Source organism: Artibeus jamaicensis, unplaced genomic scaffold (genome assembly GCF_021234435.1).
Source record: "Artibeus jamaicensis isolate MK-2021 breed Jamaican fruit bat unplaced genomic scaffold, CSHL_Jam_final scaffold_1019, whole genome shotgun sequence".
Taxonomy (NCBI): Eukaryota; Metazoa; Chordata; class Mammalia; order Chiroptera; family Phyllostomidae; genus Artibeus; species Artibeus jamaicensis.
The window spans coordinates 32001202-32289559 of NW_026522025.1; the positions used below are offsets into that span (position 1 = coordinate 32001202).

General features: G+C 39.4%; 2 protein-coding genes across 6 annotated transcripts; one reads left to right on the forward strand and one right to left on the reverse strand.

The window, feature by feature from the left end:
• Positions 1-12295: 12295 nt before the first annotated feature.
• On the reverse strand, positions 12296-56433 carry SELENOF (selenoprotein F). Its single transcript, XM_037136540.2, has 5 exons — positions 56082-56433; positions 46691-46858; positions 24511-24574; positions 13865-13914; positions 12296-13178 (listed from the first exon to the last, which is right to left on the reverse strand). Exons 1-5 carry the CDS (start codon positions 56163-56165, stop codon positions 13047-13049), a joined length of 498 nt encoding a protein of 165 aa, XP_036992435.1. The 5' UTR covers positions 56166-56433; the 3' UTR covers positions 12296-13046.
• Positions 56434-56760: 327 nt separating this feature from the next.
• On the forward strand, positions 56761-211544 carry HS2ST1 (heparan sulfate 2-O-sulfotransferase 1). Of its 5 annotated transcripts, XM_037136528.2 has the most exons (9): positions 57162-57243; positions 61267-61362; positions 62134-62216; positions 180391-180629; positions 191030-191115; positions 200033-200171; positions 207036-207133; positions 208927-209084; positions 209926-211544. In XM_037136528.2, the coding sequence occupies exons 4-9, from the start codon at positions 180441-180443 to the stop codon at positions 210153-210155; spliced, it is 900 nt and encodes a 299-aa protein (XP_036992423.1). In that variant the 5' UTR covers positions 57162-57243; positions 61267-61362; positions 62134-62216; positions 180391-180440; the 3' UTR covers positions 210156-211544. The 5 variants fall into 5 exon arrangements, with proteins under 5 accessions (XP_036992421.1, XP_036992419.1, XP_036992420.1 ...); XM_037136526.2 differs by lacking the exons at positions 61267-61362; positions 62134-62216 and adding an exon at positions 56761-56967 and having other exon boundaries at positions 57134-57243; XM_037136527.2 differs by lacking the exon at positions 61267-61362 and having other exon boundaries at positions 57152-57243.
• The last annotated feature ends 76814 nt before the right edge of the window (positions 211545-288358 follow it).

Here is a 288358-nt window from a genome sequence, read left to right on the forward strand (position 1 = left end):
CACTTAGGACATAAATGATGTGCTTTCCACTTAGTAAGATGTTTGCCTCATGTTAAAAAACAAATTTACCGGTAAGTGAGCCTCTAGAGAAGCCTGCTTTACAGATCAAAAGCAAGTCAGGTTGGGTGACTTACTGAAGGCCCCTGAGCCCAAAGTCAGAAGTGGTTGTTGTTTATTGTGCAGGGTTTAACTGGTGCATAAAACGGCCTATAAATGGGTCTTGTCCACAGAGTCCTGGACAAGAAGACCTAGATTCTGAGAAGAGCTTGTTACTAAAACAGCTATAGAGTCCAGTGCAGTCAAGGAAAGGGTTTTTGGTTGTGGTGCCTTTATGTGGGGTATGTATTTTATCTTTGCCAGAGCTCTTATCACTCCTTATTAATCTGACCTTCATGTTACCTGCCTGGTGCTGTTTCAATTTCTGACACTTGACAGAGAGAGGAGGCCCATGAGGATCAACTTGCAATGTTTATGGCATAGGCAGAGGAAAAGTAACCAGTGAGAGACAGGAGAGGACTAGGAAAATGTGGTGAGCTGGAAGCAAAAGGTGTTCCAAGGCAGAAGAGAAATCGACACAGAAGTTCAAATAGAATGAGAACAAGGGATTAGCAATTAGGAGATTTCTGTTCTTAGGTGGGATGGAAACCAGATCATAATCTGGTTAAGCAACACAAGGAATTGAAATAGGACTAATTAATAGCTAGTGGAGATTTGACTGAAAAGAAAAAAATCATGATTCAGGCTTAGAATTCACCCTTCTCACTGGTATGTAGCAATCAACACCAGGCTTACATATTTCTAGGAAAAAAAACCCCAAACTCTGATTGATGAATCTTAGTTGCATTGTCATACTGACTCTGAGGCTGAGGCTAAGATCACTGGGGCACATGAAGGACATGCCAAGTTGAAAACAGGTCAACTCCTTGGTACGAGGAAGTGTGAGGTCTTCTAGAAGTCACTAATGCATTTTGCATGATTGCTTAATTTCAGAAAATCCCCACTTACTGCCCCTATTGAGTAAAAAGCAAAGGCTGGTCTCAATTTACAATCTTATAAATCAGCTTTGAGGAGAGCAGAGATTATTCTTGGTAGAAATATGTCTGTTTAGTGTCTATTTTAATTGGAAATGTTTCAGTATGTGTATGTTTTATTTTCTTTGAGGGAAAACAGGCTCTAATTGGAATGTTCTGGGAATAGTTAACACTAAATGGGCAAAGTAGCACGTCTAGGCTCAACTTTCGAATGGGAGATGGGAGTGCTGAAACTGGAAAAGTGGCATCCTTGCTGCCTGTCACTACCAGAACCAATAAGTAGAGACAAGGATTGACTCTTTATGGGTCCTTTATTCAGGTACTGGTGATCTGTACCCTCAGAAATCATCTTAACATTTCATCTGAAGCCAACCTTTTTATAAGGAGAAGTAAGGATAGGTAAGGAGGTTGGGAAAAAAGTTAATTAAAGAGTTTAGTCCAGGGGGAGTTTTCCTGGTACTTGTTTATGTGTTGTTCTTTATCCATGGAACAGGATGGCTGAGATACCACCTCCATCTGTTGCAGCCCCCCCGGGCGCAAAGGCAGAATTGCTTGTGGACCTCCTGCAGTCACCTAGGTCCTGCATTCCAGTTCCTGGAATGACAGCTTTCCACGCGCATGAATCACTTAAGCCTATCGGCTATGACTGAAATGAAAATCTTTAACTCTTCACTTCCCCTATCATTATGAGCTGAATTATTTCTCTCAAATTTATATGTTGAAGTCCTAACCCTCCGTGCCTCAAAGTGTGATGAGAGCACCCTATGTACCCAATGTTCATGAGAAAAATCAACGTGATGCCACATATGAAAAAAGAGGGCAGAGGGACTACCTTTGTACATGAATTCTCCCAACACAAGTCCCTGGGAGGAGTAAATGACAGAAGTTAAATGCTGATGGAAAAATGGCGGGGAGTAAGAGAGTCCACTATGGTGGGTCACTCACCCCATGCGCCCCCACCCTTGGCTACTCACTGCCAAGTCCCATGATCCTAGCAAGTCACATCATAATGGAAACCCAAGGCTGCCACTTGCTTTGCTCTAGGTTGATCCTGGTCTATTAAAAATAACAGAACAAATACTTCAGCATTCTCAAAAGTATCCACTTAAGAACTAAGGTGTTAGGTCGTATATTTTTTTCTAACAAATAACTATATAATGTCAGATAGGATAAAATATCTGGCTACATCAAATACAGGTTACATCCATCATTTTTCCCTATTCTAGAAGGCTGATAACTCTGCCAAAAAAAAAAAAGATTACATTAATTTAACAGGAGGTAGTTCTCCCAGACTTATGCTAGTCACTTTTCCACTTCTGTTTGCAAATCAATCGCAAAATAAATTTTTCCCTCTCAGAAATTTCTGAACCAATCAACAGACATTATTGTTTACACTCCAAAGATAACCTTTTTTTCCCTTTTTTACATTTAGGTCTTTTCTTGTAAACAGTGTTAAACAACTCATTTAGTCAGCTCTGATGGTGTACACTACATACAGTCGATCATAAACACAACTGCGTATGTTACTGCTAATGGGGGAAAGCACCACCGCCTGACAGACACTTTGGCTAAGTGTCCCTTGTAACCAAACGCGGGTCTGGCTGCCTGCTGCTGTGAAAGCCAATACTCCAGAGGCAAGTGCTGATGTAAAGGAAAGTGGTTAATTTTCAGGTGCCGACCACCTGGAAGATGGGTGCTCACGTCTCAAAGCCCATCTCCACCTCTCAGTGCAGGCAGAGGTTTTATAAGCAGGGAGAAGGGGACAGAACAAGGAGATCAAGGTGGGAGGGGCTGAGAAGTTCTCTTCGTGCAGATGAGCACAGTCCTCTCCAGTCAGGCAAGTGACGGTCTGGTGGCCTCATCCTGGTGTCATCATCCTGGAGTCACGTCATCCTGGCTCCGTGGTTGAAGGTCAGCAAATCTCCCGGGGCTGGGATGCCTGAAGGTCAGAGCCTGTATCTTCTGAAGCTGATTCCTAGGATTCTTATACAAACATGCTGTTTATCCGCAAGCTACATGACTAACATTTACTAGCTACATTTATTCTGACTAAACTTACTCTGTCAGAGTAAACAGTTACAGATACAATGTCAAAAGAATGATGGGGCAGATTACAATTTCCCACCATTACAATTTTCCACTGTTACACTATAAGGAGGAGTCTGTTGAAATTCTGTTAAAACTGGAATAGTATCAGTCTGACAATCTCTGAACATAGGTTTCATAAAGATCCTATAATAGTCTAGACTTCTGTTGATCCTTTTCTTGCAGATCTTTATAAGTGAATGTTGATCATTAATGCACATAATGTTGCAAGAGATATATTAGTCAGGTTCTCTAGAGAAACAGAGCCAGAAAAATCTATTTTGTTTGTATAGAGATATATAAGTATTTTGATAGTACATCTATCTTTCCATGATGTTTTTGTCATCTGTATATTTTAAGGAATTGGCTCATGAGATTGTGCAGTCTGGGAAGGAGGAAGTCTGTAGGCTTTACAGCAGGCTGCCTGGAAATCCAGGTGCCGCCATCTTGAGCCCGAAGTCCATAGGAAACCCAGCAGCCTGGACACCCAGGCCAGGTTCCTGTGTCTCAGTCTTGAGCAGGATTCCTTTGACTTAGGAAAGCTCAGTCTTTGTTCTGAAGGGCATCAACTGATTGGATGAGTGCCACCAATAGTATGGAACTAATCTGCTGTACTTAGTCTACATATTATAACTGCTAATCACATTTAAAAAAGTACCTTTACAACATCTGGATTGGTGTTTTGGGTGTCATTGCCTTGCTAACTTGACACATCACAAAGGGAATATTAACGATTTAAAACAAATGATTGTACTTAGGAATGTTCATTTATACCAATTACAAATAAGGAGATCAGATATACAGAATTATGGACTGGTGTTGGGAGAGCGGGCAGATGTCCTACATCAGCTCTGTGTTAAAATTAGGAGGATCTTAAGCTAACTTAGAGATGTTCATGTGGCTTTAAAAAGTAACAGTGCGAAATTGACAAAGCTGCTTTGCTCTACCAGGAGTCCGATAGGCAAATGTTGGTTCCTCATTAAATCACTGGGAACGCCTGCACATAGTTAGACCTAGAGTCACATGTAGCAACTAAGAATTTCTCAAACCATACTAAAGCAAATCTGAAGTAAGAAAAGTGCCCAGCCCCTGACTGGTGTGGCTCAGCTGGTTGGGCATTGTCCTGTACAGCAAAAGGTCACCAGTTTGATTCCTGGTCAGGGCACCTGCCTATGTTGTGGGTTTGGTCCTTGGACAGGGCACATGGGAGAGGCAACTGATGGATGTTTCTCTCCCTCTTTTTCTGCCTACCTTCTCCTCTCTCTAAAAATAAATTTTAAAAATCTTTAAAGAAAGAAAAATGTTCAGTAAGGCAAAAGGAAAACACACTTAAATAAAATGAATATCACCCAAATGCTTTGGACTGCAGATGAGTAGGTGTGGTGTTAAAACATGGCTCCATCATTCTTTTCTTTAAATACTCACCAAGGATATTTTATTAGTGATTTTTAAGAGAGAGCAGGAGAGACAGAGAGAGAGAGAGAGAGAGAGAGACATCCATATGAGAAATAGTGATCGGTCACCTCCATATGTGCCCTGACCAGGGATCAAACCTGCAACCTAGGTATGTGCCCTGACTGGGAAGCAAACCCCCAACCCACTGGTTTATGTCATGATGCTCCAACCAACTGAGCCAGTGGGCCAGGGCCAGAATTCTTTTGACATTCTCCATTGAGTTTATGTCTTCTCCTCTGACTCCGGACTCTGATTGCTTGACCCATAGAATGTGGTGGAAGTGACATCGTGCTTTTTCTAGGTGTAGTAGGCCTTAAGAAATGGGCAGTTTCCATTTCCTGCTTTTAGGATGCTAACCTTTGAACCTAGTCAACATGCTGTAAGGAAGCATAAGCTGCCTAAAGGAGAGGGAGTGACAGCCACGCCAGAGAGCCAATGATGTGCAAATGATGCATCTTGGACCCTCTTGCCCTGGCTGAGCTGGTCCAGCTGACACCTGCAGAGCAGAGATGAGCTCTCCTCACCGAGCCCTGTCCTAAGTACACGTCTGTGAGCAAAATAAATAATCATTGTTTAAAATATTTAAACCATGAGTGTTGGGTTGGTTAGGCAGTGATAAACCCTAGACTAGAAGGTGCATGGCTAGGATCTGGCCTGGACCTGGAGCGGAAGTAAGATCTAGCTGAATCTGAGTGGAGAGGCAGGGGATAGATGCGGACAAGGAGCTTTGATTCCATGTGGGGAAGAACTGAAGAGTGCTGTATTGTTGGGCTAAGATGCAGGGATAAAATATGTGGAATTAAAGTGGGTGTCATTCATTGATCATAGGATCAGGTTAGGAGGAAAACATGGAAATCAGATCAGAGTGTTTGGGCTATAGGTCAGTATCTAGAAGTTCAGGCCAGGAAAGAAAAAAATGGAAACACAACTCAGGACAGGAGAATAGATCTCAAAATCTAGAATGGGAAATAGGGTGGTCCAGCTGGGTCATATGGTCATTCATGATGTGGGAGATCAGGCAAGAGGAACCAGGGACCTGGGTCAAGAGTCTGAGTGTAGGAAGAGGCAAAACCAGCAAGAACGTACTAGTACATTCTGGTACTAGTAAGAGTGGCAGTGGCAAAAAGAGACGTTTCAGAGTTGGAGTTCGGTCATTCCAAGGCTGGCGTTCCATGGTCACTCATTGGAGTTAGAGTTGAGATCAGGGCTCAGGTCAAAGAGGGGGCAAGGAGGAACGCAGGAGAGTGGATGAGCTAATATGCACTTCGGTTAGTTCACGTAACTAGTGAATAATCTAGGATTCCTTTTGAGTGTATATACAAATAAACAATGGAATCTTGTACAATTTAACATTTATACACAGGCTTGTCTTTTTTTGTTCCCAAAGAAAGTTGATGAGTATCTTTAGAAAGCAAATTGCATTCTAGAGGTGCCTACAGAGGGTATTAATCACCAGTAAAAGCACTAGGTCAAGCATGTAGTAGTTACATAGACATAATTGACTATTTCCTGATCGCTCATGATGCTTAGAGTTGATCTCGCTGGATTTTATCCTTTCGCTGTTTAAGTTTTCCTTTTATGATTTTATTCTGAAAACAATTTAGAATATAGCCAAATTCTTTTTTCTCCCACATTTCAAAAGCACTTTATTACCAAAATAAACAAAAGCAGAATAACATTTAAATTAAATAAATTACACAAATATGTCAAGAGCCTCGGCCTTCTCCAGAACACAGCTAAATTCTTCAGCTGGCCCGGACAGGGCCCTCCCAGCCTGCCTCCCCAGCCTCATTTCCTGCTCTTCTTCCATCTGGCTCACTGGTTCCAGAAACAGTGGCTTTCTCTCCGGTGTGTGAAGGATCCAGGCTGCCTGCTAAGTCAGGCTCTTGGCACATGCTCTTCCCTGCGACTGTAAGGCATTTCAATCCACCTTTTCTGATGGCTTTTGTTCATATTTCAGGCCTCAGTTTAGATGTCACATCCTTCAGAGATCCCCAAACTCATTCATCTCCTTTGTAATTCTCTTCTAATAACTTTTTCTCATCACTGCACTTACCATAATTGCAACTATGCATTTGTACTTTATGTGTGGTTGCCTGTCCCACTAGCATGTGATCTGTCAGATGCAGAGACATTACAGGTGTGGTTTTTATTCATGACGGAAGCTGGGGAAGAGAAAAACAAATTAAAATCCTGTAAAGTGACAGAAGGCAGAAGAGGCAGATAAAATTGAGAGTAAAACATGACATCTAAAGAATTAAAAAAGAATCACAGTTTGAAGACCACTTAGTAGAAGGCCAAGTGCTAATACGCCTCAATGGGACAAGACTAAAATGAGCGCTTTTAATGAGATATCAAGAAACTTAGGATGTGCAGCAATTAGAACCCATGTACTCTGGTGGTGGGAATGTAAATAAAATGGTGCCTTTGGAAAGTATGGCAGTTCTTCAAAAGTTAAACACAGATAGTATATGACTCAGCAATTCCCTTTCTTGATAGATATCTTTTCTTAAACTAATGTATTTTGTTGATTATGCTATTACAGTTGTCCCAATTTTTTCCCTTGTCCCTCCTCTGCCTGGTACACCTCTTTCCTCCAGCATTCCCTCCCTTAGTTCACGTCCATGGGTTGTACATATAAGTTCTTCGGCTATTCCATTTTCTATACTATTCTTAACAACCCCCTGTCTATTTTGTACCTACCAATTATGCTTCTCTGTATTCTCTGTAGCTTTATCCCCATTGTCCCCCTTTCAGCTCGTAACCTTCCAAATGATTTCCATACCTATGATTCTGTTTCTGTTCTGGGTGCTTGCTTAGTTTGTTTGTTTTAGATTCAGTTGTTAATAGTCGTGAGTTTGTTCCAATTTTAATGTTCATAGTTTTGATCTTCTTTTCTCTAAATAAAGTCCCTTTAACAGTTCATGTAATGATGACTTGGTCATGATGAACTATGTTAGCTTCACATTGTATGGGAAGCACTTTATCTGCCCTTCTATTCTAAATGATAGCTTTGCTGGATAGAGTGATCTAGGTTGTAGGTCCTTGCTTTTCATCACTTTGAATACTTGTTATCAGTTCCTTCCTGGCTACACACTTTCTTTTGAGAAATCAGCTGATAGTCTTATGGGAACTCCTATGTTGGAAACTCTCTGCTTTTCTCTTGCTGCTTTTAAGATTCTCTCTTTATCTTTAACCTTTGGCATTTTAATTACGATGTGTGTGGTATGGTCCTTTTTTGGGTTCAACTTTTTTGGGTTTCATTTTGGTTCCTGGACTTGTATGTCTATTTCCTTCAACAAATTAGGGAAGTTTTCTTTCATTATTATTTCAAATAAGTTTTCAATTTCTTGCTCTTCCTCTTCTCCTTCTGCCATTCCTAGGATTTGGATGTTGGTAAGTTTGGAGATGTCCCAGAGGCTTCTTACACTATCCTCACATCTTTTGTTTTTTGTTGTTCTGGTTGAGTGTTTATTTCTTCCTTATGTTCCAAATTGTTCATTTGAATCTTGGCTTCTTCCCCTTCATTGTTGGTTCCCTGTAGATTTTTCTTTATTTCATTTAGTGTAACCTTCATTTCTTCCTTTGTGCTGTTGCCATACTCAGTGAGTTTTTTGAGCACCCTGATCACCAGTGTTTTGAACTCTGTATCTGATAGGTTGGTTATGTCTATTTCATTTAGTTCTTTTTCTGGGGATTTGCTCTGCTCTTTCATCTGAGCCATATTTCTTTGCCTCCTCATTTGGCAGCCTCCCTCTATTTGTTTCTGTGTGTTATATGGAGGGGCTTTGACTCCGTCTTAATAGCACGGCCTATTGAGGAAATGGCACCTGTAAATTGTGTGGGGCAGGGCCTTGGGTAATCACCAAGGCAGGGCAACCCATTTTACCCATTTGTGGCTGGGTATGGGGAGGGCTGGGAGAGGAGACCATGCCACTGCCTGGCTTTGGAGGTTTGCCTGGCACTTGCTCCGATTCCAGTCACTTCACCTGCTCCTTGTATGTGACTGATGCCCTTCTAGCTGTTGCCCTAGTCCTGAATCCCAGAGTGGGTGGGTTGGCCTACATTCTAAGACCATGCACTCCCTTTAAGTGGAATCTGTTGAAAATCCACCAGTTTCTTCCACTGTATGAATCTCCACTGGTTTTTACAGCCAGAAGTTACGAGGATTTATAATCCTGGTGCTGGAACCCTGGGGCTGGGATAGCTCACTTCCAAGGTGTCCTTCCTGATTTCTATCCGCCACAGGTGGACGTGGGTCTGCCTGTTTGCTGCCACCAGCTCTCAGTGCCACACTGCGTCTCCTCGCCTCTCTGCCCCTTTGCATTTCTGCCCCTCCTACCTGTCTGGATGAATGTGGCTTCTTTAAATCCTTGACTGTCAGACTTCCATAGTTTGATTTTCTGACGGTTCCTGATACTTGTTTTGAGGTTTAATTGTAATTCTATCTGTAGTTGCATGTCTACCTATGCCTCCATCTTGACTAGAAGTCTCATTATTGTTATTGATATATATCTTAAGATAAATTAAAACATTTCCACACAAAAACTTGTATATCAATGTGTGTTATTCATATTACTCATAGTAAAAATGGAAACAACTCAAATGTCTACCAAAATGATGCATAAAACATAGTATGGTCATTTTTAAAGGAATATTATTCAGCCACAAAGAGGAATAAAGTACTGATATGTGCTATAATATAGATGAACCTTAAAAACACGAAAGTAAAAGAAGCCAGACACAAAAGACCACATATTGTGGCTGATCAAACAGACCAGTGGTTGTTTAAGGGTGGGAACAGGAAACGTGGGAGTGACTGCCAACGGGTGCAGAATTTTTGAGGGGTGATGAAAACGTTCTAAATTTAGACTGTGATTATGGTGGCACAACTCTGTGAATATACTAAAAAAAACACTCAGTTGTTGGGTGAATTTTAAACGTAAATTACATCTCTATTAAAAAAAAGTCAATTCTCAGTACTCAGGGTAGTTAACTAAGCTCTATAAAGTTGCTGCAAACACTGATTAGCAAATACTGAGCTTTTCTGCTCAGGGGATATACAAGGTTGGGTTCCTGGGAGTTTTGTTCACAACAGTACTGTCAGCCTTTCCATATATACCCTCGCTTTATGTGTTTGTTTAAAGATACCTTACTTCAAATACATTGTTGATTTATTGACATTCAACTCATGGCCACTAGCACTGTAACTCATGCCTGAACAAAACTTATCTAAAACATGTATTTTTCCATAAGGCACATCACAGCCTTCTTGTGCTTAGAGAATATAGATAGCATTTTAGCACTGTGCTTGGGGACCATTTTAAATAGCTAAATCACCAAGAAAAAGCACAAAAATGCTAAACATGTGGCTCTAAATAGGCTGTGAAAAGGATACTCATTTATTTCTCGCATGACAGCTGCAAGCAGGCAGCGTCACCTTGTTTGGACCTGGACTTGGCTGGGAAGGCAGGCATTGGGTGCATGGGTTCGCTGCTCTGTGTGCGTGGGTCTCGTGCACTAATGATCTCAAAAGTGCCTCAGGTATTGTAATTGTGGGTTTGCAATTAAGTTTTAATGGTTCAGCAGGTGAATATGTAAATAATGGAATTCACCAATAAGGATCAGCTGTAGTTTACTTTTACTACCAAAAATATTTTTTAAGAAGTTTTGAATTTCAAGTTCTAAACTTTAATGTTGTCATGATACTGAATAGACAAAATGCTGTACTTAAGTTTCAAGAGTGGTTAACAGAAAAGAATGGCAAAGGCAAGTTTTAGAGGCTTCACACAAATACTCTTAGTTTAATTCCCTCAATATTTCTAAAGAACCATATTTCATGTTACTGATGGTTGGGTCAAGGGCACTTTGAAGGTAAAATGTTTGTATTTAATCAGCAAAAGTCTGTTTTGAATTTTTAGACACAAATGCACTCTTCTCCCAGAAAAAGTCCTTTGCCACCACAAAATTTAATTAAAAGGTACTTTATTTTCGGGTGGAAGAAATACATGGTTGAGCTCATCTCGAATCTGTACTCCTACTTCTCATGTATTTGTAGACCTGCTCTCACATACTAGCTGCTGCTAATTTTAATTTCCAAAGTTTTGCAGTATTTGCTTTGAAAAATATTTTCTGCACTTTATTAATTTTAGACTAGCTTTCAAGCCTCAAATCCTCTTATAACAGGAAATGTCAGCTCTTGCTCATAGTTTCTTATAAGAGGCTTTTGCCAAATTCAGAAATTTAGAGATAAATTAGCTGTTTTAGGCTATAAGTAACAACTTTGGCAGAGGGATCAAATTTATAAATGTCAAGTGACTAGTATACATCCACATCTGTGAACTTGAATACACATAATTGAATGTCAGAATTTGACTACAAAATGGTACTTTCTGATTTGGTATTTATATCCTTTTTTGGTAACCAAGATTTCTTTGTTTCTTTTAAAAAGCTTTTAGCTGTTCTTTGATTGAAATTGGTGAAAGAGTTGGAGTCGGCTGATTAACTCAAACCTCCCAATTACAATTGCGAAACTTGGCAGATACACATTTATTCAAAAATTTCAAGCTCTAAGATACTGTGGGGTTCTTTAGCCTCTTTTGATCTCTCACAATAAATTGAATATAGTAGACATTTTAGCCTTCTCTTCACTTCTTTGAAAAATTTCCAATGCCAATACTCATTTAACAAGCTCTTCCTGCCTAGAGACCAGTCCAATTACTTTTCTGTGCCAATCCCTTAAGTTTTGCAGTTTTATCCCTTCAATCTCACTATTGTTCTTCTATGTGGTAGCAACTCCTCTCCTGGTATTTTTCCACTGTCCATGACTGGCTTTACTCCCCTCTTGTTCTGAAGTAATAACCACTATTAAGGATTACTGCCAATTTACCCAGTGCCTTGCAGTATCAAAACGACGGCCCTTGCCATTACTCTCCAGATGAACACAAGTGGACCATGATCTGTTTGCCAAGGACTTATAGTATTTTGACTAACCAGATTGTCCAGGGTTGGTTTATTCTCTTGCTGGCTTTAAAAATATATTTGTTAATTTTAACTATAACAACAAAAAATGCTAGTAAAGACTAATAACTAATTTCTATTAAAATAAGCATTTTATAAGTGTTTTCTGGTAGAGTTGTCTTTAATGACTTCCAAATATCCTTCATTAAGATGGTTTAATTCAAAATAAAAGATTAAGATTTCCAGATTATAAGAATTTATCCTGACATTAAGTGTACATAACAGGATTTTTGACCCACTTTTTAGTAAGCAGTTGAAATGACCTAAAGTCAGTGAATGAATGTTGTTCTTAGTGAATTACCTTTTATGAAGTGAAGTCACTTTCACCAGATAGAAGGTTAAGTGAAGAAAAATAATCATTAAAAATTGTTTATAAGAGTTTATTTAAGCCAAACTGATGATATTTGCCAGGGAGCAAGATCTAAAATGCTCCCCCAAAACTGTAATTTTTAATAGCTCATAAACATTCTATATTTTTAAGTAGCTCATAAAAATTCTTTAATTTGAGATATTTATGTAAAATAACAATAAAAGTGTGTTCATAAATAAGAGCACTTGACAAATAAAAAATTGCTAGAAAAACATAAAACACTATTACCCAGAATAAGAAGTTATAAGTTTTCACCAGTGCGGCCAGCAAACATTTTTTCTAGGGAAAATAAAGGCTTATATGACAAGAAAATAAAAGTACACTGAGAAACGTGTCATTTTTTGAAACTTTTTATTTATATTCTGGTCTTACAAATGATCATTTTTAAATTGGCTTTTTTGTAAGAATGTAAAACACAAGAACTTGCTAAATATCAGATCCACACAAATCCTCAAAAGGGTTTTCTGTGTAGTCCTCATTAACGCAACTCTTGGTGAATATTTCACTGTTACAGTAGATCTTAAATCTGTTTCACAATAACAAAGCCATAAAGTTTCTTATGCTGTTCATTCATTATGTATGTACTAGAGCATTTCTATTAAAAGGAAAGCTGGGTAATACAAAAATATGGAGAATCTGAGGATCAAGCAATCTGTTGAGGCTTGGCATATCTCATTTGCTTTGTAGTTTACCGTAAATACTTTCAAAGAGCACACAGCACACGAAGCATAGCAGTAATCATCTCTCTTACAACCTCCCTCATTTAAAAAGCTGTTGTTCATAAAACTGGACCAATTATCACAAACTGCCACTTGCATAATTAACCACAAGTCTATTACAAAGCACTCTGTTCGTGGTATCAACAATTGTAGGGGGATAGAAATTTATAAAACATGACTTTTGTTAAGCTTGCCAAGTCCTTAGATATCAAGGGCTGTGCTGTTACTTTAACTTTTAATTAGATGTTTAATACCTCACAGTAAAAGACTGATCAAAGGGTGGAAGCAAAACTAAATTATTTTCTAGGTGCTGAAACATTTCATTTGATAAGGCAGTAAAAGGATAGGATACAATTCAAGCAAGGTTTATATGCGTTCCAACTTTTCGCTCAGAAATTCTTCTACACTGTCTGTGTTCCACTTGAGGATGCTTAGTTCTTCAGCAATGTTCCCATTGTCATCCAAAAGCTTCAGTACAGGGTCTGAACCACGGACATACTACAAAAAGAGAGACGCATCATCATTATTATCTGCTTAAACGAGCCTTCTCAGCCTCAACCAAAATCAAACCAATGCAATCCAGCTTACCTAAATTTAATAGTAGTACAAAAAAGCATTTAGACATAACATCACAACAGGTCTTAAAGTCTTTGGGAAAGAATTTAATGAAATTTCATTGAAAAATGACTATTAAAAAAATTACAGTTTACCTCTAAAGAGAAAAACACCTGTTAGCACAACATAGTTCATTTGGGATTTAAGCTTATTATTGACTGTAACAAATATTTATTGCATACATGGTATTGTCAGACTCTCAAAGAGCTTAAAATCCCATGGAGGAAGCAGATAAGTTCAAAATAATTGATGAGAGAATAATTATATGAAATCAATGCTAAAATAAGCTGTCTACATAAATTATCTGGTAGAATTCTTCAATGGACCCTAAAACTTTTCTCTGGTTTAAGAAATCTAATATAATTTTGTTGTGATTAGTTTAAAATTAGGCTAGATTCCTGAAACTTCTGACCTACCGGCTGGGTCCGTATTTCACCAGAGAGTGCTGAGAAATACTAAATCTGGGTAAATGCGACCACAAACATGACCTCATTCTGTAAGACATCAAACTCCAAAAAGGAAATAAATTCATGCTGGAAAAAAAAGACATTCCATTAAAATCACCTTACCTTAATTTGTAGTCCTCTGAAAAGCTTGGGTTTATCACTTCTGACAAAAGCTTAAGAGAAAAGAAAAATATTCAAATTGTTCACTTCTAAATCCAAGCAATAAAGAAAAATCAAAACAAAAAGTAGAAATGAACTGAATAGTAAAACATTAGATCCTATGTGAAAAAAGTAAGGATTCAAATATATATATGTACACACACACACACACACACACACACACACTCTTCAATGGGAAAACAGAGTATTTTAAGATGTTGTTTTAAATTAATTAAAACCTCAAATTGCAATGGGATTCTGAGAGCTTGAAAAAATGATGGTAAAATTCAGCTAGAAAAGTGTATGTGTGAGAATATATAGTTTAGAAAAAGTAAGATGTGGAAGAAAAATTTGTTCAATTGCTTTTTAATGTATGATACTGAATAGACAGAAAGAGGTAAGAAATCTAGGGAGCTACACTATCTGTAGAAATTTTTTAGTTTGGTAAAGCTACCAAATCGAAGAGAAGGAGGCAGAAAGGAAGACACTGATTATGTGTGTGTGCATCTGGGGTGTGTGTGTGTGAATTATTCAGTACATATTTTTGAGAATAAATACTAGGTAGAGAAATGAACTAAGGACAGGAACATGTCATATGCAAATATATATATGGTCAACAAACATCTTAAATGTTCAGCCTAATAATCAAGTAAGTGTGAAATAAAACAATGATATATCCTCATTTAGAGTGACAAAAATTAAAAACAAAATTTAAGATCAGAGAAGAATTTTGCTTGGGTTTAGCTGTAGAGAAAACATGAATAGACACATCAATTCATGATGGATGTTTAGCAAAATGAGACTTTATCAAAAGTCTTAAAAATGTACATACTCTTTAAACCAGCAAGTCCCCTTCTAGGAATTTATTCTGAAGAAATAATTACACAATAATGTGAAGATATATTATATAAGATCCTGCTAACCAAGTCCAGAAATTGGGGAATAATCTAAATCTGTAAAGGCTGTTGGTTAACTAAATTAATATGAAACACACGGTTGAATGCATCCAATCATTAAAAATTATATTAATCTCTACTTAATGACATAGAAGCAAACACACATATAGATCAGTTTGTTTCCTATGGCTGTTAAAAAGAAAATGGATAAACATTTATGTATTTTTATGTTTATATATATTTATCCATAAATATATATTTACAAAGGAAAAAAGCCCAGAAGCACTTAACAAAATATTTAAAAAAAATAAAGTGAGAAATATTGACAAACAACAAAAATGTTAACTATTATTTTAATAGAGGGCTACAGCTGGAGTATAGGGTTTGGGGATGTTTTAAATGGACAGTTTTCCTTTTTGGGGTGGTTGTTGGTCTACATTTTACCAATTTTTTAGTAATGATCTTATCTAATAGTTCAAGTTAAAAAATTTTGAGTATCTTTTTCCATAATAAAAACAAATGAGATATTTTATTGAGATATTTGATTGTTCTTAATCTCAGTTTATATTATCATTTATATCATTCATTACTTTGATTTTATAGTGACATATGCTTTTTAGAATTTACTTTTTAAACTTAGAATTAATTAGCAAAAGCATCATAGCCATGAGCCATTATGAAGGTCTTCGTATACATGCATTTAGACCAACATAAAGACTAGTAAATGCTTTTTCTCTTTCTTTTAAGATTTTTGAGGACTTGTTGGAAGAGAGTTTTATATAACCCATCTAAATTCCCCCTACAAAATTTAGTTCAAAATAAAACAGATTATGCTCTTCTGGCTTATTAGAATATCTTCTCCATTAATTTTAACCTTTAAGATTTGTCCAAATGCTCTGTGGACTCCTGAATCCTCAAACAAAAACAATCTTATGACATGCCTTGCTTTTTACCATCCCTTTGTCTATGTGCACACCTGTGCAAAACACCATGAAACACACAGTATTTTCTTTACTACATAAATAACCTCTCTGTTCCTGACTATTCTTTTATCTGCTGTATCCATCCACAATAGAGACTTAACACACTTAATAATTTTCATTCATTCAACAGATATTAACAGGCTGGAATGAGTAAACACATTTCAAGGAAATATTAAGATGAGTCACCAATGCTTATTTTCATTCTTTCTACTGCTCTCTGCTGAGCAGAGATTCATAAATCTCCTAATTTTGAACAAGGAGAATACATGTTAAATGCCATAATAGCAAATCACATTTTACGAACAGTAATCATTTAACAGATATTTGAATACTTATTGTATATGCATGGCACTAGGATAGGCTATATGAGAATATAAGGGACTTGCAAAAAGACCTTAGAGTAAATTATTTTCTAGTTTGCTTTCTATTATTTAAAAATAGCACCATATCAGTTTGGAGATTCCTAATCCAGTCACTCTATTTCTAGAAAATGTTCTTAACACCAATTTAATTATTTGTCAGTTAGGCAGTTTTGTAAACACTTCACAGAAATCAAAAATACAGAAGTCACGAGAAAACAGACTAAACATTTCAGTATTTCTCTTGGGATTCTTATCAGCACTCATTTGTGCAGCTCCCTCGGAGAAGTTGTTTTGCTTTCATACTGGTTGTTAAGTCAGGTGACACTTCTTATAATTCGGAGACTCTTCAGAGTTAACTATAAAGAGTAGTCAAAAAAAAAAAAACCTCTATCCTCTTCTGTATTCCAAAAAAAAGAAAGGAGTATGAAGGGGTAATGGAAATGATATGTCTTGAGGCTGAAGAAAAATGTTTGAATTATGTTATTTCCAAAATCAGAAACAAGTAAAAATGTATATAAAAGAGAGACAAAATATACTCAACAAGATCTAATAATATACTTTTGATCACATTATAAACAGTCCTACAAAGTATTGGTTGTAAGATTTAGTTTGATTGTAATGGCTTATGGCAGGGTGATTAAGACTTGTGAACTGTCATAAAATTACATGGGATGATTAGATGTTTTTCTGTTGATTAAAAGTAAATATACTTGAATCAGAACATTTCCAAGTAAAAATGTCACAACCAGAAGCAAAAATAAAAAGAGAAGAACAACGAAACACAATAGAACTGAATTCTCAATTGTGCTCAATGAAAACTACTGGGATCTAAAAAAGTATTTCTAAAATTGGAAAATTTACTATTGTACAAAAACCATCTGGAGTGCAAAAGTAGATGTCATTTGGGTCCTACCAATAAGACAATTTAAAAGCACTTAAAAACATTCAGAGAAGTGTGATCTAAATAATTAAGAGAATCTGGGGAGACTGGAGGTACAATAATGAAGAGAACACAAACTTAAAGGATTACGACTTCTCAGTCAGAATAATAAAGCCAGGAAAGAAATGTTTGAAGGCTATAAATTTATCAAGGGTATAGGACCATGGAAGAAAGGGCACTTTTCAGATAGAAGACAGTGAAGATATAAGTGGAAGTTACACTAACCTCCTCCCAGGACCAATCTGGAATTACAATTAAATTGCAGAGAAATCATTATGAACAACCAACAGAACACTAGCTGGAGAGAGGCCCTATAACCAAGGACAGAGAGAAGAAACCACTTCACTACAATAAAACTGAGAGGGAGTGTAGAAGAGGCACAAGAGGGTTGGCTGGGCTCCCAAGGACGGCAGCTGAAGATCTGGAGGGATATTTCAGTGGCCAGGGGGTTCCCCCTGAGAAGTGTGGGGTCTAAACCCCAGCTGGGTTCCCCAGCCTAGAGCACCAGAGCTGGAAAGGAACCCAAATAACATTCAACTGTGAGAGCAGCAGGGTTTCTGTCTGCCAGGGAGAGATGGTAGGAGACTTACAGAGCTTCTTAAAGGGTCAGTGCATAAAAGTTTGTGGACACTTGCCCTAGGTTCCAGCAGAGGGGGGCAGAGTGGACTAGAGATGCTTGAACAGAGTCTGGGGCTGGCTGCACTGGGGAGAGAACTGAAGGAACAGCCACCAGGATCCCTGTGCCACGTCATTTCCCACACTGCCAGAGCCACCTTTCTCAGGCAGAGCACTCCTGTCTGAATGGTATCACCCCGAGAAGAAGCAATAGCCCTGCCCACAGGAATTACTCTACCCCACCTACAGAGCTACAGCCGGGCTGATGATTACAGCATGAGGCTAAATCATTGATTAATTTAACAACTAGGGTGGATCTCTGGGAGCTCCGTAAGATGTCAGCCTACCATCACGAGGGCACTGTGCTGATAAAAGCCGGCTTTGGTGTGCAGCCTGATTCTATCCACACACACCCAGGCCCAGCAGAAGAAGCCACACGCTCTGGATTGCTGATAGCTTCGAGTAGGTTGACTAGGGCCAGTAACAAGCAGCATCGGACAAAAGTCTACACCAGAGTCTTTGCAGATCTACCTAATACATAGAAACACATGCAAAGAAGCAGACCCCAAATGAAAGAACAAGAGAATTCTCCAGAGGAAGAGCTAGATGAAATGGAGGCAAGCAATTCCTCAGATAGAGAGTTTAGAGTAATGATTATAAGGATACGCAAAGCATTAAAAAAACCCCACAGAAACCATAAAAAGGACCAGTTAGAAATAAAGAATGCAATATCTGAGATAAATAATATACTGGAAGGAATAAACAGTAGGTTAAATGAAACAGAGAATGAAATGAGTGATTTGAAAGACAAAGTAAAAAAAAACACCCCACACCCAGGAAGAGCAGCAAAAAAGAAAAAAGAATTAAAAAACAACGAGGAGAGCTTAAGAAACATTTTGGACAACATGAAGCATAACAACATCTGCATCATGGAAATACCCAAAGAAGGAAAGAGTAAGCAACAGATTGAGGATGTATTTGAAGAAATGACTGAAAACTTCCTTAACGTGGTGAAGGAAAAAAAGAAACAGGTCCAGGAAGCTCAGAGAGTCTCAAACAAGCTGGACCCAAAGATGCCTACACCAAGACACATCATAATTAAAGTGACAAGGCTTAAAGACAAGGGGAGAATCCTAAAAGCCTCAAGAGAAAAAGCAGGTAGTTACCTACAAGGCAGCACCAATTAGACTGTCATCTGATTACTCAATGGAAACATTTCAGGCCAGAAGGGAGTGGTGTGAAATATTCAAGGGGATGAAAAGCAAGGACCTACAACCAAGGCTATTCTACCCAGCAAGACTATCATTTAAAATTGAAGAAAAAATAAGGAGCTTCTTAAGACAAGAAAGAGTTAAAGGAATTTGTTAACACTGAACCAACACTGCAACAAATGTTCAGGGCTTGCTTTAAGAAGAAAAAAAAAAAAACAGGGGAAAATAATCTAACAATAAAATGACACTAAATATCTATCAATAATCACCTTAAATGTAAGTAACTTAAATGCTCCAACCAAAGGACACAGGGTAGCTGAATGGATAAGGAAACAAGAACATATATACACTGCCTCCAGGAGACACATCCCAGATCGAAAGATATACACAGACTAAAAGTAGAGGTATGGGAAAAGATATTTCATACAAATGAAAAAAAATCTGGAGTAGCAGTACTTATATCTAACTAAACAGACTTTAAAACCAAGGCTATGGTAAAAGACAGAAGGATACTACATAATGATAAAGGGAACAATCCAACAAGAGGATATAACCCTAGTAAACATTTATACACCCAACATAGGAGCACCTAAATACATAAAGAAAATATATTTTTAAAATCTTTAAACATTTAAAAAATGATTTTATTATTTTTAGAGAGGAAAGAAGAAAGAGGGGGAGAGAAATATCAATGTGTGTTTGCAATTAAACGGGAGACCCTTTTGTTTGCAGGCTGGCACTCAATCCACTGAGCCACACCAGCCAGGGCTAAAACCTTGATGGACATAAAAGAAGAGATCATTAGAAATATACCATAGCTGGGGATTTTAACAACCCACTGACTTCAGTTGATAGATCTTCCAGGCAGAAAATCAACAAGGAGACGGCAGCCTTAAATGACATGCCCTATCAAATGGATTTAATTGGTATCTTCAGAGCAATTTACCCTAAAGCTGAAGAATATTCATACTTTTTCAAAGTGCAAATGAAACATTTTCTAGGATAGACCACATTAGGACACAAAACACAATTGTTGGGACACCACGTTAGGACACAACACAATTGTTGTTCAAGTACAGGTTTCTGTTTTTTACTCCCATCCCAGCCCACCCCCCCAGTGCTTATAGAAATTTTTTATCAATATATCTCCCCAGGAAAGGAGAACAAGAGAAAAAAAATAAATGGGACTAAATCAAAGTAAAAAGATTTTGCACAGCAAAGGAAATCATCAACAAAATAAAAAGACAACCCACAGAATGGGACAACATATTTGCTGATACATCTCATAAGAGGTTAATATCTTACAAAAGATATTGTAAAAAGGTTAAGTACTTACAAAACTCAACACCAACCTCCCCCCAAAACAAACAATGCAATTAAAAAATGGGCAAAGGACCTGAATAGACACCTCTCCACAGAGGCCAATAGACATATGAAAACATGCTCAATGTCACTAATCATCAGAGAAATGTAAATTAAACCACTATGAGATATTATCTCACACCTGTCAGAATGGCTATCATCAATTAATCAACAAATAACAAGTGCCTGAGAAGATGTGGAGAAAGGAGAACCCTTTTACACTGTTGGTGAGCATGCAGATTGGTGTAGCCACTGTGGAAAACAGTATAGAGCTACCTCAAAACACTGAAAATAGATCTCACTTTCTCCCAGGTGTTCCATATCTGGGAATATAACTGAAGGAACCCAAAACACTAATTTGTAAGAACAGAAGCACCTCTATGTTCATTGCAGCATTATTTGTAATCACCAAGATATGGAAGCAGACCAAGTGTCAACAAGTGGGTAAAACAACTATGGGACATTTACACAATGAAATACTACTAGGCCATAAAAAAAGAAGAAAAATTTTACCCTTTGCAACAGTATGGATGAACCTGGAGAAAATTATGCTGAGTGAAGTAAGCCAGTCAGAGAAAGAAAAATACCATATGGTTTTACTCCTAAGTGGAATCTAATGAACAAAGAACTAACGAGGAAAACAGAGACAGACTCATAGATGGAGAGCAGATGACAGGTAGTGGGGAGGTAAGTGGGTGGAGGGATTGAGCAAAAAGGAAAAAGATTCATGGACGTGGACAACAATGTGGTGATTGCTGGGGGGAGAGGGTATAAGTGGAAAAGAATACAATCGAGATTAAATAAAAAAAGAAAAGGGAGAGTGAAAAATTCTGTCTAAAGGCCACCCAAAATTAATGCTTGAAGTCAACTTTGAATAAGTTTGCCACAGAATTAGGAAGAGGTGTAAGTGAGGAAGTACATGTAAGTGGGCACAGAGACTTAGAGCTGAAAGTTCAGAGAACTGCAAATAGTTTGGCACATGAACCTAAGAAAAATAAACCCTGTTGTGGTGGGCCTCATGTATGATTCTACTGAGTTTGATATTTACTCTGTATGTGATGGGAAACTATAAAGATTTTAAGAGGCTACATAATCAAATTCGCCTTATGGAAAAGGTCTTTTTACGTGGAAGAGGCAATGGCAGTAATAAGAGGAGACAGGTAGACCAGATGACAGAACTAATCCTAGTTGCTTGTAAAGCTGAACATTTTTACTATCTAGCTTTTTAAAGAAAAAGCTTGCCATGACCTAGAAAATTAGGGAAAATTCACATATTTTTGGAGACAAACATATCTTTAACACAGTTAAACTATGCTGCTTGAGAAGGAAAACATACTTATTTACATTATTACTTTTATCAGCACAAGTGCTATAACACTGTGTCAAATCTGTTAAGAGAAATTATTATATAATACATACTGCTTTAGGAGGGAAACCTGGAACTGGCTAAGAAATATGACCTGGGACTTTCTGTTCCCCCACAAATGCAGTTGTTTAAATGTGAATAAAACATTTCAAAATTTAAACCCTCCTCTCTTCTCAAAATATTTCACATTAATTTACTCTTTTATTTTATGACATGGCTAATTTAAGTAAACTAAGAAATAATTACAATGTATTTTAAATTAAAATATAATGAAAGTTATCATGCTAATTTTAGAAGCTACCTGATGTGGATAACAAAGATTATGAAACAATGACTAGTTAATAATTATTGAATAGTTTGTTATTTGTAATCATTGCAAAAACTGGCAATTCTCCTTCATTTTCTATTCCAGAATAGCTTTAAGACAGTGAGTCTCAAAGTGAAAATGGTTATAATAAAAATGTACCAGCTTTTCAAGGACTAAGAAAATATTGGTGTTACATGAATTATATTAAACATGGTTATGCATTATGTAATTATGCAATCATTTTCATTTTAAGTAAGCTTGTACTGATTAAATATTTACACAAAGAATTAAAATCCAATTGTTTTCAAAAGGAAAAGACATTATGACTACATGTACTCAAAGGTTTGATAATTTATACATAAAACATATATAAAATTAAGTTCAACTCCAAAGATTGAGAAACCATACTCAAACTTTTAAAAACTAAACTACAAGCTATGTAAATTATTACCATGGACATAATAAAATCTGATATCACAAATACAAGTGATAATTGCTGTAGCAAAGCTACTCTTAACTTCCTGAAAAGCTAAGTCACAAAAGATTAATACAATTAGTAAATATAAGTGATCGATACAATTAAAAAGCAATTGCCAAATTCTGTAGGAATAAGAGTGATCACATTATCATTCAGAGAACTTATATAAAAACAACTATGGTACAATTCTGAATTTAAGTGTTCGAGGAAAAAAGTACAGAGTAGGATTTTTTCCCTAAGCAGATGTAGATGTTATATCCTGTGCTACATTAGAATTTGTGCTTATTCTAACAGAGAATGTAGTTAATTAAATGTGTATCTGCTTTAGGTCTCATTTATGAAATGTCCTAAGTCAAATTATTCTATTTCATTTCTGTGCCAAAAATCAGCAATACTTTATTATAAACAATTCTGTATCAGCAATAAAGGGCAGGTGCTAATACAGGCAATTTTATAAAATACTAAATCCAGATAATTATATTGCCATCAAGTAAACAAGGTAAGAAATCATGGGAAAGCCAGCAAATAGAGCACTTTGTTGACCCTGAGAAAGGGATACCCACCTGGTGGCTAACAGGGTTCAAATTTAAAAACAGAACCTAGCAGCTGTTTCTAAACATGCAAACCATGCTTAAGGGAGAAGCCAGCAGCTAAGCTGTCTGCCTGCATGCACACTGTTCCTGGCGACTGATCCAACCCTTATAAAGGAGTTCTTAAAATCCTATTTAAATCAATAGGACTGAGACTCTGCCATCTAATAGGAGCTGTGCAGCTATATCTCCATCAGCATCTTCACTGACCAATCACAGTGGCTCCATTCTGACCAAACAGGACAGTGTCTTCTGGACAAATCCAACTGTGAGGATTTGGAGTCCTTGTTTATATGAAGCTGGACCAATCAGGCACCAGAGGCAGGCACTTCTCTCTACATAAGTGAGCTCCCTTATAGCTTGGAGAACAAAAACTGTTTTTTCCCTGCCTGGAGCTGAAACAATGAAGACATTTTGCTGGACCAGAGCAGAGCACAGCGTAGCAGAGCGGTCTAGCCTGAGAGGGCTGCCTCATAATTGAGCTGTAACACTACTGAGCTGCTCCATAGCTGTGCTGTTACACAGCCTTGCTGTATCACAGTTGAGTTGCTTGCACTGAATAAAATTTCCTTCAATACCCAAAATTGAGGATTCCTGTTGGCATTGTACTGGTACCAACACCCACTGGTTGATACCTTCAGAAAAGTTCAATTTCATAAAACTGATTTTCAAGTGGAATATAAGGACAAAATAGAAAAAAGCTTTAGCCCAAATATTTTGGGAACTGCAAAACCCCATTACTGTTTGATGTCAACCAAAAGAATAAACACTCTTTTACAATTATCCTTTCATATAATTCTCTTTAAAAATTCCTGCTGAAGCCCTGGCTGGTGTGGCTCAGTGGATAGAGTGCTGGCCTGTGAACCGAAGGGTTACTGGTTTGATTCCTAGTCAGGGAACATGTGTGAGTTGCAGGCCAGGTGTGTGAGAGGCAACCACACACTGATGTTTCTCTCCCTCTCTTTGTCTAAAATAAATAATAACATCTTAAAAAATTCCTGTAGAGACATACACGTACAACTTCCTTTCTTCTGCACCTCGAGTTTCATGTTAATTAATTCTATTCTGGATGTTTTGTCATTGAGCACAGGTCTAATTTCACTAGTGCTACTGTTCCTTAGGAGTTTTATATAATCAGTTTACATTTAAAACATAGTGCAATGAAATGGTATTTAAAGGGATGACATTTACATCTGATAGAAAAAAGGGTCTCACAAAATTTATACTTGGTAAAGGGAAGTCTCTCAAAGTATTAACCATCTCATCATGTGTTGCATTTAAATCTAGATTTCACATATTATGCTTGCTTAAAGTAACCTTGTATTCAACAATTACTGTAATACCCCACTTCCACAAAAAAGATGTGGAAAAATTCATATGCTGTTGAGAGAGTATAATCCTAAAAATTCTTATTTGTAGGAATATTTAATAAAATTATTCTTGTGAAATGTTGGTTTTATATTATTAAACTATGAATTTATTGGAGTTAATTTTACATACCTTGGACTTGTGGGAACCTCCCCAGTTTTCATCCACAGACTTCAAGAATAGCTCCGGCATATAGCTGGAAAAAAAAGGCCCCAGAAATTTAAAAAACTTTTATAAATTAAAAATATAGTTATAAAAGAAACCTAAAATTTCACAGCATAAACATTACAGTTAAGCACATACATACATCAAACAAATGCTAGAGTTGGATAGAACTATCTGGTTCCGTCCACACACAAGGAAACAGAGGCCTGAAGATATTAAATGGTTGAAGCCCTACTTGGAGTACTATTAAATCTAGCCATAAAGATCCAGGGAGATATGGAGACTTGACAATGAATTTGCATAGGTTAAGATGTCCTAGAAAGTTCTTCACAAAAATCTTAAACATGTCCTACGGTTTTTTAGGATGCGAGATTGAACACAGGTACGTATTCATGAGATTCTGTATAGTTGCTTCTAAAATTCAGTGATTATTGTTATAAATTTAAAGAAAACAAAAACACAACATCTTTAAAAAGTAAACATAGTATGTACTGTATGTAAATATAGGAAAACCCATAAAAATCTTATTATAAAGATTTTAATGTAAACATTTCTCTTAATAAATTTAAGCTGAAAAAATCAGTGGTAAATATTGCTTTTCTAGATATAGAACCTGTATTCTCCTTATAGTAAAAGCTCATTATAAAAAGTCAACAACAAATATTTTATTGTAATTAATTCAGTTGAAACGGATTCAATGGGAAGCATCATGTTTCTTGTAGTGGTGGAGCCTGCCCGCGGTTTTCGTGGTCACTAGAAAATGCTGTGACTCGAAGGGAAGGCAGGCAGCGATAAGGGCACGCTACGTCCATTTTACTTCTTTTTAGCTTTCGGACTCGTTTTTTAATTGTACATCCAAGAGCTAAAGATAAATTTTACCTTTTAAATTTTAAAATAGCATAAAATCACATGTACTACACATGGTTATTTTAGGTACTTGGGAAAATATAGGAAAGCACAGAGTAGAAATTTAAAAATCACCTAATTTCACCTACCCAAGAGATAGTGACCTTTTCACATTTTGGTGATTCTAGGATGTATCAATAGTTCTTAAGATATTAAGGGTCCAAAATGCTTTTGAGACTCTGATGGAATTCTACTGTAATTCAGCTATTCATAGACTATCTGGAACCATAAATGGATTTCAGATTAAAAATTGAGGATTGCTAAAATTCTTTGTAGCAGTAAAACATTTAAGAGTAGGTTGATCTAATTCTATAAAATAAGTTGCTTTTGAATAAGATTTGGTTAATCTTATTCAAAATGGTTGGACACCTCTCCTTATTCTCAAATATCTTAGAAAATATTAGACCATATTACCAATAAGCTCATGAAAAGATGTTCAACATCATTAACCATTAGGGGAATGTTGATAAAAATCACAATGAAATAACACTTGCTCACACTCATTAGGATGGTTATTATCAAAAACAAAGAAATCAAATGGGTGTGAGGATGTGGAGAGTCTGGAACCCTTGTGAACTGCTACTGGAATGTAAAGTGGTACAGTCACCATGAAAAATAAAATGGTGCTTCCTTAAAAAATTAAAAATAGAATTATATGATCCAGAAATTCTACTTCTAGTTATATACCCCAAAACACTGAAAGCAGAGGTAAACAGATAATTTGCATATCAATTATTACTCACAATAGCCAAAAGCTGAAGCCAACCCAAATGTATAGATAAACAAAATGTGGTATTATACACACAATAAAATGTTATTTAGCTTTAAAAAGGAAGGAAATTATGACACATAGTCTGACATGGATGAATCCTTAAGACATTTAGCTAAGTGAAATAAGGCAATGACAAAAGGATAAACACCACGTGTATGATTCCACTTCTGAGGTGTTTAGAGTGGTCAACTTCAGAGAAGTAGGATGGTGGTTGCCAGGGGCTGAGGGAGAGAAGCACTGTGTGTGTGCGTTATTGTTTAATGAGTATAGTTTCAGTTTGGGAAGATGAAAATGTTCTGTTGATAGATGGTGACATTGCACAACAATATCAATGCATCTAATGTCACTGAACTGAACACTTAAAATGGTTAAAATGGTGAATTTTATGTTATGTATATTTTATCGGAATTTAGAAAATTAAAAAAAGGCCATTTTAAATTGTGGTTATTAGATTTATCTTGTATTAGCAAGTCTGTGAGCCTGTGGAATCTCTAGTGGATGATGGCCTTCTCCACCACTATTTCCCAGTATTCTTCACATCATCACACATGAGCCATATGGCGCACTGGGACATACGGAGGCGGCTGCTTGTAACTGGGTCCCCTGCTCACTTAGTCTCCGTTTGATTGTTAGTCTCCATTTCCTAAGATTGAAGAACTCAGTCTCCTAGCATCCTTGTAACCCATTCATGGAAACCACTTCTCTGCAGCACAAAATATCAACTCATTAATGAAAAGTGTTAGGAACACATTCTTTAATGAACAGGCAGCTCAGACCTTCTCCAGGAGGACTTTTCTTGGTCTCCTACTCTCCGCTGGGGACTTTCCACAGAATTTTGTTCCTGTACTAATGTACTACAGATAGTCTGTAACTTCCCCGTGGGCAGGGAATGTCTTATATGTCACAGTTCTCCCAGAACTGGACACAAAGCTGCTCAATGTGTGTGTGCTGAGTACAGGAAATTATTAATTTAACAGAAATTAAACATTTTTTTCATCACATAACTTTCTAAATATTTCGCGTTCCTCTGACATTTTATAAACTAGATTGTGCTTAGTCCCATTCTAGGGTAAATAAAAGGAAATGTAACTTGAAGCTGCATAACATTATCAAAGTCAAGTTCTAAAAGATTTGTGTTGCTAAGGTAGCATTTTACTTATGAATTTGTAGTATTCTTAGGAAAACATTTGTTTTTCATGGTTAATAAATACTTTAAATTAGCTACAAATTGTGTTAAATTTTCAATGTCTTAGAAAGTAATCAGAAGCATTTTGGCATCACACAAATTCACACACAAGGAAATACATGCTATTTATAACAGGAATTCTCAAGGGCATAAAGTATGAAAGAATTAAAACAGGTTAAAACTTTTAATTCCTTGACTTTCATCCTTATCATTTCTATCTTTTAAAGTAACATTATTGACATATAAAAATGCTGAACCTCAAACATTTATGCAAAAATAACAGAAATCAAAGAAGCAAGTTATATAACACACACACACACACACACACACACACACACACACACACACATATATATATATATAGCAAGCTTGTATTTTCTATATGTATTAGAGAAAACTTGTTTGTATAGAAAATCTAACTCTAGGCACTATACATCATTATTCCACTAGGCTTCTATATTACTAGGCCAAATAATTTAAATGGAAATACATAGACAACTTCAGAAAAATTAAAAAATGATACCCCAAATTGCGTTTTTCCGCCTTTGGAGTCCATACCTACTTCCACATTACATATGATTGCCAGATTTCCTAAACTTCAAATTGTATCTTCTAGGTGGGAAGTAGAAATATCTAACTACTAATACTTCATCTCTTTAACAAACTTACCTTATTTGCAATAGGATTTCTGTATTTACTAATTTTCCTCTCATTTAAAAATAAGGGATTTTTACTTATTTTCCTTAAAATAAATTTCACCTTTGTGGTTAGCTATTTTTTCTGAATTTAAATAAATATATTTAAGTATAATAAAGATTTAACTTTATATAAATCAACTGTAGATTCTATTGGTTTCATATACTTTGTTAATTTGGGGGGGTGATGTACTACCCTCTCATTGTAGAAAATTTTCCTGGTAAATTACTGTTGGAATGTAATGACTCATACACACCCCCGCCTCTACCCTCAGGAGCAACCTCTTGTTATAAAATTTCATACAATGATGTTTTCATGCATAGAAAAAAGCCAAACCTATTTTATGGTGATAGCTTTGCTGTACATAAAGTCTATGTTGCTACAAAACAGTTCAGATTAACAGCAAGACAAAAGATGGTGTATGCTATTTCCCATAGCTAGATTCCAAGATAATTCATAACACTGAAAAAGGGAACATTTGTGAATTATGTACGTTTTCTGAAATTTAAAAAAAGTGTTGCACTTGTTAACTTTTATTGCCACCATCATAACCACTAGCACAAATCTGTAAACCGGGTCCACGTCAGAAATATTCTACTTTCCAACACTAAGCACTTAATATACAGGGTCCAGCACAAATAACTCCCCTTTTTTATTACAAAATCTTTTATTACAAAATCATAGGCATGTAATTCTGTAATGTAACAATATCACACTCAAGTATAACATACGACATTTTAGGTGAAATGTTCAAATTAAAACTATAAATTATCACACCCATATTACTACCCTACCAACCACACTCAAGCAGGCATTACTTCTGCCCGGCCCAGTATATGTCTCCTACACTGTATATGTCCAAACTGCTCTCCTAATACCCAGGACCTGAAAGCTCCCAGGGTACGTATGGCCTAACCATGGAACCCTGTATTTTTATTGATGATGATATGCATGGCTCTAAAGAAATATGACAGTCAGAAAAAAAAGTTTTTTAAAGGTAAGGACCTACATCCAAGATGACTCTTTCCAACAAAGCTTTCATTTAGAATGGAAAGGCAGATAAAGTGCTTCTCAGATAAGGTCAAGTTAAAGGAGTTCATCATCACCAAGCCCTAATAAATGAAATGTTAAAGGGACTTATCTGATAAAAAGAAGATAAAAAAATATGAACAGTAAAATGACAACAAACTCACAACTATCAACAACTGAATCTAAAAAACAAAAACAAACTAAGCAAACAACTAGAACAGGAACATAATCTCACAAATGAAGATCACTTGGAGGGTTACCAGCAGGGAGAAGGAGGGAGAGAGAATAAGGGAAAAAGGTACAGGGAATAAGAAGCATAACTGATGGGTAAAAAACAGACACGGGGAGGTTAAGAATAGTATAGGAAATGGAGAAGACAAAGAACTTAGATGTATGGCCCATGGAAACAAACTAAGGGGGGATTGCTGAATGGTGGGGTGCAGGGCAGAGGGGAATAAAGGAGAGACAAAAATATAGGACAACAAAAAACCCTGAAATAAACTAAGTCAAATTAAATATCAAATTTTCACACAGAGCACGGTACTGTAAATTAAACAAGGAGGCCATTAGGTTAGGTTGGCTGTAAGACATAGCAGCCTATGTAAGTAGACTAAAAACCCAAGTCTCTAAATGCTTCACAGTTAAGAAATCAAAACCTAGAGACAACCACAGTCAACTAGCATTTCCCAAAACAGGGAACTACTTAAGCTGTACCCAATCAAATAACTTCCTTGCTCTGCTTCTGCATCTTCTGTATAAAAGTCTGGCCACTAACTGTCAGTGCGGTGCTCCTAACCACTTCCATCTGATGCCACTGGGTATGAATTGATTTCAGCTTAAACTATTAAAAATTTTAATATGCCTCAGTTTATCTTTTAGCAGTTCAGGGAAAAGATCTCAAATTATAAAATCAAACGTGTGTGTAGTCCAGTTCTGGCTCCGCCATTTACAAGCAGCATATCCCTTGGATGAGTCACTCTCTGAGTTTCAGTTTACTTACTGTCTGAACAAAAGATACTCCCTACCTCCCAGCTGCTATACGGAGTTAACAAAAATGCAAAAAGCCTAGATTCTTTAGATGCTCAATAAGTAACAATGGCTATTATGATAATGCTTTAATACTACTGGTTAAGTTTAAGTTGTGTGTTTGAAACCCATTTTCATAGTTAACAGAGCTCTCTGTTCTGGATTTAGGGCTATCATTCATTTTTCTTCTGTAATTAGAATAGCCGCTCCAAAAATTTCTCAAGGTTTCGAATTCAAATTACATTAGAGCAGGGTTTTCAACCTTGAGTGTACACTTGAATTATCTGGAGTTTGAAAATCACTTATCCCTGGAACCTACCCCAGTCCTACTAAATTAGTATATCTGAGGATGAGATTTAGGTATAAGATTTTAATTATTGTTACTACTTTAAAAGCTACCCAAATTATTATAATGGACAGCCAAAGATGAGACAGAATCAGCACTTTGGACTATAGTTAACTATTAATGAGACAAGAAATTACAAAATAATGAAAGAGCTTTTGCTTGACAGACTCAACAAATTAACTGTTAAAAGGTAAGTTAGGTAAGGACTGACTAAAGCAAGGCAAATGCAGTGTTATTCTGTCTTCCTTTGTGAAGTACTGCTTGCAGACATTCTTATTTTCAAACTCCACTTTTATTTAAAGGTAAAACTACAGTATTACTGAAATTCAATAGAATGACTAGAAAAAACTGGGAACACCTTGCATATTAGGTAGCAACATGAAGAAAATGCTCTAACAGTAGGTGAAACAAGGAAAATTTTAACTACTGAACAGAATTCAGATCTGGGGAGCAACTATTTTATAGGTCTACTGAAAGTTTGGCCTTAAATAAAATGTAGAAATTAAAAAATAACGGATTATGACTATAACATGATGAAAGCTGAGTAGTAAGTTACTTAGACATTTTAAATGAAAAACAATTATGATATATTCAAATAATACACATGTGAGGCACTCTTCCAAACATTAATTGCATCTAGTGTAATTTCTCAAAATCAACTTTACTCTTTTCAGTAATGCAAAAGCTGTTTTTTAGCAAAATATGGCCAGGTAATTCTCAGGGAAAATTTTTTTTTTTAACCAAAATCATATGTTCAGTGATGTGCTAAAGTTTTAAGTTTTAATTCATTATTCCTCATCAAATCATTCCATATTTTCTGATATTTTAAAAAATGCCTGGAGTGCTAGAAACAATAAACTACAATATAAAAGGGACAAATAATTAGGGCACTAAATTTTTTGTGATCTAATGCTAACCCTTTGACAAGATTTCACAGCAGATATGGGGGGTTTGTATAAATACAAACCAGAATTTATTTGTAAAAAATTGTGTATTTATTCTTAAATGTTTAATCTTCAGTCACCTTCAAAGCACTCTCCATTTGATTCAATATACCTATTAAGATATTTTTTTCCACTCTTTAAAACAGATTTTGCACTTGTCAATTTTGATGTCTGCTAGTGCTTCTGCTCTTTTTTGTTTCACCTCTTCCACGTTGGCAAAAGGTTTCCCTCTGAGGACTTTTTTCATCCCATGAAACAAAAAAAGCTTGCTTGGTGTGAGATCAGGTGAGTAGGGAGGGTGGGGTTGGGGGGTCATGCTGTTTTTGGCCAAAAACTGCTAAACACTCATCATAGTATGGGCAGGTATGCTCGTAAATCATCCATCATGAAATGGGCAAATGTGTTGAAGTGTCTTACAAAAGTAAAATTCACTGAAGCTGAATGTAGCCTCTTACAACAATGCCAGCTGGTACACGGATACAGATGGGTCCCTAGAACACTCACCTAGTGGCGGAAGCTTATACTGCAAGGGGCCTGCCCTCCAGAAGCTAATTCCCATTTTTGGGGTCCCCCCTCATATTTACTTTTGTCTCAAATTTGAAATCTCCTCAAAATTTTGTGAGAAAACTATCAGTTTTCTGAGAGTAAAGACCAATTAAGAGATAACCATATATATATATATATATATATGTGTGTGTGTGTGTGTGTATATATATATATATATGGTAAATGGTTTATCTGCTGACATTTTCATATACATTCTGATGGCATTCTTGCATAGGAACAATGAATAAATATGAATGATTAGGGAAATACATTTAAGTTTTATAATTTTAGCAAACCAAGCTAGAAAGTATACTTCTCTAATGTTAGAATCCTGAGATTACAGTATTCACTTTTAGGTACTTTCTACTGAACTCTGAAAAAATATAAAGCAATGAATTATTATGCCTAAGGGAGCTCCTTAAGTTTAAAACTTATTCTCCCACACTATTAAAATGCTATTCCTTTTAGTATTTTTAGTTTCTGCCTTAAGATTGAGAAAGCTACAAAACAAACAAGGTAACTTTGACCTAACTCAGATTAGGCTCCAAAGACGGTAAGGATATACTGGGGGAATTGTTCCGTAAAGATATAATCCCTGTTCCACTAAGAAAGCTCAATGAAAATGTATAAAAATAAATAAATGTAAAATAAAATAAAGTAAAAATGTTTCTTGGACATTACCCCATTCTAAATTAGAACACTTCAACTGTGAAATCTGAGGAAAAAAAGAATGAGTTTTCTTTCAGTACTATTAAGTGGAATAGAATTTGTACCCCAAACAATGAGAATTTGTACCTAAAAACAATGAGAATTTCATCAGCAAGCAGTAACAATATTTGATTAGAATTTTACCTACAGACAAATACAACTCATAGATAAAGACTTACTTCCATGCATACTTCAGCTACATGTATGAATAATCCAGGGTCACTACTTGGGAACAATGCATTTAATTCTACAGACACTTAGAAAATATACAATGAAAGGAAATAACTTGACAAAACATCACTATGTAAAATTATCCAAATGTTAGTAAAAATGAGTTTAAGCTTGAATGTCATAGCAAGTAGTTTTTAATAAAACCACTGACACCTTTAGTAATAAGTAAAATATTTTGGAAAATGGCAAACTAGTATAGAGTACTTGATAATAAAAAATTCAATGTCTTTTTGCTCCTAAATGTATAAAGAATACAACCAATTTCCTGTTAAATTGAAAAACTGAGATCCAGAAAAAATATGGTTCAACATCCAAACTTTCAATAGCCTCAGCAATGGAACATGAATGAAAGTTCTGTTTATGACAGCAAAAGCTGCTTTCCAAAGAATACATTTCTTTGCGTTAGTGTTGCTATTACCACTCCATTACTGAAAAAACTGTCATAAAAAGGGGGCATTTATGATCACCTTTAAGGAAGATTACAAATATATGAAACAGCAAAAAAAACATAGCTGGCACAAATTATGGTTTCTCTTGACCTACAGAAAATAATCACTTAAGATATTTTAACTTTAAGAACAGATACAAAAATACGCCTACAATAATCCTAAAGCTTAAATATCATTATTCAAAACCTTAGAGCAACCATTTAAAATTAGAACAAATGCCCAGGCCATTACACATTTTTATTTTTTGCCCACTGTTTGACAAGTATACTATCGGTTTTAGAATTCACTATGGTACCCAGATAAAATTCATGGCCTTCAAAATAAACCTTTTTTATTTTAGATTTTATTTTTTATTTTTAGAAAGAGGGAAAGGGAGGGGAGAGAGAGGGAGGAAAATATGGATGTGTGGTTGCCTCTCATGCGCCCCCTACTGGGGACCTGGACTGCAACCCAGGCACGTGCCCTGACTGGGAATTTAATCCCGACCTTTTGGTTCACAGTCCCACGCTCAATTCACTGAGCTACACCAGTCAGGGCCAAAGTAAAACTTTTAACACATTTCTCCAAAAAGTAAACTGAAAAGGCAGTTTGTTGCTAAAGGGTATGGTTTATTAAAGGTTACCTTCTCTTGAGGCCCTTTCTCCCATCCACCATTGCCTTAAGGGGCTACCTTGTAACTAGCTGAAATTCATTACAGCTTTCTTGAGTTTGGAAGACCAGTGTGTCAAGAACACCAGGAAGCTCCTCTCTTATCCCTACTCCCTCCAATCCAGTTAAGTCAGTAAATCCTGTAGGTTTTATTGCACAAATATTTTTCAGATCTGTTCCTTCTCCATTATTACTACCAATGTGTTGGCTTAAGTCCCTGCACCTTGCTATATGTTTTTTTCCTGGTAACAGCACTCCCCTGTGCCCTATCAACTATGGTTTATACCACCAGCAAAAGTTGTTCAATTACAAATCTGATGCCAGTCTATTGTTTAAAAATCTTTAATTTTCTCCCCTGATTAAAGGGCAGAGTTAAAACTTCTTATCAAGCAAGGCACCCCCCCCTTAATAGTCATTGTCTTTCATCATTACCAAGCTATCTGATACACCTTAGATGGCCATCTTTCTCATGTCTCTGCCTTTTCATTGACATTTCCTTGTGCCAGAGATGACCTTCCCCCAATTATTTTCCCAACTTATCATAGGTATCAACTTCTGTATAAGCAGGTGGTAATATTTATCTGACCTATAAAATGGTTATACCCTTCCTTCTGTGTGTTTTCATAGAACATGAGTATTTTTGGTTACAATGTGTGGTTGCCTCTTGTACACCCCCAAGTGGGGACCTGGTCTGCAACCCAGGCATGTGCCCAGATTGAGAATTGAACCAGTGACCAATTGGTTTGTAGGCCAGCACTTGATCCACTGAGCCACACCAGCTGAGACTCACTGAATCCTTTAGAAAAGAAAAAATCAATGTGTCTTGGGGGGGGGGGGGCGGAAGTAGTAGTAGTAGTAAAGCAGTACAGAAGTGTATAAAATAACTAAAATTTTTCTTCTGCCTCCCACCCCCGACTCAGTAACTTTTCAACTGTTTTAGTTCTTCTGTTTGTCAATTTCCTAATGATTAACAACCATTTACTTTTAGTTCTGTTGGTCACTTCTAGAAACATAACAGGATTATATTTATAGTTCCCAATATATCAACTTTAAGAGATTGATTGATTCCCTCCTCCTTCCAACTTTCATTTTATTTGACTCTTTCAGTGATTACCTTTAAGTAATTGAATATTAGGTTTCAGCTCAATAGACTATATTGCTAACTACATTCTAGTTCAATTTCCATGTCTCTTTCTCCTACTGATCAAGGACAGTGACTATTGTTGTATTTCCACATTCTCAGAGCCTATACCAAGATGTATTTAGTGTATAAATGGAACATTTATTCTGACTCTGAGGTAGATATGTCTAGGAAATGTAGTTGTAAGGTAACCTGAAGATAATTAATTACTACAAGAGCTTATGTCCTTTTTAAATATAATATGCAAATGTGACAGAAAGTGACAAAATGAGGAGACACAGAACATGGCCCAAGTGAAAGAACAGATCAAAACTCCAGAAAAAGAGCTAGATGAAATAAAGATAAGCAATCCATCAGATGCAGAGTTCAAAACACTGGTTATAAGGATGCTCAAGGAACTTAGTGAGGACCTCAATGGCATAAAAAAGATCTAGTCAGAAATGAAGGTTATACTAATTGAAATAAGGAACAATTTACAGAGAAATAATAGTAGAATGGATAAAGCTGAGAATCAAATTAGTGATTTGGAACATAAGCAAGAAACAGCTAATCAGAACAACCAGAAGAAAAAAGAATCTAGAAAAACGAGGATGGTGTAAGCAGCCTATGGGACAACTTTAAGCAATCCAACACTCTCATCATAGGGGTGCCAGAAGGAGAAGAGAAAGAGCAAGAAATTGGAAATCTATTTAAAAGAATAATGAAAGAAAACTTCTCTAACTTGCTGAAGGAAATAGACATGCAAGTCCAGGAAGCACAGAGTCCCAAGCAAGATGGATCCAAAGAGGCCCAGTCTAGGACATGTCATAATTAAAATGTCAAAGGTTAAAGATAAAGAGATGGGAGGGGGATGTGGAAGAATGGGTGGGGGATTAAAAGAATAAGAAGTACAAATAGGTAGTTACAGAACAGCCTTGGGGCTGTAAAGTACAGTATAGAGAATGGAGTAGCCAAAGAACCTATATGCATGACCCATGGACATGAACAATGGTGTGGGCACTGCCTGAGGGAGTGGGGGTCCTGGGTGGAGGGGGGCAAAGGGGGAAAAATCAGGACAATTGTAATAGTATAATCAATAAAATATAATTAAAAAAATCAAGTGCTTAGAATAGCACCTTCATATAATAAGAACTTAATGAATGCTAGTGACTATTATTATTAAGTTAGTATCTGTGCCATTATTTAGTATTGTTGCGACTCAGGAGCCTTAGTGATTTTTACACAGAATCTGAACTGTTGCCAAGGCTTATTTAGATCTTTTAAAAAAAGCTTCATTGTCAATGTTTTTATATTATGATAAGAATAATTTGTTGAAGACACATTTAGTTTCCTTTGAAGAAATCGATTCATGTATTAAAGCTACAAACAGTACAACAAAGTTCAGCTATTTTAAGCATCTGTGAAATTTCTTTAGTGGCTACAATTTCACACATAGTTAGCTTAACCTCCACTTCATCCTCCTATGTTTCACACATCAGTGGCATTCTATTTCTGATGGGCTAAAGCTTAATATTTGCCACTGTCCTGAATAATTCAGCTATTTAAGATGACTTCTAAATTACCCTGAAATTAGCTACAGAATTTCCAAGTAAACGGAAAGTAACTAAATAGTTTGATTCTTTTACCAGACTTAAACATTACATGACTTATTTAAGATGTTTGGTTGGTTAGGCCTTAAAGCCAAATATTGTTAATATATTCTTGAAAAACACCAAGTTATGGGAGCCATTAAAATCTGGTAAACTGAGGAATAAAGGTTTGATAATTTTAAATAGAAAGTAGTGATGGAATTGTGTTAATAGAATTGTTAACTATAAATCTAAAGGGGCCTTCAGAAAGCCAAATGGTGTTTTACATTTAACTCATTCATTTTCCTATAGTAACTCTGTGATGTAGGTATTACTATCCACATTTTCAAGATGAGAGGCAAAAATAGAATAGAGGTTTAAAGACTTGGGGTCCTTTGCAGTCAAACAGTTCAGATGAAGCCAAGCTGTGGCACCCAGTTGCTAGGTAACTTTGGGCAGATTATACCCTAGTTTCCTCTTCTGTTAAACAGGAATTATACAGTATTTATGTTATAGAGTTATTGTGAGGATTCATGCTTAACAAATAAAATGCTTCAGCACATAACCAAGGTAAAAGAAATACTAATAGGTGAGACAGTGCAATGATCACAATAAAACTGAAAATCCTGGAATTTGCTGGCTAGAAATCACAATTTCTCTCACCAGGTGATCTAGTTTGGTGAGATCCAAACTAGAAAATTCAACTCTTTCAAGAAGTCTTAGAAGAGAAAGGGATAAACTCACTGAACTATACATGTTACTATTGCCTCTGTAGACTCTCTCTGGCTTGCTTGGAGTACAGGTAAATATGAAGGCAGAATATTATACATGTAGAAAATAGGAATGCTGCTATATAAAACCAGCCAATTAACATTAGCCCAACTCCAAGTAGGTAATGAATGGAGTGAGAAGTGGAGGGGATCTAACTGTATTCTTAAAATTATCTTCTGCACTACATACTTTGGTCCATTTATTAAAATCCAGTGAATTATAATAATTATTAAGGATAAATACATTTATTTTGTTTTGGTATCATTCAAAAAGTAGATTTTTAAGGGAAATAAAAACGCGACCCTACATCAAATACCTGAACTACTGATTGAGCTATTTTCCAGAACGAGTAGCTTGGTGATCTGCAGCCTAGGCTTCTACCTGCAGCCTAGGCTTCTACTAGTATTGTATGAATGAGACCAAGATGTTCCCAAATCAGATAAAGGAAATTGCTTCTCAATCCATAGAGTTTTTTTAAAAGAACTACTTTTAAGTTTTTCTCTTACAAATTTTCTTAAATGTTCAAAATCTGTTATCTAGTACTGGATTAAAAATATAAGAGGCAGAGGAATGAATGTTAGTAAGAAAATTAGAATTAGTGATTCGTTTAATAGCTTGCTTTTTTCAGTGATTACTTTTATATTATAAACATAGTTTAATTTGCTTTCAGTTATGTTATTTCTGGTTTCAAAGAATATCATGGCTTCCACCTGATCTGCCATTTGAAAAAGCCCAAAACCCAGCAATACATTTTATTTTAAAGACTTTGGAACATAGGTTTCATGCAATTTTTGGAATAGTTTTGTCCGAAGAAAACTGAACTCACTTTGTAAATGGTTTTGAAAAATGTTAGTAGCAAAACCTTCTCTCCTCACATGCAATTTTATGTAACACATTTTAAAATGATCAAAATGGTGTAATTTTAAAAGTTCAAATTTGCAGTATTTTCCTTATTATTATGTCAATCAGCAGGACTCAAAATTGGTAATGTAAATTATGTTTGACATAATTTATTTCTATATTAAGTTCCACATAAACAAATAGTTGCAAGCAGTAAAATTTTCATATTACTAATTTTGTTATCATATTTCTTCTTGATTCAACTGATCCAGGAGCTTCAAGATGGAGTACCAGACGATTTTGTTCCAAATTTTTATCACAGGCAAATCTAATAGTTCATGGCATAACTCTTGTCTATCTTCTTTTACCCTACTTTGCCAATAGCAATCATTATTATGCTATTGTCTAAATTCTCCAAAATTTGTTTTACTTTTTTATCCAAAATCAGATATTACAACTATTACTAATGTCATCACCACCAGCCCCAAGTATTTACCTAGTACTTATTATAATGCCAGGAACTTTTCTAAGCTGTACATATATTAACTCATTTAATTCTTATAAATACCCTGTGAGACAGTAACTAGTATTATCCCCAATTTATAAATGAATAAATAGGTACCAAGTCATCAAGTAATTTGCCCAAGATCATCAGCTGAGTAGCAGAAGATCTGAACCTAGACAGTTTGCTTCCAGAGCCTGTGCTCTAAACCCTTACTCTAGACTTCCTCCTGTCACAATCCGGACTGAATGAACAGTAAATGCCGTTGAAGTAACTTGCTAATTGCTAGATGAGTAATTCAGCTAAGTGGATTCTTTTCTCTCACTAGGTGATCTAGTTTGGTAACTAGCCAAACCTTCACCCCGGCAATTCTGAGATATAGTAGGTGTAAATGCAAAAGAATAGGAAGTACTAAAAACCAATTAAATAAAAATATTTCTAAAGAAGACAAAAGAAAGCAGTGAGATTATAAGGATCTTGGAGAACCAACATCTGAAGAACAGGTACTAGCTAAGGAAATAGGGTCATAAAATTAAGGAGAAATAAAAAAGTTCTATAATGTCTGAAAGAAGCTGAAATCATTCTTATTAAGATATGAAAACTTTAAATGAATGAGACAGGGGAAAAAACCACCTAGCTGTCATAACCAAGTTTCAATTCACAGAACTGGAAAGATAACAAGATGAGAAAAATAACCTATTAACTGAAATACTGCATTTAATCGTACAAATCTTAAAAAATAGAAGTTAAAAACCTCTTAACAAAAAAAAATTTGATTTATGCTTATCTTCAGGAAAATCCTAGGAAACTTTTGAATCTGATGGTCACATGCATTTTGAAAAAAGATCTATTAAGGTTAGTGGTCAGAATGGAATTACTAAATAATTTGTGCTAAATAATTTATCTTTTTTTAGGATAGATTTAGAATGCTTATAATATCCTTATAAGAAAAACAGAGCAATGAGAGATCTAGATTTATAGTTTGAGAAACAGTTGTAACCAAAGTCTTACTAATGGAAAACTGCCAACATGGAGGCAATTTTTCTTTTTATATTTAGGACACATAAATGAAATAAAAAAGGTATTTAACAAACATCTACAGAGTTCAAGTATATTTTCAACATTAAAAAAATCACCTTTTCTATCTCTTCTTTGTAAAAACAGCCTTATTCCAGGACAAGTACTTATGAAATATTTTACGGCAAAGGCTGGAGATTCAGAAACAATAAAGTCCTAGACTTCAAGAGCATCATATAGTGGGAGAAAAAGAAAACAACAGGCACACTGTAGTGGAGGTAAATACAAGTTAATATATCTTCAATTGCTTTGGGGATACAGAGGTATAGCTAACACAGTAATTTGGGATTGGTAGTGATGGTGAATGCATGGGGGAAGGGAATTAGGAAAGACTTCCTAGAAGAGAAGACTCTTGAGCTAAATCTTTAAAAACAGGTCAAGTGGACATGGTTTACTCTTGTAATTAAGGAGAAAAATATAACATATTTATGGGGCCACTTACCTAGTACCTAACCTGCTCTTTACCCGAGAACTGCTTCACCTCCCTCTGCTCCCCAGTGCGACAGTCCACATAGCGATTGCAGCAGCTAATGGTTCTTTTATTTTTCCATAATCCTAGCTAATAATTGGTTACTAAGTTTTCCTACCACAAGGAAAAATTGAGTCAGTAGTGAAAAAAAAAGAATGGTCCCTTTCCTTCCACCATAAGATTCTAATATTTAAAGCTGAAATCGCTTATACTACTTAGTAATATTAGCGGTATAAAAATAGCACCAAGATTTAAATATTTTTTCCTCATTAGTTTGTTTTTTCTTCAAAATACAAATAAGCTCTTCACAATTAAGCCAAAATCCTTAACAATGTTTGTAAACTGTACTTAGTTACATAGCTGTGAGCAAAAGTAGCTATTCTCAATCTAGCCAATATTTGTGATGCTTAGCAGGTCCTTCACAATCAAAATGGGGTGGAAAACAAGACCAAATAAAAATAATAATAAAATATCTATTTGAACAATTATGAGGAATTTCAAATACATTTTCTGCTTCTATTGTGAATAAGTCTTTTTTCCTTTTAAAGCAACTTTTATGCGTCTGGCTATCAAAGTAAATTCAGCCTGTTAAATGAGTAAGCATTCCTAAAAATGATTAGCCTCATCCCCGGACAGACCTATAAAGCATGCAATAAGCAAGAACCAAAAGAATTTTCTGATAACATTTCCTTATTGTACATAAATTGCTAAAACATTCCTGTACACAACCTGCAATTGTTTCTTTTAAAGAATTTGTATTCACAATGATTTATACACACATGGCCATACTTAAGTATTTTTAATGTTTTGATGTAAGATAATTAGTCTATATACTGCAGATCTTTATTTTTTATTAAATTAGGACTAAATTAAACAATGATTTCAAAATTATGATTTAAGCCAGAGTTGAGACAGAAAAATATACTGTATATACTGTTACCTATGATCACGCACCAGTGACCCAGAATGTACCCACACAGTCTACACTTAAATGTGGTTTGCATCTACGTGGAGGCTTGTACATGTCATACTTCTATATTTCCAGTAATATTCTAAGTGTTTTTGCTGTTTGGTTCCACCAGGCTCATTAAAGAAAACCACTCATCAATTTTGAACAACAGTGTGCTAACAAATGCTTAATGAGAAGCATTTAGAGATTAGTGGCTGAACAATTAGCAAAACCAGGAAATTATACTGGGGTAATCCTATCACCTCTACTGCAGTCTTTACTTGCATTTTACCATTTCCTGTACTGCTGTCCTGTTCCAGGGTCCCATCCAACATCCAAAACAGGATCCTACATGGGATTTAGTTGTTGCCTGTTTAGACTCTTCTTTTATAAAAATTTTTTTTTAAAGATTTTATTTATTTTTAGAGAGGTCAAGGGAAGGAGGGAGGAAGAACATTAGTGTGTGGGTGCCTCTCACGTGCCACCGACTGGGGACCTGGCCTGCAACCCACGCTTGTGCCCCGAATGGGTGTCAAACCACTGACCCTTTGGTTCACTGGGTGCACTCAACTACTGAGGCACACCAGCCAGGGCTGTTTAGACTCTTCTAATCTGTGACAGTACCTCTGCTTTTCTTGTGTTTTATTACCCTCAGACGTAAGAGTACTTATTGGTCAGTTACTTTGTAGAATGCCCCTCAATTTGGGTCTCACTGATGTTTTTTAATCATGATATTGAGCTTATATATTTTTTGGGAAAAACGTAACATTGTGCTTGCCCTTGCCAGTGCATAGATAGGGGAATGATGATGTTCATGTGAATTATTACCGGTGATACTAATATTGACCCACCAGTTATGTATCCTTCTTTATCATGAATTTACTATTTCCCTTTGTAATTAATGAAATTATTTGAAGAGCTAAAAAAAAAAGATTAGTGGCTAGGAGTAAAGAAAAATAAATGGATTGAGCATAAAAGGTATGTAAGGATACAGGCTGACTTGTACTCAGATACAATAATAATTCCAGCTTGTAACTAGGCATGTATTACTGGCAGACTACTGTCAACTGTTACTGCTGAGCTGTAACTACTGAAAGGTTTCAGATACAAACACAGTTCACCTGATAATGAAAACTGAACAGGAATATAATTATTTGAAAAGTGCGTGATCCAAGTTTGGTTCCACTAAAATTATACCATAAAACTGATATGTTATAAAGAATTACTGAGAAAGGACTATAAGTAAAAACAGCTTTTATATACACTTAGTTTCCAGTTTAGGTACATTTGATTTCAGTCAAAGGGTAGAACCTCTCAACTGAGTTTTAATTACCAAAGATATTGTATGATAAAAATTGTTTATTATAAAACAACCCTTGTTATTCAACCTTTGAAGTTTTGTGTCTCAGGAAATAATAATTTCTGGTTAAGTAGTATACAGACAATGGAAGATCACAGAATAACACTTTAGAGATGAGAAAATGACTTATACAGATTCCTTCAGCAATTTATTCCACCCCAAAACAAAGAAACAAAAAAGGGGGGGACAGGGAAGGGTCTCCTACACTAGGTAAATCCTATGTAAACTTGTTTAGATTTCATTTACAGGCAAAAAGACTAACTTATATGTGTGGAACTATTCTAAATATTAAACTATATTATTGGCATACATAAAGATAATGAAAAACATGGAAGACTTGAAAATTTCAGGTTCACAACCAAGAAATCAAGTATTAAATTATGGTCGAATGCTAACATTTTTAAAAGCTTGTTTGTTTCTCTTTAAGAACTATAAAACTGTACTCAGTGTTAGAAGTAAACTTTTTATTATCTAATAATAAGATACAATTACTGTCTGAAAGCATATACACCTTAACACCTCAAATGTATGTCAACACCTCAGTATGTGCAAGTGAAAGAATTTTGAAAGGAAACATTAATAGATACTACCATTTTTTCACCACCCCAAACACAGAGATCTTATTAATTTAGTTTTATTGGAATAATAATGATCTTTTCAGACTACAATTTAAAAGGAATCTAAGAGCTTTAATAAAAGATTTAACAATTAAGGAAATTTATTCATGTATTGAGAAATATTTTAAGTTCAGTGTTTTTTCAATGAATAAGGCTGTTGAACTAATGATTTAGTAGAGTAAGAATTAATGTCTTTTTTCATTGATTGTTATTAGTTGTCCCATTTCCCCCCTTCATTCCCCTCCACTCTGCACACCCTCTCACCCATATTCTCCCCCTTTAGTTCTTGTTCATGTGTGTTAAGTTCTTTAGCTTTTACCTTTCCCATCCTATTCTTGCCCTCCCCCTATTTTCTGCCTGCCATCTATGATACTTATTCTCTGTACCTCCCCCATTGCTAACCCGACATGTGAACTCCATTTCTGTGGTTCTGTTCCTGTTTTAGTTGTTTCCTTAATTTGTTTTTATTTTAGGTGTGGTTGTTAGTAATTGTGAGTTTGCTGTCCTTTTAGTATACATGTTTTTTATCTTCTTTTTCTTAGATAAGTCCCTTTAACATTTCATATAATAAGGGCTTGGTGATCATGAACTCCTTGAACTTGACCTTATCTGAGAAGCACTTTATCTGTCCTTCCATTCTAAATGAAAGTTTTGCTGGATAGATCAATCTTGGATGTAGGTCTTTGGATTTCATGACTTGGAATACTTCTTTCCAGCCCCTTCTTGCCCGCAAGGTCTCTTTTGAGAAATCAGCTGACAGTCTGATGGGAATTCCTTTGTAGGTGACTGTCCCCGTATCTCTTGCTGCTTCTAGGATTCTCTCCTTCATTTTAATCTTGGCTAATGTAATTATGATGTGCCTTGGCATGTTCCTTCTTGGGTCCAACTTCTGTGGGACTCTCTGAGCTTCCTGGACTTCCTGGAAACCTATTTCCTTTGCCAGATTGGAGAAGTTCTCCTTTATTATTTGTTCAAATAAGTTTTCCACTTGTTGCTCTTCCTCTTCCCCTCTGGTACCCCTATAATTCAGATGTTGGAGCAGTTAAAGATGTCCTGGAGGTTCCTAAGCCTCTCCTCATTTTTTTGAATTTTTGTTTCTTCATTTTGTTCTGGTTGAATGTTTCTTTTTTCCTTCTGGTCCACTCCATTGATTTGAGTCCCAGTTTTCTTTCCATCACTCTTGGTTTCCTGTGCATTTCCCTTCATTTCACTTAGTTTAACCTTCATTTGTTCGTCTAATTTGTGACTAAAATCAACTAGTTCTGTGAGCATCCTGATCACCAGTGTTTTGAACTGTGCGACTGATAGGTTAGCTATCTCTTTGTTGCTTAGAAGTACTGGCTCTGGGATTTTGAGCTGTTTTCTGCTTGAGCCATAATGTTTTGGTCTATCCACACCTATTATGTATGAGGGGTGGAGCCTTAGGTGTTCACCAGGGCAGGGCAACCCTAGTTGCTGGGTTGTGGTGCTGTATGTGGGGGCATGGTCCGAGACAGAAAAAAAATGGCATTTTGCTCTGCTCTCTGTTGCACCTCAGTCCTTTCCACTGCTTCCCCCAAGCGAACTGGGCCTTTCTGGTGCTAATTCCCATGTGGGTGGGCTTGTGTGCGTTCTAGGACCCTGTGGGTTTCTCCAATGAACTTTCCTGTGAGGGTGGGAGTCCCTCCCTGCGCTTCAACCCTCACAAGTGTTTTCCATTGGTGTTTTGAGGCTTTATTTCCCCAGTGTTAGGACCCTGAGTTGTGCAATCTATCTTGCTCCCCAGTTATCTGCACTCGAATGTAGGACCACTGCCTAGTTAGCCGACTGCCTTGCGCACCATGCCCCACTTCTCAACTGCTGCCTCCCTGGGTCTGCCTGTTGTCACCCCCCGCCCGGGGTCTGCCAGCCGCTGCCTGGGTGCCCAGGGTCTTCCCGGTGCCTCCTTGCGCGCCTGGGGTGCCTTGCGCAATGGCTCCTTTCCACTCAGCTGCCCGCCTACTGGTCTGGATGAATGTGTCTATTTTAACTCCTTGGTTGTCAGACTTCCATATAGTTCTATTTTCTTTCATTTTTGGTTGTTACTTTGTTTCTGAATTGTTGTCCTTATTTTGGTTATTCAAGGAGGCACAGTGTGTCTACCTATGCCTCCATCTTGGCCAGAGGTCAGAATTAATGTCTTATTTGGAAACATTAAACTGGCCATCCCTCATGAGGATGCCATCTTGGATAACTGGAGTGCTAGGTACAGTTTACACATCTACACCTGTTTCTATATGGTGGCACATCTGGCTGTATGGCTTTTAGGGCACAATCCTACCATGTTAGGTTCTTTTATATGTGTACTTATCAAGAACCATTCCCATGTAAAATGTGTATATGCATGCATATGCATGCATTCTTACTGTGAACCTGCACGTTGCAAAATAGTTGGAAAGAAAGTGTGTAGTTATTAAACTGGATGTAGCTTAATTGTAATGTTTAGTTTATAAGTGGTTCTATTTTCCACTGCAAAGACTTGGGACACTTGAAAAATAGAAACAATACTTGGTTGATTTTTGTAAGTAGTTAGGATTTTTTTTTAGGTTTTATTTATTTATTTTTTAGAGAGAGAGAGAAACACCAGTGTGTGGTGGCCTCTCACATGGTCCCCCACTGGGACCTGGCCTGCAACCAGGCACGTGCCCTGACTGCGCATCCAACCATCGACCCTTTGGTTCCCAGCCCCTGCTCAATGTGCTGACCTATGCCAGCCAGAAGTAGTTAGGATATTTTAAGTAACTGGTCAATAAAAGAGAGAGGGAAAAAAAGCATGCTTACTATTAATTTCAACAGCAGGTCAAAACAGCAGATTTTATTAAATATTACAACTACCTACCCTTGGCTGTTTTCATGTGTTAAAGGTGAGGTTAGGGGCCTGGAAGTATTAGTAATATGTGTAAATTAACAGACCATATTCTTTGTTAACCAGATTAAAAGTTAGAATTTATTACCTACAATTTTGTGCCAGGTAATGAGTGCTTTATTTTCATCCCAAATTTCATTATAAAACTGGGTTCTTATTACAAACGAATGAAAGCATCTAATTGTTCTTTGACTTCATGTGCCTATATTTAGAAAGATTGGGGAGCTTTAGGGTCCAAGCACGCTGTGGTAATTCTGCTCCCTTTCTGCTGGAGACACACAGACACGGGGTCCTGGTACGCAACTGTACTTTGCCTTCCTGTTTGCTTTGATCTAATGGATCAAGCAAGAAGTCATTCTGAGTTTCTAAAATTACATAAGGTACAACTGAAGACTTCTTTATATTTAAGCTGATTAAGCAATTTACTATTTTACCTTATCTCAACCAAAATATCTAATGAAATAGATAATAGAAAACACCACCTTTTTGGTTTCAAATTGTGCTTCTTCCTGACAGCATCCTCTACAGTCAGGATCCAGCTGAAGCAGGTTGAACTGTCCAAGAAGATCACAGGAGCTGCAGAGTAAGTTGCTGGAGAAGCCTAACTCTCTGCAAGCCTCTGATGAAAACTCTGCCCCGAAGGCAGACACCTGAATAAAAAAAAAAAGATAGAAATAAAACTTAATTCCATATTTATATTATAAAGCTTCTAAAAATGGAGAAACCAGGGTTGTCTGAATCCATCACACTGGAGATGTTACTGTATAACCTTATATGAGTCTTTGGTCCCCTCCCCACCCACCAATTTTTTCTTAATAATGCTTCATCTTTCAGCTTAGCTAAAATATGGATTAAAAAGATATATTATCTTTTAGATATGTATGTTACATATGGTATCTTTTATTAAACAGTCAATAGTTTTTAAAAAGGACATTTACTTAGGAGAAAAACAAATCTCCATTACATTAAAAAAACTTACCTTGTTTACATGGGTCTGTGGAGTAACCCAGACTCTGAGGTGTCTGCCACACCCCACAGACTTACCTTTATTCACAGGCAGCAGGGGAAGAATGGGGAAGAGGACAGAGTGAAGGAGGGCAGGAGCACATCAGAAATAAGACTTTGGGGTTTAGGTACCAGCCCCAGCACTTACAAGATGTGTGACAATGGGCAAGTTAACCTCCCTAAGCATTAATTTTCACACTAATAAAGCACGGAGCAATACTTCCTACATAAAACAGACTGCAGGAAAGACTAAATGAAATGACTTATGTAATTAATCAGAGTGACTGGCAAAAGCAGGCTTTCAAAAATATTAGTCCTCTTCCCTCACCCATTCTTCTCTCACATCCTAGTCAATGTGGCATCCCTTCATCTGTCTAAGCTCAATCCCTCTACCTGTGCTGTGAATTCTAGCTTCCACTGTCTTTACAGGGACTTAATTTCAACATATTCTTCTGCGTATTTTTTAGCGTATTCAGGCCCAAGATTCTAACTGTTCTCCCCACATTCCACCATTTCTAAATTGTTACTCTAGTCTGGTTTCTGATCCCACCACTCGACTGAACTTGCCAAAAATCACCAAATGCAAAGGCATTCAAGCTGTTCTCCTCCAGCTTCCCCTTCCATGGGCTTGTCCTCCTTCCCATTCCTCTTCTATGCATTTATTAAATGTTATTGTTTACCATTTCTATTTTTGATTCTCTCTCTGCTTTACATACTTTCATAGACAAATGCATTTTCCATGGCTTCAAATACCAATTTACTGAAAACTCCCAAGTCTTTTTCTTGAATGTCAAGCTTCCAAAGCCAACAGCCTACCAGATGTCTCATTTAGATATTGCGTAAGGCATTGCAAATTCACATCACCAGCGACGAAACATATCTTCTCCCCTTAAATTTATTCCTTCCCAATGTATTCAGTATCTTTGTATGTATTCTCAATAATGTGTTATCACTCAGCTTAGCTAAAATATGGATTGTTTTCCCTGACCACAATGTTGCCCAGGTCAGTCATTCTGGGCTGTATACTTTTCACCATTCTTACAACCAATCAGTTAACAAGTTTTTATAATTCTGTCTCTTACAGAGCTCTCAAATCTCTTCCTGACTCAGTGGCTTAAAATGGTCACTGATAGTCATACCTCCAATTACTTCTCCAATCCCATTCTACTTTTTCCCTCAGAAAGAAATTTGTGCATAGCTGTAAAATAGCATCACTCACAACACTGTATTTGCAGACAATCCTAGAATTCCTCAACATGTGAACTCCTGAAGCAACAATTAAGTTGTTTCTCTGTATTTGTGGCACTGTGCTAGTTCTCATGTGTGTTGAACAAAGGAACCAGTGAAAACCACAGCTTCAAGTAGGGAGAATTTCGGATTGTATGATTACAGTTGGCTGATCTTCTAGACCAAAGGTCCACAAATTTTATATAATGGGCTAGATAATAATTAAGTAAGACTTTGGTGGCTACCCGGTTTCTGTTGTAACCACTCAACTCAGCTATTGTAGCACAAAAGCAGCCATAGACAATAATAAATGAATGGATGTCTGTGTTTCAATAAAACTTTATTTATAAAAACAGGCCTGGCTAGATTTGGCCCACCACTATAGTGTGTCAGCCTTCTAGACTAGCCAGGAAGATTCAAATACAATGGCATTTTCCAAAGTAAAAAAAGTTCAAGTATTGCTAGCATAATCCTCCAAAATACTGATCATCCCATTGGTCTTATAACATCCTAATTTGATACCTTATACATCTTTTACATACCTCAGTAATAATGTGGAATGTTTATAAATCTTCCCAGTCTAGTGGGAGAGATCTAAGACACCTGCTACTACAGTAGTACTTTAAAATCTCCATTATTAAAGTAATCTGCTTGATCTATCTCACAGAATAATTTGTAGTTTCCAAAGACAGCTGTACCAATATACCATCAGGTCTCCCAGAAAAAAGTCCAACCATTTAATATAATGAGAAGAGTTTGCACATCAATGTAACCTAGCAATCAAGGAGAGTGGACTGAAATATACATGCATGAACAATGATGACTTCACTGTACTAGTCAGTGGGGGCAGTAGATGCTGTTGAGTGAGCATGTATAACATGTAGCTGTTGCATTCAAAATGACCAAGCAAGCAGAGCAACAAATTTCCATCAAATTTGCATTAAACTTGAATATTCCTCCACTCAGAAGGCTGCAGCTATGGGAAACTGGTGATTGGCAGCTTCACCATAACAATGTACAGTTTTTTTGGAAACATCCAATCACCTAGGTGACTTAGCCCCACTACAGCCCAGATTTGGTGCCCTGTGACTTTTGGCTTTTTTCCTAAAACTAAAATCACTTTTGAAAGGAAGAGATTTCAGACCCTCAAAGAGATTCAGGAAAATATGGGTACCTGATGGTGATGGGGAAAACTGTGTGAGGTCCCAAGGTGCCTACTTTGAAGGGGACTGAAGCATCATTGTCCTATGTATAATGTTTCTTGAATTTTCAATAAATACTTTCTGAAAAGACCTATACACATCCTCCCATACATTCTTACAATGTGACTGGGAGTCCTCCACTGGGAGGTAGGTATCTATGTTCCCTCTCCTTGAATCTGGGCAGTGGCTTGTGACTGTTCTTACCAACAGTATGAAGGAAGGAATACTATGTGACTTTGGAGGGTAAGTCATTAAATAAAAAGAAAACAGCCTCTGTTAGCCTAGTGCTTGCACATGCTTTATCTTTGTCTGTCTCAGGACATTCAACTTGGGAAATTAGCCACCATGTTACAAGGAAGCCTAGACTAGAGAGCCACTGTGAAGAGGCCCATGTAGAAAGCATGTGAGGCCCCTGGCTGACAACAGCAAGCATCACTATTAGACAGATGTGTGAATGGAGAGCCTTCACATTTCAGGCCCTAGTATTTGAGCTGAGGTGGGAGACACCATGAACACACAAGCCATTCCCATGTGCCAGCTGAGCTGCTGATCCAGAATCTGACAGCAAAATAAACAACTGTTTATACTATTAAATTTTAAAATGATTTATCTCGCAGCCATGTTAACTAAAACAGGCAATAAAAGTAGAATCACTTTGAAACTACGAACTGCTTAACAAATGTAAGAAATTCATGGAAAGCATGTTTTTTAAAAAAAACTCCATGGAAGATCATGTGATTGTAATACTTGATTTTATTCTGGCATTTATTGAGAACCCACTGACAGGTGGCTTGAATATACAAAACATGTATCAAAGTCTGATGACATCTTGATTTAAATGCCAGCATAGCGCAAACGTACTTTGGAGTTTCCGAATAGGAATTATCACTACTTATCCAACAGAGTTTTGAAGAAGAAAGGGCAAAAAGTACAGAAAGCATCTACTCTCCTACTCAACACACAGTGGCTACTTAATAAATGTTAGCATCATTCCCACCTTCCAGTGTGGAAGTACACTTAAAAACTATTTATGTTTTCATCACTGTTTAGACATGGCACATGAGTGAAATTTTTTTTCTAGTTCTTTTGTCATTGGTTTGGCAGACTCAAGCTCTGAACCTAAGAACATTAGAAAATATTTTCAAGTACTTCACAGATAAACATTAAGTGCTAAATAACAGAGGAGTCAAATTGACAAATTATGTCTGCCCATCCTTTTATTACCAGAAAAGTATCTGAAGAGCATTTAAATATGCACACTAAGGTCGAATATTAAATTTAAAAATAAGTAGCCACACTTGTAAAAAAGACATAGTTCTAAAGGCAGGATAGGGTAACCATGACCGGGCTAACCATTTAACAGCTTAATTTCCCCCAATTCAAAGCAGGACTGACAAGCTAAGAGGCTCCATTCTCTGCTCCATGCATTGTTCATTGATTTTTTTTCCCCCTGATGTTACTGAGTTTCTTATAGATGAAGGGTTTTACCAGGGAAACTGGATTAACTATATGGTATTCATAGTTTCAGGCAAAAGTCTGATAAGGTTATACATTTTATTATACTTATACATACCTATGGTTAGTTATCTCTTAATTGTTCTTTACTCTCAGAAAACTGAAAGGTTTCTCACAAAATTTTGAAAAGATTTCGAATTTGAGACAAAAATAAATACGGGGGGGGGGTACCCCAAGAACTGGAATTATCTTCTGGATGGCGGGCCCCTTGTAGTACTGGCTTCCCCTGCTAGATGAATGTTCTGGGAACCCATCTGTATCAGTGTACCAGCTGACGTTGTGAGAGGTGTTTAGTCCACTTCATGATGGGTGATTTACAAGAGTGCTGAGTGTCCCACAGCTTGCTGAGTGTCCAGCAGTTTTTGACCAAAAACAGCATGACCCCAGTTGTATACCCTCCCTATTCACCTGATCTTACCCTGAGCAACCTATTTTTGTTTCCTGGGATGAAAAAAGTCCTCAAAGGGAAATGTTTTGCCAATGTGGAAGAGGTGAAACAAAAAATGGCAGAAGCACTAAAAAGCATCAAAATTTATCAGTTAAAAAACTGTTCTGAGCTATGGAAAAAACATCTCAATTAGTGTATCGCATCAAATGGAGAGTACTCTGAAGGTGAGTGAAGTTTAAACGTGTAAAAATAAATACACAATTTCTTTATAAATGAATTCTGGTTGTCTTGGATCCCCCTTGTAGATGGATTTATAGATGAACCCGTAAAAATGAATACGAGAAACATGGCAATTACATCAAGCTCTCACACCATGTACCTTGCTAAGCACTTTACATCCTGGTTTTATTTAATCTTAACTACCCTATGAAGAAGGTGTTATCCCTGTTTTATAGAGAAGTAAAAGTGGCTTAGGACAGTTAATGCAATTTGTCTAAGACAACACAGCAAACAACAGGCTGCAGCATCAAGAGTCTGATCCTGGCCTGACTGAAAAACCCTTAACCACTGTTACTAACTCCCATATTTCAGATTCCTTGATTCACCATCATTGCAGGTACCACTGAGAATAACAACAAAAACATTGGCAATTATAATTGTGCCACCCACTGAAATAGGGCTCATCCAGATGTTAACTTACGAAGAAAAGAGGGTGGGGGTTGTATCAGAATCAATGATACGTAGTATCATCTATACTGCTGCCAGTTCAGTGTCTCTCTGAATGAAGAAAATTACATGTGAGCTGAATGAAGAATTGAATACCACTTAATTCTGGGGCACTCTAGAAAATAGCTCCCTTAGGCCACACTAAAATATTATTTTTCTAATGATTAATCATACTCAGAATGTATTTTCAGATTACATCACTTTATATCCTCTCAGTTGTCACCTCACTGGATGCTGACAGATGCTGATAGCTATGCATTGTTATTAACTTCAAATTAGAGCTATTCAGAGGCACAATGATAAAGACTTAACTTGTCCAGTCTAAGGACTCAGGTATGAATTAAAGTAGGAGCTAAGTTCTCTATTCATACCAGCAGCTCAACCTCAAGATGAAATTCTTCCCTTATTTTCTTTTTATTCAATATCAGGTTCCAGAGATTTGGTTTATTTTTATTTCTGCCAACTACTTATTTCACTTGGCCTTTTTCATCCCCTTGGGCTGACTGTGAAATGAAATTTTCTATCTTTCTAAGTGTTTTTCCAACAACCCTCCACACACACCTCCCTTTTCAAGTATTTTATTGTCTTTTTTTCTTGAAAACACTAGTCATTACAGAAGAGACAGGAATAAACCTTAGGAAAGTCAAAACAGTTCAACAAGGGTGAATTGCTCAGAAATCCCTTTCTATTTCCGGAGTCCTTTTGTATTTGCAGCAGGCGGTGGGATTCATTATCGGTCTACACTCAATGCTCTACACCAACTACAGATACCCTGATGATGTTAATATCAAGGACAAACACAAATGAACTACCAGGTTATTTGCACTTCTGAGGGATTTAAGTTAAATACAAGAAAGACACAATATGAAATATAAAAGAAAAATGGCCCCTGTATTCCCTATGGCTACATTCTATTTAGCATGGGAACAGGAAGAGTGGAGGAATACAGACACATACACAGAGCTTATGTGGTGCAGTTAAGATTGGGGTTTGGTGTAATACAGCATAAAATACGATGAGAGAATACAGCATAAAGTATGATGATAGAGTACTATATATCTACTTTTCAAGTCTGGAAATCGGACTCTGTTTTACTTAAACACCTTATTTTAGACCTGGTCAGGAAGAACACTATACGTGAGATATGCTAAACAAAGAACTACATTTTTACTCTTCCAATAGAGATAAACACTGGGAATTAAGCCTATATAAACAAACAAGTATCAAACAAGTAGCAAACAAGTATGCTAAGGAACATGAAGGAGGACACACTTCACCTTAAAAGCAAAAGAGAGCAGCTGAAGAGTTTTAATAACAATAGATTAAAGTTTCAGAAAGTTGACTGGATGCATCATAGAGACTGGATTAGAAAGGGAGACAGAGTTGAGGAGACTAGTTAAGAAAGCTCGTGTGGTCCAGGCAAGCAAAGATAGCGGCTTGAAATTAGGTATTACCTAAGTGGAGAAAGAATTAAGTGGATTGGCTTGGAGATTTTTAAGGGTTTGCTGACCAACTGGATTCAGAGAATGAGAGAAAAAAGATTTTAAAATGAGTAATTTTTAGCTTAGGCAACTGGGAAACTGGCAGAGGCAACCATTTAGATTCTGAGAATTCAAAGGGTAAACCAAGAGTCTATTTCTAAGGAGGGAGATGTTGACCTGAATAAGTGGATGGCCTGTGGACACATTTAGTAAGTAAAACCAGTTAAGACTTGGTAATTGCCTGGATGTGAGGTTTATAGGGAAATAAAGGAGACAAAGATTTCTGGCTTAAATCTGTGGATTGTCACTGCGGTAGATTGTATAATGGCCATAAATTCCTTTTAACCTGGTATTTATACTTCTTTGCAATGTGACTATGTCACTCCTCCCATGCAATGAGTCTATCTGCCCCCCCCCCCCCCCCCCCCGCACTGCTCTTGGGATTTGCTTTGACAACTATTGTGAAGTGGAAGTGATACATGTGATTTCTAAGGCTGGGCTTTAGGGGGCATTGCAGCTTCTGTTATTTAGCACTGCTGCCATGAGACTGCCATGAAAAGAAGTTGGTCTGGCCTACTGGAGAATGAGAGGTCACATGGAGAACCAAGCATGTCACCTTGCTGACAGTAAGCACCAAGTAAAAATGAAGCGATCTTGGATCTTTCTGTCCAGCTGACCTACTAGCACAACACAGCTGCATAAATGAGGCCAGAAGAAAGCAACAAAGGAATTGCTCATCAGACCCACAGAATCATGAGAGATCATTATTTTAAGCCATTAAGTTTTGGGTGGTTATAAAGTCATTGATACTGAAACACTCAGAGGCAGGAAAATCAAAAGGCAACTTGAAATGTTACTCCTTTTTATCTGTGCATGGTGGTGAACCCAAATCACCTAATATGCACACACACACACACACAAACACACACACACACACACACACACAGAAAGAAAATCTTGAGCAGAAAGTTTAGAGAGGGGTCCTTCCAATCATTTCTAAGGCACCAAATATCTGAAATAATGAAGTACTGCAATACTAACTGCAGAAGAATCCACCTCTGTGTATGGTTGCAAAAGCAACAGGGCACGATCTTCAAACTTCTTGATAAAAGAAAAGCAAAGGTTTTTAAAGAGGCCTTTGGTGTAGGCCCTAACTCCACCAAACCTTGGATAAATCAGTTATACCAGATCGCCTAGGAAGAGGGTGTCAAACTCATTTTCACCCGGGGGCCACATCAACCTCGAGGTTGCCTTCAAATGACCGAATGTAATTTCAACTCCCTAACATTTAAGGAGTAGTTACATTTTTACAGACCTAAAATTATTTTGGCTCTTTGAAGGCAACCATCAGGCTGATGTGGCCCTGGTGAAAATGAGTTTGTCACCCCTGTCCTAGGAGAAAACTTTTCACCAGGCTGCATAAGATTATCTGAAAAATTAAGCTGATAAAAGAACGTGTGATCGCAGCAGAGTGCCTATTAAAAAGTTTTATTCATATAGCAAAACATGGATTGCAAACTTTTTAGGAGAAATTAACCAGTATTAATTTGTTCATGTGTGAATAGGAAAATAGGTCAAAATTAGCCTTTCCCCATTCAAAGATTAAGAAAACATCTGCTCTGTTATGGGGGGGGGGAAACACTGTAAAAAAAAAAAGAAACTTGGTTAACATTGTCTGATTTTAAACAAGACGGAGACTATTTTTTAAGAAAATCACTTTTAAAAATAAGATATGCTTTAGTATAGAGCATCTACTTTTACTACGACGACGTTGTTTAAAAACAAAACAAATAACACTGAAGTGCACCCAGGTATGTGAATACTAGAGAACGGTGGTAAAGGGCTAACAGTGAATTAAGGGAACACTAATATGTACCCGACAGAGAAAGAAATACATAGGAAGTGCAACCTGGATCAAACACTTGAAGGCTTTCGTCTAGGATTTGGGAACTTGACACAGAGAACGGTTTTATTTCGGCTATTAAAAAGCAATTTTCGCTCCTTTCCAAGATTTATTGCCTTTCCTCACCGTCCTACCCCCGCCCCACTGTGCACCGTGCGATTTACGGATTGTTTTTAGCTGGAGAGCAACAAGAGACGATAAGTACTCAAGATATCTGAAGCCAGGAGAAAGAACCGTTAGAAAGCCAGATAGGGGAAGGATAAGCATCAAAGAAAGAAGCAAACCACGTCGCATTCCGGCCACAGCAGTGGCTAAGGAATCCCAGTCCTCCCACCCTTTTCAAGTGTGGTTCCCAAGTGGATCCGGATGATCCGTTTTCCTCAGCACAATGCCCCTGGAGCTACCGCGGAGGTGATCTTTACTCACCGCTTGAAGAACAGTTGCCAACAGCAACCGCGGCCCTAATGCCAGGCCAAGCCATCCACCCAGCCTAGCTGCCATCGCTACCATCTTCCGCAGGTCTCTAAGTGCTCATAGGACCCCTCAGATAGGGGAGTCCACTCCAGAGCCTGATCTAAAACAGGCTGCTAAAGAGCGGTTGCCATCAAATCTGTTAGTCTGCAGCGAGTGATTACCCAAGGGCATAGGGAAGTTAAAGGTGATCAAATATCTTTACATTTGATATAAATATAAAGTCGTGGGTCCTTTCGATAAATCCATGTCAGGCACTTTCCTAAACTCCCTCAATTACTTTTCTGGGCTTCTTCCTTTCTTCCACGGCATTTCGTTGAGCTGACAAGAAGCCCCGCCTTAGTCAGTTTGGGCCAGCCTCTTTCTCCAAATTTACCCAATCGAATGCCGCTTTTCGTTGACGCCTCTGGACAAGGAAACCAACGGTAACGCGAACCGAGAACGAAGCCTTGGAATTCTTAGGTCCAATAAGCACGACCGAACGGGAGCAGAGGGTGGAGCCTCTGGTTGCCGAGCAGCGTACGTGGATGCGTGCGCGAGGTGGCGGTGGGGGGATGGGCGGGGGCGGGGCCGAGGGCGGCGCAGCCGCAGCCGCAGCACTTGCAGAGAAGCGCGCGGCCGCGAGCAAGTGAGCGAGGGAGGGAAGGAAGGAAGGGAGTGTGGCAGGCAGGCTGGCGGGCGCGGGGGTCGGTGACTGAGGCAGTAGAAGGAAGCGAGATCCCGGCAGCCGTAGCACTGTGTTGCAGCGCGGGCTTTTGGAGGGATCGGTTGTCGAGTCGTCCGAGAAGAAGCGGGCACCGGTGGTGTTTGTGCTGGCGCCTGGGGGCGGGGGATTGGGGACGTAGGAAAGGGGGGTCGCTGCGGTGGTTTTCTCGCTGTCTCGCTCTCCTTTCCTTTCTGCCTTCTCGGTGGGCTCCTCCCGGCGTCTCCCTTGCCCCCGGGGCCCCGCTCCCCGCCCCCCGCGGTATGTCTTGATCCGGAGCAGCGGGTTTCATGGGGCTCCTCAGGATTATGATGCCGCCCAAGTTGCAGCTACTGGCGGTGGTGGCCTTCGCGGTGGCGATGCTCTTCTTGGAGAACCAAATCCAGAAACTGGAGGAGTCCCGATCGAAGCTAGGTGAGGAGCAGAACCACTCCGGGCTACGTGAGTGGCGTGGAAGGGGCCGGGCCAGGGAGGCGTTGCAACCCGAGCAAGTGGCGTTCCTCTGACCTGGGGTCGAGCTTGGAGGCTGGAGACTGAAAGAGATTATTTGGGAGAACTGGGACTGGGGATATCGAGAGCACTAGCTCCAAGAACGGTTGAATTAAACTTGAATAGTGTGCTGGCCTCGCGAGGTCAAGGGACAGAGCTTGCAAGGTTGGGCTTTCTGTAGCTGAAAGGTTACCTCGAAGTAGGGATTCCATGGGGGAGAGATCAAGGGAATACCGAACTCGGTGGGGAACGGGTACTGCTGGAGACCGAAACGCTCAGCTCAGTCGTGCAGAAAACCCCGGCAGTGTCAGGCGAGGGGTATTCTAATTTGAGATATGGGCACCTGGATTCGGAATCTTTTGGGGATGGGGAGATTCACCAAGGGATAGATGCGGAGAAATGGAGGGAGGACCTAGGAATGATGGTGAGTAAAAGAAATATACTGCTGTGAGTTGCACTCTTGTGCTGGGTTCAGCAAGTGATCACAACTAACGGGAGAAACAGGAATAGCCTGTTCAGTTAGGACAGGAAAGTATATTAAACGCTTCAACAAGGTACTGAAACGAGGCACCCAGGCTTTTAAATTGATTTTTAGTGGCGCTAAAGTGATTAATATTTGGGGCTTAAGATAAGGATACGTGTGTATGTACATTGCCTTGCCTCAATGTTGATGTGAATTTAGAAGAGGAGGGAATGCTTAAGGGGAATTATTGAGATTTAAGTTTATGCAGGGAAAAGTAGGATTATGCAAAAAGTTAACCACATGCTTAAGTAAGGAGTTAACAGTAAATGCTTACTTTAGTGGATAATAGGTCTGAAGTACAAAAAGTTGGGTAATGAAATTCTGAAACAGCAGAAAAATACATAGATTATACTTTCATAGTAGTAGGAACTTTGGCATCTGGGAGGAGCTCAGATGGGAAGGGGGTGTTAAAAGAATGTCAATGATACATTTTGATTTAAAAATGAACTTGGCACTTAAAAACCAGCTCCACAGGCCATACTTTGAATATGGAAAAGTAATGTTAAGTGTTCTTATGCATATATTTTCACCTCAGCATCGTTTTAAGTATTTTTTGAGAAACAAGCCATAAAATACCGGCAGCAGTATAATTTACACTAAGAAGTAACAGCTACATGATGTGGGTGATGATTAGTATTTAATACAAATATATCAGAAAATGATTGTAATATTACCAGTGGTTGCTGATAACTTGTCTTGGTAGACTTTGCAAAAAGCCTTGGAGATATTTTAAAGCAGTCTATGAAAAGAGCATCAGATCTAATTGAAGTGCACTAAAGTTGAACATGAGCTAAGGATAATTCCAGCCCCCAACTCTAGGGTAAAACTTACCCAGTACAGTTTTCAAGAGATATCAGACTTATTTACTATGATTTTATTAATGAGTCTTGTATGATGAAAGAATATTCATTTTAAATATTAAAGGTTGGTCAAGACACTCTTCAAAAATTTATTGATTTTAGAGAGAGGGACAGAGAGAAAGACATCAGTTTGTTGTAACACGTAGTTATGGACTCATTGGTTGATTATTGTGTGTGGGATGGAACCCATAACCTTAGCATGTTGGGACAGTGCTCACCAACTGAGCTACTCTGGCCAGCTCTTTAGATCCATTTTGCAGCATATTCTGAACTCATTAATTCAGCTTAACAAAAAAAAGACTCAGAAATTTGAGTTATGTTGAAATTAAAATTTGTACTTTGTTGTATTGTTATGTGGGTTTCTTCGACATATTACAGTGGGTTAGAAAACTTCAATATTTGACCCTCTTTCCTTCATCCCAAGCAGTGGGTGTCATGGGGCTTCATGATACCTGAAAGCAGTTTTCACAGGCACAACCTGACTGATTTTAAAAAGAGAGTTATCTGAAGATGTAGAAAGCCACTAGAAAATAACATGGGTTTGTGTGTGTGTGTGTGTGTGTGAATTTTTTTTACAAGAAAGAAACCTTTATATTCCATCAGAAGTAATAAGTGTAGATCAAACTCAATCTCAAAATGAGCCAAGAAAAGGAGCCTCAAATACAAAACACTTAAATGAACTAATACTCTGGAGATGCAAAAATATGGCAAATACAACATATTTATATCCGCAATCTTTTGATATTAAAAAGTCTTATAAAAGGCACTACTAAAACATATGTTGCCGGTTAGTACTCTTCCTTAGGAAAGGAAGGCAGAAGAAGGCATAGTTTGACAACCAGACTCTTTACTAGGCACTTTCGTATGAATATTTTTATTTAATCTTCCAAGAACCCTTTGACTGATTTCAAATCCAGTGTTCTTTTAGTTATACCAGGCTGCTTGGGACTTTATATTAACATTACACTAAGATTTAGCAGTTTGAATAGAGTTTTTAAACTGTAATACTATGCTAATTGCATTTATTTGGAAGAATGAGTATCATTCTGAGAAAATCCAATTTCTGACACAAAGGAATTGGTTTAGTGTAATGGCTGGCCCTTGTTTATATCTGTATAATGAACATAATTATATTACCCAATGAAGCAACTGAAATAGCTTATTTCTGCTACAAGAAAGAAAAATCTGTGGTTGTTTTCTATGAGTGTAAAATCATGATATTAAAAAGCACTTTTATTTTGGCATTGGAAAAGCTATTAAACATTTTTACTCTTAAAAATAGTTTTCATTGTTTGTCTTTTCTACTGTAGAAGGTTCCAAAGGATTGTACTATCTGATAATGCCTTAAATACTTTGATTTAAGAGTATTTTGATGGTGAAATCTTTAGTAGAGCAGTAGATATGTTGAAACTTAGGTGTATTCATTGGCTACTTGGTAAATTAAGTATACAAACAAGAATTCCTTAAAAATCACATATCACATAACATAGTTTTAAAAAAATGAATATGGGGTTATGGTATACAAGTTAGTCTGTATTTTGCCCCTCCCCCCCCCATTTAGTACCATAAACATCTTTCCAGGCCCATACATACAAATTTGACTTATTCCAATAGCTGTATAATTTTGCATAGTTTGCATGAATCATGAATTACTAAGCCGTTATGCCAATTATGAACATTCAGTCTCTCCCCCTCCTTCACGTCCACCTTCTTTTGCTTTATCATCTTTTCTTGATATTACAAATAGTATTATAAGAAATACCCTTATATGCCCATTTTATTTCTTGTATGTCAGTGTCATTTTCACTCAGATAAATTCTAACTATGGGATTGCTGGGACAAAGGATATATACATTTTATAATTTAAGAGATTTTTAAAAATGTGTTAAATTCCAAAAAATTTGTTTTCCAAAAAGTTCATAGTAATCTATACCGCCAGCACACACTCACAAACACTGAATGCTAGAAGCATTTAATTTTTGCCAGTCTGAATCTGTGAAATGATTGTTGTTGCACTAATTTATATTTCCTCAACTTCTAATTAGGTGAACATCTTTTATTTGTTCATTTTCATTTGTCTTATTGGATAGTGTATCTTACCAATTTGTAGGTGTTTGTTTTAAATATTAGAATTAGTAATCCTTTATCTATCATATGTTTTGCATGTTTTTCTTCAAGTCTCTCATTTACCCTGCGACCTAATGGTGCATTTTGCTTGTACAGAACTTAAAATATTTACAGGAATATATCAATTTAGCCAAATAGATTTCTTACATTCTTTAAGAAGACTTCTCCCAATTGAGATTATGTGCCTTTTCTACATTTTGTGATAGTATTATATAATTTTTATTTTTTACATTTAGCTTATTAAAGCATTCATATGTTTATACAGATTTATTGTAATTTCAGTGAATAGCTACTTATGCCAGATATTTTATAAATAAATAACCTATTTTTCTCATTGTATGTTACGGTTCTTTTATTTATATATTAAGTTTTCATATGTCCTTAGATCAGCTTTGGTCTCTGTTCTTTTCCACTAATCGGAGATTCTTTAAATGTTAGAGACCCATAGGTAGGCTTCCAGGCATCCATAAATTCCCTGAAATTATATGCGTGGCTTTCATCAGATTGGCACAGGAGTATGAGATCCTATTAATGGTAAGAATCATTGATTTGTAATAGATGGTTCATATTTAATAAAGTTTTATTTTTTTAAATATTACCATATTACAGTATGCAGCTTGTGAAGTTCATTTAAGATACAAACATATTATGAAAATTTTTCTTTGGGTGTTACATTAAAATTTTTCATTTTATTAAAATGTATACTTAATTTTCTTAATGAGTTATGGAAGATTACATGGAGTCAAAATGAAAAAGGTACTTTACTAGTTACTTAGTTGTTTATTTAGAACTGTGTATGTCAGAATTTGTTGCCTTTTTTCCCCTCAAAGCAGTTCTCTCTGAATCTAAGTGCACACCTGTTGCTAATGGTGACTGTTGGAAGAGTGCAATAAAACCTTTGTTAACATAAATGTTAGAATTATGTGCTTGATGATTTTATTTTCTAAATGGCCTAAGAATGTAATATTTGCTGTTTATATGTTTAAAGTACCCCTGCTTATGTTTATAAATGCTGTGGGACATAACCTTTTCAATGAGGATAGTGTCTCAATGGATTATGTAGCCATTTTCCTTGGTGAAAATTATGTTACTGTTCTTAAGACACTGCTAAACTAATGAACTAACAATTCCAAGGCTAAAGTTGAGACTGCTTTTTGAAATTTGGAATTAGTTTTTACAAGTGTGTGAAGCCATACTGCTAAGATATTCCTGCGAATGATAGATTACTTTTGAAATTGTTTGGAAACCTCGTAGTAGTGACTGTGTAGTAGAGAACTTTGGGTAATTGGAATGCGGTTTTTCTAGAATTGCTCGTTGGTGCCTCGCTTATGAGTCTTGGATAGAGTGTCTAGTGCCATGGAATTGCCTGAGCAGTTATCTCAATTAAGGTATGTCATTCTATCACTCTGTTGAGCCCTCCAATAGCTTTTTGGTACTTAGTGCAATTGAAATAATGAATATTCAAACATTGCTGTCCAGACAAACCACTTTGAAGGATGTCCTTATAAGTGGACTTTATAATCATGGTTCACTCTAGCCTTATTTACAACTATCTATGCATCTACTTTTAACAGCATTTATGTACTCTGCCTTTCTGCCTATTAACTGTAGATTACCGGCAAATGCTTGTTGGGCCACTTGTAAACCGGATCCTGTTCCCTCACCTGCTTAAAGACATGCTTCCAGCAGTTTTCTCTCATTTTCCTGTAATCATTTCCTCTCTGTCTGCTGGATTATTTGCATTAATGTATGAATATGCTATTTCTCCCAACAGAAGACAAAACAATAATTTGTCTTGACCAATGAGCAATTTTCCATCTTTATTGTACTTGACCTGTCAACAGAATTTGACACAATTAACCACTTTCTCTTTTTTGATAGATTTTCTTCATTTGGGTCCCAAGATCTATACTATACAGTTGGTTTTCTTCCCACATCACTGGTCACTTCTGTCTCCTGTGTGAGATTCTTCTTTTCTCCTCAATCCCCTAATGTAAGAATATCCCAGGGCTCAGTTCTTGGAACTCTTCTCTGTTTACTCTGCCTCGGTTGGTGATTTATATGCTGACAACTTCCAAATATTTATTTCTAATTTGGTTCTATTTCCTAGTCATTGGATTGATGATGTAATTTGGCTGCCCACTTGAAATTTTCTTTGAGTAACTGGAAGACTTCTTAAACTCAGTGTCCAAATGGATCTTCTGATATTTCTGTCCACTGCCTCATCCCATCTAACCCTAACCCATTTTACCTTCGATTTTCCTTGTCTCAGTTGATGGCAGCTCCATCCATCTAGTTGATAGAGTTTTACTTGACTTTTCTTTTTCTCATCCTCTGCCTCTAATGTCAGAAAAATCTTAGCTTTACCTTCAAAATATTTTTAGACTATGACGACTACTCAGCACTTTCTCTTTTGTCACCCTAATTCAAGACATCATCATCTCTCCCCGGATTACTGCCGTGTTCTAAGTAGCCTGCCATTTCCATACTCGCCTCCCTGGAAACTATTCTTAATATAATGGTGACAGGAATACTTTTAAAATGTAAATCAAATCATGTCACATTTCTGCATGGAGTTCTTTAGATAGAAGCCTCCTAAATTACAATAATGCTAGCTGCTTTTTAAAAACAAAGTCCACAATTTATTGGCTAAACAATAATTAACTTTTTAATTCCCATTCATGTATTAGGTGATCATTTTGGGGTGACTTTCCTTTACCTCGGTGATTCAGGGTTTTGGGTACCTTTTGATATGTAGTCCTGCCATCCCCTCAGATTTCAGAGTTCTCTGCTGTCAGCCTAGGGAAGAAGCAAGACAAGGATGAGAAGCTCCGTCCCCCCTTCTAAACTTTTTGTCTCCTATCAATGTCAGTTTCTTGACTAGGACTAGTCACCATCTGCATGCAAGGGGGGAGGTTGGGAAATGGGGTTTTTATCTGGTATCCAGGTATCAGTTAAACCTGGATACTATGGAAGGGGTGAGCATATATGAATTTTTTGAATTCTTTTGAATAAATTATAAAATATATTAAGGCTTCTTTTATGGTTCAGCATATGAACTTAGTAATTGTTCTGTGTGCATGTGAAAATGTATGCTCTGTTGTTGGGAGTAGTATGCTGTGAGTGTCAGTGAGGTGCTATTGGTTGGTGAAGTTGTTCCATTGTTCTGTATCTTTGATTTTTTTTCTGCCTACTTGTCCCTTCAGTTACAGAGAGAGCGGTTTTAAAGTCTCTGGTGATAATGCTGAACTTATCTATTTCTCCTTGAAGTTTTGTTACATTTTGCTACATGTATTTTGAAGTACTGTGATTAAGTGCATGAATGTTTAGGAATGTCATGTCTTCTTGATTAATTCACCTTTTTAAAATATGAAAGAACCGTCTTTATCCTTGGTAATATTCATTGCTCTGAAACATACTTGGTCTGATACTGATATAGCCACTTTTGATCAGTATCAATGTGGGTATCTTCTCATTTTTAAACCATTAACCTGTTAGTATTTTCTAATTTAAAGTAGATTTCTTGTAGGCAGCATATATTTGGAGCTTCAATTTAGTTTCACAATCCCCCTTGTAAATGGAGGTATTTAGAGCATTTACTTTTTTAAAAAAGTGTAAACAGAGTTTATTGGCACTGTGAAATTATAATGTATACAGAAAACTAGAGTTCCAGAAACACTTTATAATTATTCTCCACATCTTCATTTGTTCCCACAGTGTTCTCTTGCAACTGAGGCAAAGTGGAGAAAAAAAAGAGAAAACAAAAACTAAGAAAAAACTTTCCTTGTTCAAGTCACAGAAGAATGTACAAAAAAATTTGGTGAATATTTCACTGATAGTTGAATAAAATTCTACCTACTGGTACATAACTTACAGGAAGAAAATGAAATAAAGTCAAAGTTTATCCTTCATAATCTCTTGTAAGCATTTACTTTTAATATAATTATATGGTTAGTTTTATTGTTTCTTTTTATGAATCAATGTATCAGTGTAACCCATTTGATCTAGTATGTTATTTAAGGCCGCTGTCTCCTTGTTGATTTTCTGTCTGAAAGATCTATTTATTGAAGTCAATGGGGTGTTAAAATTTCCAACTATAACCGTATTTCTGTCCATCATCTCCCTTTATGTCCATCAAGACTTGCTTTACATATTTAGGTGCTTCTATGTCGGGTGCATAAATGTTTACTAGGGTCATATCCTCTTGTTGAATTGTTCCCTTTATCATTATATAGTGTCCAAATCTATAGCCTTGGTTTTTAAAGTCTATTTTGTTAGGTATAAGTACTGCTATCCCCAGCTCTTTTTTTCTGTTCCGCGTGCATGAAATATCTTTATCCCTTTACTTTTTGTCTGTGTGCATATTTCAATCTGAGATGTGTCTCTTGGAGGCAGCATGTATATACGGGTCCTGTTTTCTAATGCATTCAGCTACCTTGTGTCGTCCGGTTGGAGCATTTAAGCCATTTACATTTAAGCTAATTATTGATAGATTATGTAGTGTCATTTTATTGAAAGACTTTTCTTGTTTGTTTTTTTCTTTTCTCCTTTTCTTCTTCTTAAAGCAAGCCCTTTAACATTTATTGCAGTACTGGTTTGGTGTTAACAGACTCCTTTTGCTTTTTCTTGTCTGGGAAGCTCCTTACTTCTCCTTTGATTTTAAATGATAACCTTGCTGGGTAAAGGAGCCTTGGTTGTAGGTCCTTTCTTTTTATCCCCTTGAATATTTCACACCAATCCCTTCTGGCCTGAAATTTTCTGTTGAGTAATCAGATGACAGTCTAATTGGTGCTTCCTTGTAGGCAACTACCTCCTTTTTCTCTTGAAGCTTTTAGGATTCTCTCTTGTCTTTAAGTCTTGTCACTTTAATTATGATGTGTCTTGGTGTGGGCCTCTGTGGGTCCAGGTTGTTTGGGACTCTCTGAGCTTCCTGGACTTGTTTATCTTTTTCCTTCACCAGATTAGTTAAGTTTTCAGTCATTATTTTTTCAAATAGGTTCTTGATCTGATGCTCACCATCTTTCCCTTTGGAAGGTCCCTCAATGCAGATGTCATGCATCATGTTCTCCAAGGTGTTTCTTAAGCTCTTCTCATTTTTTAAAATTCTTTTTTCTTTTTGCTGCTCTGCCTGATTGTTTTTTTTACCTTGTCTTCCAAAACACTGATTAATCCTCTGCTTCATCTAATCTACTGTTTATTCCTTCCAGTGTATTGTTTATCTTAGGTATTGCATTCTTTATTTCTGACTGATCCATTTTTATGATTTCTCTGTCTTTTATCATGCTATTCAATGTTCTTATAATCATTACTCCAAAGTCTCTGTCTGGATAAATAGCTCACCTCCATTTCATCTAGCTCTTCTGGAAAATTTTCTTGTTCTTTCATTTGGAGTCTGCTTCTTTGTCTCCCCATTTTGGCTGCTTCTTTGTATTTTCCACCATAGATGGTAAATTGATCAACCATCAAAATGATCAGCTGTTAATCTAATCTATCTGTAATCAGCACTCAAGCTTAAACACCACAGGGTGGAGCAGAGTAACTTTGGGGGGCAGGTCTGTTGCTTCCCTCAGGCTGTTGCCACTTAGAGGGGAGTACTCTGTCTGGGATAGATGGCTCCTGCAGTATGGGGACTGTCTTAGCACATGGATCCTGGTGGCTGTTCCTTCCGTTCTTTTCCCAGTGCCACCTGCCCCAGACTCTCTTGAAGTGCCTCTAGTTCACTCTGCCCTTCCTTTGCTGGCATCCAGGATAAGTGGCTGCAAATGAAAATTTGTGCTTTGGCCCTTTAAGAGGCTCTTTGCATCTCCTGCCATCTCTCCCTGACTGACAGAGACACAACTGTCGTTCACAGCTGGCTGTTACCTGGGTTTCTTTCCAGCTCTGGTGCTTTTGCTGAGGAGCCCAGCTTGGGATTCAGACTGCACACTTCTCTGGGGAACCTCCCAGCCTCTGAAATATCCCTCTTGGCACTTCAGCTGCTGCCCGTGGGAGCCCAGCCAGCCCTCTTGCATCTCCTTTGCACTCCCTAGCAGTCTTGTTGTGGTGAAATGTTTTCATCTGTTTGTCTGTGGTTATAATGCTGCACTCCAACTAGTGTTCAGTTGGTTATTCAAGATGATTTCTCTACAATTTAGTTGTAATTCCACCTTAGTCCTGGGAGGAGGTTGCTGTGGCTTCCACTTATTCCTCTGCCATCTCGAATCACTCATGGTTAGGTTATACCTTTGAGTTTTCGTTAACTTTCTGTTAGTTCCATCTGTTCCCTTTTTCTCGATTTCTGCCTTCTTTAGGATTAAGAGTATTTTTTTATTCTGTTTTATTTCATTTGATGACTTAATTAGCAGTACGCTTGTGGTTTTTTTGTGGTTGCTTTAGGGTTTATGGCATACATTATACGTAGTTCTTAATGTATGGTATAGGAACCTTAATCATTATTCTTCCATTTACTTTCTCCTGGCTCATTATTATTGTACATTTTATTTCTGTATACAAGTTCTCCACACATTGTTGTTGTTTTCGTTTTAAGCACTCAGTTATCTTTGAAAGAGACATTTTTAAAAATATTTTTTATTTTTATTTTTTATATTTGGAAAGGTTTCATGTATTTAGATTTAGAGAGAGGGGACAGGCGGGAGAAAGAGAGGGAGAGGAATATCAGTGTGTGAGAGATACAGTGATCAGTTGCCTGTCACATGCCCCCATCTGAGGACCTGGCTTGCAACCCAAGCATGTGCCCTGACTGGGAATTAAACCAGTGACCCTTTGGTTCACAGGCCAGCACTCAATCCACTGAGCCACACATGCCGGGGCTAAAGTTTTTATATTTACTTATACATATTCCATTTTAATGCTCTTTGTTTCTTTGAACAGACATGGGTCTCCATCTGGTACCATTTTCCTTTGACTCGAAGGATTACTTTTAAAGTTATTTATATGGAAAGTTTGCTGGTGATGAATTCTTTTAACTTTTGAATGTCTGAAAAAAATCTTCATTGGTCTTAGTGTTAAGTGATATTTTTCTGGGTATAGAATTCTAGGTTGACATTTTTCTTTTAGTACTTTAAAGATACTGTTCCATTGTTTTTTTGTTTTGTGTTGTTTCTGGTGTTTGTTCTGTATTAACTGCTTACAGGCAAATTTATGATGAAAAGCACACCAAGCAAACCACCCTACATACTTCTGAAAAGAGTGACATTTCCTCACGAGAAGCCTGAGATGGGTCCTTCAGGAGATATTCCAGAAGAAGCCATTATTATCATAGGACATTGTATAGCACCATGCATGTTATTGCCCCTGAAGGTGGTGGGAGAAGATAATGGAGATAGATGACAGTCGGTAATCCTGGCTCTGTGTAGGCCTAGGCTAATCTGTATGTTTGTGTCTTATTTTTTTTTAATTGTCATTTATTTATTTAGGGAGGGAGAAAGAGAGAAAAACATCAGCGTGAGAGAGAATCATTGTTTACTTGCCTCTAGTAAGTGCCCTAACAGGGCACTGAACCCACAAACTAGGTGTGTGCCTGTACTGGGAACTGAACTGGCCGCCTTTCACTTTGTGGGACAGGCCCTAACCAGTTGAGCCACACTGGTCAGGGCTGTGTCTTATTTTTTTTATAAAAAAGATTAAAAACTAAAGAATAAGAATAAAAAAATGTTTAAAAAACTTATAAGGATATAAAGAAAGAAGTCTTAGTGTAAGGCCAAATCAGTGTAGCCTCGGTGCACCGTGTTTCTGTAGTCCACAATAGTATACAGTGATGTCTAGGCCTTCACATTCACTGACTTCTCGCTCCCTCAGAGCAACTTCCATTCCTTCAAGCTCCATTCATGATAAGTACTCTATACAGGTATATCATTTTTAAACTTCTGTACTGTATTTTTACTGTACCTTTTGTATCTCTGTATCTTTAGATATGTTTAGATACAGGAATACTTACACTTTACCATTGTGTTACAGTTGCCTACAGTATTCAGTACAGGTTGTACCGGTTTATAGGCTAGGATAATATGCCGTGCCATATGGCCAGCTTACCATCTAGGTTTGTGCAAATGCTATCTGTGACATTTACACAGTGGCAAAATTGCCTAAGTGTGGATTTCCTAGAACGTATCCCCATTGTTAAGCGATGCAAGACTGTATTATAGTTACCAGATCTTCAGCTTTGCATAATATAATTCTTGCTAAAAGTAGATAGGTTGTATTGAGCCTGTGGGTATTATAAAATGTCAGGGACAACCCTTTTTCATTTGAATTGTTGGATCCTCCTTTTGGAAGATGGTGATTTGGAAAACTGCAAATTGATTTGGTACTTACATAGCAATTTAAAACTGGATTTATCTATGTCTCTGGTCAGTTAATTGACAAAGGGAGCAAAAGCATAAAATGGAGTAAAAATACCCTCTTCCACAAATGGTGTTGGATGATCTGGACAGCTACATGCAAAAGAATGAAATTCAGCCACCAACTTACACCATACACAAAAATGAACTCAAGGTTGATAAAAGACTTAAATATAATCATAACATCATAGAAGCCCCAGAGGAGAACATAGGAAAATCTTAGATATTCCACACAGCAATATATTCACTGATATGTCCCCTAGAGCAAGGGATATAAAGGGAATAATAACAAATGGGATCTCATCAAAACAAAAAGCTTCTGCATGGCTAAAGAAAACATCAGCAAAATGAAAAGTGAACCAACCATATGGGAAAATACATTTGCAAATGATACCTCAGACAAGGGTTTGATCTCCAAAATATATAAAGTAGTCACATACCAGGAAGGCAAACAATCCAATTAAAAAATGGGCAAAGGACCTGAACAGACAGTTGTCCAAGGAGAACATCCAGAGGGCCCAGGGTCATATGAAAGGAAGCCCAGCATCACTAAATATCAGAGATGCAAATTAAAGCCACAGTGAGATGCCACTTCACACTGGTCAGAAGGGCCATCATAACCAAATCAACAAGTACTGGCAAGGATGTGGAGAAAAGTGAACCCTGATGCACTGTTGGTGGGAATGCAGAATGGTGCAGCTGTAGTGGAAAACAGTATGGAATTTCCTCAGAAAACTAAAAATGGATCTGCCTTTTGACCCAGCAATTCCACTGCCGGGGTTATGCCCTAAGAACCCTGAAACACCAATCCAAAAGAACCTATGTACCCCAATGTTCATAGCAGCACAATTTACAATAGCCTAAGTGCCCATCAGTAAATGAACGGATCAAAAAACTATGGTACATTTACACAGTGAAATACTGTGCAGCAGAAAGAAAGAAGGAGCTCCTACCTTTTGCAACAGCATGGATGGAACTGGAGAGCATTATGCTAAGTGAAGTAAGCAAGGCAGTGAAAGATAAATACCATATGATCTCACCTATAATTGGGTCCTAATTAACAAGAGAGCAAAATAGAACCAGAAACATGGAAATGAACAAACTGACAATAACCGGAGGGGAGTGAGGAGGAGTATAATGAGCAAAAGAAGGGGAAGGATCAGCAGGGAACATGTATAAAGGACCCATGGACAAAGACAGTGGTGGGGGGTGTGCAGAAAGGATTGAAAATGGGAGGTAGGGTTGGGTAGGGCAGGGGAGAGTAGTGGGAGGAAAATGGGAACAACTATAATTGAACAGCAATTAGAAAAACTGAGAGGGAAAGTGATGCCTATTGGAAATTTAGGCATTATCCATTAGTATTACCATATATTTTCCCATTATTTATAACATTTTGATGTAACTAGAAATAAGAGTTTAGACAATCATCATTGTCTTGGCTGGGAAAGAGGTACTCTGTTGGAAAATACCTTAAATTTTGTTTAGTATGTTTATCGATTTCAAGCTCAGTGTCTGTGGGTGCAGACTAGCCATTGGCATATTTCTACTTACCAGTTGTGTTTAGGCTGGACTTAATGAATGCGTTGTTGTTCAGAAGTGTTTTGGTTTCATTGATAACACTCCTGGTATGTATTCCCTTTATGCTTTGAGGCAAAATAGTATGGGAAATGGGCTGATCAGTCTAGTTTATTTTTTTCTGGTAAATACATCAGTAGGTGTTGATATCTGAGTCTTTAGACAGAGAATTCTGTATTTTTATTACTGTTGTGCCTTAAAAATAATGCCTTATTCCACTATACCTGTTATTTTAGTTAATAGTGACTTTTAAAAAATGAAGTTTAAAAAAATCTAGTTGCACGAACCAAACATTATAACTAAAATCTTATTGCAAAAGTGAATTTTTATTTGGCCTTCAGTAAATAGAGTTGTCTTACCCTATTTTCATTCCTTTGAAGAGCTTTGTGATTAGGGCTGTCTGTGGTTCTTTTCTTTTCTAAGGTGTGTTGTAATGGGACAGTATCTTGAGTATTGCCCTGGGTGGGTATCTGACTTGGTTAGAGTGTCATCCCAATACACCAATGTTGCTGGTTGGATCCCTGGTCAGGGTACATGCAAGGAACAACTAATGAATGCATGAATAAGAGGAAAAACAAAGTCGATGTTCCTCTCTCTCTCCTTCCTTCTCTTCCCCTATCCCTCCTCCTTCTCCCCTCAAATCAATTAATAAAAGTTAAAAAAATTAAAATATCTTAAATATTCAGTGATAAGAAAATATTTTGAGTGTAGTGAGGAATGTTGGAGCTTTGAATAAATTGAGTTGTTGGATTAAAATAAAATCAATGAAGGTCTCTTTCACTCTTGTAATTGACTTAGTTGATTATATTATGTCTATGTCAAACTGAAACTAGTTGAGCCATCAGTTTCGACACCAAGATTCTTTAATACGATTGAGAAATTTGTGATGATTTTATTTTGTATTTGGATTTAGCAAGCTGCCTCCAATTGCCAGAATTTAAAAGAAAAACATTTCACCATAATTTTATTGCTTTTTAACAAAACACACCCATCTCTTTAAAGTGTTGCATGTTTCACGTGTGCAAAACAAACTTAGCTAATTTGTTTCCTCGGTAGAAAAACTGATTAGGAAGACTGGCTGGATACGATTGATCCTATGGTATACTTTGATAAGACAGCTTCTTCGTTTTGTTAAATAGGACAGAATAAAAAAACCACTCACTGTTCTCTAGAATAAATTTCTTATGTTCCTTTCATTGAAGGTAAAAAAACAACAACAACGAAACAGCAAACAAACTTCTGACGATATTTCACTTTCTCAAACTGGGTTTCTCAGTGGGGACAATTAGGGCTTTGGGAGACTCGCTCCTGAACTTGCACCTTGTTAGTGATTGTCTCTGACTACGGATGAGACCGTCTGGGAGCGTCTGTGCATGAGATTACATGTGCGCTCGTTTTGTCCTACATCGGAACTCTTGACTCATTAAAGCTGTGACTAAAGTCTAGATCCTCCTTTTGACCAGTCTGACTTCCCTTTGGTCTTTTTTTTTTTTTACTTGTTTACAAGTAAAAAAATGTTTTCCTCCTTTACCCATGTTTCTTAAATGGGTATTTTGCTTTTCCCACTAATGGCAATCCATCATGACCTCTGAACCTTCATCTGTAACAGACCTTAATAGCTAACTGTTGTTGAATACTTACTGTGTGCTGGGCATATTTTAAATGTTTTACATAGATAAGTATTTAATTTAAATGATGCTTATTTTTCTGTCCTCAGAGAGTTGTTGGGAAAGTCAGATGATCATCAAAAGATATAAGGAATGTGAAAATGTAAACTGTAAAATTGTAAATGTAAACAGTTAAAAGTTGTTAATGGTGTGAGTGATAGTAGTGTAATAGTATAATAGTGATAATAGTATATCTGCTTGCTCTTTGCTGTTTCCTTTGTGTTTTAATGTAGAGTTTACATTTCTTGATATGCTCAGTAGGATCACTTGTCTGATAAATGGGTAAATCAAATGATGATGTTACATGAATTATAAATTCAACACTATGATTAGCTGTTTCTTTTCTTAGGAAGGAGTTAAATTCACTGGCAGTGAATACTGTTGTTTGCCCCTAAAGACAGAGATCTATTTATTTTCGTATACATTATCAAAAAGCCCTGGCTTTTTTAGATGCCTGAACTTCTTCACTCTTTCCTACGGATCCTTGCCAACTCGGCATTTAAAGAATTGAGTATTATAAAATGCAAATTAAATTTGAATTGTGACGGGGAATTTCTGCACAGGTGCATACATGTATAAAATGACTCCTTAGCTTCTAAACACACTTTTAAAGCACTAACGATAGTCATTAGTGAAGGAAGAGGAACCCACGCCTATTTCTTCAGTATGGAAGAAGTTTTATGTGATAGTTACTTTACTGTCAGTTTTCCCACGGTGATTCATTGTCATATTCTCAGAGGGGGAAGATGTGTTCTGTACCCTTCATTTTAATTTAGGAATTTCAACATTAAAAATTTTTGTCACTCAGTTAGAGAATAGGATAGGTTATACTTTTATAGTTATTCTTGGGATTATGAGAATCTCAAAGAATAGAATTATTGAATCTTACACAGCTTCAAAAGCTTTTTAAATCAGTTAACAGCTATTTGCCATTCTGCAGTCAGAAATTTGGTAGGCCGGGATGACAGGGGCTGTGTGAGATAACTGAGTTGTGATCACCTCTTTCATCATATATTATTGCTCCTTCTGCTATACACAATTTCATGAATAGAGCAGTAATTTGACTTAGATATTACAACTTTTTATGTTCGTGAATAACTCTTAGTTTTCATAATTAGTGAAAATATTTTGAATGTGATGCTGCATTAGTTAGGAGTTTTATTTCCATGTACTTCAATTGTACTTTTAAGACTTTCAATTCATTTTTTTGTGAGTTTACCAATCCATAATTGATGGCAGAATGAAAGAACTCATGAATCTTTCACATTTCACCTAATCTTCCCTAATATAAAGGTAATATCCCATAACTGGAGACTGTGATTTAATTTTCATTTGGGTTCCAAAAATGTAAGCATATGTTAGTCTGGGCCTTGGGGAATTACCACCTAGAAGAAATTAACAAGGGGCCCCATAATTTTCTAATTTATAATAACATTGGGAGAGTGGGCTTTTTTTTTTTTTTCTATTTAAGCAGTGTCTTAGGACACCATTCCCTCTCACTGTCCTTCATCTTGAATTATTAATTTAATTTCAAAGCTTTCACCTGCCTTTCTAACCAAGTATGCAAGGTGTTTTGTGTTCTTGTATGAATTATCAATCTCCTAAATACCAAAAATTGAGTATTTGTTCTATCTACTTAGGTGCTTATGGTAATATTGTCTCTTGTAGGAGAGATGTTAAGAGAGATGAGGCAAAGAGGTAAGGAAGGGAGTTTTTTCAAACATTAAAAGAACTGATAAAAGAAAAACTTACAGAGTGTTGAATGAATGCATTTTGGGAATGACCAAATGGTTAATAGGGAAAGAATTTTGCCGTCTCTAAAAACAATGTTTTTTTTGAGGTAGTTCTAAAAATAACTTAGTAAAAATAGTAGGTTATTTTATAGTCTTTGTAAATGGAGTTCTGTGTGATGTATGTTATAGCCAGTTTTGAGATTTTTGGCATATTTAAATGGTGTTCAGTGTAGTTAAAAGTTTGCAGTTGACATTCTAATGGAATTATACATTTTCACACTTATGCATTTTAATCCTGTCTTTCATGAAAAATTACTGAGATTTACAGATGTATGTGCAATATAGAAGGCATGAAAAAAGGCAGAATGAAGTAGCAAAAGAAGTTAAATATTTGTGTACATATTAAATAATTACCACGTTAAAGACATTAGCCCATTTTCTTTTGCGGAGGCACTGAGGTATTACAACACTAAATACATGTCTATAGATTACCTTCTCAGCTACAATGAGATACAGCACTTTGTCACCTTTTATGTATGGAGCCAGGGAAAGCACATTCCATACTTGAATTTCAGTCACAGAATAAAAAAGTGAAGTGGGAAAGTCTTGTAAATTTAAATTTAACATTAAACCTAAAATAAAATTGCCAAAACTTAAAGATCTTTTGAGGAGAGCTGTTATCTTTTTTATTTTTAACCATTGCTCTGGTTATTCATGTATAGTACATAAAATTTCACATACTTAATGTAATAGCCCATTTATTTTATGTCAAAGCAATAGCAACCAAAATCTTGCCTGGAGATTAAAAAAATCCTGAATAAATAAAGTGATGCATTAAAGTTATACAACATTTTATTTTAGGCTAGGGTCATGATAAAATATATTTATGATTTATAAAACTAAAATTAACTTCTGGCCAAGATGGAGGCCTAGGTAGACACACCGTGCCTCCTTGCACAACCAAAATAAGGACAACAAAAATTTAGAAACAAACAAAAAACCACTATTGACAGGAAAAAACTGTATGGAAATCCGACAACCAAGGAGATAAAATAGACATGTTTTTCCAGAAGGTAGGAGGGGAGGAGTTGGGCAGCCGGGCAGAAAAGGGTTGCAGCACAGAAAGTGGTGGCTGGCAGACCCAGGGAGGCAGCAAACTATGGATGGGCGCAGGGTGCAAGGGGGCTGTCAGACCTGGTGGTCCCACATTCACTTGCAGATAAACTAGGCAAAACTGGGGAGTGAGACCTCGCAACCCAGGGCTTCAGTGTGGGGAAATAAAGCCAGAAAACCCCAATTGAAAACACCTGTGGGGGTTGAGGTGCTGGGAGAGACTCCCAGCCTCACAGGAGAGTTTGTTGGGGAAACCCACAGGGTCCTAAAACATATAGAAGCTCACCCACATGGGAATCAGCACCAGAAGGGCCCAGTTTACCTAGGGGAGGTAGCAGAGGGGACTGAAATCTGACAGAGAGGAGAGCAAGCACCATAGTTCTCTCTTGGACCCCTCTATCACATACAGCAGCACAACCCAGGGATGTGGGTTTCCCCGCCCTGGTGAACAACTAAGGCTCCACGCATCATATGTAACAGGTGCATCAACACACACACAAAAAGCCCAAATGAGAGATCAAAGCTCTAGAACAAATACAACTAAGTGACAAAGAGATAGCCGACCTAACAGATGCACAGTTCAAAGCACTGGTGATCAGGATGCTCACCGAACTGGTTGATTTTGGTCCCAAATTAGATGGAAAAATGAAGGCCACACTAAGGGAAATAAAGGAAAATGCATAGGGAACCAATAGTGATGGGAAGGAAACTGGAACTCAATGGAAGGGACCAGAAGAAAGGAACAACCAATTAAACAGAAAAGAATGAAGAAACAAGAATTTAAAAAATGAGGAGAGGCTTAGGAACCTCCAAGACATCTTTAAATGTTCCAACATCTGAATTATAGGGGTACCCAGAAGGGGAAGAGGAAGAGCAACAAGTAGAAAACGTATATGAACAAATAGTAAAGGAGAACTTCCTCAATCTGGCAAAGGAAATAGACTTCCAGGAAATCCAGAAAGCTCAGAGAGTCCCAAAGAAGTTGGACCCAAGGAAAAACACACCAAGGCATATCATCATTACATTAGCCAAGATTAAAATGAAGGAGAGAATCACAGAAAGCAAGAGATAAGACAGTCACCTGCAAAGGAGTTCCCATCAGACTGTCAGCTGATTTCTCAAAAGAGGCCTTACAGGCAAGAAGGGGCTGGAAAGAAGTATTCCAAGTCATGAAATGCAAGAACCTACATCCATAATTGCTCTAGCCAGCAAAGCTTTAATTTAGAATGGAAGGGTAGATAAAGTGCTTCTCAGATAAGGTCAAGTTAAAGGAGTTCATCATCGCCAAGCCCTTATTATATAAAATGTTAAAGGCACTTATCTGAGAAAAAGAAGATAAAAAACATGTATAGTAAAATACACCAAACTCAGAATTATTAACAACCACAGCAAACTAAGTAAACAACTAGAACGGGAACAGAACCACAGAAATAGAGATCACATGGGGGTGTTATCAACAGGGGAGTGGGAGGGGGAGAGGGGGAAAAGGTACAGAGAATAGCATAGATGGTAGGTAGAAAATAGACAGGGAGGGCAAGAATAGTATGGGAAATGTAGAAGCTAAAGAACTTAACACATGGACATGAACTAAAGAAGGGAAATGTGGGTGGGAGAGGGTGTTCAGGATGGAGGAGAGTGAAGGGGGTAAAAATGGGACAACTGTAATAGCATAGTTAATAAAATATATTTAAAAAACTAAAATTACAAATAGTAGTTACCAGTCAGTCTTTTCCTCTTTTTATATAGAACAGCATTAGTAATAGGAAATAAGTAGGACAGTTACAGCACATGATGGTCAGACACAGAAAAGGAGAACCCTTTTAAAAGGAGAAGACAGAGGAAGGCAGGGAAAGTGCAACGATCTGAAGTTAATGTGGTGAACCCATCTTCCTTAACTGTTTCTGAGTACAGTTCTGAAGAAGGTAACAATCATGATGTGCTTATAAAATAAGAGACGAATATTCGTCAAAGTGGTCGCCTTAAAAAAGTTACCCATTTAAAAAATGTAGTTGCTAAAAATATTTCGGGACTCTTCATGGAATGATTTCAGAACCTTTAAATCTACACAAGATTATTTTTATTTCTCTATAGCCATAGTCTAAAATTATAATTAAAAGTTTAAATTATAAAAGTAATTATAGGATATTTTGAAAAAGGAAAAGAAAAGTAATCCTTATTTCAAGTACTAAAAATCCCATTCTTGTGAAATTTTTTCATAGAGGTTACAGGTGATTTTATATTATCTTTTCATTTAATATCAGATCATAAAAATATTCATATGTTGCTACTGTAATAGCTAACATAAGAGTAGAATAATAAATCTTCTCTTTGAGAAGGGGAAGTAAGAGCCTTTAAATAGGGTTTCAGCTTTTTATTATGGTAAACTGTGAAGTAACCACTTGGACTGATTTTGTTTCATTAGCTGTAATATTCTGTGATTTTTATAGTAACTTGTATGTTCCAGAATCATCTTAGTTGGACTAAAATTAAACAGTTCAATCCAGAATGCATTTGACTTTATTCTGCTTTCCTCTTGGGTTTTATCTAGAGCTGATCCAGCTTTTTCGAGGGTTCAAGCTTTTGTGATTTTAGGAATCCTTTAAAAAATGTATAAAATCATGTCTAGGACTTTAGAAGGGACCCAAGCCAAGTGAATGGCCCATAACATTGAACTTGATTAGCATCACAACGTAAATCCAACTATGATTTTTTATCCTTCTGATGCTGCAAGATGCGCTGTGTTCAAAAAGGAAAATGCTTTTTGATGTGCTAGTGAATCTTTTGTTTAAAACAAGTTATCTATCTTTATATCCATGTATTTCTCTTTATATATCTACACTCTAGCCCTCTTGATTGTGAATAATTGTTTTGTGCAGTATTTAGATGAAGTTATGAAACATGGCCAATATTGGAGATAACTGTTTGGGTCTAGGGAGCAGATGATTGATACCTTTTCTCCCTGAATTTTTACCAATTTAGTAAATATATAAGGGAATCAGGTGGAGATCAGAATTTTAATTGGGTAAAACTGAATTGGAAAAATTGGCTTAGATGTGTAGCCACAGTGGCCTTCTCAGTACTTCATCTCTGGATAAGATTTATCTAGCGCCAGTTGCTGTGCTGAACAACTGCAGGCCTCTTTACAGGACCAGAATGTGGTCTTTTAGGCACACAGCACAGAGCAGAAGAAATTGTGGGCATCTGCAGGTAAGACTGGCTCTCAATGAAAAAGAATCTATGAGACACTGAACACAGTGTTCCTGACTTTATCTCCCAAATTTACTAGTCCAAGAAGTCAACCCTTGATTCTCCCATTCCCCAAACTGGATGATTAAAAAAAAAGAACAATGTATTAAGACTATTAACTGTTTGTCATAATAGTTTTCTAGATAGTACCTGGCTTTTTAGTTTGGTGTATGGTATTTTTCTCATTGATAGGGATGAACAATTTTTATCATTACTATTTTGACTTTTTTTTTCTCTAAGGGCAAGAGTTAAGTCTAAGTCTTTAGGAAAAGTACGTATTTCCTTTCACACTTACTTTAGGGTACAGACTAGCAGCAGCCATGTACAACAATCAGTTGTAAAAGGGTTTCCATTCCTACCAGTTGTGCGGCCTCTTTTATCTGATCAGTTTGCTGTGACTTTGCTTTTGTTGTGGGAGAATTAACTTGTTTGAGCTGAAGTCAGGATGTCAGGATGACTTAGAAGAGAGTTATAGTATGTGGTCCCACAAAAAAGCAGACTAAATTTTATTTATTTTTTACTCCATGTATGTGCGTGTTTTCTCTTTGTGGACTATTGAATCACATTCATTCTGTTAGTGTCTTTGGAGCCATGGTATCCAATCTTAGTTATTTGTTGGAATCACCTCTGAAATGCTGGTGCCTGGGTCCCACCCTCCAAAGATTAATTTCACTGATTCGGGGTGTGGCTGGGGCCTCAGTTCCCTAGGTTTGGGGTCCTCGGCCTGTTAGAAACCCGGCCATGATGGAAGCTTGAGCTTCGCCTCCTATCCCCACCCCAACTCCTCTTCGTGGAAAAACAGGTCCCTGGTGCCAAAGAGCATGGAGACTGTTGCCCTAGGTTATTCTCTTGCACAGCTAAGGTTGAAAGCCTCGGTTCTAGAGACTAAGACTGAACCTATTAAGTTCAAACGCACAGTAATGTTTTGTTATTAGCTCCTAAAAATTCTTGTGATAGATCCAAGACTAATATATCATGAATATTTTAAGTTATGTTTTTGAGTTTAGTTTGGTCACTGTATAAAATGAGCATTGTTAATGCTATTATATTTTGAAAGTTTTTTATTTTAACCAGCTTTGGCCAGAAAACCAAAAGGCTTTATAATGAACTACCTTTAGTAGTGAGCTGTTATTTTCTTCAAAATATAAGAAGTTACAAGATAGGTAGAGAAATACTCTTTTCTTGGTTAGCTACATAATTTATATAATCCAGGGGGATGAATAAAATCTCAGTCCATTTCCTGCTAGCAATAGTTTTTTAAAATATTATATTTATTTATTTGTAGACAGAGGAGAAGGGAAGAAGGAGAGGGAAAGAAACATCAGTGTGTGAGAGAAACTTCAATCAGTTACCTCTCACGTGCATCCTAGACATGTGCCCTGACTGAGAATTGAACCGGCAACCTTTTGGTTCACAGGTCTGCACTCAGTCCACTGAACCACACCAACCAGGGCTAATAGCTTCTTTATGTGACTTGGCCTGTTAGTTTTAAATTCAGTAGGCTACCGTAGGAAGTCCAGTTAAATTTAAGCTGATATTTAATTCTCTACTCAGTAATCGATCTCACTTGGAGAAAGGCTGGTTGCTATCTGTGTACTTCCGAAAATTTGGATATGGGAAGATTCTCATATGACTATTAAAATACGTTGTGGGGTAGAAGAGCTTCTTACATGAAACCAAAGGCTGTGGCCCAGCCCTCTGTAATCAGCTGTAGAACTGCAAATGATATTAAGGATACTTTTAGAAGCATCTCCGTGGACAGTTGCTGATCCAGGCCCATCCTTGGCAAAATCGTAATCAGTTTGTATTCGGTGCGAGCCTGTTTTCCGGAATCTTTCCTACTCATTCTCTAGGGCCACGACCCTGTTTCTCTCATTCACTTCCTATCAAGTACCGGGATTGCCTTCCTATGATATATATAACATTTCCAAATTACTTCTTTTCTCCTCTTGCCCCAAATTTTTCTTAGTCGTAGAGTTTTCATTGGGGGTAGTTTTCAGAGGGTATGGGAATGGTGGATTGAGAGACCGACAGAGTAATTTATACCATTTTTCTTCTAACCACATACTTATCATATATCTTGTATATTTACCATTTGGCTTTTCAATATCAATATTCCACATGTAAAATAACAGATTCATCAAAGCCTCTGGCACTTATCACTGGACTCATTTCCCTCCTTTGCACAGGCAGCTGCTACATGGAGTTTATCTTTTCCAGGAATATTTTCATGAACCAAATCAATCTCTTAAGTAATAAATCAAAATGAGTGGCAGTGGAGAAGGAAGCATTTGTGAACAGCAACTTGATACCCCACTTAGAGGTGGTAATAGCGATAAAACCAGTTCTGCATCTAGACTTTTTCATTCTTCTGTATCTGAATGTTCAGCATTGATTGTTTAAAGACTTCCCTGTTAAAAATTGTAAAAGCTTGCAAACCTAGGCTATAAAGGCCCGCAAAGGATTAATTCTACTTTGTTAAAATCTACTACAGTGTGTCAAATGTGATTATGGCTTGTTGACAAGGAGCCGTTGGACGTAGAGAATTCAGTGTTTATGGGACTAGGTCATGGGCAGGGACAGGGAGCAGTGCCAACCCCGCAGAAACCAGCGGCTCTTTTATCTTCAGTAAATGCCCTGCCAAATAAGAGATCAGCCTCTTTAAATTTTAGATAAAGAGTAGAATTCAGTTAGGCTTTAATTTACAATGGACAGTTAAAATAGGTTATCATTGATTAGATTATTGTGGTTCTTTATGCTGTTTGGTTCACATGAAAAGAGCTTAAGTAATGCTGAAAAGAGCGGAACAAAGATTGTAAGCCATGAATCTTTTTAGAGTTCAAAAATAGAAGTAACATTATTTCAGAAGTGATGAAATTACTTTGTACTATTTCTAAGAAAAACCAGGTTTTTGGAGGACTGTTCCGGAGCTCTAACTTAGTTATCTGTGGAAAACGAAAAAGCTTCTGTATATGGGTGGAGAATTCTTCCTTAAGGCAGCGAATAGCCTGTTTTTCTCTCCACCCTACCCCTCATCTATGCAGTAATAAGCTTTCTTTATTGATAAGGTCAGGTGTTAGCATCATAGTCAATGAATTTTAAACTGCAGTAGGAAAATAACCTTTTTCTCACTCCATTCTCTGCCTTCAAAATTAGTTTCCCTTTGAATGCTACCCCTGTTAGTGATTCCCTAATATTTGCATATCTCTTAGGCTTGAAAATTCTAGGAGTCGTCCTTGATTCTTTTTTTCCTTTATATATAGTCAATCACCTGACTTTCTAGGTCTGCCTTTTTGTGTCTTCTAGATTTATTTTAAGCTTTACCTTTTTAAAAAGTTCTGTATTAATCCTACCATGAGAAACCTGCACAATCACCACAAAGTCACTGAAGAACCTTTACTCCTTGTTTTTGCTAGCACCAACATTGCAGATGCCTGCCTTTCTTCATTCTGTTCTTGTGTTCCTTGCACTGTTTTTTAAGGTGTTCTCATACAGGCCACGTGCAAGTCTATGTTTGGGTTCATTTTTCTTCACATATTTCAAGGAATCGTAAGTCATGCCAGAGCCAGTTTTCTTACCACCAGGATGGGTTCTGAATCCAAACACAAAGTTGACATTTAGTGTGGTCTTATTCATTTTGGCCAATTTTTCCCAAATTTCTGTCCTGGGTGCTGTTACCTTCTCAGGGTGAAGGATGTCAGTGACCATTTCTTTCTGCCTAAGCAGTCTGTTGGTCATGAACTTCCTTGTCCAGATAGTTACTGTGTTGTTCATGGTGGTGCCTGATCTTCAAGCAGCCAGGGAGAAAAAGCTAAGCTTTACATCATAACAAGCATGAGATGTTCAAAGTTTCTTCCAGCTTTTAAATAGTATGATGACCTTTAATATCTAAAATTAAAGGCTGTTGAAGGAATATTAATAACAAATTTTAACAAAAAGTACTGATCAGAATCATCTAACTAAAAGAATCCTAAAAATTCAGAAGGACATTTAGAACTTTTTATTTAGTGTGAATTTAGTATTAATATTACATGTGAATCATTGAATATTTATTAATGTGGTTTAAATGTCTAATACCGAGCTTTGCATCTTTTTCTGAAGAAAAAACTTTGGGTTCTTCTTGACAAGAGAAGAGAAAATTTAATATTATATTAACCAGCATCAGGACAAGTGGAATCCTCCAGCTCCTGAACCTGGATCCCAAAGATAAAAATTTTAATTCATAACTTTTTTCTTCCTGAAGTTTTCTTGAAAGGATTTCAAAAGGTACTTTAAATGATTTTCTGTTATTTCCTTTAAGGATCATGAATTGTGAAGAGAGACTCTATAGCTTGGTCTTAGGCGAATAGTATAAAATTAAGAGAAAAGTATTTGATAGTGGAAGAAAAGATGTCTGGAACTGTGGATAGAAAGCATAAACAAAGTTTTGAGGACAGGTAGCTTTTGAGGGTTTGACTTTTAAGGTAGAATGGAAGGTAAATTTGAATATATAAAAAATATCAAGTGCCAGAATGATATAAAATTTTTCGATCTAGTGATTTAAAAAATGAAGCAATAGTAAAAATTGACATGTTTTTCTAAATGGTATATTGATACGTAGGGTTTTTTTTTTTAATGGTAGGAAGCATATTTGCTTGAAGGTTGTAAAGGTTGTGGCGAGCCTTTTTCTTTAACATAGCTATCCCAGTACCTGAATCTGCATAGAGCTGTGAGCAAAGCATTTTTACTTTCCAGGTGTTTTTCCTTATAATCAGGAACTCAGAAATAGTCAAGAAGCCACTCTGGGGTATACTGGACATTCTGCTGTTTTTCCTTGTTGTCATTGTAAGTTTGGCTTGAAAATGAAGATTTATTCCCTTTGGACTGTTTCCAGTGTTCAGACCACTTTCTGTGAAGCCAGCACCTGTTTTCTCTCCTGGCCTTCTCACTCTTCATGGAAGTTAGTGATTTCTCCCCCTTGAGCACCAGCTGCAAGCACCAGGGGCCTGACTATTTGAAATGAATGTGTATTTGAAGTTCTCTTGAAGGAGAATGGAATTTGATCAAGGATTTTAAGAATGGATAAAACTTTGACAGAAAATTCAGACTGAGGGTATGACATAATCAAAGGTATGAAAATGAGGGCCCATAAGGTGTAGTTAATACAGGAGTTGTGATATAGTATGTTAAAAATGTACAATATTCTTAGAATATTGTAGGGAATACATACCATTGAGAAGATAGGGAAAAGATCACGGAACTCAGTGAGTTCCAGGTCATTTAGTAATTATCTATCATTTATTGAATGCTTACTGTGTGTCCTAGTGCGTGTTAGATCCTGTATGAAATCATCTTACTTAATTCTTACGAACAGCAGTCTTGTGTGTCAGATACTATCTTCTGCAGAAAACTAGGGCCCAGGGAGTTTAAATAGCTTGGTAAGACTCAAAGAGCTAATAAGATAGATTGGAATCTACATCTCTCTAAAAATATGCTGCCATCATAGGCCTCTTTAGGTAATTAAAGTTGCTTTGCAGTGACCTATACATTTAATATAAGAATTTTGTAATAGTCTTCAACTTGTTGTAGACTAGGTGATTTCTATTACACTGGATTGAGGGGAGAACCATCATTAATGGGTGTTCTAGTTAACAGAATTTTTAAAAAAGTATTCAGATTCCTTTGTGCCATAAGACACACCCTATTTTTAACCTCCCTTCCTCTTTTTTATCTTAAAACATTTTTTTCCCTCTGTGTTGTTTTTAATTTTAACAAACACTTAGTGTGCCTGTCCCAGACCAAATAGCGTGTGCTGAGTGGGTATACAGATATGCGAGATCTTGTGTCCTTTATTCAGAGTTGTTACATGCCAGGCATTTTTTATTTGTACTTAATCCCCACACCAGTCCTGTGCCGTTTGAGGGAAGGAGACAGAGTGGGCTGAAGGTTAAAGGAATGTTCCTGGTAGAGGGAACATGTGCAGAGGATTTGGAGAAGACAGGATAGGTCACAAAGGGCATTCCAAGAGGAGAGCACTGTACCCTGTGACGGTCTACAAGAAAGAAAATATAAAATTATGAGGAATTCATCATACTGATACTAACCTTTTTTTTAACTAAAGTTTTAAATTTAAACCATTGGGAGTTTTGCAGATTGTACTGTTTTAGGGAGTGAAGTTCTGGTCTTATGTATTTCAGTGGTTGTGCTTATTATATGTGAAACCTTCTATATTCGTGGACTTTTCATATTGTTTCTTATTTATTTGATGAGAAAGAAAGACTAAGAAATATGTAAGTATATATCTTTTAGTAGTAGAATGCTACAGCATCAAAGGTGTCAGTGTTTGGAAGAGGCTGCTTACAAGTTTGCTGTTTGGTGCATAAGTTTCTATTCCTGTGTAGTTCTATCAGTAACTAAAACTTAAGAATAACTTTACTTAATCAGACTTCTTTCTATTTGTTGACCAGAATTGTGGGTTTTTTAAATAAATTTTTTATTTTCACCCGAGGGCATTTTTTTCATTGCTTTTAGAGAGAGGAAGGAAGAGAAACAGCGATGCAATTCATCAACCTCAGTCTTTCTGTAATGTCTAAGATTTTTTCACTCTTCTCCAAGAACCAGTTTTGCCCCCACTGGAATGGAATGAGCTGGATGGAGGATGGAGGGGTATTCATTGTACTTTTCTTTCAATTGTTTTTGAAGTTTTAAAATTTTCATAATAAAAAGTTAGAGTAAAAGATGTGGCTCCTTATTTGGTCTGCTTAGTAGACAATTCCAGGAAATGCCCCTTTATTTTTTCTGCTATATGATTGGGACAGAATGGATTAGTCAGATTTCTGTAGCCTTTTCAAGAGGCTACGTTGAGTGGAACTTGGATAAGCAGCTGTAAATGGCTGAACCAACTAGTAGGAAGACGGGTATTTCACACAGAAAAGAACATAAGTAAAGGCATTTTAGTTCCTATGTTTTAATAATATTTGTTTCAGCCAGAAATTATTTGCAATAGATTATTCAGTTTTGTTCTTTCCTGTTATGGCAAATTGGAATGCATATTAGAAGTATTTGCATATAGCAGTTCTCTTAATAGCACTTTGCACTGGCAGGTGCTCTAAGTATCTCAACAGGTAGGGAATACAAGAGACTCAATTAGGTATTGCCTGTAACTGCTTTTTCAGCATTTGGTGACCACCTGGATTCAGATATTTGTGGCAAATAATATTGATTTTTGAATTGAGATTTTTAGTTAATGTGATATTTATTTGATGATAATGTCACCCTGCACAGTATGAATATATTGTTTTATGCTTATCAAATTTAATTGTATATTGTTCCACTAATTATAAATATCCTGTGTACTATAAGCAACCACTTTGAATTTCATTGTGGTTCCCTAGGAAACTGATGAGAATTTACTAGTGAGGACTGCCTGTGTCAAAGCTCCAGTCTGTTTTGCTCTGCATTGTCATGTATGTTGCAGAGCATTCTTCGTTTTTCCCTGTGAGGGTCTCAGTGAAAAATAAAACAGATGAAGGAGGAGGAAAGGTTTAGGATTAGAGTAGAATGTCAAGACTGTAGGAACAGTGAGAACATTTATACTGTCTTAGAGTTCTTAATCATTTACCAAGGTTGAGCTGAAATTTTTTAATTGAGTTATAATTTGCCTATAGTAAAATGTGTAAATCTTAAGGGTACAGTTTGATGAATTTGAGCTGGGAATTTGGTTTTGAGAGGTTCCTTCTGTCTAAAGCCAAAAATAAAACACACTAGTTGGTGGGGGCAAAACTTTTTTTAGTGCAGTTTCTGAAAAAAAGTTCTTGAATGGATCCTCATATAGGGTATACTGAGTGATGTTGGGTTTCACAAGGCTCTTTCTTACAGTGCCCTAAGTAGAAGCTGAGGTGTAATTGGGAGTTAAGGGTGGGGGGCTAAATAAGTAATTTTTATCCAAGATATATCTGGATTGTATCAAGAGATGATTGACCTCTGTATCCTTCAAACAGAAGTTCTCTCTCTATACACACACACACATATCACACATATCATGTACATTTATAAATTATATATATATGTATTTGTATAGATGTTTATGTGTAACATAATATGTGCATATATAATATCTGTAAATCTGGTTTTTGATGAAAATTGGGCAGAGAAAGGGCTTGAGCAGCAATTATTTTGGGTTGTCAACTAGGAGTGGATCTTTTGCCTTAAGGAATAAATATGCAAGCAAAAATTTCCTTTTCTGAAAATTTGAGATTTAAATTTTATTTTTCCCTTATGACTCCTAGGCTGTTCCATATTCAGAGGAAAGTAAGCCAATGGGGAAGCTACAGGAAGCTACAGATATTTTTGAAGGAACTATTCTATATCTGAATGCTGAGAAGGAATCAATCAAGTCCTGAAATGTTCTGTAAAACATAGCATGGCATACATATGTTTAACTGTCAGATAATTTCCAACAAGTGTTCTCATTTGGCCATGTGGCTGTAGAAAAAATATTAGTAACATTCCCATTAAAACCTGGTTTTGAGCAATGTGAACCTGACCCAAAGGAGCTGGTGGTAAAAGCAACTTTTTTCCCCTTTATATTTCCTCCCTGTGATGCCTTTACTTCCAGTCAGTTTCTGTGATCTGACTTTTTGCTCACCTTTTTGAGTTGTGAATTTTTAAAGGAAAACCTGAAGTTTAAGCAGAAATGATTGGCTTCTTTAAAGGGCACCATTAAGAAGATTTTCCCACCAGGAAAAAAATATCACCTTACTCTATGGTACTTGGTACATCTCTGTTGTAAATTATGCTGCATTTAGAAAGATTTGTACTGCTACATGATTTTCTGTCTTTAGACTTTGAGTAACATTTTCTTGTTAGTTACATACAGATCCTTGCTAGTTGAATTTAAGGAATTTGGGAGTGTATTCAGAAACTGTAAAATAGAAACTCTAAAATAGAAACTTTTCTCCTCATTACTGAATCTTTGGACATTAAAAATGCATTGTATTTAACATTGAAATCATTTACAGTTTTGTCATTTGAAATTACAGATGGTAATGTGGAAAGATCTGCCATATTTTGTTCCTTATGTTAGGAAAGGGGATATATTAACCTAAATTAGCAAAAGAGTTGTGGACTCCAAATTGTCAGTATGTACAAAGTGACTTTTTAGGTAGTAAGCAAATTTCTGAACATATAGAGTTTAAGTTTTTTGAATAAATTTTGTCATCTTAAAAAGCAACTGCAAATTATTTTAAAATAGCTGAGTTTGCCCTGGCTGGTGTGGCTCAGTGGATTGAGTGCTGATCTGTCTATGAACCAAAGGGTTGCTGGTTCAATTCCTGGTCAGACCATATGCCTGGGTTGCAGGCCAGGCCCCCAGTAGCAGGAGTGTGAGAGGCAACCACACAGTGATGTTTCTCTCCCTCTTTCCTTCCCTCTCACTCTTTCTACAAAAAACAACAACAAAATCTTTAAAAAAATAAAATAGCTGGGTTTACCTAAGTTTTTTATATAGACTAAGCTATTTAATTTGATAATTTAATTCTTAGAAAAACATTTAAAGGGTAAGTAATCCTCTCATTTTACAGAGGCCCAAAATCACGCTTTTAAGTGGCAGAATCAGGATTTAAACCTGAGCACTCTTAACTACTCTGTTAGTCTTCTCAAAATGTATAGAATAAACAGTGTTGTGACATATTACCTCCCATTATGCTCCTAAAGCTGAATTGCCAAGGTGTCTACTCTTTCATTCCCTTTACTTTTTTTTCCCTTTAACTTCCAGTTTTTTCTTGTTTTCATAATAAAATCTAGAGGAAATAGAACGGATGTTGAATTAAATATACTTGGGTTAAGACAAGACTTCTGTATATACCAGCTCTGTGACATGAGCAAGGTACTTTATTTGAGCTCTCTTTAAAAAGATGTAATAAATGACTAATAAGAGTTACTAATTCATAAGTTTGTTGAAAAGATTACAAAGACACTATTTTTTTTTTATCTTTAAAAGATTTCATTCATTTATTTTTAGAGAGGGGACAGGGAGGAGAAAGAGAGGGACAGAAACATCGATGTGTGGTTGCCTCTCATGTGTTCCCTACTTGGGGACCTGGCTCACAACCCAGGCACGTGGCCTGGACTGGGAATTGAACTGGCGGCGACCCTTTGGTTCACAGGCCCATGCTCAGTCCACTGAGCTACACCAGCCCAGTCAAAAGATACTGTTTTTAAAGTACTAGAACCAATGACTGGAGGATATTAGGGGTTTAAAAATATGTAACCACTATTGCCTCCACATTTCTACCTGAAAAGGTTTTATTTTCTTAAAATGCTCTTGATTTCATTAAACATTTAAGGAAAGAATATACCTAATATCTACAACCTTTTTTCTAAAACAGAAGCAGAGGTTATACTTCCTTAGGCTATGAGGCCAGCATTACTGAAATACCAAATGAAGGGCAGTACGACAGTGGGAAACTACAGACAGACATCTCTCAGGAGTACACGTGCAGAAATCCTCAACATTTGCAAATCGAATAAAATATACAAAAGGATTTATGTATCATGACAAAGTGAGACTTATTCCAGGTGGTCAGGGTTGGCGCAGCATTTTAAAAAGTGTAACCCCTTATTGTTAATAGGTGAAAATAAGAAAATTATGTAATCATATTAATAGATGCAGAAATAGAATTTGACAAAATTTATCCCCATATATGATAAAAACTCAGGAAACTTCCTCAACTTGATAAAGTACATCTACAAAAAAACCTACAGCAAACATACTTACTGGTGAGAAAACAGATGCTTTCCGGCTGAGATCAGGAAAGAAGAATGATTGCCCCTGTGGCTATTCCTGTTCTGCATCATCCTGGAAGTGAAATGAAATAGGACAAAAAAAATAATAATAAAAGATGCACAGATTGGAAAGGAATAAATTAAACTTTGTTTTTAAGTGACATTATGGTTTATGTAGAAACTCTGGAAGAATCAACAAAAAGGCTTCTGAAACTAGTAGGTGATTACAGTGAGGCTGCAGGATACAAAGTTAATGCACAAAAGTCCACTGTTTCCTTGTAAGGTGGCAATGAACTACTGAAATTTGATATCAAAAGCACAGCACCACTGTACTTTTAGCACTAAAACAAAGCAAGTATAAATCTAATAGCTGGAATTTGGAGTCAGAGTGTGTGAACACCATTTACATTAGCACCAACAATTTTAAAATACTTCATAACCTTAACATAAATGGTGTAAAAGACATAATGAGGAAAATGATAAAATTCTGATGAAAAAAGTAAAGAAGATGTAAGTAAACAGATAGTCAATGTTCATGGGTAGAGGAAGACTGAATATGTTTTAGATGTCATTTCTTTTCAACTTTATCTGTAGATTCAGTGTAATCCTAATCTAAATCTCAGAAAGTTATTTTGTGGCTATTGTTAGCAAATTGATTCTAAATTTACATGGAGAGATAAAAAGATCCAAAACAGTCAACTTAGTATTGAAGGAGAACAACAAAGTCAGAGGACTAACACTACTGGACTTCAGGACTTAACTATAATATAATACTGCAGTAATCAAGACTATAGTATTAATGAGAAAACATGTAGATCAGTGAAACAAAGTGGGGAGCTCAGAAGGATACCCATGTAAATACAGTCAACTTGGTCTTTGACAAAGGAGCCAAAGCAGTTCAGTGGGAAAAGGATAGTCTCTTCAGCACTTGGTGCTGGTACAACAGCACATTCTCATGGGGGAAAAAAAAGAATCTACATACAGATCTTCCATCTTTCACAAAAATTATCTCGAAGTGGTAATGTTAAACATACAACTAAAACAGCTTGAAAATATAGGAGAAAAATCTAGACAACCATAGGTTTGACACTGACTTTTTACACATAGTACCAAAAGCACAATCTATGAAAGAAAAAGTTGATAAGTTGGACTTCATTAAAATGAAAACTAATGCTCTGTAAAAGACACTTAACAGATTAAAGACAAGACACAGACTGGGAGAAAAATTTGGAGAAAATATGTTAAAGGACTGCAGTACAAAATATATGAAGAACCCTTAAAACTCAAAAGTGAGACGATGAATACTCTAATCAAAAATGAACAAAATATCTGAACAGACATCTCACTAGAGAAGATAAATGGGTGGTAAATAAGCATATGAAAAGATGCATCGTATGTCATTAGGGAATTGCACATTAAAACAACAATGGCATACTTCTCTACACATTAGAATGGCGAAAATTGAAAACACTGACACCACCAAATGCTGAGAAGAATGAAAAATAGGAACTCTTATTCATTACCAGTGGAAATGCCAAATGGTGTAGCCATTTTGAAGGACACTGTCAGTTTCTTACAAAATCAAATTTACTCCTACCATATGATTTATCACATTCTGGTATGTACCCCAAAGAGCTGATAATTTATGTCCACACAAAAGTCTGCACACAACTACTTGTAACACATAATGGCCAATACTTCACAGTAAAGGTATTTTTCAGTAGGTGAGTAGATGAACAAACTGGTATGTCTATACAGTGCAATATTACCAATAAAGAGAAATAAGCTGTCAAACCATAAAAAGACATGGAGGAAACTTAAATGCATAACTTTGTTAATTTAAAAAAAACTCTCGACTATACAAGTAGTAAAACTATGAGTAGACTCAACAATGTAAACGGTCTTACAAATAGGAAGCTGAGTGTAAGAAATGATTATTTAAAATCAGGATAATTTCTGTTTCTGCAAAGTGAGGAACAAGAAAACATTTGAGGTTTGTAGGGTACTGGAAAAGTTCTAGTTCCCATTTTTGTAGATAGTTGTGTAGATGTTTGTAACTTTATGTTGTACATATAGTTTTTCTTGAAATATATTGTTATCGAAGTGAATGTCACATGGTACACAATCCTACAATTCAGTTGTGTTTATGTAGTTACAATGTCGTACAACCAGCAGTTCCCTCCAGTTTCACTTTTTTTTTTTTTCATCACCCCATATCCATTGGGAGATCACTTCTCATTCTCTTTCCTACAGTCTTACAGCCTTAAGCCTGATTTTTGTCTCTGGATTTGCCCATTCTGAATATATCATATAAAAGGAATTATACAGTTTGTGATCTTTTCTGTGTTCTTTCACTTAGCATAACATTTCTGAGATTCATCCAAGTTGTGGCATGTATTAGTATTTTGTTTCTTGTGCCACATCGATGTAACCTGGCAGCCAAGGAATGCACATGCATGAACAAAGACAGCTTCACTGTACTAGTCACGAGGCATTTGACACCACTGAGTGAGCATGGATACTGTGTGGCTGTCACATTCAAAATGACTGAGCAAGTAGAGCAACAAATCTGCATCACATTTTGTGTGAAGCTTGAACATTCCTCCATGGAAACTTTGGGTGATTCAGAAGGCCGCAGCTATGGGCAAGTGGTGATTGGCAATATGCCTGCTTGTGCATCAGATCTCATGCAGAGTTTCTTGGTGAAACATCACATTGCCCGGGTGACTCAACCGCCCTACAACCCAGATTTGGTGCCCTGTGACTTCTGGCTTTTCCAAAAACTAAAATCACCTTTGAAAGGGAAGAGATTTCAGACCATCAGTGAGATTTAGGAAAATGTGATGAGGCAGCTGATGGCAATTGAGAGAATGGTTGTGAGGTCCCAAGGTGCCTAATTTGAAGGGGACTGAGGCATCATTGTCCTATGTACAGTGTTTCATATTTCTTGTGTCTTGTATCTTCTTCAATAGATGTCTCTATTTTTCATATTACATGGCTGGATACCTTCTGGACAGACTTAATGCATACCACAATTTGTTCATTTATCTGTAGAGGGATATGTGGGTTTCCACCTTTGGAGAATTATTAATAATGCTGCCATAAACATTCTGTACACTTAATTTTACATGCTGTATTAACTATTATGTATGTAAGCTATATATCACAGTGAAAAGAGAAGGAAAAAAGATCTCATTGGGACCATATGTATTATTAGCAATGGCATTGTGCTAAATACTGAGAGATACAAAAATGAATTAAGCATGATTCTTACTCCCAAGAAATTTAAGCATAATTCAGCATGTGAAAATTTATTGTATTATTATAAAAGCAGTCAACTAGCAGTGCACATTTTAAACAGCCTTGACATAGAGTTAGGATATGATTGGTTAGAATATTAAGCTCACTTGGATGCGGTGGTCAGCTAGGCACTTGTGATTACAAGTGGTTACAAGCGGAAGTCACTGATGACTGATTTCTTCGCTAATAAGGTGTAATTCCCTTTTACTCCCTAATCCCTAGAAAAAGGTGGTGCTGTAGAAGAAGGTGACTTGGCTATACTTATTTTCAAGTAGACTAAAGGATAGAGACCACATTTTTAGCTTAAGACAAAAGTCCTGAGAAAGTTTGGGTATCCTTTTATATTTCTTTTTCTGTCAAAAAGTCAGAAAAAAATGTGTTAATTAACTTTCAGAGCCAAAATATCTTTCAAAATACTCTAAACAAATAATTCTTTCTTTGTAATTTAGAAAAAAATAATGATCAAGTCACAGTTGGTTCAGTGTCATCTAAGTGTTTAAGCTATAAATATTGAGTTCTTAACTGTTTTTATTATTCTGTGGTTAGGAGTAGAGCTGTTAGCAGTAATAGCTATATTGCCTTCATATATAAAGAATGACCAAAACTCCCATGTGCTTAGAGCTGTTTTTGTAGTAGTCGTGATGGGTTCGTGCTGGTGAACCGTACTGCACCCCCTTTGAACATCATGATCTGATAGCAAAGGGTAGATGAGTCTGTGTCGTATTTTAACTGATTTCCTTAATCTCAGCATCATTTCAGAAAGGATTTTATGCATTTTTCAGTGATGGAATAAGACAAAGGAAATCAGGATGACTGCAAAATGAGCACAAGGAAGATGGATAGTTATTGATGGATAATATTGATACACAAAGACCCTTAAAAGTTTTGAGTTTCCTAATGGCCAATGAAAAGAGGAATTAGTCTGTAAAATAAGAGATGTGATATTTTTATCATTTTGCCAACATACATGTAGTTTATAAATAGTTGTAGAAAAGTGCCTGAGTTGGAATATCTAGGTTTTTTTCCCCAAACATTTTGTAGAAGAGGAATATGAAGTCATAAACCCATTGCTGAAGGCAATAAGTTCTGTAGCTTCAGTTTTTATATTCGTCATTGTGGGTCACTGTGACATCTCCTGCTGGTTCTTGCTGTTCAAGATTTTTTAAAGGCAATTTTATGCTCAAGTTGTTATATTCTTGTGAATTCCAAAAACCACCTCTCAAGATTTCATACTATGTTTCTAGTTCACTTAGGATTGTTATTGTGGAAGATGGAGTCTTCAAAAAATTGTTCTGTTTTTTGCTTTCTTATTTTGGAGAATTACCTTCTTCTTGCTAGTGACTCTGATCTTAGGTTCTTCATTTATTGTTTTGTTTTTTTTTTTTTTTCTTTTTTGGACCAGGTACTTCTTTGACATTTTCTGGCTCTCTTTTTCCTTCAACTCAGTCTGTTTGCTGGCCTATCTCTTCTTGGCTTCTTACCATTCATTAATTCCCACTTGGGGCATGGCACTTCTCCCAGAACACTTGAATCTCTGCAGGGTCTTCTCCTGAGAACAGCTTCTTAGCACATTATTTTTTCCGTATGTGGCTTTCCAGTATAGCTCCTTGCTGCCCTCTTCTGGCTGTGACATTAGGGCATCATTGAGCGTATTTTAGCTTCTAATCTTTAGAATTCTAACAATATCTTGGATAGACCAGTGGTTTTTAAAGCCTTGATGCATGTTAGAGTAACTTTGGGAGATTTTAAAAAACTACCAGTGACTGGGCTGCACTTCAGGATTCTCATAATTGGTTTGAGGGTAGGGTTGGAGGGATGTTGGGCAGATTTTTTTTAACTCCTTAAATGATTATGATCTCTAGCCAGTGATTAAAATTCTAACACTGGGAGAGATGACCCTTAGAATGCTGTAGAGCCTGAACTACTTAGATGCAGTCCTCATATTTTTAGGTATCAAAAATAATATTAAAATGAGGCATATTGGACTATTTTTATCCTCTTCAGGAAAGGCATAGTTCAGACAAGGATATGATATGAATGAGTGATAAAAAACATAGTTTCTATATAATGCCTACCAATTCCAGAAGAGATTTTTAGGCATACTCTGTGCCATCATTTGCCTGTTTGTTTTTAGATTTCATTTCTCAGATTTTACTTCCTTCTGTCTCAGGGACTGACCCCACAGGCTTCTGCCCAGATCTGGTCACTGGGGTGCATGCATAGTAATGAGTGTGGGGGAGCACTCGTACTCATACCGTCTCATAGTTGGATAAGAAACCTGATGGGAAATACATCTTTATCATGAACTTCTCAAATAAAATTTGTTGTTCAATAACACTCGTAACTATATTTTAAATACTACTTCTTATTTATTCATTCTTTTTAAAGACTACTATTAGAACTGCTTTTCATTTTACATTTTAATCTATGGTACTAATCTCTTAATTTGGGTTATTTAAAAAAACATATTTCATTCTTTAGATCTTTAGGATTAGATTGCTAATGTATAGTGAGTTATTTGAACAGGACCTCTATTCTCCTTTGGGAGGGAAAATTATAGTACATTATATTGGCTTATTTTTTAGAGCATATTAACTGCTCTAAAAATTTATCTAATTGATTCTCTTGGTTTTTTAAAGCTATGAGGATCTAGCAATATAATTATAGTTCTTTAGTCCTTGCATGAATTTTAGTATTTTGAATTCTTTTTTTATAAGATTTTATTTATTTATTTTTAGAGAGGGGGAAAGGAGGGAGAAAGAGAGGGAGAGAAACATCAAGGTGTGGTCACCTCTCACGTGGCCCCCACTGGGGACCTGGCCCGCAACCCAGACATGTGCCCTGACTGGGAATCAAACTGGCGACCCTTTGATTCGCAGCCTGTGCTCAATCCACTGGGCTACACTGGCCAGGTCAGTATCTTTAATTCTTTCAGTGGCACATTAACTAGTTCAGTAATAGGTGACCATTTCACTGTATTCCTTTTGCCATGGGATTTATTTATTCAGGTACAGGCTTTGCATGATATCTAAAACACATACAAGTGTTTGGTAGCAGAGTTCTGAAGTCCTGACCAACCATAATGGGTATTTGTATGATTGTGGCTGTGGTCATCTTGGGATGACCTGTTTCTCCAGGTCTTTGAAATACGAATGGTTCCTCTGACTTCTTTTCTTTTTCTCCTATATGGACTGTTCAGAAGTCTTTAGTTTGCTTTTTTAAAGACCCAATACTTCATGTTGCTAGATTTTAAACCTTAAGATGTCAAATCATCTATTTGAAAATTTAATTTGAACCCTGTTAAAATAAATGTTGTAAGCTAATTTTATTCTTTCTCGTTTGCATAGAGACATGAATATGAAATCATTAGTACCATTCAGCTGAGTATTTTTTGCTGAAGGAGTGTAATAAAGATATTTTCATCAAATTCTTTTTTGTACCAGTTCAGTGTAAGTAAGGTGTTCCAAATATATGATTTCATGACACGTATGTTAAGTAGTAATATGTGTTTCTCACTTTTTGTAAAAACGACATAACTTGTTTTTTTCTTTTGTTCCTTATTTACCCCATGAGCTCATCATTCCACCCCTCTTCATAATTATAGACTTCTCTCGTCCAATCACTTAGCTTTCTCTTATTCCAAAAGGAGGGCAAACACGCCCTAAGGCCTCCCAGTGCCCACGTATCCTGCCTCACTTCCTAATCTAGTCTGTAGGATGTTTCTAATGTGAAGCGAGAAGGAGAGGACAGACTCGTGGTAACTGAGCTGCTGAGAGAAAGATTTCCTGACACTGAAACTCTCAAACATTCCCCTTAGGAAAAAATTAGTTCTTTGTCATTGTCATTATAACCTATCATTCTCAGGTGAAATATGAATGTGTTTTTATAGAGTGGACTAGGAATCTAATGTATCTAGCGTAAATAATTTCATTTCTTTGTTAAAATGTGTTTCAAGATCTAAATTGCAAATTTAGAGATGAGGTTTTAAAATGTTTTCTTTGAAAATGAATTATACTCACTTTAGCTTTTTATTAGAAATACCGTGTTTGGGGGTGGAGAGAGATGGACCATGGATCCTCCTATCATATGTTGTGTGCTTTTTAGGGTTTGGTATAATTTCACTTTTTTTTTTTTGTTTTTTTGATTTTCAGATTTTATTTATTTATCTTTAGAGGGGAAGGGAGGGAGAGAGGGAGAGAAATATCAATGTATGGTTGCCTCTCATGGGTCCCCTGCTGGGAGCTGGCCTGCAACCCAGGCATGTGCCCTGACTGGGAATCGAACCACCATCCTTTGGTTCACAGGCCCGCGCTCAATCCACTGAGCTACACCAGCCAGGGTAAATTTCACATTTTTAATTTTTTTATCTTTTCTAAATGGTTGTCTTGAACTAAGATGATGGGACTTCAGATTTTTTCCACTTTTGGAAATGATACATATTTCTCTGCCTCCTTCTCTTTCCTTTCCTCTCTTCCTTTTTCTTTTTCATTCAATACCCACCCTCATTTCTTTTCATTCCATAGATGCCCCAGTACTGTCTAGTTTTATTGGGCCTTACATTTCTATTTACATTGCTTCTGTAAGTGTAATTTTTTTGCCTGACAAAACCCTTTACAGGCATACTTGGGAGATACTGTGGACCGGTTCCAGACCACCACATAAAAGGTAGTCGTAGTCTTTTTGATGGAGGGGGTTGCCTTCAACTTGTAAAAATCACAACATCTGTGAAGTACAATAAAGTGAAGTGTAATTAAATGAGATATGCCTGTAATTTTTTCCTAAATGTAGGTCTTTATCTTATTTTCTATTTATTGGGCTACTGGATTTTGTGGGCTGATGATGTCTTAATACTTTCGGAAAGTACATAGCCATTATCTCTTCAAATGACCTTGATTGGTTCTAATACTTGGTCCCAGAGTCTTGTTTTTCCACTGTTGCCCTCCCCTGATATGTATACTAATGTAATTCTTGGTTACTAACAGGAATTGCTTAAAATTCATGTAAATTATGTCCCCCAACTCCCCAACCCTCACTGTTTAAAGTGATGATTCTCTGCCTTGTTTCCATCTACAATTACCTAAATATATATACATATCATATATAGATATATATACTCATGTGTATATATCTGTATCTATTTCTGTATCTACCTATATATATTCTATTGATAGACAAGTTTTACAAATTTTATTCTCATTTATATTCCTTTGGGAACATAACTGATTTTGTTATGGTTTGTTGTGGTGAAAACGGTACCAGGTGTTAGGCAGGTGGAGTCAGACTGGACCTCAGTTCAGCAGCATTGGTGCTTGAGTTCTAAAAGAATTCAGAGCCAAGATGAAAAGAAAGTTTATTTAGAAGTCACAGACATAGATGAAGTGAGCTGTAGAAGAAATGGACTCAGGGAACAAGTTACACAGGAAAAAGAAGGGCCTTGGAATTTAGGAGGAAGGTAAAGGCAACCTGGAGTGAGGAGGAAGAAGCGGGGAGGGGCAAGGCATGTGGTAGGGAGAGCATAGCATGCTGGGTCCTCTGTCCTGAGGGCTTTTAAGGGTGGGAATTTTAGGGGAGGGCCTCAGTAGAATATTCACCAGCTTTCCAGGTGTTTACTTTAAGGGTTCTGGGTCCCCATTGATTGGTTGGCGCTAGGGCAGGGATCCTTAGTGCAGCCAGTCCTGATGTCAGCCTTGGCCTCCTGCCTCTGGTTTTGCTGGTTTTCTGGGCCTGGAGCTGAAATACGAGTGAGGCCTAGATGTTATCCCTAGGGATCTGTGCTCAAGGGAGTGCTCTTGGAAGGCCTTGCATGGGGATTGCATGATGCCACTCTTTGATTCCCTTTTCTTCCTTTAAGGGGGTCTGTGGCATGACTAGTAATAAACCAGGGAAGGAAAGGTCAGAGGAAGGTCTGAACCATGTGACCAGTGATTTGAAAGGTCAGGGGTCTAAACTGCATGACCAGTGATATGCTGGGGAGGGAAGGTTACCCTGGGGCTGAGGTCCTTGTTTCCCCAGTTTTTTTCTCTCGCTAGGTACCTGGGGCTTTCTGCTCTGATGACCTGTACCTGGCCCACTGTCCTTGCTCTGCTCACGGTTGTCTAACTGCCTACCACATAACTGTTTTAGTGTGGGGTACAAGGCCTAATACCTAAAAATATCATCTTTTACTAGCTATTTCCACAGGCAATATATACAGACAAATCCTTTGGAGGATTGAAAAAGCTTTCATGAGATCCAGCTTTACAAACCCAATCTGAAATGTCAAGGCAAATGTATCTTTTAAGACTTTTTGAAAATCCTGATTCTCTAGAATAAAACCAAGGTATATACTTTTGTTAAAAACCTGATAAAGATTAGTCTCAAATGCTGCAATTTAGGTATCTGTAGCTGAAACAGTTTGGAGGGATACATTTTAAGCTTGTTTCTGTTCAGTGTCAGAATCAGAATCCTTCATGTGATACATTATGACTGAGAACTTGTCAGTCATTATAGCAGCTGCTTTAGACAGCATTTATATTTAAATAAGAGAAAGTGTTCTGTTTAGAATTTTAAACATTGTTGCCATGGCAAAGTAACCTGCTATCTCATCTTTTATCTTTGCCATTGAACTGATCTATCTGGCTGCTTATTCCCATGAGTGGGAAGGATGAACTGTACCCTTGGAAAGCTTCCATTAGGAAAATGCTGAATATGAGTTAGACTAAAGCTTTCTGAAACCCTTGGCTTTGGTTAGGTATAATTAGAATTGATTCTTTTCAATTTAAAACAGGCAAGATAAAGCTAGAACATTTTTTAAAGAAGAAAAATAGCCTAATTTAACATTATGTTTGATTAATTCAGTGAATGACATCTAAATTTTGTGTTATGAAAAGGTTTTTCTTTCATATGAATATTGTTTCTAGAGTTGAGGCAATATATAAGTTGATCTCTTCTTTATAAAATGGTATATCCATTTTTTAAAATAGTTTTATGGATTATGCTATTACAGTTTTCCCAATTTTCCCCCCTCTATCCCCCATCCGCCTTTCCCCCGCAACCCTCCATCATTCCTCCCTGTTTGGTTCACCTCCATGGGTTGTACATACAAGTTCTTTGAGTCCTGTGTTTCCCATACCATTTTCTTTATCTTTCCCCGTCTACCTTATGCCTACTAACCATGCTTCTTCTTCCCTGTACCTTTTCCCCTATTCCTCCCTTCCCCCTTGCCACTGAAATCCCTCCATGTGATGTCCATTACTCTGATGCTGTGCCTGTTCCAGTTGTTTGCTTTGTTTTGTTGTTTTTCCTTTCTTTTAGGTTCATTTGTTGATAGTTATGAGTTTGTTGTCATTTTACTGTTCATATTTTTGATATTCTTTTTCTTAGATAAGACCTTTTGCCATTTCATATAATAATGGCTTGATGATGATGAACTCCTTTAACTTGACCTTATCTGGGAAGCACTTTATCTGCCCTTCCATTCTAAATGAAAGCTTTGCTGGATAGAGCAATCTTGGATGTAGGTCCTTGCCTTTCATGACTTCAAATACTTCTTTCCGAAGAAACCTTTTGCCTGCAAGGTTTCTTTTTGAGAAATCAGCTGATAGTCTAATGGAAACTCCATTGTAGGTAATTCTCTCCTTTCCTCTTTCTTCTTTTAGGATTCTCTCTGTATATTTAATCTTGGGTAACTTAATAACGATGTGCCTTGGTGTGTTCCTCTTTGGGTCCAACTTCTTTGGGATTCTCTGAGCTTCCTGGACTTCCTGGAAGTCTATTTCCTTTGCCAGATTGGGGAAGTTTTCCTCCATTATTTGTTGAAATAAGTTTTCAATTTCTTGGTCTTTCTCTTCTCCTTCTGGCACTCCTATAATTCTGATATTGGAATGTTTCAGGTTGCCCCAGAGGTTTGTAAGAGTCTCTTCACGTTTTCAAATTCTTGTTTCATTTTGTTCTGGATGGATGTTTATTTTTCCCTTTTGTTACAAACCATTGCTTTGAGTCCTGTTTTCCCTCCTGTCACTGTTGGCTCCCTGAACATTCTACTTTATTTTACTTTGGGTATCCTTCATTTGTTTTTTCATTTTTTGACCAAACTCAATCAGATCAGTGAGCATTTTCATTACCAGGGCTTTAAATTCTCCATCAGATAGGTTGGTGATCTCCTCCTTGCTTAGCTCTCTTTCTGAAGCTTGGCTGTGTTCTTTCATTTGGGCCACATTTCTTTGTCTTCCCACAGCTGATAGGTTGTAAAGGGGCGGGGCCTCAGGTATTCACCAGGCAGGGCAACCCTCTTTGTTGTGCTGCCTGTGGGGGAGGGGCCAGAGAGGGAACAGTGCAGCCTGCCTGCCCATCTCTATCGCACTTTCCAGCACTCTCCTGGGAGACTGGGAACTACCGCTGCAAGTGCCCTAGCCCTTAGCCACCTCGGAGTCCCCTTAAGTCAGCCCCTCCCTTGTAGGTGGCCAGCTCAGTAGCCAGCCCTGCCCCCAAAGCTGCTGTGTTGTGAGGGTTTTCTGAGTTGGCCCCCGAGGTCCACCGCCTTACTGGTCTGGTTGTTCTGGTTGATTTCTTCTTTAATTTCTTTGTTGTCAGAGTTCCATGCAGTTTGATTTTCTGGCACTTTTGGTTATTTATTAATTTCAGATTGGTGGTCATCCTCCCTTTGGTTGTTCAAGGAAGCGAAGGGTTTCTACCTACCCCTCTATCTTGGTGGGAACTCCCATTTTTTTTTAAAGAAAGTAACATATGGCCTCTCATTTTTTCGCTTTTGAAAATCATGACTCATAAGCTGATTGGCATAATTGATCTTTGAAGGCTAAGTGAATATTTTGTTTTACATTAACTTATTTTTTTAAGGAAAAATAGTAAATCCACTCTTCTCAGACTAATAATTATCGACTTGGTGGATATCAATTCTAAACTAAAACTTAGTCTTTTCTTGTGTTTCATATTAGGTGAATTACTGGGGAGAATCTTCTCAGTCCAGTGGGTGTGCCTCTGAAAGTAACACTCTTTTATTTGGTAGACCTGTGTTGACTGATTGTTATGTGCTGTTACCCTCCATGTGTGTGATTTTGACTCAATATACAGGCAGTGTCCCAGTGTATTGTAAAGCTAACAGACATTTCTTTGATTCATTTGAAGTATCTTGTATCAAACTTGCTTGACAGCTTTAAGACCCAGCACACATTTGTAGTCATGCGGTGAGATAGTGCAGCTATTGCAGTGACGTTTCCTGAGATGGAATTATGATTCCTCGGTCATCTGAGGAAGGCTTTCAAATAAGGAAGGCTTTTAATCTCAAGCCCCAGACAAAGCAAGAGACAGTGTCATCAATTTGTCTATGATGTTGGCTATTTGGTAATGTTTTTAAGGCTAATTCCTTGGGAGAATGAATGTATTAGCCGAAAGTAATACTTATTTTCTGTTTTTGAAATGTAGCAGTGTCCACCATAATTAAAAAGTAACTGAGGAAAAAGTTCAGAGGTTCGTGTGTTGTTAAAACTCATATGAAAAACAATGAAAATCGTAGAGAAAACTAACTCTTTATGTTTTGAGAAAATTTAAAGAATTAATTATTACTTACCTTGCATGTTCTAGGCAGTAAATTATATCAAGCACTGTCAAAAGGTAGAGCAAATTAAAATGCATATGTACTAGACAAGTTTTACTCTGAAAGGTAGGGAATACCTTATATTAAAAGGCAATTTCCTATTCTGTTTTTTAGGCCTAGAATATCAATTCTGAGACCCTTGAAAAATATTCTTTCTGGTCTTTATCCATTTCCCTATGTGGCAAGGAATCAGTGTACTTCGAAAGACTAGCATCTGAATTAGCAGATGATATTATAATTTGAATGTTTAATAAATTGCATAATTTGGCATCTAGTAGAAGATTTGAACATTGAGAATATCTATTTTGTCATAATTACATTCCTAATTGAATAATTATATGTGTGTAATAATAGAGATGAAATTATTTTTTATTGAGAATATAGTATATTCTTAGTGGTAAAATAGATGTTAAAGGGTATCTCAGTTTCTTTTACCAGTGCTTTATCTAAAAGGTGAAATTTTGAAACTGGAAAACATTGATTTCTAGGTTTTTTTTTCCTAACTAGGATTCTTTATCCTTATTTGATTTCGTGGGTTTTTAATGTGATAAAATATACATATCATAAAAATTTACCATTTTAATTGTTTTTAAGTGTACAGTTTAATGACATTAAGTAGATTCACATTGTGTGCCACCTATTAAGTCTCCTCTTTGCATTTCCAGGAAATTAAAAGATATTAAAAATTCTCTCAGTTCCCCAAATCTTAACATCCATTCAATTTATTTTACTTTTTAATTGCTAGTATCTACTGATTACTAGTTAAATACATTTTATACATAAAAATTATATATAAACATAATGTAAGTATATTATATGAAGATGCCTAATGAAATGATTATTGAAATATAGGGATAGAGACTCCCCTGTCTTAGCTTTGTCCATTAATTAATACTGTAAGTTGGCATTCTAGTCCATAAATCTGGTGCCTCTGTTTTTTAATGTGAATTAGTTCCTCAGAATTGTTTATAAATCTACGTAAAGCCAGTTTTTGGATAATTTTAAGCCAGTAATTTTTTTGCTCCACTGCTGTTCAGGTAAAAGTGTTGGAATTTAGTTTAAACCTGTTCTGCAGCGTTGCTTCTAGTGTTTGTGGCCACGTAGTTTATAAAAGTATATATATTCCTGACATGGAATAATCCCAATTTCCATCTTCCTACATATTTACAATTGATTTTTTTATGTGTTTGAGATTAATTTCTTCAAAAAACAAAATCTTACATTGTTTGCTTGACAAAATATTTGGTACAGTCATTACAAAATCACCCAGGGTGATTTCATCTATAAGGTAAACACATTTTCAATGATGAAAGCTTCTAAACCTTTTACAGTGTTTTACTGTATGCTTGTTCCCCTCCACTTCTGCCTTAATTCATATGACTAATAATTTTTTTTAAAACAATCACCAGACATAACAACACATTTTTTTCTAGTGATAACTTTTAAGATCTACTCTCTTAGCAACTTTTTAATAAACAACACTGTAATGTTCACTGTTCAACATGCTATTCACTATATTCTCAGGACTTACTATTTTATAATTGGAAGTTAGTACCTTTAGACAACCTTCACCCATTCCACATCCCCCCACACTTAATAACTTTAAATTACAGTAACCATACAAAGGAAACTAACCATTTCTGTTTATGTAGAACGTAGGAGTTGACACCTGTTTATTTATTTATTTAAAAGATTTTATTTATTTAAAAAAATTTTTATTTTTAAGAGAGGGGAAAGGAGGGAGAAAGAAAATCAGAGAAACATTCATGATGTGCAAGGGAAACACATCAATGCCTCTTGCCACCCCAACTGGGGACTTGGATCCCAAACCAGGCATGTGCCTAACTGGGAATCAAGCTGGTGACCTTTCAGTCCTCAGGCCAGTGCTCAATCCACTGAGCCACACCAGCCAGGGCTACTTATTTATTTTTAGAGAGAGAGGAAGGGAGGGAGGAAGACAGGGAGAGAAACATCAATGTGAGAGATAAACATGGATTGATTGCCTCTCGAATGTGTCGTGAATAGGGCCGAACCCACAACCCAGGCATGTGCCCTGACCAAGAATGGATCCTGTGACCTTTTGCCTTGTGGGACAACACCCAACCAACTGAGCCACAAAGGGAGTAACACAAATTACTCTCCTTTGACAAAATCATTTTAAGTTTATGGACTTTGCCTAGCATGTTAAAGTATTCATTACCTGTTTGTAATGCATTAATGAGGTTGATTTTAATTCTTCAAAAATTATAAAAAGCCTCCTCCCAGAATTTTTGGAACAGCCCAATTACATGCAATCAAGGGTTATTTTCTTGGATGTATTTGTTAAGTACTGTTTCACGTCTACATTTATTTTATTAAAAATGAAAATGATTCATTTAATATGTGACTCAAGGTTTATATCATCTGGTGGATTTTTAAAAGAATGATATTCACAAAACATAAAACCCTCCCTGGCCCATGATTGTTACGGTTACCTTAGCTTCATACTTTGCCAACTTCAGGTTTGAATTAGTTCTACTGCACTGGTATTAGGTTGCTTTCTTGCTGTCTTACTGCTGGATGTTGTTCTATCTTAAATACCCTATTACCCAGCCAGTCCTCAGATTCTCTTGCCTGCGGTAGGTCTAATAATGGCCACCTAAGGATATCTCTCTATCTAAACCCTTGAAGTTTGTGAATATATATATATTTTTTTACATGGCAAAGGGAATTAAGGTAGCAGGTGATTGATTTAAGGCCATCAGCTCACTTTAAAATAGGGGGATTGTCTTGGCTTATTCAGGTGTCCCAACACAACTATCCTTAAATGTGGAAGAGGGAGGCAGGAGTGTCAATGTGATGGAGATGCCATGTGAGAAAGAGTTGACTGGCCACTGCTGGCTTTGAAGATGGAAGAGGGGCATGAGACAAGGAATTGGAGGCACCTTCTAGAAGCTGGAAAAGGCAAGAAAATGAATTCTCCCCTGGGGACACCAGGAAGACATGCAGCCCTGCTGGCACCTTGATTTTTGCCCAGGAGACTGACCTGTTTTGGCTTTCTCATCTCCAGAATTATAAGAGAGTAAATCTGTGTTTTAAGCCACTAAGTTTATGGTAATTTGTTAGGACACCCAAAGAAGAATAATACACCACCTAACTCCCATGACCTTTGTTTTTGTTACTCGCACTAAGCCTAGATAGATATTTCCCATTCAGTGTAGGACTTTTTTTTTTCCCTGCTGACTACAGAACTCTCCTCCATTATTAGGGTTGTATTGGCCAGTACTGGTACTTAGTTGCAGACGAAGGAATCCACTGTAGCTAGTTTTAGCACAGAGGGATTTTTAAAAGGTTTCATAGCATACAGAATTGTTGGCAGGGCTACAGAAATAGGCTGAGCCTTCCCCGAAGGGCTCTCAAACACCACACTATAGAACTGGATAGACCGACTAAGGAGCTGCTGCTGCCTCTGCTTTGATCAGGACAGGAAGCTGCTACCACAGCTGCTGCATCCACATCATTTGCCTGTGCCATGACCTAACTCTTACTGTGATCAACATTGCCATACACTGTCTGACTCTGCCATTACCTTTCTAACCTCACCTCCTATTAATTTGTCCCTATTCATTTTGGTCTAGAAACATTGTCTTCTTGCTGTTTCTAGACCTTATCCGGCATGTTTCTGCTAACAGGACATTTATTTACATTTGCTGTGCTTGCCACCTAAAACTCTTTACTCTGTTACCTGGATGATTTACCTCCTCATCTTTAACTCTTCAGTTAAATTAACACTGCTGTAGTATAAGACCTTTCCTGCTTCATTGTGTTCCAAACTGCAATCCTGCCCATTCTGAATATATCCAGTCCTCTTAGTGTTATTTTTCTCCTTAGTATTTATCACCTTTTAATGTACTATGTAATTAACTCATTTGGATTTTTAAAAAATCATCTGCCTCATTCCACTAGAGAAATTATTTTCCTTTGTTGGTATATCTCTAGTGCTCAATCCACTGAGCTACGCCAGCCAGGGCTTCTATCCCTATATTTTACAGAGCCGAAACGTGGCTGCTTAGTAAGTATTTGTTGAAGAAATGAGTCCACATTCCTGAAAGTGCTTTGTTTTTTCAAGAATTGTAAAGACTGCAGGACTTGTTCTTTTGTTTTTAGTCTCTTGAGGTTCTCTGATTCTAAATGAGAATTCCATTGAATATGATTTTAATAATCTTTAATATCTAGATTAAATGATTATTGTAAAATATAAATAGCTTATTAGAGTGTTCTTTTGTGCTAGAGGAATTACTTTCAATTTTATTTATTTTGTAATATATTTTATTGACTATGCTAGTACAGTTGTCCCATTTTTTTCTCTTCTTTATTCACCTCCTCCCTGTACCCCCACTTTCATCATCATTATCCCACTTTAGTTCATGTCCACACATACAAGTTCTTTGGCTTCTCCATTTCCTACACTGTTCTTAAACCCGTCCCCCCATCTATTTTGTACCTACCATTTATGCTTCTTATTCTCTGTACCTTTCTCCCACTCTCCCTCCCTGCTGATAACCCTCCATGTGATCTCCATTTCTGTGATTCTGTTCCTGTTCTAGTTGTTTGCTTAGTTTTTGTTTTCATTTGTGTTGTTTGTTGTTGGGGTTTTTTAAAAATTTATTTTAGGTTTAGTTGTTGAGAGTTTCTTGTCATTTTACTGTTCATATTTTTGATCTTGTTCTTTTTTTTCAGATAAGTCCCTTTAACATTTCATATAATAAGGGCTTGGTGATGGTGAACTTTTTGAATTTGACCTTATCTGGGAAGCACTTTATCTGCCCTTCCATTCTAAACGGTAGCTTTGCAGGATAGAGTGATTTAGGTTGTAGGTCCTTGCCTTTCATGACTTCAAATATTTCTTTTCAGCCCCTTGTTGCCTGCAAGGCTTCTTTTGAGAAATCAGCTGATAATTTTATGGGAACTCCTTTGTAGGTAACTGTCTCCTTTTCTTTTGCTGCTTTTAAGATTTTCTCCTTATCTTTAATCCTGGGTAATGTAATTATGATGTGCCTTGGCATGTGCTTCCTTGGGTCCAGCTTCTTTGGGACTCTGAGCTTTTTGGACTCCCTGGAAGTCTGTTTCCTTTGCCAGATTAGAGAAGTGCTTTGTTATTTTTTCGTATAAGTCTTCAATTTCTTGCTCTTCCTGTTCTCCCTCTGGCACCCCTATAATTCAGATGTTAGAATGTTTAAAGTTGTCCTGCAGATTCCTAAGCATCTCCTCATTTTTTTGGATATCTGTTCTGGTTGAATGTTTATTTCTTTCTTCCATTCCAAACTTTTGAGTCCTGGTTTCCTTCCTGTCACTGTAGGTTCCCTGCGCATTTTCCTTTATTTCACTTTGCACAGTTTCCACTTTTTCCTCTATTTTGTGACCATACTCAATGATTTTTGTGAGCATCCTGATTACCAGTATTTTGAACTCTGCATGTGATAGGTTGGCTATCTCTTCATTCCTTAATTGTATTTTTTCTGTAGTTTTGATCTGTTTTTTCATTTAGGCCATATTTTTTGTCTCGTTGAAACTGTTACATAGTAAGGGGTATAGCCTTTAGGTATGCATCAGGGTGGGGCAACCCACGTCACTGCTTGTGTCTTTGTGGTGTGGGGGTGTTCCAGAGGGAACAGTGCCACTTGCTCAGCTCTCTGGTGGCTTTCAGTCAGTTCCTCTGCTACCCACAAGCAAATTGAGCCCTTCTGGTGCTGATTCCCGGGTGACTGGTTTTGTGTACCCCATGGTTCTCTCCAGTGAACTACCCTGTGAAGCTGGGAGTTTTTCTCACGGCCTCAACTCTCATAGGTTTTGTCAGTCAGAGGTTTTGAGGGTTTATTTTCCTGCACTGGAACCCTGGGTTGCGTAGTCTCTCTGTCTCCCCTGCTGTTCCTCCCCATTTTTCTGCACACAAGTGTGGGACTGACTGCTCTACCAGCCACCACTTTGCCGAGAGTCCTTTCCACCCCTCCTACCAGTCTAGACGAATGTTTCTTCTTTAACTCCTTAGTTGTCAGACTTCCATGCAGTTTGATTTTTCTGGCAGTTCTGGTCTTTTTGGTTGTGTGAGGAGGTAAGGTGTATCTACCTACGTCTCCATCTCAGGGAGAAGTGAGAAGTCTCAATTTTACCTTAACTACTACATTTACTGCCATGTGCCATACACATCTGAGTGTTTCAACTTAATGGAAGGTATGGTCAGTTACCAGTTTTTGCTCACAGCTTTTCACTGATACAATATAAATTCTAATGTTCATTTATGGTATAATAGAATCAGTAAATAGAATCATTTACTGTCAGATTATCTAAAAATATGGTAGGGCAATTGAATATAAATTCCCAGTTACCTTTATTTTTGATTTTGCAGAAGGACCATTATTATTCGATTCAGATTTTTAAAATATTGTTTGCTTACCCTGGAGGAAAAAACAAATGATTTTGACATTAATGTCATAGTAGCATATGAAGTGAACTCATTGCTTATTCACACTGATTATTGAAATTATAAATTAAAAAAATAGAACTTCTTTCTTAATACCTGTATTTATGCACTTATCTTGCAGAGGTTAGCAGTGAATGGTAGTAAAACATAAATCAGTCTTATAACTTATTAGCAACTGAAGAAAGTTCATGATTGCAAAATTAGAAGATAATGGTTAGAATTAGAGGGTTGTCTTTGTATTTTGACTTTTCAGTTATATTGAACTCTGTCACAGATCATTGAATAGGTTGCAGGAAATCCTTATATATGCTGTCTCCTAAGTTCCATATTAAAATCTCTCAACTATTTGCCCTTTCTCATATTCTGTCTAGTAGAAAGAATGCTCCGCTTTTTCCTGTTTGTTTTCTTAAATGTTGCTTGCCCTGTAAATGATGTTGATCTCTGTAAACCAGAATTAATGGTAGTGAAGAGGGTTATTCCAGGTCTCTTTAACCTATCCACATGGACCACAAGATTAAGCATTCATTCTCAAGAGCTTTCCATATCCCATACTAATTGGAAAAGGAAAGAACACCGACTCTTCTTTCCCTTGTTCCCATCGGTGTTTTCAAGGCTAGATAATAATTACCTCAAGATTCTTTACTTTAGATGTGGCTTATGGTGGGTTTATTGTTAAAGCTGGGATCATGATTTGACTGCATCAGGGCTCCTGTTTGGGGTGGATCTCTGACATCTGTAAAGTAAACATTCTGGATTAATACACCTTCTTCATATTACTTGCAGTCCATACAGTAACCTTGCTTCCCTTACTTTATTTTCCCAGACAGGTGTTCTCAAACAGAACACTGAGAAATTTCCCAGAACAGATGCTGTTTTTAAGAGCAGATGTTGTTTATACTTGTCGTACCTCTTGACATTTGTATATGTTCTTTCCTCTTCTGTTTTGGGAACTTTCAGGTCATTCTTTTTCCTGGAATATTTTCATGCTACTCAGAATGCTGTTTTACTCAATCTTTAGACTGTGCTCAAGAGTATACACATGTATCTGCTGCACAGTAACAGGTAATTCATTTGCTTAATAAGTAAGAAAAGTCACATAATCATGTTGCCAAGCACATACACCCACTTCCTTCAAATTTATAGCATTATTCCTTTCTCTTGCTAACTTCTTCCATCTTTCTTTTTGCTTTTTGGGTCTTTGGCCACTGGGCCACTTCCCACACATTCCCCTCCTCCCCCACCCCTGCTTCCCATTTCCAGGATGAGAAACCCATGTCCACATCCCTTGCTGATCCAAATAAGGGTTCCTAGTTTCTTTCTTCAGATTCCTTTGCAGTGGAAGTGAAGAAAGGCTTTCTTTCTGAGGTCACATCAAGAAGATAAAAATTAAGATAAAAAATAGTCTTCTAAATCTTCTAATTACTGTCATTAGAAGCAAAGGCGATGAAGGACGGTGGCAGGGTTGATAGATGCCACTGTGGCTGTGCAGGACTTTTTCCTGCCTTACCTGTTCCTGTGGCAAGAAGCAATTGTAGGTCACAGCAGGATTCAAATGGCAGCAGAGCACATCTCAGTGAGGATTTAGTCTTGGTGTCCTCTTTGTGTTGTGTGTCATTTATAGGATCTTGGGTGTTTATTTCCTCATGAAAGAGGTTCCCCCTCCCATGGCTTTTTAGCACTTTAAAAAGTCTCCCTTAAAAAAAAAGATTTTATTTATCTTTTTAAAAATATATTTTATTTTGCTATGCCTTTGAATTTTTAAAAAATATTTTATTTATTTATCTTTAGAGGGAAAGGAAGGAGAGAGGGAGAGAAATATCAATGTATGGTTGCCTCTCATGCGTCCCCTGCTGGGAACTGGCCTGCAACCCAGGCATGTGCCCTGACTGGGAATCGGACTGCGACCCTTTGGTTCGCAGGCCCGTGCTCAATCCACTGAGCTACACCAGCCAGGGCTTGAATTTTTTTCATCTTTTTTTTTTAATGCTTTTGTTTCCCTCCCTTCTCTTCCCCTCAGTCTTCCAGGATACAAGTTACTCTCTGTATTTTATTCTCTAATCAAGTTAATAGATCAACCCTAATTCTTTTGGGATGGGGGATTCAAAAGGTCATGGTCCATTGTCTTAAAGACCCTTGCAGTTTATTTTACATCATAAATATATTTTACCTTTTGTATATACTAAGAAATGTAAGGAAACTTTATAGAGTGTAACATAACTTCCACTTCTTGCAGGATTTATACTCTTAGTATAGAGTGGGCCAACCTTTGTTACTGAACCTCAGTGTAAATGCATGTCAGATAAAAAACCACGCTAATAGGTTTTCTTTTTCAGTCGGCTGAACATCTTATTTTAATAAGAATTTATGATTGGAGTTATGCATGCTTAAGTGTAAATCCCAAGTGTGCCTCTTCCTTTTCAACAAATTTAACCTTTTTTTAAATCTGTAAAATAGAGATAAGACCTGTGTCATAGAGCTGTTATGTAGATTAAGTAAGAAAAATGTATAAAAATATCCAGCATAGTTTAGCCACCTCTTTGATGCTTATATTAATGTAATGTGAGGGGGAAAAAATTTTCCCCTCTACCATTCTGAGTTCTTAGCTAAAACCTCTGCAATGGAAGGTAGATTAGTAAGAAAAAAAACAAAGGTTATTAACATGTATGCCTTATGATTACATGGGAGATACCCAGGGAAAAATGAGTAATTCCCTGTGGTAGCTTGGAATTAGACCTAAATACTGTCTTAATAGGGAAAGGGTTGAGGGGATGTAGGCCTCTTGGGAGAGAATCAAAGGTTTTTAGGAAAGATGAATTCTTAGGAGAATAGATGAGTTTGTGTGGGAGTGGTATGGACTTGTAGTCCTCTCTCCTGCGACAAGAGTCAGCCCTCCCTGGTTGATGACCCTCCAGGCAAGGACATTGATGACAGTTGAGGTCCTTCTGAAGAATTTGTCTTTCGGCAGGTAAGGGAAGTTCAGAGAAAGAAGGCCTCACCCTGCGTTTGCTGTTTTTTTTCAGGGGTCTACAGCTCAAAATAATAACTTAAGTAATAACCAAGGCAGCATATTTTAGGGTGGCATATCCTGAACTCCAGTCATATTTTGGGGTTGCATATTCTGCTGTCCTTCAAGAGGATAAAGTATGTGCAAAATACTCTTAGAAGGAAGATACATTTTAGTAACCAAAATTACTAAATATGCTTTGAGTTTCAAAGAGATTAGATTTTACCTATCTGGAAAACGTTCTAATTTTCAGTAATTCATACTCTGAAAGTTACTTGGAATTTTGTAATAATTTAATTTTGTGTGTGTTATGTGTATTGGCTTTCATTTCAGAAGCTTTTTAATCCTATGTGATAAAAGTTTCTGTTGGTATCATGCAGCTGTACTTAGAAATCTAAAAACTGGCAGGAGTATTTGAGGGGTGGGAAATCAGCCCTATATTTGCTACACAGGCTTATATAGTACTTAGATGAAAACTGTTTTTCTTCTCAAAAAGACAGCAGTGGCAGTTTTTTACTCCTATTTACATGTCTGACGGAGCATGCTGTTTTAAAGTTTTGTTTCTAGGGGAAACAAAAAATGGTTATATATCCTCTTTTTAGGGGCTTATAAATGCAGTCATATCACTAAGACATGTATATTCTTGCTGTTTGGTCCATTTAGATTCTATATAGGTCATGCCCTTGTATCCTAACAGTATTTTAAAAAACCACAACTGTATTGATACTTACAGTTTATAAATGTAGTGTTTTAAGAAAGATGTTAATGCAGGACCTTACTCCCATTTCTGTGTGAATTACATTACTTAAGCATCATTACTCATTTACATAAATTCACATTTGCCAAATTACACCAAGAGGGAAAACTTAATATAATTATCTCATAGGTCATATCATTTATTTAATATGATTGCATTTTTCTCTTGATGCAGTATGTTTAACTGATGTTTATATAGATGCAAAGTGATGTCCACAAAATATGCAGTTTTCTACACTTTGTTTCTTAGTGTTTTTTCAATAGGTGTGTATGTGTGCTGTTTAGAGAAATGGGATGAGGTGCATGTTTTCTGTTAACTTCCTTATGGGCAACAAAATTGCTTTGCTTTGTTATACTTACCAGGTCTCATAGTAAAAACAACCCCCAATCAACTGTTGGCTAATTCTAGGGTACAAAAGTACTTGTCATAAAAGCTGTAATATGAGATTGAAATTTGTAACCCAAAGATGTTGCCCCCCTTTGAAAGGGTTCAGTTTAATTTTTCCGAGGAAAGTGGGAAAATGTACTGTAATCTTTGGCTGTAAAAATGTGGCTTTGTAGTGGCAACATTAAGCCTAATGCTGGGACAAGTAAAGCTAGTGCTTTAGGCTCTGTCTTTTATTAGAAAATAAAAGCTGTGTTGTTTCTTGAAGAATTAAACTAAAAATATATGCTTATTTGCTTAACACCTGATTCCACTGCAGTACTTTCCCAATGTATCTTCAAATAACAGAAAGTAAATTATTTGTTAAATAATGAAATTTTCTGGGATTCTGTTATCTGAGTAAGGGGGCTTAGAATAGGAATGTGAATATTTCAAACTTTTAATTATTTTTCTTTTGACAAAGTTTTTTGTATCATTGTATTAATTCAAAATAAAGAATATAGGTACTGCTTACTTAAAATTTTTTGACATAAAAGGAACTATGTGTGTTAAATATAAAAAGTTTGACTTGATAAAGTTGTAGAAGTTTTTCTCTTTTTTCCAGCTCTCTTATCTTATTTTTGTCCTTGGGATGAAAGAGTTCACACCTATATGGACGTGTAATTGTTAGGTTTTTTGTTTCTCAATTGGGAAAAAAGTTTATAGTTAATTTTATAATTGACCTGTTCATTTTCAAAAGTATACATTCAAATATAAAAATTTACATTTGATATAAGCCATTTAATGTAAGCATTATCGTCTCTATATAAAAATAGCTTTTCTTATTGCATGTATGATTCCTTGCTGTTCAAGTGTTATGATGAACTTTAATGTACTTACCAGGATATAAGCTATAGTCATTTCCATAGTCTGAAACTTGAAAGCTCTTAAAAATACCAACATTACATTTTATTTCTTTCTGTATTTAGCACTTCCTTGGCAATGCAGAGATGACATGAAGAGTAAAATAGAGGGGATTAAATGTGGCCACTTGGGACTGAGCTAGTAGAAGTTGGAAGTTTGTCTAAAGAGAGTAATGAAATGGAATGTGCCTTCCAAGGGCTTACTGGTTTATTTGCAAATCTCTGATTTTTAATCAAGTTATTGATTTAACATTCCTTTATCGTATATTAGAACAAATACCATGTCTGTAACTGTATTACTAAATGTAATAGACAAGTTTCCTGACTCATTGGAGTTTCTTTGGAGCTTACATTTTATTAAGGATAGAAAAAATAAATAAACAAGATAATTTCATAGAGTAATAAGTGCCATGACGGAAGCAGTAGAAGCTGGAGTGATAAAGGGTGATTAGGGAGCTATTTCTGATTCTTTGAAAGGTGATCGATCATTAAGAGGTTGAAAGGACTACAGCGGTGCCTGGTTTCTTAAATGGTAAGCTAAATCATTCCAATCAACCTTCCCCCTGAAATTAAAGAAGTATATTGGATAAAAATATTTTTAAATGCTTTAAGAATACTTAAGAAGATAGTCACTATCTAAATAACAGCCTTAATTATATTGGGATTAAAAGAGAGGAATGTTTGAATGCTGAGCAAAATAGGAAAATAAAATAGAAAAAGATTTTTAAAAGAAGCAACTGAAAAGTATGACCCAGGACTGGCTTCGTGCACTTTTATGTCACAAGTTCATGTAGCCCAACTTGGCCAGAGGCGGTCTAGTCTGATAATATGCCTCAAAGCAAATGGAACTTCCGTAGATGAAGTGCAGGATCTTACAGTGAACCCCTTCAAATATATTGTCAAGCAAGTAGTCAAAGATAACAAGGCATGTGAAGAAACAGACAGTTGGACAAGAACCAAGCAAGAATAAATGGAATCCTAACCACAATGACTTCAGATATTGAAATTATTAGACACAGATCTGAAACAAGTGGGTTTCAAATTACAACACACATAAATGCAAGGAAACCATAAAAAGCAACATAGCGGATATGAAAATGAACCAGATTAAGTTTTTAGAAATGAAAAACACAATAACAGTTACTGAGTCTTCTGGTTCAGGCTGTGGTGATTAGTTTGTATCAAGTGAACCCTCCCTATTTAAACCTATTTAAAAAGTTGGGCCGAGCAAGTAAAGCAACTAGTTGAAGGCCGTGGAGAGCAACCAGTGTAAGCTGTAGCGAGGGGCTATGATATTTGAGAATAGCAAAGCCCATGAAGTGATCTCCATGTTCATTTTGCTTTTTCCTTGAGGGAGTTTTTCAGTTCTCAATGCCAAATAGAGCTCAAGCAGAAAGCAGCAGTTTGACTTGTCTAAGGGTCCAAAGGAGCTGGGAACTGAGGTCAAATCCCAGAGGTGAGAGGACTGCAGATAATTATAGTCTGTGTACAATATCTACATATAATTAAACATATGTTATACAGGTATGGTTGTTTAGTAACTACCTGGCCCAAAGCTGAACTTTGAAAACCCACCAGACAACACTGAGTTCTAAGCTCAAGAGCTGTGCAGAAATTTCATCCCCCTTGGGAGATATAGATCAGAGTTCAAGTGCACCAAAAACTAGTATGTGGTAGCTGTGCCTGGTGTGGCTCAATGGGTTGGGCGTCATCCAACAAACTGAATGGTCACCGGTTCAATTCCCTGGTCAGGGCACATGTCTGGGTTGTGGACCAGGTCCCTGGTTGGGGGCATGCAAGAGGCAACCAATTGACGTTTCTCTCTCCTTCCATTCTCCTCTTTCTATAAATAAATAAATAAATAAATAAATAAATAAATAAATAAATAAATAAAATAAGACAAATACATGACAAACTTAAGCCATTAGCTACAAATATATATATACCTAGTAATATATACACCTGTACATAGTTACTTTGTAAGAGCTTTTAAAGATGAAAGATCTGTTTTAAAAAATGAATAATAGGCTAGACACTTCTTATATAAAATATAGAAGGGTTAGGCTGTGTCTCAAATGCAAATATTGCTTGAGTTTTTAGAGGTGAAAATAATATGTGTTTGGGTCACATTATGGTATATGAACAATGCAGTATTTGATCCTTACTTTTCATTTGCTCTACCTGATTGCTACAGGAGGTAAGAAGGTCAAGGCTATTCTTGTGTTGATCTGTACATAATTAAGTCTTTTTAAAAAAATCCAGCTAGGTTTCCCATTTACCATTGCTGTCATATACAACCGACTTTTAGATGCTTAGGGAAATTCGATGTAAGCACTAGAATGTCCTTAGGATTGACCAACACAGTTAATGCATGACCGCATGCATTCATTGTCCACAGAAACATATAGCACCCAGAGCATGTGTTTTTTAGGTCAATGAATTTTCTACAGAGCTGTTGCTGAGAATTATTTTTAAAGTACCTTCTCAGATATGCTTGTCTAAGTCAATAAGTTTATTGCATTAGAGAGTTTCCAGGCAATACATAAAGCAAAACACTAAACAAATTGTTCTTCTCTTAAGTGACATAATGTCTCTATTTTACTTACTGTCTACAATAATTTTCAGAAGCATAAAAGTCATTCTGTTTTCTTCTTAGTGGGAATTACTAGTTGTCAATTTTACAAGATTGATTTTATTGGGTCTTGAAGTCTTGGATTTTCTTAGCTTTCTTTTTACACACATGCACACCCATAGTTAATGTGGCATTTTAAAAAGTGTTCTTTTGATCAGAATTTATATTTATTTTTGTCATATTTCAGGCATTTTGTATTGAACTTTTCATTGAAATGCACTAAGTATAATATTTTGCTCACTTCCTTTCTGAAATTGAATTTAATGGCCAGATCTTATGAATTTATCTAAAAGCTTGCTACTCTAACTTCGGTGCTTGGAATAGAATTCTGTGCCCATCACTTGGAAGCTTATTAGAAATGTAGAATTTTGGGCTGCCTAATCTGCCTTTTGATATACTCAGGTGAGTCCTGTACACATTAAGGTTTGAGAACCACGGATCTAAAAGCCTGCTTCCTAGTGCTTCCATTTAATCTACCCAGCCCTTAAAGGGAAAGAGCCCTTTACCTTTAAGAGCCTTCAGAAAATAATTCAAAGCACAATCAAAATTTAACAGTTGGCGACTGAATAACATGGAATCTTTGTTTACTGTAAAACACTTAAAAATTAATGTTCACTAGGTATTTTAAAGTTTTCAAAGAATATCTGAGAAGCTGATATAATCTATCCAGGGGTATCTAGCATTTTCTCTGGGCCACACTGGAAAAAGAAGAGCTGTCTTGGGTCACACATTAAATACACTGTGACACTGGGGGGGAAACTGCGCACAAGTCCCCCCGTCCACCACGGATGAAAATAAAACTACCGAGACATGATCTGCATGGGGAGGAGAGGTGGTCAGTCTCTCAAAGGAGAAGGACCAAGAGCCACTTCCTCAATGGCTTTTATTAGGTTTGTAACACACAGGAATATAGGTAAAGCTCATCAATCAATGTCAGGTGGCAAGGATCAAACAGTAGATAACATTTCAAAGAAATCTGAGGGCTTAGTCTGAGTCAGTGTCTGTCAGGTAAGGGGGGTGCAAAAACTTTGGGAGACATTCATTTCCTGCTTGGACCCTTATCATATGAATGAAAGAACTCGTATCAAAGCAGGCTTCACAGGACTTTGTGAATTCTTTCTTATGCCCAATCACCCCGGAACCCGCTCTAGCCGGCAAAGGGTTGCACCGCCTTCCCTGTCATAGGTTTTTAGGCTTAAGTGGATTAGAGCCAGAAAGCGCTTCTTCCGGATGGAAAATGGGGACTCGGCTATGTTAGAATAGCTGGGGAGTGAGGGTCCATTACCCCCTCTTTGCTGCAGCCCCTGAGTCCTTCCTTGAGGGCCTCCCAAGTGATCGTGTCTGGCTTGGGTTGCCCCCCCTCGAAGGGGTCTTACCCGTCACTGACTAACCGACCAAGCATTGGGGGCCAGAGATGGATGAAGCAGAAGCAGCGTTCCTGCCAGGGAGATAAGCTTTGTCTCTTTAGTGGCTCACAGTCCGAAGGTCACTCGGCCTTATCCATGGGGGGGTTTACAGCTCCTGAAACCAGCCAGGGCGGTTCCCAACAATGACATGTCATCACACACAAAAAAATCTCATAATGTTCTAAATAAATGTACGATTTTGTGTTGAGCTGGGTTCATAGCTATCCCAGGCTGCATGCGGCCTGTGGACTGCAGGTTGGACACACACCTGATAGAAAATAATGTTTATTTGCTCCTAGTGGTTTTACTGCGTCTTTTTTTATACCCCCTTCCTTTCTTTCTCTGCCAATTAGTTGCCAATTAGTTAACTGTGAACATTCGTTAATTTTTAAGTTTCTGTTTTACAGTTAACAAGGTTTCCATGTTATGCAGTAATCAACTCTAAATTTTGACTCAGCAGAAAACAAATACTAACTGAAAGCCTCAACAACAGAATGGTTTTTGATAAACCAAATAATCAGTGCCCTCATTCTTAGGTACATAAGATGAACGAACAATTACTTTTGAATAAAGGGGACAGGTAGTTATTTTTTTAAGGCTGAATTAGATTGTAGAAGTAGAATCTAATGGATACTGACTTTAAATATTTTAGAGCACAAGAACATTAAAGATCATAATCCCCTTATTTAATAGAAAAGAAAACTGAAAACAGTTAAATATTTCTACTTAATGTCAGAATGGTATGCAGACCATGTCTCTCAGCTTTAGATTTTTAGTCTAAAATCCAGAAGCTGGCAGATGTAAAATTGGCAAATTATGTTCACTTCTAGTGTGGAATGAAAGGTTAGCCCTTGGATTAAATGACTCCTGGCATCGAACTGTGCATATAAGTAATTAAACACAAAAGACTTCATGTTCTAAAAAGTGATCCAAAGAGTAGGATGTAGTTGGTAGTTTGTGGTTTCAGCCCTTTCTTTGTCAGGCTTAGCAGGCATTTTACCTTTCCCAGCTTCAGCTAGATGGCTCAGGGGGAATGCATTCAAGTTTCTGAGTTATGACTACTGAAACAATTTTAACAATTTCACCTTCAGTCTTCAGTTTTTATTGAAGAATAGACAAATACTCCTGCTATTTTAAAGATGTTTAAAATACCAGTCACTCAGAATCAAACTTAATGTCTGTAACATATTGGTTTCCAAGGTTTGTACCCCCCACTTTTAAATTTTATTTGTTTATTTTTAGAGAGAGGGGAAGGGAGGTAGAGAGGGAGCCAAACAGTTGCCTCTCACACACGCCCCAAGTCAGAGACCTGGTCTGCAACCCAGACACATGCCTTGACAGGAATCGAACCTGCAGCTTCTTGGTTTGCAGGCCAGCACTCAATCTGCTTAGCCACACCAGCCAGGGCTGTCTCCCCTGCCACCAACTCCTTTTCTTGTGGAAGTGGGTATGTATGTATTAGTGAGTGGGCTGAGGAGTTCCTGTGTGAGCCAGGGGTGCTATGAAGAGGAAGAAAAGCCTCAGGTCTAGCAGTCCGCATGAGTGAGCTCAGGTGCAGAAGGGGCCCAGTCACAGTAACTCCTGCTCAGAGAGCTTCACGTAGATGTCCCCCATCCACCTTCCCCCGGGCACGTAGAGAGCCAGGACAGTGAGGGGTACCCAGAGAGTGGGTGCCCAAAACCCTAGTCTCAAATACAACGGGGTCAATCTTTGTGTTAATTCAGATGAGCATAACCCTGATCATCTTACTAAACTAATTTGGGGAATAGGAAAAATAGATGAAAAGCTAGAACAAAATACTTCCTAAAATGCTAAAATGTTTGGTGGGGACATTTAGCATAAGAGAGGTGCTATATACAAATACTTTTGAATTTATAGTTTATAGGTTGTTTGTCATAATTGGTTATTTAATCTTTTTGAACAGATTCCTGTCTCCATAATATTTATATAATCTCTGGGTTAAATTTTGTTAATATCATGAGATTCAAATACCTACTTCCTTTAAGAAGAAGTGTACGTTAGTGGTGGTTTTACTATTTTTTCTTGTCCTGTCCTTTTCTCTGTAGGCCATTTGTAAAGGAGGAAATTTGAAATCTAAACTGAGTGTAACTTCAGATATTTACTTTTAAATGGTTAAAAAATCCAAAATAGCTGTGCTCTGAAAAGTGAGAATCTTTTAGAGCTTTAGATCTTAGAATAAAGAACTTCATAATAAAGCATAATTTTAAAAGAATACGAAAATTTTTGTGATATCAATTCCTACTGTATTTTTGTTAAATAATGCTCGCTTCAAAATATTTTGATAAATGACAACTTTGTGTGTAGCTACTATTCAGACTCTTAAATATTAAGCCTGTGTATCTTACTTAATCTCAATGTATTTTTTTTTATTGCACAGAATTATTTTTTCTTTACCCTTTTAACAAAATGCCAATTCCTTTTCCTTTTTCCACTTAATACTTTGGATAGCCCACCCTTTGGTCACCAACAATCCTGAATACCCTGGTTTTACTGCTTTTGGGGTCACCTGAGACCTTTTATAAATCATCACTTAGTGTAGAATATAGGTCAGTGACTCTTCAAACTTTTTAGCAGTGGAACTCTTTAAAATCTCTCTATGGGGGGATAAGTGACAATGGAAAAAATACAATAAAAATGAACTATTCAAAAATAAATAAAATAGTCTCTCATAGAAGTTTAACATATATGAGTGTAAATGTAAGTCACATAAATGTATCTTTCTTCTCAAGTAGTAGGTGGAGAGGTTGGGGTTGAGCCCTAAGTAGTTGTGGGAGCAAGAGTATTAGGGTGCTCCCAGTCCAGAGTATTAGGGTGGAGTTTGCAAAAGGGGAAAGCAAAGTGTTGCTGCCCCATAAGTTAGGAAATAGGAATTAATCAGATGCTGTTTAAGACGCTTTGCATATCTTTGTGTTAGGAAATCAGATGAGGCTAAACTTCAAAGAAAAAATAGAATAATGTTTACATGGTCTTGGAGTTGGGTATAAATTTATTATTAATGTTCTTACTAGATGGGATTTTATATGTGGTTCACCAAAGTTAAAAGATAAGTTTTGAGTGCCTATGGTATTCATAAATAAAAGCTATCTTTCTTTCTTCTTTTCATGAAACATCATAAAGTGTTTATACTACCACTGACTTAATTTAATCAGTTGTACTAAGGAGTGCATATTCTTGGTTTGTATTAGAACAAAAAGTCAAATTTTGAAATTTATGTTAAGCTTGCCTTGAAATTTCTTGATGCTCGTACCTGTTAGGCACTGTCAGATATGTAAATGTGTAGTGTTCAGTCAGCAGCTCGCTGTAGCCTGTATGTTTTTTGGCATTAACTTCTTAATATGTGGCTAAGGGGGGAAGTGTTTGCTTATGATTCCAAACATAGTTTCCAGATACTTTCTGTTGTTCATATATTGATTCAAAATATATTTAATGAAAGGCAACCATATACCTTAAACATTTAACTTTAGAATTGAAACTATGATTAATTATATGCCATTATTTACTAAGAAGAGGCCTCTCTGTCAGAGTAGTGTGTTATACAGCAAATATTGGTTATAAGCTTTTATGACAGGAATTTTTATTTCTGTATTGGAGTCACTGTCATCTGAAGACAGTTTTATGCACTAGTTTGATTGTGTTCACTGACCCAATTGATACATAGTTTGATATGAGGATATAAAAGACTAAATATCCTATTAGCAGTGATTTTATGGTAAACAGTAAGATACTGTAGAGCTTCAGGTTTTTCAAAGAATAATAAGAGAATGAGAGAAGCCACATAGTTCTCCCTCTCAACTGATATAGAAATCTACCCCATATTGTTTTTTAAAAATATTTTATGTATTTTTAAAGAGAGGGGAAGGGAGGCAGAAAGAGAAGGAGAGAAACATCAATGTGTGGTTGCCTCTCACGTGGCCCCCACTGGGGGACTTGGCCTGCAACCCAGGCATGTGCCCTGACTTGGAATCAAACTGGTGACCCTTTGGTTCACAGCCCACACTCAATCCATTGAGCTACACCAGCCAGGGCCCCATATTGTTTTTGATAGGGTAGCATCAGTCCTTCACTTAAAATTTCTAGAAATAGTAACATTAGTAAAGGATTGTCAATTTTATTTATAAGTAATTCTCATTGGAAAATTCCTTATTAGTTGAACTTCAGGTGCCTCTTACTTTCTCTTCTGGGGTTTTCGTTTTGACCTCTGAAGTTAACCATTTAAGCCTAATCTAATCTGGCCTTCCAGGTGATGGCAGTTCCATGTTTATAGAGAGTTATGTTCCTCCAGGGCACTTTTCTTTTTTTTAAATACCTAGTATATATCTTTTGCTCTAAAACTCAAATTCAGAGGGATCATTTGTCATGCACGAATTTTCTTTTGCCTACTCAGAGGCAGAGTTCTCTTCTGCATATGTTCACTGTTATTTTTCTCGAGCTTTTCATGTTTTATGTCTTCATATCCTGAGAACTTTTGGAGGGATACCTGATCCTATAGTTTTCCTGAATGTTCAAATCAATCCTGATAATTGTTTATTTAGGTGAAGAAAGTATTTTATTTTCATGTACTTTAAATAATTAACTCTTAATCACCATATTTAATGGTATAGTGAATATTAAGATAATAGTCCTTTAAAAATTAGCTACATTAAAAGCCAAAATTGAAGGATATTAGAAGTTCTGTGTTTAAATAGATTCCAGTGATATACACAATTGGCAATAATAACAACACTGTATAATGATCTCTCTGTAGTATTCTTGGATTCAATAATTGAAGATTAAATGAGTATATATTTTTACTATCCTCTATTAATGGAGAAAACTAGGGAGAAAAATAGATTCTAGCAGATGCAGAGTAGCTATACAGAGAAGAATCTTAAGAAAAATATAGTAACAAAATTAATTGGACAGAGGCGTTAATTAGTAAAGTTCTGTACATTTGCCTCCGATGTTTTTCCAGCCCACATAATCATAGATTGTACAACAGGAGTGAGATAAATATTTATATACTCTTTAGTTATAAATCATGACTTGTTGGATAGTTGAGAATTTAGATTGCTTTTTGTGGGGTGTTTAAACTCTCTTGCTAGAACTGAGATGCTCCTAAAATGCAATTAGGGACATAGCACATGCCCATCCTTGCTCTCCTTAAATTACATCACCGAAACTTGGTATATTTGGAAGAATCCTCTTAGCAAAGTAACTTTTTATCAGATTTTATTTTTAAGGATGAGGATAATTCCAGAAGAGTGGATTTCTCTGAGGTCTTTTGTGAGCAGTGGAAGATTACATTTCTTTTGCTTCTACTTCCATGTAACATTTTGAGTTAAGAGAAAGATCTATTCCTAGAGCCATATTATTTTTAGATAAAAACAGGATTTTTCATAGCTCTTTAAATATTAGGTAGAACAGAAGGAATTCTTATCCAATGTGTTACTATGAAAACTGAATTTTAGATAGATATTTTAATGAAATTCTTGAAACATTCTGGCAGGTTTTGTAATAGGCTATTCAGTGTCCCAGTAAGCTACTTAGTGTCCCCAGGAGACTTGAGGAAATGCTTACTGTTTTCCTCATAATGTTTTCTGTTATCTTAAAATGTACCACTAATGTCTAGGGGTAGTAGGGAATTAATAAAAAATTTCAGCATTGACATAATCCACTTTACTGCTAAAATATCCAGAAGACATTTAGTAATGCTTAGGAGTTGCTGAGCTAGTTCACTATTACAGAACTACCCAAGTATACGGGGAATCCTTAAATAAAGGGCATCAAAGTAAATAATGCACAGAGAGCACTTAGTGGTCAACAGGGACTGGGTTGCTTGTGTAGGCAATGCCTGCCTGCTGATTGATGATGCCTGTTACCATGAGGTTACAAGCAACACTTTAGTAATTCTATGCACAGATGACTAATAGTCAACAAATGACTATAGATTTTAATTAATTAGAATGGTCAAGGTAAATTCTGAATGCAATAGATTGAATGATCATATTGACTTACTCTACTTGACATTATTAAAATTTAAGATTGCTACTTAAAGTTGTCATGCTATGAGTATTCTAAATAAAGTTTGAATAATTGTAGTCAATTCTTCAAATATTGACATTGTGAAAAACCTGAAATGAATCTTCAAATATTTGCTAACATAAGGTATTGACTTAATCCCTTTATTAGCAATAATTTTTGTTCACTAGCAGCTACTGATTTAAAGACGAATCATTATTCACATTCTGTCATATAGTTTTTCTAGTTCTTTCATTATATGGTTACTAGTATTTTTCAACCTAAGTCTTTTTTTCCTCTACAGTGTAGATTGAGTGAAATAGCAATCTTATATTGCTATTAGCATTATATTGCTATTAGCAAGAGAAAGCACTGTTTTTATACTTCAAGTTTTTTTTTGTTGTTAACACTATTACAGATGTCCCCCAGTTGCCCACCCCCTGCCTTTGCCCAGTTTCCCTCCCCGAACCCCCAGCCGTCACCACATTGCTGTCTGTGGCCCTGGTATACGTACATGACTTTCGGATAACTTCTTCCAGTTGCCCTCACCCCCCACCTCTCTGAGGCCTGTCAGTCTGTTCCATTTATCCTTTGGGATGGCATGGATGGACCTGGAGATCATTATGCTAAGTGAAATAAGCCAGCCAGAGAAAGACAAATACCATATGATCTCACCTCTTTGTGGACTCTAATGAACAAAACAAACTGACAAACGAAATAGGGCTAGAGGCATGGATACATGGAAGAGAAAGCATTTTAAAGTGATGCTTTTCAACTAGGTGGGTAATGCTGTACATTGCAATAGGAAGCAGAGTCAGATTCTTTTCTAACAATAAGAGCTTGTTGGTCAACAAATTCTTTCTGGAATGAACCTAAATAACTTAATTATTTTCCTTCAGCCCCATGGTCACACCAGAACCTGATGGAAGTAATTTAGGAACTCAAGTTTATCAGAGTTTAAGAGATTGTTTTGGTTTAAAAAAATAGCTATATTCTAGAATATACTTTTATATACATACTCTCACATACATTCATATAACATTCTCAGTATGTGCATCTATCTATCCACTTTAGATTTTGTGGTCCTTGGCTTCCTAGCACACGAATAAAAAGATCTACCTAATTAATTTGTAGATCGTGCCATATTCCCACAATAATTGGCTCAGGTCTCTGGGCATTACAGAGAGTACACAGGAGGGCATGCACTCAAGCACTGTGAGAGACGTTCGGGTACCCCTGCACGTCCATCATAGCACGGTGGGGAAGCCAGGACAGGTGAAACGGCCTCTTAACTTCTCACCTGCTGTTTCCCATTAAAAATTGTTTTTTCACTCCAGAATATTTGGCACTCCTTTGCTATCTCCAGTGACACACAGCTACATGGTATTTTTCCATTCCATGGTATGCGGCCTTTCAGTGTTTTTAAACAGTGTGTTACAGTGGGACATAGCTTATCCTTTATGCACAACTCTAATGTATAACACTGTTGGTGTCTTGGTGCCCATGTTCTTCTCTGTCACTGAAACCTAATGGCATAGAAATCTCCCTGCATACATTTTTTTGGTACTCCTGTGCACCTATTTATCTTTATTTAAAAATTGTCTTGTGCCCTGGCTGGTGTAGCTCAGTGGATTGAGCACGGGCCTGGGAATCAAGCAACCACAGTTCGAATCCCAGTCAGGACACATGCCTGGGTTTGCAGGCCAGTTCCAGCAGGGGACACACAAGAGGCGACCATACATTGATATTTCTCTCCCTCTCTCCTTCCCTTCCCCTCTAAAGATAAATAAATAAAATCTTTTAAAATATTTTAAAAAATTGTTTTGTACACCTGTTTTTAAAACTCAACAATCTTAACTATATTATCTTTATTTTCAGTAAAATAAAGTCATACAACTTATTCTACCATCTAAACTCATTTGTAAAAGTAATCTAAAGGTAAGAATTGCTTGTTTAAATTGTAGCATATAACAGCTAAAAATGGTGTGCAGATGTCTGTATCCTGGAGAAAAGAAAATAATACTGGGTTAGAAAGAAAATTACTTAAGTTAGGCATTCTTGGACACTGCTTTAGGTCTAGCCTTCCTAACAAGTGATTTAAATTAAAGGTCTCCTCTATGAAATCTCAGAGAAGTTAACTTATTTAAAGTCTTCCCTAGATAGAATCAACATATATTAGGTGACTATAAAACAATTAGACAAATTGAACAAGTTTTACATGGAAATCTGTCTTGTTATTTTTCTCTTCACAACACATGCTCTTACGGAAAAATAATATATGACATGTTGAAGGACATACACCATTAATTAGTTAATGGCTCATCTTTGAAATTTGATAATTAAATTATATCTAGCACTTAAAAATAAAGCCTGATTGCTTGTGCCATGTTTTGACAAAGCATTTATATACTAATGTTTTGAAATGTAATTGCTGAGCAAGAAATGACACATGATGCCTTATTTAATTGCATTTACTCCATCATCAGTTACCTAAAAGCTTCAGTACAGTTCTTTGGTGAACTTTCTAAATCCAGCAGTATGCAACCTTTTAGCCCAGTGTATAAATTGATGTTTTGACAAGCCATTTAAAATGGCAAGTATGTGAATTTATTAGGAAACAATGCAGAATAAAATTTAAAATTCTTTGAATAGGCAAATGACTTTATATTTGGCTGATTATATCTTAAGAAGTTTGCAAGCCCTATTATATTAAAATCTCTTATGTCTAATATTGATAAAATGTAGATGCTAATTCTATAGCTACCCAAATGCAAAAATCAAAAGGAGTTTGAGATTAGAAAACTACTGTGTACAGTACTACTAATGTCCAGCTGAATGCTACTCCCTGTGTTGTATGCAGTGTGTGTTATGTGTTTATTTTTCCCATTTTCTTGCCCCATGTGCAGTAAAATACATGCAATTATTGACCTCCTATAATCTTTTGGAAAGTAGTAGAAAGAAAAGGTAAGAAGGCTAAATTAAATGCAATAGGGACATCAGAGGGACATCCAAGTAATGGGAGCAGCTGGCCCTGTTGTAGTGGTTTTCTGACATTCAACTAGGATAATACTTAACGGACACAGAAATTGGGCTTTATATTGAGCAGTAGCCATGGATATGTACTATTTGACTATTTAATGTCTGTGTAATTTTGAGCACCTTTCTCACTTGCCATAGATAGGGTGTATTAGATAGCTTTTGCAAAATTGTGATAGCAAACAACTCCAAAAGCCCGGTGGCTTATTTATTCTCTCTCTCTCTCTCTCTTTTTTTTTGTATATTTTGTGGCTCTACCATGGCTCTGCTCATGCCCTCTTTGTTCTGAGACCTGGGCTGAAAGAGAGGGGAAAAGAGGATGGACCTTACAGGATGGCTAGTCAGGCCTCTGCTTGGGACTGCTTTTGTCACTTTCACATTTCATTGATAAAAGCAGGTCAAGTGAAAGCAGGAAATACAACTCTGGAAATATAGGAGTGGGCTCAGTGAAGGAAAGGCAGCTTATGTTAGGACATTAATAAAATCTGTCGCATTGATGTTAACATTGGTTGGTCTCATCCTCAGCTGCCTTCTCTATTCTTACTGTCTGTGGTGGAGGAATACAGAATTTTTTTTTAGCTTTGATGTGATTCTTGATTTTTTTCTTAATTGCTATTTACATATTGTATGTGGAAGTAACAGTAAAATCAGTGACGCTGGTGAATGTAGAAATTAGCTTCTATAGCATATTATGTCAGATATATCCATACTGGTGGCCTCTGAGTTACTACAAAAAAGAAAGCTGACAATAAGGTAGAAGAAATTATCTTTTTATTCCATTTTCTTTTCGATAGAATACCTTTCAGGGGAGTAAGGAACCAATAGAGAAATTTAGAGTAACAAATTACTTTCTGCATTTTGCACTTTTGTATTTGTTAGATTTTTTTGTTAGTATACTAAAGGTAGATGTCCTATTCTTGTATTCATAAAGATATAAAAGTACAAAAGCTTTAAGTTTTCTTAATTATTATTTGAAATGCAATAAAAAAGGACTTAAACTTCCATGCTTCCACTTTGATAAAAATAATACACACTGTCTTATTTTTACTGTTAGCTGTTCATTTATTTATTTTGTATTGCCCTCCATAAGCTGACCTGCATTCTGCTTAATACTTGGTGGTTACTGTAGGAGCGTTACTGTGGTTATGTGAACCAGCTTCAGTCATTCAGTATTGTGTGCGTTGCCTTAATGAAATATTCTGCCTGATCCTGATCAGAAAAGGAGTATATGTACATGATGTTAATCAAGACTGTGATGTTAACATTTAAAAAAGGACTGTCCTTTTAATAGGTACATATATCAGTCACACAAATTTAGCAGCCAGCTGTCTAAAATACAAATCACTGTACCCTACCATTTGTCAAGGTTAATTGTAAGTCATATTGTCCTTTTTTCAAAGCATACCTTATAGTGCATTTTAGTGTATTTTGGGTCCCTTTATTTGTAGATTGTGGAGTTTTGGTTATTAGCATATCTGAATAGTTCTGCATCCTTTGATCTATCATTTCCTGCATCTTATTTGGATACCTTGAATTTATTTTTTAATTTAAAAAGTATTTTTTAATTTTCCTTGTTTTGCACTTGGCTTAAATTCAAATAAATGGAAGGTAGAATCTTTAAGAAGTTCTTTAAAAAGCAAAATCATTCATTAATTCAGCAGACTAGCTGCTGATTACAATCTTCGAGGACATGGGTTATTCTGAAAGAGACTGATGGTAAATAAACAGTGTAAGTGCTATAATGGAGATTTGTACTTGTTATTTTACATATTGTGAAACCAGATTCCATTTCAATTGTTAATCTTTGAGATTTGGTAACATTATAATGGTCTTAAACTTTTCCATCAGCTTCTTGAGACTCACTCCTAAGAGACTACAGTAGTCCCCCCCTTATCTGTGGTTTTGCTTTCCAAGGTATTCAGTTACCTATAGACAACCTCAGTCTGAAAATATTAAGTGGAAAATTTTAGAAAGAAACAATAAGTTTTAAATTGCATGCTACTCTGAGTAGCGTGATGAAATCTCGCTCTGTCTAGCTCAGTCCTGCCCAGGGTGTTGCCTTGTGCAGCTAATCTGCACTGTGTGTGCTCCCCACCTGTTAGTCACTTAGTAGCCCTCTTGGTTGTCAGATGGACTGTTTCAGTGTCGTTCTGCTTGTGTTTAAGTAACGGTTAATTTACTTAATCATGTCCCTGACATGCAAGACTAGTGATGCTGACAATTCTAATATGCCAAAGAGAAACTGTAAAGTCTATATATGTGTAGGGAAGTGCATAGTGTATATGGGGTTCGGTAGTATCTATGGTTTCAGGCATCCATTGGGGGTCTTGGAATTTATTACCATGTTTTGCTGTATATAATGTGCACTTTTTTGCCCAAATTTTTGAGGGAAAAATAAGGATGTGTATTTTACATGAGTATAATAATCGTGTGTATAATGCGCACAAAAACCAAGGGTGTGCATTATACATGGCAGAATACAGTACCTGCTGATAAGGGATGACTACTGTACCTTATTAGGATCTCACCAACACCAGATCTGAAGCAGTATTCTTGCAGTCTTCAGTACATTTCCATCCCCAGTGTAAATGGAAAAAGTGCTTCTCTTATCCACACAGATTGTTAGTGTTGAGCTGAAGCCATCCCATTTGAATGAAGTTCAACGAAACTTAAAAAGCACTCTTTCCATGTATAGCGACTGGGACTTAATATTGATGTATTTCAGATTATCCAAATTCTTCTGTCCGGCTTTCATTAAAACAGAAACTGAGCTTATGCTTCTTAAAATTAGTCTAAGATTAGAGAAGAAAATTGGCCTCAAGATACTAGATATAAACAGAAAACAAAATTGAGGTAGTTAGAATAAACCTTAGTAAGCCACACTGTATGTAGATGACATGTCTCCCGTACCCCTAAATCCTTGATGGTTTCAGTTAAAAAGTTATCAACACATTTCAAATGTTGTGATTATAATAATAAAAAGTGCTGTGTTCAGTTGCTAGAGTAATTGAAACAGAATTTTTGGTTTACTTTGATACAATCTTTTAAAAATTAAATCACTAAATCCAACTCTCATTTTGCATCACTGCAGAATATCATCCAGTTAATCCAAAATATTTGTGGAAATTAATTTTTTGAGTAATTATATTTAATTACTTTTACTTTTTAAATATTCTTTTAAAAGAACAGTTATTTATAACTTCTCTGAATGCAAAGAATTTGAGGCAAGGTACTAGAGTATAAAGGCAATCTAGACTAGATAAATAATTAAAGTAAGAGATAAAGATGAACAGGAAAGACTGGGTGCTTATATAAATTCTGAAGCTACACTTTTTACTCTCGATAGCTTCTTAGAAAATAAGGAGTCTAGACATTTTCAAAATGGCTTTGGTATTGATGTTAAGTGCTATGTACTCTACAGGGGTGGGGCAAAATAAAGTTTACAGTCATTCCTATTAAAATAATTGAATATTTAGTAAATAGTGATACAAGAATAAACTGTTTTGTGTATTCACAACAGTAACATTGTTAAAATGCTGAATTTTCTGCTTAGAATTAGAAACATGTCATTAACAAATATGTGCCACCCAATAATGCAAGGGACTTTGGGTTATAGGATATGGAGTTGTAAAATGATACGAGATAATCCTAGGATTTTTCTCTTAGTTCCTGTCTGGTATTATGTTCTTAGTGTTATGTTAGCTACTTTGTATAGGGAGGGTTGGTACAGAAGATTGATGCTATAGAAGAAAAAATTATGAAATACTAGATAGATGTTGGTTTAACTAGAATACAATGTACTAAGACGGGTATGTTTCACCTTAAGTTAAAAAAAACCCAGAAAATAGCTATAATTGTATTAACATTTTATGTGTGATACTGAAACTATCCAGATGGCTGAGATTGTGTGATAAAATAATGGAACTCACCTATTACAGTAGAAATTAATAATATTTAGGTATAGCTCTGGCTGGTGTGGCTCAGTGGATTGAGTGCCAGCCTGCAAACCGAAAGGATGCTGGTTCGATTCCCAATCACGGCACATTCCTGGGTTGTGGGCCAGGTTCCCAGCTGCGGATGCATGAGGGGCAACCATGTATTGATGTTTCTCTCACTCTCTTTCTGCCTCCCTTCCCTTCTCTCTAAAAATAAATAAAATCTTTCAAAAAGCTATATGGATATAATATATAAATATCACTAAACTATCGACAGTATTTAACTATATAAACCTATTTATACTACAAATTATTTCTGACTTTATAGTTTTTAGGGCACTTTTATATGCATTGTCTTATTTAAGGGAATATTGAATTTAGGCTAGAGTTTAATTTGTGGATGGTCCCAAGTTGCCTATTTTTCTTTCTTAATGAGAGAACACATGCCAGCATTTGAGCTGGTATTCCCAAGCTTGGTGATAGGTTACATGCTTCTCAATAAATCAAATTCCTTAGTAAGTCTTTGCTTAGACACTGATGTAGTGTTTGTTTCTAAGAATTCCACAGAGAACTTAGGCTCTTTTTTAAATAGTATCCAGGATCTGGGGCATCAGTTCCTGTTTTGTGCCTCCGCCCTCCTCCCCTTTGCCTCTGCTTTATTTATGGTGTCTTCATTTGTGGTTGCTGCACAGTGAAAATGAGCCTCAGGCTACTTTCAAGTGTACGGCCTATCAATCAGAATAGACTTTCTTTCCCATTTCCTCTCTGCTCAAATTTTAAATATGTTTCCTTGTGCTTATGTATCCTAACTTACCCTTAATAGTAATTTGGCATAGTCTTCATTCTGGTTAATAGTCCCACTTTGGAAGTTGTGTCTGCTTACAATTTTTCTCTTTGGTAAAATTATACATTTCAGCTCCAGAGACCTGAACCACTTGTAGCTGGCAGAGCTATAGCAAGTTCTTTGCTTTTTCCCAAGAGAACTCCAACAGACATATCATCACCATTGTAATTTTTTTGTGATTAAAAAACACAATGTGAGGGCTCTACCCTCTTAATATAAAACTTTTAAATGTATAATATTTATAACTATAAGCACAATGTCATATCGCTGAAACTTTTATTTTAAAAGTATCTTAACTAAGTCCCTGTATCCTGTTGGACAGCAACTCCCCTTTTCTCCTTCTCCTTCCCGTACCCCTGGTAACCAGCATTGCGTTTCTACTTCTGTGAATTTGTGTGCTTCACATACCTCATATAGCTGGAATCAGGCAGTATTTGCCTTCTGTGACCGGCTTTTTTCATCTTGCATGATGTTCTCCAGGTTCATTCATGTTATCACATATGGATTTCCTTTTTTAAGCTTAAATAATACTCCGTTTTATGTACATGGCACATTTTCCTTATCCATTCATCCACTGATGGACATTTAGGTTGTTCCCATGTCGTTCTTAGCTGTTGTGAATCATGCTGCAGGGGACATGGGAGTGCAAATATCTCTTCAGGATCCTGATTTCAGTTCTTCTGGGTAAATACCCAGATGTAGAATTGTTGGCTCATATGGTACTTCTGTATTTAATTTTCTAAGGAATCGCTGTATTATTTTTTCATGGAAGCACTGTCATATTATCTTCTCGCCAGCAGTGCACAAGGTTTCCAGTTTCTTCATGTCTTCACCAGTCTTTGTTTTGTGTGTGTGTGTGTGTGTGTGTGTTTTGTCTTTGTTGTTTTGGTAATAAACATCCTAACAGTTACGAGGTAATATCTTTCTTATAGTTTTGATTTGTGTTTCCCTGTTGGCAACTAAAGTTAAACATCTTTTCTGTACCTGTATGTCTTTTGTATGTCATTTGTATTTCTTTTGGAGAAGTGTGTATTTGAGTCTTTTGATGATTTTCAAATTGATTTATATTTTTGCTATTAAGTTATAGGAGATTTTTCAATATTTTGGATATTAAAAAAAAATGTACTTGAAAAGTAACCAAATAAAATTATTAAAAAAAATATTTTGGATATTAACTCATCAGGTATGTGGTTTACAAGTATTTTTTTCCATTTCCATTTCATTTCCACTCTGTTAATTGTTTCATCTACTATCCAGAAGGTTTTTAGTTTGATGTCGTCTCACTTGCTGATTTTTGCTTTTGTTGCTTGTGTTCTTGGTATCATATCCAATAAATCATTGCCAAGACCAATGTTATGAAACTTTTTCCCCTGTGTTACCTTTTAGGAGTTGTATAGTTTCAGTTTTCACATTTATTTAGGTCTTTAATCCATTTTGAATTGATTTTTGTGTATGGTATAAGATAAGGGTCTAATTTCATTCTTTTGCATGTAAATTTTAATTTTTTCAGCACAGTTTGTTAGAAAGACTATTCTTTCTCTATTATGTAGTCCTGGCACTGTTAAAGGTCATTCGTCTGTATATGCATGGATTTTCTGGGCTCTGTGTTCTGTTCCACTGGTTTATATGTCTGTCTTTATGCCAATACCATACTGTTCTAATTACTGTAGTTTTGTACTGTGTTTTAAAACTAGGAAGTATGAAGCCTCCACCTTTGTTCTTTTATCAAAATTTTTTTTGCTATTTGGGATCCTTTGTGGTTCCATATGAATTTTAAGATTATTTTTCTATTTCTTTTAAAAAATGGCATTGTGATTTTGATGGGATTGAATTGAATCTATCGATCACTTGGGGTAGTATGTACATTATACCAGTGTTAAGTGTTCCAGTGCATAAACACAACATATCTTTTTATTTATTTTTGTTGTACTTAATTTCTTTCAACAGTGTTTCATAGTTTTCAGTGTGTAAACCTTTAGCCTCTTGATTTAAGAGTTAGATGAGACAAAATCTAGTCTTTCCGGTGTTCCTTCTGAAAAGCCAGAGCCTTAAATGCATGCTTCATTCTTTTCTTCCCTCAGTGAGGGAGAAGTTCCAACCCAGGGTGATCCCATTCTGATCTGACCTGGCTTGATGGAGGGACTGATTTGGATACAGGGAAATTTTCTTTTTACCCATCTCAATGTGGCTATTCTTGGCTTTGTGCTCACCCTGGGCACTGCAACTTCTTACCTGGAATCTGGAAATCTTATAAAGGTGTTTTAGTCTTAATGTTACTGTGTTGCTGTTTCCATGGGGAAATGAGGTCTGTAGCTTCTTATTCTACCATCTTGCTAATGTCACTCCAACATTGTACTCTTAATCCCATAAACAATGAGCACTGATCAAGTACCTACTTTATGCCAGGCTCTGAATTAGGAGTTGGGGTAATAAACATGAACTAAACATGCTTGTTATCCTTAAGGATCTCCTCTGGTTTAGAATACAAACATATATAGTGAATAACTATAGAATGTGTTTCACTATTATGTACATAGAAACAATTATTGTAATGTAATGTCTAGAGGAAGATTGTCTTCAAGGAAGGCAGGACTTCAGCTGGACTTTGAAGAATGAGTAGGAGGTTTAGAAGGACATTCCGGGAGGGAAGGGGCAGTAGTTAGAATGGAGGGAACCATATAAAACTATGTCAAACAGGGAATAGGGAGAAATCCAGCAAGGGTAAGGAAATGGGGGTGGATACTGAAATTATTGTGTGGGGCTTGATTGTTAACTGAGAGTTTGGGTTTATGGTATCAAGTTTTTTAAAAAAATAAGATAAAATAATAGCTTCCCTTCTTTCTCCTGTTATAAAATGTTATCTTCCTTGTGGAACGTGAACAACAATTAAGAGCTGTTGCATATAGGGGAACCAGTTGCAACATCCCAGTTAGAGAAGAAAATGAGGGAGTCTATGATAGTGGCCTCATATATGGAAAGATAGGGTCTGGCAAAGATTTCTAGGATAAAACCAAGAATTAATAATCAAATGAAAGTAGAAGACAAGAGAGATGGCAAGAAGGTAACTTACAGGGCCATAGAGATTACTGGAGGCAGGAAAATGAAGGATAAGAAAGCAACAGAATAACAAATGGAGATTTTTAAGAAATTAAAGATAAAAAGCATTAGAAAAAACTCAAATTTCTGTTAACTCTTAAGTTTTGTAAGTCTTCAAAATGAAAGAAAACACCACAAAGTGAACTGTAAATTAGGAAGTATTTGAACCAAACGGAATTGAATTACGTGCTGGAAAGCATTTCCTATGCTCTAATGCCGTCCCGTATGGCTCTGACTTTATCGTTCCTTTGGTACATCTACCTGTGTTTTACTCCCCATGGTATTGTTGCATCCAAGATGGTAGGTGTCAAAAGATGCAGAAAGAGTTCCCAACTTAGAAAATAGGCTTTGTTCTGTGAAATTCGTGGTGTGTAATTCATGATTTGTTTTCATGTGGAAATTGAATTTATGTAACAATATCTGCTCACCCAGAAAATTAACTGCTGTTGCTATTAATTACACAGGAAAATGCGATGGATGGAAAGCAGAAACTTTGATTTGGGGCTTACATCTCTGCACTGTTCTTTACCAGCTTTGTCATCTTGAACAGATTCGAAACCTCAGTATGGTTTCCTCATCTTTGAGAAAAGTACCAGCCTCGTAGCAGTGTTATTAAAATTTTCGAGAGAACTTTAGGCAGGGCAGTGTCCTGGTAATAACCAAGTGAGATTTAAAAAATTGCCCTGCCTTAAAATATTTTAGCGTGCATGTGGCAATACTGACATCTTATAAACTAAGTATTTTTCAGGTTTCATTAAATCTGTTATAGGTAAATATTCTTATTAATGGACAGAACGTCACTATGAACATAAAATAGAGATCTTGAACTGTTTTTTTTTTGTCACATCAACAGGACACCAGTTCCATTGTGGTGTTGTTCAATTAGTTATTAACATTTACTCTTTACCAAAGTGGAACACACAGTATTCTTAATACCATCTGAAAGATTTAATTCTATACACTTAATCTGTTACTTTTTATTCCTTCATTCACTCATCAATAATAGAATTAGGGCATTGTGTATTATATTTTATAGGACAGCCATCTGTCTTATCTAGAAAAATCAGTATAATTTAAATCTTAATATCATTTTAAGCACATTTATTAGGGTAGACAAAATTTTTTCTTATTTGGTAGTAATACATCCCAAAGCCTAAGGTACTTTGTCAGAATGACAGATTTAGGTCTCAGGTTTGTACTTTGAGGAATTGATGCTGTAACTTTCTTTTTTATACATAATTTTGGAGATGCAAGTAGTATATGTAGGACATATATTTTTACTTTTTAGTGGCTCAGGAATGTTATCTTGAATTCTTGCTCAATTTTTTTTTTTTTTTAATCTGCATAGTAACATAATTATCAAAGTGTTCCTTAAGTGCATGTGCAATGCATTTGTTTATAACTTTGATTCACACCTCTTCACAGTATTGTCTTTTTATTTTTTATTTTTATTTTCACAATATTGTCTTGCAGTGCTTTTAGAGAATAGAAACTGCCAATAGTGCTTAGTTTTCTACCTTTTGTTTATTCATTTGGGTGTTATTTCCCCATCAGTATTTCACCTTTTTGCTTATGCTTGTATCCAAATCATAGATTTTTCTATCACCATCAACATTCACTTCACAAAATAAAATTTTGGAATCACTTTATAACATGACTTTACTAGCAGTACCTTCCTTTGGTATCAATTTTTTTTGTTAGGTGTTTTCTAGATGGGCATTTGGAAGGAAATGCATTAAGGTGGCTCTTCTTACCCTAAGTTAGAACATTCTGACTTGGAGTTATACTGTTTTGACTTTCTATAATAGAACTGGAAATTAGAGCCAATGAAAGGTAATTTAGCGTTTTTCAATAAAGTGAAGGTTTTTCTAGTTATAACTTCATCGAACTCAGCATTTAAAGCCAAAGTGCCAACCCTCTCTGGATAGACCCAGGTAAAGACAGGATGGCATGGCTTCCAGGAGTTTTAGCTTATCATTGGTGATACTTAATCTGGAGGTCATTACCCATTTACTCTCCATGAGAAACCTGGATGAGTGAAGTCAATTTTAGGAAAGATAATGTAATGCAATTATTTCCAAGTTAATCAGTCAATTAATTAAATTTCTCACTCTAAACTTCCTTTTCTTATTTCCTCCCTCCTTTCCTCTCTCTTCTCTCTTCCTTTACTTCTTCCCTCCTTTCAGTAGATTTTTTTCCAAATAAAATGTTACAGAAATGGCACAGACATTTCTATTACACTGTTCATTTTGGCTTATACGTAATTAGTAAATAAGGAATGATGTCAGTATAATATGGAAGTAGAGTTGTTTTACAGTGATATGTCCCAGCACTTTCAAGTTACAGTAGCTGAGTGCAAAACAGACTAAACTGAATGCCCGCAGCCCATTCACTCCACATTCTACCTTTTGGTTTTGTTTGGCTACGTGCTGTAGAAATATTTATTCTCTGTGCTCTACAATTTTCATTCACTTTGCCCCCTTTTCCATAACTCATCTCATATCCCTTTCTATCAAGATCTCTCCACTTCTATTTTAAAGATAAGGCTATATGTTTACTGTAGTAATTATTCATTTGGATCTTAACATGTCTTTTTATTAAAGTTGTTATTATTGTCTGTTATTTACTATTTAGTATAATTGGAGTCTGATACTTATTTTATTAGAATTCTTATTTATTAAAGTCTGTTATATTTCTAGTTCAAATTACGTAGGTTTTTAGTGAACTATGCTAACCCTATTTTTCCTCCTGAGGCCAATTATTTATAGTCTGTGAATTTGAAGAACACAAGGTATTTTTCTAGAAACTCTTATAATACCTTATAGCTTATTTGCATGTATACATACATACAAATAGAGGGGCTTTGATATACAAAGTGGATTAGAAACCTGCCCCATCCTCTCTCACTTTTTGCCCTATGCCAGCCTGCCCTTTTTTAGCATTCTAGGAGAATTCTTTGGGCTATAAAGAGTATAATTTAGAAACATTTTGTCTACAAAACAGGCAACCCACCCTTCTCTCTAGGCAACTTTAAATCCTCTCCTTAGATCCATTTGGGACATTGGAGAATATACACTTAGACCAAGTCATAGTGGTCTATAAAATACTGAGCCATACCTCAACCTTATACTTTTTTGAAAGTCTTTGGAAAAGTCAGATTTGTGAATTCTCTTTCTCTGTTTACTGAAGAAAAGTTGTTGAGGAAATTATTATATTATGTAATTTTACACATGAAAAACTTCTAAGAAAGTTTACTTTGCAGGATATCTTCATCTTCTTTCAGGAAATGGTATATTTTCTTCTTGCTGATAATGAAGATTTCTGTAAAGATTGACAGTTTCTTTTGCCATGGGCTTGAAAGGTTCACAACTATGGCAGGTATGTCAGCCCACAAGGTTGATGTAGTTTCTTTCTTTTTTCAATTCATTATTTCTTTTTATGAATCTTATCTCAGATGTCTTTTTAAAATAAGCTTTCTTTGTGGGAAGAGAGGCTGTATATGAAAACATTCAATACCTAAAACTAACGTAGCTGGAGCTAGAGATTCTCATTAGTAGACTGTTTCATAATCTGGGCATGAGATGATGAAGGTCTCTTTGGGGGTCCAGGAATCAAGTAGAAAATTGTTGCATTTCTGGTCTAGTAACCAAGTCACTCTGGAGCTATGATCAAAGGAATTGGATGAGAGAAAAGTAAGGAACAGGAAAAAGTTCACCCAAAAATTTACATAAAAGTTTATATGCATATATCTGATTGCCTAAAACACAGGAAGAGGAAAAAAAATTGAAGATGAAGGTAATAAATTTGGTTTTAGATAAACTTTTGTATGCATTGAAATGGTACTTTGGAAGATCCAAGGTGGTGGTGGGAACTATACTCACCTCCTCCCAGGACCAACCTGGAGACCAAAATTATAGTACAGTCACCCTGAATAACCAACTGAAGTCTACCTGAAGAGAACTCTTGTAACCAAGGATTTACAGAAGAAACCAAATTGAAATTGGTAGGAAGGGCAGAGATGCAAAAAGAGCTGGCCCCATTCCTATGGGTGGAGGCTGAGGTTACAGAGGAATATTCCTCAGTTATAGAGGAATAGCTCAGTTATAGGGGTCTCCGAAGAAGCAAGGGTCTACCCAAATCAGGCTTCCCAGCCCAGAACACCAGAGCTGGGAAGAGAAGCCCACATAACATTTGGCTGTGAAAAGCAGTGGGGTTTCTGTCTGTCAGGAAGAGGTGAGACACAGGTACCTTCTTAAAGGGCCAACACACAAAATTTCATTCACAGCCATTCACCTTGGGCTCCAGCAGAGGGAGGGCAAGGGTGGGTTAGAGTTGCTAAGGAAAGTCCGGGATTTGCTGCTCTGGCAAGGGAGCTGAAGAGACCGCTGCCAGAATCCCTGTGCTAAGTCATTCTCCCATACCGCAGATGCCATCTTTCTTGTGTGCAGTACCCGCTCTGTTTGGCATCATCCTGGAGGAAAGCAATATTTCCACCCTCTGGACTTCCTCTTGCCCCCCACCCTGTAAAGCTTATAGCCTGCTGAGGAGTATAACCAGAAGCTCTTTAAATGACAGAGCCTAACAGGCATCTAGTAGGCAAGGACAGGTGGAGGTAGAGTTCAGGATGCCTTGGGACATCTGCTGACCTGCCCCTGGGCCTGATGCTGGTAAAAGTGGGCCTTGGTGTGCAGGTTGGTCCATTACCTGCTCATCCAGGCCCAGCAGAAGCAGGTATAAACTGGATTGCTTATAGCTCCAAACAGGTTGCCAGGGCCAGTCATAGGCAGTGTCTTACATTTGCCTGCATTGGAGACCCTCCCAAGAGGCCCAGAACAAACATGCCTGGTGACCAGCTTTAGACATCATGAGTACGATCCGATAAGCTTCACAAGCAGTATATCCAAAGGGAGATCTAAGCAAATACCAAACCCTGTTGAGGCGAATTTTGCTTCATGTGGTCAGCACTGCACAGCAGCTCACATGATGTGGCTGGGGTTAAGCCTGAGAGTCAGCTACCCTGAGGGTTGATCCCACACACGAACAAGCTAATATCAATCAAGACTCAATTACAACAGGAGGACTCACATAATCCACACGAGGGACATTCCTAGAGCACCCAGCTCAGGAGATCAATGAGAGTGAACCACTGGGTCCCACAGGACATGGGAATCTATCATGTAAGGCCACCCCATGAAGAGTGGGAGTCATAGCAAATCTAGAAATAAATAGAGGCAGCCAGAATGAGGATACAAAGAAGTAGTCTCCAAATGAAGAATGGGAGGAATCTCTAGAAAAATGAGCTAAATGAATTAGAGGCAGGCAATTTAACAGATACAGAGTTAAAAGTAATGGTTAAAAGGATACTCAACACGAGAAAGGACATAGAAACCATAAAAAAGAACCAATCAGAAATTAAGAATATACTGGAAGGAAAAAACAGTAGGTTGGATGAAGCAGAGGATCAAATCAGTGATTTGGAAGACAAAATAGGAAAAAGCACTCAATCAGAGCAGCAAAAAGTAAAAAGAATTTTTTAAAATGAGGATAGTTTAAGGGACTTTTGGGACAACATGAAGCTTAACAATATCCACATCATGAGGTTACCAGAAGGAGAAGAGAGAGCAAGGGATCTAGGACCTATTGGAAGAAATAATGACTGAAAACTCTTCCCCAGTGAAAGAAATAGATGTATAAGTCCAAGAAACACAGAATCCCAAACAAGATGGACCCAAAGAGAGCCACAACAAGATACATCATAATTAAAATGGCAAAGGTGAAAGGCAAAGAGAATTGTAAAAGCCACAAGAGAATGACAGTTCCCTGCAAAGGAGCTCCCATAAGACTGTCAGCTCCCATAAGATGTTTCTCAACCGAATAGTTTCAGGCCAGAAGGGATTGGCATGAGATATTCAATGTGATGAAAAGCAAGGACCTACAACCAAGGCTACATTATCCAGTTAGGCTCTCATTTAAAATTGGAGAAATAAAGAGCTTCCCAGACAAGAAAGAGCAAAAGGAATTTGTTACAACTAAAGCAGTATTACAGGAATGTTCAATGGTCTGCTTTAAGGAGAAAGAAAGAAACCCAGAAAACATAGTTAAACGAATAAAATGGCAATAAATATGTACCTGTTAGTAACCACTTTAAATGCAAATGGCTTAAATGCTCCAGTCAAAAGACATGAGGTAGCCAAGTGGATAAGAGAAAAACACTCATGGATATGCTGTCTATAAGAGAGAGCCCTCATCAGAACTAAAGACAGACTAAAAAGGAAGGAAAAATAAATTTCATGCCAATGCAAGAGGCAGGGGAAGCTGGCTTAGCAGTACTTATATCTGACAAAAGAGACTTTAACATTAAGGCTGTTGTCCATGCCTATGAGTCCCTTTAGTGTGGTCATCACTGGGGGGTCAGGATATAAGGGCTAAATGGTAATTTAAAAAAATAAAATAAAGATTAAATTAAAAATAAAAATAAAACCTAGGCTGTAGTAAGAGACAAAGGAGGATGCTACATAATGATGAAAGGAGCAATCCAACAAGAGGCTGTAAATCTTGTAAACATTTATACACCCAACATAGAAGCACCTAAATATGTAATGCAAATAGACATAAAGGGAGAGATTGCCAGTAATATAGTCATAGTAGGGGGTTTTAATCCCCCATTGATGGCAATGGGTAGATCTTACAGACAGAAAATTAACAAGGAAATGGTGGCCTTAAATGATATATAGGTCAAATGGATTTAATTGATATTTTCAGAGCATTTCACACAAAGCAGAATAGACATTCTTTCCAAGTGTATGTGGAACATATGTCTAGGATAGACCAAATGTTAGAATGCAAAGCAAGTTTCAGTAAATTTAAGAAGATTGAAATCACATCAAGCCTCTTCCCTGACCATAATGCTATGAAAGTACTAGTCAATCAAAAGAAGAAGAAGAAAAAAACTGAAGAACACACAAAGACGTGGAAGCTAAATAACATATTATTAAATGATGCATGGGTTAACAGTGAGATCAAGGAAGAAATCAAAACATACCTTGAAATAAAGCGAGGCCACAATAACTCAAAATGTGTGGACCACAGGGGAAGTAGTTTTAATAGGGAAATTCATAGCATTAATAAGTCTTTCTCAAGAAATAAGAGAAACCTCAAACAATCTAAACTCACATTTCACAGAACTTGAAAAAGAACAAACAAGGCCCAAAGTTAGTAGAAGGAAAGAAATAATCAAGATTGGAGCAGAAATAAATGAAATAGAGCCTAAATAAACAATACAAAAGATTAATGAAACCAAGTTCTGCTTCTTTGAAAAGATAAACAAGATTGACATCCCTTTAACCAGTCTCCTCAAGATGGAGAGAGGACCCAAATAAACAAAATCAGAAATGAAAGAGAAGTAACAACTGACATTAAAAAAATAAAAAGGATTGTAAGAAAATGTTATGAACACTGTGTGCCAACAAATTGGGCAGTATGGAAAAAATGGATAAATTCCTAGAAACACAATCTTCCAAAAATAAGTCAGGAAGAGTCAGAATCTAAATAGAGAGAATAAAACTAGTGAATTTGAATAAATAATTAAAAACTCCGACAAACAGATATCCTGGACTGGATGCCTTTGCAGATGAATTTTACCAGATATTCAAAGAAGAGCTAACACCTGTCATTCTCAAACCATTCCAAAACATTCAAGAGGATGGAAGACTGCCAAGCTCATTTCACCAGGCTAGCATTACCCTAATTTCAAAACCAAATGACGACAATACAAGGAAAGAAAATTATATGCTAATATCCCTGATGAATATAGATGCTACAATTCCCAATAAAATATAAGCAAACCAGATCCAGTAATACACTAAAAAGATTATACACCATGATCAAGTGGAAACATACCTCAACATTATAAAGGCCATACATGACAAACTCACAGCCAACATCATACTCAAAACTTAAACTTGCTAGTGCTTTCCTTGCAATAAGGAGCATTCATTTTTCACCACTCCCATTCAACATAGTACTGGAAGTCCTAGCCATAGCAATCAGACAAGAAGAAGAAATAAAAGACATCAAAATTGGAAAGGAAGAAGTAAAACTGTCATTATTTACAGATGACATGATATGTACATAGAGAACCTTAAAGATACCCTTCAAAATTACTAGAACTGATTAATTCACTAAAGTAGCAGAACATAAAATAAGTATACAGAAATCCATTGCATTTTTACACACAAATAATGAATTGTCAGACAGAAACTAAGAAAATCCATTTCATAATTGCTTCAAAAAATACCTAGGTATAAATCTAACCAAGGTTGTAAATGACCTGTACTCAGAAAATTTCCAGACCTTGAAGAAGATACAAATAAGTGAAAACATATACCATATTTGTGTTTGGGAGGAATTGACATTATTAAATTATCCATACTACCCAAGCAACCTATAGATGCAGTGCAATTCCTATTAAGATGCCAATGGCGTATTTCACAGATATAGGACAGGTATTCCAAAAACTTATATGGAACTGCAAAGACCCCAAATAGTAACAGTGATCTTGAGAAAGAGGAACAGAATTGGAGAAATCTTGCTACCTGATATCAAAGTATAATATAAACCTATAATAATAATTTAAAAAGCGTGCTACTACCATAAAAACAGACATACATCAATGGAACAGAATAGAGAGCCCAGAAATAAACCCACACCTCTGTAGTCAATTAACATTTGACAAAGGTGTTAAAAAATTCATTAGGGTAAAGATACTCTATTCAAAATGGTGTTGTAAATATTGGACAGATTCATGCAGAAAAATTAAACTAGACCACTTTCTTGTGCCATACACAAGAATAAACTAAAAATTGATTAAAAGTTTTAATCTTAGACTTGAAACCACCAAAATGCTAGAAGGAATCCTAGGCAATAAAATATCAGACATTTCTTGTAGCAATATTTTTTCTGATATATTTTCTTGGGCAAGAATAATAAAAAAAAATAAACAAGTGAAGACTATTATCAAACTAAAAGTTTTTGCACAGCAAAAGAAACTATCAACAGAAAAGACAACCCATTGAATGGGGGAATATATTCAGTGATACATCAGGTAAGAGATTAATATCGAAAATTTATAAAGTACTTATAAAACTCAACACCAAAAAACAAGTAATCCAATTTAAAAATGGGCAAAGGAAATGAATAGACATTTCTCCAATGAGGACATCAGATGGCCAATAGACATATAAAGAAACGCTCAACATCACTAATTGTCAGAGAAATCCAAATTAGAACCACAGTGATATATCACCTCACACCTGTGAGAATGGCTGTTATCAACAAATCAACAAACAGTAAGTTTTGGTGAGGATGTGGAGAAAAGGGAACTCTTGGACATTGTCAGGGGGAATGGAGATTGGTGCAACCACTGAGGAAAGCAGTATGTAGTTAGCTGAAAAAAATTAGAAATGGAACTGCCTTATGACCCAGCAGTTCCAATTCTGGGAATTTATCTGAAGAAACTCAAAATACTAATTGAAGGAATATATGCACTTCCTATGTTCATTGCAGTGTTATTTACAATAGCCAAAATTTGAAAGCAGCCCAGATGTCATCAGTAGATAGGTAGGCAAAAAAGCAATAGTACATTTACACAATGGAATACTACTCTACCATGAAAAAGATGGAAATTTTACCCTTTGCAATAGCATGGATGAACCTGGAGACCATTATGCTAACTGAAGTATAAGCCAGTCACAGAAAGACAAGTACTGTATGATTTCATAGCTATGAGAAATTTAACAAACAAAATGAACTCTCAAGCAAGATGGAGACAGACTCATAGAGAACAGGCTTACAGTTTGTGGGAGTTGACTGGGTAGGTGGGGTGGAGGGATTGAGCAAAGAAGAAAATAGAAAGGACTTGTGGAAATGGACAGTAGTGTGGTGATTGCAGAGGGGGAGTGGGAGTACAGAGGTGGAGGAGGCTACAGGGGTTATAGATAGTGATGGGTGGAGACTTGGGGTGATGAACACACAGCACAGTGTACAGAGTGTGTGTTTTAGAGCTGTAAACACGGAACCTGCATAATTTTGCTAACCAGTGTCACCCCAATAAACTTCAATAACAAAATGGTAATTTCTCCTTAAAAAATTTGTTAATGGAATACATTATACAAAGAAGTTTTTTAGTTAATAAACCATCCTTCATGCCTAAAATTAAACACTTATTTGTCTTTCCAGTTTTATTGTGATATGACACATTCTATTAGTTTAAGGTGTACAGCATTATGATTTGAAATATGTATATATTGTAAAATGATGACCACAATAATTTTAGTTAACATCCATCACCTCACATTGTTACACGTTTTTACTTTTGATGCAAAGTTTTAAGATGGTGAAAGTTTCTGACAGGAACTTTCAAATTTACAATAACAATAGTGTTAACTGTAGGTACCATACTGTATATTACATTCATGTAATTCCTGGAAGGCTTTTTCTTTGACCCCCCCCTTTAGTTAGTTCCCTTACTTTACACCCCCACTCCTGGCAACCGCCAGTTGGTTCTCTTTTTTATGAATTCAATTTTTTTAGATTCCACATATAAGTGAGATTTTGCACTAGTTTTCTTTCTTGTTTGACTTGTTTAACTTAGCATAATGCTCACGAGGTCTTCAGTGCTGTCCCAATTGCAGAATTTTCTTCTTTTTTGTGGCCGAATAATATTCCATTACAAAAACATGTCCCACATTTTCTTTATCCGTGTATGCATTGATTGGTTGTTACCAAGTTTCGGTTATTGCAACCCTTCTTAGCCATGATGTACTATTATTGTTATCAATAACATTTGATTTACTAATACTTAGAATTTTTACATCTGTGCTCATGTGATATATTGATTCTCCTATTATGCTGTTGTGCCCAGGCTCATTGTTAAAGTGTATGTATGGTTTTAAATGCCTCATAAAATGACATTTATTCTTCCTTCTGAAATTTGATTCTTTTCTAAAAGACTTGGTAAAACTCATGGGTAAGGACCTGTATTTGATGCTTTTTGAGATGCAGAATTTGTTGGTATAAAGATGGTGGAAATTTTTGACTACCAGTTCAGTTTCCATTGTGGTTATTTCTTTAGCCTGGAAACAAAGACTCAGTCTTCAGTATGGGAGTGAGTAAGGTTTCCAGACCAAAGCACAAAATTAATGAAAAAGGGAACCAAAACAAAACTGGTGTCTAGCATCCTCTCTTTATATTTTAAAAAAAGTTACTATTTTCTTCACTTTTATAGAATTAACTAATTTTATTTTATACTATAATTTCACTATTATAGCTAGTATGTTATACCTACTTGGCCAGGAGAAGTGTTCTAAATAGTAGCTACTCATCCCTGGCAGTGTTTGGCAGGCCTTGTGGCCAAAGGGAGTGGGGGACAGTCATCAGGTCTCAGGTCTTAAGAGTGAAATTGGTAGAAGAAGAGTAGAAGCAGTTATTTGTGTAATAATGAGATAAAAGGTACAGGTATTGTTTTGTTTTGTTTTATCTTGTTTCACAAGTGTGCCTTTTCCTCAGACTTAGTCTAAGTTTCTAGGGATAATGGGCCCCAAATCAGAATCTTCAAATTTTGTAATTTAGTAATCTGTACCCCTCAAATGAGTCAAATAAGAATGGTTATCTTTATTAAATTAGGGAAACTGAGGTTCAAGGAATGAATTTTGTCTAAGGTTTTCCTCTCTTTGACTTGCTCACTTACCTTGACTTTTAGTTTTCAAGGTAAAACGTGTATTAGTTTGGTATTCTTGCCGAATGTTCCACTTATCAATTTATTACCTCTCCACTTCATATTTGCCCTTCATTGGCTGCCGTGGACTAATTGACAGGAATCCTTTAAGTGGTTTTTCTTTGCCATTTGGCATAGTGTCAGGATTTGTCAATTGATGGTGCTAGGACAGTCCCATGGAAAGAGGAAGGGACCTTCTTTCATGGCCCTGGATGTGTGCAGCTTCCCTGGTTTTTACAGTGCACAACGGTCAGCAGTATCTACAACCAGTGGCTTTCTCCTGCACCCTGCACCTCCCTCCCCTCCAGCCACCAGGCGGTTTTGTAGCAGAGTACCGCTGCTGCCTGTAGCCGTAGCAACAACAGTGTCTGGCTTCTGCAGTGAAGGGCAACAAGCAACTTCTTTCAGTGGTTTCATATTGGAGTGCTTCCCGTAAAACACCGTCTCCTGAATGGCTTTCCTTAACACTCTAGAGAACAGATTTCTAGTAAGTTCTGCTGGTATGGCACCTGAGCAACGTCTCTGCCATCCAATGAGCCATTGCTATGACCTAACCAACAATACCCGGATTTTCATTTCTCCATTTCACGGTGCATGATTTACAAGTGCACCTTCCCACACTGTGCTGAGTGTTCAGCAGTTTTTGACTGAAAAATAGCATGACCCCACATGCCCCACCCTCTCTAACCCAATATTTTTGTTTCCCTGGATGAAAAAAGTCCTCAAAGGGAAACATTTTGCTGATGTGGAAGAGGTGAAACAAAAAACAGCAGAAGCACTAAAAGGCACCAAAATTGACAAGTTCAAAACTGTTTTGAGCAGTGGAAAAAATGTCTTGATAGGTGCATTGCATCAAATGGAGAGTACTTGGAAGGTGACTGAGGTTTAAAAATGTAAGAATAAATACAGAATGTTTTTATAAATAAATTACAGTTTTGGGGGGTTTCTCCTTGTATCTGTTACTTTTATATTTTTTAAAGTTATTTTTACTTTTTGGTTGCCAACCTCTCATTACTTTAGTTAACAATCTTTACATTAATGTTTTCCTGTTTAAGTTGCTGGGTGGTTTCTAATGCTTGATTGCACCCTGACTGAAACACTGTATGTTTTTAATACATATTAATTTAGATGCTTCTTTAGATTGCATTCTTTAGCACAGGAATGTGGAATATGTTTCACCATACTGTTACTTTTGATGACTTTGTTGATTTTCAAACTGTATGTTCATAACTCAGAATTTTAGCTGTATGTATCATCATTGTGATCTTGTGTCATGTGGTTAATAGATTAAACTTTGCCTACTGGTGAGTTTAAAAAAAAACCCTCCATGGAATTAAAAGCACTTTGGAAGTATTCAGTATTCTACATAATTTTATCAATATCCTTAGTCATTTCACAAAATAGATTGCAGATATCATCACCCCATTTATATAAGAAGAAATAAAACTAAAGTTCTAAGGGTATTCCTTAATAACCTTGCATATTTCTTAAGCATTAAATGGCAAGTTCACTCAGTATAATCACTCGATCCGTGAAAGCTGTTATGCACTATGCCAGGCGTGCCTGCTGTAGGTGTTTTACATATCACGGCCTCTCCCCGGCCCCTTCTCCACACATCTCAGTCTTTCCTAACTTTGTGAGGTTGTCACTTGAATATCTTCTTTTTCCTGAAAGCCACAGTACATATCATTGAAGGCATTTATATTCCCATGTCACGTTAGCATCACTTTAGCTTACTAGATAGTATTTCGTTTTTAGTTGATGGCAAATGTTGATTTCTTCTTTTTCAGTTTGCAAAACTCTGTGACAGGAAATCTGTAGCTAAATATCACTTTATGATTTCCATCTGTTCAAGTACAATAGCGTTCGTTATTGCACAGTCCAGATTGCAGGGTGATAGAAATATCCTATCACAGCAGATAGAATTTAAAATGATCATTGTATATTCTAATGAGAAAACATTTTTAAACAAGTACTTCACTTAATTTCCAAGTAGAGTAACTGAGTACTACATTTTGATGACAGCATCTGCTTTACAGTGTGTGGTTGTGCTGTCAACAATAAAAACTTTTTCTGACTCCCATAGAAATGATTAGTTTGCTCATGTGTATACTAATAATGGAAGCCAGGCAGGTGGGGAGATTGTATAAGTCAATTTAAGTACCCTTTAAAAGAACTTTTTTCCTATTACATGCAGCATATCTTCCATTATTTTGTGTGGCTTAACTCTGGGAGTGGAATGGCGTTGTTATTTTGAAGGGGCAGGTTCTGGCAATATAATTTTCGCTAAATTTTATATTTGGGTGCATGTTGACATTCACTAAATAAAAACAATTCCTCTTCTCACATGGAACTCTAGCCATTTCAAATCTCTGTTTCTAAAGCTAAGGTGTAAAAGAAAGGAGTCAAAAACGATGATCCCTGGAGTGTCATGAGGTGTTGAGTAATGCCAAGGTTTTTAGTTCCCATTGTGCATTTGCCTCAGTTACAAATGCATCTCGGCATTGAGCTGCTCTCTGGTCACTTACATGTTTCCTACTCTAGATGCAATCAATGAGGAAACCCACACTGCCCTCCTTCAAGGCTTTACTGCACTCTTAATCACAAAGGTAGCACTGTGTTTCCTGAATTTCAAAGATATTAGATACTTGTAGTTCCTAATTTGACAAATTGTTGTCCTCTCCCTCCCATCTCCACCTTTTTTTTTTTTTTTAGGTCTGTGTTAATTTGCTAGGGCTGTTTAACAAAATACCACAGATTGGGTGACTTAAACAATAGAAATTTTATTTACTTACTGTTCTGCAGGCTAGAAATCTGAGATCAAAGTATTGGCAGGATTGATTTTTTTCCTGAGGCCTCATCTTGGCTTATACAATACCTGGCTGTCTTCTCCCTGTCTTCACATAGTACATGCCTCTGTCCTCGTCTCTTACAAAGACACCAGTCAAATTGGATAGGGGACTACCCATAAAACTTTATTTTACCTAATTACCTCTTTAAAGACCCTGTCTTCAGAGCCAGTCCCATTCTAAGGCACTATAGATGAGGACTTCAGCATATGGATTTGGAGGTTGTTAGGGGATAACTCTGCTGCTTCCTGTAACTCTACAGATACCAGATCTGTGTGTGTTTTACTACACCAACCAGTTTTCTAACCTCTAGATACCAATTGGATGTTTTAAAATTCGGTTACGAAATTGATTTACCTGGAGTTAGCATTAGAACCAAAGGTTAGGACTCAGCCCCACAACTCTAGCCCCACTCCCCATTCAGATGTCAGTTGCACGTTGGTCACCTGTGCTTCTGACGGGCCAGCTATAAGTTGGTAGTTCCCATGACCCCCTTTTCAGGTTCGATAATTTGGTAGAGTGGCTTGCAGAATTCAGAAAAGCTTTCCCAAATAGATTCCTGATTTATTATGAAAGGATGCAATTCAGAGACAGACGGAAGGAACACACAGGACGAGGTATGGGATAGGGGTGTGGAGCTTCCATGCCCTCTCCAAGTCTGCTGCTCTCCCGCAGCCTGGTGTGTCCATCAGTCCAGCAGCTCTCCAGAACCCCTGAGATTAGGGGTTTTTTTTAATGGGAAGTTCATTAGGAAGGTGTGATTGATTAAATCATTGGTCATTGATGACTAGCTCAACCTTCAAATCCCTCTCCTTTTTTCTAGGGATTGGGGGAGTGGTGAAACTTACAACGTTTTTTTTTAATTCTGTATTTTAAATTTTTTTATTTTAATTGTTGTTCAAGTACAGTTTTCTGGTGTTTACCCCATCCCAGCCCACCACCCCAGCCCTCACCACCTCCCTCCCCATTCCACCCCCCTGGTTATTGTCCATGTGTCCTTCATACTTGTTCCTGCAAAACCTTCCCCTTTACCCCTGAAATTTACCCCTTTCTCATCTCTAGTCACTGTCCGCCTGTTCTCAGTTTCAGTGTCTTTGGTTTTGTTTTGTTGATTAGATTCCTGTTAAAGGTGAGATCGTAGGGTATTTGTCTTTTACCACCTGGCTTATTTCACTCAGCATAATGCTTTCCAGTTCCATCCATGCTGTCACAAAGGGTAGGAGCTCCTTCTTTCTTTCTGCTGCATAGAATTCCATTGTATAAATGTACCATAGTTTTTTGATCCATTTTGTTACTGATGGACACTTGACTATTGTAAATTGTGCTGCTGTGAACATTGGGATGCATAGGTTCTTTTGGATTGGTGTTTCAGGGTTCTTAGGATATAATCCTAGCAGTGGAATTTCGGGTCAAAAGGCAGATCCATTTTTAGTTTTCTGAGAAAATTCCATACTGTTTTCCACAGTGGTTATACCAGTCTGCAATCCCACCAGCAGTGCATTAGGGTCCCCTTTCTCCCACAACCTCTCCCACACTTGTTTGTTGCTTTGTTTGTGATGGCCATTCTGACTGGTGTGAGGTGGTATCTAATTGTGGTTTTAATTTGCATCTCTCTGATAGCTGGTGATACTGAGCATCTTTTCATGTGTCTCTGGATCCTCTGTATGTCCTCCTTGGAGAAGTGTCTGTTCAAGTCCTTTGCCCATTTTTTTAATTGGGTTGCTTTTCTTCTTAGAGTGGAGTCATGTGGGTTCTTTATATATTTTGGAGATGAAACCCTTGTCTAAGGTATCATTGGCAAGTATGTTTTTCCATATGCTTGGTTCTGTTTTTATTTTAATACTGTTTTCTTTAGCCTTGCAGAAACTCTTTATTTTGTGAAACTTCCAACCTTCTAATTACATGGTTGGTTCTCCTGACAACCAGCCCTCATCCTAAGGCTATCCAGCAGATTTCTAAAAGTCACCTCATTAACATATATTTAGATATGGTTAAAAAGGGCTTGTTATGAGAATAATATAAGACAAATTTTTACTCTATGGCTCTAGAGCTCTTTTGGAAACAGAAGACAAAAGACCAGATACAATAACAAAAATGCTCCTTTTATTCTTTTCACGTATGAAATTACAGGGGTTTTAGGAGTTCTAGCCAGGAGCTGGGATGAAGACCAATTATCATATTACCGCAGGAGGAATACAGTTCAGCCCAAAATGAAATGTTGAGTCTTCATCAAAATGAAGTATGACCATAAACAGTCTTGAGCATCATTCTGTAAAGGTACACTGAGTCCTTTCCCCTGCCTTTACTGTCTTTATGCTCTAGGTGCAGTTCCTCTCCCGTTAAGGATAACTTATCTCCTTATCCCAGATACTGGCTAGGAATTCATCTAAGGGGTAATTTAAGGAATTTAGTGGAGAGTGTTTGCTTGGACATTTCCACTGATTTGTTTGTAGTATGTTCTTCGATTACATACAAATGAAAGGGTGGCATGCAGGTCCATCCCACTGCCCCCACCTTACCCTCCCCACACACTTGTTTTGAGTTTGCAGGAGGTACACAGTTTGGACCTTCTTCAGGGACCATGTGATATTGATTCCTCCTTTTAGTCTATAATTGCATTCCCTACAAAGATTTCATCTTCAGTGAATCCCTTTGAGGGTAAAATGAAGACATGTAGCCTTTTAAGTTAGGATACTCATCTTTCTTGTTAAATTTGTATCTTGCAAACAAAAATTAAACTCATCAGACAGTTGAGTTTTGTATATCTAGTGATATCACAAATCCATCAACTCTGTATATTTCAACCTCATTTATTTTATGCCAATTAGAAAATGGTGTCCTGCTTCTTACACTATGTGTTGTTCAAGATCACAGACCAGTCTGGGGGTGACGTTTTCATACTTTGAGATGATTTGTATGTATGAGGGGAACAGGTGTGCTGTTTGGACACAGGATTCCCAAATTGAGAGATTAGAAGGGAAAAGTAATAGAACGGCTGAAGTCAGTAGGTCTGTTTTGACAAAGGTAATTTTTGACAAACAAATGACTAGTTTTACTAAGTAGAAGAAGGAATATTTTTATTTTTAAAGATAATTTTTCTTCATATTAAAAATGAAATGTGTTAACCCTAAAGTATGTTTTTAAAAACCTGTCTTACTAACAAGATTTAAAATATTTACAGCAAACTCTTAATGGATGTGGAAAAACAGACATCCTGGTACATTGTTATGAGTACGTAACAGTGTACTCATAACACTGTATGTAATATGTACTCAAAAACTGTAACATGAGTACAGTTTTGCCATATTTTGAATTATGTGCTTGTAAAAATCACTGTGCTAGCCAAAATTGTGCAATAAAAAACAGGACTGTGAGAAAAACGAGGTTAGAATGTAACATTCAGAAACTTCATCAGTGTCACACACAAAAACATTTTAATATGCTAGTAAAAATGTAAAACATGTTGTACATGTTAAATGACTAAATTACAATAAATAGGGCACTTTACCTTGAGAAAGACCCGCTGAAGCCTGCTTGTGTAAATCAGTGTTGGAAGAGTTGCAGCTTGTGAGTTTTTGTGATGTGGTGGAAGGAACATTATCTGAAATGGGATGAAAACTTGTAACATTGGATTTGAGTAGGATCAATGAGTGTGTATCTGAACTCACGGCTGTAAGAAAATTTAATACACAGAATCAAATGTAAAACTCAAATGTAAAAAAGCATTATTGACTTATTAAGGTATCCATCCATTCCTGTTACTCTTTCAAGCAGTAAACTTTTTCCCACTTAGAACATTATCTGTTTTCAGGATTTTGATTTAAATTTATTTTGGGGGGTCAAGCTACTAGATCATATCTATCTTAAAGAAACTAAGTGATAAAGAGCCAGTGAAAAATGTCTAGGAAAAAGGGAAATAATGTTAGGTCTTTAATGTTTGAAGAGCTGTCATTTGAAGGCATTGACTTTTCTATGTTTTCTCAAAAGGACAAAAATAGGGCTGATGGATATAAAAGATATAGGGAGACTGATATCAGCCTAATATAAGAGCCTGCTAATAGTTATTAACATTTGAAAAAGCATTGTCATAAAGGATACTGGTGACAGTTGTTTGTCAACAGATTTCTGTCAGGATTAATGTGAAATGCGGAGATATAGTCTTTTTTTTTTAATGCTGTGCCGCTTAGGAACTATTGTGGCCTTGAGTAATAAACTCAACGTTTTAAATTTCCTTAACCATGATGAAATGTATCGTAGAGGATTGCTATGAGGATTAAGAAAAGGTGAAGTACCCATAACCATATTATATTAGGCTCTTAATAAACTGCTACTGTCACATTGAAACAAGAACTTATTTTGAATACCAGATTGTATTGTTTAGTTTCTAAGATCCATTCTAAAGCTGATATTTGGTAATTTTATGTTTTAAGTATATATTATATGTCTGTGATTAAATTATCATAGCAAAAATAAAGTTTTGAACTTTGAATAATTAGTAAATGCCCCTATAGCATGCTGATTATACTAACTGTAGATTTTAATAATTATAAGATATGTTTTGCAATTAAGGTAATTATCTAAGGTTAAATAGCTATGAATATCATAGTAGATACTGTATCAGCCAGCGTTCACTCAGTAACACAGAAATTGACTATGCATTTCAACAGAGGGAACTTAATACAGGGAATTGGTTACGTAGGTGTTGGGGGATTGAGTGAACAAAACTAGTTTGCAAGTCCCCAGGCCCAGACTTTTAAATCAGAGTATAGAAGAGTAAATTCAGAATTAGGAGTCAATAGCTTAAGAAAGGCAGAGAGACCTCTTTATAAAATCTTTCTATTATATTTTAATGTTATATTTATATATCTTTTATATTAAAAGCTTGCATTTTTGAAGTCCTTTGTCTCTAGGAGAGCATCAGTGGTGTACGATGTGTTCTTTTCAGAAAGGAAGACCGAACACACTAAGAATGTCACACAATTTACTCTCACCTCCACTCTTTGTTAAAAATTTGATTTCAAGTTTTGTTAGTCTCTAGAAAACCCTTTATTGTACATGGCTTTTGCAGGAATTAACATTTGCAGTATGTAACATGAATTAAAATTATTACCTGCAATGTGACTTTATTTTTTGTAATCAAAAATTTATCTCAGTAAAATTACAAGCGTGGCTTTTTGTTTTCTTGCAGTTGGAACAGGTAGACTTGTAGAGATAAGTCTGTATTTATTTAGAAAATACTATGTTCAAAAATATGTTTTCATCCTCTTTTAGAAAAGTGAGCCAACAGATTATAATTGTATTTTTTTTAATAAAGAATAGCCTGGTGTTTTGTTAAAAAGTAATTTTTTTCTAGATATTGGTATCCAATCAATCAGATGATATGATTAAGACACACTCACAGTCCTATTACAACTGTATATGTCCATTAAATTTCAGTGTATACAGCTTCCATTGAAGCCATAGTTGCTTATTGGACTGACTTTGACTGAGATATGTTCTTGGCTTCTAATGAAGAATACTTGTAATTGTACTGAAAACATGCTTTATTTTAGCACTCAGCTTTTATAAAATGGTAGTAGAACTATACCTTTTGCCTAAAGGCATGCATTGGTAGAATTATGTGAATTGGTCACTCATAGCACTATAGTGATTTATCGAAGTTAAGTAAGTGTTAATAGATTGTCTTAATACCTTTAGAATACCTTAATACTTTTATTTGATGAGTTGAGGTTTTATATTATTAAAACAGATATTCTAAGCAAGCATTTTATAGTATTATTCAAAGTCAATAGTTTTTGTTAAATAAAATCTTATTAAATTAAAAAAAACATATTGGCAAAGTTGCATAGAAGCTCTTTTTGATGTATCTTTTTGTGTCATCGAGTCTGAGGTTTGAATTCTATGCCCTAACTTCACTGGTGTTTCAAGGTATATTTGGTTGCTTTAGACGTGTGAAGTCTCCACTACAAACTTCTGGATGAATGGCAACATAAAAACTAGGCTCTTCAATTACCCGTTGAATGGAAAAAAGGTATTACATGTAAAGATCAGAAAACTCTTAATTAAAATATCCTTAAACTGAATGGAACTCACTAATATGTTGATTTTAACATTGAAATTTAAAGTCAGTTTGATTTTCTGATTTCTTTTTTTTAGATTTTTATTTATTTAGTTTTAGACAGAAGGGAAGGAGAAAGGGAGAGAAACATCAATGTGTGGCCGCCTCTTGTGCTCCCTGCACTGGGGAACCTGGCCTGTAACCCAGGCATGTGCCCTGACTGGGAGTCGAACCAGCGACCCTCTGCTTTGCAGTCCGATGCTCAATCCACTGAGCCACACCAGCCAGGGCTGATTTTCTGATTTACATTAATCATAATAAACCCTCCACAACAATGTTATATATATATTGGTAATGGTCTAAAACATACTGAACTGTGTATAGAATCATTTTTCTTTATAATTTTACCAGCCATGAAACTGAGGGAGGTCAGTTAACACTAGTTAAGCACAGTGCACATTTTTTGTTACGGAATGCCAGTATCAATTTTTAAGCACTGGACAGCTCCCTGTGTTAACCCTTCTTTCCAACTGGTGTTCCAACTAGTATTTCTTCTCATGAGCTTCTTCCATGCACTTCACTTAGCATCTGCTTTCTTTTATCAAATAAATTATAGTGGTTTTATGTTATAACTTACTCAACATCTTGGAGATTTTAAGATAAGCACTATAACTGGATCATTTTACTACCCATCAGTGGGAGGGAAGAAGACAGTAGACAATGTTTGAAAATCATAAGAGGCATGACTGCGAACTAGTTTATAGAACTTAGACATTCTCTCTGAACTAGAATCATATCCTAGATCAAGATAGGCAGTGATATGGTGAGAAAAAAAGCATTTTTAAAGTAATGGCATAATTTTATACTGAGAAAATGAAAATAAAAAGACTCTTTTATAATATAACCTTTACTCTTAACCTTTACTCTTTTTATAATATAAACTTGACTCTTAACAAGAGTAAAGTTTAATAACTGGCAGAGGTGAAGGTTATATATCCTTAACTGAGAAGAATGATAGGTCTTTTTAATATATTTATCAGAACAGGAACAAATTTTTAAAATGTTAAGAAATACTGCCTTAGATTGTATCTGAATAGTTTGTGGCATTAACTGTTACCTCCCTCCCACTTCTGCCAGGTCTAATAAGATTCTTTTGAACAGTAGAGGGTCACAATCAAGACTAAGTACTTTAAGTAGACCATTCGGATGTCTCTACTAGACAGGTGATTTTCCTGTCCGGAAAACCTCAAACTGACACCCCCAGCTGAGGTAGTAGCAACAGTGATTTCTAAAGTGTACCAGGGAAGCTCAGAGTCCCACAGCAGTGTGTCTGGGTCAACTCTGACAGCCAGGTAGAAAAGTCTGCTGGGCCCAAATCACCCTCAAATCAGAGTACTTCCCCATATTTTGTTTTTTATTTATTCAGTTTATTTACAAAAGACTTTATTAGGGGAAGAAATAATTCTACTGTTTTTATATTTTTAATCATATTTGCTATTGCAGTTTTCTAAATTTTTCTCCCTTTGCCCCTCTCCACCTACCACCCCTCACTCCCTGAGACCATTCCCCACCATTGTTCATGTCCATGGGTCATGAGTATAAGTTCTTTGGCTTCTCCATTTCTTACACTGTACTTTACATCCCTGTGGCTATTCCGTGACTACCTATTTCTACTTCTTAATCCCCTCACCTCTTCACTCATTCACCTACATGCTCCTCCCATCAGGCAACCATCAAAACACTTTCCGTATCTATGAATCTGTCTCTCTTCTTCTTGTTTGCTTAGTCTATTTTTAGATTCAATTGTTGGTATGCATTTATTGACATTTTATTGTTCATAGTTTTGATCTTTTTTTTCTTAAATAAGTCCTTTTAACATTTCATATGATAATGGTTTGGGGATGATGAATTCCTTTAGTTTTTTTCTTGTCTAGGAAACTCTTTACCTGCCCTTCAATTCTAAATGAAAGCTTTGCTGAGTAGAGCATTCTTACCTGTAGGTCCCTGCTTTTCATGACTTTGAATATTTCTTGCCAGTCCCTTCTAGCCTTCCAAGTTTCTTTTGGGAAATCAGCTGACAGTTTTATGGGGATGCCCCTGTAGGTAACTGCTTTTCTCTTTCTGTGTTTAAGATTCTCTATTTAACCTTTAGCATTTTAATTATGATGTGTCCTGAAGTGGGCTCTTTGCATCTATCTTATTCCGGACTCTGCTTCCTGGATTTGTGTGTCTGTGTCCTTCATCAAATTAGAGAAGTTTTCTTTCATTATTTTTTCCATTAGATTTACAATTTCTTGCTCTTTCTCTTCTTCTGACACCCCTATTATGCAAATGTTGGAACTCTTAAAGTTGTCCCACAGGCTGCTTACACTATTCTTATCTTTTTGGATTCTTTGTCCTTCTTATTCTGATTGGTTGTTTTTTGCTTCCTTGTGTTCCAAATTGTTGATTTGGTTCTCAGCTTTATCCACTCTACTGTTGTTTCCCTGTAAATTGTTCTTTATTTAAATTAGTGTATCCTTTATTTCTTTTTTTAATATATTTTATTGATAATGTTATAATAGTTGTCCCATTTCTCCCCTTCATTCCCTTCCACCCTGCACACCTTCTCCCCCCTCACATTCCCCTGCTTTAGTTCATGTCCATGTGTCATAAGTTCTTTAGCTTCTACATTTCCCATACTACTCTTGCCCTCCCCTTGTCTATTTTCTCCCCACCATCTATGCTACTTATTCTCTGTACCTTCTCCCCACCTGTCCTCCTCCCACTCCCCTGTTGCTAACCCTCCATGAGATCTCCATTTCTATGGCTTCACTCCTGATCTAGCTGTCTGCTCAATTTGCTTTTGTTTTAGGTGTGGTTATTAATAGCTGTGAGTTTGCTGTCCTTTAACTGTTCATCTTTTTTATCTTCTTTTTCTTAGATAAGTCCCTTTAGCATTTCATATTATAAGGGTTTGGTGATGATGAACTCCTTGAACTTGACCTTATCTGAGAAGCACTTTATCTGCCCTTCCATTCTAAATGAAAGCTTTGCTGGCTGGAGCAATCTTGGATGTAGGTCCTTGCCTTTCATGACTTGGAATACTTCTTTCCAGCCCCTTCTTGCCTGTAAGGTCTCTTTTGAGAAATCAGCTGACAGTCTGATCGGAACTCCTTTGTAGATGACTCTCTCCTTATCTCTTGCTGCTTCTAGGATTCTCTCCTTCATTTTAATCTTGGCTAATGTAATTATGATGTTCCTTGGTGTGTGATTCCTTGGGTCCACCTGCTTTGGGACTCTCTGAGCTTCCTGGACTTCCTGGAAGTCTATTTCCTTTGCCAGATTGGGGAAGTTCTTATTTATTATTTGTTCAGATAAGTTTTCCCCTTGTTGCTCTTTCTCTTCCCCTCCGGTACCCCTATAATTTGGATGTTGGAACGTTTAAAGATGTCCTGGAGGTTGCTAAGCCTCTCCTAATTTTTTCGAATTCTTGTTTCTTCATTCTTTTCTGTTTGATTGTTTTTTTCTTCCTTCTGGTCCACTCCATTGATTTGAGTCCCAGTTTTCTTTCCATCACTGTTGGTTTCTTACACATTTTCTTTCACTTCCCTTAGTGTAGTCTTCATTTTTTTTTATCTAGTTTGTAACTAAAATCAACCAGTTCTGTGAGCATCCTGATTACAATTGTTTTCAACTGTGCATGTGATAGGTTGGCTATCTCTTGGTTGCTTAAAAGTATTGGCTCTGGGACTTTGGTTTGAGCCTTTTTTGGGGGGGGTCTGGTCATGCCTGTTACATAGTGAGTGGTGGAACCTTAGATGTTCACCAGGGCGGGGTAACCCAGTGGCTGGGTTGTGACACTGTATGTGGGGAGGGGGCAGAGAGGGAACAATGGCACTTGCTCTGCTGTCTCTAGAATTTCAGTTCTCTTTGCTGCTTCCCACAAGCAAACTGGGCCCTTCTGGTGCTGATTCCTGGGTAGGTGGGCTTGTGTACATTCTAGGACCCTGTGGGTCTCTCCAACGAACTCTCCTGTGAGGTTGGGAGCCTCTCCCAGCATCTCAACCCCTGAAAGTTTTTTCAGTTGGTGGTTTTAAGCTTTTTTTCTCGTCTCTTGGGCCCTGGGTTGCACGGTCTGTCTCACTGCCTGTTTTTGCCTGGTTTATCTTCATGTGAATGTGTGTCCGCGGTCAGCCAGCCCCCTTGCGCACCTCACTGGGTTTGCGCATTTCCTTCCTGCGCCCAGGTCTGCCAACCACCACTTTTTCTTGCTTTGACCTATCTCCGACGCTGCCGACTCTGCCCCTCTTACAAATCTGGATGAATGGTTTGTTGTCAGACTTTTGTACATTTCAATTTTCTGTCTGTTCTGGTTGTGTTTTTGTTTCTAAATCTTTGTTGTCCTTAAATTTGGTTGTGTGAGGAGGCACAGTGTTTCCACCTACACCTCCATCTTGGCCATAGTATATCCTTCATTTCTGATTGGATCTGTTTTATGCTGTTGAGGTCCTCACTAATTTCCTTGAGTATCCTTATAACCAGTGTTTGAACTCTGCATCTGATAGATTGCTCCTGTCTATTTTGTTTAGTTCTTTTTCTGGAATTTTGACCTGTTCTTTCATTTGGGCCATGTTTCTTTGCCTCCTCGTTTTAGCAGCCTTCCTGTGTTTGTTTCTATGTATTAGGTAGAGCTGCTGTGACTCAGTGTCTTGGTAACATGGCCTAATGTAGTAGGCATCCTGCAGGGTCCAGTGGCACAGCCTCCTCTGTCACCCAAGCTGGGTACTCGGGGTGTGCCCTTTGTGTGGAGAACACCCTCCTCATGTAGTTGAGCCTTGGTTAGAGTTGGCGGGTCAGTGGGAGGGATTTACCCATGCCAGTCTGCTGCAAGGACTGGCTGTGACCACTGACTACAAACCTCTGCCCTCTCTCGGGGATCAGCTGTGCAGGGGCAGGGTGGTAGTGTTCTGACATGGTCTGTATAGTTTTCCACTGGATTTGCAGGCTCTGAGATTTCCTGGGTGGTGCAAGCCAAGGACAGCCCCCACTTATGTTCTGTCTGGGGCCCACCCTGCATGAGCTATAGAACAGTCTGAGATGTCTGCTACTTGTCCTAGGTTTGGAGATTACCAGGCAAAGCCAAACCATGAATAGGCTGCATGTTGCTAGTGCCGAACCTGGGGCCACTTTGCAAGAGGTAGGGGCTCAGGATTCACTGAGACCAACTGTTTGTTTTATAAGATATAGGAAGTTGTGAAACATGAGCCAGCACTAGCCATTCATATGGAAAAGTCATGGTTAACAGTTTAGGTATGCCCATAATTCAGTTATCACTTGTGATAATGGAGAACGGTATACTGAAGAAGTAAGTTATTCTGTAAAACATTTCAATTATAATATTATGGTGGTAGAGTGGAACATTTTCGTTTTAAAAGAATAACACCTAAACTTTTTTATTTGTTCTTTAAAATTTGCTACCCAACACTTGTAGTTTTAACTTTTCAAACATTGCCATTTCTATTATCAACATGCTTTTATTATATTTTAATTAATATTGCAATAATGACAAATTAGCAAATTTTAAACAAGTATATATTAATTATTCAGTCACAGAATGTAAGAATTGGGAAAGAGCAATGCCAAAGTGCTCCTTTAAGACTAAATAAAGAGCTTATGCATGAGTGTAAATCAAATTTATTACTTCCTTATAAAGCCTTGCTACCAAAAAAAAAAAAGCACCCAGCCAAACTTAATAGTATACTAGGGCTTAGTTGATTTGCATTCTGGCACAAGCTCCACACATGGACTTGTAATGAAGTTTGTGGATTGGCAGGAGCCTGAGGACCACACTCTGAGTAGTATTGTTTTGTACATTAGCTGGTTCAGTGGTTCTCAACCCTGGCTCCACATGAGAATCATCTTGGAAGACTTAGAAAATATGAACACTTGGGCTTCACTTCAGAGATTCTGATGCAGTTGGTCTTGATTAGGACAAGGGCATAAGTATTTCTGCTGATGCAGGCCCGTCCTGCTTTGCAGATGAGAACAGGGAGGCTCAGAGAAACAACTCACTCTTAGTTTACAAGGTCGAAGAGTCAAAGAGCTGACTTTCACTACAGTAATCCCCCTTCCCTTATCCAGTTTTTATTTCCTCAGTTTCAGTTACCCAAGTTCCACCACAATCAAAAAATATTAAATAGGAAATTTTAGAAATAAACAATTCTTAAGTTTTCAATTGCATTTCATTCTGAGTGATATGATGAAATCTCATGCTCTGTCCTTCTGCTCTGTGCTGCCTGGGATGTGAACCATCCTTTCGTCTGGTATATCCACACTGTATATGCTACCCACTCCTTGGTCACTTGAGTAGACACCTTTGTTATCAGATGAACTGTTTTGGTATCACAGTTAATTACTTGTGTTCAGATAACCCTTATTTTAATAATGGCTCAAAATGCAAGAGCAGTGTTGCTGATGATTTGAATATGCCAAAGAGAAACTATGAAGTGTATGTGTGTTTAGGAAAAAACATAGTACACATAGGGTTTGGTACTATCTTGCCATTTTAAGCATCCAGTAGGGGTCTTAAAAAGTATCCCCCAAACCCAAGGGCTTTCCACTATACTCAATGCATAAGATTAGTTATAATTATTACAGTGCCATTCTGTATTCAGGATACTGTACAGTTTTTGTTTTCTTGTTATTTATCTGAGAGATAATAAAGTATAAGGAAAGCATTACATAGTTAATTTTGGGTTACCTGAAGGGGTAATCATATCTTCCTTAAGATACAAATAAGTTACTTTGTTATTCAGAAAAAATTCTGAAACGAATATTAGTAAGTCAAATACTTTGAAATTTTCTTGAAAATATTTATCTAGAGGATAAAAAGAATGGGATAAGACTACATAAGGTCTGGAAAGCTAGTTTAAGATTTAACTAGGCAGCAAATAAGATGATACTATACATATGTCTCACAGCAGCACAGTGACAAAATAAAAAACATTCTAAGATTATTGAGGCAACACTATATAGTATGGCTTGCAGTAAGTTATGAAAAAACAAAACAAAACCACTTTAAACCAATATATGCCCATAGTAACTCCATATAGAAGAACTCTAGGACCCTAGAATGGAGATGCCCTAGGGAAAGGTACGATGAACTGAGAGGTAAAGAACATGTAACCCATAATTTTGTATCAAATGTGAAGGAAGTTATAGAACAGTCTCGGGTAGAAGCTCTGGGCCAGGCACTCCTTAATAACTTACTGTTTCACAGACAAGCCTTGTCTTTGATTGACTTCTTTCAGACATACTCTGTCACTGTCAGAACAGCGCAAACAAAAACAACCAAGTACCCCCTGCACCTCCATCCCCAGAACAGTAAATTCAATCTAAAAGAAAACACTTGGGAAGGTTTGTTTGTCGTGTTCAAAATAAGGGAATGCTGGTATTTCAACAGGGAGTAAAACACTAGGACAAACTTGCATTTGTAACCTTTGTATAAAATAGCCTCTGATTTCCAAAAAAAAAAAAAAGAACTATACAGGAGCATATTTTTCAGTAGAAAAATAACAAAATGATGCCAGTAAGCTTTATAAATATTAGCTTTTCTATTTTTTAATTATTTTTTTAGTATAATCCTTTTCAACTACCCAGTCTGAAAATGATGGGCCAGTATTATCTTTAGCCTTGGGGAAAGAAAGGCAGTATCTCAGTCATAGGCTGTTCCACTCAAAGTACTTGCTTCTTAGAAATTCAAAGTACTTGCTACTTAGAAATTCTTTAAAAAATATCTTCTTATCCTCCCCATATTAGACTCTTCAAGTGTGTATTATGTGTGTGTACCCAATAGATAGTATATATCCCACTATTTAAATATCCAAAGTGAGAAGTTTTAATTCATTTTCTAATTTTTCCACACGTTGTTTTCAAGATGGTAAATAAAACAATGTCGTCAGCTTCTTGTGGAAGAATAGAGAGCAAAAGTTCTTTTAAAAAATTTTTTTTCCAAGCTGAGTACATGGACCGTAACAGGGAAAATGGAATTGTTTGTGGGAATGTCCTTTGATACTTATCCAAATTGTTTTTAAAGACATTGCAATTGGGACATTCACTCAAGATGGTGGTGTAGGTATCATACACAACCACATCAAAATTACAACTAAAGTATATAGAACAACCATCACTCAGAATTGTCAGAAATTGAGTTTAGTAGAAGTCTGACAATGACAGATTAAAGAAACCACATCCATCCAGAAAGGTAGGAGGGGCGAAGACACAAAATGGGCTGGTCCCACATCCATGTGTGGTAGATAAAAAGTCGGTAGGGATACCTCTGGAGCAAGGAGTCCCAGCCCCACACCAGACCTCTCAGCCCAGGGTTCCAATGCCAGGAAGACTCCATAACTTCTGGCTGCGAAAACCAGCAGGGACTGAGTTGGTGGAACAAACTGCTGGAGTACCAAACAGTTCCCCTTAAAGAACCCACTCACAGACTTACTCAGGTTCACTCCCTCTGAGCTCCAGCAGCAGGGTAACAGCTTCAAAGGCACTTGCAGCAAACGGAGCAACTGAAGTGTCTGGCATCAAGGAGGAGCTGGGGGACAGTTTTCTCTCAGACAGGAAGCCAGACAGAAGTCCTTGTCCCTTCGTGAGCCCTCCCCCGACAAAGCCACAGAGCCAGCAGCAGGCCCGGTGCCATATCTGAGACTCCCATCAACCTGGCTAATACTGTTTGCCTCATCCTAGAAATCCTGAGACTCTGTCCCACCAAACTTACAGTTAATAAGTTTGTTACACAGTTTTTAAAAAGATTTTATTTATTTATCTTTAGAGGGGAAGGGAAGGATAGAGGGAGAGAAACATCAATGTATGGTTGCCTTTTTTGTGCATCCCCTGCTGGGAAATGGCCTGCAGGGAACCGGCCTGCAACCCAGTCATGTGCCCTGAATGGGAATCGAACCGTGATTGTCTGGTTCACAGGCCCATGCTCAATCCACTGAGCTACACCAGCCAGGGCTCACAGTTAATTATTTTAAATCATTGCAAGGTAGTTTTAAAATGTAAAATATTCTGTGATATATTTAATAGGACTCCAACAATGATAGCTAAAAAAATTAAGAAAATAATTGCTCTTAAGTGTATCAGTTAATAAAAATTAGTCTTCAGATAATCATACCATGAGGATTGTTCATGAGTGGACTAAGAATACGAGGCTCATGAGAAAGTTTTGATTATTACAGAAAATTATTTAAAATTGATTGTCTGATTTGAACTGTATAAATTTATAAACTCCTTTGTATTTAATGATAGTAGGATTATAAACAGTATTGGCTTAAAATTAATTATTTGAATAACTGGTATGTGAGTTATCTTTCTCAACTCTGCATAATTTTATATGTTAAAGGTCAAAAATAGATGTTAATATTAAAATGCTAATTTAATTGAAGGTCTGATTTGAACCTCTAACTTCTAATTTTAAGGGCACTTTTATCTGTTATTGATACATTTGAGATGTTCTTTTTTTATTTTGATTCATTTATAAATTAGTAAAGGAAATTATTTAATTGTTTCAGCTCAGCCAGTGCTCACAGATTGTCATGGATTGTCTAGATTGGCGATGGCAGCCGCTCTTTACTGTCAGGGGTTAATTTTCAAAGAAGTCAGGAGCCTCCATCCGTGGTCCTGCTTACTATTTATCTACTCTGATTTTTTGTTTTTAATAGTAATGCATTTTGCATTTCTTTTCCATTTGTTGCTTCTTTTTACAATTATTTTGGCAGGTAGTCCCAATAACAGATATTCTTGGCCTAAAAAGCTGTGAAATATATGGAAAACCAGTGTAATTAAAAGTTTTGAATAGGCTCCAGATTAACTTCTTAGATTTTCTGGATGAACAGCTGGTTCAATTTGACCATCTGTGATTACTGCCCTTTATAAAAATAATTTCCTTCCTTTCATCTGACTCATTCCCAGTCTTTAGTTTTTCCTAATTCATTTAGTGTGTTGTAAATCCAGTGTTTTAATTGTAATGAGCCTCTGGATTGAAAAATAATAATTATGAATACCATTGTTTAAATACTTTAATAAGTTGTAGAAGCTGAGATTATATGTATTTTTTAATTACTGTGTCTTTTCTTTTAGATGTATATGTAACTAGAATAGTAGAATGAATTCCTATATGTACTTATCACCCAGCTATGGCAGTTATCAACTCACATGCAATCTTATTTTATCTGCACCTCCCCACACCGTAGCGTATCTCAGACCTCATCTCATTTTATCCGTATTCCTCTGAGGGATTATTGACATGTAATTGATAAACTAGCATGGATGAAGTTCAAGAACCCCATTGGGTGTACAGAAGTAATTGGTAATATAGAATTTTTGCTAGAAGGAAATATGATTCTTTCTGCTGGAGTTCAAAAACTGTGTCACATAATAACTCCATTACTGAGACTCTGCAGTGTGAGTATGAAAGGCTGTCATAGCAGCTTTTCACGGTAACACTCTGAAATTATCTTCTTTCTGTGATTGATTCTTCAGTGCAGATTTTTATTTGAAATGGTAAACCTTGTAGTTTGTCTAATGCCTATTTCTGTTTTAAGTGAACTTACAGTTCCTTGTAATGAATAATAATATTCAGTACCACAGTGAGGAATTACAAGCTTAATAATGACACAGGAGTGAAAAAACATAGGTTTTACTGGTTTCTCAGTTGAGACACAGTAGCTGAGCTATTTGTATTGCCTCTCTAATGAGTAATATTTTGCAAATATGCAAGGATTAATTTTAAAATATAAAGAAATAGTTCTTAGTCTTGATTAAAGCTAAAAAATGAATACGTCATCTACCCTTCAGTTTGTTTCAAAGTGTTAAAAATGGAATTAGTGGTGAGAATGGCTTAATGAGATACCAGTGAAGAAGATCATCATAAGTAATTATTTTATGACAAATGAAAATAAAACCTTTTAAATTACAGATATTAGTATTAGAGGAAAAGAGCCAATATATATAGTACATGGTGGAGAATCAGTATTCTAAAGCAGATGGATTTTTTCCCCCTTTAATTTTTGTGATCTCGGCCTCCAGGATAACTGTTATATATGGTTTTCTCAAATCCAAAAGGGCTGAAAATAGTAAAGGATTGATAATTTTATTCTTCAGGGTGTCATAATTTTATTCATTGTAAATTTTAAATTATTTATTAAAGTTGTCCTCAAGTTGTAAATGTGCTAATAAGTGTGACCTTTTAATGAACTACATTTTCAAAAATGCTACTGTATTGTATCAGAATAAGGCTTTAAAAAATCAAAATCTCATTTTGAAAGAATCTTGAAGATTAAAAAACATTTCAAAATCTGTGGGTTGAGAAACTATTATAGTTTTACTAAGTATTTGTATTAAGCTTTCCTTTTAAAAGGTTGTTAAAAATTGTCCCTGGCTGAGTAACTCAGTTGGTTTGTGCATTGCCCTTATACAGTAAGCCAAGGTTGTGGTTCCAGCCCTGGTCAGGGCAGATACAAGAAGCAACCTATGAATGAATAAATAAGTGGAGCAGCAAATCAGTGTTTTCCTGCCTCCCTCCCAAATCAATAAGAAAAGTTATTAAAAATTGGATCAAAAGAGTTAAAGTGTCATCATCTTTACAAAATTAAAGAGATAAAAATATGCACAGTGGTAAGCTAAATATGATCCCCCAGAACCTGCGACTGTTATTTTACATGACAAAAGGGATTTTGCAGATATGATTAAATTAAGGATCTTGAGATTATTCTGAATTTGCTAGGTGATCCTAATGTAACATTAAGGGTGCTTGTGAGAGGGAGTCAGGAGTGTCAGTCAGACAAGATGTGCTGACAGCACCCATTGTTACAGTCACTGAAAGAGAGCTGTGAAGATGTGCTGCCTTTTAGAGGTGGAGATAGAGGCCAGGGAATGCAAGGAGCCCCTAGAAGCTGGAAGAAGTTTCTAGGGAATGGACTTTACCCTAGAGCCTCCAGTAGTGCAGCCTTGATTTTAGAATTCCTAATGTCCAGAACTGTAAGGTGAATTTTTGTATAGATGAGCCAGTAAATTTGTGATATTAATCATTTGTCATAGCAGCAGTAGGAGACATATACTTAGTGAACAGCTGTCAAGAGTGGCACTGACCTACTGGTATTAGAAGTATTCTAACAATTTTTAAAAATGTCTTTCTTGAAAAGTTTATTGTCGGTTAGGATTCAGACTTTTCATGTATTCAAGGAAAATAAATGAGCCCTATTCTAAATTAGTTTTTCTCTTAGAAATACAACATAGATGAGTTCTGTAGTTCTGAGGCCCAAAATATTTTCTGACATTCCTATGTGCCCATGAAAGATACTCTCATGATAATTCTGCAGGTGGCTTCTTGACTTGGTTTCTCACTTGTAGTGCGGATCATGAGATTTATTAATTTTTATGCACCTAATATGTATTCTTCATTTATATGTTTATATAAAATAAGTTTCTCAATAACCTTGTAAGTTTGATGGTATCCATATTTTACAGATGAGGAGTGTGACCTGTGACTCATTCTTTCGAAGTAAATTAATATTCATTGTGTTAATATTTATCAAGATGATAAATGTATTATTGGACATAATGTATTTCCATAGCCATCATTAAATAGATTATATTTGGCTGTATTTTGTAATACTGTATGTTAGGGTATATGGTAAATGAGATACTGTGTGAAAAGTGCATGGTGCATAGGAATTTCTCAGACTTTTTTGTTTTAAAGCTTTCGACCACATGAAAACATTAAAATGACTGCATGCTTACCAAAAGCATGTCTGAAACCCAGCTCTCTTTATGGCGGCCATTAAAGTTAGGGTGAATAAGAGCCATGTTTTTCTGTTCTTGCCCCTCTTAGCCTTTCAAGATTAGATTTTGCCTGTGAATAACAGACATATTTGGGTAAGGGGATGCATATAGCAAATCTTTCCACTTAGAATTCCATTCCATTTATTGTGCCCTCTAATTCAAAATATGCTACAAGGCAAAGAAGTGGTATTAGAAAGGCAGTATCTTCATAATACTTCAGGTTCTATTTTATGGGGAGAGGGGCTGATGGGAGGAATAATAACCTAGATCTATATCCTTAGAGTTAATTCTCTTTCTCATTGATGATTTGGGTAGAGAGTAATCAATTTTGTAAATTTAAGAACTATTAAACTTTCAAGGTGAGCACTGTCTATAGTCCATGGGGTTATTTTATAGTCGGCTTGAAGTTAAGCCTTTAGATCAAACCAGTTTTAGAGACCAAATAAACCTGTTTAAAGAACCTTTTACTTTATGTAATCGATTTAATAACCAGCAAAACATTTTATTCTAGACTTACTGTAAAACATAACAGTTACTGGATTTTCTTCCCCCTCTTGAAAAACTGACTGGTAGATATTTGGTATTAACTACATCCTATGTAGTCAGAAGTGAGAGTAGATGAAGACTTTGCTGTTACAGTCCTGTCTTATATTCTGCATGGTTAGACCATGCCCTGCTATGAGTATGGTCATTTGGAACCCAAATGATATCTTTCTTGTTGAAAAAAAGTGTTTACGTTTTTATGTGCATTAATAATGATTCTAAATAAGACTTTAATAAATGCATCATTCCTCTTTATTAACTGTCTTTGATGTTTATCAACAAATGTGTATATGTAGCCACAAAATGCATGTATAGAAATATAGTTTTGTACTTCACCTGGGAGACTTTATTTGTGCCATAATATCTTCTGTGAGAATTAGCTTTCTCTGGTTCCAAAAGTAATAATTTATTTTAGAAAATTTGGGAGATAACTGAAAGTGCCCTTGTATTCTGAACCTCAGAGCAATTAAGGAATAATGCTTTAAAATTTATGCAGAACCATTGAAAGTTGGGCTTAGAACCGATCTTTAGTAAATAATCAACAGGCCAAAATACTGCCTGGGAGAAGGGTTTCTGTAGTGTTGAATCATAGCACTATTCAGTCATATGATTTTGAAATGTGATATTACTTTTGTTATATGGAACTAGAAGGTAAGAAAATAGAGTCCATTAAGTAAATAACAATTACAGTCAGTACCCATATTTTTGGACATTACATCTCTGCCTGTTCTTAGCTTCCTAGCTGATACTATTACTGTTTCTGACATCTTACTATATTTTTTTATTGATTCCCTAGAATTGAAACATAGGAAAGCAGGAGCCAGATACCAGGCATGAAATGTCAGGTTATATTTCTGTCCTAACACATAAGTGAGGGGTGTTTACACATAAGTGAGGGGTGTTTTTGAAACTCCTTTTAAAAACTCCACATAGGTAATTGTTTTTACTGTTTTCTTTTGAAGTAGAATGTGCTTTGGTAATTCTCACAGGTTGTTCTTTGAGTTAGCAATTTTCTGGTTGTTTTAGTCTTTCTGAGTAGATGCTATTACTGACTTGCATACAGAGGTAATACACAAGAATAAAGGGGAGAAATAATAGGTCAGGTCTTTAAAAAAAGGAAAAGTAGCAATTTATTATGTCTTCATCAGGAATTCAGTTTTTTAGCTCTTCTCAATCTATATCATCTTCAATTCCTACTTTTCAATTCAAGAAGAGAAATGAATGGCTCTGTGTACTTCAGTATAGACATCGGTATGAATGCATGTGGCTTCTGTAATTTGAAAAGTCTATGCCAGATGCAACTATTTGAAATAACAATGTTTTCAGTAATGTGGGAGAACTAGCATGTTTGCAAAGTTAAGGGGAAAAAACAAGATGTAACAGTTGTTTATATGTTATGATTACTGTTTACTAAAAGCATAGGGAAAAACTGTAAGGAAATGTCCCCAGATACATACAGTGGTTATACTGGGATGGCAAGCCATGTTATTTTTCCTCTTCCTTCTGGTTTTGTGCATCCATCTTTTTCAGGAGTATATTAGCTTTGACAGTAGGGGAAAAATGGATTCCGAAGACCCTAGGAACCCTTTTAATTCATTGAGATCAAGCCCCTAATTTGCTGTTTGATGCATGTCAGAATTGTACCATAAATATTTTAAGTCAGAACATGCATGTGCATTTATTCATACACATCAAAAATATAAAAGGATATTTTTTCTTTGAGTATGGGTCGACTGATATGGGGTTCTGCATTGTTTTTGTTTTATAAAGCATACCTACGATACTTAGTCTGTATTTTCTACTTTGGGTTTCTTTAAAATGTAACCAAAAATTTAAGACCTTTACACAAATTAGTCTAGATCTTCAGATTTTTTCCTCAAGTCTTTTGCAATTGTCTTGCCAATATCTGATTTAAGACTGATTTTTACTGGGTCTTCCCAGAGTATACAGTTTGATTTTCAATGGTCCTTTTAAGTTTTTGCACTTGTATATAATTGACTTACACATTCACAATATTAAACATAACTAGTATAAACCAGTTTGGGAACAAACAGATAACCACAAGGTAAACTTCATGGAACTAGCAGCTTTGTTGTTTATTACTGTATATGTTTCCATAGTATATATGCTCTTTGGTGGGGGAGGTGGGGTCTGTCTTCTTTAACTCAGCATAACAGTGGTAAGACTAGACATGTTTTCTGTCCAGTCTTAGGGTGAAAATATGTAGTCTTTGATGTTAGCTGTAGATTTATCAAAGATATTCCCTTATAGTTTGAGGGCGTTTTATTACTGATTTGCTGAGGTTTTTATTATGAATGGATGTGAATTTTGTCAAATGCTTTCTCTGCAAGTATTAAGATAATTGCTTTTTTTTTTTAAGCTTTTAGGTATGGCAAATTGCATTGACTTTTGAATGCATTCCCAACCTTGCATTCCCAAGGGACTCCCAAGTCCCAAAACTCTGTCTTCCACCGGAGACTCCCAAGTGTTTCAACTCCCAAAACTGTCAAATTTATAAGAAACTGGGTGACCTAAAAACTACCAATAGGAGCCATTACAAAGCATACCAGGGCAACACTGCAAGCTAATACATCTTTGTTAACTCTGGCTTACGAACCTGTAGCTGTGCTTTATCATTTCATCCATAACTAACATTTTGGAAGAATTCTCTGTAGCATTTCTCATCTTCAGAGGCCATTTTATTCCTAATGGATTCTCAGTTTGTTTAAGATTTTATTTTTAGAAAGAGGGGAAGGGAGAGAGGAAAAAGGAGAGAAATGTCAATATGAGAGGGAAATGTTGATCGGTTACCTCTCATATGCGCCCCAACTGGGGGTTGAACCCACAACCCAGGCATGTGCCCTGATTGGGAGTCGAACTGGCATTTAGAGCATGTGTATGAAAGGGTCAGGGCATCCTGAACCTTTCACTCTGTGGGAAGACGCTCTACCAACGGAGCTACACCAGTCAGAACAAAACAAAGTGGTTTTCAAGGATGGTTAAAACTTAGAAACACGATTACTTAATAGGATGTCCTAAACTTATTTGAAATTTTAAATCTTTAATTACATTACAATTACAAAAATTCATATTTGCCCATTAAAAGTAAATGAATCATTGCCCTGGCTGGGTGGCTCAATTGAGTGAAGAGTCATCTCATATACCAAAAGGTTGTGGGTTCGATTCCTGTTTGGGGCACATACCTGGGTTGCAGGTTTAATCCCCAGTCAGGGCAAATATGGGTGACAGTCCATCAATGTTTCTCTCTCTTTTTGCTCTTTCCCCCTTCCTTCATCTCTAAAGTCAATAAACTTGTCTTCGGGTGAGGATTTAAAAAATGAGTACATGAATTATACAACCCAATAAAACTGGAGAAAGTGTGAAGGCAGGAGTCTGTATTTTAACAAACCCTGCAAGTCATTCTGATGCATGCTCAAGCTGAAAACCACTGCCCTAGAATATGATGTATTTCAAGCTCTAGTGAAATAATGGCAGCTTTTCAGCATCGCTAATTCTAATTTTCACACAGCTGCTGCTTTAGGTTTTAGTTAATGATCTCCAAACCCAGCTGGAGTTGAGTCCTAGTTACTCCTTATTCTTTCTCCTTACTAGTCAGTGGAGCACCAGGTGCAGTTGCTGAAGTGTGAAAATCATTCAGCTTTGTCGGCACTATTGGCATTTCATTCTTGACTTTGGAAATCCTTTAATCTTCTTGGCATGGTATTTATTGCAGCAATCAAAGGACTTCTATTTTAATGCAGTTTAAACTTATGCTAAAAGTTGAGGAAATTTTCAAATTTTCTTGCCAGTTTAATATCGACATTAATATTTTAGCTGGATTACAAAACTTACATACAATTAGTCCCTCATTATTTTTCTCCTCCAGTGTTTTCATATTAAGAAAAACATTTTTGTCACTGCCCTGGATAACTTACCTTCCAACTTCACATCTTCAACATTATCGTATCTTTATTTTTACTTTTAAAAACCCTAGCATAGATTTAGTTTAATTGAATGCATTCTGTAGTAGTAAGACTTAAACATGTTTTGTGTATTAGAAAATGCATCAAGCCCTCAAAAAGCATTCCAAAAACATTTTAATAAAGTGTGAATCAAGGCTCTATTTCTCACATTTGCTTTATGTTGAAGTCTACTAAAGATATTTAAAAGTGAACAACATGGTCAAGAACACAGAATATTAGTAGGTAAGCACATGATTTTGCAGTGATATTGCAGGATTGTTTTGGTTGTATTACATATGGGTCATAAGTAGATAGTGTGATAAAAGAGGTCAAAGATCAAAAGTTTGCTTTGGTGTTCTTTAATTCTGCACTTTGCCTTCATGATCTCATCCACTCCTTTGATGTCATCTGCTGCCTTTGTGGTGTGACTCCTAAATTTCTATCTTTAGAACTTTCTGCTGAGATATGTCGTCAGCACCCTACATATTGCTTACCTGGGTGTTCCATGGGCACCTAAAACTCACTGAGTCCAAAAACTGATGATCCAAGTTTCCGTTGCACTAACCCTGTGAATGCGAATGGGATCAGATTGTGTTAATAGTGTAATCAGAACTATGTAATAGCCTACTTTTCACTTAGTCTTGTTGCTAGATGTTCATCTAGGATCTCATTTGCAATTCAATTAAAATGCCATTCTGATGTTTCTGGAAATTCCAGAAATGTTTCACATGTGTTGAAAAGAAAAAGCAGAATCACCTCTGCCTGCAGACCTCTGCTTGGTCACATTTTTGTCAACTGGGTGACCATCTCCAAACAAGTATCATTGTGTCTGAGAAAGTGTCAGAAAGTACTAGAACCCACATACACCCCCATCTGCTTTGTGTGCCTGTGTGGGCAGGTGGCTGTATATACACCAACTATTTATACTTGTCTTTTCGTATTACGTAGTTACAATTAGGAGGCAACTGCCTGCCCGAAGACTATATTCACCAATGCACCTGGGTATAGCCATATGACTAATGTTTGACAATGTTGGTTAGGAAACTATTGTGTTCTCTCCCCTATGCTTTCCTATGTCGGCTAACTGGATGCTGAAGTCTAAGAGGTCCTGGGAGAATGTCAGAAGGAAGAAGGAGCCTGATTCCTTGAATCATTGTATAAAAGGCCACTTACCAACCATGAACACGTACATTGCTACTTTAACAAGAACTAAACTTCTGTGGTAGAACAATTGAAATTTTATTTATTCTAGTAGCTAATATCTCCCTAACTTAAATAGTGTCCCTGTGTATTACACAGCCCCTGGCTGAGATAGCTCCTTTATGATCCTGCATGCCCTTTGTCCAGAAACTCAGACAGAGGGTTACGTGGCTGTCCATGAGGAGAGGGAGTAGATACCATGTTGTTCTCCAGTCCAGATCTTTTCTGCTGTTGTGCATTTTCTGCCCTATCTTCTAGACCTGTTACGTAGTAAGTTCAAAATAAAACCCTTCATGAAGATTGATGCTTCAACAGACCACCTTCATATTTTATTTCTCATTTTGAACTTCAGTGCAGATTTCCAAATATCTTGAATTCCTACCTTCTCCTTCCCCAGTTCTTCCTCGTGTCCCTGATTCTCAAACTCAGTGAATGGCCCCTTCCTCTCTCTCAGTACAGAAGCTTGGAGACAACTCTGTGACTGCTTCTATTCCCTTTATTTACCTATTTCATTTACTTATGTCCTACAAGTACTGCCCCATCTTTATTGGAGTTGCCTCAGGTCTTAATCCACATTGTGTCTTCAGGACATTAATATTCAACTCTAAGGGGTATCTTTGAAATGATGCCTCATGTGGTCTTGCATTTTGAAAGTCCCAGTGGGCTATTACTTTAAACTCTTCAAAAGTGGCTCTACATTGCTTATAGAAGATGTTCTAAAATGTAGTCCATGAGTCTCGGGTCCTCAAGACCCATTCAGGGGGTTCACAGTGTAGTTCACAATTTTCATGATAATTCTAAGGTGTTACTTGCCTTTTTCACTGGTTGACATTTGCACTTAGGGTACAAAAGCAATAGTGGTAGCAAATTGTACTAGTAACCATTTTATTCTTCACCACCTTGCATTCACGGTTACCCACCTGCCCCCATAAAAAGCCATCTTCATGTAAGAATGTCCTTTATAAGCCAGTCAAAGTGATTAACTTTATTAAAATAATCTTGACTCTTTAGTACATGCCTTTTTAATATTCTGTGGCAAATGAGAAAGCACACCAAACACTTCTGTGTACCTAAGTACAGTAGTTGTCTTGAGGAAAAGCACTGTTTGTGTTGGTTTCCAAGCTCAATAAGCCACCTTTTTTCATGTAACACTGTTTTTACTTGAAAGAACAAGCAACAGATAAATTATGTGTATTCAGACGTTGCTGGTTGGCAGTCATTTTCTGAGAAATGAACAAAGTGAACTTGTCACTTTAAGGAAAAGAACTGCCAGTATTTGTTGCCGATTATAAAATTTGAGAAAATGTGTATTTGCCACTGTGAGCGTGACAGCTTCCCCAAACTTAGAGACTTTTCTGATGAGATTGGTAATGATATAACGAAAGTGGGTTTCTTTTGAACTTATGTTTAAGTGTGTTAACATTTGAAGGATCTACATAACTCCATAACCCAGTATTTTCCAAATGACAGTACAAGGTAGATCAATAAAAGATGTAGGAAAAGTTTATTAATATGGTTTTTAAAAGAAATGCACAAATTTAAAAATATGTCACTTTTCTATTTTTTGTTTTGGAAAAATATTTTCACAAAATATGTCAGCATAAAAATTTATGCTTATATGTTTTATTATGTCATTTTTAAATAGATTAAATGTTCTTAAAATTTTGTCATTTTTTTCTTTTTTTAAAATTTTATTGATTATGCCATTACAGTTGTTCTATTTCCCCCTTCATTCTCCTCCACCATGCACACCCCTCCTCCACCATTCTCCCCCCTTTAATTTATGACCATGTGTCTCAAGTTCTTTAGATTCTATATTTCCCCTACTATTCTTACCCCCCCCCATCTATTTTCTATCTACGGTCTATGCTACTTATTTTCTGTACCTTCTCCCCCTTTCTCTGTGGGGGCGACTTCTCTCTCGAATCCCCCTGGTGCCATGGACGAGAATGAATATGACAGAGATATGATGTGATCTGCCTGGGGAGGAGGGATGGCCGATTTCTCTGGGGAGACAAAGGCCTGCAGCAGCCAGTTTCTCTGAAAGAAAAAAAGGCCTTGAGCACCCTCCTCCATAGCCTTTTATTGGGTTGTAATACACAGGAATACTGGGCAACAAGGATCAAACAGTAGATAACATTACAAAGAAATCTTGAGGGCTTACTATGAGTCAGTGTCTGTCAGGAAGAGAGTTGCAGAAACTTTGGGAGACATACTCATTTCCTCTCAGACCCTTAAATGAATGAAAGCACTCTTAGCAGAGCAGATTTCACAGGTTTATCAGCAAGTCTTTGTGGTGCTAGATTTTTTTTCCCCAGGGCACGCTCTAGCAAGGCAAAGGAGCTGCACCTCTCCCCAGCAGGTATTCAGGCTTAAGGGGATTAGAGCCAGGAAGTGCTTCTCCCAGAGAACTTGGGGACTCCGGTTTTGTCAAAGCCAGGGGCGCGAGAGTCCATTGCTCTTTGTTGCAGCCCCCCACCCGAGTCCTTCCATGAAGGCCTCCCAAGTGATCGAGTCTGGCTTAGGTTGCCCCCCGCTGTGAGGGGTCTTACCCGTCATTGACTTCTGACCAAGCTCTGGGGGCAGGGAGAGGAACTGAGGTAGTGTTTGCTACCAGAGACAAGCTTTGTCTCCTGTGGCTCACATTCTAGAGGCAGTTGCTCACTCATCCTCAAGCCACAAGGGGCAAAGAGCTACAATTCCTGAAACCAGGCAGAGTGGTCTACAACACTTCTCCTTCTCCCACTCCCCTGTTGTTAACCCTCCATGTGATCTTCATTTCTATGGTTCACTCCTGATCTAGCTGTCCTCTTAGTTTGCTTTTGTTTTAGGTGTGGTTGTTAATAACTGTGAGTTTGCTGTCCTTTTACTGTTCATATTTTTTATCTTCTTTTTCTTAGATAAGTCCCTTTAACATTTCATATAATAAGGGCTTGGTGATGATGAACTCCTTGAACTTGATCTTATCTGAGAAGCACTTTATCTGTCCTTCCATTCTAAATGAAAGCTTTGCTGGACAGAGCAATCTTGGTTTGTAGGTCTTTGGTTTTCATGACTTGGAAAACTTCTTTCCAGCTCCTTCTTGCCTTTAAGGTCTTTTTTCAGAAATCTGCTGACAGTCTGATGAGGAGTCCTTTGTAGGTGACTGTCCCCTTATCTCTTGCTGCTTCTAGGATTCTCTCCTTCATTTTAATCTTGGCTAATGTAATGATGATGTGCCTTGGTGTGTTCCTTCTTGGGTCCAACTTCTTTGGGACTCTCTGAGCTTCCTGGATTTCCTGGAAGTCTATTTCCTTTGCCAGAATGGGGAAGTTCTCCTTTATTATTTGTTCAAATAAGTTTTCCACTCATGGCTGTTCCTCTTCCCCTTCTGGTACCCCTATAATTTGGATATTGGAACATTTAAAGATGTCCTGGAGGTTCCTTAGCCTCTCCTCATTTTTTTGAATTCTTGTTTCTTCATTCTTTTCTGTTTGGTCATTTTTTTCTTCCTTCTGGTCCACTCCCATGATTTGAGTCCCAGTTTTCTTTCCATCACTATTGGTTTCCTGTGCATTTCCCTTCATTTCAATTAGTTTAGCCTCCATATGTTCCTCTAGTTTGTAACTAAAATCAACCAGCTCTGTGAGCATCCTGATCACCAGTGTTTTGAACTGTGCCTCTGATAGGTTGGCAATTTCTTGTTCACTTAGATTTATGGGCTCTGGGGCTCTGAGTTCTTCTTGCACCATGTTTTGATCTGTTCGCACCTGTTATGTATGCGGAGAGGAGCTTTAGTTGTTCACCAGGGTGGGGCTACCCAGGTTGCTGGTTTGTGATGCTATATGTGGGGGCGGGGTCAGAGAAGGAGCAATGGCGGTCCTCTCTGCTCCTTCCAGCCACTGGGGCCTGCGCAGTCTGTCTCGATGCTCGCTCCTTCGCTGGTTTATCTGCGCACAAATGTATGACTGCAGTCAGCCAGCCGCCTTGCCCCCACCCTGTCTCCCATATTCTAAGCTTATCAAGAACCTCTTTCACCTCAATAAATTCTATTTAAAAAATAAAACTACATAGTTTGGGAAAAAAGAAGAACCACTTTTAAGGCCTAAATGTACCATGCATTAGTGTGCATCCAGGGACATTGCTCATGCTTTTCCCTCTGCCTGGAGTATCTTTCTTTTTCTGCTCAGAAGATACTTTCTTATCTTTCTCAGTCACCTCCTCTTCGAGTCCTTTGCTAAGCATCCTGTTTTGGGGATCTCCACTGCATCTCGTATAAAGTTTTATTGTGATGTGCCATCAAATTATTCAAGAATAGGTTTAGCTCCAGGACCTGCTGGATTGCTTATAAATTAATAGACTTTTGGTAAATGTTTATGGAATTATTTAATAAATCTAGTTGTATAGAACTTGGTTATAAATTATTGCAAATTTTTAGTATTCAAAGCTGCATAGTACAGTATTACAGCTCATTATTCGTATTCTTATACGAGTCACAGACGATGCATTCTTTGTCTTTCTCAAGGCAGACAAAGATATATCCAGGTGTCGCTGAGTAAAACAAGGTTACGAGAAAGTGTTAAGTGTTCCACCCCCTCTTGCTCAGTTGTCACTGACCTGCATCTGTCTTTGTTTCTGCTTTTCCTTATTTTCCGGAGCTTGGTGGTGGCTGAATAGAGGAAGTTCTCCAAAATACACATATACTGTACAGGAGAAATTGATACCAGCTTTATGAAATGTGTTTAGTGGAAATGGACCACAGAAGCCCCTTGTTTTTTAGCTCTCACCAGTCCTGGAAGCCCTTTTTACAAGGGTTTTTGCAAGTCCTCATGTAGCCTCTTTCTGAGTATCTCTAGAGAGTGATAGCTTGCTTTGCCCTCAACTGCATGTGTCTTTGCTTTGCCTGCCTAATTATTTGAAAGCCCATTCTTTCCTGAGCAACAAGTTATCTTGTCTTCTGGAATAATACTGCAGAAAGGGTGCCTGCTTTCCACAGTCACTTTTTAAATATTTCAAGATGCATTTAATACTTTTTAAAAAATAACAATGATTAGTAGGAATTTGGAGAGAAGCTATAAAAAGGACAATAAAATTAGAGGATTTTTATTTACTTATTTTTTTCAATTATAGTTTACATTAAATATTTTATACTAGTTCCAGGTGTAGCACTTTCTTTTATGGGATTTCTCTAAGTGGATTGGGTTTTTTGAAACAGTTCTTTGTGTGGCATGGTCCATCCAGTTCATTCACATTTTGAATGTACTCGTGTGTGTGTGTGTGTGTGTGTGTGTATGCCTGAAATGATACATAATATCCTTGTGTGATTGAATACACATTTCTTAGGAATTGTGCCTTCTGTGATTTAAGAGTAATTACTATCTTTGATTAGGAGTATTGGCTCTGGTATTAGACAGATTGATGTTTTGGATTCTGAACAGTCTTTATTTCCATTTACCAACCATAGGTAATAGGCATAGAGTTGTTGTAAAAATCAAATGAAATCATGTAGATTTAAATACAAAGCATTTTTCTGGCCCGTAACAGAGGCCCAATATGTGGAGTAGTTGTTCCTTTGATAATTATATGTTTATCAGTATATTCTAAAAGTGTCATAGATGTTTCCCACACTGTAGTTAAATAACTTTATAATCCAGTCATACCATTATCTTGCTATCTACCTACCTTCACCACTGTGCGGGCTTTCATTCCCTTCCCCATGATCCATCTCTGCATGGAGCGCGAGCCCCGTCCTTTCAGGTCTGCACTCACTCAGTGTGTCTTTCTTTAGAAGTTCCCCACCTCCCCCATCCTTGAATTCAGAAATATTTTGTTCTTCTCTCCGATGGCATTTATTCCAGTGGCATTTGTTTGATTTTTTTTTACAAGATGAAAAACTGAAAGTAGAAATAAATTGCTTGAGAAGCTTGTAGAAATCGCTGAGGAGTATATTGAGATGTAATATCTTGGTATAACTTAAGAAAAGGGAAAAACACCCTCCTGGTGTGGTCCAGTGGATTGAGTGTTAAGGAATAAACATAGCCAGGACGTGTCCATAATGCAACACCAAAAATATAAAGGTTTTGTGATGGGGTTTTTTCTACTTTTGTTACCTAAAATTACACCAGCATTTGTAATTACTGCCCCGCGACATTTTGATAAACCAGAGAATAACTAAATCCTAAGTAATAAATTTCAAAATCTTTGCTTAAATTTTAAGTGATCTACTTTCTAAGTGCATTTCGTACTATGAAATTCAGTATTCCATATAATCTGTTTTTGTGTGTTTGAGGATTAGTTCAGGCTTTGTAAATTCTATTAGACTGTAAAGTGACTTTTCGAAGTACGCCGAAGAACCCTGGGGTCTGTGGTATTCTTTTGTTCTGTTTTATGTGCATACGTATTGTCCTTCAAAGGTAGTTCAGTCCTCAAAACACTTCTTCAGCTGCTCTCACCCAGTTCTTGAAAAGGAGCATTATATTCCAAGTATAGGAAATTCTTTTCAGTGTTTTGCAACTTCCTTACTGTCTCTTTAAAAACTGAGTTTGTAACTGTTTTACTTTGCAGAAAGGGCTATTGCAAGACATGAAGTCCGAGAAATTGAGCAACGTCATACAATGGATGGCCCTCGGCAAGACACCCCTTTAGATGAGGAAGAGGACATGGTCATCATTTATAACCGAGTCCCCAAAACTGCAAGCACCTCTTTTACCAATATTGCCTATGACCTGTGTGCAAAGAATAAGTACCATGTTCTTCACATCAACACTACCAAAAATAATCCAGTGATGTCGCTGCAAGATCAGGTAAACACCACTCAAGGAGTACATGTTTTCTGACACTCACTCAAATGTTATATGTCAAGGGGATACAGTGTTTTAAGCGATATGTATGCTGACCCCAATGAATTGTAAGTCTGTTGGGGGAAGGAATCAACCACATTTTTTATAACTTTAAATTCTTCACAGTATTTGGTACATTTCTTTTCATATAGTATGTATTAAAATATTTGTGAAATAAATGAATTAAAAGTTTGAATATTGAAGAGAAAATTGATGCTCTTCAGTATGGCATTCTTTTAAAAATATATAGTATTATTAGCAACAGACTGCAATAAAAAACATTACATTGTCTTAAGAGAGAATTTTTTATTCGATGATTATCTGTATTCTGTATGGCTCAGTTTTGTGAATTTCTTCTTATCTTTACTAGTAATTTATGTAAATATTAGATATAAACTTCTGGAAAACAGGGAATGTGGGTTATATTTTAACATAATCTTGCCTTTTAAGTTGTCAAGAAACTTTAGATAAATGGATAGATAATTTTATGGAAGCGTTTTAAGAAAAGTGGAGGAAATTATCTCATGAAATGAAATTCCCTCATCTCTTTATCCATAGTTGCACACACCTTTTCCACACCAGGAGTTCTAACTGTAATTTTAAGTATGTGACGTTCTTTCTACAGGTATTGAAGAGAAAGGTTATTATGCCCCATGAGAATAAAAGATGACATTTGAAATACTACCTAGGATTTAAAAAAATATTTTATTGTGTATGCTACTACAGTTGTCCTGCTTTTCCACCTTCACCTTCCTCCACCCAGCCTCCCCCACCGCCACTTCCATAGTGAGCCCCCTCACCATTGCCCACGTCCACGGGTCCTTCGTGTGTGCTTTACTGGTCCATTCGCCTTCCTTCAGTCAGTCCCCGCTTCGCCCCTCCCCTCTTACAGCTGTCAGCCTGTACGATTCTATGCCTCTGGTTCTCTTTTGCTCATTAGTTTATTTTGTTCAAAATGATACCTAGAATTAAATACCTTATTGGGGTAGTCTTATTAGAAAGGTATTTGTGATACTCATTATAGTGAGAATGTATTTATTTGAAAACACTCGAACTTGTATTATTATTGCAGAATTGACTCTGTTATCCCATTATTTAGCTATATATAATTCTTACTCTAAAGCAAGAGGATAACATTGATACTACACAAGGTTAAAGTTCACTTCTTGCTAGAGAGCCATTTGTAAAGGCCAGTGGATATGGAATATCATCCGCCCATGTAATTCTTAGCTCTCTGCAGTACCCTCAATTACTCTTTCATAGAACCCAAAATCTACATCTGCCAGCCAAACTTAATAACTTGTCAGTAAATGAGAAGGAGTATGAGCTAATTTAGCTAAGTGGGTCATAAAAATTATTCATTATATAATATTATATATCTAAAGGCAAGTGTCCTAAATAATCAGTTTTTGGATGGCATGTGGTACATTTCAAATCTATTAGCATGATTGCTTTCCAGAATGTATCTTTGTTTAAAAGGGACATTTATTAACGTTCATATAATGTTATATTTCTTTAGTAACTTTTTTTTAGAAAGGTATAGTTAGTTTTCTTGTTCAATTTTTAGAGTTGTTTTGTGTCCACCATTACAGAGTTTTATGGCAGCTATAAGATGCCTGCCAACGATATTGATGATTTTTTTTCAGGAAATACAAATCTACAGAAGTTTACCACATATAACACATTTATAGGCATCATGTAGTGGTACATTTCCCCAGTTGCATTTAAATGAGATGAAGCTTCTGTTTTTCTTTCAATAGCTTTTTAGTTACATGTAGAAAAAAATACCCAGCCAAAGAGAATCATAAATGCCACCTTAAAAGCAATTGGATTACATAATGAACAACATTTAAAATATATTTGTGTGGGGAGAGGAGAATCCTCTTAATCATTAGCTGACATATTTCAAAATGTCAGGTGGTTACTGAGAACCTGCTCTTAATTAGGAATGACTTATATACCAAATATTCTCTAATATACCATATCTAAATTACTTACTGGTCTTATTCTGTATAGAAGCATTTGTTCAAATAAGTCACAGAGGAAAGGTATCTGCCTCCCTGTCCTTTGTATGGCATATTAGATAGCATTTTAATTTCACATTTAATCTAGTAAACTTCATATAAATGTAAACTTGTAAATTATACCAGATGTCTTGAAAATATTTTTAAATATTTCTTATTTTGCATCACATACTTTAATTTTTATTCTATGTTTTTGTTCTTGTGTACTGTTCTCAACCGCTTTATGATTCAGACAGTAATTAAGGGACCGATTTTGCTCTTCTGTTTCTCTGAGAAATAGTTTTTAATCAATAGCTGACTGAAGTGAGACTTGAAAAATTAGATTGTTAAATCTGCCATTGTCTCAATCTTTTCATTTCAAACCCAGTCTACTCATAAAAGTATTTGGGGATATCGTAGATGACCACTCTCCTTATTCTCGCACCTTCCAGCCTCAGCAGTTCGGTCTGCTGAATCCCTGCTCTTAGCCCTGGCCCTTTCCCAGGTATATTCTGTACGTACTGTGCACAGTGCTAAGCTGTTTACATGTGTCATTATTTCTCTCAAAAATTTTAGAGGCAAAGCCCAATTTTTAGTCTAGTATAAAACTATTCAATGGTTAAACATATTCTGCTCTTTTAGAAATGGGTGTCAACTCCACTTTTACATTCTCACTTATTGAGTATGTAATATATACAGAGATCGCATGAAGGCTTTGGGGAAACTCCAAAGAGATAAAAGCGAGGCCACATCTTTCAGGGAGCTTGTTTATAATGTACTCAGGGACATAAAACAGTCCCAGGAACTAGGAGGACTGTCGTAGGAAACATCAGTCTATGGTATTCTCACCAAAAGTACTTCCAACCCAAATGTTTAACCTGGATCTCTTGAGGAAATAGGCAAATCTGTGTTAGAGAACATTTTCTAGAACAACTATTCTGAACTCTTCCAAAGTGTCAATGTCATGACAACCCAGAAACGTCAGGGTCAGGGGTGAGATGGGCTTCTCTAGACTAGGTGAGACCAAAGAGACATGGAAACCAAATGTAATGTGTGATCTGTGATTGGATCCTTGGTCAAAGGTGTCTGCTACTAGCTTTCAAGCATTTCTGGAAAAATTGTGTGTCTATGTATCTCCAGATATTTATATATATGTATAGAGAGAGCGAGATACAGAAAGGTGGCAAAAATATTAATAGTTAATGAATCTTGGTGAAAACTGTACAGATGTTGGCTATACAGTTGATCAACTTTTCTGTAGATAAGGCCTTTTTCAAAATTAAGTTGGGATAAAATAAGAAGAACAAGGAGATTAACAGATAAACATTGAGCTCATAAAGCAGGAGAATGCTAAGTAATAAGAATAAGGCAGACTCAGTCATAGGTATGTTTTTGAAGTGGGCGTTAGTTACTGGGTTAATAGACAGGAATCGGCAGGAGACAGGTACTCAGTCAGCTGTTCTGACTGGAAAATGAAGTTTACTCTGCTATCAGGAAAATACCTCAAAATTAGAGAACATCTTGTCTTTAACTATGCCACATAGTAAGTGGTACCATTTTTTATAATATTTCTTAATTCTTTTCTGCCCTTACATATTTTGGGTCTGTGATTGTATGTAACCCCTCTCTGTTCAGACATTGAAAACATGTAGAATCTGCATTCTTTGTAGAACAACATAGTAATTTTTTGTTCTTTGAATTCACTATCAAGCCCACTTCTGGTCATTTGTATTAGATCCTGTGGTTTGATACTAGTTTTACATGCTGCTTTGTCAGCACAGCACTTTAGATGAGTGCTTCTCAACTTATCTTGTGTATACTAACCTCTAGTTAAAATGCACATTTTGATTCAGGACTGAGATGCAGCCTGATAGTCAGAATTTCTATAAAGCGTCTGTTGGGTTGACACCTCCTCAGAAGGTCATTTGAAACTGGCCTCCATACAGGAGGGCAGGGAGGGACAGGAGGCCTTGACCGGGTTTAGTCCCGTACAGCCCACAGTCTCACCACCACGTTTCCGTCTCAAGGCTGTTGTTCTCGGACAGCTTCTGACACAGGGAAGGCAAGTGGAGCACACAGTCCAAGCACAGGGGAGGGAGTGGGAGCCTCCAGTTGTCCCTGTCAAGCCTGTGGGCGGGGCAGACCAGCAGTTGCATCTTTTTGATGTCCTCTGCCAACAGCTGCCACTTGATGTCAAAACTGATGCTTCTAGGCCTTTGAACCATGGTTTGAATAGTGATTCTTGGTGGGATTATGGGGACATGCATATTATTATCTTCTCAGGATGGTGAGGTACTTATGTTTGAATTCATATTTCTACCTCCCCAGCAAAATCCAAGTTCCTTACCTAGACCAACAAGCCATTTTTAGTAAAGCCTTTGTCCTGTACTCTAACCTCTTACTTACTAGCCACACTGGCTTTTTGGTTTATTACTTAAAATCACATTACTTAGTGATTTGTGTATCTGTTTGTTGTCTGTCTTCTCCTCTGTTACAAGCTCTTTAAGGACAGGAACTTGGCTGTCTTATTCAGTCCTGTATCCCCTGTGCTTGAAAACAGTGCCAGAAACATAGTAGACACTACATAACTTATGTTAAATAAATGCACAAATGAACCAACTTGATTCTAAAAGTGGTCCTCAGCTGAGCAGAACACCATGATGATAATTACTGTTGGAGTAAGCCCCTCTGATTGATGGTAATAATCTAATCTACCCTTACTTCAGATTTGGAACACCCCACCCCCACCATCATCACCACCAGCTACCCACACACACACACAAAAAGTTGAATAATACAGTTCCGAACTTTAGTGAAAATACTGTATTCTATTGCTGGTGACCTTTCTTATATTTGTATCCAATAATTACTCAGTTTTCCTCTTTGTGTAGAAAATTCCTTCTCTAGTTTAGGCTCATAAAACTACCCACGCTGTACAATGAATTTTTATTTTAAGTATATGCAAGAGTAGGAGTTCAGTATATAGTAATTACTTAAGCTAATAGTAGTATTCATTTCATCGGTAGTAATTACAAAGTTGGAATTTGTCCAGGATGTTCGGAATGGCATTCTTACTTTTAGGTAGTACAAACAAGTTCTTTTGTGATCACAGATAATTTTAATGTTGAGATTAATCTCATTAAGAGTAGGTCTAGATACACTGTTAGTGAGATGGTGCTTTCTTAGCTTTTTCCTGTAGCACCGGTTCAGGTCTGGTTCAAGTACAAATAAATCACACCGCCACTCCCCACATTGCTAGTTTTCCCTGAAAGTCTTCTCTGATTACTTGCTAGCCTGACTCTGCTTCAGTTATACAATCTGACAAAATTTACAGTTTAGGTTCTGCTTCAGGCTAAACACAAAACATGTCTTTTCATCTCCTATGTCTCACCACTGCTGCTGAAACATCCTTCCTGATAGCCTGTTTAACCAGAGTGTACTCATTCTCTTTGAGTAAAGTCACTCTGGTGACTATTTTTTTCTCCCCAAGCCAGAGTCTGTGGTGCCTTCAGTCTCCTGAACTTCACTTGAAGCTATTAGTTATACTCCTTTTTGCCTATCTCTTTATCTTCATTAGTGCCAAGTGTAGTCAGTCGGAATCCATAAAATAAACCAAGTGGAGGCTTGCTCACCTACTTTCCATTTCCTCTTCTTAATACTCCAGAGCTTTATCTGAAAGTCATGGGCAGAATGCTTCACTGTAGAGGAAAAGACAAAATAAAAAAAAGGAAGAAGAAGAAAAACTGAAAGACAAGGCAGGTGTTGTAAGAGAGGTAAGAAGGCAGATAAAGGCAATGGACCGCGGGAAGAGCAGCTAGACTGATTAAAGGGAAAAATGAAGGTGGTGAGGAGGGCAGAGATGGACAGTTTTAGAGGCTGAGACGATAACTATTAAACATGGCTGAAGGAGAAGTGGTTAAATCAATCCTTAGAAAAGAAAACCTAAAAATACTGTTTTTTTTTTTTTTTAAGAAGAGATTAGGATCGTATAGACTTTCAGTAGCACGTAAAGGACACTTCAGAATGTTCAGACTATATTCTCCAGATCAGCGTGAAGGGCCGCTATAACCTTACTGACAAGTTTTGTGCTTAGCACTTTTTTCTTGCCTATAAAGGGAAGGTAAATCTCAGCTCAGCATCTTTTGATTTATGCAGATTGTAAGTCAGCCACAGTTTTATTAATGAGACTTTAATGGCTTAGTTAAATGTTGATGAGGTAGGAAAAAATACATGTGCATCAAGTATGTAGCCTTCGGTATTCTATTAGCCAGAGATTAGAGAAAGATTCTGAGCGCTCTGGAGATTTTAGCAGTGAGTGTAGAGAATTTAAAAGCAACATTAATGCACTTGAATTTACCTAAGGATGAATTTAGGAAATAAAATTCAAAAGTCCTACATAGATATTTAGACTGTGTCTCTTAGTTTTGATGGGCAATCTTCAGCAACCTCAGCGTTTACCCAGGACCATAAAAAGGACAAGAATAAGTCAGTCATTGTTGTTGGAAAGTGCTTGTCTAGGTGAGAATAGTGAACAGGGTGGTTTGGAAGTTGAGATTGTAATGAACATAATGAGGAAAACAAGCAATTGAGAGACATATCAACAGAACTTTGAGATCTTGGAGGTCGAGGCGTTTTAATGATTGGGTTTGTGGGGTTTCCATAGTGGATAAAACCTGAAATTCTCAGTGTCCAAGTTTTTAAATCAGAATCATGGCATGAATGATGCTGCTCACCTTTCCTTTTGAATCCTTCCAATTTTTTTGGTTCGTTTTACCCCTGGTGTAAATTGGACAGTAATATGTTAAGGAAATTAGCTGGAGGTGTAGAGGGATGATTGGACCAAAACCTAAGGTACATGGTTCTTGGGTTGTAGTTTCTTTATACATGAAATAAACGGTACAGGAGATCCTTGATCTCTTGCGCCACTGAAATACCAATTCTATAAGCGAGAGTTTAAGATGGTAGCAGTGGAAGATTCATGCCTTGTTTCACTCTCTCCCTTTGTCAAACTTCCCCGAGTCCACCTTCCCTGGGACACAATCCTTATTTCATTAGTTTCCAAACTGTATTTCTTGGAATACTTTGGTTCTGATGTGTGTACTTCAGGTATCACGGTGTGATGGGAGGAGGAGGAGGAGATAAGTAGGCAGGACTCATTCTTCTCCTGTCCCGCCTTCTTCTCTTTCATACACTGAAGTAGCTTATAAGGTAATCTTGAAAACTTTTCTCTATTTCAGTATCCTTTTTTCCGTATCATAAAAACAGTGAATGTCCTTGCTAAAGAGCTTCTGTAGACCTCAGGCTACCTTTGTAAGTGCTACAAAAGCAAGGCTCACATTAATAAAACCAAGAGTTAGTTCCTGGGCCTGCAGAGGTGGAACGAAGCCTTGCTTCTCAGTGTTGCCCATGAACCTGGCCATCCAGGGGACATTCTTCAGAAGTGCAGGGTCTCAGGCCCCACTCCAGACCTACTGAACCAGAATCTGCATTTTAGCAGAGTCACCTGCGCGCTGATGTTTGAGAAGCCCTGAAGCAGCCAGGCATCCAGCTTTCCTGGGCTCTTTATCTCCTGTTGAAGGACACATGTTGAATGAAGTGTGTTCTTAGATGGGTTTAGTTTAATCTTGGCCTTTCTTAGGAAGAGTGGAAGAAAGGATACATGAAACCTACATCTAACTCTTATTTCTGCCTGAGTTTTTCACAACAGTGTACTGTTAAGTTTGTACTATGATGATCTTCTCTAACATTTGGTTTATGTAACACCATTTTCTCAGACTTCAAACTGACATCTCCTTTCATTTTCCCCTTACACCATCATAACCATGTGAATGTCAGCTTTTGGAAAATAAAGCTGAGTTGCTAAACATGTGTTAAGCAGCCGTGAACCACCAGCTCCCATTCCTATTCTCTGCCTTCTATTTCCCCCTGATTTTTGGCTGGAATACTGGAACTTATTTTTATACAGCCAAAGGCTTATGTGAAATAATATATCATTAATTGACAGTTATAAGGACTCTTGATATTCAACATATAGCACTTTTTAAAGATTCAGTTTTTAGGTTATCTGATTTCTTTCTTTTTCATTTGCCATTTGTTATTTTTTTTAACATTTTATTTATTTATCTTTAAAAGGGAAGGGAAGGAGAGAGGGAGAGAAATATCAATGTATGGTTGCCTCTCATGCATCCCCTGCTGGGAACTGGCCTGCAACCCAGGCATGGGCCCTGACTGGGAATCCAACCACGATCCTTTGCTTCGCAGGCCTGTGCTCAATCCACTGAGCTACACCAGCCAGGTGTTAACTTTCATTCTGTTTGGTGTCTTACTTGAAGAACAAATAGGAAAGAATATGAGAACCTAAAATCACACATTTATTTGGCTCTTTCTTTTGGTGGGGAAAAATTGAAAATATCTGCTAAACTATTTTCTAATGCAACGTAATTTTAGCTACATTCAATTTTCAGATTTTATTTTGAGGTTATGTGAGTGTGTGTGTGAAGAAGATAAACAGATAGGGTTCATTTAATTTCCCTTCTAAAAACTCCATTATTTCTCTAGAATATGAATTATTAATGCTTCCCTTAAAAAATGACTTTTACTTCCAGAAACTTCATTTCTCTCTAGTTCACATTCCTGACATTGCCGCTTTTGCAGTGTTTCCCTTCTGCCCTCCACCAGCCCTTCACCAGGAGGCAGCCATCACCATTCATTGCTGTTAACTTACTGGTGGGTCTGCTAGGAAATGCTCCAGGGTACCTTCATGTAACTAACTTCATTCTAACATGTAAATGAAAGACTGATAAATTATCAGACGTATCCTGTTGGCAGTCCTCTGCTTTAAAGGCTGAGGTCATAGTTTACAGATGCTTTCAATTTCGTGTAGGGTGGTGGGCCGCCACCCTTCGCCTCATCCCTATCTCCTCCTTTACCCCCACACTGTATCTACTCTGCAGAAGAGATTCTTAATCATTTAGTGTTCATCATGTAGAGATTTGCTTATCAAAAGTACAAGGTCTGTCTGGAAAAAGCCCGGCTATTGATATAATGAGAAGTTTTTGTGACATCAGTGTAAACTGGCAGCCAAGGAGAGTGGACTGTAATGCACGTGAGTGAACAGTGACGACTTCACCATATTAGTTGATGAGGGCAGTAGACATGGTTGAATGAGCAGGTGTACTGTGTGGCTGTCACATTCAAAGTGACTGAGCCAGTAGAGCCACAAATATGCATCAAATTTTGCATTAAACTTGAACACTCCTCCATGGAAACTACTCAGATGATTCAGAAGGCTGCAGCTATGGGCACCTGGTGATTGGCAGCTTCACCAGACATTGTATTGTGCCTGCTCATGAGTCATGTCTGGTGCAGAATTTTTTGGTGAAACATTAAATCACCCAGGTGTCTCAGACCCCCTACAGCCCAGATTTGGTGGCCTGCGACTTCTGATTTTCCCCAAAATTAAAATCACCTTTGAAAGGGAAGAGATTTCAGACCATCAGTGAGATTCAGGAAAATATGGCAGGGCAGCTGATGGCAACTGGGAGAACTGCGTGAGGTTCCAAGGTGCCTACTTTGAAGGGGACTGGTTGTCATTGTCCTGTGTACAATGTTTCTTGTATCTTCTTAAATAAATGTCTCTTATTTTTCACATTACATGTCTTTTATTATTTTTCACATTACATAGCTGGATACCTTCTGGACAGACCACATATATCATTTTCCTGAGAAATTGTGTATCACTGCTTTGCAGCTGGTGATATTTGTGTTTATCAAGTTCTATATTAAACAGTTTTTTAAATTAAGAAATATATATTTACACTTGATTTTTATATTACTAATCTTTTGTATACTTTCAATTCTAGGGAATTAAAAGAGCAATATTTAGATTTAAAAAATTTTTATTTTACCTATATCATATCTGTAATTTTATTTTTTATCAACCAACTTTGTCTACTTGTTAATGAAAATGGGTATGTAGGAGCCACAAGTCTCTGAGCGGGAAACAGATTTGCACGGAGTAGTCCTGTCCTCTCGTGCCGCCTGCCTCGCCATCGTGCGTGTTGGTACCTGCCCCCCACCCCGCGTGAGCGTATGTGCATCACAGCACTGACAGTGATCGCATTGTGTGACTTGGTTTGAGGGTCCTCTCTTTTTCCGAGTATGGTGACCGCTCTCTCTACGATACATTAGTAGTTACAGATCACAGTATATTTTCCTTAGTTAGAAATCTGTGTTTTAACTTCTGTAGTTATGAGAGTGGTGTGATTAGTTTTAAACGCCTGCATGGAAAGTATTTTGCCATCATTAAGTTTCATTTTATTAAAATCGTACCTAAGTAATGAGGGTGTTCTCCTGTTTCAGGTGCGATTTGTGAAGAATATTACTTCCTGGAAAGAGATGAAACCAGGATTTTACCACGGACACGTTTCTTATTTGGACTTTGCTAAGTAAGTTATACCTGAAATGACATACCAAAGAAGGCTTTGTACTTTAGCAACCTGAAAATGAATAAATTGTTATATTCCGATTAAAAAAAATGACTGGCTGGCCTTTGCCACATTTATATATGTAATTTAAATATACCTTCTAGTGTTTTACTGCCCTCTAGTGTTCATAAATTGATAATTGTCATTAATTTCAGAAATTCTAGGTAGATTAAATTTAGGTAATACTCTTTTAGGTATTCATCATTATTGTACTTATGTTTCTTGTACAACCAAATGAAACTTCTAAGCGAGCCCCAAGCTGTAATCTGGAGGCCAGTCAGATATGACTTTGTCACTGAGAGAGAACTGAGAAAGCGAAGAAGCCCCTTCTGGTATCAGTGCCCCACTGCTTCTGCTGCTCAGCCAAGACGCAGTGATTCAGGTTCCCTTGAACTGGCTTGTTTGGGCTTTCAAATTGTGGTGTATTCAAAGGAGACTTTAAAAAATACAATAGTTTTCCTTTATTTTTCTTTATAGTTACAGTATTTTTCTGAAACTGGAGATGAATAACACTCATTTTTGATATTTTATGAAAGGAGAAGAATTGGGGTATTTCTATCATAATTCTCTCAAGATAAGTTCATAAAGCTAGAGGCCTGCTTAGAGCATCCGCGCCCTATGTGGCTCCCCCTAGTGTCTGTGCTACATTAAGTACTAACCAGAAAACTGGTCCAAGGGAGTATTCCAAACACAGGCAGCTTGTGAATCCCACTTGAGTACTGTAGGGTACTATTATAGTAAAACTCCAAATCCAAATCCTTTCCCTAATAATACTCTGCACCAGCTTCAGAAACGTGAAAAATATATTTAAAAATTATTTAAGCATAGATGTCTTTGCTCAGTCTTTTCAGAAGCAGTCATAACTTCAAAATTATACATTTGTCAGCTTTAAGGAGCATTTTGGGTAAAATTTAAAAATTAAATTGATATCCTGCTGTCAATTTAATTTTAAGAAAATATTGAATGAAATGTTATTGATTCAGATTGATAGTAAGTCTTACCTTTTTTTATTTTTTTTCTTAATATTTTATTTATTTATTTTTTAGACAGAGGGGAAGGGAGGGAGAAACAGAGGGAGAGAAACATCAGTGTGTGGTTGCTTGCCCCCCCCACCCCCCACTGGGGACCTGGCCTGCAACCCAGGCGTGTGCCCTGACTGGGAGTTGAACTGGCAACCCTTTGCTTCACAGGCCCGTGCTCAGTCCGCTGAGCGACACCAGCCAGGGCAGTCTTACCTTTTTTTGAAAAGCACATAACTAAAAAAGAGTCTCCCAAATGTTGCATATACAAAACAATATATTCTTATTTCTAGTTTTTCTCATGGTATTCAAGATGTTCAGTAAAATGGTAGTTCCAAAGTTAGATGTGCATTTTTCTATAAATAATTCATATTGCAATATTGAAAACATTTTATAGGCATCTTTAAAATAAACTAATTATTTTTTCTTTGCAGAGGCATTGAACCAATTTCATAAACTTCATTCATATGCATATTCCCCCTCGAGGCTGCATTATCCTTCAGTTGAATGTTTGTTACCCTTTCACCTAAATGATTTATTTCTTCCACACAGAGCTTGGTTTCTAATACTTGAGGTTTTCATTATTAAAATAATAGAGTACTTTTGCTTTTGGCAAAAGTCTTGTACTTAGAACAAAACTCTTATGATATATGGTGGAGTTCTTGCATTTGAAAAGCTGTAAAGTTCCTTGAAAAAAATTAATCTCATTTATTAAATACAAACATGAACGTTTAAGGGTTTGAATATTTTCATAATGCGTTTCATGTTATTGGAATTGAAAAGTATTGTAAGAATTTTAATAGACTTTTAGAAGAGTTTTAAACAAGTACCTAAAAAATCAACCAGAGGAAATATATTTTGATATATGTAGTCAAGAACTATTGTAGATATAACTAAGTATCATGTAAAGTAATTTTCAGTTGGATAGCCACACTCACCATGAATGAGGAAGAAGAAGGAAACACCTTACAAAACTTTAAAGTACTGTAGTCTTCAAAACATACCCTCGAGTGGCGTAGGACCTTGTGGAGTCCATTAAGACACTTGCCTGCACTAGAAAACAGTCGAATTTGGTGAAAGAAATATGTAATTACATAGCTTTTTAATTGCCTTAGTAGAGACACTAAAGAGTGTAAACCCAGGAAATAAGATAGCGAAATAAAAAATGAGAAGTGCTTTTTCATTTAGACCGATTACTGAGAACTGCTCATTTAATTTGCAGGCCTGTTTCTGCGTAATTCGTGTTTGGGTTATATTTACCTGGTTTCATTCAGGATGTTGGAATAATATAAAAAGTATCTTCTTGTTACATATTCATGTAATTCCTGACTGCTCTTTTTTGTCCTAATCCGATTCTTGATTTTTTAAAGCACATTTTCTCGTTCTTCTTTTCCATTTTTCTTTTTAATGTTCAATGACTATTTTGTTTTTAATTGGTGGACAACACAATTTTATAATAATGTAAGTATGATAAATTAATGTCATAAATTTATAAGTTTTTCAGTTAAAAATTGTATAGGTTGAACATTTCCCAAATGTCCCAGGGTACTGGCAATAGAAAATTAAATAAGTTGCAGTTCCATTTTTTTTCTATAATTACCAGTTCATTTCTTCTATAGTTACCAGGTCAGAACAAGCATTATTCATCTCTAGTTTCACTCTTTGTAAAGGGTGAAAACATTAGAGCTTACCCTCCTTTTAAAATTCATACTGTTCATTGATCAGCAGCATCTATGAACCCCACTTTGGTTTTCTTCAAATGATGCCAAATGAGGTTTCAGAAACCTTTCAGTAACATTTTTCTTTATAATGAATAATGTTTATCTGATAGAAAACAGTTTAAATGCTGTTTTTTATCAGACATTCTTGAGATTTTTTTTTATAATCTAGTGACCTAGGGGTCCCAAGCCAGCAGCTGTTTTAGAAAGACTTTGGACACTTAATTTGATACAGCAGCCACTTTTATTAAAACATAGACATTGGCGTGTCCCCAGGAAGAAACGTGGGTTTTCATCACCATCATTTGGTTTCTCCGTATCACCCCTGTTGTCTCTTGCAGAACAATTGCAGTGAATCAGTAAAAAGGCAAATATATCAGGATAAGAAATGAATAACTGAATGCTTCACTAGTCTGAAATATCCTAGAGAGTAATCAAGTGACTATTTTAGGCCCAAATAGAGTTCGTTAGTATATAGATTCATATGAGAGTGTCTCTTGTACTTCTCTGAACTAACTGAAGTTTGCACCATTTTCTACAACTTTCAACATATATGTCATAACCCTGGAGAAACTTTTAAAAAATAATTTTAATCATTACAGGCAGTACATGAGAGCTGCATGTTTATTGACTTTGTACTGCCAGCTCTTTGTACAGCAGTGATCCCATAGGCTGTAAACAGGAGCGGTCTCGGAAGTCAGATCTGCAGTTCAGTCTACACAGTTCCTTACCAGCTCTGTGTCTCAGCTACAGTACCTTCAGTTTCCCTCTTATAAAAACAAGGATAGTTAGTGCAGCTGCTTCATGGGCGGTTGTGAAGGTGAAATACCGTACTGCGGTGTATGCGATGCACTTGGTTGTGTCTCACACGGAGCTGTGTTTTGTTCTTTTGCACTTCTGTCTCTTCTTTCAGTTACCATGTTGTCTTGGTGTTTGCGATTTCTTGCCCTAGAACCTGCTGGGCTTTCTTATTTCAAACTCTTTTTTTTTTTTAAGATATTTATTTTTATTTTTAGACAGAGGGGAAGGGAGGGAGAGAGAGAGGGAGTGAAACATCATTGCGTGGTTGCCTCTCATGCATCCCCCACTGGGGACTTGGCCTGCAACCCAGGCATGTGCCCTGACTGGGAATTGAACCAGTGACCCTTTGGTTGGCAGGCAGGCACTCAAACCACTGAGACACACCAGACAGGGCTCAAACTCTTATTAAGGCATCGCTCAAGACTCTGTCTTTGTCTTCATTATTCTTTTGGGGGAAGTTTACCCATTTTTATTTATTAAGACTTCCAAGCAAGAAATTAGAGTCATCTCTAACAACCCTTTTCTCCACCACATGTCTAATTAATCGCCACGTCTTACGAGTCAGGCTCCTTTCACTCGCACGGTGCTGCTGACATTTATCTCATTCTCTGCGTGTGTGTCAGTAGCTAGTTCCCTACTGGGCAGTATTCCGCTGTACTGATGCACCATAATTCCTACCATTCAGCAGTTTCTGGATATTCGGGTTATTTCTGGCTTTTGGTGATCGTTAGTAAAGCTGCCGAAACATTGGCCTGCAGGTCTTGTGTGCACATTTATGTGCTACCCTCTCCTTGGTAAAACCTAGAAGTGGGATTGCTGGGGTGCATGGTAACTTGGTAAGATGCTGCCAAAATGTTTTTCCAAGTGGCTGTATTATTTTGCAGTGTCACCAACAGTTTATGAGAGTTCCAGTTGCCATGCATCTTTGCCAGCATATGGTATTGTTAGACCTTTAAAAAATTGGGGCCATTCTAATATATTTGTGGTGGATGGATGCCCATTTTAAGAGATAAATAATTACTTTTAAAAATCACTTATTCACAACATTATCATTAGTGGGACCAACATATACCAACAGGTCATTCTCTATTTTTGAAGCGAGACAATGGGAACTTGTCACTAGAAGGATACGGAAGTTCCTTTGAACCTTTTTGGGCCCAGAGTGTCCAGAATAAATATGAGTATGTATAAGATATCCATGTCCCCAATGAAACTGCAATTTAACTAAAGAAAGATGCTAAATAATATACAGCAGAAATCTCAAAGCATAGGCTTCCCAAAGGCTTTTCAGCCCTCTTTCAGCTTTATCATCTTCTGTTTAGGTTTCTCTAGCAAGTTGACAAGGTTCCCTTCAGATGTTCTGAGTATGCGCTTCTTCTTTGAACCAATATTGGTGTTCATTCATCCATCCAAATTATACATAAGACTGTGGTTGTAAAGAAATGAGCCTTGTTTGTGTTTCTTGTTTTGTCATACCACATATGCTGACGTGGTAAGAATAAGGTTCCTTAAATGTCTTTACTAACCTGCTGCTTGGATTATACTTTCCCCCTTTTGATCCTTATGTAAATCCTACATTCTTAACAAATATGCTCCTCTCTTCCCAGGAAGATCATGTTCTAACAGAGCAATAGTAGTTTATTTTCCTGGAATGAAGATAGGTTTTCTCCTCTTCTACCTGAGCCCTTGTGAGGAGCAGTTCAGAAGATTGGCCAGGGTTAAAGGTGGGGTCAGTGACCACAGAACATAGTTTTCCTCCTCTACAAAACCACCTGGTTAGCAAAAGAATTAAACCTACAAACCTAAAAGGATGCTTGTTTTCTAACCGGCTGAGCTGAATGACCCAGATACTATTTTTGTCATGCCTATTTTAGTTTATAATCATTTGCTTCCATGTCTCTATAGCATACTCTAACAAATAATAATTTCAGAATAAGTTCACACATTATCTCATTAAAATCATACATATACTTGTCACCCAAACCATGCCCCAGAAAGTCATTTTCTCAACAGCAAGCAGAGTTTTATAAAGTGCCATTTGTTAAGAATTGCTGTCGTTTCTTACGTGCTAGGAACCAGGGAAAGGAAGAAAGAGGAAGTGTGGTGGGAGGTGGTCTTCTGGGAGAAGCTAATTCCCAAGGGAATGTCAGGGCTGGTCAGTAGCTAATAATGGAGAAATTAAAGGTGGTTCCCAAGGAATCCCAGTTTTAAGAACAGAGTCATTGCCCAACAGTCGGTGCTTTTCCTCCCTATAGTTTCAGCTCTCCCAGTTAAGGTAGCAAAGTAGGTGTTCCTGATGCCTCTCTCCCTTCTTCTCAGTACGGAGTACATTCTCCCACAGAAAGGCTGTGTAAGTGGCTAATTCACAACTATCTGTTCAGCCTAATTCTACTGATATTTGACACCTGTGTGTCCAGCACCACACTGAACAATAGTGCCAAAGCCACGGACAAGAGGGAAGCAATCCCTAACCTCATGGAACTTCTGCTCTCACACCCAATGTGACAGTGCCATATATTTGCAGCAGTACTATTTCCTCTTTTAAAAAATTGTGAAAAGTTATATTGCACTGTTGGTTTTATAGCTTACGAGCTGTTCAATGAAAAAATACATACCAAGTTCTAATCAACCAACTCATAACTGTTATAATAATGTTTTGTAAAAGGATTCTCTGTAGTTTTCAGTATTTCCCCATGTACAAAGAATTTACTGACTTAGTGCTACTTAACGGTGAGAAAAGGACTAGAATTCAAGAGAGCAGACCCCCCTTTACTACCCACAAAGCAGTTCTTCCAGAATACAGCCTGTTTGTAAGTCGGAAACTTCCTGTTCAGTTAACTTGCAGTAGTCTGCTGAACTCATCAGGTTACCTGGGCTCCTTGCCCTTTCTCTTCTGTGGTCTCTTTCCACTGCTCATCTACTTAAGAATTTAGTATAAAACATCTGTAGAGTGCCGTTCGTGTGCAAGACATCGATTGTAGTAGGCAGGAAAATAGGAAACCGATTAGTTTAGCTCTATGCTTTCTTAGTGCCTTTGGGAAAAGATTTTAGTAGGGAGGGAAATTGAAGTTATTAGCTGAATTGAGGGTTTCTGTAGGCAGATGAGTGAGTATATCAAGACCGGTTAAAAGAAGAAGCAACTGTCATGGCCTTGTACTCCAAGTCATACAACTTAGGCTCAATTTCATCATCTCATTGTGTTTCTCATTTTGAGAGAGATTGCTAATGTTTCTAATCTTTCTAAATAATACTAATCAGTAGGCAAGTATTCGTGTATACTAGGCTCTATAAAATATAAAAGAGTAAGGTACTGGGCCTACCCTCAAATGGCTTATCATGATGTTGGGGAGAAATATTTAGTAGACAAGCTGCAAGACAGGGCCTTTTGATAGCAGTCGCTCCTGGGTACCGCTGAGAAATGAAAGCACATAGCACGGTATGCCGGAGCCATCAGGACAGCTTCTAGACATCGCAAGATTCCCTCGCTGTCCTGTACAGTTTCTTCCCAAAGAGCAGCCAGGGCCCCTCCGGCCCCAGCTTTATTGAGATATAGTTGACATATAAAATTAGTTAAGGTATACGGTGTGATGATTTGCTAGATGTGAAATGTTTGCCTCAATAAGGTTAGTTAATGCATCCTTCACCTCATATCGTTACCTTTTTCTTATTGTTGTGAGAATGTTTAAAATTAACTTTCATAGCAACTTTCAGTTATATTGTAAGATATTGTGAACCATGGGCATTATGCTATACATTACGTTTAGTGTCGTGACTCAGTCCAGTCAGCCTCCCTCCTGATTCCTGGAATGGCCTTCAAGACCTGCATGATCTGCTCTTCCACTGCCCCTCCCCCCATCTCTCTGTTTTCACACTCTGTTAACATCTCCTTTGTGATTCTGCTGCACCCACATCAATCTCCTTGGTATTCCTCAGAAATGCCTGGTTCTTGCTGCTTCAGAGCCTTTGTACTTGGAAGTCTCCTCTTCCTGGAACACTTTCCTTCAGGTATCTACGTGGCGCCCTTATCATCACGTAACACCAGTGATGTCTTCCTGGAAAAACCTTTCTTGAATTGTCCTCTCCCCACCTCTCCTGGCAGTCCCTGTTCCATTTCACTGCATCGTTTTTCTCCTTAGTACTTTTTGCCATCTGACATATTTGCTAATTTACTTGTTTATATTGTCCCTCCCAAGTAGAATGTTAGCTGCAGAGGACAAGGGATTTTCTTTACTGCTATATCCCTAGTATTAGCATAGTCCATGGCATATATAAGGTACACAGAAAAGCATTTTTTGAATGAATTTATGTAATAGAAAAATAAGGATGGCGTTATAGTTAAGAAAGGCAGTGAGCAAAGGCATATAAGAAGAAACAGAAAGAAGTACGATACAGAGGAGGAGAAGAGGCAGGCCGCACTCTAAGAGACTGATGTTCTCTTACTTGAAAATAGAGTTATATCAGTAAGGCGCTACCTAAGATATAAGGCAAAGAGATGTCAACAGCTAGACAAAGGAGTTTGGGTTTGATGTCAACATACATCATAGAGTTATTAACATTTTTTAAGAGGGGTGATCTAACAAGTGTGTTTTAAGAGTATCAGTTGAGAATTGGTATGGAAGGTAGTTCGAAAGGGAGAGAGACTGGGTGTAAGAAAACCAACTAGGTTATTGCAGTATTCTAAGCAAGAGACACAGAGAAAGGGCAACGATGAAGAGTAACAGAATCGTCCACAAAAAAAGGCCAAATCCGTAAAAAATCGAAGGACTTGGTAACTGTACTAAAGGAAAAGTAAAGGAAGGTCAGGGTAAGATTTCAAGACGAGGACAATTAAAATTGGGAGACAGTTATAGAGTATGCAAAGGTTGGTAATGTAAAAGTCCCTTCAGTTCATTCCATGAGGAAGTAATGCTGAAAGCATAGTGTCTTTCACTTCTGTCTTGTCTTTAACATCGGCGACAGTAGAAAGCTGACTCAAAGGGCCTTGCTTGATCGGGCTTGTGCTGTATCCATGGTAACATTTATCTAGTTTGGTGGGCCAGAAATTTAAAAATCATTGCTACATAAAATTCAAATGTTTTATGTAATTTTGTAAGTAGAATTTTAAATTATTTTTCATTTAATTTTTCCTCCTTTTCTTCAACTGTGATTTTTAAATTCCTATTTATTTACTATATTGTAACATAAATAATCATAAAATATTTTCTAATCTCTGCATAGTCTATTATTAAATTAATTCATGTTCTTTTCATAGAGAATGAATAGCTTAAACTTATAATTTCAGGGTACTACTATGTAAAGTGAAAATGTTGATTTCACCTTTTAACTTTGGCTTTATTTCAGATTCGGTGTAAAAAAGAAGCCCATTTACATTAATGTCATAAGGGATCCCATTGAGAGGCTAGTTTCGTACTATTACTTTCTGAGATTTGGAGATGATTATAGACCAGGGTTAAGAAGACGAAAACAAGGAGACAAAAAGGTAATATTTTAGTAAAAATATTTTAAATATTTTTGTAAAAAGAATTGTTTATGAAGTGCACTGAACAATGTGCTTTTAAAATTTACTGATTATAAATATACTACTTGCTTATTGTGGACATTTTGAAAAGAGCTCAAAAATATAAAAGCAAAATTAAAACTACTTTATACTTGATATTTTAGAGTACACATAATTTTTTCTCATTGAAAAATATTTCACTTATGTTTAGGGCTGAACATTGTTTTATTATGGTTGTTATATTATTAACAACATTCTATGAGACCATTACACTGTTCATTAATATGATGTAATTGTGTGTGCACTTTGGTGTTTAGTCTGGAGGATCATGAGTTTTAGACACTACTTTGCTAAAGCAACTGTTCTCAAGAAAAGAATAGTGACTTGACAACAGAGCTCTTACTTAGCAGGTGTAGTATTGGTCTCTCTGCTATTTATGTGCACCCCCCATAGAAGCGCCAGAGTAGTTTTTCTGAAAAATCAAACTGATCAGTCAAGTTTTCTGGTGGAACACCTTTACGGGAACCTCACTGCTCGCGGGATTGCCTAAGGCGCGGGAGACATGGGCGGACACAGTCTGAGACCTGCCTCATTTCTTTCAGGCACACAGCGCCTCAGCCACGTGAGATGTCTCTGTCCTCCAGACTCATCACCTTCTCTTTTCTGTGCATGTGTTGTTCCCAATGTTTGTCATTTCTTTCCTTCACTCTGGAAGATTTTGTCCACCTCTAAGGTCCAGCTCTCCCTTGAAGTCTTTTCTGGTCTGCCCAGGCAGTGAGCACGTCCCGTTCAGGGCTCCCAGGGCACACCGTTCAGATCTCTTTCCAAGCATTTATTATTATATATTTGAGTTATTTGTTTACATATAGGTCTTCTCCAAAAGACCTATAGGTAAATATTTTTCAGGTAGTCTGTACAGCAATTCTATGTGGTTGCTGCTGTTACTGTCTCCATTTTACAGATCGGGAAGCTGAGGCACAGAAAGTTTAAGTATCTTGCTCAGTGTTAGCTGGTATTTAAACTCAATGACTCTAACTCCAGACCTCACAGTTTTAACCCCTCCATGTCCTTTAAAAAGGAGGGAGGAGATGCAACATGCTACTCAACATTTTTATATGAGAGGTAATCCAAATTTGTGTGTTCAATACCCAGAAGCAGATATTTTCACATAATTTCTCTTTTACATTAGAAAGTTTTAGGCGGAGAGGTTCTTTTAACCATTCTTCACCCTGATGGTAACAAGGTTTTAATGTCATTATAAAATACATATTAATACACCTATTTATTCAGATGTAATATTAGTAATATCAGCAAAATACCATTGTGTTACCTTAATTCTTAGGAAGACAGAGCCATCTACAGATGCTTCATTAAAGTGAAAAATTCCTTTGTTTTGTGACAAAGTGGACCGTTTTGATTTTATATTGAGATACACACATTTTTATCAATTTGACTTTTTTTCTCTTGACACAAATGTTGGTAATATTCTGGGACCCAATGAGTTAAATGATTTGTTTTATTTCAGGTAATTCCTTAATATCTTTAACTTGAAAGAGTTTTCATTAATAAATTCACATTTATAGTGTTGATAAGACTGCATGGCATATTACATTTTTGAAAATGACAGGGTTAATGTTTTGAAAATGAAAGATAAATGGGGATTAAACCATGGCTATAATAATGTAGGAAATACCTTGCAATGGTTTCATTTCCATGAAATTGTATATTTGCACCTCAAGTAATAGTTTGAAATGGATCAGATTATATTCAGTTCAGCACTCGTGGCAACTATTATGCTTTTAAACTGCAGTACTGAACTGCTTCATGTTTACACTTCACACAAATCCATTTTAGGCACGTGTACCTTGTAAGGTGCTCTTGTAAAGAACACAGAATTTATTTCATTGAGGGAGATTTCAAATACTCTGTTTTTTATATTTTATAATTAGAATTCTACTTAATTTACTCTCAGTACTTGGAAAATAGGGATATTAAATAATCCAACGGTCAGCATTGAAGAACTATACAGATAAATCAGTGGTTCTTAAACATTTTAGTCTTGGAGCTCCTTTTACTATTAAGAAAATTATTGATGACCACCTAAGAGCTTTAGTTTATGTAGGTTATATCTACTGATACTTTATAATATCAGTAATTTACCAATAATTGAGAGCTTTTGAAAATATTAATTAATTAAAAATAACAATAGGAAACCCATCATATTGGTAACATTAATATTTTTATGCAAATGACCATTTTCAAACAAACATAAAAAGTGTGGCCTTATACTTTTGCAAGTTTAACAAATATCTAGCTTAAAATAAGAGAGCTGAATTTTCATATCTGCTTCTGAATCCATTTAATTTAATCAGTTCTTTTGGTTGAAGTATATAAAGAAAAATCTGGCTTTACACAGGTGTGTAATTGGAAAAGGGAGAATTTCAATAGCCTTTTCAGAATATCGTGGATAATCTTCTTTAATACTACATTAAAACTAGACAAGTACTGGTATCTTGAAGTTGCTGAAGTGTAACATCTGAAGCCGTAGCAGTGAATTCAGTATGCTGCGCTACATTAACATCCGTTGATGTAATTTACACTTTGAATGGATTTTTAACCAAGCATAGTTTAGAAACATCATGCATTGGTCACTCGGGTCATATTAGTTAACTGACTATGTGGACCTTCCAAATGCTGACACATTTTGTTATATAATATCTAAAATTCACATTCATTAACATCACCATTTATCTCATCAGAAAACTCTTTACATATTGAGAAAGAGTCAAGCTTATGGCGACTGGTCAAGTTTTCCAAATTTTATATTTTTGCTTGAAAACTTTGTTCACTGGCTACCACAGGGTTTCTCAACCTTGATACTGTTGTTGTTGTTGTTACTTTGGGCCAGATAATTCTTTGTTGGGGGGTGGGTTGCCTATAATTGTCGGATGTTTACCAGCATCTCTGACCTCTACCCAGTAACATCCTTCCCACACATACCTCAGTCATAAGAACTACAAACGTCTTTCAACGTTGCTAAATGTCGTCTGCAGGTCCAGATGGCTCCAGTTGAGAACTGCTGGGCTACTAACACCGTCAGCTGTTTTCTTTCAAACAACAGGCAGCACACTTTGCTCATTTTGGGGAAATGTCCATCATTGGTCTTCTTAGTGGCTCCCAGAAAACATTAACTGCACCGACAAATGTTATCGTTCACATTTTCTAAATATGTAAATATTTATTTTGCATGATCTTAACTTTATGCTGCCTTATAAATTATTAAACTTTTTGTTAATTATTTTATTAACAGAACATCAAGAGGGTTAATACTTATGGAAAGAGTGATTACCGCATTTTGGACCATAAGACGCACGTAGGTTTTAGAGGGGGAAAATTTTTTGAAGCAAAAAATGTGGTAAAATATTTAATAACATAAATAACATAGTATTTCCCCATTGTAAATGTAAACAGAACTCAACAGCAGCATTAACAACCATTATTCCTCCCAAATCGGGGGGGGGGGCGTCTTATAGTCTGAAAAATGTGGTAGTTACTTGCTCTCAGTAACAGTCTAAAGAAGGATCCGTTTAGTCCCAGAGATCCAGTTCCTACCCCAATTTGCTTTTTGTATTTCTTTAAATTAATAGGCTTATCAACAGCTAGAGGAATTATAATGAACCTAAAATACATATTTTTTAATTTATAAAAGATAGTAAATAAAGCCAGAAGGAATTCATACTTAGCACTTCCTGGTTTTACCACTGACTTACAAAATCCTGTCTTCAAGTCCTTGGCAGTCACACTTCCCTGACAGTGGTTTGTGTATCAAACTTGAATTTTACCATTCTGTCTCACAAAGGCATTTAAGAACTTACTCTTTGCTTAGAAAGTATTTTATATGTAAAAAACACTGCAGGAAAGCGATATAATATCTTTGCAATTGACATATTTACAGGTTTGCTTACTTCATTGTAGACCAGTTTTCTCTAATCAGTAAAAGGTATGTGACCAGAGTCAGCCTTGACCTATGTCCTTCCCAAGTTTCTGATTGGACCATAGGCAGTTCCTTTCACTAGAAGAGAGAAATCAGAAGAAAGTCAGTTGTAATGGAGGTGAAGGAGATGAAAATGGACAATATTTTTAGTCATGTATAAGAAGATGGAAGTATCAACTAGAAATTGTATTCGTACCTCAAAAAATAGGTCTGACTGAATCATAGATTTGAGAGTCATCCACATTAGGTGGAAGCCAAAACAAGGGATTGAATGAAATTGCACTTGGAAGACATGTAGAATTTGACAAGAAGACCAAATGATTTAAAAGGAAGGAGAAAAAGAGGGGGTGCAGATATGTAACTCTGGGCAATGCCACCATTAAAGAGCAGGCAGATAAAGAGTAGCATGCCAAGGAGGCTGCTGTCAAAATGAGAAGACAAACCAGGCAAGTCCTTGAAATAGGCAGGATAATAATTTCAGTTGCAAAAAGTTCAGTGAATTGAGGATTGAAATCCGCCCCTTGGATTCATCAATGGCAGGTTCATGAGGGATGTTAGAGAAAGGAGTTCAGATGGAATCCAAAGGGTTGAGAAGCAACTGAGAGATAAGTTAAGACCAACCCTGAGGAAAGACTGCTCTTCAAATAGAAGTTGGCTTTGAAAGGAACAACAACAACAAAAAGTCAGAAAGTGTTTCTTTAAGATGACAGACACTTGGGCATATTAATATATCTGAAGACAGCAAGGGGTGATCATGCAAGGAGCCAGAGAGAAATTGGTGGAGCGGGGTCTCGGAAGGGGGTAAGAATGGTGTTGAAAGATAGGGGAAGGAAATGTCTCATTAAATATGAGGGTGGTAGGATTATAGATGCAGATAAACTTTTATCGAAGCAGGAAGTTGAGAGAGATCATGCTTAGTATCAGTTCTCTGTATAAAGTATGAAGCAAAATCATTTGCAGAAGAGGGTTTAATGCAAATATAATTGCCATTGCTATCAAACATCTGTTTAATTCTTTTAAACTTCGATTTTAGTAGTTAAATATCTAAACTAATTATCTAAATGGTCTTGAATATTTTGATATTTCATGCTTTTAAAAACATTTGTGTCTAGTTCACAAAGAATTGCTCTTTCTAAAAACTATAAATGGCTTTCTAAAAAGATTTCATTTTTAGAGAGAAGTGAAGGGAGGGAGAAAGAGACACATTGATGTGAGAGAGAAACGTTGATTGGTTGCCTCTCATGCACCCCAACCAGGGACCAAATGCACAGCCCAGGCATGTGCCCCGACCGGGAATCGAGCTGGGAACCTTTCACTCTGCGGATGGTGCCTAGCCGAGCCACACTGGTCAGGACAAACCATAAATGGTTTTTGAGTGAAAAAGCTCATCATAACTTTTTGTTTCTCAGGTGATTTTGTAGGTAAGGAAGAGTCCATAGTGTTTTTATTTCATTTATTTTTGCTTTTTATTTCAAGAGCTCGAAGTTTTATAAGAGAAAAATATTTGTAGAAAATCCTATTTCTGAAATGTGGCCAATATGTAAGGAGAAAGCTAATGGAAGTTAGCAAATCAGCAGGGAACTTTCGTGACCAGGCATTCGAGGGACGGTTTTCTGTGGTGAACGGAGAAGCCCGAGTGCTGATTGGTTGTTGGAGTCAGCCCAGCAGTCCACCTTAGGGTCTCAGTGGATTGGTTATCAAGCTGAATGTAGTAAAAATGGCATTGAATTGTCTTAATTTGGTTTCAATGGGGAGTACTTGGTTTATTCTATTCGCACATTTAGATATAAATGGGAGAATTTCTGTTATATGCTGTGGTCTGACACACACACACCTGTATGTTCACCAGTTTTTGATTATTCATAGTTTTTTCCCCTCCACAACTTCTTTGCCATCTTTGGGTTGTTTCCTTTAGTTGATAGGAGTGACACCTCCTCCAGATAATAAGAAGGAACCATAAAGGAACCGAAAACCCAAACTATTGTCTACTTTCATATCGTCTGTTAAAACATTTGGTAGGTGAATTAGAGTAGATGCTCAGCTTCTGAAACGAAGGAACCTGGATGTAGACACTCAGGAACCTTTACTGCAGCCGAGTCCTCTTTCTACTCCTTCCTCTTCCTCTCCCTCCTTCCTCTTCTCAGAAACGACAGGCAGTGTTTGTAGTCTCACTGCGGCAAGCACAGCTCCCGAGTTGGTTCTGTGTCTCGGTATCATATCATTTCAGAGAGGTAATGCCTGCTGCATGCACAGTGCCCATGCTGGACAGTAAGTACCCAAGAAAGTGACATTGAATGATTTTACGTACATAAGCTGTGAGTCTCTTTCCCTTTTAATTATTTCAGTCAGATGCATTTGGACAGGAAGGCATACAAGTCTTAAGTATCTGAAGTCATTTCTGCTTTGTACAATGATTTTTTTATGTTTATTTTAATGAGAAAAGGAAAAAAGACTTAAACGTAGTCCTGCCTTATATATTTTTTCAAATGATTCTAAAGAAGCGATAGTACCTTTAGCCTTGTTTTTATTTAATTTCCCTTTAGTACTAGGAGTTAGAAAGTATAAATACACAAATTTAACACAAACCAGTACTTATTTTCAAGGGAAAGATTTACCTGGGGGGTTTCCATTCACATAGTGAAAGAACTGTTATAAACATTGGCATAAAACAAAGATGTGAGAAAAATCCATGTTTAACTTTCCTCGGTATCTCAGGTATGTGTTCATAACCTGCGCATCCCTTTAACTCGGTAACTCGGTGATGAGTAACCACAACCACTCATTTACTTGATAACTTAATACATTAAGGTATTTGTAGGTGAGACTGGCTCACATGTGCTGTCTTGTTCCAGACCTTTGATGAATGCGTAGCAGAGGGCGGCTCAGACTGCGCTCCAGAGAAGCTCTGGCTTCAAATCCCCTTCTTCTGCGGACACAGCTCGGAATGCTGGTAGGGAGATGAAGTTGGCTGAAGTTGATTGTTTCTATAATCTGGGTTTCTCTAAGTGTAAATTATCTCTATGATCTCTATTTGGAGAATGTGATGTGGTAGCCAAGGGTTAGGTATAAGGAAATTAGTGAAAGACCAGACTAAGCATAGCATGTGGTTAAGTAATACCTAGTTTTGTGGTTACCTTTAAGTGCACTAAAAGGATTCTTTATGTATAATAATCTTGCAGTGTTTTCTCAGATGCTGGTTTTTGATCTTTTGTTGGTTGGTTGGTTGGTTGGTTTTTAGTGTTACATGTTTTGCTGTATTCCAGCAGAGCTCTTAATTAGAGGTCAGTGGTCATTTTATAAACCTCATTTCCCCCTGAGCTTACTGTTTTAACCGTTCACGTTAGATAAAGCAGGACTTTTGTCCTGCTGGGTAAATTCCTCACCTGGTTTTACTGCTCAACTGGTTTTACTGTTCAACTGGCTTTGACTTTGAGAGAAGGTTATGGTTATGGTTTTGTCTGCTAATAAACATGAAGTGGAAAATAAAGATATGTTATCTTTTATAGGGTGTGTTTTCTCAGAATGTGCTGAGTTTTCAGTTTCTAAAAATAATGGTATGTTGTCATTTGATCTAATTAATAATTTTAATAGGAAAAGTTAAAAAACAGGAACACATGGAAAGTTACTATCTTTTCTTAAAAACCATCAGGAGATACAAGGGATGTCTTCTGTTCTTTTCTTCGTTATTTGAGATATTTAAATACTGTTAACTTTAAAATCCTATACAATATATTATGTAAAAGTATAATTAATAGTTTAATAATAATTGAAAGCATAAGAAGAATGTCTTAATTTTTAACCATTTCTGTAGAACAAGGGAGTGGCAAATTACAACCTGGAGACTAAATTTAGCCCATTACCTGTTTTCATAAAGTTTATTGGAACACAAGCCACGTTCCTTTGTTTACTTACTGTCTAGGGCTGTTTCCATGCTGCAAGACCTCATGTCCTGCAAAACCTAGGACATTTTCCCTCTGGCCTTTTGTAGAAAGTTTGCAACCTTCGCCTTAGAATAAAGAGTATTGCTCTGCCGGGCATGAGTGAGGAGATTACGACTGAATATCGTAAATGTGTTTCACAGATGTGTAGAACTGGGAGAGAGCTTAAGGAATAAACACATTTATTCTACCCTGTGCCTCACCACGGCCTTTTAATGCTGAAGAAACAAAGAAAGACAAAGTCACCAGCTCAATATCACGCTGCTTAAAATCAGAGCTGAAATTATGGTTAGGGAATGTCAGTGCTGAAAAGAATGGAAAAGTACAGTTTATTTAGAGCCGAATCTCCATTAACAGCCATTGGCTGACAGTGTAAGAAATCAAAGATTCCTGGCAGAGCCATTTATTCTCTTCCTTCTGTTCCTCAGAAACGAGAGGAGAAAACCCAGCTCACAAGTGAAATTAAGATTAGCACTACACACAGGTACTCAGACCTTACGAGAGAGTTTTTAAAGGGAACAAAGTGTAGTTTTAAAAAATTAAATACACTGACACTATATATATATATATCTGCCCTCAAACTAAACTTTGTTAATTTTAAGCTAACTGTAAAGTCTGAATTAGCAGTGCGCAGTTGAGCAGAAATTGGGAATAGAAGGCAGAGGAAGTTGAAAACACATGTGCCTCCCAGAGGACATTTATAAAAGAGGTTAAGGCTTTGGTCAGACATGTGTTTGTCTGTTTTTTTTCCATTGATATACAGTGGCAAAGGCATCAAGTCCTTAATGTCTTTTCTTGGTTTTAGGAATGTGGGAAGCAGGTGGGCTATGGATCAAGCCAAGTATAACCTAGTCAATGAATACTTTCTGGTGGGAGTTACTGAAGAGCTTGAAGACTTTATCATGCTACTGGAGGCAGCTTTGCCCCGGTTCTTCAGGGGTGCTACAGAACTCTACCGTACAGGTATATAAACGATAGGTTTCTTTTTAAAGCTGTCTTGAACTTTATTTGAAAATTGAAAAATATGTGTGATTTGAAGTTTCTTGAGTAAAGTACAAGAAATAACTCCAGAAAGGCAGATATACTCCTGTGTCCCCTCACCATTTTCAAAACAAAACAATTCCTGGCATACTGATGGTGTTTAGTAAATATTTTTTGAATGAATAAACATGTATTAGATGATAATTAGAAGGCATTGTAGGAATAGTGGAAATAAACTACAGAACCAGTCTTAGAAATGTATAATATTTAATAATTCTGGATCCTAAACACTGTGACTGCATTCCATCCTCATTATGCTTAGTGGCATTCAGAGTAGAGGTGCATAGGAGGACCCAGTCCCTTCGATGGTGATCATCACGTGCTGTGTCTCCTACGGTCCTCCCGACAGTGCTTTGTACCGCAAGGTGACTGTGCTGGTCCTGGTTTCTAACGGTGAATTACATGGAGTATAAGTAATGAGGAATTAGTATTAAGATTGAAGGTAGATACTTTGTCATATTTTCAAAAGTGAACTAGTCAGAGCACTTGAGAACACAGCATGTGCTGTGACAGCCTCCGCTTCTCTGATTGGCAGTTCTTACTTTTACTATCTGACAACTCATTAAGTGTTGAACAGGTTAAGGATTTACATTACAAAGGAGTAAATCACAGTTGCAGTATGATCAGGGCACTGACTTTGGCCCCAGCGATAATAATATAAAACAATTATGTTTCCTGTCCTTAAACCATCTATTCCAATAAGAGGCGTTGGCCTTTTATGTGTTCTCAGAATTACTTACCCTTTCTTTTTTTCGTTTGTAAGTAGGAAAGAAATCTCATCTTAGGAAAACCACAGAGAAGAAGCTCCCGACGAAGCAAACCATTGCCAAACTGCAGCAGTCCGACATTTGGAAAATGGAGAACGAGTTCTACGAGTTTGCCCTGGAGCAGTTCCAGTTCGTCAGAGCCCACGCCGTGCGAGAGAAAGACGGAGACCTCTACATCCTCGCACAAAACTTTTTTTATGAAAAGATTTACCCTAAGTCGAACTGAGGACAGGGTGTGAGGGTTGGATTTTTGAACGAGAACTTTGACCCTGTCTTCACCTTAGTTCTCGGCTCCACAGCCTGGACTGTGTGAGGCCGTTCCCGTTGAGCCGAGTTAGCAAACGGACAGTGACCTCGAAGAAGCAGGTGCTGGCTGCTGTGTCGGCGTCCGAGAAGTTTGGGTTTCGGGCGCTTTTTGTTTTTCCTGGTTAAATTTTGGTGGGAGTTACAACCTGCTGCCTAAAATAAACCTATAGCGGTTCTAATCAAAAGGCTACATATAATTTCAGAAAAAGTTCTGATAGTTCTGTTTTTGATAACAGCATTTTTTCAGCTAACCATGAATGAAGGAGAACACCTGCGACTTTGCCTTCCCCGGTGCCACCGAATAGTGTTGTTAGCTGTCGGGCAGTGTGCGCTTCAACCTTGTGAGTCGTGCCTCATGGCATTTCTTGGAATGTTTCATCCTGTTCGCTAGGAAATGTCTCTACTGTAGTCGGAATTGCCCATATTTATGTAGGTCATGTTAATTTCCTTTAAAAGTCATTGTCATTAGTGTTAAGAACCAATTTAAACGATCACTAATACAATAAAAAGCATCAAAGCGTCTCACTCCTGTCTCCCCCAGGACCTAAGCTTGGGGACACACTTCAAAGAATGTTGGCATTGCCTGAAGTTTTAGTTAAGGCCCCCACATATTCATATTTTAAAGACTCAGTTTGGTATTTGTTTCTCCATTGGGTTATTTGTAAGCAGGTGTCAGTGACTTTATATTATAACTCCATTAGTGAGCTGTGGGATGGGTAGGATTTTCCTACTTCTTCTGTACTTTTACTTGTAGACTGTTTTTACTAAGGTGCTTTATAATGTGTTTTAAAGCATTGCATTTACAAAAAAAAGGAAGTGCTGTAAATACTGCATATTTTATGTATTTGGACCAAAAGGTTATCAGTAATTAGACAAAAGTGGTTTTGCACCAATTTTATTATGTCAAAGTAAAACCATTAGACCTACTGTTCTTGTATTTCTCATTTAAGACATCACTGAAATTTAATAACCTTTCAATTTTTATACACAGTACATTATTCATGATCGGGGGCAGTCATTAGAGTGGAAGGAGTGCCAGACAAGGAATCGGAGCACTTGATTTCTGGTCTGGCTCGGCCCCTTCTCAGCTGTGGGGTCCTGGGCACGTCACTTAACCTCTCTCTGCCTCTAGTCCCTCATTTTGAAGTGAGGGTGATAATACCTGCTGTACCTACCTCGCAGGGATGTTGTGAGGGTTAAATGAGACGGCATGTGAGAGCACTTTGAAAATTGTAAAGCGCTGTATAAATGTAAGGTGTTGTGGAAACATCTTCAAGATATAGTTTCATGCCATTCATTTTTTTAAAAAGAAAGGGAGAGTCCGCTTAGAAGCTGGTTGAAAAAAATTAATCCTGATATAAGTGTGTTGGATAAGTATCTTCTCAGTGTTTTATCTTCCCTGTTTCAACTGTTGAAATGTGAAACACCTGTGAATTTTTAAAGATTCTTGAGCAGCTGCGTGAGTTCAGAAGGTTCCCTTTTTGAAAAAGACTTCATTAGTTGACTAAGGGCAGGGGAAAATTTGTTCTTCAAATGGGGACAATTTTCCTGTTTTTTGTACCTCTGGTTTTTAAGGTATATTTTGCAGAGTTTAATTTCCCTGCGTGTTCTTTAACTTCTTCCCCTTGAGCGACAGGGATAAAGAACTTTAGAAACACTTTTCTAAAAGAATAACCTTTAATATGTATAGTTTAAATAAATATTCCCAAACAAGGCTTCACCAAATTATGTAAGCATTTTAGGCAGGTCGCTTTCAAAGTTATTAATTGTATGGGAGGTGAGGAGGGAGTACTACTTATCCAAAAAGATGTATTAACAAATTTAAAGAAAAATTAAAGGAAGTTGACAGAATTATGTTTGTACGTTTTCCCGCAGTAATAGTAGAATATTAACAGAATATTGACATGCATACTTTTCTTATTTGGCTTGCTTTCTTTTACAGATTTTTGTTGGAAATATATACAAATTATTTCTTAGCCCAAAAGTAAAACTCCACTTCAAGGTGGGGCACTTGACGTTTACCTGCCGAGGAGCTCTGGGAGGCCGGTTATCCTCGGAGCACATGCTGGCGCCCTCGGGAGGGGCATTAACTCCCCTGGGCAACTAGAGTAGCATGTGTGCTAGATCAGGGGACAGTAAACTTTTTAAAATAAAGATCCAGAAAGCAAATATTTTAGGTTTGTGGGCCATATGGTCTTTGTCACAATTACTCAACTCTGCCATTTTAGCACAAAAGCACCCATAGACAATATGTAAATGAAGGAGCGCGGCTATTTTCCAATAAAACATTATTACAAAAACAGGTGACATGCTAGGTACGGACCAGGGGTGGTAGGTTACCAACCCCTGAAATAGGTCATTATTTGTGGAGAAGTCATTTTGAATCTGTACTCCAATGGCCTAAAAGCATTTCTGTGCTTCCCAAAGCTCCTGACTTATATCCAAAGAATAGCTTTCTGATTTCAGGCAGTGTCTCCCACAGATTCATAAACTTTTATGGCTTAGATTGCTTCCAGGCGGGCTGTTTTCTTCCCCAGTTTCACGGTTCGGAGTAGGGGTTTGTTCTGTCATCCTTGGGGGGGGGGGTAGGGGTGTCCTTCCTGGAGACTGAGGAAGGGTCAGATTTAATTCCGTGTGGTCCGACACAGCCCTAGGGGTCCGGCGAGCGCAGAGTCCGTACAACGCCTGACTTTATAATCAAATATATAGAACCACTGAGACAATAATGTATTTTTTTAACGTGGCAAATGTGGTTTTCTTTATTCAGCCTTTGCGCTTTTTCAGTATTTTGATCATAGGGGGGAAATTTTTTTTTATAATACGAAAGCAAATCAACCACTTTGAATTTTAAACTATAATGTTATATATGTGTGTGTGTGTATGTATATCTATATGTTAATTTCCTAAAAGAAGAAAAAGTACCTATTTGTTGAACTTGTATCAACTCCTGTTTTCTAATTGCTGTGAAATGGCAACTGTTGATAAATTATTGTGACTGTTTTAAAATGTAATGGGGAGGATATATTTTGATTTTACCCAGCTTTAATCTGTAAAGTATCACTTAAATATACCTGATAGCAACACGTAAGATATTGCATGCGGGTCAGTTTTCTATCATTCATACTCATTTGTGCAACTTTGAACATACTGGGTGCTTCTGAATTCCTGACAATTGGATTTAAATCACTGAAAACCAGATAACTTGAACTTGCTGACTTTTACACTTTAAACTTTATTTTCTGTTTTTAAAATTCAGTTAATGTCTACAATTTGAAATCTACTGTTGCTCTTTCTCTATGTGTGTCCTACTGAAAACTCCTAAAATTCTTAGTGCCATTCATGATTTACAAATAGTATTTTGATATTGCAGATGATTTGCTCATTGTATTTGCATAGTTAGAAAGAATAGTTTGTAGACAATTATTCTCTCTTTTTCTAATAAAATGAAATAAAAGTTCTAAAAGCACTAGAGAATTCAACTAAAGGCTGGTTCCCAAATGCATAGTTGGTATTTTCATGTATATTTAAATTCTACATAGAGAACATCTGTGTAAACTATCTATTTGCATTTTCCCAGTGATCATTGTCAAACACACCTTTGGTCCTCAAATCCTTTATTATGAGAAGCACCCGGTACTGTAACCTTTTAGGAAGTATGTCGTTAAGAGGCCCCAGGTGCTTCTAATTTCTGATTTGAAAACTTGCCTCTTCATAAATTAGTGCTATTGAGTTTGAGAGGAAGCAGGGCGGTTGCTGTGAAATGTTTGCATCCATTTGCCCTGTGCAGAGCCGCTGTCTGATGGCAGCTGAGCTGCGCTTTGAGGGAAGAGCAGCCCAGTTTCAGCTGCACTGCCAATTCAGCTCCTCTGGAGTGGAGCTGCGCTCTGTTCTAATTTCCTGAAGTGGGAATTTGAGAGATTGAAATGGGTGATCATGTTAGTCAGATTTATCCCATAATTTAAGTTCCTGCAGCTTTGTGACCTTTGCAGTACTATTTATAAAAGGACCCTGATGGGGATGGTCTCCTTAAAACACATTACTGTTAAGCCTGTGATTTAGACACACTGGTGCCGTCTATCTGATTTTACGGACAGCTTCAGTAGCTTTCTGTTGAGAGGGATGTGAGCATCTCTAAAGCAGCGTCAGATGTAATTTGGAGGAACATGGATTGTGTATACATATGCATTACTTTATCAATACACAGACAGCTAAAGAGTGCCTTTCCCCTCACGACCCATGCTGGGAGATGCTGACTCCTTGCTCCGTCTCCGTTCTCTCTCCCTCTCCCCCCCCAATCAGTTGATTCATTTATGCAATACTGTTTCCAACTTGAAACCATTCTGTCACATCTGCTGGAGAGATAATCACCCCTTTTCCTTATACTGCCAGCTTTCTGTTGTTGGAAGTATTTCAGTTGATTACCTGATGCAAAAGCTATAAAATAAACACTTAGTGGGAAGGGGAAAAATGTTTTGTGTGTCCCGTTTAATATTTCCCTCCGTATCCAATACTGGCAGACATTTTCCAGGTGGGCTCCATGCCCACGTCATTGGCGTAACTCAGAGATGTTCTTGCCACCAGAAAGGTGTGCATCTCCATTGGTCTATGCCTTTCTGGGTTAGTTTTGACAGTATTTTATCCTGATAGGCTTTCCTGTGCTGCTTTTTGCTTTGTACTTCATCACTGGTATTGAAATTTCAGGTTGAAAATTTATAAGGTATACTTAGGATATACACTTAATTAGAAGAAAAAGGGAAATAAGGAAAGGGCCAACAACTTAGAATAAAATGGAAATTTGCAAGAAAAAAGTGACAATCTGATTAACATTTATTGCATAGTTTTAGACATATCCGTAACGTTTTCTTTGAGAATACACATATCTAAGGATCACGATTTTTTCACCCTTACAGGAGAAACTTTCAATTACAAAGATTTCCAGTTCCCAGCTGCTGGCTCATTGTTTGAGCAAATTGATTCTTTTTATATTATATGATATTGGGTTGAATAAGATACCAGTCCAGTGATAAATTTTCTAAACAGAGAATTTGGTCTGTAACCACTGAGGCAGAACAGAGCGCAGGAATTTGAGATCAAATAGACCTGCGTTTAGCAGTGTGACTTTAGTGAGTGGAAGGAACAGTATTACTGTTCTAACCATTGGACATGATAGATGCAAAGTGCTGGCCCAGGTAGATTTAGTAAAGGTGAGCTTTCCTACACTGCGTTTGAGTATGGTTAGGAAGCTGACCTGCCCCTTCTGACCCCACTGAATGCTAGTTGCATCATTTCATACAAGATATTTTTATAAATACTTTTGATATTTTGGATTTTACTTTTTACTGTCAACTCGTTACCATATTGCCTACCTTACTTAAGTGTCAATAGCACAGAGCGAGGGTGTCACACTCATTTTCACCAGGGGCCACATCAGGCTCGTGGTTGCCTTCAAAGGGCCGAATGTCATTTTAGGACTGTACAAATGTAACTACTCCTTAACAGTTAAGTGAGAGTTAGGTGCTGCCGCCAGGTAGAAACAAGGTGGAGGGCTGTAATCGGCCTGTGGGACTCGCGTTTGCCATCCGTGGCTTAGATATCCTTTGGCCTGGTACCTCTGTTTCCACCTATAAATTTTCTGTGTGAAATGGGGTCCGGGAGTGGGTAGCAGTGATCGTGCTGAAGGAGACGGCACCTGCTTATTCCAGAAGTGGCCGTAGTGTGGCCATGCGGACTGCCGAGCGAGCGGTCCACGTGTAAAACTCAGGAAACCGGGAGTGAAATGATTTGCATTCTTTTACCAGAAAGGAAACTATCCATAGTTGGTAAGAAAGAGGAGATTTGCCTTAGAATTACAAGCTAGTTGATCATGTTAGAATTCCAGGTAGTTAGGATATATCTGAAAAATAAACTTGGTTTGCAGTGATTGTTGCCTAAACGTATACCTTTTCACTGTATTCTTATCATCACCAGCTGTTTCTTAAAGCAGCAGTTGAAATTTCTGGTCACTGTCCACTAGGCTTTCTCTGGAGGAGATCCCCCCACCTGTTACCTTGTCTTCATTCTACCCTGGCTCACCTTTGTCACCACAGAGCAGAGATGTAGCACTTTGCAACAAACCAAAAAATAAAGCAGCATCAATAATAAAATTGGCTTCAGAATGCACATCTCCCCCTTTCTGCTTCAGGAATAACCAGTTGAACAAGGAAAATTTTTGTAAAGTCACTGTTCTCTTTGAGGTTTGTTACATTTCTTCTTGTATCATGAGACTAAACGGGTAAGGTTTTAAAAATATGTCAACAGGCTATTTAAGGTGTAAGGACTTGTAGATACGATGTTCAGCACTTCACACCTGTGAGAAACAACAGGAAATATGTAGGAGGAATTTGTTTATTTTTGGTTTTGCCTTTCACCTATTTCATTCTATGAGAATAAAGTCTCTTGAATAGATCATTTTTGTGTTTGAGAACAATCTATAGGGATTCAGGAAAAGATAATCCCAAAGATCTCACTAGTCTTCCTTCCTTTCTTTCTACCTCTGGCCCTGTGTTTACTGAAAACCAGAGGACCTGCTTAGTGAGGTCATCGTCCTCTTTGGAAAACCTAGATATCCTTGTTCGTTACTGTGAAAACCGAGGTCTCGGACGTCGCTGGATTCTCATATGGTTTAGGGCTACCTCTCCTTTTTCCTACAGTCCTTCACCACATTCTGTTGCTCTGGAGACTCACAGCTAGACAACTGGAAGTCACTTTTGAAAGATGCAATGAGAAGGTATAGAGAGATCCATGAGGGGCCTTAAAAAAGAGGCAGCTTATGTGGTACTTAGAATATGGACTCTGGAGTCCTGCCACTTACTAATCTGATCTGGAGCAAATGAAACTTCCTAAGGCTGAGTTTCCTCGTCTATAAAATGAGAACACTGATACCAGCAGTTTGAGGATGAAGTAAGATGATACACATGTAAGCTCACTTAGTACTGACTTTGGTGCCTGTCACTTAAGCACCGAAGAAGTGCCAACGTTACCCCGTATGACAAATAAGAGAGAAAACGATGAGAAATCGTCTTCCTGGGCATGCGTGGTGTTGATGTATGTCGGGCATGGGGAATGCGAAAGCTGAGCAAGGAGGCGTGGCCCCTCGGCTGAGAAGGAACACAAAGCCTTGTGCCAAAATCTCAGCCTTACTGACAAACCACCTCTTTCGTTGTGATTTTTGTTGTTAAGGAGTCATAACCACCAGCACCCCCAGGCCTTTTAATTTAACGCACTTAACCTCTTAGTTCCAACATTAATGTAGCACAAGCACAACCAGCCCTGGTAACCACATTCTAGACACCTGGGCCCCGTCAGTTTGGTCTGAAATGCAAGCCTCCGTGTTCGTTTGTGTCACAGGCTTACTTTCATGACACGTGACTGTCCTCCCACTTCTCTGGACACTGGTTTGGGTTCAGAGGTTAAAATGATAAGGTTTTATGGTAAGAGGCATTGTTGACATTCCGATGTAATTTTTAATTCTATTATGTTTCAGTTCCAAAGTCATTTAAACAATAGTGCAAGTAAAGCAATACACATAGTCCCAATTTTATAAATGAGCTGTGTTCTCAAAATTCTTTATAAATTAATTGTTTGCATTCCTTGGAGAACCGATACACAGGTGGCCCCAGCTCTCAGAAGTTAGTTTAACATAAACACTCATGGATTTAGCCCTTGTCAGTGCAAAGGACTCTAAGGTCCATGCCCTTCCTGGAGCTTATGTCTTCCCCAAGAAGACTTTTCAGTCTTGAATCCTAAACTAAGTAGTTTGCATTTTATTTTGTGAGTGATGGTTGTAAGCAGAGGGTGAATTGGTCCCAGTGAGTTATTCAGACATAATTGCAGCAGTGGAGAGAAGGAACTATCGGGCTGAACGTTGGGACCATGAAAACCTCTGGGCAGGAGGCCTACTGAGATTGTCGAGGGAAGCCGAGGTGAGGTTGGGGAGAAGCAGGCGGCTCTTAGGGCCAGAGACCCCAGCGTTTAGCTGTGGATGGGATGCGTCTGGTCACCGGACAGTGGGGACAGTGATTGGGGTTCAAAACACCACATTTGCACGGATGCTCAGATCCCTCGTCTTTGCCCTAATTGCCCAGTGATTTTCCAGGTGAGTTTATAAAACAGGCTAGTGTTTACCAAAAAAACCTAGCATCGCGAAGACAGAATTCACTATCTTACTATCAGATGTTTGCTTTCCATGCCTCTTTTTGCTCATTCACATTTTGTGACCTAGATTAGGGCTTGGAAAAGAACCTCCCAGGGACTTGCATGTGCCCTGTGGTGTGATGAACACTGGGGCGTTCAGCGAGGCACCCCGTCAGCCTCAGCCACGTCTCTGTGCCTTCCCCAAAGCCGGAGCCTCACAAAATTGAAGTCGTGCCTGGAGCGGTTGCACCCCCTTAGCACTGTATAGTTGCTGCAATTTTCATTTTAGGTTTTTAGGCAAAGGTTTGGACGACCAGGTTTCTAGAGCTGCCAGCCTGTCCATGGCGCTGGGGAAGGCACAGAATGAGCTCTCGGTGCTGAAGATGACCCTCCCCCCCCCAGGTTGTGTTGCCCAACACGCCCTTGTCCTCCCCCCATCCCAGCTCCAAGTAAACAGGTGAGATGATGACAAGTGTCTTGAGCTGTAAGAATGTTAGGACATCCCTCTCCCTGCGCAGTCCTAGCAACCCCCTCCCGGAGGCTGGGAGCCAGGCAGACCAAGGGTGATGGCCCCGGGATTCTACAGCCACAGCGGCCTCTTCCTCTTCTTCCCAATTTAAGTCATTTAGTCTCTTGGTAGAAACTTGACATCAAAGGAGCTCTGACTCTTAAATAGCTAGTTTGTGACTATTTTAAAAGGATTGTGTCTTCTGAAAGAACCAAATCAATTTAAGCTCTAGCTTGCCTCTCAGTGAATGCTAAAATCTAGCCAAGGGTAGGCCTGCAGACCCCAAGTCACGTGGCTCCTCAACTCTGGTTTTCTTTCACAAATGTGAACCAATGCGACCTAAGTCAGGGTATTCCCTGTAGCCTCCCTAGAGATTTATTAAAGTGTTTGTGGCAATCCCGTTTAATTTGTATCTATTTTACTGATTCTGGGTGCCCCCTTAACACGCGAGGTTGAGATGTACAAAACGATGTATCAGGAAGTTTTCAGTCTTATGTATCAGAGACTAATGTTTGGGCATCTCTCAAAACTGACTAAGGAGGAGGACCACCTCTGGGTGACAGGAATTCCTTCCAAGTGCGCGGCACCTCCCTGAGAATGGCTGACTGGTGATTCTGTTCAATCGAGAGTGAACAGAGAGGGTTTCCCTAACCCCCTCTTTAAAATTAATTTAAACTCTCCAAAGGATTGGTGAGGAGGTCTCTTGGCACAGCGTGGTCATCTGACCAGACTTACACGCTCGTGAACAGTGAAAATGCAGGGTGTTGATTCATTCACGTGGAGGCGAGGGACTGGCTCCCTTTTCTTGCTCCTCCTCCTGCGTGCTCCGCTTCTCTCTGTCTTGGTCTCATGAGCGGGCCCTTCAATTAAAACCTTCGACAAGAATAATGTTTAAAAAGCGGGTCAGTTATAGTTCGCTTCTCTCTCTCTGCCATGCTAATGGCTCCCTACTTGGTCATTTAAACAACGCCCCAAATCCAGATGGAACCGGATGCCCCTTCCTGCCGTCAGACAGTCTGCAATGTTTGATATGGATCTTCTGAGTGGACAAGATGAAATTAGACTGGTCTCTCTGGGAGCCAACGCTGTTCATTTTGTAAGAAAGTTACCCTGGAGGCCTGAGCACTGCCAACAGCAAAGTGGAGACAGAGCCCAGCTTTTCCTCTTATCAAGATCCACACTCAGTTCCACACTCAGCAGCGGAGCACTCTCTGGTGAAAGAATCTCAGTAATGAATTGCATCAGAAGCCAAGAAGGAGGTCCCTGCCACCCATGACGGGAATATAAATTTCATGTATTGTAACTCTATTACCATTTTTTTTGTTTGTTTTACTGTGTGACAGAGACAGAAATCTCTGGCATGGAGTCCATGGCTATTTTGGGTTTTGGGGTATTTTTTTAATTGAATACTTACTGAGCCAAGCACTCCGCTGCAGACCTCCCGGTGCACCGTGAACGTCAGCCCCTTAGACTAATCCTCCTCTTCAGTCCTTTACGATGACACAGAATGTTATGTTTCACGAGGCACTTGCACACTTTACCATCTCATTAGATTCTCGCTCGGGAGGTGGATCTTCATCCTCACTTTCCAGTTGAGGAAACTGGCAGCTAGTCAGAGGAAGACGGGCCACCAGAGCCCTCACGGCCCTAGTCCTCCGAGCCTGAGTGCCCTGCCTGCCACATTCCTGTCTCCAAGTGAGCGAGGTCCTTCATGCAGATGAACAGCTGCAGTGGTTCTTAAAGTGTAGTCCTGACTCTGGGCCGATAGCGCCGGTGCCCCCAGGAACTTGGAGAAAGGCAAATTCTCAGACCCCAGGCCTTCTAGCTAGGACCAGCAGTGCATGCTAACAAGCCCTGCAGGTGATTCTGACACAGCCTCAAGTTCAAGAGCCACTAGACTGAAGCACCAGTTTACAGAAGAGGTGGCTGAAACTACCCTGGGCGAAGTAACCCATCTAAGGCCTCATGACACGAATTGTGAGCTAGGACTTGAACCCGGGTGCGTCCAGCTCCAATGCTACCTGTTTTCTATAGTGGGTTCCCCGCTATAGACTAACAGATTTTCCATTCTTGGTAAATTCCTCTCTGAAATACCTCTGGGGAGGAGGGGAGGCCAATAAGAAGAAAAAGGTCTCTGGATGTCCTCATGTTGAGGGAGGCATAAATTTTGCCCCATCTGCTGAGTGCTGCTTTCTGGGTGAGGTGACTTGGGGCGTGAACCTCAAAATGGCTCCCAGAATGCACATGGCAGGGAAATTCGGGGACAGAGCTGTGGGTCTGAAATGCTCTCCAGAGTAAGCACGTTTCACCCAGAACATTTCCAGGCCCAATGCGCCGTGATCACTCCTGATAGTTTACTGTGGGGATTTAATGCCAAGAGGGCACCTTGCTCCCTGCGGTGGCCGTGTCCGGAGCCTGGGGGAGGCCGTGTGGGAACACACCGCAGCCGCTTGGAAATCCCTGGTGCGTCCTCGTCCTCGCTGTCAGGATTTTCCCAGCTGAGACATGTAGCCTGTGGTTGAATGTGGGCTCTTCCAGCTGTGTGGCTTAAACAACAGTCCCCACCTGTTTCTCATGAATTCCATCTGTATTTTTTTTTTCTCCTTGAAGCAGGAGCCCACACCAGACCTTAGTCCGTAGCTCAAGGCGTTTCCAGGGAAACAAGGTCTTTCCAGCACAGGCGCTGGAGATCAATGAAGGCGCAGCTGGAGCCTTTGGTGCAAAGCGTTCTCAGCACAGTCCTTTCGAAAGAGACAAACTTGGCCGTGTGAAGAGCACTTTCTAAGCGCTGGCACTGTATGAGTGCTTTGCATTTGTTGTCACGTTTTATCCTCTTAACCCTCCCAGGAAAGTACTACTCTTAGCCCCATTTTACAGATGAGGAAAATGAGGCTCAGAGGCCCACTTCCCCACAATCACACAGCTAGGAAGTGGCAGAGGCAGGATGCAAGTTCGTGTCCTCCTGCGGATTTCCAGCTGTTAATCATTGCAGCATAGGCTCTGACAGCTGTGACAGGCAGGGGGAGGGTTTGTTTGGAAAGGCGCGCCGCGTGTCTATTTCCGCCTCTTTCGTGCAGCCCCCAGAGCTTGGCAGCGGCAGAAGTGGGACTCGGGCCGAGGCGCTCGTCCACGCGGGCTGCAGCCGTGCGGTCACTCCGCAGGGGCCTCCAGTGCGGAGGACTACAGCTGGAAGCGGGGAGGGGCGTGCCTAGGCCTTTTTTTAATGCTCCCTCCTATTCTCATCTCATACTTCATTCTCAGGTCACTAAACGGTAGCATGTTGTTACTAGATAAGGAGTCACCAGGTTCCCAGCTTCGTGTTTGGGAAAATCCCCGTAGGTGCCTTGGTCTATTTTGCAATTTGCCTGCAAGTGGGTGCAGGCCGAGTCCCAGCCTCAGTTCTCTGGGGTCAGCCAAGGTCGATTTTGGATTCTCCTGGGGCTCTTTGGCTCCAGCAAGGTGGTCAGGCGCAAACCTTGCCTTTGCGCCACGGCCGCCACGGCTGCAGGTTGTCCAGTCTGCCCTGGGGAGGCGGAAGGTGCTGAGCAGCTTAGGTCTCCTCCCAGGCGGCACGCAGAGCGCGCTTGGCCCAGGTGAAGAGTGAGGACGCAGCGGAGTCCAGGTTGTCTCCCACTGCCTCCGCCCCTCCTTTCCGTCATCCCCTTTTTGCCTTCCTGTTCACCCACTCTCCCTCTGTGCATTCTGGGCCTTTCTGGAAAGAGGGGTTCAAGGCTAGCCCTGACTAGTGAGTCCAATGTTCCCAGGGTCTAGGGCAGAGCTGAGTCCCTGCAGTGTGTACAAGGCCCGAAGAAGGAATAACCCCTCCCCCTGTGGGAGTCCAGCATCCTCAAGCACAGAGGTGGGGCACAGTGGCAAGTGACCAGGAGAGTCCTCCAGCCCCCAGAGACCTCTCTTCCTAGGTGGTACCTGCTCTGAGCGCTCCAAGTCCCCAAATCTCTTACACCCTTTGTTACTGCCTCTCCCCCTCCGCCTGCACAACTCACCTCTCCCTCCCCCAACATTCCCTTTGTGTTTAGGGAGGCCTCCCAGCCCCTCCCCGGCTGACAGATCAGACCCATCTGAGTCAGAGCAAGCCTCCCGTTTAGTCACTTAGGCCTCTGGAGTCCGGGTGGCCCAGGCCCGTTGCCAAACCCACTACTGCTAATAGCAATATGATTATAATGGCTTTTATACTTGAATTTCCTTTCTTCCAGGAGCCCCCGGGTCTTTAACAAATGCAAGAATTATGCTGCAAGCCAAAAAATAGAAACCGAGGGAAAATATACACGTTATTTCAATTATCCTCCTCGTCCATGGCCTTGCATAGTTGCTTTGAAGGGTGGATGTTAAAGGCTTATAAACCTCGGTGGGCAGGTAGGAAGGAGTAAAGGAGAGCTGAGGTTTTCCTGCCTCGGACCCTTCCTGCTGCCACTATCTTCCCTTTCTCTGGTTTTGCGGCCCTAAGACCTGGGAACTCCTTTTGGATGAGTCTAATAAATTTGTGTGTTAGAGGAAGGGATAAAGTTCGGTATCATGATGTTTGCCTGTCATGCACCCCCCAGAGGCACTTCCTGAGCCCAGCTTGCTGTTTCGTGGCTTAGGACAGACGGGAATGGCTTACAACAGGCAGGAGTTAGATTTTGGCTACACGTCCCCATCCTCAGCACCCAGGAAGATACCAGAGGGCAAAGGGAATACAGACCACAGCCCACAGCTCTGCCTGGTGTTCTCGGGGGTGCGGGTGGGGGCGGGGCAGAGTGGTGCGTGATGCCAGTGGCGGCTTTGGCCAGGACCTTCCTTTTAGTCGAGGGTCTAGCCATTTTGTTTGGTGAAAGGGAAAGAGGGTTAGTCTTCAGGTCAGGAAACATAGCTCTCCACTCTGATTAACCCTTTTCTCACCAGGGGTTTGGGCAGTAAACAAAAAATTGTGTTGTCATTCTGTTAGAGGAGAAAACATGATCTAACTTTAAGTATTAAGGCTTGATGTTGTGACTTGAACTCATTCTGATACAGGGTGCAGCTGGGGGGGGGTGCCCCAAAAAAAGATTTGGAATGGTGTCCAGAATTCAAAGTGTATAGGAATATTGGAGAGACATATAAGATGTCCTCACTGCCCCCCCCCTCCCAGGGGGCAGGGACAATGGAGCAGGGTCATTGAGAGCTGTTTTGCATAGCAATAGTTTTGCAGCTAACCTCTGGAGTGATTATTTAACATATCGATAACCTTTAACTGGTTTCATAGATATGTTAAATAGCAGTGGCCAAGTTTGGAGCCAGGGAGAAGGGAGTAGCTGGGACTCAGGATGGTAACGAGGGGCTGCGCTCCTGAGTGAGGGTGCCGTGTGTGTGAGAGCTTGGAAAAGACTGGCTCTGGGACATGAGGGGAGAACTGCCCAGGTGAGGAGAGGGCCACGCAGCTTTGCCAGAATGGAGATTCCTGCAGCCAGGTGAAGAAGAAAGCCACATGGTTTTGGTGGAGTGTGAACCCCTGCAGCTTTGGTAGAAGAGGCCCACGCGGCTTTGGGATGTTCTCTTTGCCCGCGGGGCCTGAAAAGCAAGAGAGACTTTGACTGGAACTGGGTATAAAGGACTCTTGCCAGTGGACCATGAGAGGGTACCACAGTACTATGGATTAACTAGAGAGAGATCCTGCCTGGATGGTGACACAGCTGACGGTGCCAGTGGCCTGCAACACAGACGTGTGCTCTTTTCCTGATTTACGGTACCTGGAGTTGGGACAGTGGGAGAAGGGAGCGCTGTGTGGGTGTAGGTGTACAACCTAAAGGACTTTGATATTTTAGTGGAGGCATTAGGCCTGAATAGCATTAAATAAACATTTTGTTTCCTTTTCACAAATCTCTGGCATTGAGAGATGTCTTTCCAATTGGTGGCAGACAGAAGAGCCCAGTAGATAGTAGTATTTTGTTTTTTTGGGAGGGGCCCCTGTTGTATAGCAGTTTTGGGCATCCCCAGGTGGGCCAAATATTGTATTGCCCCTCCCTCAGACCTCTTGTTCGGTAACTATTCTTCACACTGACAACACAACCGTCTGCCCAAGAGGATTTACTTCCTCCTTCAAAAAGTCTCAGTGGCCTTTCACCTCCGTGGGAAGAAGTCTCTGTTTCTTTAATGAAGCATTTAGACCTTCTACGATATGTCCCCCAATCTCCTTTTAGCCTGCTGTAGTTCTCTAGTAACCTGAGCACACCAGTCTACTTATATATACTTTCACGCCTTTGCTCATTTTATTCTCCTATTTCTCAATAGAAATGCTTCTCATTTTTCAAGGTCTGGTTCAGACAAATTCCCTCTGGGACAGTTGCTTGAATCCTGAGAGTCCAAATCTATTATTCACGTCAGTACCCCCACAAAGCCCGTTGCTCGTGCCTATGTTCAATAATAATGACTCGTGAACATATGCTTGTGGAATGAGACTCGGAATTAAGTCTTAGCTCCCCTCACCCACCTGCCATGCAACTTTGGAAAATTCCTGATCACTCAGTTTCCTTGTGCTACAAAAAGTACTACTTCAGCTTACAGTGTTGTGAGGATTGAATGAGATCACATTTATAAGCTTGGGAGAAAAAAACTGGGGAGAGCTGAAGGTGTTGCCTAATGTTTCGTTCCAGGTCTTGTCAATGCCCACTACCTCCACTAGGTGGCAAGCTCTAGGTCAAGGTCAAAATCAGCCATCTTGAAGTTTGCCCCACCCAACTCCAAAGGCAAAGGCTTATGCAGAGTGGGCATTCAGTAAAACACTGTAAGCACTTAATTGACTGTACCTCAGTTTCTCTCCCTGGATTGTAGTGCGAAGAACAGCAAAAATGTGTTTTCTGGGCTTTAAAGAAAACTTCCCTCCCAGGACAGAGCCTATTGTTAATCGGAAAATAAGTAGCTCTTAGCTGAGCGTGCTTCCCCCATTCATGGCCCCCCGGCAATGCAGTGGCTGTTTGGGAGACAGTTGCACCTCCTTTGAGGATAATAATGACTGCCCCAGACTCCTTTGGAAGAATGTTGGGAAGACAAATGAGATAATCCACATGACAGCTCTTTGAGTTCTCCTAAAAAGATATCCTTGAAATAATAGGATACAGGTGTGCCTTGCTTTGGTTTGTGAATTTGGAGGATTTTATGAAAATCTGCACCTACAAAACAGACAAATTAAGGGGTGAAAATTAGCATCACAAACAGCCTCTTGGCTTGACAAAGAGATTCACAGCAGGATGCCTTTAAATAGCCAGCTCCCCTAGTGCATTTAAAATATGACTCAATTTATAAAGAATTTGATTTACATATACCCAGTCAGGAACACGTCTACTACAGAAGAGGAGGCACATATGTTTTTTATAATAAAGATTGATAACTGTGGGATTTCTTAAAATATAAAATCTTTCTTTCTTTTCATGATCTTTAATCATGCAGTTAACACTTCCACTGCTAGGAAGCGGCCCTGACAAGGCTCAGAAGCTGCTGGGGACGTTGGGCCCAGCACCCCCCCCTCCCCCTCCCTCCTCCCCCCAGCACACCTCCAGGAGGGGGCAGGCATTCAAGGGCTCTGCTCAGCTGCCGCCTGATTGAAATAAATAACTGGCTTGAGATCCCGTCTGAATGCAACACGCTGTTCCTAATTGGGTTAAAGCATTTCCAACTTTATATGAGATTAAAGATCAGCAAGCTGTGGATCTCTGATGTCTGAAAAAGTAAAAATCACATACACAGCTGATGCATTATAGAATTACACCCCTGAAACCTATATCATTTTGTTAACCAATGTTACCCCAATAAATTCAATAAAAAAGAAAAAAGTAAAACTCAGCTTTATTTAGAAGAGGGAATACACACACACACAGATGCAGAAACCACTAGATGTGAGTGCGTTCAAATTTCAGGGGCTGGCCCCCACTTGGCAGGGCTGAGGGGAGTGTGTTAGTCAGAGTAATCATCTCTCAAAGATGTCCATGTCGTAATCCCTGGAACCTTGAATATGTTGTGTTATCCGGCAAGGGAGAATTAAGGTTGCAGATGTGATTAAGTGTCCGATCAGCTGACCCTAAAATAGGGAGTGTAACCTGGATTATCCAGGTTGGCCCGGTGTAATCGCAAGAGTCTTTAAAAGACAAAAGAGGAAGAAAAAGTGGGCAATGTGGTGTGGGAACTCTACTGGCCATTGCTGGCCCTGAAGACAGGAGGGTCCATGAGCCAAGGGCTCTGGGCAGCCTCTATGGTGGAAGCTGGAACAGTGAGAAAACAGATTTCAGAAAGGAGCACAGCCCTGGTGACACACTGATTGAACCTAGAGAGGTCCGGTTTGGACTTCTGACCTGAAGAACTGTTAAATAATAAATCTGTGTTGCTATGAGTCATTAAGTTTGTGGAATTGCTCCAGCAGCCATAGACATGTAATGAGGGGTGGGGCTGGAGTGGTTACAGTAGCCTCACTGGACGTCTTGTGTCCATGAGGACCGTGTAGAATCTCAGGGCGCGTTCATGAACATGGACGCCACCTCACATTCAACTGCTACAAGTCCTATATGCCTGGTACCACACTAAGCAAGAGGCAAGAGGCGGGGCCAGGTGGAAACACGTGGGCTGGCCCTTAGGCCGTCCGATGTGCCACATAAACACGTGAAAAGCTGGAATTTTCTCTGCTGCTGCTGATTCCTCTCTTTCCGTTAACCTCCCATGGGCAGGGCCACCTCTCAAAGTCAAGGACATATATTTGAGCAATTCCACATTTCTCCCTTCCCCAAAGTTAGTGTCTTTAGGCCCCTCTTCTGACTTCAGCATCTTCCTCTCCAAGCAGAGCCCCGGTTCTAGCACACTAACCATCCTGGAACTCCTCCTGTTCTCGGCCCCTCTCTTTCTTCTTTCCCACAGCAACTGCACGTGGCTGGCCTGACCCCAGTAGCCTGGAACCTGATTTCTATTGGAAAGGCACTGGCTGCCTGACTCCTGAGGGGATCACACTTTTATCTCCCCTCTGTGCTTGCTTCCCACCCCAGCAGGTACCCCTGGGCAGGCTCTGCTCCCACAGTGGGCCTTTGACTGCTGGGGTTGGGGAGGGGAAGGTGGGAGAGTAAGTTTCAACTCAGAAGAGAAAGAGCAAGAAGACTTGTCTGGTTATATGTATAACTGCATTCTCCAACCCAGGTTTTCTGGCAATAGACCTGATGTCTTCATCTCTCAACTGGCTCTAAACCTACAATGCAGAGGGGTGCAATGAACTGACCCCAGTGGTAATCATAAGTAGAGTCTCCTGATAGTCCAAGTTCTGAATTCCAGAGTCCTCTGTGGTGAGAGAAATATAAGTGTGAAACTCTGATCTTTTACTAGTTGTGTGATTTGCCTCAACTTACTTTTCCAAATCTCAGTTTCTTCATCTCTATCATGTGGCTCATAATAACCTAGATCATGAGTTAGTGGAAGGATTAAATGAGATGATACTATAAGTCCGCTGCATGGTCACTGTGTTATAATAGGAGTAAGGACAGCCGCAATTGTTATTTTTATTTTTATACAAGGATGGTAAGTGGGACCCTTTTTGGTAGAGCTTCAGCGGAAGTCCTTAGGGTGACGTGTGCTGGTTTCTTCCAGTTTTCTTAGAGAAATGCTGGCCACCGAAGCAGGATGTGCAAAGGAGCTGGCCCAGAACTGGTTTTCCAGCAATTCACTGACTTCAGAGGCCAAAAGAGTGGCAGAGAGTGGAGAGGTAATTTCCTTCAAAAGGAACGTTTTGTGTTCTGCGCCACTCCCGGACCCCCACCAGCAGAGAGCCTGACCGCCTGCGGGGGTCCCCCGGGAAGGTGGCCGGGAGTCGTCTGCCAGGTCTAAGAGGACTTTCTAGAGGGGCAGTTGGGCCCCAGAGGGGACCCCGTGGGAGTGATCTCAGAATTCCTGAGGCAGGAGGGGATGTGAGCACCTGGGTGGAGGAGGACGATGGATCGCCTGAGTTAGCAGAAGATCCATAAGAGAACCCGGGCTGGGGGACCCACCAGGGCCCAAGGCAGCTTTAAATAGGTTTGCCCAGGTCCATCTTAGCCGGTGCCTGTTCTGGTGCCTGTGATTAGAAAGCGCATCCACTTTCACTCTCAGAAGTGTCCCAGTTTGGTCAAGAAATGATAGAGTCTCCCTCCGCCCAGGTCAGAGGCAACCACGTCCAACCCAAGACAATCCCTGGGCCCCTCCTCCTCTAAGCCCCAGCCCACTTCACTCTCAAAGAGCCCGATTCCATGAGGACCAGGGAGAGGAGCAGAAATGTGGGGGCAAGAAAGAGAAGTGTGGAGCTCATGCCCACCCCTGCCTCCTGCCTTCACCTCTGGGACCTGCCTGCCTGAAGGAGGCCCACGCTGCAGGGTAGGAGCTGGAAGCCAGCCTTTTCAGTGGCTCCGTGGAGCTTCCTGAACTGTGTCCCTATGGCTAGAAGTGACCAGAAGACTCACTGACCTCGACTGAGAGGATAAGCCCTGGGGCGGCCTCCTTCACGGGGTTGCAGGGATGCGCCAGCCCACAGGGCCCGCTGGAATGGACGGTGGGGGAGGACCAGACAGAAGTATTTTTCTGATGACGGCCTTTCTTTCTTATTGTTAAAGACACTGGCTGTGTTATTACTGTTGTCGTCCCCACTGTTTTTATTTCTAGCTCCACAGACACCCAGGCAAATGACCAGTCTTTCTGACCAGGTCTCTGGCCTCCAGTCACTGTTCAAACTCTTGTCTGGTAAACTGCCAAGGACTCCTGCAAACTTCCAGGAATGATCCTGAGCTGCACATTCAAGGCCTCGGCCAGAGGCCGAAGTTGCAGGATGTCCTCCTTGAAAAGGCCGACAGAGGATGGAGAGAGGAGAGGGAAGAGTTAAAACAAAACAGAACGACAACCCCGCCTGTAGAGATGGAAGGCTTCTTCCCCTGGTTTTGGTAAGCAGAATTGTAGGGTCATGCAGACAGTCATTATTCCAGTGTCTGGAGTCACAAGGTTGTGGAGGGAAGGAAAAGTCCGGACGACTACAGAAGGATTTGCTCTTCAACATCCACCATCATCCTTCTCCCATGAATCCCTTCCGATCCGTCTCCTGAAGCCTGTGGATTATTATACACATCAGACAGGACAATGGGATCTATGCAAATCTATTTCAAAGTCAAGTTCCAAATCTTGCAAAGGTTGGAGGATTTCATGGTGTTGAGGAGATTGAAGTCGTAGAATTGCTGAAATCATGGCAAGGTGTTAAAAAATAGGGGTGTGGGGAAGGTGTGCCAGTTAACAATGGGGAATAACTCAGCAGAGGCAGTAACCCCAGCAGCACTTCAAAGAGAAAAGTGTGTGTAAAAAATAATTACGAGACGCCATTGGGAAAGTTCATAGAGCTCCCGCACACTATTGTAAATACGTCTCTTCATGGGGGTGGCTATGTAAAGCAAAGGATGCAGTGCTATTACACACATGTTTTGTTTTTTTCTAAAATAATTGATTTATTTCTTAGTTCAGTCTAATAATTAATGCCTATTTGTAGTAACTTAAATTGGGTTAAATATAAAATTTAGAAAGCTTAATGTTATAGTTTTGAGTCTTATTTTCCACATTCAAGCCCCAATCAAACCTTTTTTCCCTCTTATTTAGTACAAAAATGTCTCCCAAGTAGTTTCCTATTAGGTGGATATCCCAGAATAATTAACCGCTGAAGGCTTTCTGTTCCTGACCTGCATTCTTTGTACCTGGCCAGCTTCATCAAGGTCAGGACCAGAGGAGGCACTTGGCCGACACCACGCAGAAGCACTAAGGGGAACCCCAGAAGGTAGCAAGTGTCTGTCCCCAAAACAAACTCCGGCTCTACCTTCAGGGACAGAGCAAACCAATTTTCTGTTCGTTTTGAAGTGGCCAGTTTGTCCCCACTGTAGTCACCAACAGGTGGAATTATCAAAACCCCATCTCCGAAAACCCTACTTAGATGGGCAGGCATTTTTAGGTGACAACACCCCCCAATGATTTTATAGCACCTACATATTTTTTATTGCTAGTCTGCATTTTCTGGGACTGGAAGCCAGACGCCTGCACTGCTCAGTGAGATACCAGGCACTGGTCTTGCTTCCAGGAGGCCTCTGATGGCCTCCTCAGTCCTTGGCCCTGCCTGGCCTTACCCCCGAGGGACTCTGAAAGCAGGAGGAAGATCCCAGCTCCGAGGAAGTGACAGGACAAGAGAGGCCTGGGCTTCCAGGGAGCCTGAGGACAGACCTGCCTAAGCCCTAACTCTGTACCTACCTTACCACCAGTGCTCTCTGGGCCTTCCAGGCCTGCTCAGGGGGAGTGAGGGAGGGGGACAGAGGCTGTCTCCCAACTGTCTCTGGACCCCACCTCCCTATATCAGTTGCTCGGTGGTTGGGGATTCCATGAGGAGAGAGACAGGGAAAGGGGATTGGCCACGTGCTCCAGGTCCTTCACAACCCCTTCCTTCCTTCGGCTGAAATCTGTACCTTTCCCACTTCGCTCACCCCCTCGGCCTTTCCTCGAAGACCCAGATCAAGTTTCCTTTCTTCCTCAGGATGGAAGGGAGTGAGGTTGGGGGAGGAAGGAGCTTCAACTGCCTCCTAGAGGTCAGGGTGTGTCTGGAACAGTCTAGAGTGGCTGCATGACCTCACCTACTTGAGGAGAAGGCACCAGTCTCAGACCACAGCACAAGGATGCAAGAAACATTACTCTTTAAGTCAATATCATTTCCATTTCAAATCTCCATGCTGCTTGGTGGCTGACAATTTCAGTTAGCACTGGAGAGTTTTTCTAACCCCGGGGATGGCATCCCCATTCTGGGTGGCTCATTAGTGCCATAGCAGCCTGCAGGCTGGGGGTGGCGTGGGCAGTGGAGAGAGCGGCCCCTGCACCAGGTCGTCTGTCCACACCAGCCTCTCGGGTCTGTACCATCCCAGCCCACACTGGGCCACTGGCCCGTGCAGGGGTGTGGCTGCACTTCCTCCCCACGGTAAGGCCTGTGTGGGCCCGCCTCCTTCCTAACCGCGTCCTTCTGCACCTGGGGGAGCTCTGCGGCCCTCGCACACTGCTCCCGGACTGAGGGAACTCTGTGGGGCTGGCGGAGGTCTCGCCACACAGGTGTGCCAGGAGTCCCTGCTGCTCTGCTGTGCCCACTCAGGCCGGGGCCCAGGTCCTAGTGGCACAGCAAGGAAGGGCGGAGGTGTCCTTTGTCCCTCAGTCCCCAGCCTCTTTGGTTGCTCCCTCCTTCCCTTCCACCCTCAGTGCAGCATGGGGTGGCAGAGGCAGCAGCAGCGGGATGTTGTCAGGGACCCCACAGCAGAGTCTTCTTATTTGCTTTGCGCTCTGTGGTCTCCGAGCCAGTCTGGGGACTTGATGCCATCTCAGGGTGAGGGCCATCAAATCTCTGACATCTTTGCTTTGGAGCCTTCAAACCTAAACATTTGGACTTGGGTGCCCTGGTTCCACTCGGACAACCTTCTTTTGGGACAGGAACACCTCCTGGCCCACGGCCGTGGGGGGAAGAGGCACCCTGCCACACAGACACTAGTGCACGTTTCGGTGTGTTGTCCCCCACGCAGCACCTGTGCGGCCAGGGGAGCAGAGGCAGGCAGACCCACGCTGGGGAGGGGCTGAGCTCCAGGAACATGAAGTTACAGGCTCCGAAGCTTAGAATGTTTCACTTTGTTGCAAGTTTAAACATGGAGGCATATCTCCTTGGCCCAGCTCGAAAGGTAGATACTTTCTCCCTTCTGTGAGTGCAGTTACTGGCCGTTTTAGTTTTCTACAAACGTTCATCTGGAAGAGAATCTCAGCTTGCTGTGAGTAGTTAAGTTTATTCAACATATAAATCTCTTAAAACCCGTGCACTTAACTGCTTGTGGTTGTGTGGGGTATTATCCGTGTCAGGGATGGGCAGAGTGGAAGGCATTCTGGGGCAGTCGACTTTCTTTAAATCTTCTCCAAACATTTTAGGTTTGGCACAACCTGAATTGCATTTGCCAAACCCCCGTGCCTGTAATTTGTAAACCCCTGTGTATTTTCAGGGAAATGTAGTCCATATGTTTCTGATTGATTTACACTTAACTCATCTAAACGTTGTTTTGCTAGTGTTATTTGATGTCCAAAGGGCCTCAGAGCCTGTTTACAGTTGTCTAAGCTGCTTTCTGCCCCCCTGAGACTCGGGAAGATCTGTTTCGCCAAGAGTAAATTAAGTTGAACAGGGCACTGCCCCTCCCCACCCCTCGTCCCCTTGTTTGGATCAGACTCGGGTTGAATATGAAATAAAGATCTGAGGAAGTTGCACGGGCCTTTGAAGCTGACCAAACACTCTACGCCACCGCACTTCGCTGAGAGGGATCAGAGCCCAAAGCCTCCCTGTTGGGGACTGTGAACAGTGACACCAGCACAGAAACAGCCCCGGGCCCCACAGATGTCCCCGCCTGGCCTTGTCCCTAACGGCACTGTCACTCAGCTGCAGCCAGCCGACCACCCCACCTCCACGTTCCCTTCCATTCGGACAAAGTGGAGCCAAGCTTCATCCGAGGAGTGCAGGCACTAAAAGCTATCAGCCCGCGAGATCTGTGATAACAATCGTGTAGAGCAAGATTATGGTTTTAAAACAAAACAAACAAAATTCCTCAGCTAGTGCCCCACATCACTGAACCTTAATTTGAGACAGTCTACATTTGCCTTGCAAATGAATCCAAAAATTACCAAGCCACAAACATTTAAAACTGTCCCGCTTGCCTTGCCGCCCGAAGGACCAGGCGGGGTGGAGGGAGCAAGGCCAGCGGCTCCGCGGCGCTGGGAGCGGGAGAAGGGTGTTGCTGGGCCTTAGACGGCACCGTGACTTTGGAAACATGGTAACTAGTCGTGGAGGCACGCTCGTGACAACTTTATGACTCACCGCTGAGGGGAAGGGTGCCTTATCTGGAGGAAGTGCCTTAATGGGAATTTGGTCAGGCTGGGGTCAGGCTGCTTGGAACAGAGAGACTGGAGACCCGGAGTAGGTGGCTCCGTAAAATAACGCGACGGGTCATCTTCTCTGTATGTAGTGTTGTATCTCTCAGATTATTGCAGTGACTTGGAGGCCAGCCTGGGATGTTTCTGTCTCTTGTTGGACCCCGAACGTACTAGGGGACCTCGGTTCCAGTAAAGGGGACGCAGTCGAAGCACTGATTGGGGGAGAGTGGGCTGGCCCCTGAAACGTGGGGCGGACCGGGGGCTGCGGACAAAGACAGCCCGGACTCCCCGTCTCCAGGGTTTCAGCCTTTTGTTTCCATATCGTGATTCTCTCCTGCTCTCAAAGCTTTCCGAAAATCTTGATCAATATCATAGGCCGTCGGTGACTGTGGTCTGGAGAAATAGGAGGAGGGCTTGTGTCTAGGCTGTGGGAGAGCCAGCACGCCGTGGGGAGGCCCCGTGGGAGACTTGGAGGGAGTGGAGCTCGGTCCGGGGGAAGGCGGCCAGTGACACTCGGACCTGACCTCTGGGACAGGGATGCGTCCCTCGGGGACGCAGAGACATCTGGGATGGGAAGGACACGCTGATGCCTGGCTTTCCTGCAGCCTCCGGGCGTAGATGCTGAGTCAAGGGAAGAGTTCAGCCCTGATGGCTGGGGAATCTGGGGACACCAGGCTCACCTTAGTGTTAACTCTGGTGGTGGTCAAGTGGCAATACTTAGAGGTCTCATTTAAAGTGGGCACTAGTGCTGCTGTCACACGGTGCTTCGTGCTGCGGTCCCTGCAGGCGGACGGCAGGTTGCTGTCCCGCAGCCACGTGAGCCGATGGCTTCTCCTGCCTCGCTGAGCTCAGGTAGCTGATGGGAGAACGATTAATCCCCTTTCAGCGACGACTTGCTCCACCCTGAAGTCAGTGCATTCGGGCTGCGGCTTAGAAGCCCAGATGCACAAACCCCGGAACCATCTAGGTCCTTCAGGGACCCCACATAGCGCTTTTTCTCTAAAGTGCTTTGCATCCCAGTATGCACCAGCCCCTCTGACCAAGGGGTATGGGGAGACTGGGGGTGAGACTGGGGTTCAGGCTGGGATTGGAGGTGAGGGGTATAAAACGTGAATGAGCAAAGGCCCCGGTTCTTGTCTAAAGTTAGTAATACCCAGCTAGGAGCTGAGCTATTTTTCTTGGAGTCATTTGTCTACATGGGAAAGTTGTTGGTGGCCCTGAGGAGTCCATTTCTTTTTGGTCACTCTGGGGCTGTCCTCATAAACCTGAACCAGTGCTGGCTGGGGTCTTCCGGCTTCTCCTTTACATTCTCGCTGCCTCCAAACCTGTCGTCACACCTTATCTAACTGCAAGGAGGTAGCTGCAGGACGAGTGGCCCCCAGGGGGGCTGTGAGGGTAGAGGATGGCATCTGCAGTCGAGGGTGGGGGCAGGCAGTCCATTCCTGCCGCTCTCCAGAACATGACCTTGGGCCACAGCACCTTTCTGAGACTCCACCCCCTCCTCTGCAAATGGGGGCTACAATCCCCTTCTTTCTGCCTTGTTTTCAGATTAAGGGGGAAAACCACACACCTAACAACGTGTTGTTATTATTGTATTGGCCAAAAAGTCCACGTGGTTTTTTCTGTAAAATAAAAGACACATTTTTCTTTTTCGCCAGCAACTTTCATGATTTGGATATTTGGAGTACATCAGCTGTCTCCTGTGTGGTATAACATTGACTGTTCTCAAGTAATGTCTCCATTTGATCGCTATCAGCTTCAACTGGTTTATCTGACCCTGGAGCACCATCCAGAGAGAAATGTCCAGCACAAAACTTCACAAACCACTTTTGACACGTTAATCAGTTATGGCACCTTTTCCATGGACCGCGAAAGTCTTTTTTTTTTTGCATTTTTGTTGTGTTTCTTACCTTCCTTGAAATAATAAAGCATAATATGCCAAACATGTTGCATATTTTCTTCCATCTTCAATATTAAAATGGCTACACAAAAAAATCACCGATTTTGATATTTTTTTAAACACATGCTAATATGACAGCTGTCACAATACAGTCGAACAAAACTGTTTTGAATGAAGTTAAAGACAACTGAGTGCCTCTAGAGTCATCGTACAGAAAACACCAAATGAACTCTTTGGCCAACCCAATACAGTCATTATCATATCAACAGATTGTCACACAGTCTTGTCTGAATTCCTGGACAGATGGCGCCCATGCACCTCAGCATCGACTTTACCCTCCTCTCTTATGGGACCGGCTGTGGGAGAGAGGGGTAGGCCGGGGGTGGGGCAAGGGCAGCAAAAGGGGAAAAATCTGAGACAACTGTAATACAATAAATAATTTTTAAAAGTAGAAAAAACCCTTTATCCTTCCTCTCTAGACCTAGTTTTTTTGTTGTTGCTTAGTTTTTATTTTTGAATCATACACTTATCTCTGCAACCTAGCTAGACTTGGAAGGGGTAAGGAAAACATGGAACCCAATGAACTTCATTGACGGCATGGAGATTATAGAACATTCCAAGCAGGTGGGGGTGATGGGGGGATCTCCTGAGCTACAGAAGGAATGGTCTGGTGGGTAGGATAAAACACTAGTCAAGTTTACTAGAGGTGTCCACAGTCAGCAACGGTGACCTTGCTGGTCTTGCCACTCCTGGACCCACAGTGCTACGTGGCCGCCACGGCATCCGCGCCGTCCTTCACCACAGGCATGCCCTCCGGCTGCTCAGTCTTGGAGGTGCAGATGAAAAACAGAACCGTTTGTGTTGGGTCCAGCATTTGCCGTGGACAAGATGCCAGGACCCATATGCTTCAGGACGATATTCTCATCATCGACTTTCTCCCTGTCAATGGACTTGCCCCTTGTGTCGCTGTGGCTTGTGAAGTCACCACCCTGGCACATAAATCCCAGAGTATTTCTGTGAAAGCAGAAAACTTTATAACCAAGTCCTTTCTCCCTGGTATTCAGACCAAGAAAGTTTTCTGCTATCTTTGGAACTTTGTCTGCAAATAGCTGGAAGGTGACGTGGCCCGAGGGCTTGCCTTGGGCAGGGACGGACATCAAAGACCAGGGAGGGGTTGACCTCGGGGAGGAGCTCTGGGGCGGCAGCGTCTGCAAGGCCTCTTGACCTAACTTTTACTCAATTCAGAGAGATAGGGCTGACCCTGGAAAGGTCATCTGGAACACTGGTTCCCAAACCTGGCTCCACTTCAGAGTCACCTACAGTGCTGTGAAAGCCATTTACCACGGATGCCAAGGAATCTGCATTTTTAAGTTGTTTGGTTTTATCCATGGGTGGGGGTTTACATTAGTCCTCGTCTAGCCCTGTTCTCTGCCACCAGGCAACAACTCCTTCCTGCTATCCCAGGCAGGGGGACCTGTCTGGGCTCCAGACTTGAACCAGCAGGGTGCCACACTGCCTGCTTTGCCCCCACCCCACCCCGGGACCCCTGCCAGGGTCTGATATCCTTTCACCGCTGTTTTTCCCATTGCATTCTCTGCTTGTTTCTCCAAAGATCTTGAATAGCTTGTGATCATCACCCAGCCAATTTCTTTGTCTACCACCTGGTTACTGTCCCTGTCTTCTCCTTTGGGAGGCGGTGGGTTCAGTCATTTGTTACTCCTTGTTATTCTCTGAGGCTAGAGCTTCGCTCGACTCTCACTCACCCCAGCTCTTCAACCCTTCCCCACACTTTCTCCTGTCTGGAGTTTGAGTTTATTTTTCTTCCTGCCTAACTACTTCTAATATACTAAGTCAATAAACAGATTCTCTGTGGTTACATATGGCAAATGGCTGAAATTTACAGTTGAGAGTAAAATTTCCTCATTTGGGAAAAAAATCATTTCACGGATTTAGAAAGTGGTCATTCTGATCTCCAGGGCAAATAAAAGTGTTTTATAACCTTCTACAAAAGCTTATGCCTTGATTAAATTTTTATTATGAATTATTAATTAAACCAAGGCAACACAGAGGCCTAAACCTTTGCTTAAATTTGCTCCAGATTGAGACACAAACCAAGTGCAGCAAGAAACCCTGAAGGGGAGGTTTAATGATGAGTAACACATACAAAACTATCGGAGCGCTTTCATCTGCCACAAGCTCTAAACCAGCCATGGAAATGAGCCCATGTGCCCAGGCCTGAACGGAGGCCCGCAATGGGCCCGGAAGTAAGAGGACCTGCTCGGCTCCATCATCTCTTTTGGATGATGGGTTTGGGTTTCATGGGACGTTGTGAATCGGGAGACACACAGACTATTCACTCGATGAGTGGCTGTGGTCAGGCAGAGAGGAGTAGGAAGCAAAGTAGAAAAGAAGCCTGGGGTCTTGGAAACTGAGCCGGAGGTCAGGAGAAGTGGGTCACTATGCTCATCACAGAGGCATTGACTCAACCAGGGCCCCCGAATACAGTGGAGCAGGTTGCCTGCAGATCCGGGCAGGTGAGTGCAGAACGCGGCTCATGCGCTTCTTACCCAGCCTTGCTCTCAGCTGTTGAGATGTGTTGTCCACTAGGAGGCTAGAACATCTGTTTCTGATTTGAACCAGGGAGTCAGTCGTATGCTGGTCCAGACTTATTTGGAGGCTGAAAGTGCATGAATGGGATACATCTGCATTCTTCCAGAAGGGGCATCTTTCTTAGAATAGAGAGGGTTTCTTTGGGCAGGTGGTGGCCTAGAAGATGCAGGGGATGCAAAGTAGATGCAGGGGATGCAAAGAGCTCACAGTAACTTGGGGAAGCAGACGAACAAGCAAAGTGGTGACAAATGAGACACAAGACACCTGTGCACACGGGCGCCAACCAGATGCAGTGGGGCAGGAGAGGAGTGGGGAAACTCTCTTGAGGATGGTGTTAAATGAGCTTTGAAAAGTGGAAGGGGGTTTGGAATGAGGGTGTGGAGGCAAAGGGAAGTGCATGACCAAAGTGATGGGAGGTAAAGCGGGGTCTCTGACTAGAAGAAAGAGAGGCTCCCAGAGAACACGTGGAGATTCTCTGGGGGCTCCCCACCAAAGAACACGTGGTTGTGGTTCAGACATTTTCCAATATGAGCACTTACTCAGATGGGGAAGAAGAGCTGACGCCCACCCCTCCCTCCACTGGCCGGGATGGGCGGGCGTGGGTGGAACACCAGCCGCCCAACACAGTGCTTGGGGCCTGACACAGTCCAAGGCTAGTTTTGCCCCCTTCTCCACTTCTTCCTCCCCAATTCTTTTTAATAGGAAAACAGGGATAAAAGGCATGCATCTGTGTGTCTTTTAAAACATTCAAAAAGGAATGAAAAAAATGGGAAGTGAAAGGTAATGACTTGGCTCTTTGGCGATGGACAGCCCTCCATGATTTTGCATCCCCACATTTGAGTGGGCTTCTAAGAACGTATTGCTGATGACCCCTCCGGATTAGTCCCCCCAGAGGAGGGGAGGAAAGGACAGTTCTTTGACTGCCCAGTGAACAAAAATTGTCGTATCTGATTATCTTTAGGGGCTCATAACCTTTCCTTAGGAGCATCTAGGCTCCCAGTCATGCCCAGAGAAGATTCTACATGGGGACAATGTGGCTTTTATTTGGCTCTTATTTATCCTGAATTCAGTGCTCATGGAAAATGGCATGTTGACGACGCTGCTTCCTAGCATGACATCACGTAAGTTTGAAGACACTGCTTAACAAGCACCCTGTGAAGATAAGAGAAGTGCTAGGAAGAAGTGAAAGATGCTGTTTCCTCCCCAAACGTCTGCCACGAATCACTGTGCAGAGGGAAGGCACAGAACTGAAGCACCAGGGCTCCCACACTGGCCCAGGGGTCAGGGGAGGGGCAGCCTGAGAGCACACATCTCAGCTTCGTCCCTTCGCTTTGGTCTGAGGCTGGGCAGACAGGGCGGTGGAGAGCTGTGGGGTTGGTCTGAAGAGTGCAGAGGGAGAGTTAATCTGTGCCGGCATCTAGTTTTAACATCCGAACAAATCCATCAGAACCTTGCATCCACCCGATTAACCAGCACCTGTAAAAGCTCCTTGTGAGCCCAGCACCATGGAGGTGCCCAGAGAAGCAGATCATTCTGTCCCCACCGTGGAACTGCCAGAACCCTCTAGGACATCTCTCTCCAAAAAAGGTGGCGGTCGTTCCTTGCCTTTTTCTACAACCAGAGGAACAATAAGGTGCAGGATGCCTAGTTTACCCTGAGTTTCTGAGAAAGTGAAGGCCCTCGGAAAAACGGTACTTTATTCCTTTCTTTCAAACCCCTTTTTTTCCTGGAACACAGCTCAGTTGTGGGTTCCCAAGAGCACCTGAAGTTGTTTGGTTTTTTTTTTAAGGAGACTTTGGGTGGCTGCCTTCCAAGTGAGCACCCCGGGGTGGGGGGAGTTGTCGGCTCAGCACTGACTCCAACTTACCTTGCTTGAGGAAGACTCCTGCCATCCCTCAACAAAATGCTCTAAAAGCCAAAGTGTCTGCTGATGAGAGGAGGAAAATGACTTCTTGATAACAGACGGAAAATAAAAGGTGTGTCCCCAAACCAGAGATAGTGCTCAGAAGTCCTCCCAGCAGGGCCGTATACGAGGCAATGCTTTTCTGGTTCTCCTCAGCCGCCCCTGGAAGAGACAGGGAGAGGTGCACTGGGGAGCCGGAGGGGTTTAGGCTGGGGAGGGAATGAGGAAGAATGTAAGTGAGATGCTGGCCTGAAAAGTAACAGCTGGTTTGATTCGGTTCCATGACGTGGCTCAACCGGATCTTAGGGATTATTTAGCATTAAGACCTGAGTTTAGATTTGAGGGAACTGAGGTCCAGAGAAGTTTTAACTTGCCTGTGGTCACATGGAGAGTTTGTGGCCCAGCAGGGTCTAAGATCGCTCTGTAGTCCCCAGTCTTATCTTTGCTGGGGGTGTTTGAAGTTCTTTGCTGCCCTCAGGTAGAGGAAGACCCCACAAGGGAAACATTGACTTCAGGGTCAGGAGACCTTGGCTTTGGGTCTAATTGCTCAGTTCCCATCTTGCCAACATATTTTCCCAAGATTTCCAGACACTGGCAGAGTCCCAACCCCTTGCTTTCAAGCTGGTGACTTGTGAGGGTTAGCAGGAAGAGAGTTCAAGGCCAATTCAGAGCCTTGTGTGTGTGTACACGCACATGTGTGTGTCCTTTCCTTCTTTTGGAGGTGGCAGTTAGGGGGCAGTGTGACCCTTGAGGAGGCGATAAACTGCCTCAGATAATAGGGGTTTATCTTTGAGGTTATTGCAAATGTGCCTGACTCCTTAATCTAGTTCTGTCCAGACGTGAACTGGTAGCTCGATAAACTGTTAGCTTCTGGATTTCACATATTTATCAAGTCCCAACAATTATCAGAAGGCAATTATCCCCCGGGAGGCCCGGGGCTCAAGAGATAAGCAGTGCCTGGCCGGTCTTGTTTCCGCCACTGATCCATAAGTTCTCATTCCCTGCCCTGTGCAGATTTTCTTCTCTTTCCCCACCATCCTACATTTCAGGGGAGGTTTGATGTTTCGACACACTTGTTTTGGTGTTCTTTGGCCCTCAACTGAAAGTAAAATCCAATGGTTTTTATAGGTGGATAAATCCTTTTTAAAGGCCTTTTTGTTATCACCGTGGGGTTTGTGAGCACTAAAAGTGGGTTTTAAGGGACCAGGGAGACCTTAGATCCAAGTTTGCTGTATGTGGAAGGGACCAAGTAACCACTTGGCATGACTCTTTCATACTATAGATGAAGAAGCAAAAAAACACAGAAGGAGTCAATGCCTTGTGAAAGGAATGTGCTTTTTCGAGTTGGGCAGATGTGGATTTGAAGCTTGGCTTTGACTTTGACCTGCTGTCTGACCATGGGTTATCTATCTCCAAAGCCCCTATGTCCTTACCTATCATGTGGAGCTAGTAACCTGGACCTCACAGCATTGCTGTGAGAGGTAAAAACTTTGCCCCTGGTCAAGGTCAAACAGATAATTGGGGCCCGGGAGGATCCTGGTTCCCAAATCTTCATTCTTTCCATTACGCTGTGGAATCTTTTTGTCTGGAGGCCTTAATTTCTCATTAAATAAAAGTAAAGATTCTTCTTTGTCCTACTCAAAGTTCTAGTTCAGTGTTTCTCAGACATGGCCCATTCCGATGCTATGAGGCTCAGTTCTGCTCGAGACTCACATCTGTACGATGAAAGCATCTATATTTTTTTCCGGATGAACTAATAATCGACTTGCAGATATCACCTCCTGATGTCTCACTGAGAGTCATTTTGTCCCACTCATCCTGGTAGATTTTCTACTTAGGTTTGGCGGCTGCAGGAACAGGGGTTTGGGGGTCACGCTGCCCAGTTGAAGGGGTATCACTGGTCCTCAAAATGATAGTTCCATTCCAAGGTCAGGGACCTGGGTTTGAAGTCTCAGGACTGTTTTCAAATAATCTCAGCCTGTCCAGGGCGTTGTCTGAGCCTCGGACGCTAGGTGGCACCGCAGGAACATCCTCGCGGCCCAAGGCCCGGTCACAGCACGGGAGCACTCGGCGCGGCGCCGCGGAATTCTCTGCGTTTCGAGCAGGATCAGGGTTTCTGGGGCCACCTCTCAGCACCCTGTCCTCCCATCGAAAACACTGCTTCCCTCAGGGGCAAAGGCCTGGTGGTGTCCTGCCCGGAGACGGGAGTCGTGACCCATTTGCCGTTAGCTTGTTCCAATTCAGCTTTTTAAACACCAAAGGGCTAATCGAGTTTATTCCTCATCAGTCGCTGCTCCCGCCCCGTGTTATTAATGATTCATTTGCTTTGCGTGGCAGCGGTACAAGGCTTTGGGGACGCGAGAAATACCTCCCTATTTTTTCTGTTTTTAAAAGACTGCAGACGAGATACGAATTCGGCTTGCGCGATGGGTGCTTCGAAGTTGGCCTAGAGAATCTGCTGGGGACCGGGGAGCGGCAGGGAGTTCGCGCGCCTGGCGAAGGTCCCCGGCCTTGCTCTCCAGCCAGGGGCGTCCAGCACCGGCTTTTCCTTCGGGCCGGCCCCGCCAGCGCCCCCTGGAGGTGGGCCTGAGAGTGGGCACCAGGCGCGTCCACCCTCAGCCAAGGTCCACCTCCACTTTTCTGTTCCTCTCTCAGGACCCCGCAGAGGTTCCCAATTGCCTCTCTGGTCGCAATAAAGTTTCCCCACTTCAGAGTCTATTGTCCTCTTAAGACCCCGTCTGTGTCACCACTTACACCTCGCTCATCCCCACTGCCCCATCCAGACAAAGGTTTTCTTGGCCCCACTGGGTTCTAGGTTCCCTGCACCTCTGCGCCTCACCAGTTCAAGGCGCATTTCTGAGGGAGGACTCCTCTCTGGTCTTGACCCAGCAGGCGCCGGTTTAGACAGGACGTGGGTGGGTGGTGGGGCCCCGGGGGGTCTCTCCCTACACCACGTCTTCCCCTTCACTTCCGGATTTTGGACAATCAGGAATTTGGCCAAGTTTGATCCCTTTTCTGATTTCTTAGTGCTGAAAGCACACTTCAGGCATTCTCCTGTTTACCAGGATGGTCCGATTTGGAAGTGATTTGAAAATAAGGGCAGTTTCTCTTTCTGCCCTAGAAGTTTACAATGTTCTAGCTCAGACCTGGGAAGTTGACGGAAATTTCAGCCACATTAGCCTCAGCTGCGAGGCCAGAGAGAAGCTAGGCAGAGCGTGAAGAACTGGCAGATGGAAAAGGGAAAGGGAGGACTAAGAGGGTTACAGGAACCAGGGCCCATGTCTGCAGCCTCGTGTCTGAGATCTCTGGGACTGTGGGTAAGTTGCTTCACTTCTGGAGCCTCAGTTTCCTGTTCTGTAGAGTAGGAATACGACTGCTTCCTCCTGGCGGTATGGTGAGGATTATGAGCTACTGCATGTGAAGTGCCCTCCTGGCAAATAACAGAGGCTAATATCTGCAGGGATCCAATCGTAGTCACTGCTGTAGTCTTTCACCAAACTGAAGGTACAGACAGCTCAAGTACCTGCTTTTCTACTGTTTTGGGGATTAGGAGAAACTTTCCCTGAATTAGTAGTGTTTTCCTTTGTTTTATGGGCTGAAGGTCTTCTGTCCTCCGCAGAAAGGAAGGAAGGGTGACTGGATTAGTGTGTTCCCTAGGATTCTTGAGGAAGAGTTCATGATGTAGTCAAGCCACTGGGGATAAATGTGTAGTGTACCGGGTTGGGGAATGGGCATGCGTCAGCTTCCTCTGCTTTACCTTGGGGATTCCATACAGGCCCCTTCCTTTCCAGAAATATTCCGGGACACTAGATATCGCTGTACCATCTCTCTGGAATGGACCTGTGAGCAGCAGCAAGTCCATCTCTTTGCTTTTGGTGAAAATCGGTAGAGTTTGTAACGATTTCGCAATATGCAACTGTGTACACCGCCTCTTGGACTAAAAATCAAACCAAGCATCCTTGCCTTTAAAAATCTCTTGCTGCCAAAAATATAAAAAGAAATCCTGTTTAAATTTCTGGTTTTCTCCTACAGAGATGCTCCATGTGTTGTTAGAGAATGACTGTCCTCTTTTTTTTCCTTCCAATTGTTTTTGAATATATAGTTGACATAAAACTTTGTTTTAGTTGAAGATGTACTGCCCTTGTTTTAAGATTTTAAAATATTAATACAGTCCACAGCTCACATTTGAGTAATACCGTCTGTGTTTTTATCTTATGGATGTTATGGGGTCGACAAGCACATATCTTCTTTGACTCTGTCGATGAGGAGACCAGGACACTGGTCTGCCGTGTTCCCAGTGTGGGAATGGCCTGCCCACCGGTGCACAGGGGAGCTCTGAAGACCTTACCAGCCCTGTAGCTGTCATTCCACGGGCAGAGCACATGGACTTGGACTCCTGCGGAGATCCTGTCTGAAACAGACCCTTTTCCCAGCTCCAAACCCTGAACACTACCACAGCTCCGAGGACAGCCTGCAGCAGGTAACAGGAGAGACAGGGAACAGGAGAGACTGGGGCTTGCTGCTCTTGCCTCAGCGCTCCTGACCCTGTGGTTTTTGGCAGAGGGCTGAGCTAGTTTGTTAGTAAATACTATGAATGTGACTCATACACGAAGCCATCAGCTAATGCGAATGACTGAAATTATTAATGCTCTGAGAAAGAGCCGCCTTTGCTTGCCAGCGGACTTAAAATAGTAATTCATTAATACTGGCTTAATTACTTTTAAAAGACGGCCTAATTAAAAGCTATACATTCCATGTGTGTTTATATGTAGAATTGTGTGTGTGTGTATATATATATATATATATATATATATATATATATATGTATGTGTGTGTGCTTGTGTGTATATATATATGTTTAGCATGGTACAAATTGTTGGAAGAAATACCCAGGAGCTAGCCCCCTTTCTGTTGCTGGAGTTGGTATAGGGACCACTCTATGCGGAGGGTGTGGCACTGGTGGCTTCTCAGTGGGCGCACATTGCAAGTCCCAGCTGCACAGAGCCCTGCCACAGCTGCAGGGGCCAGCAGCCTTGGAGAGGCAGGTTCTGACCTCTGCTCTCTTAGTAGGACGTTCCTTTCCCTTCCTGCCGGTGCTGAGATGCTTGAGCAGGGCATGTTGGGCAAAAGTGTCCTTGGCAGAAGAGACACGGACTTGGGCTTTTGTTTCTGGAGCGGGCTGTCTGGTTTTCCTAATGAGCAAATGTGTTCTCTTTAAGGAAACAAACAAAGCAAAACACCAATTCATCTGGATTTTATTCATTTGTTTTAAACACAAACAAACAAAAGGAGTCGGGAGAAGTGGTTATTTCTGCACCAACTATTTCAAATGCAAGTTACTCCATTGCCCCGGGTGTTTGGATGGCGCTTGTCACCATCGGACCCACAGGGCTAGTTCCAACCGTACTTGGTAAGCTTTTTTTTTTTCTTTCCAAAATTCCCAGCGTTCCTTTAAGGCCCATTTAGCTGCGGGTTTTGTTTATTCTCCTGGCAATCAGCATTTAAAATAAGACAACAAGCATTTTTTCCTGGTCTGTGAATCCCTGCCGGCCAGCCTCCACCTGCATACCTGAAGCCAAAGTGTCCAATTGAATTTCTCTGTAACCCATACCCCCTTCAGAGACCTGCCCCCTCCGCATTCTGAGCTGGAAATAGAGAACTTAAGCAGGGCAAATGTAATTTTAAGAATTGCTAATGATGCTAGAAATCTGCAATGCAATTAGCATCATTGGATTTGGCGCATCTCCGAAGGCACAAAACTCCTTGTCAGACCACGGTGGCAGCAGCGGCAAGCGCCTCCACGTGTGCCGGGTGCCCGGGTAGGCTGGCAGCCGCTTCGCACCAAAATATGATCATTTCACGAAACCCTCTCCTTCTCTCTCAGCTAGACTTCCTTGTCTCTTTTCTAGGAGGCAGGGGGACGGATGTTTTCCGTTGGTTAAATCCTTAGATTTGGGTCCCCCAGTGAAGTCAATCAGGGTAATTTTCTAGGTATTTAGGATCCCTACTTGTGAACTCATTTTGCTCCCTGGTATTACAGTGCTGCAGTTCAACCCGTGTTCCCCCTTTTCCAGAACCTCAGCAATCCTCTTTTCTTCTCTAACTTCCTTTTCTCTGCTACTCTCTGTGGTTCAGAGGTAGCATGAAGAGTTAGTCATAGGGATGTGAAACGAGCCAGGGGGAGAAAGAGAGTGAGAAAGCAAAACAAAACAAAACTCAGAATGAATTTTTAGGATTCAGAATAAACCTTTACGTTTTCATAAGACATTGATTTTTGTTCTCCGGAGAAATAACATGGGCCAGGTATGGAAACCGTGTTAACTGGCTAAGAGGTTGCAAAATCCAGAAGATGGCCTTGGTGGGTCTGTTCAGTTTAGCAAAGGTTTCTACTGTGGGGATCTTCTTGCAGATGCAGGGGCCCAAATCAGAAGCTTGCAGAGGGGAGCTGTTCTTCCAAGATTCCAGATGTGTCTGTGAGACAACACATTATGGGGCAAATTGATTTCACCCTTTGGAAACCGGAGATTTTTTTCAAAGTTACGTCTGCAAAGCCAGCTAATGCAATTCCCCATTAGTGCATTAAAGTATGCCCTTATTAATTCAAACATAAAGGCAACAAAATAAGCTGTTAAATTTAAAATATAATACATATATAATGAGAATGTGTGAAAGCCTTATTCAAATGAAAATACAGGAGTGTTTGAACTACCGAGGTATCTTTTGTATTGAATTATGAGCATATGTAATAGATTTAATTATTAATTTCCCCATTGTTCTATGCACACAGACAGGGTTCAAGGCACAGTTGTTCGCTGGCTTTCATAGATCTAATTTGTATAATTATTGCCTGAATAAAGCATTGCTCCAATCCCTAGCTCCCTTTCTTTTTTCCCCCTTCTAAATACTATTTCAATGCTGCATTCCAAAAGGGGAACACCTGCCACTTCTTCAAAGTCAGCTGATCATTTGGGATGATGGACGGCGCTGCTGCCGATGACGTCCCCTTTCAAGTCTCTTTGTCTAAGTGAATTATCGTGCATCCTTTTAATTTTATTGAACAAATTACATTTGTCAAGGTCTATCTTTGTAAATAAATGATAACTAGAGACACATGGATGCGTATTTCTGCTGTTCAAGGGCTCTTGTTCCATTTCTGGAAGCCAGATGAACGTGGAACAAAGGAGAAAGTTTCCTCTAAAAGCAATTATCTTTCTGCATTCCCATCAGTATAATTATATTGCAGGGAATTTTAAGAAGCTGTGGAAGTAGAATTGAATGCTTAAAACCATGTTTGCTGAATTGCTATGCAAAAGTTGAGCAGGCTGTACTGCTTCACACTAAACGCTCTAACTCTCTCCTGGCCACGTTTCTCTAAGGTTAGCGTGTGCCTGAAGGATGGAGAAGGCGCGCGGAGGTGGATGCAGAGGTAGGTCACATTTAGGGGTTGTCGTGTTTCTTGAAAGGAACATTTAATGACATCCCTGAAACCTGAGGGCTGTTAGCAAGGTGAGTGGGGATGTGTACAATCAAACTCCCCATTTCCAGTCCATTTGGAAAGCTTCTGATTTGCAGATTGCTCTCTGCATGGAACAGAAACAGACTAGCTTATTAACTAATCCATTAATGGAGGTGAAATAATGAGGGGATTGTTCATCAAATCCTGGTAGCAGCAATTACATTGCTCCAAAAAGCAAGCGAGCAGCTGGTTTAGAGAGATATTGAATGTGGTTTGTGCGGCGGGTGTGTCAATACTGCATGTCAACAAGGATCACTTCTTTACCATCGGCTCCCCCGTACTTCAGTGAAGTAAACTGTATTGTCTCATCACTGAGGCTTTCGATGGTCTCATCCTTTCCCTTCCCAATTTTCACTAAACCACCTGAATATGGGGCGGGGGGGAGCATCAGTGAGAGGTGACAATAGAGAATGCCAGAACTATGTATTAGTTTAGTACTGGCTGGTAGGTTTTGAGTTACCAGGCAATTGATGGGATAACATTGTGGCCTAGAGGTCCTGAAAAACAAAAAACAAAAAACAAAAAACAGAAGCAAGGATGATCTTGTATCTTCAAAGAGACATGGGTAAAGGAGATTAGAAGCCAGGAAATAATATTCCCATTTCACAAGAGACTGTGGGGAGCCGTGGGAGGAGCATGGGTCCCGAGGTCAGAATGAGGGGCAGCCACTTGGCCTCCTGCAGCTGTAAGGAGGGGTCTGAACCAGATGATCCAATAGCTTATGTTGCCATTCCAGGTCCAGGATCATGAATGCCATTATATGGGGCATTGATATCCACAGGACAGTGGCGAAGGGAAGATCCACATAACTGAGGGTGAGTGGCTAGAACTTCATGAAGGTGCTGAAAAGAAAAAGTGATTTAGTCTCTTAAGAAAATGAGTCCAGTGCTTTCTATGTCCAGTATCTGTGGCGGATGTCTGGTGGGCAGCAGGGCTGGAGTTCAGAGGTTTCGCGAGTTTGAAGGTAACATGGTCAGAAAGTAGTAGGTCTATAAAATGGTGTTAAAAACGTGCTTGGGCATCTTTGTTGTTGAAAAGACTCCCCTCTCAGGGGAAAGTGGCTGGTGTGCCTGGCTTGCTTGATTCAGATCATCTCACTAATCACGCAGTGAAGGGAATGGGCAGAGCCGCCAGCATTGAATTCGGTCAACCCCAAAAGTGTCAGACTCTATGCCTGGTGCTGGAAATGGAAAGTCTCATAAGACCCGATCCCTGTCATCAGGACCAAGTTGCATAAGTGTGCCAGAGAGGCCAGGGAGGAACATCAATGCTTACAGGACAGAGTGATGAGGGTCAGGACACAGATCTCTCAGGAGGGGTGTGTTCCCACAGTGGGAACAGGGGGGTGGTCAGAGAAGGCTGTGGAAGGAAATGAGGCTTGAGTGGACATAGTCAAATCAGAGTGGGGGCAAGCAAATGGTAACAGAGGGAAGAATATGTGATATAAAACAGCGAGTCACATTTAGGAAGCTGCTAACATATCAAGACGGCCAAGAAGAAGGGTGAGGGTGAGTGAGTGGAAGGAGAAGAGGCTGAGGAAATCGGCAGGTGCCGGATGAGGAAGGGCCTGGAGGGGTCTGGCCAGGAAGCCTGAACTTGCTGCTCTAAGTCGTAGGGAAGCATCGAAGGAGTCTCCCAGGTAGATGACATGATCAGGGTCACGCTTTCTTTACAAGGGTCCTGTTGGGAGGCAGGGGCCAGTACAGAATGAAAAATGGGGCCCCCTCTTTAAAAACCAAGAAAAAGTGCTGTTAAATGTACTAAAATATAGAGCTTTTCCCTTTGTTCTATAGTTTCTTTACTTGCCATGATGTTTTTGTTTTTTTTAATTTGCCATTTCATGTCCCTTCTCCCAGGCAGACCCTCACTGGAACTGGGGCCCTCCCCTGAGACTTGGGACATGTGTGGCCCATTAGCTGTTGGACTAATGGGCTGTGCCCCAGTTAGAGATGGGAACATGCACCTATCTAACTAGAGGCCAGGTACCCCAACCCTTGGCAGACAGGTGACTCACAAGGATATTGCGATTTCTATGTTAGGTATCTGGGTCTGGTGTGGGTGCCAAGTCACCTGCCAAATACACTGTGGCACTGTTAGCCTAGGGTGGAGGTAGCCACTGCCATGCCCACGCCTAGACACTGTGAGGCATGCTCACTCAGCCCTGACCCTCCCCACACCTGTGCCCGGGCCCTTGCTGGGGTGGAGCCGGCAGTGGTCACTGGGAGGGCTTAGGGAGGAGGGGGGCTGTGCAGGGCTGGGTGCCGGGGTACAGGTGAGCAGGTGGCTGACAACCTTTCCCAGGAACCAGGAGGTGGTGAAAGGAGTGGCACATAGGAGGCAAAGCCCTAAGTCCCCCGTGCATGGTCTGTTGTCCCATGGGCTTCACTTCCAAAACACTAAATTACTAAGAATTTCAAGATGGCAACCACAGAGCATCAAACCTGAAATGCGGGGCCCTGTGCAACTGCAGGGTCACTTACCCGTGAAGCTTATTGGCAGCAGGGAGCTACAGAGGAGCCAGGTACAAGGCAGGGAACCCATTAGGAAGGGAGCTATCTGGTGACAAGTCACGACAGCTGCAGGCAAGGCCGTGGCGGCGGGAAAGGTGAGACAGTGCGATGGGCAGAGCCTGGGTTTGACAAGGCGGTGGGATTTCGAGTGTGGGGTGAGGGGTACTTTGTGAAATGCTTCCACACAAATTTTATAATTTAATCTGCAAAATAACCATGTGGGATATATACTTCGGTTACTCCTATTTTACAGTAGGGAAACAGTTCAGAAAAGTAAGGTAATTTATTCAAGTTTGTTTAGTCAGAAGGCCTGGGACTCAACCCAAGGCATTTGATTTCAATTTCACATTCTGTCCACTATGACATTAGCTCCTCCGCTGCTCTGAATGACTCTGGCCTGGTTTTCCGATCATTTGTTTTGTTCGTTCATCCGCCCATCCATTCATTCATCCACCCATTGCTTCATTCAGCAGATTCTCATTAAAGGGACCACAGTGCACCAGACACTCATCTAGGTGTGGGAGGCGCAGCGGTGAGGCAGCCACACAGGCCTCTGCGCTCATGGAGTGCACATCCCAGCAGGGCCCAGGTGCCAGATTTAATCAGAGATTCCCGTAGGGCTTTAAGGGCTGGTGGAAGCGATTATTTATTTTTCTCTTCTGTTTCTTGTCCTGGTTTCTAATGAATTAGAGTTTGATTAGCTGCAACAGAGCAATCACGTCTACAGGGAGAGGAATAAAGTGTCCTTTCAACCACCCCTATCCAAAAGCCGCGGGTAATTAGGAAAATCAAGCCCCGGTGCTCATTATCTCCACCTGGCTTGGTGGAGGTCTGCCCATTCTGTAGATAAATAATTATCTTGTTTTATTTTTTAATTTAAAAATATATTATCTGTTTCAAAGAATGTTATAAATCTCAGACTAGGAGACTGGATATTCCCAATGGGGATAAATTTCAAAGCACTAAGATGTTGCTGAGCCAACAGCAACGGTTCTGAATACTGTTCAGATGACTCAACAGTGTGAGTCAGGAAGGCACTTCACTGGCTGATGACTCAGTCCCCCAGTGTCTTGTGCCATAGAAGGGCCTCCAGGAAGGCATGCGTTACGACAAACCAGTTTTCTCTTTGGGTGCATAGCCCCTGAACTAGAATGGCTGCCAAATGGCCCGGGTGCAAGAACATGAGCATTTACGGTCTGAGGAAATTACAGGAAGTTTGGAGACGGAAATCCTTTGAAAGGCAATGCTGTATTTGATAGAAAGACACAGTATAGAAAAGACTAATCATTGAATGAATAGTCATGGTGAACTAAAATCATCGTTCTTGCAGGAGAACTTCCTGGGCCTGATGATGTTTCTGTGGCCTGCCTTGTGTCAGAGGTTCTGAGGGACTATAACATGAAAACTCATGACAGCAGTAGGCACACCCCAGTCTTCACACTCCAGAATGCCTTGGTGTGGTCCTGAGCTAACAGCCATGGGTGCTGGAAGAATGAGAAATGTAGAGGTTGGTCCTGGAAGGTCTGGTCTGTGGTAGGGTTTGGGGAGAGAAGGGAATCAAGAAGCCTGAGTCAAGCCGAGAGGCATCAGTGACCTGAAGACCATCCCGGGACTGACTGGACCTCCTTGGGCACATTCATCTCCACATTGCCTCCCTTTGTGCACAGGAGGCCTCCTTGTGCGAGTTCACTGTGTAAAGCATGGCTCGTCCTGGTGGTGTTCCCTATCCGGCCCAGTGGCATTGCTCCATTCTTGCACAGTCCCTCTCCACACTAACAGAAGCTTCTCCTGAGTTAACACCTCAACCCATTAAGCTTAAGTGCTTTTCAAAACATTTTGTTATTGGCTGAGTGTTTGTGAAGCAGCCTACCTTGGGCTCCAAATGGCTTCAAGACATTTGTCTTGTGTTCCAGAGGAGCTGTGCCCCAAACCCAGCACCCTCCAGCACACAGGCCTCCACCCTTCCCTTTCCGTTTACTCCAAACGGGGGGGGGGATTGCACTCATGGGGAGGCCATGAGGAATTTTGATTTCAGCTTTTATGTCATTGCCTGGCCAATGTAAAGAGGCACAGCATCCCTTTGAAAATGTGTTAGAAACATGTGATGTGGATGGAATCTGCCCACCAGTATCAGGCCATTAGCCTGTGGCTAGTTGAGTAAGAAGTGAAGATTTTCATGCCGTTCTGTTTAGTGAGAAACCTAACGGACCTTGACTGGGTCCTTTCGGAGACCCTCTCTGATACTAAGTTCTTTACCGTCTGCTGGCAGCCTTGCACCTGTGTCTGCGTTCATGTCGCAATCACGATGTGATAGTTTGGCTACCCCAAGGAAATGATATTCATTTATTAACATCTTGGTAAAGTGACTTAAATAGGCACACCAGTGTTTAATAGTAGTGTTATGTCAGAGCCACGGGTCTTGAGTAAATTTGACCTATTCCTGATATATATTCAGAGACTCACTTTAGTTTGTGTGTGTGTAAGGAGGGGTTGGGATTAAACATCAAGGTCAAAAATGCAATTGTCCTTGCACACAAGGACAAAAGGTCATGTATGCAATAGCTGTAACAGAGAAGGTAGTGACTGGAACAGAACCAGGTTCTGTTGTGATTTTCCTCCCCCACCCTAACATGGTATGTGCAGTATAAAAACTGATGCAGGTAATAAACTGGGTAGGTAGGGCAAGCAAATACTCAAATAAAGAACTCTACAGCAACAAACCACCGTGCATATTCACAACTGGTGAGATAAACTCGACTCACAAAGAGATTTTGATTTCAGCCCCTTATAAGAGAATTGTAAGATACTGACAGCATCTGATCTTGAGGTAGGTAGATAGTGGTGAGATGGCTAATGATGAATAATTTAAAAATCAATCTGTGGCTAAGTGTGGTGAGCTTCAAATCACCTCACTGCTGTGGGCTGTGGGGTGCGGGGAGCCATTGTGGTGAAATGGAGCTTGCAACATTCCCTGCATTCCTTGTTCCAATTCCATTCCTGCTCTTTAATTGCTCTGACAGTGAAGATTCTTTTTCCTGAAGTTTCCTGAGCTGTGGAGTACCTCATGTCTTCCCCAGCTGAGTCCCACTGCCCGCCTCACTCCGTTGCCCTGCTGCTCTCACTTCCTTCTGGAGGCGGGTGGGAAAGGAGGCCTGGCTGCCGTCCTCCTGGACATCCCTGGTGACCTGCAGTCCAGCGATAGAGACCAATGAAGAGAAGAAGGGGTGGCTGTAGTCATGGGGCTTCTGCGAGGCCCCACAGCTTTGGAGACACAGCAGCAAAGGAAGGAACCACCATGCTGGGGTTCTGAAAGGTCCTTGAGCTGGAGCAGGAGGAGAAAATCCACATCAGGAAAGGCTGGTGGGGAGGGAAGAGTGGTCCCGGCCGCAGTGGGATGCAAGGCGTGGTGCTGGGTCGCAGATGGGTTTTCACCTAACTGGAATGCAAGGGAGCTGGTGGGCGAGGCAGCATTGGCATTTTGTAAATCAGACACTCTTCTGAAAACTCTCGCCCCTTAATCTCCTACCCTCAAGTGTGGCCTTGACTGTGTGAACCTAAAATATTCCAACAGTATATTAATGACAGCTAAATTGTCACGGCACAGTATCATGTTTATTGGTGCACTGCCTTGCAGTCATCCATGGATTCTCTGCATTTGCTGCAAATGCAAATGCATCAAAATACTCAAATAAAGAACTCTACAGCAACAAACTGTCCATAGGGACACATGGGAACAGTGACACACATCTGTTCTCATTTCAGGTCTTCTTTGTGTCATGTCCTCACTCATAAGGTGGCAGCTAACATTTACATAGTGCTAAGGACTTTTCAAATATTAACTTGTTCCATTTTCATAAAAACCCTCTGAGGTAGGTACCATTATTATCATTCCCACTTTACAGATGAGGAAACAGAGGCAAAGGGGTTAAGTGATGTAAGGTCACACTCTTGTTAGTGATGGAGTCAGGATTCAAACCCAGTCTTTCTGGCTTTGTTGTCTGTGCTCACAGCCACTTTGCCATGGTGTCCACCACTGCTTCTTAAATGACAAAGAAACATAAGTCAAAACCATCTTTTATAGTGTCCAAAGGTTGAGGAAATTTGTGTCCACCGCAGAGTGTTCCCACCCACGCATGAAGGAATTCAGACACTTACCGATCACGCACCACCTGCCGGATCACCGCACTGGAGGTAAGACCAACACAGATATGAGCTTACAGTCATTTTGGAAAGTCAATAAGTTAAACAAGAATCACATGATGTGTGTGAGGCTTATGCTAGATGAAATATAAAATAATAGATGAAGTATAAAATAACAATAGCTAATAACTAGGCATTTTGCTTTGTCCTGCTATGCACTGTTCTCAATGCTTTTTTATGGATTCTCTCTTCATCTTCACAGCAGCCCTGTGAGAAAGTACTATTTTATCCCCATTTTCCAGATGAAAAAGTGGAAGTGCAAAGAAGTCACATAATTGCTGAGTGACACAGTTATTCAATGGTAGAGCCAAGACCCCAGGAGAACACATGTAGGGGTGCACTTAGCCTGGGGTTGGGGAGTCCAGTTCCAGTCTACTGCTGAGCCCTGCTCATTGAGATAATAAAAATGGGAAGTCCTTTCTTCATTTGCTCATTTAAAAGCATTTATCAGATTTCTTCCATATGCAAAACCTCAAAGGAAGGGTGGCAGTCAGTGGTGGGTAGATAGGAGACGGATAACAGTGTTTGCATTTGAGGAGACACAGTTCAGCAGCCAACACTCTGCTAAGTATTTAAGGATCTAAAAGACAAGAATTGCTCCTTGGTGTCCAGTTGGTGAGCATATTCGCAGAGGAGAGGGAAGCTGGCAAGTTGGCTCCTGCTTGTCGGTGCATCTCAACATGATGGAGTGACTAGTGTGGCTGTGAGGAGAGAGGAAGCTGTAGCTCTGGCCCAGCCTTTTGGACGCTCCACCTGTGGGAACTTCGGCAAGCTGGAGGCTTCAGCACGTTAGAAATGAAGGCTCAGAACCTCCATTTCACAGAATGGAAGTTGTTACAAACTAGAGAAATGTGTGAAAACTGGCAAATTCTGTAATTCAAGTGTCCCATCCACACCTCAAGTTTCTACAAATCTTAACTTGTAAACTATTGCTGTATTTTTCCATACTTAATGTACATGTCAGGGGCTTTGGTGAGCTGGAGGTTTGGGAATATGGCACCATGAAGTCTTCCTTGACTCTGTGAGAGGAACTTCAAAGGAAGACAGGATAGCAGCATAGAGAATGCAAGGGAGATGCCCCCAGCACTTGGGGGTTACCTGGGCTGGAACTTGTAGGTATTGTGAAGGGAACGGGGGGGGGGGGGACTACCAGAAGCCACTGCGGGCTGGAACTAAGGAGGGCTGCAGAGCCACATGCTAGCACTTGGGAGGCTTGGGAGGGAGTGTTTTTCTAGGTTTAAAACTTATTCACTCACACAGGGCTTCCACGTGATGTCAGCATCTACATCAGTGCGTGTTGGGCTTCTGGGACTTATTGCTGTGGGTAACCACATGGGGAGTATCTGGCACCAAGTTCAGGTCGCTGTGGCAGAGGACAAGGCCTCCAAAGCCTCCTACATGGAGCAGAATTTCTACAATCTACTTACCAACTGTTTACAGTCAGAGCCTTTATTTCTTCAAGACCTCTCTCTAAAATGGGCCCTTGCCTACCTGCTGGACTTGGGGGGCAAGGATGCAGGAAGAAGGATTTCTTCTTTTCTTTTAGACAGTGACTGTATCCTGAGCATCCCTATGGTGGAGATGCAGAGAGAGGGAAAAATGAAGAGGGGGAGGCAGCAGAAGGCGCGGCGGGTCCCGCCCAGCAGCTCCCGTCGCTGCGGGCGACCAGTGCCCTGCCTACTGCTGCCCTCAGGGCCATGCTGGCTTGTTTATCATGGTTTATTTTGTGATTTGTCATTTATTTTGTTACTTATCTGTCATTCAAATCTAAATGATTGTTTTCCTCAGGTTCTTCTTTTCCCACAAAAGCAGCTGTGGCTCTGATTCCAAGCGTAGTCCATGAGTGACTACCAAGGAGGGACCCTGGAAGTCTGTCTTAAGCATGTCACCCTGGCAACACTGTTGGGTCTTACCAGGCGGGGCTGGGGGGGAGATGAAGTCAAAGGCCCATCCCACACACTTGGGATAGAGACATATTCTGGGGGCGTTAGGAGAGGATGGTCTTTTCTGGAGAACTTTGCCTCAAGCCTTGAATGCATTCTCTCGAGAGTAGGTCTGAGTTCCTCAGACTGCTAGAGCATTTTAGTTAGCAGAATAGCCTGGTGTAATTTTTATTACTTTATTAATCTGAAGGCTTAGGTCTGAGATCTGGCCCTTTACTTCCTAGCTACAGCTAAGTCGCCTTCTTCACAGTGTAGTTATAAAGGGCAAACGGGAAACATTATGACAACACTTCATAAACTGTAGAGTTGTGCAAATATTAGTTTGTTATTGTTACCTAGCAATACTCAGGGGTTGCCCTTGTCTAGGTTCCAGTTAAGTAGCCAGGATCTGTGTAACGAAGGCTTGGCAGGTTCAATTACAACTGAAGGGTGAAATCAGGTGATAAAGGTTCTAAAACAGGTTTCAGCTTGAAGACCTGAAATAATGCTACGGAGGAGCCATGTACAATTTTCCCGAGCAGTCACTTTGGTGGTAACTACTACTTTCTTTTCACGCAGGGACTAGGTGAGAGGGACTGCATTTTATACCAGGGATTGTGTTTAACCTCTGTCCCCACCCCACCCCAACATTTGTCTTGGCCATCCCTGAAGGCTCGGCTCCTTCTCCTCCCCTGAGCTCAGCCACAGGGGCGTCACCTCTCCCCAGTGATCTCTCTGGTTTCTGACTCCCGAACCTGCTCCCAAATGCTGTCTGCTGGACTCAGAGCTGATCCTGCGCTTCCGTTCCAGTCCCTGCTCTCCATTTCCTCCTTGGACTCGATACCTTAGAGTCCTTCTGGCTTCCCAAGGCCCTCTCCCCTCACGTTTTCATCAGCTGAGAGGAAGGTGGTGATCTGGGTTCCACATCCCCATCCTGGGCAGGCTGCCTTCTCCGGAGCAAGTGTTGGGAATGGAGGGTCTTCTCATGGTCCTTAGCATTTACTAAAACGCACTTTCTGATGTACAGGGCAGTCCTCTGCGTGGCTGTTCTCTGGCTCTTGTGACCCTTCCAGCGTTCCTGGGTGGTCTCTCAGAAGCTCCCACAGTGACGGATCACATCACTCTGAGGTCCAGGAGGCACTTCCTTCTGTCTGGGAGGAGACCCCTGAGTCTCAGTCAGCCCTGGGTGCTTTTCCTGCACTACACTCACTGCTGGGCCCTGCTCACCCACCTTCTTACCGTTGTTTCTTAAAATCTTCTCCCCAAGGCAGATTCCCCTGTGACCACGTGTGCCTTCCGGTCAGTCTTAAGCCTCTGGATCCTCCCGGACAAGTCATCCCCACCTGGAGGATAACTTTCATCAACTTTTGGGCTTTACCTTCGGTTTTGATTTTTTTTTTTTGTCTCTGTTGAGACTTGGGGCTCTGGCCCCCGCCCCAGGGCTCACCTCCCCCGTCCCAGTGTACTGGGGACTGGTCTGCTGAGCCGCCTCTGGTCCCCATGGCTGGAACCGTGAAGAAAGAGCTTCCGGGCAGGATGCCACTAGCAAGCCTGTCTCCCTGAGAACAACAGGCCTGTTTTCTCTCTAGTTGTTCAGAAACCCTCCCCTTTTCTCACAGCTGTGTGAAAAGACGCCAAATGCCCATTCTTAATGTGTAACAACTGAGGCTCATATGCAAACTGCTGTTATCTCAGCAGGAGAGCAATTTGCAACCATTTAAAATCCTTTCACTCTTCTCTTCTCCTCCATGTATGGTTGTACACACACCAGTCCATATTTATTAGTGCAGATGGTGAGAAACTCGTCATTGAAAGGGCTTGGAGCACAGAGGGAAATGGATTTTTGGCCTCACTCTGGCCTTATAAACAAGAAGGCTTGAATGATGTTAGGTTCCTGATTCTTGCCTCAAAAGAGCACAGTTTGCTTCTCTCCAAACACAAGAGGTTGTAAATTGGTAATTCATCTCAACCAAAGGCCACATGATGAGCAATTGTAGAAGTATTTTTTTCTTTGTGTGCAAAGGAGGAACCCGAAGTCTGAGTGTGGGTTCCAGCTGCCGCTTGCCTTTCACCATGTGCAGCCCTGAGACACTGGCACGGGCAGCCCTGGGCCCGGCCCTCCCGCCTCCACCTGCCAGGGCTGGCGCGAGGGGAGAAGTCAGCTCAGCATTTCCATGTGACTTCTTCTTCTTCTTTTTTTTGTAGCTAAAAAATAAATCAGTTCTAATAAAAACATTTATACTATATTCTTTATTGTCAGCTAATCCTGCCCGAACTCATTAAATAACAGTGTGTGGGTTATTTGCTGTCAGTGAAATTATCAAAGGCATTTTTCAGCTGGGGCACCAGGAAAACATATGCTTCAATGCCAACTAAAACAATAATGAGGAAATGTTATGATCAGTCTTGACCAGATGACCCTGTCCGTTTTAGATTAGTTCTTAATTTCAGCACAAGGGTCATCCTGTGAATTCTTACAATAAGTCACTGCTCACCACTCACATGAAAAAGATGTGACTTATTAGAAAACTCACTGTACTCATTGCAGTTAATGAGATGTGGAAAGCTTTGTAATTTGATTTGCTGGGCCATATGCTGTAAAGGGATACTGCTGATTTCATTCCTCCGTATTTAATTTAAGCAGTATGCAATCCCTTCTTCATATGGCTACTTATATAATAAAAATTAACTTGGGGTATAAAAAATACACCATTGTGGGGTTTATTACTTGGTGTGGTTCAGTTTCAAGTGTTTTTCATGGAAACATCTGTAAGTAATGTGTGTGGGTCTAATTTTAAATCCCGCCAAATATTTTCCATTTAACATTTCGTTTAACTGACAAGCTTGCAGAGGTGGTTTTCAGAATTGTCGGTAACAGATATGTACACTATTCCCAAGGCTATAGCCTTTTTTTAAAAAACTGGAAGATAATAGTAATGCAAAACTTGCTTTTCTGACTTTTTTTTTTTTTTACATTTCAGTAGATACCAACAGTTCAAAATGGAAGCATTTCTATCTCTTAAAGAGCCAACAGCAGTGTAATGATCTATTTTGGCCTAAAAATAGTTAGCTCGATTGTGACAATAGTTACAGTGTTGTGTGAGCAAGGACACCACGGCAGGCAGGCTGATTGTAGGAAAGGGACCCTCGGGACAGGGGCCTGCTCCCCTGGGCGGAGATAGGGAGCGAGAAGAAGAGGAACAGGAATGAAAGTCTGGGAACTGGGACAATGTCCAGGGAGGTCTGAGCTTCTAGAGAAGTCACCAGAAATCACACGCTTTCTATTTTCCTACTGTTGAAAAAAAATCGTCACCTAATTAATGGGCAACCAGGCCCCCCTGGATTATTCGAGGGTCTGGTCAGAAGCCAATCTGTAAAATCACACAACAGCGCCTTTCCTTCCTTCATTCACCAGATAAAAGAATCTCGAGTTAAATTTGAACTTTTGATAAACAACAAAGATTTGTTGGTATGAATACTCGTGGGTTTTTGCCTGCTAACTCTGGAACCCTACCCCCAGGTTCGGATGTGTTTGCTGACTCCATTCTATGAAGCTTCCAGGTTGATTTCGGTGGCTCTCGGTAGGAGACACTCTGCCGGGCAGACCGGGCAGCAGCATCCATGTGTTGCAGAGCTGGGCCTACGCAGCGGCTCTGTTCATGAACCTGCGCTCCAGGCCCATCCAGGCTCCAGGGAAACGCTGACTCAGCACCAGGGCAGGCGCAGTGGGGACCCCCCAGAAACACTAAACTGTTTCCGTGACTGACTCTAAAATAAAATTGTGTGTGGGAAGAGAAACTTGAGGGGAAGTTCAAAAACAAATGGGGAGGTGTGGAGTGAAACCTCAGGGAAACTGTTGGTTTTGCTTCAAGGGAATTGAATTGAGAAACTGGCAGTTGCGAAATTTCACTCAGTGGATTCTTGTGAGAACCGAAGTTTGTTTTAATTGTCAATTAAAGCTAAGGGTGCCCGGGTCCCCGGGACCTCGGGAACCTTGGGGCGGTGGGAGAGTGGGAGCCTGTGTGAGTCCGATGACAGGTCTGGCCACTGGGGGTCAGGATAAGCTTGCAGAGTGCCCCTGCCGCGGTCCGAACTTTCCCCGGAGGAAAAATCAGCACTCCCTGGGACACCAAAGGCCTGCCTGAGAAGCTGAGACACAGGCACACCTTAGGTGTCCCCAGCTCAGGCCACCTGGAGATTCCCTTGGCAGCCCTATTTGTAAGTCAAATTGAAGCCCCCCACATAGTTCTCTGCTGTCAGGTACTAAATTGCCTTTATGAGAACTGAGTCTGTTTGCTGATGACAACACTGATAACAAAGGACGTGTGGCCTTGTTGAAGATTTTATATAAAAGGAAATGATTCATTTGAATGCAGAAGGAGTTTTAAAACAAAGCAAAGAGATGCAAGACCTGGATTTTCTGCCTTATGACTTGTTTAAGAAAGCAGGTGATAAAAAAAGAAATGAAAAAAAAAAACTACCCAAAATAGCTAACCTAGGTTTAGTTTTCATTTGTTGCTGCTTTTTTCTTCAGATCAAGGTCACCTTCTTGTTAACCCTCAACTTCAGCTGCAGAAAATTAGATTCCCCTCACAGAGGGATTAACTGGCTAGCAGAGTGAGAGAATGTGAGGTCTTGAGAGACTTGAGATCGACGACGAGCTTGAAATGTTTGAAAGAAAAAAATCTTCAGTGGTTTAAGAGCTTCACTAAGACACTTTAAAAAAAAAAGAATCAAAATTGCCCTTAGTTAAGAGCTTTGGAGATCCAAATACAAGTCCCTTTTCTTTTGCCAAGAAGCCACTTATCCATTCTATGTGTCTTTAATGCTTAATAGGAATGCTGGGATTCCTGTTCAATCCCCAAACAGGACTCTTACCGCCCACTGCTCCTGTTGGGGATGGTACGTTGTAGAATTGGTGCCCTTCTCAGGACCAGAATGGGAGAGAGAATTGCCTCATGTCTTCTGGCCAGGCCCATGTGCTTGTGTGGTAAGGCTGCTCGGGTTGGGAGCGACACAAAGGCACTCTTTGATAAACTGCTGCTTTGTTTCGAGATCATCTGTTTCGAACATTCATTCATTCATTCACTCATTCATTTATTAAATCAGCATTTACGAAGCACTGACTGGACGTGGTGCAGTGCTAGGGATGAGGGCTATAATGTCTAGTAACGCAGAGTCAAGGTCTCACCTTCCAGGAGCCTGCAGACTGGTGGGCAAACAGGCACTGTGAAGAGAGACAGAGGTTATACCACTGGAGTGGAAGAGGCTTCCAGCTTGTCCTCTCTTTTTCATCTAGAGGATGAGAAGAAAATCCAAGTTGTCAACATGGTTTATTAAACAAGTGGTGCATCAGCAGTAACAAAGTCCATTTTCATTTGGCAATGACAGGCATCCATCCTTGTTGACTGACTGCTTCCTTTTTCCAGGGGCCCATCTTCTTCCCAGTGACCCAAACTGCCCTTTGAAGCTGCTCTCTCTCTGCATGCAAACCAATAGGTTAAAGTGGAGATGGGGACAGACAGCAAGCTGACCACTCACACGGTCTGACTCTGTGACCAGAGGCTGGATGGCTCAACATCCAGCTGTCCTGTGAAAGTTGGGGAACTGTTCTCTTCTTTCTGGAAGGAGAAGAAGCCAGAAGTTTATTTAATCTTTTCTAGGCAACTTATTTTATTGCATTTTTAATTTCCTCTCTTGCATTAACATGACCCTTTTCACTAGCTTCCCACGCCTGGTGCTTAATTACTTATCATTAGCGATGTACATGGGGGCCTTGCTACATATTTATAAATGTGATCATTAGTACATGGAAAGACAAAGGCTTCTTTAAGACTGTCATTAGTTATTCTGTTTTCATGGAAATGTTCATTAGGAGAAACTACCCACCTGGTTAAATAATTATAATTAAGGATTGGTAATCTCCTTTGCATTTTTAACTTGATCTTCTGTCTGTTTGTATGAAGCTAAACAAGCCTTATTTGGCCAGTATTCTATCTTTCATTTTCATGAGAATTGTCAACAAATACAGACTCTTTGTTTTTAAACTGTAGGTGGTGACTGATTTGCAGCACCATCAATGTAAGGCAGCGGTTGTCTCCAAACCCATTAACCAGCGGTGGGACGGTGAGTCAGTGAGTGGAGTTAAGGATCTGGAGTTGGTTTTATTTTCTGAACTGTCAGTGGTGCACATTGAACTCCAGGCCTTCTGACCAAACTTGGTGAAGGGTGTCCGTTAGCTCCTCCACCACAGAGACACCAGGTTGGGTGGCCACTGGCCACGGTTCCTTTGTCTGTGCTGGGCCAGGTGAGACAAGCGGGCCGTCGGATGGTGCACGCGTTTGTGTGGCAGCGTCTGATTCTCTCTCTGTTTTTGACCAGGGGTGATCACAGCAGTGTTAGGGCCGGGGCCCCGCCAGTGCCTCGGCAAACCGAGTCTGCGAGGAGTCTTCGAATTGCTAGCAAATGTCTCTGAGGCCCATACATGGTTACGTGTCAGCTGAGCTGAAACAAATGAGGTGACAGAAACACAAGAAAGGAAGCGTGGTCATGCTGCTGCCCACTCCCCTCTGCCCAGACTGGTCCCTCGGCAAGCCGCCACCCTGGACTGATGAGAATATGCCAGTGATAAACCACAACTGTGGGAAACGCTGGGTGGGGGCACGCATATCATCTGTAAACAATTAGGCAGCCACTGCTTATTCAGTACCGTTTTGAGAAGCTAAGGAAGTCTGCAATCAGTTATATCTCCAATTACCATAAAAATATATTAGCCATTCATTCATTTATTAATGATTCATCAGTTAACCACACATAATGAGCAAATAATTAGCAGTGCTGTACGGTTGCCAAAATTGAAGAAGTGTTGGCATTTTAAAGATGAAAGGTTGCATTTATGCAAAAGTCTGGTGATGATAAAGTTAATATGGAAGATAATTATAAAAGTAGCTGTCCTATATTACAGGCAGAGGTACCACAAAACTTGCCTAATTGAACTGAAATTAATATTCTTCTAAAGTCTGTGTGTTGCCGCACACAAAGTGCTGAATTTCTTCTGAAGATCTCCCTTTCAGGAAGGTGCGCCGCACAATACAAGTTAATAAAATGCCAGACAGCTAGACTGTGTTCTTTGTTTGCTTGGTTCAGGGCCTCGTGGAAAACAATAAATTGCATTCATGTCAGCTGAGGCCCATCCCTTTGCTAATTACCGTTTGGTGCTGAAATGACTTCTGTGAAATTGGGAGCATGAGGAAACACACAGCCATACAAGGGAGGCTTTTCAGAGTTTTGCAGTAAATGTGAGATAGGCCTCAGGCACACAGATGTTAAAACAGTGAATTCCCCCACAGATTACACTAATGGAAACCCTGTCAGGGTAAGTCAAATCCGGGTCTGTGGTCAAAATCTAATTAAGGTTTCTGTACTTAAAAAGAATATGAATGCCTGGGGGTGGCGATGAACGTATAAGAAACTCACTTGTTTGTAAAACTGTTAGCATGAATAGTAAGTACCGTGGGGCTGTTACCTGCGATGGAACACCTGTTTTCTGAGCCGCTCTCTGCTTTGCTGACTGTACCAGGACGGGTTATTCCGGAGGTCAGTGAACTCAGCTCCGGCCGCAGTGGTTGTCCAACTTTGGGGCCTGGTGCAAGGCATGGTTTGAGGTCAGAGATGAAAATGGATCCTTAGACGTTGGCCCTGGAATCCCAGAGGGTGCTTTGCTTTGCCACATGAAAACCACCCCAGATGATCCTGCCCAGCTGCCTGGCGCCACTGAGGAAATAGTTCTTGCTAAGGGTGTGGGGCCGGCCAAATCTCCCCGGTGGGGAAACAAAGGGTCGTCTGCTCACGGCGCGCCCTCCAGCCCGTCAGGCTGCCTCGCGGAACAGCTGCAGCGCGTAATCACGGCCCCGCTTCTAATAGGAGGAAATGAATTTATAACGCCGCAGCCTCTTCATTTTCACCACGCACAAATTTCCCCTTAAATACTTAAAAACAACACCCAGAGCTGGATATACCTTAAATTTCAAATAAATGAAATCTTAATCCAGTCTGTTGCTGAGTCTGAGTTGTTATTAAAGAAATAAATTTGAAACAGCAAGTGGTTTGAGAATTTTTGAATTTAATTATTTAAATCTGCTTAGGGTAACTCTCATGCGTTATTTCAGTTTCCCATTGAGAACATGAATTCTGGGAAAGGTGTCCCACGCAGGGCCCTGGAAATATTAACTTTCGTGTGCGACTGTGGGCCCAGCCGCAGACAGACTGTGCCACCCGCCCCCCCTCCCCCAAAGCAGACGAAAGGAACTCGGAGATTCATTTTTTCGCTGTAAATTTCAGCTGAGGGATAGAGGACATATTCTTCAAAGAAGGAGGAAAGCCAAGTCCTCTTCTTCAGGCTTTTCCAGCCTCTTCACACACACCATTTATGTGAATCATCTGAAGCTCTTTAGACAGCAGTAGGTTTACACAGCCTTTCCCTGCGCAAAGGGAGAGGGCAAAGGTGAAGCGAGATGATAACCTGTGTCATGGAAATGGCCAGCGGCAACTTCATTAGGGTGTACTCTGGCCAAGCGTATGTTCAGGGTCTGATTTTTGACACTTGTACAAGTGGACCTTTGACAGTGGCTCTTTGGGAGCAATAGTCCAGGACTAGGGTGGGGCATTTTCATGCCACTTTGCTCCTCAGGCTTGGAGACATTCTGCTTTTATGATTAGGACTGGGTGTCACCCCTGCCTTCGTTCTGAGCATGAAGGATGCCTTCCAGATATTAACAATCCAGCTTTTTAATGGTGCCCACATTGGGATCTGGGATGGGGGGAAGGCACAAGATTTAGGCACAGATTGGTGACTTTATTTTTTTCTCTAGTTTACTAGGGTTTTGGTCTGGCACACAATAGGTTTGTTCTGGACCCTGTGAGAAGGGGTTAAATTGCCAGACCCTGCAAAGAACCTTGCTGGAGAGCCATCTGCCCCACACAGTGAGACCCTGAGGCCCAAGTGTCAGGGAAACCTTGAGCTCAATTTATTCCCATTCTCTGCCGGCCATTTGACAGCAGTCGGGGCCTCATTATAATCAGAACTGCCAAATGGAACCTTCCCACACCCAACCCAGGCTAACAAGAGAATATTGACTTGGAGTGATTTCTAGATCCAGAATTCTATTTTTCCACTCAATACAAAAGTCTTCATAGAAGCCAAAATCTTTAAGAAAAAAGCAAACCTTAGTGTGGGGCCCAGCCCTAGCCTCGACCTTGTCTCCAATAAATGCAGAGGCCTACAGAAATTGCATAATTCACAAGGATGAGTGAGTGCTTTATGGTCTAAAAGAGCAGGCAGAAGAACCCAGATGGGTGGGGGTTTCTCCAGGAAGTGGGGTCCAGTGACTAGCAATGGCTCAGAAATCAAGAGTATCTGGGTTTATGTTTTTAATAATCAGAGCACCAACTTACAGCTAATTCTGGGTATTTAATTTGTAAAACACCCACACACATTTATGGAGGAACTCGCCTTTTCCAGGTGCAGTGCTGGGCCCTAGGACTGCAGAGAGAAGTCAGGGTTCCTACATTGGGAAGGCTCTCGTTTCTGCTGGGGGCAGGATGGCCACTCAGACAGCATGGATCCAACTCCACGTGGCCAAATTTCTGCATAGTAACTAAGCCTAGCATGTAGGATCCCCATACATGTTTGTCCAATGAATTTAACTGTTAAAAATGGAGTGCCATGATTCTTGCTTTTCTGTTGTGTGAGTTAGAGAGTTAACATTTATAACTCACTGATGTCCCAACATGCTATATAAGTACAGATTATTCAATATCATCATGACATACTAGGGTCCTAAATAGCCAGTTACATTTTATTATAAAGTGAGTGACATTTGGGTTCTTTTTGTTGGGCAGATGGTATCATATTGCACCTGTTAGAAAAATAGGATTTGGGGAAGGGGCATTAATTCAGAACTATTTATATTATAGCAAAACACTGGGCTTCTTAATAAATGTATTTGTATTGTTTCTCCAGAAAGGGACCCAGCTGACCTACCCTTAAATTATTATGATTTTTCTGCAACACTTTGAATTAGAGCTTCTGAAATTAGAAGAGCATAATTTCTTAGAGCTCTACTTCATTCTTTCTTCATTTCTGGTTTTCTCCTTCACTCTCTGCATTGGCTTCTAACCCCATTTTGTTTTCAGCCTCCTCTCTTCTTGACACGATTCTCTCCTTTGTGTCTGTCTTCCCTGTCAATGCGCTCCTCCAACCCACTCCATTCCACGGGGATGTCCCTCACGCCATTTCTGAGCCCAGTTGTAGTGTGGTCTGTTGGGGTCTCTGGAGGAGCTGTTTCTGCCTGGATTCCTAAGCTGTCATGACCCACCCCCTCCAGGTCTGCTGCTGGACAGGAAAGCTCGGCAGCGGCCAGGATGACTTCCTCTTAGCCCTGCAAATGCCAGGCTTGCTTCTTGGGCCTTGGCTCCTGGTAATAGCCTACCCGGAAGCTGTCCTCTTCTGTTGCACCTTTCTAAACTCCATGTATCTACCGACCGTCTCCTCTTTACTGCCCTTTTTTATTTCCTTAATCTTTCCCTCTTCCAAGCTCCTACTGCACACAATTTAGCAACTCTATTGTAGCCTGTAGTTTAGTCTTAGCTCCCCACATAAACACTGAGCTTCTTATAGCTACAAAATGTCACAGTGTTTATTGTGTACCAGGCCCTGTATTAAGGTGCATCATGTTATTATTTCGTTTAATCTTCATGATACACCATGAGGTTGGTGTATTGTTATTTCTTTTTTACAGATCAGGAAACTAAGGCACAAAGAGCATTACTGGCTTACCCCAGGTCAACAGCTAATAAGAGGTAGAGCAGGGTTCTGTTAGTCAGTGTGCTCTACCACCCAGATCCCCTTGGAACTGAAGGGCTTAATCTTCCAGCTGCTAGGAGTGCTGCTGGCCCACAACCCTCAGCTGGCAATCCTCTCTGCTAATTGCCTTTGCTTGAGTGTCACATCCCTTTGCTGGGGAAACCTGTATCCAAAGACTGGTTTCCAGGGGCATAAAGGTCTGTTTACCTCACTCCAACTTGGGATGATTCCTAAGGGCAAACCCGCTTCACAATTCTGTGCAAGGTTGGCTGAGGCCTTTGTTGTGCTACATCATAGCTCATCTTCTCCCTTGGCCCAGTCGGCTTTCCTTCCCTTTCTTTTCCTTTTACAAATGGCGATTCCCAAGAGCACTCACTGACAAACTTCTATATATTAATCACTGAAAGTTGGATTCTCAGAGAACTCAATCTAAATAGTTGGTACCAGGAGTGGTCCGAGAAGGGTGATGCTAAAGAGGGATTCTGGAGCTTGGTCACCTGCTAGCTACTGGTCACAAGGACCACATCTCTAGGGTTAGAAATAGTAATTATAAGAACAAAGGCATTGAATGACTATTGCTAAGGACAATTAATGTTTTGGGAAAAAAGAGCAATAAACTAGCAATTAAAGGCTTGGCCTGAAAACCAGAAGGCCTTATTTATTAGCTATAATGTGAACCTCATTTCTTCCAGTTCAGGGGTGTCAAACTCATTTTTGTGGGGGGCCACATTGGCCTCATGGTTGCCTTCAAAAGGTCAAATGTAATTTTAGGACTGTATAAATATAACTACTCCTTAACTAGGGGCAAGGAGCTTGGCACTGCTACTGGGTAGAAACAAGGTGCCAGGCTGGATAAAACAAAGTGGAGGGCCAGATTCAGCCTGCAGACCTTGTGCTTGCCACCTATGTTCTAGTTGAAGTTGAAGATCAGGGTTAGAGATTAGTGGAGTTTCAGGGAGGGTTGAATGCTCATCCTAGACAGCTGTGCTATGCCAGCCAGGGTTCTGGCTGGAATAAAGCAGGACTTTGAGATCAGAGAAAGTGGCATGTGAGCTGGTGCACTGGAATCTCTTGAGACTCCAGATTCCCCTAAACTCTTTGAGCCTATGGAGAAGGCCTACTCCACTCTGTTAAAGACTAGCACGGTTCCTCTCTTGCTTGAAGAAGGTTCACAGGCCTCTTCTTTGTGTAAATGTGGCCCCTCCTTTCAAGATTTGCCCTTATGTCTCTTCTCTTGACAGCCAGACTAATAAACAGGATTAAATCACAACATTGCCTAGTTGGGGAAGTGCTGGGCCTGATGGGGAAGAAAGGTACTACACCTTGAAGGAACTGAAGAATCTAGCAACAAGTGCTGGCAGGATCTGGGACATTATTTAAGGGACTGGGTGCTGAGAGTACTGGACAGGTGGGTGGGACATAATGTCATATAGGAGAGAATTTATCTCTATGGGAGCATTCTCCTGGGATACAGGACATCTGGCAATGGCCCTGGGATGCTGGCACTATTCTGCTAGGATGAGTATCAGAAACTGGGAGAAAGTTATAGTCCATGTAAAATAAAGTAGAAATGAATTACCATGACAGTTGGTGAGAGAATAAAAAGTCCCAGAGAAATGGGCATAAGAGTGTGGAAAAATCTGATAAGGTCAGAAATCCTACCAATTCACTATGCTCAGTGGGAGGGCCCAGAGGATAGACTACGCACATTTTGAAAAGCATCTCTTGGTATGCTCTGGTACCCTGCCTATCAGTCATCAAATGACTGTGAAGCCAGAACTGTCCATCATAAACTGTTTTCTGTCAGGTCCAACAAGTCATAAGGTGGAATGGGTAAGCCCAGAAATAATCCATTGGAAGATGGAAAGGGTACACTCAGTACTGGACGTGAGCAGGGCCAGAGTACACAAGTCAACTGCCCGGTCAGGTGGCCCAGACCCCATGCCATCGTCCACCACCACTGCACTGCCTCTTCCTCAGAGCACACCTATGGCCACGTGGGAGTCCCTTATGACCAGTTGATGGAGAATGTAAAGGGCTGAGCCTGGCTCATGAATGTGTTGACTTGGTATGTGGCTGCAGACCAAAAATGGGCTTGACGCTGCATGAAGAAAGGCCTACTAAGGGGTGACCTTGAAGTCACTGATTAGTAGGAATCCCCCTAATATGCTTAGTTTCAAATGATGTACTGCTTGTCTACTTTGGGAGGAAAGAGAACGTATATAAACTCATGGGCAATGGCTTGACTGAATGATCAGTAGCCAGAAAAAAGATGGGAAGATAAGGGGTTCTGAGGAAAAGGTATTCTTGTGGGAATGTGCATGAAGTGTGAAGATCTTTGTATCAGAGGTTAACACCTACCAGACAGCTTCCGACACAGAAGAGGAGTTAAACATGAAGACAGAATGACTAGGCCACTGCCATAGATCATCCTACTTCTGGCACAAAGGGCACATAAATGGAGTAGCACAGTGGTGGGTTTGGAAACTGTACATGGGTCTGTGACCTGGCTGCTGCTCACCAAACTAGTACAGCTATTGCTACTGTCTAAGGTCTAATCTGTCAGCAGCAGAGAACAATCCCTAATATAGCCTTATCCTTTAAGACTACCAACCAGCCACTTGGTGGCAAGTTAGCTACATTGCTAGAAATGGCAGAAATTCATTTTAACTTGCAAAAATAATATGCCAGAGTTTGCCTTTTCTGCCTGCAGAGACTCAGCTGGCACGACCATCTGCATCTGAGGGCTTGCTGTGCAGGGTTGGCCAACATTTTGGCATCTCTGGGCCATACTGGAAGAAGAAGAGTTTTCTTGGGCTACACATTAAATATACTGTGAGATGTAATCATAAAAAAACTCACAGTGTTTTAAGTAAGTTTACGATTTAGTGTTGGGCCTCATTCATGGCCATCCTGCCTGCATGCAGCCCGGGGGGCCACAGGTTGGACACCCCTGGCTTAGAGTACTGATCCACAAACCAGAATCCCACTTCTCATCTTTTCATGCCAAGCAACCTATTTTATAGCAAGAGAGGTGCACCGGAGGGTACATGGCAATGAGGTATCCTTATTCTATCTCATATAGTACTACTTAGAAGATACTGGTCTGCTGGAGTGATGGAATTGCCTCTTGAAGTTAAAGCAGAGGTACCAGCTTAGACCTGTTATCTGTGGGGATTGGGCACCATTCCCTATGATGCAAAGTGCATTCTAAACAATGGCCGTTATATGGAGCTGTGCCCCAAGGGGAAGAAGGCATGGACCCCCAACCAAGGTGTGAAAGCAGGGTGGCTCTGCTTACCATTTCACCCTGTAATCCAAATGTGTACTCCCCTTCCCCAACGCCCTGGACTCTGTAGGCTTAGAGGTCTTGGTTTCCAAAGAGAGAAAGCCTCCACTGGGGGACACAGCAAGAATCTAAAAGCTTAAAGGAGATCAACTCTAGGCTATGGTTACTGATGGGCACCTCAGACTTCATGTGCCAAGGGCCACCATGTAAAAAGCAGGATTTGATCCTGATCATGAAGAGGTAGAACTACACTTACACAATGAGGTCAGGGAGATGTATGTTTACCACCCAGTGAACCACTTGGGAGCTTTAACTTGTCCTCTTGTCCATTTTTTAAAAGATTTTATTTATTTTTAGAGAAAAGGGAAAGAAGGGAGGAAGAGAGGGAGTGCAACATCAACGTGTGGTTGCCTCTTATGTGCCCTTTACTGGGGACCTGGCCTGCAACTCAGGCTTGTGTTCTGGCTGGGAATCGCACCAGTGACCCCTTGGTTCACAGGTCAGCACTCAATCCACTGAGCCACACCAGCCAGGTCCTCTTGCTCAGCTTTGATGGCAAATGGACAAATGCAACAACCATGGCCTGGGAAGGGGCTCAGGGCCTCAGATCCCTCATGAATGAGGGTCTAGGTTACTCTAGCAGATAAGCCACTCAAGCCAGAGGAGTTTAGGGAATCTAAACTGGTCATGAGAAGAGGAAGATAATTATATCAGTTGTAATTTTGAAACCAACTGCAGATAATAGTGTGCCTAGCTAAGTGGTAGGGGCTGTGTCTGCAAGGCTGGGGCTGGGTGGGAATGGACACTGCTACTCTTAGACACTTCACTTCATCTTTCAGGATGCCTGACCTTTTGGCCCAAAATTAGTGCATCCATTTCTGATATACCAGGTTAAGCTGTTTGATGGCATTTACCAACCCTCCATAGGCCATTTATATTATTTGAAGCCTATTGTCCATCCATCAAGCATTTTTATACTTCTTGTATATCTTAGGTTTTGTTCTTGGTACAAGGAATAAGAAAATAAATCAAAGAAATAAGGCAACGTTCTTGCCCTGAAAAAACTCACAGTCGAGTGGAAGAAAGAGTACTTTACCAAACTATGAAATACACTTTGGTCAGTGGAGTGGTAAACATGAGCACAGAGAAAAGATGCCTTATCCAATCAGCTGGTCAGAGAGGAAGGATGGTAATGCGAACTTTCCAGGGGGAGTTGATGCCTGAGCTTAGTTTTGTAGGACAAGGAAAAGAAGATCAGGGCACAGTGGAAGAGTATTCCAGGCACAGCAAGCGTGTAGGGTGAAAACCAGTGCGGCTGGGTGTTGTCGGAGTGTCGAGGACATGATCAGGTGAAACAGCGTTCAGAAAAACGAAGCTCTTATATGTGTGCTGAGGAGTATCAGCTTTATCCTGTGGGTGACGTGGAGCCATGGAGGGTGTTTCAGTGGGGAGTGGGGTTCTAATGTGACCTTCAGTCTTTTTTCTCCTGACTCCTGCTCGAAGCTCCCTCTCTTGATTCCTTGAAATGCAGCTGCTCGAGTGACTTTTGGTCACTGTACCTGGCACCTTACAAAAGCATTTTACACAAACAGCAGATCTCAGTTTTGGCAGATACTAGCAAATCTGAAAAGACATCTTTGAGGTCACTACCTGTTGGTAGGATCTATTGCATTGGATTTGCTGATGCATTTTCAGCTTTTCTATATTGCTGAAAATTACCCCATTCCCCCCAATTATTTAAAACAGCAATGTCCAAAGGCACAGCAGGGAAAGTTGATGATCAGTCGTGGGCTCAGGGCCCCAGGAGAACATTGGTTCTTTGAAATAGCCACCCTGAAGCTGCTGCGCGTTGTTGGAGCTTGGAAAGACCTCATTGGTGTGGGCTACTTGGCTGAGTCAGTAAAACTCATCAATGATTGTTCTGAAGACAAAGAGGCCGCACAAGATTACTGCTCAATTCCAGTCACAAAACCCAAGATTTCAGTATCCCAAGGAAGGCTAAAGACAGCGATGAACTCTAATGATCAGACAATATTGTATCCAGTGATAACAGGTGAAGGAAAAAAGTCAAGAACCATCATGTATTAGGAAACAAGGAGATATTAACTGCTTTGGCAAAAAGCTCCTGACCAAGTTCAAATTCAACCCTGGATTCCAGGTAGAATTCAATAGTCCATGTAGATAAATTCAAATATGAGGTAGAGGTTACTTTTGGTTTCTTGGTTGTTTTACTCATTAATAACCATACAGAACACAAAATGACAGTTTGGGGAGCAATCAGCAATCAGCTTAAGAATGATAGCCAGTCAATAAGCATGGAAGCCATATTCATATTTATGGTATCGATAAAAAGAATAGTATTGATAAATTATGTCTCCAGAATGTCCCACTTGGGTCAGCTGTTCCAAATTAAGGATGCATAAAAACCTCTAAGAACTGAACGGTTTGTATCCTGGGTCAGCACTTGGTCTTCCCTCATTTCCCATCTAGTTCACACAGATCTGATGCTGAACTTGTTCCAACATAGCCCACGGTGTCAACCTACATACTACACACAGAGACTCTGAGCCGAATGGCTGTGATGGGCTGCTACTGAAAGTCAAGTGTGAAATCAGACACCATAACTGAGGGATACAGGGTACCCTTCTAGGTTAGGTAAAAGTTTAATGTAGCTAAGATTGTATAAGACAACAACAAAAAGTGAGGGCTGTGACCAAAGCTGTGGGACCATCCTCTTGTGAGTAGCTTTTTGTCAGTAAAATTCCTGGTGTAAATCGAATGTGGGAGAAGCTTTTAAAAGCAGTTTCTTTTTAACCTATTACAACCGCTATTAAATTTAATTTCAGTGTTGTAGATCTTCATAAAAATGGTCAGATTTCTAAATGGGTGGAAGAACCGAGAGTTAAACGTAGTCAGGGGTTTGGGGGGTTCTAATCATGGCTCTGACCCCTCCTTCACCCAGTTGCTGCTCTCTCCCCTGCAAAAGCCCCGTTCAGTTCCTGGTAAATTGGATTTTTTAAAGCCCCAGTATAATTCCCATCCTGTTTCCATTAGAACCCAGGTGGTTCTCACAGTGATTCACTTGGTTGCCCTGCCCAAAAGGGACCGAAGTATGGACATCAGCTGCCAATAATTCTTGTTGGGCTGGAGTGACAGATTTACCAAGAAGGGGAGTGAGTGCTGCTTGGTTCCCAGAAGACATCAGACATTAGAATGAAAACAGCTCATGCCCCCTCTTTTTTGGGGGAGGGGGAGAGGATGGTTTAAACAAAGTGATAACATTGGAACCAGGTAGACTTTTAGCCCCAAACCTCATGAATCAGTTTTATTAACCCTTGAGTTATAGAAAAAGAGGTAGGTAGAGAGGACCAGTTTCTAGACTTAGCTCCGCTGCCAACTTTAGGACCTCGGTTTCCTTACCTGAAGCATGGAAGTATGATGTAATGATCTCTGAATTTCCTTTCACCTTGAAAATTTCATGACAAAAAAAAATCACATATGGCCACCCTGGATGGCAATATTGCTACTGTATGTTTTCTTTAAACCCGGTCTCAAATCCGTTCAATATGAAGTAGATTAGTAATGGGAACCAGAAACTCTGAGAAGGCCACCCTCATACACAGGGAATTTGCTGACTTGCCCTGTGTATTTGTGTTTATTTCTGCTGACTCCTGGGTGGGGGTGGATTGTAGAGAAGTAACATTTGTATGAATCCAAGTGGAGAGACAAGCTTTCTCCCTCATCTCCCCTTCCCAAACAATCCAGCTTCGTTCATCATCTTGTGTTGACATTGCTTATGAATGCTAATGAGCTCATAAATGCTAATTAATAACTCCATGTGCTTCTATTTATTGGCAAATACAGGCATCCAGGTGCAGTGTAGACCTGGCCCCAAGCACAGCACATCACTCTGTCTTTGAGCTGAGAACATGGGTGGGATGATTCTTGCAGCACTGCCGATGTGGGGGCCCTTCCGCACCTCTTAGTTCGTGCAGGAGCTATAATTAAATTCTCAGAAAAGCATCACTTACGATTTCCCACTGAGAAAAGAAACCGGTGTCTTATCCAGCACACAGCACCATCAAGTGAGTTGGCCTGCCAGTCTTCAGGGAGAGGCTGAAGTTCGGCAGCAGTCGGGGATGCTCTCCGGCCTGACATGGAAGTGTGGTTGCCTTGGCACAGAGCTGGGAAGCACTCAGAGGGGCAGTGAGGGGAGCTCTGTGTGGCTGGATGGAAAGACGGTCAATGGGACTCTGAGGAGAGTAGCCAGCCAGTGCCTTTGTTCTCTCTCGGGTGCTGTTGTCTCCCTCTCCTCCACAGGGGGGTGAGCTCTGGCAGGCCAGAGGCTCAGCTTGCCAGGGGCTCAGCTTCTCTGGATTCGTGCTACTTTGACACTGCTGATTGAACCTGTGCTCCTCTCTGGGAGACCCTGACCTTTCCTGGGCAAACAAGATGAGGCCTGACGTTGGTTCCGATGATCGTATTTCTTGGAACTTAGCAAACACTATGTACCAGGCTTTAGCACTGAATGCCTCATGACAGACATATTGTGTAGTTATTATTTATTACTGCCCCACGTGAACCTTTGATATACCGAGACAGAAGGGTTATGGAACTTGGCCAAAGTCAGTCAGTAAGTAGCAGAGCTGAGATTTGAATGTGACTGCCACCCTAAATAGAGCATCTCCCAAGACTGCCTCCTTGGTACAGCTCCCAGAGCTACTGCAGACTGGTGCTGGGGGCCAGTCCTGCTCAGGTGGCTCTGTGATGTCAGCAGCCCTGCTCCCCAGGGCTCCACCCTCCCCTTCTTTCACAGGACCAGTTACCTCCCAGCTTGGAGAGTTGGGCTCGGATCCATTTCCTCTGCCCAGCTGCCATTGCCTCTGAGCCCCAGAGCCCCTCCTGACTTGGAAGTCACCCTTTTCCCCACCGGGACTCCCTCCTCTTCTTTCTTCTCTCCTCTAGGATCCCAACTCCACCCCTTAGAAGCATTGGCCTGGCCCTGTTTTTAAAGGTACTGCAAAATCAACTGAGGATTACCCTCTAGCAGAGAGCTGTGGTTCCAGGCAAGCCTGCTGAAGGTGAACACTCACACCCTTTGTTAGACCCGGGCTGAGGAGCAGCACCAGCTATTGCTCTTGGATGAGCTTCCCAGGAGTAGAGGAACTTTCCTTTGTAAAGAAAGAGGGAAGCTTTATAAACTCTGTGCTCTTTTCAAAGAGGCCTTATGGATTGCAGGGCATAGCCACCGTGGTGAGGAGTAAGCTGGAGAGGCAGCAAGGAGTTGCTACGTATATGCTGGAGCAACACGCTTTTTAAGGGTGGGCCGGGGGAAGCAGGAGGGGAGATGGCCTCAGCCCCTACCTCCTAGGGTTCCATGAAAGCATGGGTGGTTGACCCCTCTGCTGCTGCCCTCTTGGGCAGCCCAACTCGCTCCATCTCCCGCTCCTTGCACTGGGTGGTGCTGGCGGAGAAGGGCCCAGCACTGTGTCTGCCAGCCCTAAATGCCAGCAGCTGTACAATCCTGGGATAATTGCTCATATCTGTTTCTTCTCTTTTCCAGGCCTCGAAGAGTGTTCCAGGAACGAACTTTCCGCAGTACGATGACCTGCAAAAGCAGCCCTTCCATTTACATTTCAAACTCCAAGTCAGCCGTGTCAAAGTTTGAACCAGGGCTGTGGAGGATAATGGGTCAAATGCAATTAGCAGCCCAGAGAGCTGCACGTTGCAGACTGATTTATTTTTTTGCCCATCAGATTCCAAGAATCCTAGTGCTTAAAAGCAACTAAACAATCACCCTATTGTTCTGAAATAAAGCCCAGTTAATTCAAAAATCAATTGCACCACCAGGTGGGGCACACTTTGGCCCCAAACAGATGGGGTCGAAAACTCCCCCAAAACGCAGCCTTGTTAAATTAAAAACTTGATCCAGGAATGGAACAAATAGGGAGCCTTGAATGGAATGGAGTCAGGTCCACTCAGGCGAATTCTTTCTTCTCCCACTCCTTTTAAGAAAAGGAAAAATTCGCCATTCCACTTCCATCAGTGTTAGCATCTCTGTACAAATGCAGCCATCCACCCTTGGCAGTTCAGTGTGTTACTTTAATTAGTCTAAAAATTAAAGCGCAACTCTGGGCCACTGTGAATGATTATGAAAATACATGTGCATCCCATGCAATCCTCTCATTTAATTAATAGTCTTGTAAACTATATGGCTCACTTTAAGGCGGTCTCGAGGTATAACAAGTCCATTTAAATATCCACTTAATACTTAACAGGATGTGAGGGACACACTATAGCATAGGGTCCCTTCTCAAGTTTCACTGTCTGAAATTTTTCAAAGCTGACCCAAGTCAACCCGAAAAATGTTTAACACCGGGGGCTTGAACACAAGAAACTCTGTGATGAACAGACATTCAATTACATTTTTTAAAAGTGAGAAGCATTTTTGTAAAATAGTGACTCTGGAAACTAATTGGCAGCCGCGAAACTTGTGAGGGAAGGCCAAATCTTGTGGGGAACTTTTACTACAGTAACAGGACTCAAAGAAAATGTGAATAAAAGGCATCTTTGTTTCCCAGTCAAATTAGCTGATTAAGAAATAAAACATCTTAACGTGTTTTTAAATGTAGAATTAATGATTTATATGAAAAAAATGAAAGCCAGATTATATAAATTCTACTTTGCATGTGATGTGAACGGGGCAGAAACTATAATCCATGTGGATCCGTGTCTCTGGCCATTAAGTGAAACTAAATATTAACAGCTCTGGTTATTGAAAAAAAATTGCATTCAGGTCACATGTTGTGCTTCCCGTTTTGATTTTCAAAATTATGGAGCACGTGAAAAATGGGATTCAGAACAAGAAAACTGCTTTGTGGAGGCTGATACTGACAGTTGGGTGGAAGAAGGAAACAGCTCTACAAAGAGCAAAGCCAACTCCTCCAAGAACACAGACATTTTGCTCTAAGGGACCCAGGGAAGGATTCACAGAAAGAATTTAAACAGGCTGCTCTTTATTTTGCTAATGGGTGACTATGGAACTCACAGGAACAAGAAAACCCAAGTTACTCATTAGACTCAGAAAAGAAGTGGCCAGCTGACCTTTGACATCTCAGGCCCCCTTGTCTCAGCCTAAGACCTTGGGCCCTGACCTCTTAACATTGCAATATCCTGAAGGCAGGCCCTGCTCCATCCAGGGCTGAACATTTTCTCTGAGACGTGGATAGGCATCCGCCGGGTCAGTGTTTTTCCAGGTGTGGTCTGAGGACTACGTGCATCAGGATTGTCTGGAGAACTGTCAGAAATAGAGATTCCTGGGCCCCAGGAATCGCTGGCCAGTTGGTGGTGGGGTCCAGGAATTCTCATTTTGAGCACATTGCTCAGACTCTATAAGGATGCTAAAGTTTGAAACTCACTGTAACAGGGTCCATTTAGCGATAATTAGAGTAAATTTCACTAAATTTCTTTAACGGGTTCCCTTTAGTGAAGAGCATTTATTAAAATGTGAAAGCTTGTCCACAAATTCTTCAGTAAACCAAAAAAAAATCCTCCAGTTACTTTCTTCATTTCTCCTGGTGCCTCTTCATAGAGGGAGTTATAAGAATGCTTTGTCCTTTAAAATAAGTTCAGCAAGTACTTGAAAAGTCATTTGGCAGGAGATGAGGGATGAGACTAAGGGGGAAGATTAATGACGAACAGAATCAGAGTCCTTGCTAAAATAAAAATGGATTCACACCCAACTTCTCATGAAGGGTAAGACATATGGCAGCTCATGTGGGAAGCGAGCGTGTTTAGTAGAGAGAGGTCCTGCTGCGGAGCTGCGTGATGCAGAGTACAGCTTTCTCAGCCAAAAACAGAGCATCACGTGCTCTGGGGAGATGCACCATCTCTCCAATGTGATGAGAGAGGCTGACTTTCTAAAATTTGAGCCCACTCTGCCCGAATGGCTTTAGTAAGCTTAATAAGTTTCTCAAGATGATCAGGTCTCGGGGTTTGGCTCTTGGTTTTGCTTTTATCTCTGGGGTGGCCTGAGAGCACGTCATTTTCTGTGACTGTTTATGGACGCTGCTGGTAGTTTAAGGTCACTCATTTGTGAAATGGAAGCCACAGTCCTCTATCACTTTTAAGAACGGTGAGAAGCAAAGTACTAGCCACTCGATATTTTGTCTGTGTTTTAGATACAAACTATGGATGCTTTGTTCATTTACATCCTCTTTTGGGCTTTTTAGAGTTCTCACCACGAAATGCCAACATAACTGTTTCGTTTCTTTTTTAGGATGGGGACGAAGGTCAGTTATTCATCCTCAGTCATGTTATGCACCAACCTTAAAGTAGCAAGTGCCCAGTGGACTCCAGAATTCTATTTCTAGGATTCCTTCAAAATTATAAACACATACATATACAAACGATATTTACAAATATAGCTCTTATTATGCTTACAGTAGCCATGACGGGAGTTCAGGTTTAGTCCATGGAAAATTGCTGCTTAATAAGAACTTTCCCAAACCCATGTGCCCTTTGAGATAGAAATTTCCACACTAAGTTTCATCGCCCTACTAGAATTTCCTTTGGAATGTTTGTGCTAAATTCCTTTCTCCCTGATTGAAGTATATAACACAAAATCTAGCTTCAAGGCTTTAAAAAAAAGTAATGCACCGAAATGCACAGATATGTAGAAAAACTTGGGAGAGGCAGTATGAGAGTTGGGGAAATGAATTAAACTCCTCAATAATTAGGGAGTGATTTACTTGGCACATTTAAAATTTGGAATGCTTGAACAGTAGGGCAGTGTATGACTTCGTTACATGCCACGGGCAACTCCAGCAAGTCAGTTTTGCTTCATGAAGCCTTTTTTTCTTTTTCTTTTTTGGTATTTCCTGACTTGGTACGTACAGTTGTGAACTTAATTAACACACTAGTGATTCTGTACCCTCAGGGAAAAATGGTACATTTTGTAAAATGTAAATACAGGGAAAAAAAAGAAAGTTCTCTTCCTTCCTGTTCCTTGTAGTCTTTATTCCCTCTCTTGTGTTATGCATCAGGAAAACATGAAAGGTACATGAAGCCTTATAGGGCCCAAGCCTGGGCCCCACCAAGGTATAAGACCCAGGGATTCCTCTAAATCACTCTCATATCTTATAGACCATCCTAACTGCTTTTGTGTGAGAGAAACCAGGTTAATAGGTAGCAAAACCTAGCCCTTTAGATGACAGCATTACATCTTACGTACCTTTTTGTATTATATTGCTCTCATTTGGAAGTAGCTTGTACAATTCCCTTTTGAATGAAGCCATATAAATTTGATTAATATCATTATTTTCATGAGACAGGTTTAAACCAATGAAGTTGTCTTGCTTCGTCCCCTTCTTGCCCACCTACCCTCTTTAAAAAAACCAGGGAGAGTCACAGCTTTGGCCTGTAGCTTGAGTGTGAAGCTCTGATGCAGAAAAGTCTATGAAAAGATGACATTTATAGATGGGTACATATATATTTAATTTCTTGTGTGTGTGTATATATATTTCTGCTTCTGTTCACCGAGGATACAACATCATAATTAAGGGCATTTTATTTTATCCAATGAGGAGTTTTTTTTTCAGTTCTTTTTAATTGGTAATTTAATTACAGAGATAATTAGGAATAGAGTGGGTGTTGGGATTACAATGATTGTCTTTCAGTGGAAATTCTTACCACTTACAAAACAAGGACTTTTTCACATTATGGAACACTTAAATAATGGATGAATAAGTCAGCAAATACAACTGCATGGAGTTAGATCATTCACATGCCCTTCTATTGGCAAAACTGTGTCATCTGATCTATTTCACTGACTAATTATCACTCTGCCTTTTCAGCCTTGGGGGGGTGTGGGGGGTGGGTCTCTGCTGAGGCCCCAGGGAGTTTATGTGGGAATTTAGGCAGAAGATGGATCAGCTAAAAGCTTTTTGGAAGAAAGTGCGGTATGGCCCAATACTTAAGAGTGAAGAATTTTATTACTAGCCTTTGCCACTTCCACATGGAGAAATGCAAAGGCAGAGCATCTCTCTCTGCCCCAGTTTCGCTCCACTTTTGCCTGCTGCAGCCATAACCTGTGCCTCAAGGAGACAGGAGCCTTGGCAAGGGATTGAAGGTGGGCCTCGGGCACAGGTGCCCCTAGCGCACCCTAGGAACCTTGGTTCACTAGACAGAAGGTTGAAGGTGAGTAGGCAAATCCATCCCTGCTCTGGCCCACCCACGAAATGAAAGCCCTCGGTGGGCTGACCTTGGCCTGAGTGAGGATCGGGGGAAGGACTAATAATTGAACCAGAAACAGCCCCTGTATTTCCTGTATTTTAAGAATATTTGTGATCGATCTGTTTCAGACCGTGTGGGGCTACACGCAAAAGATGCTCACATAAAAAGGAACCCCCAAAACACCAAGTGTAGACATGTTGTCTCTTTGAACACAAGTGACAGGGAATTCCCTAGAGGACAGATCTCATAAGTGCTTGAAAAAAGCACCTGCCTCCTGACTCTCTTTCTTGGGAAGGTTCAGTTGGAATAGGTGGAGTCCACAAAGGCCAGCAGTTTGTAATGGAAAATGCTCAAGCCCATCCAGGTCTGAAGGATGCAGCCAGGCACCTACCAGAGAATTCTCTCTTCTCCACGGGGAATGTAGGGAAAGGGGACAGGGTGGGGTAGGAGCAAGACTTTACTGGGGCTAAGGGGAATCCACAGACAATCTCTCAATTCTAGTTTCTTCAGTCAGTAGCCTCACTCAAGTTCATTCTCCCCCAAACCTTGGATCTGAATCACTATCTGTGAACTGAACTGACTTGAGCTTTACTGGTTTCCTTCTGCTGCCCATTGCAGGGACGAGAAAGGCCTCCGTGGAGAAAGGCCTCTTCCCTAGGCTGGGAAGAAGCACACACAAACTCACTGTGCCCCTCACCCCCAACAGAGAGTGGCTCGAAATGAAAGTGAAAAGGAACAGTCTTCTCCCTAAACAAAGAGTTAGTTGAGGAAGGAGCAGTTTTTATCAGTCTCAGCATTCACAACTATCGTCAGTTTCTCTTCACCACCAAAAGAAAGAACTTTCTCACTTAAAAATTTTTTTATTTACTTATTTTTAGAGAGGAGGGAGGGAAGGAGAGCAAAGGAGAGAAAGATCAATGTGTGGTTGCCTCTCACACGCCCCCTGCTGGGGTCCTGGCCTGCAACCCAGGCATGTGCCCTGAATGGGAATCGAACTGGCAACTCTCTGGTTCACAGTTTCGCATTCAATCCACAGAGCCCCACCAGTCAGGGCTTTCTCACTTTTTAAAAATACTCTCACCTTAAATAACTCTTTTTGTGCTGATGCTTCCACATCCTTGCCTGAGAAGGACAGATCCCTTATAGTTTGTTTCATTTATTTGTTTGTTCTCTGTCTTGCTTCAGAATGACTTAAGCTGAGATCCCTCATGCTATGCAGCCTCAGGGAAAGGAGATTGTGACCGTTCGAATGGCTAGAGAGAGGCTCAAAAGAAAAGAATCAAAGAAAGTCCTACCCTTAAACACTGTATTTTCATTAGATTATTGAATTCACAGTTTCGTCTGAACATTCATTGATTTAATAAATCCACAAATATCTATCAAGAGCCTAGATGGTTAGGGTCATATAATTTTAATCCACACCCTGCTCCCTATGCGTTTCTAGATCGGAGAGATGGGGTGTGCACAGTATTAAGTTACATGACAGAGGGTAATAAATTCCATGTGTGAATGACGGAGCCAGGAGAGAGAGAACTCTTGCAGCTGGGCGAATCAGGAAAGGCTTCATGGAAGGGGAGGACAGGATCCAGCTGGGGCTTCCACTACGGCGGAGTGCAAAAGGCAGCATGGGGGCAGGGCATTCCAGACAGCGGCTCACGTTTACCAAACACTTATTTTTGCCAAGAACTGTGGTAAACACTTTATAAACATCCGACTTATTTAATTTTCACCAGGATCCAATGATGGAGGAAAATTTTTTTTTCTCAAATGCAAATTATAATAATAATGGAACCTTATTAAACATTACTATGTATCAGGGACTGCTCTAAGTGTTTTACACAGATTATGTCTTTTAATCATCAGAGCAACTCTTTGAAGTGGGTACTATTTTTATTATCATTCCCATTTTACGATGAAGAAACCAAGGCACGGAGAGGTATGCAACTTTCTTTGGTTTACCCAGCAAGTAAGGGGGGGAGTGGAATAGAGCCTGAATCTCTCATTCCAGAGCCTCCTTCACCTTTAATTCTGCTCCTGTGCTTCTCATGGGGAAAGATGCAGAATCAGGAAGTGCCAATGAAGATGCCTAAGAACTCAGTACTGATGCTTCTTTGTAAGATGTTTGCAAAACCCACACAAATTGAAATATTTTAATAATGACTAAGTGAATAAAATGTTTAAATTTTATATTTAACAACTAGTGCCGTGACAGAGGTGAAAAGATCATTTTCAGTTCACGCCTTCTCGTCTCTACTTGCTTGCAGAACTGTGGGGTGTGCCAGGGGCTCTGAAGGAGGGACAGAGGGGGGTACGCATAAGGGAAGAGTTAAAAAAGCACCTCTCTGGCAATGGCCCAAGTCATTGTCTTTCCGCAGAGTACAAACCTCTTTCAGACAGCAAGGGCGGGAGTGAATTGTTTAAAGCAGTCACGTTGTTGAGACTGGTGGTGCAGAAGGGGTGGAATGGGATATTCAACTGAGTGTGCCTGGGCATGTCTTCTCCTGGAGGCAGCTGGTGATATCTGAAGCCATTTGGGTGCGTGGTCCCAGGCTATGGACCTATGGGGAGGTGCCAGTCTTTGGTACTGAAGAACTGTCACTCTGCTGCTCAGTTTTCAATCATGTGAGGATGACTTTGGTAGATCATTTGGCCCAAGAGTCACTTGAGCTGTGAAGGATTCAAATAGCATCCTTAAGGGGTAAGGGTAATTGTGTCTAAAGTCCTTGTCTAGGACTCTAGAGTTTTCAAAGTAGTTTTCTACACATTCTATCGCTGGATCCCACAGACTCAGCAGAGAGAGCAGGGCCTCTTACAGGTAAGGAGAGGAGGTTGAGGGACTTTAAAGGCAATGGACTGAGGACATCAGTCTCAGGATTAGGCCTGGTGCTCTGCCTCCTGGTAGCTTCTCTTTCAGAGATTGTACACTGTGTTTACATAGACTCTTTCCTTCCTCTGACCCGCAGGGCATGGGTGATGGAGAAGGACAAGCGGGGAGGTGACACTTGACCAGGGCTAAAATTCCAGAGGAGACAGATGACCAACTTCCTCCAGGTAGCACTGGAGGAGAATAAAAAGGAGGAGGAAAGAATTCAGAACAGACAGGTGAGGGCTTCATTTTTAAATTGGGACACACCAGGTTCAAAGTTCTAGAAAGAAAACCCTCAAGACAGAACCCCTGAAGCAGAGATCTTACTCAGTCACCTCCAAGGGACGGCACCTAAGTGGGAATGGAAACTAACGTCCATGTTTGCTCAATAAAGCTTTAACAAGTTCTGGTTCTGCCCCTGGCCCTGGGGACACCATGAAAATTTGAAGTCTACATACTTATAGAACTCATGAGTGAATAAGAGTAGGGTGGATAGAGAGACCATTAAACAGTGATAACACAGGGTGTGCTAGATGTATGCTCTGAACCTGCTGCTTGAGGACAGAGGAGGGGGAGCAAAAGCTCACGTGGGCCTACTCTGTGCCACGACTCTCTAGATGACTTCCTGTGTGATAGACACCTCAGAGTAGTCTCACATCATGTGATGTGGGCAACATCACCCAATTATCAGAAGAGATATGAGGCTCAATGAGGCTGAGAATCTTACTCAAGGTGATGTGGTTGTAGGAGGTTGAGGAAAGATTCAAACACATATTTGATGGACTCCAAAGCCTTTGCTGTTGGAAGTGTCCATGTTCCCACATGCCGAGTGACCAAAGTGCTGTGTCATTTTTACCTGTTCCACCTACGCACATTCATCCTGCTTTCTCCCTTGTCCAGGAGAGCAGAAAGGGGGATAGGAGTGGGCTTTGGGTACGTGGTGCAGAGGAATTGCAGAATGTAAGTCACCTTGCATTCTGACAACTAGCAAGTAAACTTTGCTGATTCTGGAGCCTACATCTCTGAGGGACAAGCAAAAATTCCCAGAAAAGAAAGCTCACCACCTGGTATGTGCTAAGTTGTGGGGTTATACAATTATGTTTAGGAAGAAGCAGAGGATTTAAGGCATGCCTTACAAAGGCTATTAGGTCTGTCCTTCTTCCCCTGTTCAAACCTTTAATATCCCTTTGAGGGTGTCTGGTGGCCTGAGTGTACTAAGGAGAAAAAGTGCTCATTGGTTCAGTGACCTCCATGGACAAGTTATGACCAGCTGTGCTCAGTGGTTTTCTGGAAGGAAGCCTGTGTTAGACGGGCTGGGCATTTTTTTTTACTTTCATCTGCCACCAGCATCTGGCGGCCCATGGCCAGGGTAGGGTGTGCAGAGGAACTGCTAACAGACACCTGGCCACCTGAGCAGGGACACGCTGGGGGTTAAGTCCAAAATAGTTTCCCACCCTTGGATAATTATTTTGTCAGAAATGAAACCTCTGGTGTTCCCTGGCCTCATTTTGATACCTGCCATCCTTCCTTTCCCTCTTTGGAGTCCTATAGTAATGTAATTAAAGTCCCTGGAAAATGTCAGCCGAAACCAAGGTTTCTGTCGGTTATAACCTATGAAAAATGTATTGGGTTTAATATGTTTGGTTTGGGAAATCAGTTTCCGTCCACTATAACCAATTGTCCATAATAACCATGTCTGTTGTAAGTGGTGTGCACTGTAATAACCCTCATATAAAGGGTAAAATGAAAGACAAACCATTTCAGATGGTAGCTGGAGCCATATCAATATAGATCACTGCCTACGTATATCAAATGATGGATGGCCATTTTTAAGCCTTTTTCAATTCAATGCCAGTGCCGTCTAATGGCAGTAAAGCACACAGTATTTGCTGATACCCTTCCTGATAAACCGTCTGGTCGCAAGTGAGAACAGCTTAAGGAATGAAAAGGCACCGGGAGCCATTGCTTTCAAATGATCCATTCCCAGTGTCCTGGCCGGAGGACAGTCCTCATTGTAGAGCATGGAACATGCTGAAAGCAGGCGGTGGGTTTGTGGGAGGACATGCCCCTGGCCAGGGACATGTGAAGGGGCCATGTCAGCAAAGCTCTGTACACAGCTGCAGGCCCACAAGTCTGGCACTGCTGGTAAGGAGAGGCAGGAGATGAGACTTTGAGGGAGACCGGTTCTGGCTTCCCTTTCATAGCGACCGCCAACACTGATATACACAGCTGGAAGCTCTTTATGCTTGTTAATTCATTTATTCCTCAGATAAAACTCGTAAGGTCTGTACTCCTATGAGTCCCATTGTTACAGTTGGGAAAATGGAGGCACACAGAGGCCAGACGACTTGCTCAAGATTGTAGTTAGTAAATGATTGAGTTAAATATCGCACCAGGTACCCCGGCTCTGGAGTCTGAGCATTTAGCCACTAAGCTATTCTACCTCCCAGGTCATGGAACTGCGTATGATCTCACTTACATGTGAAATCTGAAATAGTCAAACTCATAGAGGCAGAGAATAGAATGTTGTTACCAGGGACTGGGGGAGGAGAGAACGAAGAGGTGATGGTCAAAGGGTGAGGGTACAAAGTTTCAGTTATACAACACAAACTTTGGAGACCTACCATGCAGCACAATGCCCATAGCCCAATGCTGTGTTGTCTACTTGAAATTTGCTAAGGGTATCTTACTATCTGAAGGATTCTTGTGATATAAGCATTACCAATAATAACAACAAGAACAACAACGATAATAATAATAATAAAAGGGAATGAGAGGAAACTTTGGGGCCTGGTGGATATGTCTATGGCCCTGATGGTAATGATGGTTTTATAGGTGTAATTTGGTTTCTTACTACATCAAGTTCAGTGTATACATTGAATATGTACAGCTCTTTATGTCTCAATCACACCTCAATAGTGCTATCTTTTTTTAGGTATATTTTATTAATGATGCTATTACGGTTGTCCCATTTTTCCCCTTCGTCCCCCTCTGCCTGGTACCCTGCCCCATTCCCTCCCACATTCCTTCCCCTTCCCATGGGTATAAGTGCTTTGGCTTCTCCAATTCCTATACTATTCTTAATCTCCCCCTGTCTATTTTGCACTTACTATTTATGCCACTTATTCTCTGTAACTTTCCCCCCTTTCTCACCCTACCCCCTCCCTGCTGATAACCCTCATGGGGTCTCCATTTCTACAATTCTGTTCCTGTTCTTGCTTGTTTAGTCTGTTTTTGTTTTTGTTTTTAGGCTCAGTTTTCGATAGTTGTGAGTTGTTTGTCGATAGTTGTCATTTTACTATTTACAGTTTTTTTTAAAGGCAGTGTAGGGTTTTTATAAAGATTTTATTTATTTATCTTTAGAGGGTAAGGGAAGGAGACAGGGAGAGAAATATTAGTGTATGATTGCCTCTCATGGGTCCCCTTCTGAGAACTGGCTTGCAGCCCAGGCATGTGCCCTAACTGGGAATCAAACCGCGATCGTGTAGTTCTCAGGCCAGTGCTCAATCTGCTGAGCTACACCAGCCAGGGCCTATTTATAGTTTTGATCTTTTCTTAAATAAGTCCCTTTAACATTTCAAATAATAAGGGCTCGGTGATGATGAACTCCTTTAACTTGACCTTATCTGGGAAATACTTTATTTGCTCTCCCATTCTAAATGATAGCTCTGCTGGAGAGAGTAATCTTGGATGTAGGTCCTTGATTTTCATGACGTTGAATACTTCTTTCTAGCCTCTTCTTGCCTGCAAGTTTTCTTTAAAGAAATAAGCTGATAGTCTTATGGGAACTCCTTTGTAGGCAACTGTCTCCTTTTCTCTTGCTGCTTTTAGGATTCTCTCCTTATCTTTAATCTTTGGCAACTTAATTATGATGTATCTTGGTGTGTTTCTCTTTGGGTCCAACTTGTCTGGGAATCTCTGAGCTTCCTGGACTTGTATGTCTAGTTTCTTTGCCAGATTGGGGAAGTTTTCTTTCATTATTTTTTCAAAAAAGTTTTCAATTTCTTGCTCTTTCTCTTCTTCTTCTGGCACCACTATGCGTTGGATGCTGGAACATTTAAATTTGTCCCAGAGGTTCCTAAGCCTCTCCTCATTTTTTGAATTCTTATTTCTTCATTCTGTTCTGGTTGAATGCTTAGTTCTTCCTTTTGTTCCAAATCATTGATTTGAGTTTTGGTTTCCTTCCCTTCATTGTTGGTTCCCTGTATATTTTTCTCTATTTCACTTTGTGTGGCCCTCACTTCTTCCTTTATTTTACAGCCGCACTCAATATTTCTCTGAACATCCTGACCACCAATGTTTTGAACTCTGCATCTGGTAGATTGGCTCTCTCCTCAATACTTAGTCTTTTTTCTGGAGTTTTGATGTGTTCTTCGATTTGGGCCATATTTCTTTGTCTTGGCACACCTGTTACATTGTAAGAGGTGGAGCCTTAAGGTATTCCTCAGGGCAGGGCAACCCATTTTGCTGCATTGTGGCTCAGTTTGGATGAAAGTTTGTTCTCTAACTCCTTGGTTGTCAGACTTCCACAGTTTGATTTTCTGGCAGTTCTGGTTGCTTTTTTAAAATTAGTTGTTATCCTTCTTTTGGTTGTGTGAGGAAGCTGAGCATATCTACCTACATCTCCATCTTGGCTGGGAGTTGTGTTTTCCTCTTTAATGCATGGATATTTAAGTGTGATTTCTTGGAA

Coding starts and splice junctions, on each gene's coding strand:
- HS2ST1 (XM_037136524.2), top strand. CDS start 57,120: ATGGGGCTCCTCAGGATTATGATGCCGCCCAAGTTGCAGCTACTGGCG. Junction 200,172..207,035: donor GAAAACAAGGAGACAAAAAG/GTAATATTTTAG, acceptor GTCTTGTTCCAG/ACCTTTGATGAATGCGTAGC. Junction 209,085..209,925: donor TACAGAACTCTACCGTACAG/GTATATAAACGA, acceptor TTCGTTTGTAAG/TAGGAAAGAAATCTCATCTT.